Source organism: Rhea pennata, chromosome 16, assembly GCF_028389875.1.
Source record: "Rhea pennata isolate bPtePen1 chromosome 16, bPtePen1.pri, whole genome shotgun sequence".
Classification (NCBI taxonomy): domain Eukaryota; kingdom Metazoa; phylum Chordata; class Aves; order Rheiformes; family Rheidae; genus Rhea; species Rhea pennata.
Window position 1 is genome coordinate 15,306,248 of NC_084678.1, and position 287,127 is coordinate 15,593,374.

The 287,127-nt window shown below is 42.8% G+C and overlaps 8 protein-coding genes across 14 annotated transcripts; 5 read left to right on the forward strand and 3 right to left on the reverse strand.

Moving 5' to 3' along the window:
- Window positions 1-33,124: 33,124 nt before the first annotated feature.
- On the forward strand, window positions 33,125-38,375 carry MRGBP (MRG domain binding protein). Its single transcript, XM_062589235.1, has 5 exons — window positions 33,125-33,371; window positions 33,871-33,992; window positions 34,510-34,591; window positions 36,288-36,362; window positions 37,432-38,375. The coding sequence occupies exons 1-5, from the start codon at window positions 33,125-33,127 to the stop codon at window positions 37,620-37,622; spliced, it is 717 nt and encodes a 238-aa protein (XP_062445219.1). The 3' UTR covers window positions 37,623-38,375.
- A 1,964-nt stretch (window positions 38,376-40,339) lies between these two features.
- Window positions 40,340-52,390, forward strand: OGFR (opioid growth factor receptor). Its single transcript, XM_062589462.1, has 7 exons — window positions 40,340-40,576; window positions 45,921-45,983; window positions 46,274-46,358; window positions 46,696-46,774; window positions 47,251-47,317; window positions 47,581-47,729; window positions 48,859-52,390. Exons 1-7 carry the CDS (start codon window positions 40,385-40,387, stop codon window positions 50,240-50,242), a joined length of 2,019 nt encoding a protein of 672 aa, XP_062445446.1. The 5' UTR covers window positions 40,340-40,384; the 3' UTR covers window positions 50,243-52,390.
- A 2,372-nt stretch (window positions 52,391-54,762) lies between these two features.
- On the forward strand, window positions 54,763-98,933 carry COL9A3 (collagen type IX alpha 3 chain). The gene is made up of 32 exons (XM_062589350.1): window positions 54,763-55,147; window positions 56,447-56,515; window positions 61,120-61,155; window positions 61,804-61,875; window positions 63,418-63,471; window positions 69,211-69,246; window positions 70,469-70,492; window positions 71,028-71,081; window positions 71,790-71,843; window positions 72,784-72,825; window positions 74,228-74,284; window positions 76,009-76,062; window positions 76,565-76,618; window positions 77,108-77,161; window positions 77,966-78,019; window positions 79,238-79,291; window positions 80,205-80,258; window positions 80,563-80,616; window positions 81,366-81,419; window positions 82,214-82,258; window positions 83,280-83,333; window positions 83,754-83,807; window positions 86,774-86,827; window positions 87,585-87,656; window positions 91,255-91,290; window positions 92,710-92,754; window positions 93,299-93,331; window positions 93,694-93,840; window positions 94,480-94,534; window positions 95,429-95,611; window positions 95,741-95,818; window positions 97,907-98,933. The coding sequence occupies exons 1-32, from the start codon at window positions 55,082-55,084 to the stop codon at window positions 98,080-98,082; spliced, it is 2,028 nt and encodes a 675-aa protein (XP_062445334.1). The 5' UTR covers window positions 54,763-55,081; the 3' UTR covers window positions 98,083-98,933.
- Window positions 98,934-99,300: 367 nt separating this feature from the next.
- TCFL5 (transcription factor like 5) lies at window positions 99,301-104,985 on the reverse strand. Of its 2 annotated transcripts, none has more exons than XM_062589352.1 (6): window positions 104,188-104,985; window positions 103,295-103,481; window positions 102,015-102,177; window positions 101,131-101,368; window positions 100,558-100,699; window positions 99,301-100,110 (listed from the first exon to the last, which is right to left on the reverse strand). In XM_062589352.1, the coding sequence occupies exons 1-6, from the start codon at window positions 104,922-104,924 to the stop codon at window positions 99,991-99,993; spliced, it is 1,587 nt and encodes a 528-aa protein (XP_062445336.1). In that variant the 5' UTR covers window positions 104,925-104,985; the 3' UTR covers window positions 99,301-99,990. The 2 variants fall into 2 exon arrangements, with proteins under 2 accessions (XP_062445336.1, XP_062445335.1); XM_062589351.1 differs by having other exon boundaries at window positions 101,131-101,371.
- A 2,387-nt stretch (window positions 104,986-107,372) lies between these two features.
- DIDO1 (death inducer-obliterator 1) lies at window positions 107,373-165,572 on the reverse strand. Of its 3 annotated transcripts, none has more exons than XM_062589527.1 (17): window positions 165,374-165,572; window positions 150,718-150,910; window positions 148,232-148,342; window positions 146,920-147,832; window positions 146,293-146,611; window positions 143,026-143,238; window positions 142,096-142,321; window positions 126,525-126,987; window positions 125,097-125,256; window positions 124,314-124,430; window positions 123,979-124,086; window positions 123,219-123,354; window positions 122,559-123,090; window positions 121,484-121,637; window positions 120,346-120,435; window positions 119,477-119,672; window positions 107,373-112,496 (listed from the first exon to the last, which is right to left on the reverse strand). In XM_062589527.1, the coding sequence occupies exons 1-17, from the start codon at window positions 165,506-165,508 to the stop codon at window positions 109,096-109,098; spliced, it is 7,467 nt and encodes a 2,488-aa protein (XP_062445511.1). In that variant the 5' UTR covers window positions 165,509-165,572; the 3' UTR covers window positions 107,373-109,095. The 3 variants fall into 3 exon arrangements, with proteins under 3 accessions (XP_062445511.1, XP_062445512.1, XP_062445513.1); XM_062589529.1 differs by lacking the exon at window positions 107,373-112,496 and adding an exon at window positions 117,696-117,894; XM_062589528.1 differs by lacking the exon at window positions 165,374-165,572 and having other exon boundaries at window positions 150,600-150,804.
- Window positions 165,573-171,079: 5,507 nt separating this feature from the next.
- GID8 (GID complex subunit 8 homolog) lies at window positions 171,080-178,718 on the forward strand. 2 transcript variants are annotated; one of them, XM_062589450.1, is made up of 6 exons: window positions 171,080-171,206; window positions 172,383-172,512; window positions 173,714-173,910; window positions 174,407-174,604; window positions 174,924-175,100; window positions 178,266-178,718. In XM_062589450.1, exons 2-5 carry the CDS (start codon window positions 172,395-172,397, stop codon window positions 175,095-175,097), a joined length of 687 nt encoding a protein of 228 aa, XP_062445434.1. In that variant the 5' UTR covers window positions 171,080-171,206; window positions 172,383-172,394; the 3' UTR covers window positions 175,098-175,100; window positions 178,266-178,718. The 2 variants fall into 2 exon arrangements, with proteins under 2 accessions (XP_062445434.1, XP_062445433.1); XM_062589449.1 differs by lacking the exon at window positions 178,266-178,718 and having other exon boundaries at window positions 171,083-171,206; window positions 174,924-177,891.
- A 3,379-nt stretch (window positions 178,719-182,097) lies between these two features.
- On the forward strand, window positions 182,098-197,117 carry SLC17A9 (solute carrier family 17 member 9). Of its 3 annotated transcripts, none has more exons than XM_062589205.1 (13): window positions 182,098-182,210; window positions 185,862-186,059; window positions 187,484-187,623; window positions 188,216-188,315; window positions 189,098-189,228; window positions 190,037-190,133; window positions 190,325-190,421; window positions 191,670-191,757; window positions 191,883-191,917; window positions 192,483-192,598; window positions 193,120-193,175; window positions 193,543-193,572; window positions 193,680-195,560. In XM_062589205.1, the coding sequence occupies exons 1-13, from the start codon at window positions 182,098-182,100 to the stop codon at window positions 193,841-193,843; spliced, it is 1,365 nt and encodes a 454-aa protein (XP_062445189.1). In that variant the 3' UTR covers window positions 193,844-195,560. The 3 variants fall into 3 exon arrangements, 2 of the variants coding, with proteins under 2 accessions (XP_062445189.1, XP_062445188.1); XR_009960056.1 differs by lacking the exon at window positions 182,098-182,210 and adding an exon at window positions 197,088-197,117 and having other exon boundaries at window positions 185,817-186,059; window positions 193,680-194,667; XM_062589204.1 differs by lacking the exon at window positions 185,862-186,059.
- A 32,583-nt stretch (window positions 197,118-229,700) lies between these two features.
- Window positions 229,701-231,086, reverse strand: BHLHE23 (basic helix-loop-helix family member e23). Its single transcript, XM_062589190.1, has one exon. It carries the CDS (start codon window positions 231,058-231,060, stop codon window positions 230,377-230,379), a length of 684 nt encoding a protein of 227 aa, XP_062445174.1. The 5' UTR covers window positions 231,061-231,086; the 3' UTR covers window positions 229,701-230,376.
- Between the last annotated feature and the right edge of the window lie 56,041 nt (window positions 231,087-287,127).

Consider the following 287,127-nt stretch of genomic DNA (forward strand, 5'->3'; position numbering starts at 1 on the left):
AGAACACAGTGTTTTCTGGGAAAGGTTCAGACACTTTATTTCTCATATATCTTCCAGGCATCTTGTTGGAATGATGATACTTGGTTTTGCACTGGATCCCTCTCATGAGTCACTTGTAATTTAGCCATCACTGATTTAAAAAGAGATCAAGCAAAAATGGACATGGAGTTAAGGCCAAAGTACAAATGGTAATTTTCCATCAGAGGTTATAATCTGTAACATGGAAAACAGGACACAGCTGATCTTGAAGTGATCTCATTCTTAGAGAAATAGTAAAAAAATAACTTTAAAAACTATATCTTCTGCAGATATATTTTCAACTTGTATATATTCAGAAGACCCTGGAGGAACTGAGAAAGTAGAACAGGTTTTTAGGATACCACCTGACAAGTGAGTCTTGTGGTTAAGAGATTAGACCGCGAGTTAGAAAAAGATGCTTCGGTTCCTGGCTCTGCAAGAAATATTCCCTCTGACCTTTAACATCTCGTTTATTCTCCTGCTGCCTCCAATAAATGAATAAAATAAGAAAAATATTATTGTTATTGCCTGACCTCAAAAGGGTACTACAACGATAAATGCATTCGTGCCTCTAAGGCCCCGGAGTAATGCCATGACTACAGCCAGAGGAGAACCAAGGCAGATGCTTCGCGCTGTGGCCCGACACTCACCTACGGGGCACTGAGTCAATTTGTGCCCTGTAAATGGAAGTGACAGTTGCACGATAAACTGCAGGGCCAGGGGAGAAACGGATCTGTGATGTGCTTTTGACCCCTTCGCCTGCCCTCTGCCCACAAACACATTTATTCTGTCTGTCTCCATCTTTGCACAGTCCCAGCCTGTCAGCTTTCGAAAACTGAATCTCAGCTTTGATGAGGAATATTTAAGGAGCTGCTTTGTGATAGCTGAAAGATGTGGTCTAATTCAACACTGCTCGGATGTCAGTGTGCTGTGTTGGGAAGCATCTCCTGTCTGCTCTTTAAGTCTATCTAAATTATTAGTTCGCATCTAAAGAATATTCAGATGAAAACTCCACAGCCACCAACGACCAATTTCATTTCCCATGTAATGGAATAAGTTACCATACATTATCAATAAATAGAGGAGGAATGTAATACTTCTAGAGAGAAATGTTGTTCGAATGGAATTCAAGTGGACTCGGATGGAATAATAGAGCACAAAAAAATTACTGCACCTACCCCCATCACCAGCTATTTGCAGCAAGCAGAGCATGGGCTGTGTTACCCCAAGGCAGTGCTGTCAGGATCGATGACGTCTTTAATTAATCTAGCTGAGATAAAAACAAAGGAAATAAATCTCCGCATTCGGTGTTTTCTTTGCACTTTGTGCTTACCGCAGAAACGAGCTTTGGGGAAGAGAGCGCAGGGAGGCGTTTTGGTACCCAGACATCCATCCGCACTCCCCGCACTTTCCTTCCAACTCCCCCACAAGCCCCACCAGTGTCTAGTCAAAATTGTGGCTGTCAAACCCTTCTCATGAGAATGTTCTTTTGCACGATCTGGGTAACCAGTCTCTGCTTCAGTCTCTCTGAAGCAATCTAATGAAATCTGTTCATCTTCCAGTTCTTTGTCCTTGGCTTTTATTTTTAATCGTCTCCTTTGCTTTGCACATGGAAGGCAGGAAAAGTGAGGCTGCCAGAGGCCAAAATTTAATTTGGGTGGACTAAGCACCTAAACAGACCTGATAAGTCAGTGTATTGGCAACACTACCAACCCAGAGATGACGCTGCATGACCTTAGGTAGAGCAGACTGTCATTAAACATGATCTCAGAGCAACTAACTCTTTAGAAATTAGAAGTTTATCAGGCTTTATATTGACATTCCAGTCTCCAGCAGTTGACAGAACAAGCACAAATTCCTCTTCTGGCTGACTGGACAACCCTCTGTTCCTCTCATGTTGACAGATCTCAGCTGAAGCACATTTTCAGTTTTCTTGGCACATAAGTCAAGGATTTTTGCCATCTGAACTGTCTCAGTCCAAATTAATTCATTGCCACACACATGCATATATGCAGGCCCAGCTCAAGACACGGGGCGCATATTCCCTGTGCCAGGAAGCACAAGTTAGTTGATGGGTAAAAGAGGACATCTCAAAATCCAGGTGACCCTGTTATGGATCTGCAAGGTGAAAGCATGTTCCCAGCTCTGACTAGTTAGGGGCACTGAAAAGTGAAAGAATTTTATTCAATTTTGGTTTTGTATGTATGTATGCATTATATTTACACACAAACACACACTCACGCACACATGCAGGAGTTTGTGTATGTGTGTGTGCTTGTATATATCCATCAAAAAGCAAAGGAGAAAACAGTACTGCATTAAAGTGATTGTAAGAAAACACTGTGCAGTAGGCCTATCTGGAAAAAAGTCACTGTCGTAGAATACATCCACCCAAAGGATCCAGCCTCCTCAAAAGGCCCTTCACGCACAGCAAAATCATGACGTTTATGGGAAGTTCATGAGTTTAGGCTAGGACTTTTTCATCCTCTGTTTGGAGATGTTGGTGACTTCTGATGGTTTTCTGCATGACCATGAAAGCTGGACTCTGTCCCTGCACCGAAGCTTCACAAATGGTGCAATTGAGACCTTTCAGGTAGCTCAGATGGCTACAGGCAATGAACGGGTTAACAGGGGTACATGCAAATCAGATGGTCTAAAGGGTTTGAGGAGTTTCTCTGCTGGGAACACGAGCGTGTTTTGCCTGAAACAGTGCCACCCGCTTGTTACAAAGCAGTGTAGGAAACTATCCTGAAGGACCTCTTGTTACCACCACTTCACACCTGCTTGTCATGGTAAAGAGACATTGTAAGAAACGGAGCTCTGCCACACTCCTTGGCTTTCTGTGATTTCTCTGCAATATGCAGAAAGGTGGATCTCTCTGGAGACAGCATGTGCCGGAGAGGCAGAAGAGGGGTTTCTGATCAAGGGAACGGCCTGCTGCATTTCTAGTATGTTAGCTAGAAATTTATATATGTTTTTGATTAAAAAATTAATGTCAGAGAATATACTAGTCACACATCAACCACTTCTTGTCCTAATGGAAACAACCTTGAAAGGGTGTGAACATTGGCTAATCAAAAAAGTGAAAAGGGCAGCAACTCAGTTAGCTGCCCCATTAATTATCATAGTATTAATTTCTTAATTTCTTCACTTTTCTGAGGAAAGGCAGTGAAACACTAAGATGAAATCATCATGCATGATAAAGGCAATATGTATTTACTGAGGATCATTTTTTTAATTTGTGTGGAGCTGCTGCCTTCAAAAATTAGAGCCCTTATTTGAGCGTCACCTTCAGTAAAATCCACACAATACACAGAGGGGCACCCACCTTGCAGAACGTGCGTGTCCGACAGCCGCTTAAACTGGGTCCATTTGTGAACATCAGCCGGCAGAGACAGCAGCTTCCTCCGCGGGATTCCTGGCTGGTTGCTTGGCTGGGTCTCAGTAACATGTCATCCCTGTGAGATGAGGACAGTCTCATCCTGCCGTCACCATCTGTCTGAGCCTCCAAGACTCCGCTGTCCACTCTGCCACTCCTGACAGCACAGATTTGTGCAACTTGGTCGATTTGCATCTTCCCAGGCTTGTTTTTTTCTAACCTTTTTCTCCCCAAGGATCTGACCTCCAAGACAGCTTTTGTCACTGGGCAACATGCTCCTAGCATTACACTTGACTCTTCTTCTTGCCTTAGAGATTAACACTATGATCTTTGCTGCTTCATGCAAACCAGGCACCTTGGAGGCCAGCACTTCTGTGAGACAGGATCCGTGGGCAGTTTTGGATGCCAGCCAGGGAACAGCAGAAAACACGAGTGACCTATCTTCTCGCCCACAGGCCTGCTATGTATTTATCTAACTGAAAACTTTTGATATCAGCTTCTATTCATTTTCACTGTTTTACAGAATAGCTCAACTGAAAGGTCTTGCAACAACCCCCTAATTTTATGACCGTCACCTTGAAGCACTGGTGTGCTGCCTTGTGTTGCACAACAGGGAAGAGTGAACAATGTAGTTTAAGAACATCCATTATAATTGTGCATTAGTACTTCCAGCAGATGCTGAAGATTTTCTTCCTCTGCTTAAGAGCATTTTTACTCCCTTAAAAAATGTACAATAAGCTCTTAAATCAAACACACTTTTCCTCCTTTTTGTAACATACAGGCATTAAAATACAAGACAATCGTGGGCTACACTGCTCTCGTTTACCCCAGCACTAATGCAAACCCCACTAACTTCTGCAGAAGTAGTCCCAGCTCCTGCAGAGAGAGGACTTTGTGCCAAAGGGAATCTTTCTAGTGCACTGCAATGGCACACAGAGAAACCTGCCCCATGCTGTCCCTCCGAGCCTGGATCAGCATAGCTTTACCAGGCCAGAAGCTCAAGCCAAGCTAGTTTGTATCTGGTACTCCAAGATCCCTCTGTCTGGCACCAACTTGTTTCACAAAGAAACCTCCAAGCAGCAAAAAAAAGTGAAGTCTCTTTGCTATCACACCTGCTTTACATGCTGAAGGTCCTGGGTTCAACCCAGTTCAAGCACCAAGAAGTCTTTGGGAGGCTGGACTAGATGATCTCCAGAGGTCTCTTCCAACCTTACTGATTCTGTGATTCTGTGAATGTTTTTACAATTTATAAATTGTCAAAAGAAATTGCAGGCTAAAGGCAGGTGGCAGTTAAGAAGAGAGAGTAGTAACTATCTTCATTTTTTAAGCAGAGAACTGAGGAGAGGAACAGTCAGGGTCCACAACCCCATAGAGCAAATCTGTGGCAAGCTTCAGCACTAAGCTCAATGCCAGCCCGGTTCTTGAATCCTAGCCCACGGTTTTACCCAAAACCCATCATCTGAGCAGCGGTTGAGGGAGGGTAATTGAAAAATTATTGTTTTGTTGACTTCACCACTTTGAATCTCATTCTGTCACCTTTCCTTGTACAGGACAACACTTAACTCTACAAATCATCTCATCTAAACCCAGGGAACTCTGCGCAAAGAGCAAGTCGCTAATCAAGTTGAGAGCGAAGGCAGAGTCTGGCCTTTAGAAGGGGATGGGACAAGAAAGGGAAACCACAAGCTTTCCAGGGAGTTTAAAGTGTCTGTCAAACACACACCAAACCTCCAGTTAAGTGGGCTGTGGAAAGTTTAATCAGATGGCATTAGCCCAAACTGAATTCATTTGCTAATGTATAATGTTAATGAACCTCGGCTGCTCTTGCTGAAAATAGACTATGAATGTGCATTATTTTGAGTGAATGCATTAGCCGCCACTAGTTCCTTAATTAGTTTTTCAAAGACTATGTCTGAACGGAAAGGTTATGGAATAATAAGTGATAATGGACTCTTGTTTTATTTAGCACTCTTTCCTAACTTATGAGACATTAAAAAAATTGTAAAGATAAATAATTTCTTTTCATCAGAAGTAGCTATGTTGCGGGCAAAATGAGGTGTGTATGTTTTCCAAGTGATTTGAAACTCTCGGATCCTGACAAGTTTGGCTTTGATGGAACTCTAATTTCCAAGGACAATTTGTGTCCCAAAAAGGAGTCTATTTTTCATAAAGCTTTTGGAACCTGCCAGCCTCACTATAATCCACTTGACTGATGCCCCAGTTCCCTTTAAAGAGCAGTTCTGCATCTAAACTGCTTCAGATGCAAGGACAAAGGGAACAGTGAAATTCCAAGAACTGAAAGGCATCAAGGCACTGGCAAATGCATTTATATCCATGAAAAGAAATGGATCTGGAGCTCCCAGGCTGGCTTTCGTGGAGAAGGAGAGTTGATTGATGGATGTACGAAACAGGCCACGGTTTTAAACAAAGACAGTGTCAGAGTTCCTGCAGAAAATGGGGGCAGTTTTGGAAAGCAGTTGTTTTACCAGCAAAGAACTTTGTATTTTTTTTTACACCAGATTATGTAGCAGTGCTCTCAAAAGCACCACAAATTCCACCTGAAACAGCAAATTTAAACTCTAACCACAAAGCCATCTCCTGGCAAAGGGACAGACAGACATACCTCTTCTTTCCTGCTTCCTAACAGGGAACCCTGCTATATTCTTTTATCCACAAGGGACAGAGAGGAGAGGGAACGATCCCCCTCACCGTGATGTGGGCGAGGAGGGAGTTCCCTCCTCATCCTTCTCCCACCACTAGATTAAAGCCAGTATGTAGGTGGATACTCCCTCTCTCAGGGTTTTCCAGAGGTCAGGATACAATCGTCTCCGTTGGCTGTTCAGTGCTCTGATGGAAAAGTTTGTGTGACATTTTTTGAAAAGTAATTTTGAGCATTTTCTGAAAAAAAGAAACAATTCCTAGGCTGTGTCTCAGACTTAGGAAAAGCTTCATGGTACCTTAACAAATAATGCACACGTGATCATCACCTTCTGCTGACTCAGCTTATGGCTCAATGATAAATGACTTAATAAAATGGTAGTAGCCACTTCTTTCTGTATGCAGCTCCGTTCTGAATGAGATATCCTGGAAGACATCCACTTGGTAGAAATATGTGAAATCCAGGCTGGTTCCTTTGAAGTTATAGCTGCTCTTTTCACATCCATTTTCTTCACTCTCATATATAATTTCTTCTATCTTTCCTTGCTTTGCTACCACTGCCTTATTGTGAACTCTTGATGAAGAAAACTGTGCTTTAACTGAATGTATGCAGAAAATATAAATTTTATATGTTTATTCTACATAATTGTGTCTCACTAAGGCTCAATTTTGCTCATAAGGGTCCATGTGCACACAAAGGCTCTCTGTGCCTTAGCTATTTTCCTTTGCTTTATTGCTCAGAATAAAATGTAAACACGGCAGTCTCCGTGTTTCGTTGTAGCTCATTTCCATCCTTCAGATTTGCTGTGATCTACAGCAAAAGAAGAAAAAAAAAGAAATGAGACTAATCTGTCAGCCTTGTCACTGAAAAACTGGAAGATTTTAATGTACAGAGAATTTCCCATAATCAAACAGTGAGTTAAACCACAGTGTATTTAATTGTCGATAAACTTACCAGACATTGCAATACAGAGCAGTCAAAACCCCTTCAAGAATCGTGTTTGCTTGGAAAGCTGTTTTATTGCAACAGAAAATACTTGCCTCATTCAAACTTCACACCTTGGTTTATGAGAGTCTTTACTGTAGACAAAGATTACTATATTAACTGAAAAATTATTCACCAAATGCTGATGCCATGATGAAAATGAGCAGCATTTTCCTGAAAGTCTGGGATATAAACTAAACCCTGAGGGAGCCTGGTATCATGCTAGGCTGCTCTGAGGATCACGTGAGACTTATTCAGATGCTCTTTCATTTTAGCCAGAAATTCAGTTTTTCAGAACACTGGAGCCAAAGTCTGACAAAAACACTATTCAAACTGTTTTTTCTGCTCCTGTGAAGGATTCCATTCCAAAAACTGCATTTCCCACCCAAAAGAAAGCATTCCTGATCAGCCTCTGCTCATAACCACATGCCAGATGTGTGAAGAAGGCAGTGGTGCCGGTCTTTGGCCCTTGGCTGCTGCCGTTGCATGTGTCGGCCAGTTGCAGAGTGCCCTGAAATGCTCCGGCTGCTCCAGAGCTCAAAGACGGATCACGGCCATTTTGGGCTGCCAAAGAAGGTGAGTGAAACTACCAGACTTAAGCAAAAGAGCCCTGCCTTGGGTTTGCACTTTTGGTCTTACAGTTAGAAAACAAGCCCTTTTCAGGGCTGTGAGCAGCTGGCAGAAGGAACATTTATTACTTTAGCCAGAAAATCACAGGCCTTTCACCCCTAATTCAGGACTTTACTGGAAGGAGGCATAAGAAAGGCTGGAAATCAGAGATAAAACAAAAATCCCCTCTTAGATTCAAGTGATTCATGGCTAACATCTCATTAGGTTTCTCCTTCCTCCACCTGTCAAGTAAAATGCCAGCAGGGAGCATAAGACGGCAGACGGAAGCTTTCTCCCATAGAGTGTTAAAAACAGTGAAGCTCCCCAAAACATGTCATAGCCGCTTAGCAGGAGGGGACCTCATCTCCACCAAGCATGGCTGTTCATAGGGCTGATATCCCTCCTTAGTCTGAGAACTGAGTGCTGGAAGACACAGGTTTAATACCTGTCCATACCCAGGTACAGACCCCCCATACTGCACTTTTTTTTGTTTTCTTTTTCAACATGACAGGGAATTACTGGCAGGGGAACAGTGGAATTACCCAAACCCGCTTTGAGGGTGACCATGGTGGACTGTCCTCTGCCATCCCTGAGACATAGTTGGTTCTGGCTGCCTGCCCCAGAGGTACAACAAGATTCAGCACCTAAAAGTTGAAGCCAGACGCTCCAAGTAGAATAAATAAGAATGTCTTTCAAGTCTTGTTATTCCCAGATCAAGATGAGATGGTTCAATGTCCTTTCTAGCTTTAAGCTCAATGAGAACATATTACAGTATCACAACTACTAAAGTAGCCCTGGGTCAGAGCTTTTCATGTAGTACCATGGCAGAGCCCAAAGGAAGGGGGGAATTGGTCTTGACAGAGGAATTCAGTCTTCAAGGTCTTGTGTTATAGCTTCTGCCCAGAAAAGTTTCTGCTTTAAAATTTAACTATTATACCTTTCTGTTGTGCAACCCATAGAAGCGAAAAAACATACTGGAATTTTATTTAACAAACTTAAGTAGCAAGACTGTTTTTAGGGGCTGCATGTTCTCATTGGAGTAACACAATTTTAAGGGGGTTTTTTGTTTTCTCAGTGGAAGTGTTATAGCAATATCCATGTCCTCATGGCTTAGACACAATTTCCTAATGATAAACAACAGCTTCTCTGTGTAGTTTGGTCAATCTTCCACTAAACAGCACAAAACAAGTGAGACAACAACAGCGAAATAGTTAAACAATAATGCAGGACAGTATTTCTGAGTCCTCTATAATTTGTCCATGCACCTTCAAATCCCTCATATGAGAAGCCTGTTTTGAGGTGCATTTTTAAATGGGTCACTAAAGATCGGGAGGAAAATAAGCTTAAAATTTTGCTCTCAATAATATCCCCTGAAGTACTGTACCTTATGTTCCTTGAGTGCAATATATTGTAATGGCTCTGTAGAGACTTCATCATTACAATGTACTGCACATCAGGAAAAATGCAAATGTGGTAGGCACAACTCCCTATCTCAAACACCTACTGCGGCCGGCTCATCTCTGACGGATGGAAGGAGACAAGCCCCTCCGGAGGGTGAGTCAGAGGAGAAGTCTAACCTAACTTACCCAGATTGCCCTCTGGAAAAACCTCTCCCTTCTTCTCGACTGAGCTTACAGGAAGTTAAGACGAGTCTTCTAACTGAAGCAGTGTTTACAGATGCCTAAAGTGAACATATCCCAAAGCCTCTGTGGAAAAATCTAGTCATCCTGCCTATGTTGTGCTTAGGCTTCATCTACATAGTTCTTGATGTCCTTTAGCAGTCAGCGTATTTGGGACTGACACACAGCTGAAAAGATGTTATTTAGCCATTTGAGAGGCACCGCCTTATTAAATTATTAATGCATTGCTGTTTTCCTGCTATTATTGCTTCTAAGTTATTGTTTGAGGAAGTCAGGAAGTCAGCCTTAGGAAAAAAATTCAGAAACATCAGATGTTGATTCTTGGACTTGGTTATGTTTTCACATGTGCATTTAATTCTTTGAAAATATTATTCCACCCTTTATCATAAAGATAGCCAAATGGGATAACCAAGCCAGGTGTGGATCTGTGACTTATTGCAAAAGAAGGGCAAATTATAGTTGACTCAGAAAAGGCTGAGATATTTAATATACCTTCAACAAAAATAAACACATGAATAAGTGGAGACCAGGTATGTGATGAAATCAGTTTTAAAAAGGAGACAGCAGTGCAGGCCATATACATGTTAAAGGATATTTTAGGAAGATGAATGAATTCAGCTTGGCAGGGCCTGAACAAATCTACTTAGAGTGTTTAAGGAACTGGCTGGGTTTAAATGTCTGCTCATAATTTATCTTATATTTACCTATGATCTTTCCTGAGTATTCTCTATATAATAGAAGTAGAAGGAAAGTTACAAATATTGGAGTCATTATGTCCATTTACCCACTGCACTAGGTAAATACATTTTAAAAGAAGTTAGATTTGGGGTATTTTTATTCTGCTGGAGATTAGAGCTTCATTCTTTTTTGTCCAAAAGATCAGTACTGGGCTCTGTTTCAGCAAAATGAGAAGTCTTCTAAACTTGGGAGCAAATTCTGTGCTAAGTGAAAATTGCATACCCAAGATATGCATGAGGCTGAAAATCAGTGCAGATTTGTGTTCTGCCTCAAATCAGAGTGCAGTTAAACTTCTTATGCTGTGATCAAGTCCAGCCCCAGTTTAGGATTAAGGTTATGAAATGCTAAAATTATGTAATCAGAAATGACGGCACCAGATTATGTATCAAGCTGTTAGGGAAAGAGGGACATTCCAGCTAAATCAAATGTGCCTTTATTTTAAATATTCTCCAAGCAGAACCAAAAGATCTCTGGAAGGGAGAGGAGGGGAAAGCAACTACTAAAAATTGAAGCTTCCGATCAGAAAATAATGTGTCGAATCCAAGAGTAGAGCTGCAATCTGAGCTGTCAGATACACAGTGGAGCGATGTCTCAGAGTACAATGGAGTAACTCCTGGTTTAGCTAGTTAAAAGGTAATTTAGGTAAAACTGTACGACCTAACAATTTTCATACCCTAAATATCTTTAGGCATAATTAGAAAAAGATATGAGCCAGTAGGTATGATCTAAACACAGGTACCAGTTGAGCCCATTTGGAATAGGAAGAGGGCAGTGGGCAGTGTGTGTTGATCAGTTCTTTAACCTGTCCCTCACACTCGCCTTTTGCTCTGTGTTATGCATTGATCTCTGCAGTGTGCTGAAATTTGATACAGTTCATCCAGGATTTCCTTTCAAGTCTTGCCAGTTCTGGTACAGAGCTAAATCACAGGTTCTTGAGGCTGTCTTTATTATATTCCTGTTCTGGAGAGGAATCCTGGTTAGAAAGTACCATATCAGGACAGAAAAGGAAGCACTGAACTAAAGAGCATTGCCCCAGCCTCTGCAATTTGCTGTAGCTTTCCTTGTAACTGCACTGCATCATCTTATGAGAACTGCCTGCTCTGCCCCACAGTGTCTTGCCTTGACTGATAGCTTTTGCATTCTGCTCTTTTGGTCAAGAGATGCATGGACAAGTGTCCAGCACTAGCCAGAGCGATTAAAGGGGTTAATTCACATGATTTAATAGCTGTTCCCCTGGCTGACTCAGGAGTGGTGTGGAGAGGTTTGGAATACGGCTTTGTCTAACCATTTCAAGCCTGAAAGACACCTGTTCTAGGAGCAAGTTTGAAACTAAGGCCGTGGAGTATAGCTGCAGGGAGCTTCCTGGAGGAGCAAGGGGAAAAGGAAGGTTTCTACTGCTGTTAATCAGGCAGCGCAGTCACAGCCAGCAGGATGCAGAAGATGAAGATGTGCATTGTTCCCACATCCAGCAGGTAGCTGCTTCATAATTAAAGACTTTCTCAGCAAGAAATACTGCACTGTAAACTTTACCGCAGTCTATAAGGAAGCAGAAGGGCACCACATTGCCTTCCAAACTCGGTTGGGAAGACAGAAAAGTTATTAACCTGTGCCTGCCTCCCTCTTCCATCTAATTCCTCCAGAGTCTCTGCCCACTACCTGCCTGACCCTCCAGCAGCACTGGGGGGGAACTCACTGACAAGAGTCTGTAAAGTCACTTACAGGACAAGGCATGTGATAGCATTAGGGAAAAGGAAAACTGGATGCTCCCAGGATATTCATAAGCACATTGTCCCATACGCAAGGAAGCCTGGTAGCCTACAGGCCTGTTTCCTGGCTGGATTCTTTAAATATTTATTAAGGTATGCTCTTTTGTCTAGAGTTTTCCTTAAAGATTGCAATATTCATAATGAGTGTTTCTTGTGTGGCTTCTCTGGGGTATATTCACGGCTGTACTCATGCTGCAACCATTCCCTCGATAAGAACATTAATAAAGTCCATCTCCTTTACCAGGCCACCTTCTGCTGAGAGGTTTACCATGTAGGAATTTCTCTGGGAACTCTTTCTGTTTTATCAAGTGCAACCAAAACGTCTCTCTCTTACTCTTTGGGATTCATAGGGTTTCAAGTTTAGTGAGGCACCTTTGGCTTACTCTATAATACCTGGCTTTAGCAACCTTTTTTTATTTACAGCTATAGACTTGTAAGAGCTTGGAAACAAGATCTGCTTTTGTAAGACACATATACAAGTGCTAATGCAAAGAGATTCTCATTGCATTTTCTGGCTACAGTCATATGAAGAGGAAAAAAAAGATCTGGGCATTGAATGAAAATCCCTGTCTTTTCAGTCACTGAATAAGGAAAAAGATCATTTTGAATGTAATTGAGGTAGGGAGTAAAATTAATACTTACAACTCTTTATTTTTTGAGTTAATAAATACTTTCTTTGCTACTCATTCCTCTTTGAAAAATAAAATCAGTTAATGATTTTGGAAAGTTTTTCTTTTTCTGGTTGCTTGAGAACTGCCTGGTATTCCCCGAGGTTAAAAATAATCAGAATGGAGCATCTGCAAATAGGCTGAGGAAACTTTCCCCAGGACATCTCCCAACTTATCCTCCTTGGATTGCGATTCCAGCTTCCCAGCCTGTGTCTCTGCATTAACAAGATTTATGAGGCTTTTACTTGTCTTGAACAGGTGTGATGTTTTGATTATTCATCATGGCTTTTCACTAAGTAACATGAACTGCAGCAGTGGGTATCCTTGTGCAGTAAGAAACATACTTCCTAGCCCTTCATGGTGTTTATTCACCAGATAAACTCAACAAATTCCCACAAGGACCCCAGGATAGTCAACAGCAGCCTAGAGAAAGGGATACTGTAAAAAGAAATTTCTTATGTTGAAACCATGACTGCACTGCGTGGATAACATAAGAATTGTTTATTTGGCTGTCAGCAGCAATGAAGATTTCCTTTTCTGTTGGCCAATAGTGACAAGTGTTAGTACATCACTGTAGCATCTATGTATCTTTTTCAGATAAAAACTAGCAGAACTAGCAGGTAGGCAGAATAAATACTGAAGGTTCATCTAGAATGAAGTTTAAGATAAGTAAAGGGAAAGAAAATGGATAAACCATTCTAATGAGACTTCTACTCTTGTTTCCAAAGGAGATGCAATGACATGCATTGGGGGCATAACAATTCTGGGTTCAGACACCCACAAAATGAACTTGCTAACTACCTGTTCTCATGCTCAGTCTTCAGAAATTGTGAAATAATGAGTTAGCTTAGCCCCAGAAAAAGCAAGACAAATGCATTCAAATTTATCTAAAAACTACTACATAATGAGATCAGTATATCATTAATTCAGGAAAAAACTTTAAAAATGTTTTGATTTCAGTAGAGTTACTCCTGACATACACCGCAGAGAGCAGAGTGTGGTGTTAAAACTGCAGAAGGTATCTTTTTAAAGCTTCTGGAGGAATCCCTTGTGTTTTATAACATAGAACTACACCTTAAGTGAACTTCTGAAATCCCTGAGAGAACCAAAAGGCCTTATTCTCCTTTAATTTTTACCAGTAGAATTACTCCCAATTCATACTGATAAAAGAGATGAGAACAAATCATACCAGGTTGCGCACTGACACTAACCAAGACTCATTAAGTTAATTATAGCTTATTCGCAGGAGCCTGATCCAGTTCCACTTCCCTGCATCTACACCAGCGTAACTCAGCCGAGCTTGGCAGAGCTGCTTTTGTTTTATATCACCAGGGTCAACATCAAAATAAGTTCCCAGGAAAGTACAGCGTAACTGAAATGCAGCACAGGAGTAATCTTAATACTACCATTCTTCAGTTTGCTCCCCGTAGTTATGCAAGAATTGTAATGTACACAGGCAAACCACTCAGCAGGACTATATTTCCTCGGAAAATGTTTGTCTCGGGAAGCCAAATTACATTTCCTCATTCAACCCAGACTAGCTAAATTTCCATTTGCGAAATGAGTACTATTTTCTTCATGATTTTTTGCTTCTCAAAGATTTCTTATAGTATGCCAGATTTCCATCACAGGCACAAATTCCCAGCCAGAATTGTGCCTGTTTAGTTACCACAGCCTTGTGCATGCAGACCAGTCACTCATCTAACGGGGAAACAGTACACATAATATTAATCTCAAACACGCAAACCTGGCATGCAAATGTGAATGTTAGTTTGAAATTCAGACTCTGTCTGTACTGTTTTTTAGAGTAAAAAAACAAAAGTGACCTACTTTAACATACCAGCTCTTTGCTGATATAGACGGTTGTTGCAAGATTCCCTGTTTGCGCAAGGTTAGGATTTAGTCTCAGTTAAGCAGGTGTGAATAGGGATCTACTTTGCCGACTTCAGTAAATGTTGCACCGATCCCAGTAAGAACATCTGGACCATACCGACTTGCCCAATGTGTCACAGTGGATTTGTGAAAGAGATGAAAAGAAAATCCATGCATGAGTCCTGATGCACTCCCTGCTGTTCTCCTCCTTACACAACACTTTGTTACATAAAACTTATTCTGTAAAAAAAAAAAAAAAAAAAGGATGAGGGGAGGGATGGAAAAAATACCCATCTTTTTGGTTGTAAGCCAGTTTTCTGTATGAACATGGCAGCAGCATGTGAAGAGAAGCAAGATTTCCTTATAGCACCATGTGACAAGACTAATCAAAATAAACATTCAAAAAAAATAAAGAAATTAGGAATGAGGTAGCAGACTGGGGAGAGCAGATGGTTATTCAAGATAGCAAAATTCTGCATGCAAGCTGCAACTATAGCTCTTGTCAAAAAAAAACAGTTGTTAATGGCAAAAGAGAAGGCAGAAATGCCATTAGGGTATTTTGTGAAGTTAGTGAAAACAGAAAGATGAAAAAAATATGGGGGCAGAGAGTGTTTTCAGCTCTCCACAAAGCCTACCACAATTATCAATGGCACTGCTGCAGAAGTGGAGGAAACAAATGCAGTAGCTGGGAAGAACACCCTATTGATCTAAGTTCAGTGTAATGCAACATAAAAGATGCCTCACAAGCCCAGGGATCAGCTACTGAGCTAAAGGAGAAACTTTGTTTTCTCAGGAACAGAAACAAACAGAATCTGTAGTTTCCTGTAGTTTTGTAGACACACTGAGGAAGGAATCAGGAAACCAGGACAGCACTGGCACCCTACCAAAGATGTGGTTCAAAACTGGCCACTAGTGCTGTTCCAATGCCATGCATAATGCAATAAATAATAAATGCATAACTCAAGCTCAAGGTTAAGGGGTTTGCTAGGTGTTTTGCTAATCTTGCCTTATTTCAGGTCTGTCACCTTGAGAAAGGGTTGTTGCCGTGGGTCAGCCCTCACTCTCCATGAGGGATCTGATGTCCCAGAGCAGTGTGTGCAGGCTGTTTTATCCCATCACGAGGTCCCGGTGGGATGGGCCAGGGATCTGAACAGCCTCACAAGTCCTGCCCTCTCGTCCTGTGCAGCTCGGGTGCCACTCTGAGTGCTACTCTGCCATGGGGAAGGTGCCCTCAGGTTTGCAAGGGTGCATAGCAAGGTAGGGGGCAGCTCATGGCTAAGCGGCAAATCATATTAAATAACAACAACAAAAAATCCAACCCAGAAGAGACAGGTTGTTCCAGAGAGGCAGGAGCATGAGTCAGTTCCTGAACATGCTTTGCAGCCTCCAAAATGGTATCCAGTGCTTAGGTGGCTCAGTCTCCAATTAGGAGCAAAACACTGAATCAAAGAGGCTCCTGCTGCCTCAGAAAGGCCATCAGTCGTCTGAACATCCATTCTGCAGATGCAAATCCTTGAAGAATACCCTTGTAATATGCCTAGTTTTTTTGTTATCAAAAAAAAAAAAAAAAAAAAAGCAAGCTCCTCCTGACATGACTGTTGTGACAAATTGAACTGCATGAACAAAAACTTATGTCTATACGAGCTATCCACCTGACAGCTGTGTGGGAAGCTGGGAGGGAGCAGGATGGGAAGGAGGGCTTGAAGTGCCCGACAAAATCAGCCTCTTTTCTGGACTGCAGCTTGCAGGGGCTCACGGGGGAAGTGCTCTGGAATGGCAACATCCATCTGCAGGTCCCGAATGATGCCACTGGCGACATCCTGTCCACTCTTGGAGACCTGAGCTTTAAACGCTCTGCAACCAGCAGGAGCTCCAGGTCTGAATAACGAGGCAACAAAGAGTTTAGCAATGAGGTTGTCTCTGACCAGGCCCCAGTTTACCTCAGACGGGAGGACGAGGCACTTTGCTGGAAGGCCATATCCGGATTACCCGGCCCTCCCCAGTCCGTGCTCCCTGGTACGTAGCTAAGGCTTCCAAGCTGCTCTCTGAGTCTTCCCCAGGCACCTGTAGGTGAATGCGGCTGTCTTTCTAGGTACATATGAGCAACTCCGGGAAGCAGGACTGGCAGCTTGTGAGATCTAACTTGCATCCCCATTGCAAAATGAGCAACGATCAATCTGGAACAAAAAATAATAATCAGATCTAAACTGATACTTGTTCTGTGCAGATTAGCCACCGCATTCCACCACGCAGGCAGCACCAGGCATGCTGGCCAGTTTCAAGGGCAGTGTATCCACTAGTCTTATGGGGTTTTTTTGACAAATTCAAAATTAATTGTGTTGCAGGAATCTCAGCTAGAAACAGGGAAATGAAGCTTCCCAAACAAGTAGGATGCTGCCAACCAGCTTCTAAGCAGCATCTTGGACATCTCAGATTTAGTCAGGGGATGTAGTTCTCTCTGCAACTTCTCTCTGCCCTAGCATGTGCTATTTGCAATTTGCTCAGTGTTATCTCTGGTATCTGTGAATTAATTCCCAACTCTCCTGCAAGGAGTCGCAACAGGTTACTACTGTACTGCCACTTCATGCCCTGAGATCAACTATCCATGTGGGGTCAGCTAAGAAGTGATATCAACTCAGCTTTTCTACATGCACAGAAAATGTATATTTCTTCCTGAGCCTCTAACTCTAAACCTCTTTTTACTCTGAATCCCCCTCTAAGGCTGAATAATAAAAATAATAATCAAAAATTGCAGAGAAATTGCTTCCTTTCTATGGTTAGAAGTTTGAGAAGTGAGCTGTCAGCACATTGAAAAATGGAAACCAGCCAGCACTGCTCTGTACTATTAAGTGTTTTTAGCACACCAGACACTTTAGGATCTTGGCACAGCAATAAATATAAAGAAGCACCTTTTCTGTCTCTGGCAGAGGAGGGGAAAGCAGGGGGACATATTCTAAAGCCTCAAAAGCTGGAGACGATAGTGACGTAGAGGAAGCAGACGTACTTTTTTTTCCAAGGATGATGGGTTTCCATGGAGTTCATGTCACACATCATCTGCTGTTTTGCTGGCCATGTCTGGCCTGTCTGGATGCAGCAATCCCCTGCCAAATGTATGTACATTTTAAAGGTGTAAATACAGCAACACAGCCTGACTCTGCCTGACACCCTAGCACTGACTTTGTAAATGTACCTGGAAACTGTCAGGTTAGATCACCCCCAAGGATCATTTACTCCACTCTTTTTCTGACAGTGGCAGTGCCAGATACTTTGAAAGAAAGTGAAAAAAACCCTGAGTACTGCAAGCTGGGCAGTGTCACCCAGATCTGGGAAGGGGTTGCCTGCCTTATTGCCTGTGTGTTCCTATTCTTCCAGTTGTTTTTCTCTTTGCTTTGCTTTTTTCCCCCAGCCCTGTCTAATATAAATGTCTGTGTCATCCAGGTCTGTGAGATAGCTTTTCTACGAGTTATTCCTCTCCCTCAGCAAAAAGACAGGGTCCCTGCATTTCGCATTGAATCGCAGCTTCAGACCTGACACATCAGGCCTCTCCTCACTCCAGTATATCTCAGTTCTTGTCTCACTTCCCACTTAAAAACACTCCAGCAGCAGAAATACCCCAGCAACATCATCTGCAGAAAGGACAAAGGCTTAATACTGGCCTAGAAACACAGAAATTTTCATCTCTCTACCCTGACAAACTACTGCAGCTGGATAGCAAAAGAATTTAAAGCATTTTTTTCTAATTTTCTTCTTCACAAATGATTACCCTTGCAAAAATCAACTGCTCACAGAATTTAAGATCATGGTCTGCTCAGAGGTGTTTTCTGAGGAGAAAGAAAAGTTTTGCTGAGATTCTTGATTCCTCTGATTAGACTCTATACAAGATCTTCATTCTGCATTGTTATCTAGACAAATTATAACCCTAAATTTCCTTAAAAGTCCTGCATGTTTGCAATAGCTTTGTACATGCCTCTTTTCTAAACTCTGTGATCTCATATAATCATTTTATATGGCTACTCATCAGCATAGTGTCTCAGTACTTCCCATATAAAAGCTGGGAGTGAATGCATCCTTTCAGCAATTGCTTGTACTTCTTGTACATTGGGGTAAAGCCTTAGCTTTGACAGAGATTTAATTTTGGGGATATTATTTTGGATGTTACTATTTCTTTTTCATTTAATATTTCTTGATTACATTTATTTGAGCAGAAATGGTGTTTCCTAAAGCTGGCTGACCTTGCTGGGACGCAGGGCAGAATAAACCTCATAAAACTAATTGATAAAACAAGAGTATTTCTCAGTCCAGAGTACGAAGGTTATGATATCCAAGAGGAAGAGGGGACTGGTAGTCCAGAGCAGCATCCCAGAACCCCAGCTTGTAAGGAAAGCAAGCACCGTTAGAAGTACCCAGAACAAAGAGGAACTGGGAGAGCATTAGGAGAGCGGACACTGTTAAATACTCTCAGGAAGCCTTGCCTCTTGTGTGTGTCACAGGCAGATGTGGTGAGTCATCAGGCTGCTGCTGGGGAAGCACAGCTATAGATACATATGTATGTATCATAATACCCAATTTTCCAGTTCCTGCCAGAGCATTTGAGTGGTGCTTTTTAGCCTGTTTAATTCAGTTCTGCAAAAATACATCCTACCTCAGTGGTCTAATGAAACAAAAGATTATAGTTTTCTTCATTGGTGAAAGACTCAAAATTCAGCCTGAGAACTTCATTATAGAATCAACTTATCAGATTTCATTAGAGTGCTTCAGATTTAGAAGATGGACACCTGGTGAGCTGGAATATTAGATTTCCAAATCTTCTTGCACGTAGCAGCATTTTGAATAAGTTTCTTTGCAAATTAATTGGTAGTTTGATTAAATTCTTTTTTGTGTATTCTATATGATGATTCAAGCACTTGTGAATATGAAATTAAGCATAAGATCAGACACACTATAGAAGCAGAACAGAAACGGGGACTGGCAATGTTCATTTTGGATTTTTTCTCTTTTGAGATTAAAGCTCTTGCCAAGTTTTACTATCTAGAATTTACATATCAGCCTCTAATACCTTAATATATATTTGCTTTGCAAAACAGCCAGACTTGAAACTTAAATTAATAAGCACAGCCATAGAAGATATAACAGAGGTTACTGCCATGTCTGTAGGCTTTGGTTTTCTTTTGGATTTGAAAAATAGAAATTCTTTTCATCTGAGGTTTTCTATGTGCATGCCGCTGACTTGTCCCATGGCATGCCAGCCAGGAAACTTTATTTTAAAACTATCTGGCCTTGGGGAGAGGTGTGGGGAGTGGGGAGGTAGGTGCTGAAAATATCTTCCCCTCCTAGACATTATTCTTTCTTCTGCCTATGGAACCTGACAAAAGATGGGCCAGGTAACAAATTCCCGTGCCCACTGTCTAAATTAGTTTGGGTTCCTCCTGCTCAGTGCTGCATCTCTGACCCATCACTGAAAACATTAGGACCAGAATAAGCAGAATTTTCTAAAGGGAAATTCTGGAAGTTCTCAAGTCATTCATGAGGAGACCATGCCCCAAGGAGAGCTTTGGAAGGAGGAGTCCATCCTTTTTGCTCAGGAGAGAAGCTCTAAAGCTCAAATTCCCCCTTTCCTTTTGCTTTACCACTTAACAGGTCATTGTCTCTGTTATTTGTGGCATCTCTCTGGGTTAGCAGGAGTCATTCTGTGCCTGCTTACTGGAAGAAATGCAAGAATGTCTAATGCCATCTGGCTGGTAAATGAAAACATCTCATCTGCAAACACCTTCCTTGTAAAGAGCCTAATCAAGATTCCACAAATGTCTATGGAAAGTCTTCATTAATTTAACTAAGGCTTTGATCCCAAGCTTGGAGGTGGCTGCTGCTTCAGGAATTTGGCACGATATCCTGATGCCCATGAGAACTGTCTACATGTCACGAAGTATCACCAGCACTTCAGTATCACAAAACATTTATTTCTAATTCCTCAAGAGCCTGGGTGCCCCTAAACAGGCAAAAAATTGCCTTCCCCAAGCCTTCTGGATCAGCCCTGATGGCAGTGTAAATGGAGATAAAAATCAGCAATCTCAAGCTAGACAATAAAAACAAGTGATGTTAACTGCCCATTAAGCTTGATGAGTAGTACTTATTTTCCTGATTAAGTCAATAATAAACTAGATTTGTGCTTGATGACTTTTACAGGTTGCCTGCCAAAACCAGCCATTTTATATGAACTCAACAACTGCTGTTGCTATCAAAGCCCAGGTGCCAGACCTGAGAGAAGCTGCCTCCTTGTGTTTATCTCCAGTTGCTTGAACTGGAAATGTTTTTTCCTCTTCCCCTTCACACTGCCCACCAGGATCCCCCCACGCGCTGCAGATGTCACCGAGCTTTGATTCCATCCATACAGCCATGTTAAAGGAAACACGGAACTGCTGTGGCTGTGCCAGGGCTTTCAATTTGCCTAGTAAGTTGAATCTAGTGCAAAGTTGTTATCATTAAAGCCTGTTATTTTCACAACACATCTTCAGCGCACAGCACTTTGTCATTTCCCGCTGTTGTTATTTCAATACTATGTGTCTGTCTGATTTATATGAATGCTGGTCTGTAGTTTGTTATTCACAGGAACAGAGAATGCAAAATCAGTGTCTATCAGGGCTTTCCAATTGAAACAGAAACACCACGTTCTTTTAAGAGGCATGGAGGAAAGATAAGAATGAAAATGGAGTTGTAAGAATAACTGACTCCCACCCCTGCTTGGATACTTAATGTGCTGTTAAAGAAGGCTTTTTTCCCTTTTTTTCTGTTTGTTCATTTGTGCAAGATGAGATGTTCTTATCTGTGAAGCATCTGAAGCTCCTTTACTAGTCTATTGTTATGCATTTTTAATTATTACAATTTATTCTAAAATCTTGTAAGGAGTTTTTGTTTTCTACAAGTTGTTTGTGGGATAAACCAGAGAAGCTGCTTTAGGACAGGTTTTTTACCAGTAACTGTCCAGCAGGACCAGCAACGTAATCCCTTGTGATGGGATTATCTGTAAGGAATAGTAACACCCCAGAATCCAGGCCCTGCTCTTCCCAGCAGAGGTTGTCCTTCTTGTGGAAGGCCCAGACCATTCATTTGAGAAACCTTTGCAGCTCTCACTTAAGAAACCTTTGCAGCTCTCTCCTCAACCAGTTCAGTGAAGCTTTGGCACCCACTGTCGCTCACACTGTTTTGTTCAGCATGCAGAGAGGAGGGTGCAACAGTCCTCTCTGAAATCCCAAGACTCCTGGCTGTGGACAAGGTGTGAGGAGTCAGTCCAGAGGCAGGTGTCACTGAGAATGGGAAAGCCTGCTGCTACAAAAACAATTGTACCTCTATCAGCTGTTTCCAAATGACTGCTAATGCAACAAAGGGCACTAAAAATAAGTGTTTTGCATGCAAAACAGCAATCACAGGCAGTTCCACTTAAATGCTCTGAAACCAAATATTTTGCACTTACAATTACATCCCATACTGGCATTTCCTAAAGGATCTTACTGTGCTGCTGACACAGACTAGAAGTGAACTCGATAATCCCAGCAAAGCTTGATGTCCTAAGAGCTGCTGAAAAAATCATTTAGGCAGAATGGTGCCCTGAATAGTCGGCTCTGCTGCTGTAGAAACCAGGCAGTAATCCACTTCCAGTGTGATTTGGCTACTACTTTTCTTCTTGGTGTGCTCCTCCCTGTTAAGCTCAGAGAAACACAAGAGTATTCAGACAAATTCTGACAAACCAGTTCACAGGCTTACAATTAAGAATGTGTGGGATTAATTATATATGAGAAGTTATACATCATGAGTTGGAGGCCTGGGGTATTATTGTAAGAAGAAAATCACAGAAAATCAGATAAATTGAATTCATTAGAGTAGGAAAGAATAGCATGTAATCGTTATTTTTACTGCACTTCATCAATATCAGAAAGGTTGCCATTAGCACTTCTCTTGCAGCTTTTATTTCAAAATGTAACTCTGCACATATCATAGGGCTGTTGGACAAACTTACCTCTGCTGTCTTAAACTAACCCAGTACCATTAATACTACTATTTCTAAACATTAACAAAACTGCTTTTTGTCTGTCACAGAGGCTCTTTTGCTTTATGAGAAGTTTAAGGAAAATTTTTACAGAGAACAAAATCCTAGTTCACGGTAACTCTTGAAAGTAGGATTTTTTCCCCCCCTAGTTCTACAGATCAGGCATTTTTAACATGTCTTTTAATACCGAGGCCGTTTACCCCAAACACTTACAGCAGCATAGCTGTTATCTCCATGCCAGTCTGTCTTCCTAGTGATAAATTCAAACACGAGGACTAAACATCAGATCTTTCGTGACCTTAGAGAGGTTTGAGTCCAAACCCAAACTTCATGGCTGAAATCTATTCCAGTAAGAATATGATCCAGAATATAAATCTAGACTGTAATTGAATAAAGGAGGCATTTGAATTTGCATCCCAGATTGCCTTTTGTGCCTCAGTCTTGCCACTTAAAATCAGTGAACAATCCTATTCACTTAATATAAACTAGTCGGAGTGGATGAAGATTGAAGACAGGTAACAGAGTATACTAAAAAATATGGTCATGGTCCTCAAAGTGGGAGACTGGTAACCTGTGAGAAGACTAGAGAACAAAACCATTCATGCTGGAAAGCATTACTCCTCTGTTCTATCATGTACAAAGTTTAGAGGTATGTAGGTGTTAGCAGAGGTAGTTCTTCAGACATGAGAAAGGTGGTGCTGCAGAAGGAAAGAAATGAAACTCCGGAAGAGCTTTAAAATGCATTGGGTTTCAGGAGATAAGATACAGGCATTCAACTTCCACTGTCATCAGCAGGACTACATTTAACTGCTTGACAGTTCTTAAAAGGAAAATACTCTTGTTTATGTTTAAGCCTGTGTTTAATTATTTGCAATATTATACAGAATTTTGAAAGAAGGAAAAAAATGTCAGAGCATATAAAGAAGCAAAATAAGTAGTTTGCATTAACCTTTGGTTGTACCCGTTCTTGAAGAGGACTTGAATTTGTCAGCCCTGTAAACTCTGAAATCCACGTAATCACTAGGTCAAGCCACGAGGATTAAAAAGAGTTTTCATTCTGAGGCTGAATGCAAATGCCCCAAAACCTAATGAGGATTCTGAAGAACATTCAGGTTTCCAGGTGTTGACACCAGTAGAGCTTACAAAGCAGCAAAAAGACAGCTGCTTCCATCCAAACAACATCATTTTGAGATCTAATATTTGATCCCACTTATCTTAATTATAACCTTTCATTAACTGTCTAAAGAAAAAACCATTATAATATAATCTTTTGGCAGAAGACTCAATTTAACAGTAAACTGAAAAAAAAATCAAGACTCACAATGCAATAATAGTCATAATGAAAAGCTTTTTCCCTCAGCCGCTCTGTAATTATAAGAGGTCACAAAGTTATAAAATTATATTATCTTAAATAATGATCAGTGATCTTTTGCAATGTAAATAGCAATTGTTATTCTGTACTGAAAATTAAAATGAATAGCTAATTTAGCGCTTGGGTGACAGGAGAAGTTTCTTGTACTATGACATGTCATGGATATTAATATCTCTTCTTAACAGGTTTTTATTTTATTTTTTTCTGTCTTACCTTCTTAGATATTTGAGGAACACAGTCAAAAGATCTCTCAAGCCTGTCTTGTGGTCTAGGCAACTTAAATGTCTTGGACAGTCCTTGCCCTACTGTAAATCCACTGAAACTGCTGACAGAATACCAGCGTGGTCCTCAAGGAGCTTTTTGTCTCTCTCTCATATGTTTTGCAACCCTCTACCTAGAGCTGGATTTGGATATGAAACTGCCCAAAAAAACAAATAGCTTAGTATGAGGGTTTGAATTAGATCTGCTTGCAATTCATAAAAATAGGATAAACCAAGAAAGCGTTGTGTAAAACAAGTAATTACTTGGTATGACTTGTACTCTCATACAGATACCGCATCTCTTCCTGTTTGCACTAGTGTGCATCAGAAGTAATTCCAGTGACTGTATTTAGTATATTTAGTCCAATGTAATAAAACATGAGATCATCATCATGCTTAACTGTCATTTAAAGTGCCGTACATTCTTAACTAAAGAGTAAAGGGAGTAGCATATGCTATATACTCATTGCTCCAATAGATTTCTGTTTTTCATTTGCAGGAAAAAAAAATATTTATCAAAAACTTCCTATTAGGAAGCAAACGGCTCTTGAAAAGACCTGAAAAAAATAAAATCTAAAAGAAACTTCAGCTTTGCTGGAAACCTAATACTACAGCCAGGAGCTTAAATACCCATTATCAAAGTGAGTTTTACAAATTGGTCTGGAAGACAAGTACAAAGGCACCTAATCAGCAATTATATCTAATAAAACTAGTTAGAAAAGCTTTGAATGAGCCTATCATGATCATAGTGAGAGTAAACAGAAAGTGTTCTGAATTTGAACAAATCAGACAAAATCCCATCAGGTTGCAGAATATAAGGTAATATACAAAGTGAATGGAGGCAATATAGGAAAAAATAGAAGACAGAAGTGGATTATTTTTCTTAACAACTGAGCTAAGATGTCCCAAGAAGAGTAACACAAAAAAAGTCAAAGTGGTGAATGCAGCTTATTGTGTTCTTGAGTTCCTCTTCCACAACAGATTTCATATGTTGAGGAAAACTCATATATTGTCTATACAATTCCTGCCTATATTAAAGATAAAGCACTTTTCTGTATGTGGTTACATCAGCAGCAGCACACCTTTTATCTGATGCTATTTTGTAAGGATGGAAAGATCCCCCTTTTACCCCACCATTGATCAAGGAGAGCATTCAGATGGGACGAATTAGACTCCTTCCAAATGGAGAGAAATTAAATAAATGCAGTAGTAAGGATCTTAAAAACACTTTTTAAAATTGCCATACACAAATGGGGAAACACTGCCAGTTTTCTTGCAGTGTCCATGTATGAATGCCAGCACATATCATCACAGCTGGACCGTGCAGGAAATGAAGTGTTATGTTGTGCAGGACTACAGCTTCTGGAATAATAACATCAAAATCACTTCTGAGGATGAAAGTTATACAGCAGTAAAAAGATGACAGTCTTGTTAGTCCCAGGCTTATGTCCACATTCATGTTCTATCACTTTTTGTGATGAAAATCCTTTCCATCCTTTCATCAGTAAAGAGGGTTTTAAGAATATGTAGGAGTGAGAAATACCTGATTACTCTCTCTTAGACTGGAGGATGAGTCAGTAGCACTAGGGTGTGTAGATGGGATCCAAAGGCAGCCTAAGCATTCCATGCACTTGAGCATCAGCCTCCTGCGCTCATCCTCTTGTTCCAAAATATAAAGAAATATTTAGTGAGCTTTTAAAAGCATGGCCCCCCCACATTATAAAATCACTAAAGATATTTTTTGTATAAGTTCTCACATAGATATGTGATTAAATTATCTATTATGAAAGAAATTCGGGCCTGCCTACCATTTAGAAAATTGCTTACATCTGATACTTTACCTCTGATAGTGTGTCAAGGAGCACAAAGCCAGCATGAATGACTGAGGCAATTGAGAAATCCCACACAGGAGAAGAAGCTCTGCCTCCTTCCAAAAAGCATACAGTTGCAGCTTGCTGGTAAAAACTGTGAACTGTGCTAACCGGCTTTGTCACTAACATGATTATGCAAAGTATACTGTAGTGATAGTGTTGCCCTGCCATCACTTACAATGACATCTGCTGTCTTTCAATTTTATGTAATTTTCAATGAATTTTGGTCTGTCAGGTTGCCCTGCCATAGGATTCATGTGAAAATGAGATCCTTATTTGAAGCAAGTGACACAGTTGAAGGAACGGGAAGTGTTAAGGCTGCTATCCATTATGCAAAAGGGAGGAAGATTATTGCAGAAATGCAGAGAGATAAAATGGATTTAAACGTGCAAGTTTCAGTTACAGCCATTCCAGAAGAAAAAAAAAATGAGCCTATTCTAAACAAGATGTCTGTAAATCACAGCTGGCTTGGAACACCCTAACATATGTGTTCACATGGGAATTATAATATATATGTAAAATTGCTTACAGATGTGACCCAGCAAAAAATGTGCTCTGCTATAAATCCTGCTTAGAGTTTGGAGTTACACTCACTTCTACTAGTTTTAAATAGAAAGTTTGGGATAAAGGTTACTGAACAAAATAAATAACTGAGTCTGAGTAACTTTCAAGGTGGACAGTGATCTTAGCAAAGTGGTAGAGCACATTGAGCAAGCCAGCCTGTATCAACCCACTACAGACTCTCCCATCACCAACAGTAGAGCATAATGTAATACTTCTAATAGGAAACAGTGCAGAAGGTAGTAATTAAAATTGTGGAGTGCAGTAAAGAACTACTGAATCAGTGAGAAGGTTTACGTAATTAAATCTCTAATGAAGAAAATGCACATAATTTCACAAACTTCTTAAGCAATATCTTATCGGTGTCATTAACATTTACATCAACTTTAATGATCTTTGTACTGTTTAGAAAATCACTGAGTTATGGCATATAAGCAGTAATGCATTGCAATGAAGTTCTGCCTGCTGAATCAGAAAACAAAAAGTCACACCAAGTGTATCACTTCATAATAAGAGGTATTGCATGTGTTTCCTTGATAATGTTAACTGTATCTGTTGCTTTTTATAGTGGTACCAGCAAATTTTTTTTTAAATAAAGTATAGTCTTACTGTGAATGCAAAGGTATTAAAAGAAGGAACTTCCCCAAAGATCATGTGGGCTAATGTAAATTAGTGCACATTAGAAATTCTGAATTCTAATTGAGCAGAGACCACAAACAAATTGAGTTTGAATGCCAGCTCTACCTTCTTATGGATACTGAAAACATCCTAGAAGTGCTGTGAGCTAATCATCAGTCTCTGCTTAGAAAGGCGTTACAGAAGAAAGAAATTTATCAGTTAAAATGGCAAGCAAGATACTCTGGCTGCAGCATTATTACTGAGATAAATAGGCCGAAGTATTATAAGGGGCAGAAAGAGGGAAAAAACAGTGTTCTCTTAGTGAAGGCATTGTAGATGACACAAAGTCTTCCAGAGACTCCCTCTATAAACATTGCATGCTGGCAAAGGGGACTAGAGGTAGGATACATATATATCTGCATTATACTGTCCAGTAAAAATGTTAAGCACTGCTGTAACCAGCAGGAAAACCAAGGCAGGCTGCCTTAAATTCTCCCCTCATGGGTGGCTTGCATCTGCCTTCCAGCCTTAGGAGGTGCTGTGGCAGCACAGGCATATGTGCAGCCTGTGAAAGCTTACAATTTCCTTCATGAATGACAATGCTAGGCAAAAAAACTGCAGAACAAATTGGATGACAGACTATCTTTGCTATGAAAGATAGGATTTAAGAAAGCATTCCTCATATTTAAGTAATATATTTATATAGAGATGGCAGCCAAAACTATGTTGTCTGCAGCTTTAAAAAAATATATATATTTACTTGAGCTTTTTTCCTCCTGAGACGGACTAGGTCCGCAAGTGGTGAAAACTGGCATTTTACTGGCCATGAAGAGGAAACATTTCCATGCTCCAAATCTAATCAAAATGCTTTAGATTTCTGATATGACTTCACGCACTTATAATGCATATAGTATTAATTTTACTATTAGGTATCTGTATAAGGCTATAACTAGACAAATGGCTTGACCTAGAATGACAGTTATGCTACAAGTAAGTTTTGTGTCTTGTCTTTTAGAAGAAGACCAAAATACAAGTCCTTTAGTAAAAGGAATTTTTTGCATGCTAGAGATGGATGATTCAATTTACAGTAAGTGCTTTGGGAAGAAAATAACAACAGATTTGTCCCTGACAAGATACATTGCAAAAATTCTCTGAAAGAAAGTCTTGCCATGCAACAAGTAAGGCACAACTGGAAACAGTATTGTGGTATTTTGCTAACATCAGACAAGTTCAGATTTTCATTGACAACTTACTCATCTTAGTCCTGAATGGCACTGCCGACATATCTTCATTGCAAGCCGAATTTCAAACTAAGCTGTAGTTACCACAGCTTTCTGTACCCACAGCATTGCTGCGGCAGCAGTTTGTTCCTAATACACTATTGTTTGCCTACGCACTGGATCCGTCCTAGGAAGCAATCTTAAACATTACCAAGATGTTGTACCCTAACGGATGAAGCTGCAGGGTACTTGTGTGAATATTTCCAGGTATTCAAAGTAGAAATTCAGAATTAGACCCTAACATAATCTCCCAAATCATCAACTTGCATATTTTCCTCAAGATTTGAATGTGCCTTTGCAAAAATCTGCTACCACTCTTGGCCCCAGTGAAGAGCTGAGTATTAAGTTCTGTTTTTATTTAGGAAACAGAGTTGTCAGCTAGTCAAGTTTAGTGCTTTTCTGTCGTCCTTCTCAAGTCTCTTTATGTTTATGCAGTTTCATTTTTTATATTTAAGAGTAGTATTTTTGTTTTGAAAGCTAAATAAAAAATAATGTCTCAGAGAAAAAATGATCTAGAGAATCCTGATCACAACACTGAAATTGCCAAGAAAGGGAATTCCAGTAGATTTATGCTAACCAGCTGAGATAGCAAGGCTTTAACGTGATATGCAGTTTAGGTTAAATCAACAAAAATCATCTTGAATAAAGCATGCTATTAAGTCTTTTGGTTCTGATTTGGGATAGCCAGGCATTAATGAATTAATTCTTGTGTTCTCCTTAAACTGGTTCATCCTAAATTCATTGGTTCTTCTTTATGCTTCTTTGCAAGTCTGGGATATAAAACTGAAAAATCAGCAAGATGGCTTTTCCTTTCCCACTCCCAACTCTGCACTGGGATGATATTTTGAAAGCTTAACAGTAGCAGTAATGAACACCTCTGTGCGTGCTTAGAGATGATTATTTGCACTGTTTTCAATCAATTTTTCTAAGGCTTGCCATCTGATGCCCATCTTTTATCTAGCCTCTCTCTGCTGGGAGAATGAACACAACAGATCACAAGGGAGAAGTTCAGTTCAAGAACATATGTTTCAGCAAATAGAATGTATTCTCTATCTGACAGCTGCTTCGCTCTTCTTCACTTTTTTTTTTTTTTTTTTAATTTGAATTAAATGCCATATTTTTGCCCTTATTAGAAGTCATGGAGGCCTGGTCTGAAAGTGAACTCCCTGTTCTCTGTTCCTATTTGAAACAATGAAATACACCTGTGTGCTAAGAGCTTGGGTAACTGCAAAAAAGCTGGAGAAAACCTCCCAGCTGCCAGCTGGAAGAGGTAGTGCTGCTCTAAGGGGCAGGATGATAGGACACAGATCAGATCAAAAGTCCTCTTTTCAGGAGGAAATGAGAGAGAATCTAATTTTTTTTGAAATACTGAAATATGTCACGGCAGTGAGATAATTTCTCTTGCAGGAGTGTTTACTGAACTGAGAGTAATTTGGTGCATGATTGGGCCCAAAGTTCATGAAAAAGGTTCATGTACTTGTGCACGTAAATACTATGTATGGGTATAATACAGTAACTAATGACTTGGCCTGTCATTAAGAAAAAGCAGCTTTGGCTGGTGACGCACACCCAGCATTAGGTGGCAGTGACTTCTGAGTGCGTGCCTCAGCTCCAACACTGAGCCCTGTCCATGGTCTGGAGCAAACTGATAGTTCTGTTCTCAGCTTCTGTAAAACAAAGCCAGTAATGCTGTTCAGAGGTCTGTTGAGGTTTCATTCACCTATATCTGAAAAATTCTTTGAGATTCTCTATTGAAGATGTCCTAAAAATATAGCCAGGCTATGCTACATAGCAAAGGCTATGTAGATGGGTCTAATACAAAAGGATGTAGATGACCTCCTTTCTATAAATGCTCATGTGGCATACCAAAAAATATCCAGTGTGCAGAAAGATTTTTTTATTGCAAGGGTACTAACACATGGTGTTCTAAAATAATGACAGAAATAGTTGTAGCCATATTGCTTATCCCAGAAATCCAATGTTTCCAGAGAGAATGCCAAATGCTAGGCATATTTCTCAGCTGTTCTGACTGTGATGTCTTATGAAATATGAGACCATCTCTCCCGAGGGACATAATATGATCTAGCAAAGGACTGAGCACCCTTAGTTGCTACACTAGTCAGACAGATTTCTATCGCTGAAAACAGCCCAAGGTGTAGTAAAAAAAGGATAAGAACTAAACTGTACATATCCTACATTGTTGATATCTGCTTAAAACCAAAAGTAAAATTTAAGACTGGACAAGAGAAGGAGAGAAAAATTGTCAAAATCTGGAAAATCTGATCAATGAAGGAAAAGACTTTTTTCTGAAATTTAGAAAACAGAAAAATTTAACTCTGATTCTAATCCATGTCATGTCTGTACATGACATTATTATAATTTCTGTATGTTCTTTCTAGAGGCATTGAAAGAGAACATTTTGAAACAAGGAAATGTAATTATTTGCAATTGAAATAGAATAGCAATCAGTTTATGCATATACTCTTCCTGTTGAATTAACATTATTCTACTAAATTAAATTATTTTCACATGCTATTGTACTTTCAGAGGTAGCCATATGTTTTTCACATTTCGTTTCACATGCTACTTTTTTTAATCATCAGAATTTAATGACATAAAAATTGCTATCTGAGTTGACACAATTATTCCCTCTTGATAATAGTCTTTAAGTAGAAACATAATCTGACAGATGAGAGTGCTGAAACTCAGTGTTTCATACAGACTTAAAAAAATAAAAACTTTTCATGCAAAACTTTGAAGACTAGTCTATGGAGGAACAATTTGTCTGCTCTATAATTTATTTGCTTTTCTTCTTTCTTGTTCTTTTTTATGCCTAGAAACATTTGTATGAAAACAGGAATTTAGTTGTTCAGGAACTCATTTATTCCTGCTGTGCAGTCATCATAGGAAATCATAACCCTCTCTTTTAATAGCAAATTACTCTAGGTAGCAGCAAAGATCAAATAAACATTAGAAGATCTAAGAGCCATATTAGATTTAATACTAGATTAGATTTAGAGGGCTGGATTTAAATGGAAAAGTATGCAGAGTTGATTTCAAAATCAGCAAAGTTTTGTTGATACATATTTTTTGACTTAAAATGAGGAAAGTATTGTCAAGTCTGAGCTGTTTAACAGCAGGTTCATCACAGCCAGAACATAGATACAAAGATGACAGTAGACAGAAAAAGTATTTCTGGAGTTTCCTGCAGTCTTGACTGTGGAAAAGTCGTCCTTGCAAGATCTCTGTCATTCTGGATGGAGCTCTCACAGAAACAGTTATTCCTGGAAAATTTCAACAGCATGTAAAACAGACTGGGGTGAGAGATACCTTTCCATTTTGAGACATTAGCTGGAACCTGGATGGAAATATGAATTTGTGTTCAGGAATTCACATCCAAGACTCTTACCACCAAAACTGTCAAGACTTCAGACATGAAGTTTTGGGTTAAACCCAATTCACATACTCACTTAATGTTAGATTAATCTGTTTTAGATGTCAGCACTACTTCAGGTCTCAAAGAATGACATGAGTTAGTTAATTCTTTAGGTATCAAAGGTACTGAAAGTTTTCCATTTCAAAATTTCTTTTTCCTTTCTAACTTTTTATTATTAGGATAATTTGCATGAAAACGTCTTTTTGCTTGTGAGCTTCTGCCCCCACTGTTTTATTATTCACTTGGAATAGTCATTCTTTATATATGATGTCATTGTTACTTGCTATTGAAATTATTTTAATGTCACAAAAAGGATTAAGATTTCAAGTGAAGAGTGAGCAATAGGAAAACCTGATCACCTAAGCAACAGAAGTCCTGTTTCATGCCTGTATGTCTAATAATACCTAAGAAGGCGAAAAAAAAAAAAAAAGGAAAAGAAAAAAACACATCACAGAGGGAATGATGCATACCCTTTTTTCCTAAATGAAATGTTTTCTATGCCATAAAAGACTGGAAAAGCTGGTGGGTTCTGCATTTTTTTAACATTTAAGGCATAATAATTTGTTAAGCATCAATGACAGGTTCAAATAAAACGATCCTGTTCTGACAACGATTAGCAGTCTGGGGGCTTGGTGTACCATTCGGGATCTTTCCCTAGTGTAGCTCGTGTTTGGAAGATTCTTTTGGAAGATGTTGGGAACAGGGGTGGCCTCATGAGTGCTGGGTGGCCGAGGCTACAGCGACATGGGGTCCAGCCTCAGGTATGCCACGAGCTCTGTCTCTAATCTTCATTTATCTCAGGCCGCAACTCTTCAGGTCACTTAAAGCTGAGAAGTTCCTACTGCATCTCTAGCTCCTCCGCATTTTACTCCAGTGTCAATATTACTGCTTTAGGGTTCTGTCAAAATGAGGGAATGGGGCCAGAGGGGCCCTTTGGGGCGTCTGCGCTGCCCCAAGAAACCCCAAAGCTGTTTCCCGCTTGGTGAAAGACCTCTGGGAGGCACGAGGCGGCCTAACCCGTCCCTCACGAGGGAGCTAAGCGGGCTGCCCCTCGCGCTGTGAGCGCCCCGCAGCCCGCCCCGGAGGTAAACCCTGCTCGAAATCTGCCTAAAAACGGTATTCCCCCCCCCCTTCCCCAACTCGGCCCACCCCAAGGCCGCCTCATCCCGCGGCGCCGCGCTCCGAACAGCCGCCGCGCGCCAACCGCCTGCGGCGCCTCAGCGCGCCGCGCGCGCCAACCGCCCTCCGCGCGCCAGCAGGAGCCGCTGCGGCGGCGGCGCGGCGCGGTGGCGGCGCGGCGCGGCCGCCAGGGGGCGGCGCAGCGCGGCGCGGCGCAGCGCGGCGGCGCGGCCATGGGCGAGGCGGAGGGCGGCTCGGCGGGCGCCGTGGAGAAGGCGCCGCCGCTGCCGCCGGCGGCGGGGCCCGGGGCGGCGGCGGCGGTGGCAGCTGCAGCCGCCGCCGCTGCAGCCGTTGCGGCCGCCGCCGCGGCAGCCGCCGCCGCCCCGGAGCCCGGCGTGCCGGCGGAGGAGGCGGTGGTGGTGTGGAGCCCCGAAGTGGAGGTTTGCCTCTTCCACGCCATGCTGGGCCACAAGCCCGTAGGTGAGAGCAGGCCGCGGCCGAGCCGCGGGCTCGAGTAGCGGCGCTAGCCGGGGAGGAGAGCCAGGCGCCGGGCGGGCGAGGGGCCCGGCCGCGCTGCGGTGCTGCCCCTAGCGGCCCCGGGGCTTCCCCCGAGCGGGCGGCGGCGCTGCGGGCACGGAGGCGCCGGCCCCCCCGACCCCTCCCGGGTCAGAGCCAGCCCCCTTCGCTGCCCGGCCCCCTCGACTCCCCTCGCTTGCTGTCCCTTGCTCTCCTTCTGTCCTTTCTGCCGCAGCTCTGGCTGCGGCTCCCTGTGACAGCACCAAGCAGGGCACCTCCGGAACAGCACCCGCAAGGCAGGGTGAGGTATTGGCTGCCCCAGGCACGGCTGCCCGGGTTGTCGTACATCCCTTCCCCTGTGCTCTTTGATTCCCCCCTGTAACAGCAGATTCTGCTTTTCTTTTAGTTCTGTAGCACAAGCAAAACTGTCAGTAGTGTTGATTTCTCAGAGTTCTTCCCCTAGGTGTGAACCGCCACTTCCATATGATCTGTATCCGAGATAAATTCAGTCAGAATATCGGACGGCAGATTTCTTCCAAAGTGATCTGGGACCATCTGAGCACCATGTATGATATGCAAGCTCTTGTGAGTATAAAAGTGATGCAGGAGCACTCTTATTTCCTAAAGTTCAGGAGTTTTGGTAGGCCAAAATCATTCAGCCACTCGTGGTACTAAGAACTAGGTGTCATTTCAGTGAGTTGATGGGAGTTTCCATGTACATAACATTAGGTGGGAGGTGATGGGACCTGCAGTGATTTTCACCATGCTCAATTCTGACTTTTGTGTAATTTTTGGTTACCTAAACGCTGATCCTGCAAACATTTATATAGGTACTTAACTCGATGTGCCAAACAGGGAGGATATAGTGCGCATAAATAAGAATTTGCCAAGATCAGGTTCCAAGAGTACCTCATCGTCATTCCATATGTCTTTATGTTATTAACTGGTTTGATATACAGAGCCTCGGAATTCTCCAGTGTCTAAAGTGCTTTTTAAAGAACTATTTAGCTGTTAATTACATACGAAATAGAGGTTGGGGTTGCATATCTAAATTAAATGTTTTATCAAGATTACTCATAGAAATCTTCCTTTTCTTCCTAAGCATGAATCTGAGATTCTCCCATTCCCCAATATAGAGAAGAATTTTGCTCTTCCTGACGAAATGATTCAAGAAGTGAGAGAAGGTAAGATCTGATAGTAGTCTTTTATTCTTGATTGCTCTAGTCGCAGTTCAGAACAGGTAGCTTAACAGAGCTCCAAAAAAAAAAGAAAATAGTAACACGGCAATCCAAAGCCATTCTTGGCCATTCACTAATGGTGGTATGTTAGGGGCATCAAGAAAGAGAAGTATTAAATAGGTACAACTTTATCTTATGAATGTTTAGTCTGCTGACAGGGAAAGGATCACGCTGTGTGTGCTGTTCATATTGTCAGTATCAGCTGCTGTGATTGACGACTGTCAGAGATAGGCTAGTAGGCTACACAAGTCAGTGGTCTGATTCCATACAGTATTTTTCATTAAGTATACAGACTGTATGTTACTAGTGAACAAACAGGTTCTATTTATACCGTTTAGATGCAAAGTCTTGTTCTGGCTGTACATGAAGGATCCATGTATGTTACTGAATGAGAGGCAAAACGTGGTTGTAGTGCAAAATGATTAGTAGTTTATTGTGGGCTTTTTCACTTTGTTGAGACTACTCTAGTATTATCTGACCATAATTTTTACTGAAAGGGATGATCTGCACACTTTTATGTGGTTCACTTTATAAAATCTTTCAAGAGCAGGATGTATGGAGCTGATGAAAATAACGTTTCTGAATGTTATTTGTGTAGATTTCCTGTGTATAATTTGTATATAATAACATTTCTGTAACAAAATTTTCTGTACATGTAATGAAATAAGGCAATTAAATAGCAATTAAGCTAATGTTTGAAAGTATACTCCAGGAATATACTCTTAATGAATATCCACAGTTACAATAGCTAGAGAAACTTGCTTCTTGGCCATGGACTTTACCAAGTACTTCTTGTGCTAGAGTATTATTTTTTTTAACATGGTTTATATGTCTTTTCAAGAGCATTACTGCTTTTAATGTCTGAAGACAGATTTTTAATGTTTTTGTTCTGTAGTTGCAGAACATACAGATTGATTGAAAATAAAATCAGTATTAGATGTCTAGAGAAATTTGTAAAGATTCAGTGTGGTTTCATTGCACTGTAAAATCACTTCATGTTTTTATAGTCTTAGGATTCAGCTATCTGGCACTTCCAAAATACCTACTCAAGACAGACATATCTGTGTTGTCTAATCTGGTAGAACTCTGCAGCAGTCTGAGAGAAATCTTAGATAAGACCGTGCAAGTCAGATTTTCAAAGTTCAGCTGTATGTCTGTTGGTTTAGTACTTGTTATCCGAGATAGGAGCTAGGAAGTTCAAGCGTCTGCATCGTCAGTCAGGCAGTTCTGGGGATATATTAAAACACAGTCAAATGCTCTCAATCATTAGGTACAATAAACGTTACACTAATGGTTCAATACAAAATCATAATAAATCTAAGATACTGCAGTATGTTTTGCCTACTTAGCATTTCACTCTTGTTCCTATTAACAGTTTCATTGGATTTTTTTGCTGTGTGGTATCTGCCTTGGTATCTTATTCAGTCCACTTGCCCTGTGTAGTGCTCTGAGTATAGTTGGATTGTTCTCTACATTTTTTATCGCAGTACTGAGGAACATTCCTAAATTGAATGTTGAATATCACTCTGAATGTTTGTGAACATGGTGCACACATGTTGAGGTGACTAACCTAGCAAATAAATACATATATACATGGTTCTTAAAAAAACACCCAACAGCTGCTTAACAATTTTTTCTTTAGGAAAAGTAATGATTGAAGAAGAAGTGAAAGAGGAAATAAAAGAAGAGATGGAGACTCATGCAGGCCCGGAAGAAGGTAAATTTCTAACTCTACTATTTAAAGTAAGATAAACCAACTAATTCTGAGAGATGATGTTTAATTGTAAATCCTGTATTTACTGTACTTTGATGTGATTTTGTGCAGACTGAGCATATGTTTATTGCCAAAGACTAAAATAATTTTAAAATACAGTAAGCAGTTGCCAATATCTCATACTTCAAAAGATTTCTCCTTTGCTCTTAATTCATCTGTGCAAAGCTGTATAACTGTGGTTTTTTTTCCTATTTAAATATGTTGTTGGCAAATCCCCTAGAAGCCTTAAATAATCTAAAGATCTCTTTAAAAAACAAAACAAAAAATTAAGTCGAAGTTTAGTGAACCTAAACGATCTGGATCAGGATCTGCGTAATCACTAGAAAAATTGAGTACCTTCAAAGCAAAAAATGGTTGCAAGAATATATGCTTAAATGGGAAGGAGGGAGTGTCTTTTTTTTCTCGCTTGTTTTGTTTTCATTATCTTGCTTTTTTTAAAATATAAGGCTTATTTTTGTAACACTTTTCTGTAGAACAAAGTCAAATGTAAGCAGCAGAGATCCTGCTATTTACCTTAATGGATCAAGACAACTATTAGTTAGATAATTTTGTAATCCTTATATCACAGAATAAGTGGTGTTTAGTTTTAAGACTGAGCATAATAAATAATCTAAAAATATATTTTAAAAAGATATTATATCACATACTTTGGGTACCAGTTTTAAAGTCTATGAAGTGATCTTTGACTGTGAATTTCATAGATTGGCCTTATGTTCTGTAAATGTTCCTATTAAGTGCTCTGATTTTAAGTGTTGTTTAATTCTGCTTAATGAATTTTACTTTTAGCCTATCAAAATTCATGCTTGGCTTTAAAACAAACAATAAAAGCAAGGAATGCCCTTTTACAGGACATTTTTCCAAAGAAAATTAAAATAACACTTTTAAAGAGCTTAATAGTATGAGAATTGATCTGTTAGAAAAGTTTTAAATAATGTAAAGAAATATGATACGATTTCTTTTTTGCCTATGGATGTACATCTGATCTGAAATCACTACTCTGATCTTATTTCAGTTTTTGCACCTTCTGGAAATTTAGGAAAAACAAGCGAAAAGCCAAGTGGCAAAGAGAAAGAGAAGACTTCATCAGACTCTGGGTCCAAAGAAGGACCTGATAAGAGGAAGCGCAACAGAGTCACTGAAAAGGTCTTAAATGCAAACAGTAATCCTTCCAGTCCAAGTGCTGCAAAACGACGCAGAACATAAAGAAAGATGTGAAAGAGAGAAGTATTTAACGGTGCAACATGACGAGAGAACATTTTAAAACAAACAGCAGGAAAGACGTTACTTGGATTTTCTAGGAGAGGAAAAGGTGTCTGAGCCAGGTATTGAAGAATCTACACGTTGGCTTTATACACACAAGAGTTTGCCTGTCTTTCCCAATTTGTTTGTTAGTCAGCGCTGAGTAGCTGAATGATAGCTACCTTCTCAGGGCATTGAGGGAGGATGCTGGCAGCTTTAAAAGTTTACGCGTACTTGACAATTCAGTGGTTGCCTTTCAGACCACTAACACACTGTGTCAGCACAGCTCATGAAGTGAATACTCAATGAAACAAGGAGGTTCAATTCATGAAAAGCTTAAGTTATTTCTGTATATTTTGGATCTATTTCCTGCCATTGCTTTGTTGCTTTCTTTGAATATTACAGACCCTAATGTTGTTTGGCTGTTTTACTTATTGCAGACATAGTGTTTGTATCAAATGTCTGACTTTTGTTAGTTCAGTAAAACTAAAAATCTTTTAAATCCAGATAACTAATGAGTTGAAGTTTTCTTTCATGTTGTTTTTTTTGCTGGAGCAAAAAGGAAATCTCTATTACCTGGATCCTTAGCGGTGAGACTTTTTTTTTCCCCTTCATCTTTATAAATATGTATACTTTTAAGTGAAGTGAAAATGACAATGCCTTTAGCCAGAATAATTAATTAGTGTCCTAAATAAAATATCCAGTGGTGTCACGTGATATTGAAAGGGATCAGCTGAGTTGTACATAAACCTAGAGAGGCTGTTTCATTTTTGTACTATACTAGTGTATATAACAGAGGGTTTTGTACTTTGTTATTTAACTTTTTTTAAAGCAAATTTATTAGATATTAAGTATGGCAAAATTGCAAAATGTTGATCCTGTTCTACAACTTAAATATTCTGAAGTAGTTTTAGTAAAAAATTTACTGATGCATTGTAATGCTTATCTTCTATATGCTACAATATTAACATTTGGTAGATGTTACTATTTTTGAGTTGCCAAAAGGTGGTTTGTGCTTAACAAACACATGTTAAATGGTGAATGAAGCAGGCTGAAATGTTACTCAATTTGTTTCACCGTATTAACTACCATTTAATAAATAGAAAGTATTCTTAATCCAGCAGTATTGCCATCAAGGTTAGAAGCCAGAAACCTACTAGCTTTTGTTTTTACTTTAAGTACATAGCCAAATTCTTTTTTGTTTTATTCACGTTGCTTATTTTATACCAAGAATAAATCTGACACTCATTTTACTAAATGGTAGTTGTTTGATAATTAAATTTTGGCCTGTAGCTTATTTTTTAATGGTATTTAGGTATCTTGTGCCTTTAGTGAAACTGCTCAAAAGTGTGTATCGGCTCTGTAGGAGCCTAAATATTTTTACTGTTCTATTTTTTAATGACTGTATCTGGATCTTATGAATTAGTACCCTGTAATTTAAATAATATATCTGGTAAGAAATCCTGGTCCACTGAAGTCCATAGAGGGGTTGCTGTTTTCCAAAATACAGGATTTTCTCTGTTTTAATTAGCATAACACAATCGTGAAGTATTGAGTTCAGAGCATGACTTTTTTTAATCTTTTGACAGTTCATTTGTTTACCATCTCATTTGCACTGTTCAGGTCTAGAAAGTTAGAACACTGCTAGGATGTTACTGGATGGCTACTACAGCTGCTTCCATATGTGCTTTTAGAGTTCGATGCAAGCTCTCTGTATCCAAGGTCTGACATGAACAAATTCCAAACCAGAAGCCATAAAACCCCCTTAATTTATTGCTGTGCTTCAGCTGATAAGCTCAGCAAAAGGTCAGTGACATACTTAACAGCTGGAGAGCTCCACAGAGCTCCAGTTTTGCTACAGGTGACTCAAATTTTCCAGGTGGATAGAAATCGAACTATTTTATAACATTGTATAAAAAAGTTTCTGCTTTTAATTTTGAAGTTAAAAAAAAATCTGAAATAATACATGGGTCAGTATTACCAAGTTGCTTGAAGTTATCACGTACTTCACTTACAGATCTATTCCTGAAGTGAGTTCTGAAAGGTGAGTGGCACTCTAAACTTTAGCGGTTTCCTTAAGAATTAAAATACTCATTAATTTATAAGGATCTGTATAGGTCTTAACCACAAATTGCAGATTTTTTTAACTTTAAGGTCTCATGGCCTTGTAGGTAAATCCTTTTCATCTAAGGGATTCTACTCAAAATTATTTGCTATACCAATGCAGTATTTTTTTTTTTTTATTGCTTTGGTCAAAGTACAAGTATGTGATTACTGACATACGATGCAATTTCTCAACACTATCCCTGAAGCAGGAAGTCCACTTGGGATTTTTTTTACTCTGCTCAGCAAAAACAGATCATCAGCAGTTCACCGACTGTGGGGTTACATATTTGAAAAATGCAAATGCTGTACATGACCTGAGTGCTGCGGCTCTCTTTTCCCCGAGCCCTGCCTTCTTTGGGAGGTTGTTCTTCTCTTCGCTTTTTGCTCCAAGCAGTGGTATCCAGCCCCCCCCCCCCCCCTCGGTCGCGGGGGTCCCCGAGCAGCGGTGGTGCCGCCGGAGGGGGGAGGCTGTTCCGCGCAGCCGCCGCGCCGCCCCCTGCGCCAATGGGGAGCGGCGCCGGGCGGAGGGGGCGGAGCCTCGCGCGCCTCTCTGCCCCCCCCACGCAAGCTCCGCGCGCGCGGGGCTTTGTGTGGCGGCGGGTTCCGCGCGCGGCGCTGCCATGGCGGCGTGGCTCGGCCCCGCGGACGAGGCGCCGGACGAGGCGGCCCTCTGGCGCTACGACTCCACCTGGGAGGAGGACGACGACGAGGAGGAGGAGGAGGGCGGCGAGGCGGCGGCCCGGGCCGAGCCGGCGGACGCGGCGGCGGTGCCGAGCGGGTGGCGGAGCTGCCGGCAGGCCGGCGGCGCCCAGGTGGGTGCGGGCCGCGGGACGGGGGCCCCCTCGCAGCCCGCCCGCGGAGCGGCCGCTCCGGCCCGCGCGGTCGCTTCTCCGAGAGCCGCCTCAGCCCTCGGGGTTTCCTCAGAAAATACACGCGTATCTCTGCGAGTGGGGGGAAAAAAAAAAGTATTTTTCCAGGTCGGCTGCTCTGTATACTACCTGCATTTTCCGGCCCCTCCGTCAGTCCTCCCACTTCCCACGCAGGAACTGGAGCGGCTTGAAACGCCCGGAGGAGGTCGGGTTTTGCTGTTGTGGCTGCGATCGCCGGCGCGCGGTGTCGCGCTGGTCTTGCTGGAGGAGAGCTGCCGGCCTCGGAGAGGAGCGGCCCAAGGGCCGTTAGAGACGAGCTCGGCAGCAGAAGGCTGCTGAGCCAGAGGGGGTTCTGACTTTGCCATCCGCTTAGGTTTCACTGGGCAGTCACCTGCTCTGGCTCGGTATGTGTCCCACCATTCCCTGTAATCAGGTACTTTATCTCATAAATGCGAGTTCTGCCTTCTCTATAGCAGCCGCCAGTTTCCTGCATTTCCAATAAGATACTGTTTTGGACTTTATGAACCATTTATTGATATTCCTCTGCAGCTCCCTGTATTTATTTATTAATTCATTTTTACAGTATGTGCATCTGTATGTGCATACAAAAACCGTTGTATGGTTTGCTTCCATATGGTCTTTTGTGCTGTCATTTAAAAGGCACCACATAAATTTTGTTCATTTTCTAAAATGGACTGTTGCTTTCTATTTTTTCCAGACAAAATTTTTCCAGACAGATTTTTTTCCACTGGGCATGTTATAGAAGAACTCTGAAAGCAGGAAAGATCCATTAATGTTTCGAAAACATTTTATGTGCAGTTAGAATGAATGCGGTAATCCTGCAAAATGTGAACAGTTGTCTCTGATGCCTTAAAATAATATCAACTTAACTCCTCCCATTTTGGGGAAAAGGAAACTAATTTCTCATATGAGTTTCACTTCAAGTAACTTGTTCATGTTCTCAGAATATAAATAGGCAGATAAAGCTTTCTAATTAAGCTTTTAAACTCACTTGAAGGAGCTTAATACTAAACTTCAGAATATTTCATAAACAAAATCCCATTACAAAATGGGTTTTTTAAAAAGTTCCCATTTAATTTTTTTTTCTGTGCAATGTAGTATTCCAAGCATTTATGGCTTCCTATGAAAACACGTGTATTATATTTTGCTAACAAAAGCAAAGTTTAAATGCATCAGATAGACATGCCCTTAAATATTTCTGCACCTTCATGGAGTTTACTTCAGGCCTTAGTTGTGCATGTTGATCTATGAAAGGTCACCAATATTTTAGGTTGAATACCTGTAATACACTAAAGGACAGACAGGAGTTTACTCAAAATTTGTTTCCATTACTTGTTTGAAGGCACACTGTCAACTTTTTTTTTTTTTGTTCATTACTGGAATTTTGCTTTTGTTTCCAAGTTGTAAACTTTGGCAAATGCTTCTAGAACCTTCAGATTATTCTTTTCTCTCTCTCTCTTTTTTTCCCTTCCTCTTTTTTTTTTAAGTAGCTTCTGCTGAAACAGTGGTAAATTCAATAACTGTTTTTTCACTCCAGTGAATGGAGTTTTCAAACTTTGCGTTACAGTGGAGGATGTTGTCCCTGAGACGTGTGGCCCTGGAATATTGTTCTGCATCTTTAAAGAGCGACACTTCCTTCTGTGCTGAATGTGTAGTCATCTCTATCTGACGGTACCTGAAAAATCTTTGAGGGGGATAAGAATGAATAGGAAAAGAAACCTCAAATCTGGTCTGTTTATGCCTCTACAACTGGCCAACAGCTTACATTAGTGTCTGAGACTAGTTCGTACTTCTTTTTTTATTACACTAATTTCAATTCTTCTCCTTTCAGTCTAGATGGTATTCTTTATTCCAGAAGCTGTTAATGTTTTTAGGCAATACTCAGGTTAGAGGTTTTTTTATTATTATTTTCACTATGCACTTTCTAAAATTACCTACAGTTCTCCTTTTATGTTTGCATGTCATTTGTCTCTCTACAAATACTGTGTAGTTGCAGTCTGAGATTCTTGCAGGTGTGTCTTTTCATCGTTTTGTGCATTTCAGTGCCTTTAGCTTCCTCTGAGAAAGAGTATTGAAAAATCTTGGCGCTTATGCTCATTTTAAAAGGTTACGTTTTAGCCCACTGTGAAGCATGTGGTTCATATTCTGTTGCTCAGAGCCACAGGGCAACCAGTCCTGTTATCTTCTGCGTTCCCAGATTTCAGTTACTTAGCTGCTCTTCTAGGATGCTGTTTTCTTTCTCATTTCTGTGTCTTGTTGATAATCTGCACATCATTTCATTGCCTTTACTTGTAGCTGGCTTTCAGTTCTCAGCCAACCATAGTTCACATTATCCTTTCCTGGCTGTGTTCTCTGCTTTTCTCACACACTTCGCATAGCAATGCACATTGTAATTGATGTGTTGGAGAGAGAACCCATCTAATATTGCTTATCAGTGTTGTGAGAAATATGTAGGTCTAACTTATGCACGCAAATTTCATAATCTTCTGCTTCCGTTTGTCTTTCACATCTAGAAGGAAAGGGAAGGTTATGTTTTCTACGTGACTTGGGCAGAAGTTTAGACTCAGGAACATCACCTTAAATAGGGGACTGAGTTTGCTCTTTGCTGCTTCATCCTGTTCTCTCTAATGCTTTGCTCTGGAACTGCTCTATCCTGGATCCAGCTTCTTTCCAAACAAACTCTATTGCCCCTCCTCTGTGTTCTGGCGTTCCTTGCAGTCTTGCCCTGCATCTGTTGCTGAATCTACACCTGCTCTCCTGCAAACAGTCCTACTTCAAAACTGGGGCTGGCCTGCTGTTAGCCTATCCTGCCTAACTGTGTTAACTGGTGGTATTTTAGAGCCTTAAATATAAAGAACACCTGGAAATTGATTGATCTGTAACTAGTAGCAAAACTCTCATTAATTCCAGAGGTGTCAGAATATCATCCCTGAAGTTTGAAACTTTTATCATCAAAAGCATAGATGAATTTGCTAAATCTTGTTTCCTGCTTACATCTTGAACAAAGAATAATATTGACCTTTTCTGACTGAACATATTTCTCAGTCTGGTTTGCAGCCTATTATTTTTTCAAGTATTAAGTTGGTAGCAAAGTCTTTTTTTTATGTTTGTGTGAAATTTCTAATTTCTAGTTTTTATGTTTGTGTGAATTTCTGCATTGGCAGATTATGTGAATGGACATCAGTGCTTGGATTTGTAATCTTATCTGTATTGGGCCATATGATTGTGGAAAAGTTCTTTCACCCGTTTCAGTCTGTGCTGTCACATAAAATGGAAATGTGCTGAAATGTAGACAGGCATTATTTTAGATATTCACAAGTTATTAGATTAAATAGATACTGCTGGATTTTTTTTTAATTCCTATCACAGAAATAAGAGAAGGTCATAGTGTGTAAATGTATATTTTAAATATAATTTTTTAAAATTCCACCTTGATGACTTTCCTCTGTGGACAAAGCTTGGATCTCACAAATGTTCTACATGCTTCATAAATTGAAAGCACTAAAAGTCAGCATGGCTGATGAGTGTATGACTTTGTTACTAGGAGATGTTACAAAATCTAATCCTGCCCTAATAATTAATCAAACCAGTGAACTATTCACTAGAATGTAGTTTTGGTTTTTATTTTTCTCTGGGCCAAGTAGGTCAGAGGGTATCAAATTCAGTTCATAAATAACTCAGGAGAGCATTAGCTACTGCTTTCTCCTAGGTTTCCAAAAATGTTTATTTTGCAAGAGTCTGCCCATCTTATCCCTGTTCCACACTCTTGCTACCAGCTAGCACTGGAGACACTAACTCCAGTGTGCTTTACATTGGGCAGGTCCTTTTATTCATGAGCAGGCTTGTTCATTTTGTTGGTTCTGCCTTGGCATTCCAGAACACTTTTAAGGGTTTTCGTGGTTCGGGGCAAGAGGTTTCAGCAAATCGGAAAAATTAAGCCTGGCTCTCCTGCCTGTGAATTTTAACAAAGGTTTTCTTATCACTGAAGTAATCCACTTAAAAAACAAAACAAAACAAATGCGTATACGCACACACTCACGCTCACACACTCTCGCTCTTTCTCTCTTTCTCTCTTAATTTGGTTAAAATGCATCTTAAACGATGTCACACTCACAACTTGAGGAGGTAATAAAACTGTTCTTTGATTTTTGTCTAACTACTACATTTGTAAGCATGTTTTACACTTCCAGGGTCTCTTGGGTTTGCAGGTGCTTTATCCCTACTTCACTGATGTGAGATCTGGAACAAATCTAGCACAGCTGGGTAACAAGAAGAGCCTGACACCTAATTGTCAGGTGAACTTGGCACACCAGAATTTTTTTTACAATAATTTGAGTTTTGAATAAAATCATGTGAATTCTGCTGTAAATAGGTAAATCTGTCACTTGGCAACTAGTAGAAATCATGTGAATCACTGCTATGGGTATTCTTAGTTTGCACGTATCCTTGTTTTATTTGATAAGTTTCTTTGCCTTTCAGTTTTCTGTTGAATGCCTTTTCTTTGTAGGTGCAAAGATGATCGGATTTGTCACCATTGTCTCAGAGGGGTTTTCAGTTAGGCTTGAAGTAAAGTTTACTTGTTTGGAAAGATGAAGAGTAAACAAGATGATGATTTTTATTGAAGTACAATAAAACAAATATCTAATCTGAGCCTGCAGGTCTGTTGTTTTACATTGTCTAAACTGGCATGATGCAACAAGACTGCTCTGCAGCACAAAGCACAGATGAAGAAAATTTCACTTCAGTAATGTCAAGAAGGAATAAGAATCTTGATTTTAAGTGATCTTTCTATATCTTGAATTCCGCCATTTAAAGTATGAGCCCTATCCTAACTAGGGTACATGGTGACTGTTTTGAGAGAGGAGGGGCTTAGTTTCTTTTTAAAAACTTAGAGTTAACAATGAAAATCGCATTTTAAAATGGCTTTCCAGGTAGTTCTGACCATTTCCATTCTTACGGTTTGTAGGAAAACACCCATCTGCAATAGAAGATAAATATAAAACATGAAGACCCTGATTAATAAAATCAGAAAGTAAAAGAAATCTTTTGGTTAAAAGAAATAGTGTGAATTCCTTTCAGCCTGAAGTTACTGTCAAGAATGCAAGGAAACAACTGCAGTAGCAGACCAACTGCTCGTATGGGTGCTGGAAGTGCAAGGTGGATGGTACAGGAGAGTGATAGGCAGGAGAAAAATTTAGAGATGTAAAGTTCAGCCAGTGGCATTTTTGCAGAAGAGGTTTTAATTCTGGATTTGTCTTTTCTCTAGTTCTTAGGCAAGCGCAACTGGAATGCAGCAAGAGACTTGCAGAGATACAGACATTGTTACCCGGTATGCACGTGCTCTTGTGGCTCTTCCTTGTCAACTGCTAAGTTTAAGATGAGTCCTGGATTTGAGGACATGCTTTTGTCTTTATTTAGACAGGCTCAGAGCTTCTAATAGTTTAATTTGTGAGGGGGGAGGGATGATGTGCCTATGGGTGCATCAGAAATAAGCTGTTACCCAAAACATGTCTTGAGTATTCAGCTGATGCTGGAAACATGAGAGGATTCAAGAAGTGTTCAAGTGGATACTGCATTTTAAAAGATTGCTGCTTTTTGATTGCTTGTTCTTGTCTCCAGGATTTGATAGAACCAGAAAATGATGAGGAGGAAGAGATGTGGAACTTAAGTTTTTATAAAAATGAGATTTGTTTTTTGCCCCAGGGTGAGTACCTTGCTTGACTCCTCCTCAGTACAACTATTTGCATTGGTGGAGGAGTAGCTTTGATCCATGTGGGACAACTATAAAAAGCACAGAGGAGTTTCCATTTTAAAATGTAGACTTTGCCAGTTCCTCTTTGTTCCTGCCACATTTTCCTTCATTAGAAGTCTAAGCCCCCGCCCCCCAGCTGCTTAAAGTACCTGTCTAATTGGATAAACTAATACCTGCAAACTAACACTTGACTCTGAATAATGGGCCACCTTGGATAGCTGGCTAACTTTAAATTTACTTTTCATTTGTTGTCATTTCCTTCTGTCTCAGTCTTTCTCTTTCTTTCTAGGTTTGCATATTGACACTCTTCTGGAGTCTTGGTGGGACAACTATGAAGTTCTTGAAGAAAACCATTCTTACATACAATGGTAAACTCCTGCATAAATGCAGATGTGCATCTTAAAAGAATTGATTGTATCTGTATTCCTGAATTCAGCATCCCAAAAGGCCTAGAATCACTGCTCAGTCAAACTTGTGCCCACTTTATTTTGGAGAGTTACTCTTGTGGAAGCAATGAGCTGGATATCCCAAAAGCACAGGTTTCCAGTGCAGCTGTGGTGACACATCTCAGTTATGCCTGGTCTTTCAGGATACTGCAGAATAAAGTAGTATGGCAGTGAGAGAGATCCAAGTAAGCAAAGTCTGCTGATAGCATCTTTGTGTAGAATGATTTTTTTTTTTTTTATGAGAGGGGTATATTTGTCATATAGTAAACTATGGTGTGAGCCCTTCTAGGGATGCCTGTGATATTACAGTTACTGGAATCTTTGTTAATAGATTGAGCATAGACCTGGGTTGGATGTCATATTTGCTTCTTCTGGACAGAAAATTTCTTTTTCTTCAGGTTATTCCCTTTACGTGAACATGGGATGAACTGGCGTGCCAAGCCACTCACGTATCAAGAAATTGAGGTATTTATTTTTTTAAACCTGAAGGTCATTAAGATTTTTCCCTAGGTGACTTTACATTTCTTTCTCCAGTCCCTAGTGTGAACAGAGCTCACTCAAGTGCTTTTAATTGAAGCATTTAACTATCTTGAGTCTCTGCCAGTTGCTACAGCAGCAAATCATGTATTTACTGATATAATCAACCCTTGTTTATTATTCAAAGGCCACTTAAAAAAACTGATGCCGATAATTAGGTAGTTGCTACTTTTATCTCACTTGCCTTTTAGGCTTTTAAGAAGTCCAGTGAAGTTATGCAAAGGTTTGAACGTGCTTATCAACTCATGCTGAGATTTTATGGAATCACTCTGACTAACAAGAAAACTGGAGAACTTGAAAGGGCAGAGAATTGGACTGAACGATTTCAAAACCTGAATCGGTGAGTCTCTGTACTACTGATCATTTACTATGGCCAGACATATTTTGAAAAGGAAAAAAGCCATAGAAAGTTGAGAAAATCGTTAGCTCTTGAGGAATGGATGCTTTTGTTAATACAAAAGTCAGCTAGTTGAGGTATTCGTATCTTTACTCTGTCTCTGTAAATCCTGCAATCTTTGCTGCTTTATTACATGATGTGTGCAAAGTTTCCAGCTGAGCCTGATGTTCCTTTATATCCAGTGTGTCTATTAACTGCAGGCATTTTTCATCTTGGTCTTCTGAAGTATGCAGTGTAGACTGGGGGGCACAGATATTGGCTATTGCAGGAATTATCTGAAACCATATTTTAAGCTGTAATCCTAGAAGCCACTGAAGCAATTTTTACAGGTAGCCAAATTGCCTTTGTAGTATTCTTTTAAGCTGTAAATTAGGAGCATTTCTGTATGCTTCTCTGTTTGTTTATAAAGCTGCCTTAAGGCTGGTGAAATACTTTTGAATCCTTGGCTGAGAAGTGCTCTGTAATTCGATGGTGATGTAATATTATTGTAGGTCTTATTGTAGTGGTAGTAATGACCCTTAATATTCCATGCTTTTCCTAGTGATATTAAAAGGGTCTCTGAAAGGACTGCGTGTACCCACAGAAGAAAAATTAATTTGAGGACTGTCAAGTATAAAAACTCTGTGTCTAATTTAAGTCCCTAAGTCATGAAACTCTGGAAGCATCAGGGGAAGCATCCTTACATGCCTGTGTTTTTTATACTCTTCTACAGGCTTACCCTGCAGGCCACCATCAGAGACAGGATATTGGGCTGCGTGGACTTATGTGTCTGACCCAATATGGTGGCTCTTATCTTCTGATGGATGATGCAGAAAGCCAGAACCTTTCCAAGCAGTTGAGATGTTTAATGCAAGCAGTCCAAGAAGGGCTAGGAAGGTACTTCTGAAGGTAGACAGCTGCAGTAGGTGCTTTAAAAGTAAGCCAGCCTATACTCCCATCCCCATTGCCAAACATTCTTTAATAGATTATTATTAACAATACATAAAATACGTTGCAGGTACCCCTGAGGTTCATTGTGACTCCAAGCATATAAGATTTTTCCTTAACAACTTTGGTTATCTGTTTCTCTAAGGTTTAGCCACAACAATTTGCGGATTACTCGTATCCTGAAGTGCCTGGGGGAGATGGGATATGAACACTATCAAGTACACTTGGTGAAGTTTTTCCTAACAGAAACTCTTGTTAAGGAAACATTACCGAATGTCAAGAGAAGTGCCTTGGATTACTTTCTGTTCACTATCAGAAGCAAACAGAAGAGAAGAGAACTAGTTCACTATGCCTGGCAATACTTCAAGCCTCAAAGCAGCTTTGTATGGGCACCACAGGACAAACTGTTGAAGTATAGGCCCTGCTCAGCCAAGACACTGCAGTACGAAAAGGATGAAAGTAAGCAGGAACCTCCTCTTAAAAAAAGTGATGATTCTGTGGAAGAGAATCAGAAGGGTCAGTTGCTAGAGGAGGAGCATGAAGTTGGAGATAATGCAAACTTACAACCTGAAGAAGTGAATGAAGAAGACATAAGAGTGAAGTTAAGTGAACGTGTTTCAGAGGGAGGGGATGGTGAAGATGAGAAAGACCCTTTATCTGCCCAGCAGGAGGAGAAGGACTTGAACAGTGAGGCTGAAGAAGTGCAGAGTATGGCAGAGAATGATTCCACAAAGGAAAGCAAGAAGAGAAAACTGGATGCAAGTAGGGCAGAGACTGAACACAATGAGCCATTGAAAAGCCCAACTGATATTGAAAAAATTTCCCATAATCTAGGAGAATGTGCAATTGATGCAGAAATCCCCTCCTCTGTTCCAGTCTTGCAGACAGAAGAGAACCAAGAAACACTTAAAGAAGGCACCATAAGCACTGAGGATGTAGCAGCACTAGGGGCAGCTGATGCAGCTGTAAAACGGAGGAAGGTTGATAAAAGAACATCGAAAGGCAGAGCATGCACCTTGGCCATTAACTTGAACATGAGACCCCCTGCCTTCAGTGCCCAGTTAAATACACCTGTTGCAAGCACTGAGACTGAGGAGGGAAAAGTTAGTGAAAAAAAGACGGCTGTGGAAGAGACCAGTGAGAATGGTGGTGGTGATGCAGAAGGTGGGGTTGTGGACTCCACAGTTGACTGTAAGGTCCCTAAAACGGACTGGATTTCTCCAGTAAGCAATGACCTGGAGTCAGGTAGAGATCAAGTCGCAGCCGAGAGTGATGAGCATCCCTGCAATAGCATGCTTCTGGGATGCAGAAGTGAAGCAGACAGGGTAGAACAGCATGAAAAGGCAGAAGAAAATGGAAGTGAAAAAGTGGAAGCAAAAGCTACAGGCCAGAACCAAGATCAAGAGAGTCTTGAGCAAAGCATGGCATCCATTTGTCCTGAACAAGACGGTGCTGAGGTTGCAATACAAAAAGCCAATAGCTCTCAGCATGTTGCAGAACCTAATGAAGAGCAGGTAGCGACAGAGTGAGACAAGTGTGGCAACAGTACTGGAGCAAGCAAAGAAGAGATTGCTTTAACTGCTAGGAGCCAGCTTTGGTAATATGGATAGCAGAGGTACATGGAAAAAATAAATTTCCTTCGACTGATCCTGGTTAAACCCAATCTGACCTTCACCTTCCACCCTTTTTTCTTTATTAATCATTTGTAGTGACTTTCTTGAGAACCAGCCCTTGCTTACCCTAAAGAGGAAAACTAATCATCTTCATGGATGGGCTGTGTTCTGTTACTGTTTTTTATCCAATATTCAGGAGCAACAGGGATTTTTGCACTTTGCATTGTTTGTGGTATGTCCCTTTTTAAGGAGAAGAGGAGAATGAATCTATTTCCTTGTTTGAACTAGTCATGTACTAAATACAAGATTTTTAATGTGGGACAGACAATATGAGCTATTTTTTTTCTATTATTATATAACTTTTTGTGGTTACTTGGAAAGTCTGCACCTTCCCTACAGGCTTATTTACTCCTGGCAAAGGTGCTGTGTGTCTGCTTCTTAGGACAGAAATTGTAATTTTTGTGGCATTTGCCTGGAAGAAATGAGTACATGCATTTTGCATGCATGTAAGAGTGTAGTTGCCCCTTTCCTCCTGTAAGAAAACAGATTTGATCTTAGCCTGTCATAAATAGATGCCTTTAAACTATATGTGTTATGATCAATATTAACCTCTGTTTATAAATAATGTTCCCCATGATGCAAAGTGTTGAATAATTTGTTCCATTTGTCCCCAGCAGAAGTTGCCTGGTAGCACTTGTTAAGAGCTGCTGAAAGCGTGAGTTGTCTACCAGTTTCTAAAAGCTTTGTTTAAAGCTGTCTGGAGCTCTTCTTTCCCAGGATTTTTCATCGCTTCCAAGCCTTTGGTAGTCTTCCACACACATTTATGTCTGCTGCTGGTTCAAAGGCCTTTCTCAAGGCCTTCGCTGTTAATATCAGGTGGCTTTCGTTATCTTTTCTGCAGGCCCATTGAATGAAGTTGGATGAGTCACATTTAAACAACTTTCTAGTTATGGCAGATCTTTTACCATTAATGATCAGGATGTCAGACAGCAAGGGCATGTTCTACTACAGTGTGTCTGGAAATCACTGGGGCTTTGTTGTGGAGCTTTTAATTGAGACTATTTAATTGGAGGAGGTAGACTTGTCTGGTTAATTTATTTATGGTCCTAGAGAATTTAATCTGAAACCTTGATGGCTGTTTGCCTGCCTTAATGTTACTGACCTCCCCCATTAGCCATTCTGCCTGACTTATGCAGTATTCAGCCAAGTCTGAAGGAACATTAAACAATTTCGCACTTTTTTGCTCCTGGAGATTTACAACGAGGGATCTGTTTCATGAAGTAAAGGAAACCATTTCTAGTGGCCAGAAGGCCTGGACTTGATGTTTACTCAGATTGTGTGTTTTAGTCTTGGGGTTTTTAGGTGCTGTTCGCTTTATGTAGGAGAGGGTTGGTGGCTTGCCCTCTTGCTGGAGAGCTGATGCAGTAGCCCATGCAAAGTTAATGTTTCTCCTCTCTCTGCTACAGCTCTTGCGAAGCTTCATCTCTCAAGGAATTTGATCTGTGATTTGCCTTCCCAGTCTGTAGGCCCTGACTGAGCATGACACATTACATGTGTAGAGGAAAGAAGTCTTAACCTTTAAGGCAATCATTTAATATTCATAGTCACACGCACACTGGAAAAAGGCTTAAATATTTTTTAAAATCTTTTATGAAAAAGGATGTTAATAGTCACTAAGAATACAGTTAACTACAGATATTAATACTTGAACATGTTGTGTGGAAAATCTTTTATGAAAGATTCATAAGAAATTGTTAATGATGGTTTTTGTACAGATTTACAGGCTTTTTTATTTAATGAAATTTCCATTGTGAATATGTGCTCAATTAAGGCATATATTATAAATCTTGTATGATGATGTGCAGCTTGTTTGTTTCTTTTAATGAAATTTCAGTGAGAGCCTTAGTCTGGAGTGTGCAGGCTGTTCTCTGTCATGATCAGGCTGTAGAATTTCAGCTGTGGATGTTAGCAGTGAGTTCACAGGATGTGTTTTCTATCACTTGGAGCTGTATAACAGAGTCTGTTATGTTAATGTCACCTATTAAAGCATGATTTCAATGCGTACTATTTTCCACTTTTTTCATCTTTGAAGGCCAGACATGACCATGTATCCATCCCACCACTGTACCCTCTAGCCTTAAGCTTTTGCTTGGGCACCTCCAAAGAGCCAGTGCTTGGGGCCGTCCAGCATTCTGAAGTGTGGCTGATAAAGCAGAGGTCAGGTTGAGCTCACCTTGAGGTAAACCTACCTCCTGCTTGTACCATCTGGAGATAATGAACAAGCTCCCACCCCTGCTGTAGCACACAGCCAGTAAATATATGTGGGGATGATCCCTCCACTTTGTTTGATGATGTACCCTTAAACCTTTTAATACAACCCTGTCTTGGCTCCGTGCTGCTGCTCTCCTGTATGTTGTGGAAAACCGTGTGACATCTGGTCTGTAGAGCAAATGAGAACTTTCCTTTTGAGCCTAGCCAAACAGGACTTTTCAGGGCCAGCAGACAGGAGGGCTTCTCTGGCTGTTATGCTTATGGAGGAGGATTTAGCTACAGTGGACCTGTTCCTTCAGGAGACAAGCACAAGGACTGCCTTTGTGATTCTCATTTCTTTATGTCAGTGTCCCTTCAGCTGTGCTTTGTGTGCCTGGGAACCTGGAGGGAGAGGAGGACTGTCCATATACTCCTGCTTCTTTGGGGCAGTGGGGTGGCTTGGAGATGAGATATTTCCCTACAGCTTTTTCCTCTCTGGCTGAGTACAGGCTCAGCTCATAGCAGCCCTCCAAGCCCTGGTTTACTATGAGCAATGTGCAATGAATAAAGCTGTGGAGCACACACCTGTGTGTACTCATCACTTTGTCTGCTATGTCATTGCTTCAGTAAACTCTTCAAGCTGAAAATACCATCCCTCCCTCATATTGCTCAATAAATGCATATTGCTACTGTGTTGGCAGGCTGCAGTTCCTGGCTGGCTCCCCCAGTGAGTTGAAGCTTTGCAGATGTTAAAGCAGTTCATTGTGATTTTTGAGGTGGGAGAATAAGCACAGATGCCCTGTTCTGCTCCCATCATTAGTACCACCGCCTGCTGCTCCCAGTTGCAGTAACAGGGTTGTGCACTGTCTGCAAGGCACAGGAGTTCATCCTCAAGGACTGCTACAGCAGTACCATGGGAAACCAGAGCTGAGGAAGTTGGCTTGGCTTGGTTTTGGTTTGCTTTTTCTCTTGCCATCACTTGGTCTTGATGTTGAAGATGGAGGTACAAACTTGATGTGAAGCAATTCCTGAGACTTCACTGCGCTCCCCACCACTGTGGGGTCTGTGGTGTCTAATAAAGCATTCAATTTACTATGAAGCCATTTGAACACATGGACACACGCACTCTCATTCTGTCCTTGGCTGCCTCTTTCACAAAATCTTGCCGAAACTTTGCATCTTTGAGACCTCTATCCCTCTGTCAAACTTGGTGGAATATTGGCTGCTGGGGAACTGGACAGGCTGTGTTGTTTGGTCATGTAAATCTTGCTTAAGCATGCCAAGCTGAAACTTAGTATTTCACTTTGAAATCTTTGCTTTTCCATTTCTTCCCTTCTCTCTAACTGAATCCTTGGTCTGTGTGTTCTCCCACGTTTGCCAGTGAGTAAGCCAGTTGTCAAAGTGAGAGTCCCTCCTGTGTTGGAAATAACTTCCTGCTACTTGAGAGCTTTCATTTAAAAAAAAAAAAAAAAAAAAAAAGTATGTTTTTTTATCAAAATGAGCTGCGTTATCTCAGTTCTGATGAATCTTTCCACTCTGCCTCTCCACATCCAAGCCCTGCTTTCAATGAGATTATCTTTAATTAATTGATAAAGAGAAGCACAAAGCTATTTATAGATGATCCTTCATTAACGTATTGCTATTTGGCATCATCTCACTGAGAACTGTGTCCTCATGTTCTTTTCTTGCAAATATTTCAAATATAGATCTTCCTTAGTGTGTTAGCTTGAGTGTTTCTTCTGCTTCCTCATTCTTATATCTGTCTGTGCTTAACTTTTTCTCTAGTCAGGATTCATCGCTTTCTCAAGAAATCAGTCCTGATTGTGCAGTGAATATTCCTGAAAACAAATAGAAAAAACAGATATGTGAAAGCACATCCGGAAGTAATAAACCATCTCACAAAGCAAAACAGCAAGCATGTTTCTCCGTAGCGTATCTGGCATTCTTTACAAGTCTATTAATTTCTCTAGTGAAATCGGATCCTCTCGCGCCGAATAACTCCATTTCTGTTGCCTTTTATTTGTCCACCACCAAGGTGATGATGGGCTTCCAGAAATGGCCCAAGTGAGACCTAAGAAATATCTTTATCTCCACCTGAAGCAGCTCAATTTTGCTCCTGCAACATGTCTGACAGCCTCTGGTAGCTTAGTGAAGGCAAGTCCAGCCCTTCCTTAGGCTCTCTCCCTGTTTGCTCAAGGCTGGGGCTGCCCAGCGGTGCATGAATGAGAGCCTCTCTTCATGACTGCCTGCAGTTCTGCGGCAGGCCCCCTCCTTCTCCCACCTCCTTGCAAAACCTGCTCTCTCCTTCTCTTTGAGCTCGGCCCCTCTTGCCTGCCTGTGCTCCTGAGCTCTGCCCCTCCAGCTGGAGACTCAGGTTTATCTGGAGGCCAGGAGTCTCATTTGTAAGCTGAGATCCAGGAGGAGAAGGAGGGATCTGCTGGACCCTGGAGGAGCAAAAGGGTTCAGCTGCCTGGGAGAACTGAGGAGAGGCACAGCCTGGGCACCATGGCAGGATTCTCTGCTCTTGGGCTTTTCTTCCTTTGTCAGCTGTTAGCCACATCGTCTGCTCAGGTAAGGATTTTCATTTGTGTCTTACGCTCAAAAAACAGTTCTGTAAGAGGAAACTACATTGCAGTCTGTGTGTATTATGCCTACAGGATGCATATGGTAATAAGCAGGTTATTAAAGTCTGCATATTACTTGGGCTGTTACATACAGAGGAGTGTCTAGCAAACGGGTTTGTTTTGTACCTGCATAGGTAGGCTTTTAGCTCGTATCCTGCTGTGTAGAAAGAGCCACTTTAAAACTTTCTCTGAAAGTATTGCCTTCCTGTTCAGGTCTGCAGCTATGAGGGAAAAGCCTTGGGAAAGAGATATCTGTTGATGTAAGAGAAACAGTTTTCTTTCTCAATGAAGTAAAAAGTTGCTAATGAGAGTCAGATCTCCTATGATCGGGTTCTTCATGTGAATCAGATAATTTTTTTATTCCTTCCCTCAATCAGCCAATTTTTAAATTTTACACTAATAAAATAACATGTTTAATTTCTGATCATTTAAGACATGTGAAGCTATATTAAACTTCCCTGTATGGCATTAATATTTTTTGTAGGGAAGTAACTCCTGAGATTTTTCATTGTGTTAGTGAGGAATTTTTGCAGTCTGGCTTGGGAATTCAGAGCTGCCCTCATCTGCTGCAAGAGAGCTGCTTCCACAATGAAACCTTTGTTCATTGAAGCTACAGCAAGTTACTCTCTGGAGCCCTCTCCATAGAGAAGTCATTTATTGGACTTTTCTTTCCTTCCCCCCACCTCAGACTTCCTCCAAAATCCTAGATTTTCTTTTAGCATCCTGCTCAGAGAGAAGAGGCTTTCCCTTTCTCCTTTGCTGAGCTTTTCTTTACCTTATATCCTTCTATCTTCAGCTGTGTCAGTTTGGCTCTTCCATTGCCCCATCAGATAGGCAGGATGAATGCCATTTTTAATACTAAGAACTCTGCACCTATTTTCTCTGGGCTTTGCATCTCCTGCCCAAAATAAAGTGTGCCTGTAGGCGCTGAGAACCAAATCATATATAGCCAAATCCTAGCAACCAAGTCTGATTCCCAGCATAAGCCTTCTGTTTGATGACCTGGGAGCCCTGAGGTTATGCTCAGATTCAGAAGGGTTTTGCAAAGACCCTTGTTTGAGGCCTGAGCTCCTGTGAGTCTGTCCAGGATGGAGGGTGGCCCTGAGGGTTGGTGGTTTAGTGCAGACCTAGGCTTAGTGCTGCAGGACTCCATCAGTCATTGCTTTAGCCTATGTATTTCTTCTGATGCAAAAATAAACCCTTCTTTCTCTCTCTCTCTCTCTCTCTCTTTTCCTAATCCTTTCAGAGAATAGGACCACAAGGCCCTCCCGGACCCCGAGGACCGCCTGGACCATCTGGCAAGGACGGCATAGATGTGAGTGCCATACGGCAGAGGGCAGGCTCAGCTGAGGGAGGGCGAGGGGTGGAGCAGAGGCAGAGCAAACTCCCTCTGCCTTAGAAGAAGCCCTTCTTGTTCTGCAGACCTCCAGCCTTTGGGTCATCCTTCAGAGACGGATGGACCTGGAGAACCACCCACCTGCGGGAGCTAAGGGAAATGAAACCTTGTTCTGCAAGAGGTGCTGAGGAGCCTCAGTTTTTAGTGCTTTTCAAGATCATCCCTCTGTTTCAAGAAAGCATTCAGGACAAAGTTTATGTACAGAGATTTATGACTCTACCTGCAAAGTTGTATATTTTTCTTCTGCTATGTAGGGAGGAGGAGGAATGAAAATGGAGGATCAAGTCTATGGATACAATGTGGGCCAGCGTTACTGCATGTTCTGTAGTGCTGAGAGGTTTATTTGATGCTTTGGAGCATCCAGGTTTTTGGAGGCTCTGAGAAATTGAATTTAACATCCAGCCCTATATTATGCTTTTACTTACACTGGTTTTATTTTAGCAGCCTCAGTGTGGCTGTTCCTAATTTACATCAGTACAAGAGAGGTCAGACGGTCCATGTGTTTCTAGGCATGACAAGGTCTTTAGTGGCTGCAAGAGGCGAATGAAATATTTGGGCAACCTTTATTTCAGTGGGCAGAAGACTATGTCTAAGGCAGAAGATTATTTTCCACAAGACTTGGTGGAGGAGGCAAATTTGTTCTATTACTTTGAATTGATGTTTCTGTAGGAATAGAAAGTTTTCCTTCAGTGCATCTGTTGGATAAAGACTGTGTTGTGTTCTGTAGTCAGTAGCGGTTAAAAAGAGCATCAGTTGAGCTTCAGCAAGATGATATTGAACATGAAAGGCCAGCTTTTGATTTTGTTATTCAGTTTGAGTAGAGCTTGTCTATATAAGCTGCTTATAGATTTTTTATTTTAACACATCTAATGCAAGTTTTTTTGAATCAGGCCCTTAAACAGCCTTGAAAAGTTCTATTCATTCCATGCAGGCAATTTTCTTTTGTATGAGAAGGTAAAAAAGATGTGTTAGTTCCCTGGTAAATGGTGAACAAGGAGCTTTTGTGTCTACAGCAGTGAACTTTCATAGTGGCTCTGTAAGAAAGGCTGATCTAAAGAGAAAACCTCACTGATTTGCAGCTGTTCCTTCTAAAGTGTTCCTTAGACTAAAGCAGAGAGTTTACTACAAATCACACTCTAGTTTTGTAACACAAAAAGTTCAGAGCTGGTATCTTGGCAGTTTCTCTCTATTTTTCACAAAAGAAGGCCTAAGGAGGGCACACTGGAAGAGGCAAAAGATACTCTTTTCATGTTAGTCACAGTGAGTATGGGGAACTCACTGCAATGGGACATCTGTGTGGTCAGCAGACTTCAGGAAATGGTGGCTATTTTTGTGGATAGAAAGAAAAAGAAGGATTTGAGAGGGATAAAGCCCTTCAGACCTTACATTGTACAGCTGTCAGGGAATTGGAAAGGAACAAATTCATGCAATTATTTTTTCTTAATTCTTGCTTTCTACACAATATTTATACCTTCTTTATACCTGGAACTGCATCACTTATGTTTGCTCTTGGAAACAGGAACTCAGGCAGTGTTGGCCACATGAGCCTAGGCTGTTTTATCCATTGCTAAAAGATTCAGAATGTTCCCTGTGGGACAAGACCAAACAACAGCATCTAATTAATATGAAGAACTTGGTCCTAATTAATCAAACTGCTGAGTAAAGTATTTAAGGTGCTAAATCTTGCAGTCCTAGCTTGAGCTTGATGTGTTTACTAAACAGGAATAGTGTCTCATGTTGAACAGACTGAATCTATGTCTTTCTTATGGATCTAGATTGAGCCAGGTGTCCTTTTAGTGTGAGGTGGTCTCAGCTGTTCAGGGGCAGACTCTGAGACTGTTTCTGCTATTCAGTAGCATCTTTAGGCCTTTAAGGAACCGCACAGGAGAAGAGATCCAGAGCTGAGCTTTCTGTGGCTAGTGCTGAGCACATTCGTACAACCTTCTTGCTTAAGGGCTGCCATTTTTTTCTAGGAACACTCTCTGAAAAGTTCATGACACATGAAATCCGGCACTGCTTTGCATTTTCATGGCACTGAATGGGGAGGAACCTGTGGAGCCTGAGTGGTTGTTTCAATTTGACTGCTGCAATGAATGAATGAAAACATTATCTTACTCTTTAATAATGAGACTTTTTAAAGCATAATCAGAATTTTTCTGGACTATATATCTGCAAGTCTCCTGAGTCCTGAAAGCCACATATCTTCATAGATGGCTTTGGATAAATGCTGTGTAGGCAGAATCACTCAACAGTTTTTGGTTAAATGAGGGCTGCCAAGGTGTTCAACAGTCCCCTACTGTAGGCCTCGAATAGTGAGCAGTGCATAACACAACACATCAGGACATTTCTAAACAAACCTTGAATGAACCTCATAAGCACAATTTCTAGAAGCTGCTGCTTTGATTCGTGCCTTTTGGTGGGAACTGCAGCATTCAGTTCCTATGACATCTTTTATAATTACAGTTTTCAACATGCTTCACATCTCATGCTCGGTAACAAGCAAAGTATCTCCTTCCCAAGAACAGAAACAGCATGTTGTGATTGAAAGAATTAGTGACAAGTTCCTGTGAATTATTTCTGGAGATGTAATTCCCCAAATTGCTAATAAGTCATTGTCACTTCTCAAAAATCACACTTTTCCACTCCCCTGCCCCCTGTCTCCTGGTTTGACTTTAATGCAGACTTACTAAGAAAGAGTAAACTTCCTTCCCTCTCCTGTAACACTCCGGAGAGCACTTCCTTTTGCTGACAGCAGCTGCCTCTAATTCCCAGTGATCTGGCATTAGGGATATAAACACTGATTAGACTTTTGATTCAGCTGACTGAAATTCTAGTGCTCCTGCTGAGTTCCCCAGGGGTCCGTAACAGCAGGATTGAGGTTTGAGATGGTCTTGAACAGCTTTTGCTAATGGTGTGGCCTTGCTGTATGTATGTATTGCCATCACACAGGCCATAAAAAATGTAGGGGCTGGTAATGTAGAGTAATGAAGGGAGGGGGGTAAACCACCTATTTTACCTTTTCTAGCTGCTTTTCCAAACCATCCCTCCCAAATGAACTGCTCCTTTCATTTTCCTGCCAAGGGACCTTCCCCACCTATGATAATGATAACTATTTATGGAACATCTGTGGGCAAAGGACAGCAAAGGAATTGCTTCATCAAGCCAGCGCACAAAGATCCTTCTATTTAACGGCCCTGCAGTCTGTGACTTTGCTCAGTCCCAGTGCGGTGTGTAAATCCTTGCCTGTACAAATCAAAGCAACCAGTCTTGTGAGAGATTTGCCTACGGACTTCACAGTTGCCGACACAGTAAATATAGAAACATGCTATAAATTCCATCAGTTTGCTTCCTGCCTTATAACTGTGAATCGGCAGACCCACGGTGGGGATAGTGTTATAGAAATAACCTAAAAATATAGAATTAACTGAGCCTTGCTCAGTTAATAACTAGTCTGTTTCCATGCAGGTTTTCTTCTTCTAAGGTATCAGCATATCCTTTCCCCGCTGCTCACAGTACATGAGCCTCTCACAGTATTTAGTGCCCGTATCCTAAAGCCAGGAGGGAGGGCCCCGTCCAGAGAGCTGGGACACAGAGGAGCAAAGTGATTTGCCTTGGGATAAGATAGGGAACTGAGCCAAGGTCTTTGGCTTTGCAGCCAAGCTCCTTTCCTTTTTTCACACAGATGATTACCTCTTTCAGGGACTAACAATAAAACACAAATATCTTGTTGTCCAGGATTCACGTGAGCTCCTGAACAAGAGCTGCTGAGCTGGAAGGAGTGATTCAAAAACCTTTTGAATTTTGCTTCACCAGTATCTTTAATGCTGTTCTTACAAGTGGCTTTCCATTAGGATGGGGGAAAAAATGACCAGAGATTCTGTGGTGTAAAATGGTAGGTGGGCTTCAGAAGCCTTTATAAAATCCAGATTGTATGATCGGGTTAGGTAGAAATCAGTTGAGGAGGTTGTTCGTTTGCTTTTGTCTTCAAAGTTTAACCATATGAAGAAAGTCTCTGAACACAGTTTGTTCACTCTTCACTTGCTGATAGTCGCCAGCTCCTGGGAGTATCAGAAATTCATAATATGTCCTGGAGTGCTGGATCTTATCATTCCATCTCTTTCTTTCATCAGGAAGATGTGTGAAACCTGGAATAGTAAATCAGCTTGCTCTCTGTCCCACCTGCAGGCAAGCCAAACTGAAAATGAAATCTGAAATAATTCTGGATTAAATTGTGCATGTTGGGCATCATTCAGAATTGATTGATTCTCTCTGGGAGATGGGAAGTATGTGTGGGTTTCACTGAATCTGATATTGTAAATGTAGAAAAGGCTATCCAGGTTTTTCCTGCTTTAGGGTTAGCAGGATCCAGAGCACAGCAGCTTGATGAGGTGCTAAACGTGGCAAATCTGAGTGGGCTTAAAGGGAGACTTGAGCCCTGTCACCACTGGATGTGCAACTGTTGCAAAAGACAAGAGCAGGGAGAGGTTTGGCATTAACACTGATGTCTTTTCTCTTTCGTTTAGGGAGAGCCGGGCCCTCCTGGTTTGCCTGGTCCACCAGTAAGTATTTCTGATCAGTACCAACTTTTTGCTTTTGAGAAGGAAACGATATGCAAGTACTAAGGATTATACCAGGCTCACTCACCTCTTGATCTGCAGCAGGATTCCCACAAGCAGTCAGTGTACCCAGGTGAACTTGGTACTGACCCTGGGGACAAACACATCTTCCTGTTTCAATGCTAGAGGAAGCCATGTCTGAAATAAAGCTCACCCATCACCAGCGTAACAAAAACTGGCACCAATCCACTTTGGCATGGTTGGTTTTGGCATCAGACAGGGTATGCTTCAGCTGCCTGGTCTGCCAAAAGGTGCTGAAAATTGTCCCTGCTGGCATGGCTGTTTGCTTTGAACCACACTGTGATGTGTATACCCTTTTCCCTTTTTACCTCTGTGCTAGGAGCAGCTTATTGAGAACTGTATATTTAAGCAATTAATGGGGTTGCAGGGAACTGAGCCAGGGCACTGAAATGTGTTAGGTTTTGGATATGCACTAATGAAAATTTTCATCTCTCTGGAAGAATTGTTCTGTGTTGGATGCTTTAAGATTAACACATCAATAAATGAACTTCCGTTTTCTAGTCTGTTTCAACAGATGCCACATTTCTGTGGTTATAACATTAAAAATAATTTCCTGTTTATCTGGTTTAGGGGCCAAAAGGTGCACCAGGGAAGCCTGGAGCAGCTGGCGAAGCTGGATTACCTGGTCTTCCTGGAGTGGATGTGAGTATTTTGCCATCTTCTCTTAGACTTTAAATGTTTTACATAGGCACTGATGTTCTCCCAAAGCATCTCATCAACTTTCCTTGCATCTACTAGAAAAGCAAAGCGGGTGCTGGATCTACATATGTGTTGTGTGTTAGAGAAATTTTAAAAGATGAAAGTGCAGTTAGCACATTGGAAAGATCTCTGTTTTTTGCAGTGCCTATATTTATTCATTCTGAAATCAGAACCTTTGCATCACAGTTACAGGATTTGTTCCAGGTGATCAGTTTGGATCACATAATAAAGTATTCTGCATTTATGTAGCAACAGTGAGGAGAATGTACGTTAGCTATTGTCGTAGGATTAGTGGAAGAACATTGTATACTTACTATGCTAACTATGATGCAGAACTACCCCTTAAGCAACTTGTGCCTGATTAAGAAGCAAGGTTATGAAAAGTAGCTAAGTAAGCTGAAAGAATTTAGGTTTCCCTCAAGTTCTATTATAAATATATCCAGCCTGCTAATTTGGATTCAGGATAAATGTCTTAAATCATGGGTACAGACAGTATAGAGCAGCATCGTTCAGGGAACTGTAGTCCCTAGAACCAGACTGCTTAAGTCTTCCTCTCAAGTAACGTGTAGTTGACTGACATCCCTCTCCATGCCTCTGACCAGGTCTTCACATTATAGTGCTCTCTATGAGAACATGGAAGTGAGAACTGCCGGAAGTAAACTGTCTGCTGCTGTTGTCTTTGCTAAATGAAATTTGGAAGGTAGAAACTAGAATTAGTGAGCAAATTTTCCTGGTGTAGAAGGCTTTACAGGATCTGACTCCACAAGCCTATGTTCCCAAAGCAAAACTAACTCTCTAGAAGCTGGAATTTCATAAGTTTCAGAAACATGTAGCTACTTTTTTCCCCCGTAACATCTGTTAATAAGCTCCAAGTCATAGCTAAAGCAAGTGAACAGTTCTCAGATTCATAACTGGTAGGACTGCCCTCTTAGAGTAAAACTTTGCAGATCCTCAGAAGCACACTGGACAGTTCTGCAGGAATAGGAGCATCTGTTGGCATTTCTGGGGCAAAGCTTTTGGAGCGTCCTTCTGGCAATCCAGTCTCACATATTAGCTGAGGCTTGCAGATCACTGGTATGTTTTTTTTTTTTTTTTGCTGCAGATCTGAACAGATAACTGTGTACAGTCAGATTTTCACAGCTTGCCAACCTAATGCCATGGTAACTGAGTGTGTGTAAGTTCTTAGCGAGCACATTTTCTTTTAACAGCAGGCCAGGAGGAAGCATTCAGTCAGCTTCCACAGCTAAGCTGAGAGACAGCAACTCTAACTGCAATGACATGACTATATAGTTGTCCATCCACACCTAAAATGCATTGGGAACAGCAGACATTGAGTTGCTTCTTGTTCTTCCTATGTAACTGAACACAAAGAACATGGCTAGGCTCTCCTGAGAGCCGGCATTCTTGATAGAAAAAGTGACTGGGATTTCCTATAGCTCTTATTAATATTTATTTTGTATTCACACTTTCCTTTCATTTTCACAGGGTTTAACAGGAGCTGATGGCCCACCTGGCCCAACTGGGCCTCCAGGAGATCGTGTGAGTATTGCATTAGGCTCATTTAAATGAGCGTTGTCATCGATTGTAGTGACTTTTGGTTCTTTTGCAGATTGGTCATACAGGGGAGTTTGTTTATCTGTAAACCATTGCAGAATGTTAGGACCCTTGAAATGAAGCCCCAGATGGCTTTTATCTAAGCAGAGTGTGAGACTCATCTGTCTTGCAAGGTTTTGAATGGGTGTGGTTGGCCTCGGTAGTGAGAATCTCAGTGCAGAACAGCTCTTGTGATATTTTGAGTGTCTAAAAAGTTCCTTGAAGCACTCAAGGAAACAGCATGAAACACAGACTAATTAATAAGTTCATCAAAGTGAAGCTATTTCGACCTTTATTTGAAGTCTGAGTACACAGCCTTTATAATCACTGCTGCTATGTATTAACTATTTAAACTTTCACCTTCCATTAATTCTGGGGCTATCCATATGGTTGACATTATTAGTTGCTTCATTACTTTCCCACTCAGCATTGCAAAAAAATAAGAGGATTTTTTTGCTTCCTACGTACTGCAACTCTGCCAAGGGGGCACCACAGGGATAGAAAAGTGACTGCCTGAGATTTTACACATGCTCTTCAGATCCTCTATGATGGGACCAGGAAAGCAATTAAAACTCTGTTATGACATTAGGAACAAAATGTAAAAGAACCATTCAGCATACATTTTATCCAACTTGAATATGTCCTTGCTTCCCAGTGTGGTGAGGTAAGGGTTGCATCCAGAGCCTGTTCCATTTAATGAGTCACTGATCTCTTGAATTCAGGGGCTGCAGTAAATGGGTTGAACATAGATCACAGCATGGAGAGGTAAAAAGAGGTAGTGTTCGTACTGGACACTAACTTGTTCACTATTTCCTAATAATTTTTTTTTCACCCAAGCAGTTACCCAAATTTCAAGATTCTGACTTCTCTCCTTTAGCTGAAGAAATGAGTGATAGAGCCACTTGTCTTGATACAGTCCCCTTCCTTTCCAGTGTGCAAGGAACAGTTTCCTTGGTTGCTGGGAAAGTCAAAGAGCAGGACGCAAGTGTCTTAGTCACAGGTTCAGGCCTCCATCCACCAGCACTGTACTAAAAACTCTCTCCTTTGCTTTTCCTCAGGCCCATATTTCTCCACAAAGATCCATGAAATTTTGACCACTCTGACTGTCCAGCACCTTCTTGGAATTGTTCTCTCATTTTTAAAATACAGAAGTTTAGAAACACACAAAGAAGACTATAGGCAGTTTTGAGCTTCAAGCTTGTGCTTGGTGGTAATATTTGCCCACTTTAGCAAGTCCTAGTCTGCAGGGTAATCAAGTAGAATTACTGTAACTACATGCTCAGATTTGATGTGCTTTCCCATGTCCTACAACTCAATCTGTCAGCATGGGGCAAACTTTGGACCTGCTGTCATTTATGGGAGCTTTTCAAGGTCAGTGGTCCATCTTGAAAATTGTTTTAATTGGTCTAAAAAACCTGGGAAAAAAAGCTCCAATGCTCCAAAAGGACAGCATCATTATCCTGACTTTATTTCTTCTGTCCTGGTTTAAGAATGAATTTTAGTCTCACAGGATCATTGATATTAGCAGGCCTTTACTGACTGCTGTGGGATTGGTTCATGCTTAATACTACGATTTTTTCTGAATAAGCATCATCTTCTGAAGTGGACTGCCTAAGTGTGCATATGGCAGTGTGCTCATAGAAGACAGTCCATTTTTGCTAATATATTAATAATATTTCTTTTGCTCTGCATGTACCAACCCAGCAGACCAGCAGAGATTCGTGTCTAACCAGGGGCAGAGTACCATGAAGGTGGCATATAAAAACAGTTTGTATCATGAACACTCCTGTCACTCAGAGGACTCAGGTTTTCTCATGGTTCTGTTTTTAGACTGATCGGATTAGGTGTAGGTAGTCTTTCAATAAAAAATGGCTCATTTTTAGACAGGAGGAGCTGGATTCGTACCTCGCTGCTGGATATTGATGTCTTTCACTGAAAAGTTTCTTAAGACTATTTTGAAGTTCAATTCTTAACATTACTTATAATACTGAAAGCATCAGTAAATCAGCAGGTTTGTAAACAATTGATGAAGTGCTGGTGCTTTAAGAGTACATAATTCCTCATATTTATTTATGGATTCAGAATGTCGTGTTAGTCAAGTGTTTCTCATGCTCCAAAGCTGTATATTCAGAAATTATATTGCTTTAGAGTGAAAAATTACTTTGAGATTGTTTTCTAATCAAAAGAGAAAGAACATTGTCTGACTCACAACTCATTCTCCTGACAAGAGTAAGTTATTAAAACAGAGGTGTAAATTAGGGCCCCTCCTTTGAACTTAACAGAGTTGCCTCAGATTGCTCAGGGACTGAATGATCTTTTACAGTACCAGGGATGTTCACTACTATGTGATTCATCTTAGGCTCTCAAATATCAAAATGAATGAGTATGAAGTGCCAATGCTTGACACTTTGAGTCTGCCACAAACCTTCTGGCATCTGGGCCAGGTTGAAAGAGGCTTGCCGCTGGTTTCAGACGGGACAAGATTAGAGTGTAAGTCAGTAGCTGCCAGGAATTCAATGTTCTCTTTTTAAATGAAGTGATCCCAATTTATCCCATGGGCATCAGTGGTTGTAAGGACTTTGGGCTAAAGATAAAAGTGACCAAAAGAAAAGCAGAGTAACATGCAGCAAGAAAAGTGAATGAGCTGACATTTGCAACGGAGTTGATTTTTATTGGATTACAGTTCTTTCCTCATAAGGTGGTTCTTAATGAGGCACTTGGGTCCTTGGGATCTTTAAGTTTAACAAGGGAAAACATTTCTAATCTCGTTTGGTATGCAGAGCATTAGGAGAGGGCTGGAGCCATCCCTGGGATCACCAGCAAGCAGTCGTGGTCTGTGATACTTTCCAGGTCTGCCCATCTTGTTCTTTTGAGCCTAGGCGAGGACACAGTTTATTTTCACCTCAGGAAATCATTCCCCAGATGTCTTTTGTGCAGCATTTGGAGAACGTGTGGGAAACCAGTTTGGAGAATCTGGCTGGCCAGAGACTGTGGGAGCCTCATGCTGTATAGTCGCTCTTTCTCCTCCGTGTAGAGAGATGATGTTTTTTCTGGCCTGATTTTAACACAGTCTGTAAATAACAGTGTGGCTCCTGTGTTTGAGTCTGTCACCTTCTCACTAAGTTTGCCTTTATCTTAGAATAACGTCAGCTGAGAACAATACAAATGCAAGGTATTCAGCAGGGCCTTGAGCATCAGCATAGCTTGGAAAAATTCTCTGAGAGGGCCGTGTTAGTACTGTTGAGCAAACTCATGTCATTCGTCATTCACCCCAAATTAGACAGGCACTTCTTCACCTTCACTACTCCTTTTTTTGTGCTTTTTAAAATGAGTAACAAAATGATTCTGCTCTCATCAGCTGCCTGCCTTTGATGTTCCATTCCCCATCGCAGCTAAACCTGTTTCCTGAGTAGTCTCCAAGACATGAGGATGCCAGTTGGCGACACACAGGCAGCACCTCTGGGAAATACCTTAGCAGGTCCCTGTGCACAGTCCCACGGTGAGATGCCAGTCAATCAAAATGCTCCTACAGAAGGAAAATCTCTTCTCTCCACATGTAGCTTGTGGGCTGCTTTCTTCAGGCAACCTGCCACCTGGTATCCATAATGAGTGCTGCGGAAATGTTTCCGAGTTTTTATCCTCTAGTGGATCCACTTTTTAGAGGCTTTGTGTTATTTTTCCTTTGACAATTGTAATTGGTCTGCAATGGGTTGAATTGGGTCACACTGTCAGTTCCTATGCAGCTGTTCCTTCTGCTTCTGGAGCACTGGGCAATGGCAGACTATCTTACTGATGGTGCTAATTTTTCCACCTGGATATAGTAAGTTGTAAATAGTTCATTCCAGGGCCTTTGAGAGCTACCAGCTGCAGCTTAAGGTTGTGATGCAGTATTAGTTTGGGTCTTATCATTGTATTCTGGGTGCTCACGAGATGCCCAGAAGTTCAGCTTTTGCAAACTGAGTTCAGATTTTGAGCTCTAATTCAACCAAGATTTGCATACTTGTTTAGCATTAAGCACTAATGGGGGTTTTATGCCATTCAGGAACTCTCATAAAATTTGTTTCTTAGAAAACAATCTTGTATTTCAGTGAATTGTTTTTGCCAGGCCTGTTCACTACAAGATGTTTATATATATTTTTTAATCACTCTTTCCATCTTCATCATTCCTAATTTAGTTAAAGCTCCAGGTTTCTTTACATCACACAAACCTGACTTTTGTCATGGCATGTGATAGGGCTTTTTTTATAGATGATTCTTTGAGTGGGATCAGTTTAATATAGGAATTCTCCCAGCCTGACGCAGCTTTTTGAACCATTCTAAAGATGTTGCCACATTTCTCTCTCTAAGCAGCAGTCACAAAACAGCAACAAGATCAGAAGCAAGCGGCTTTTAGACCCTCATTCTGGTGTGCTGTCACGCAAGTGTTTTTTTTGGTTTGGGGTGGGGGGGATTGAGGAGGAGGGAATAACAAGCTTCTTAGTCACTGCAGTCCCAGGGAGCAGCATTAGAGTTGCTGATCATATCTACATTGAGATTTATCCTCTTGCTGACTAATGTTTTATTTATAGTGAATGCTGTATTGTACTTATACAAAACCTAAGCCTCTAATTATTGAAGTGAATGAGTCCAGGGATGATATTATTCATCAGCAACCACCCCAAGCCTGTATATAATATTCGATTAGGGAGGAAACATGCTTTTCTACAACAATTGTGTGCAGCAGTCCAAATCCTCTCTATGATTTTACCTGCCAAAACAGAACTGTCAAAAGCCAATTTTTCCATAACCTGTTGTCTTGCTTCATCAGTCTGTAGGCTCAGTGGCAATCAAACACATCATATAATGAAGACTTGTTTTATTTGTTCATTCTATACTTCCATTCACTTTCGGTTTCTGAATTACTGCCTATAATTAGTTTTACAGTCTACTGTCCAGAGTTGACATATTTGCAACATAATAAAGGGATTAAGAAGACTCACTTGTTGTATTATCTTTAGTTAAGCAGAAACTTAATAACTTCAAGAATTACTTCATTTTAGACTGAGACATAAGGTCACCAAATGGTAGTCAAGCTTAAGAGTAAAATGCAAATTGGAAAAAGGAGATTGGGGATTTGCCAAGGAAGCTAATGAAAAAGCAGAAGCTGCCAAATCAAGATGTCTTTGCTTGAAGGGAGAATGTATGAATTAATAAAATTCACTAGAACAAGTTCAAAGTTTTTAAATAGTTTCAGATAATTTAGTCGTCAGAACTACTTCATAAAATCATTTTGAATTTTCAAATCAAATGAATGAGATTGACTTTATGAACCTTTAGATATTCATGGAGATTAAGCTGAGGCCTTCTATGATTTATAGAAATGCCTAATCTTTTAGGAGCAGCTCATGGTCATCTCTCAGATGTACCTGGCAGATGGTTGTTTGGGACCAGTTCTGAACATTCCTCCTTTCTGTCTTAAAATATTCTTCAGCCAAATAACAAATCAGGAGTGTCAGAGTTGTCATCCATAAGTGTTTGTCTTTTTATCTGTAGAAGCTAAGCATCTGTAATCATGTGCTGTTCCCATAGGACACTGATGGACTTTTCTAGCAGAGCAAACATTGGCATCCTGCCATGTGGAATTTTTTTTTTTTTATCCGTAATTGTTGACCTGCTGATTTATGTTCTGCTGTTTGATTCCTGTAGGGTGCATTAGGACCTGCTGGACCACCTGGACCAGCTGTAAGTAACTCTTAGAGCTGCATATATAAAGGTGGTGCGTAATGTTGTGTGAAAACCATCACCGAGAGAAGATAAAAGCCTAGTATCCTAAATAAAGGGATCAAGCTCAAATGAATTAAAAATTTGATTGAGATTGTTAAATATGTATGTTTGACCTGTTTTGGTAACCCAGGGCCTGTTCTGAGACTGAAATGATAAAAAGCAATACAGTTTGGGAGAAAGACTGACATGTCAAATGCTCCCTCCGTTAGACAATGTCTTTCATATTGTCTTAAGAAAAAAAAATAGCCTCATTCATATATTGACTTATTCAGCTGCATAAAAATTTCTAGTCATTCTATGCTCATTTTGAAATCCATATAACTTTGTTAAACACCTCGTAATTTATTGGCAGCACATTTAATCTTAGTTATCTGGGTCACTGGGATGATAGAAGAATCATGCTAAGCTGATGATGATCAGAACTGATGTCCTTGTTAAAAAAAAAAAAAAAGACACCCCTCAAATCTTTTCTTTCAAATTAAATAATGAATATATATCCACATTCGCTACAAAGCCTAACAATTTCTAAACATAACTTCTCTGATAAATCTATTTTTGAATGTTGCATCTAAAAAAGATAGTATTGTAAGGCTAAGCAAACTATCAGCCTTTTACAACAATTATTAGTATCTCAGTTTCTTGATGAAGTGATCAAGCAAGCTGAGCCTAATTGTGGAGCTTACTGCACCAAGTGAAATACTTGAGTTCTTCTGGTGAGCTGGAGGACGAGCTGGAGACAGAGTGCAGAAGCAGTCACCACACTTTTTTCCTTGCCTGTTTAAATGTGCTCTCCGGGCACAGGAACCGAGCAGGAGAGAAAGACTAGCAGGTCTTCGCGGGTGTGGCACTGCAGCGAGTGTAGGTGTCTTTTGTTGGATGTTAGATAAACAAATTAGAATGTTGTCTTCAAAAATGTGTCCCATTGTCACATCGTATGTGGCTTTCTTTAGAGAAAAGATATCTCTTAGGTAACAGGGATATAAAGGGAATACAAGTTATAAGAGGCAACAAAAGTGTTCATTAAAATACTCCAGCTCTGCTTTGATTGCAAATTACAATAATTAGGGGCAGGGGAGTGCTAAGGAAATTTAAGGAAAAAAATTAGAGAGTCATTCTCTGAGGTGTTGCTCGTCTTCATATGTTCACTTTCTAAGTGATTTTCTCCTAATGTTGATTCCAGGGCAAAGGACTACCAGGACCTCCAGTAAGTAATGAGACTCTTTTTCAGAAAAGAAAAAAAGGTTTAAACTATCATATTAACTTTATTGGGTATTCTAAGTTTTTTGACTGAGTGTTACACATCCACCCCAAGCCTTAGATCCTTTCCGTATGCTGAGCAGAGGGATACGGCATTCTGCATGTGGGTAATATTGTGCTTTTTTGTTCACCCTGACCACAAAGCATTTCGCCACTGATGTAAATTCAAAGCACAACAGCCTTGCAGTTGCCAGAGGTGGCCATTTCCACAGCAGCTTTCATTCAGTGGGTCCAGGGCTATCTCAGAACTGCCCTGTGTCAGAGAAGAGAGAAGGTGTTAGTAACGTGTTATAACAACATCAGGAGCATGTTAGGGAGCCCAAGGGGATAGAACAAAAGAAAAGGGTGGGCATCAGTAAACTGATTGTTTGGGTGCAGGATTGGGCTCTTCTGCACTATTAAACAAAGCCAAACTGTTTGCCCCTGGACTGTGGGAGCTATGTGAGGTTGCCAAGGATGTAAAACTCTTCTCCCTTTGACAGGGGCCTCCAGGACCCAGTGGACTCCCAGGCGGAAATGGATTTCGGGGTCCTCCTGTGAGTTTCTTCTACCATTTGATCCCCACTTACTGAAAATGCTGCAGCCATGGAAAAATGAAGTTCATTTCTGGCCCTTTATTTTGTTTTGGAAGCATGATGAGCAAGATGCTGCAAGCTCTACAAAAGCCCATACTGTGCTATTTCTTATATCAGCTTGTGCAGGGTCACTCCAGTCCACCAATGCAACGTCAATGGTTTGCAACTGCTTGCAGCGGTATCTTCCTTTACCAGCTGTGAGCAATAACAAAAGAACAGCCAATGTCACAGTAATGGTGGTCAGTTGCCAGATGTCATGCACTTTCTTTACTGAGAAATTTATTCCACCTCTTTCAATATCTTTGATATGAAGCAAATGAGCAAAATGGGCCTGATTCTTCAATCTGACTGGACCCCTTTTGCAGAAGCAAACACTCATTTTCGGTGCCCACAGCTCCACTGGAAGTGCAGAGCACTGAAAGCAGGGAATGTAGGTGCAGAATATATTCTTATCCGCCTCCCTATACTTGCTTATACATCTGCTATTTTCTTTGCAGTCACATAATCCTTTGCCAAAGGAGAGGTGCAGTTTACCTCCTTGGTGATACCTTCTTGCCACTCATTCACAAATAGGCCATGGTATTTAGTAATAACCCTTTCTCTCCCTTCACATTTTCATTCAAGTGGTTCAGATGGGAAATTCTTACTTTTTTTTCTCTCTCTTTTTAGGGGCCTTTTGGTCTGCCAGGTTTCCCAGGGCCTCCTGGACCTCCCGGACCTCCCGTAAGTTGAGGCTTGCTAATAAATGTGAGAAAATTCCCCATGAGGAGTTCAGGATTTTTGCGTTACTGCCAGAACATGCATGTTTTATTTGCTGTTATTGCTGTGAGCACTCCCTTCCCGGGCTAAATTTCAGCAGGCCATAAACACTGTGCCCCAAGGAGAGCAGTGACTGTTCATGGGCTGCACTTCCATCTGCTGATTCTGTCGTTGCTATTTGTGCTATAAGGGGTCAAGGAATCTCACAACGTCCAGCCTTTATGGTGTAGGCAGATCGCAGGGTAGACTTTTTGTCCTTTCACATAAGAGCTGATTGGATCATTACAGGATTTATCTTTTTGTCATCATACACTCCTGAGAGAGGCCTCTTGTGAGAGTGGTTGAACCTAGCACCTGCAGCCAACTGTTCAGCTGCACTTGCAAAGCCCTGGGAGATGTGTTGGGCACCATGCATGACCCAGCCCCAATGTGGGGCAAGAGAGTCCTGCCACAAGGCAGCACAAGAGCAGGCCACTTAACCTTAGAGCAAGCAGGGCTTGATACTAGCAGGCCTCCTTTGGGTTTGCTGTATTTTTTTCTGGAGAGTAAAATAACTGAATTGGACTGTCTTTCACTAAGAACTTCCCCTGGGCCTGGAGGAGGACCAGACATGGTGGTGCTTCTCAACCACTGCCGTCATGTCCTAAGGCTCAAAGCTCTTTTCCTAGCTCAGCTGTGGGTCTCCGAAGGGATAGATACATGGCTGACATGTCTGTTTTGAGGACTGGTGCAGCTCATAATGTTTGTGACAGCTCTGGGTTCGGGAACTGCAATTTGCACTGTGTGACTAGGTATCCAGTGCGCGTTGATTCAGCTGTGTCTGTAAAGTGCATTTTCTAGACATCATGCTCCCTCTTGTTGTTTGTCTTAATGTATTTAAAAGCGCACGTTTTATGAACTGCAGGGTCTTCCAGGCATCCTTCCTGATGGTGGTGGGGATCTTCAGGTAGGTTTTTCTTTGTGATGAAAATATTTTGTGTTTCAATCTCTGATGTGATTTTTTTGTTGACATATTTGGGTGAATGTGAAATCATTTAACATGTACCAGACAGACCTGTAGACACAGGTCTAAATGCTGTATCATACAAGCCCCCTGCATTCATAACTGTTTACAAAACTGAGGTGTTTTTTCAGGGAGGTGGATATAGTAGGGCTGATCTTGTGCTTGATCTTGCTTTCCAGTTTGCTTTCCAAAATGCAGGTTTGCATACATTCTTCATTTGTCAGTTTAACAACAACAAGTTTAACGTTTGACAAATGACAGCAACTTTTCACACATCTGTTTCCAACCCTGCTTTGTAAAAGAAAAGGTCATACATGTTGCACTGTTTATTTCCATGGATGATCATACTGCATTCCTATGGGTATATGCTTTATTTAGACATTCTTCTATATGTGAAAGTTTTGATTCCTGTATTTCAAGGGAATAAATAGTGTGTTAAGCCAATGAATGATGGAAGTAATTTTTCTAGATTTCACAGCTGTTGTTGTGACAGCATCTTTGGTTTTCTAAATGGCATGCCCCAAAAAAGCTCAGAAACTATTTAGACTGCGTTGTTGGAAGTCATGTGGAACTTAATAGAAAATGATACTATTTTTGCAATTTTTATTTAAGTTATCCTGTGGAATATATTAGAAAATTGTATTCCTGCTAAAGAGGTATAGCCTGAGGTTTTATTCAAAGAAACAAACAAACAAAAGCTGCAGAAAAAAATCTCATTTATACAGTTTTTGGAGTACAGGCCCTAGAGCTCCCACGGATTTCCACTAGGGGCTCACCCAGCCCTAGACATCTGCAGATAACAGCTTATTAGTCTTCCGATTAATTTTTCACTAGGTCCCCTTCCCATAATCTCTAAAGCATATACTTTTTTTTTTTTTTTTTGATTCAGTGAGTTGCCTCATGGAAATCAATGGTGGTCCACATGAGCATAAAATTCAGTATGTTCCTAATGGTTTGCAAGACACAGATCCAGCTTCACTGGAAGACTGTGGTTCTCCAGCATTTGGGGCTGTGAACCACTGTCAGCTCTCAATTTCTTATAGTCCATCCTGAACCTTTCCAGCAAACTCTGGAGTGCAGTCGCTCTCAAAGTGAAGCAGGCCAATAGTAATCCATGATCTTGTGCGTAATCTGTGGCCTGTGGACCAGTTTGGGACACTCTGCCATAGCAAAATGCCAGAGGACGCTTCATTCTGTGAATGAGCATGCTATAGTGGATGTAGCGAAAAGCCCACTAATGTGTGTTTCCAAATATGGCCTCGTCCCCTCTCTCTAGTAATGAAAGTAGCTTCCCCAGATGCATGTGTGTGCTTGATAAACCAGAAAATGCTTCTGTTTCTTGCAGTGCCCAGCTTTGTGCCCACCAGGTCCTCCAGGTCCCCCAGGAATGCCAGGGTTCAAGGTAAGAAAAATGCCACCTGCAAATAAAAGGGATTGCCTCCTGAAACAAATGCTTCTATGAGCCCCAAGGCTGAAAGTATAGCTTAATCTTAAACTGTTTAACATGCAGTCCACTTCTCTTGTATGCACTACACCTATCTAAACCAGCCAAGCATTATCCTGAGTGTATGCTGTTGAGACAGAAACTCCCTAAAGCAGTGAAGTGTGAGATAAGAGTAGGATGAAGGGCCTGATCCTGCCCTCTTTGCAATAGCAGCTCTGCTGCTGAACTCAATTCTGTAAAGTCCTTAGGCCCAGCAAAGTTCATGTGAACGCTTCCTTCAACTGCAGCAAGAAGTTTTACATTCTTAAAAGTAAGTGTATGCATTTACAGGTTGCACAGGTTTGTGACTCTGACCCCTTGCAGATGGTAGCCTTTGTTAAATACAAGTTTTGACTACTGACTTTGACAACTACTATTCATTCTGAAAAGTGAAATTTAACCCCTTACATAGGGTGAGCATAAGGATTAAGCAGCAAACAAGCCTTGCAAGATGGCCTTGTTTTTTGGACTCAGCTGATAATCTAGAAAAAATGGACAGTAGCACTATAGGGCTGTCTCAAGAACATTGTGCTGCCTTTTCAGGGTTCAGAGTTGTAAAAAAAATCTCTTCAGTTCTTAAATTGTGCTCACAGAGCCTGTGAATATAGAGATACATATTTTACTGTAGCGAGGCATAACTCCAATTATAATTTCATTGTTGTTTTATTCCCTGTCTAGTGGCACACAGCTTTCTGTTTATGTTGTTTGATGCTCACACAGAAATTCTAGGTTGCAACCCTCAAGAAACCTCACTCAGCAGTTAAACCTCCTCTGCTCCGTCCCCACCGTGATTCACATGAGTTCTGTATAGTGGGTACACTCCAATAAGTAGCTGAAGTAACAGGAACTGTGATCTTCATAGCAGAAGTTGGCAGGAGGTGGAATATCTCCTGGGAAATGTTCTCAGTTTCTTATGAACTGGGCTTTTTGCAGATCTGTTTGGTCTCTGAGCTGAGTCAGAGATATCATTGGAAACACATAAATTTTAGGGCATGACTGTTCAACCTTCGTAGCCTATGAAATGGAAAGATCTGTGAACGTCTTCAATTAGGATGCAAGTGATATGTAAAACCACCTGCATGGTGAGGAATAACATCAGCCATGGCTGAAATTAGTCTGTGTCTCTCCCACAATAGCAGGAAGGGAGCCAAGACACAAACTGAATCTGAGTTTTATATAAAAGATTTCAGAGACATGGATTTCATTGCAAGGCTGATGATGCAGACATTAAAGATTACTTAAACAAAAGGAAAGTTAAAGATGCAGAATGTGGTTTTCAGAGTATCTCAGCCCCGATTTTAAAAGCCTTGGAACTGAGTCCTGATCACTGACCTGGTTTTGAGAATTGTATCCAGAGACCTGTAGCCTAGTCTCACTTCAAGTCACTCCTGAAAACTGAATCTGGTTATTTCTTGAAATCATATCAATTCTGACACAGTGATGCCCAGCACAACAGACAGGAATGGTTCACGGCTAGCTAGTCCCGAAACAGGTCTTTTCACATCTTTATAGCACAGGTATAGGTTATTTTCGCAATAAGTTCTTTATACATTACTTTGGCTTAGATCTTAAAATTACCTAACAAAAATTAAATTTTAGAATAAAAATACTGGAATGTGGTTCTTTTGGGCTCTTATTTCTAGGGGCACACCGGCCACAAAGGAGAACCTGGTGAAATAGGAAAAGAAGGAGAGAAGGTAAGCTTCATTTTAAGGAGGGTGGGAGAGGATTTTTCCTCTTGAAAAGCACCATAACAAAGTGTTTTTTCAAGAAGATGGGAAGAAGTGACACAGTTGACTGAATAACAAAGAGAAATTGAGGTTTTGATTGGGCTTGTCATATGACTGAAGTGTAATTGCTTCCATTGCTCTGTATGTATGTCTGTGTGTTAATACTTCAACAAGATTTATCTTCCCAATAATCTTAGTGTTGAAAATCAGCTTCATAAGTTAACTCCTATTGTTTCATATGCAGGGATGTCAGCTCAGGAAAAAGCCCTGCATTAATCACTCAGGTAAATTCCTGACTGATCAAGTATTCTTGCACGTAGAAGAAATTGTGCATAATGTAGAAGCAAATTCTAAAGCCTAAATCTGAGTGGGAGGGAGCTCAAGGAGACATAAGATGGGAAGGTACCTGGATTTGGATTGGCAGGCTCAAACTGTCTCTTTTCTGGTCTAATTCATTTTTCTCTCTCAGGGTAGTCCTGGCCCTCCAGGTCCTCCAGGCGTTCCTGGCAGTGTTGGCCTGCAGGTAACACCTGCTTTTCAGACCGATCCCTGTGACCTTTTCACTGTGAAATTGAATGGCAGTGTTAGTTATTTTGCATTGCTGAAACAGCTATTGCCTCTGCATGATAAGAGATATGAAAGTTAGTTGATGCTGGTGGGAAGAATCCTGCTTGCTTCACTGAGCTTTAAGTCAGGTCCTGGTATTGGCACGTCAGCTTGCATGAAATATCCAAGAAATAGCTGTTTTTTTGCTGGTGTTCTTTGTCTGAATTTAAAATTGAGCTCTGGACTGGCTTGAGAGCCTGGCGAGTGGCTGGAAGAGAGCAGGCACTCTGAACTCATGTCCTGTATGGTGGAATCCACACAGTGTCACTTGCTCAAAGATTGTCACCAACAGGCAAAAAGTCTTGTCTGTGCATCAGAAGCTATTTCTGTGTTGATAAGTTGCTATATCATTCTGTTTTATGTTTTAACAGTGGTTAGGTTTTAATTGATTTATTTTCTTAATTAGGGTCCAAGAGGACTAAGAGGACTGCCTGGTCCAATGGGTCCAGCCGGTGACAGAGTAAGAAAAACCTTCTGATTTTCTCACTGCACCACCAGTTTCCCCCCTTGCAAAGTCCAAATGGTCGGTGTACATTTGTCCTTGCTGAAGACCACTGGGGAGCACATAAAGATGCAAAGTGCAGGCCATTTCCTGCACATCCTCCAGACAGACCATCCATCCAAAGGCAGGAAGAGTCTCTATGTCTGAGGGATTCACAGGATCAAACCCAGTGTTACTTTGAGCATTCAGACAAGGACAAAGTGCTGCCTCAGCAGGACTGACCGTGCTACAGAATCCTGCAAAAAAATGAGAAGCATTTTGTGAATAGTTAAATCTCTACCCCTCTCTGCTTACAAGAGAAAGCCAAAGAACCACTGAACGGATGGAGATTTGCATGATATGGAAAGTCTCCAGGAACACCAGGGTTTCAGGTCTGATGCTGCGCCAAAGACTTCAGGAAGAACTGGATTAATTAACCTCTAGCTAATCATGATCTTGGTATTTTGCCAGGATCCCTTGACCACTGATCTAGAGACTGAATTGTTTGTGTTTGAGAAAGCCATGCCTTAATCTAGGAATGTGAATGTTTTCAAGATGTCAAGGCAATGAATGATATTGGTATATCATAGAGATAATGGTAGGGAGAGTCACAGTAGAAAAATAGCTCATTCAGAAAGGAACCTTTTGCAAGACTGTATTACAAACTAGCGAGAGGTATGGGGTGTCTTTCAAGGGTGCTGTGTTTTCTTAGACTACAATATGAGGTAGGGACTTTACCCTCTGCCAATGACAGCATTACAATTAACATATTTTTCTTTGCAGGGTGACATTGGTTTCAGAGGGCCACCTGGAATCCCAGGACCTCCAGGGAAAGTCGTATGTATCCATTTCTTGGTGGCCTTTTTGGCTTCATCTTCCACAATCGAAGTTTCAAGTCTACCTTTTCTGCACTAAGCTCTTTCCTGTCAGTTAACAGTGGGGATGTGTTGACCATCTCAATCAGATTATCTCCTTTGCCTTTTTCTCTCCAGTTAGAGCAGTATCATTTCACCTGACCCAGATTTCATGATGTCTTTCCTTCAGTGATGCCCCATGTGCATTCTGCCACATTTTACCACGTTTACCACATTTTACCACAAATTTACCACATTTCCAAAGCTCTCTGTTCTTGGCTGCTTTAGCAGCTGTGGGCAAATCCATGTAGACCTCTGTTTCTTTCCTGTGTTGTACCTGGGTAAAGCTCTTCTTGTGAAGAAGAGATCTAGGGAGGACTTAGTAAGTGTTGTCCTGAGGCTACTTCCTTTGGGCCTTGATCTATGGTTAGATCACAGCTCACAAGAGCTTTTGCTACAAGGCAAAAACAGTCAGTTGTGCATTAAAGATGCGATCCTTTTGCAAAGCTGTGAGGTGAAAAGAAGGGTAGGAGAACACAGAGCCTGCACACCTAACTGTGGACAGACCCCTTTACCCTCTTTAATGTGCCGAAATAAGAGACTAAAGCTGCTTCTGCAGAACTGTGGACTTCTTGATGGCATTTTCCACTGCTCCCTAGCTTGTCATCCAGCCTCTCCTTAGTGTGGTTAACGTAACATCAATTTTACAGCAGACACCTTCATTTATTTGTGACAGGCAACACATCACAATCTGTGATGATCCCAAGGCAGTACCACCCTCTGGGGATCCTTCCCTAGTCTTTACAATTACAGAAGAAATTAATCTGAACTAAAATTAAATGAAGTACTGTCCATCAACCATTAATTATGCCAAGAAGGACATAGGCAGTAAATATTAATTTTTTTTTCTTTGACCCTATTTCTATATTGGTTAAAGAAAGTGCTTCAGAAAATGGAGGGAAACATGGTCTCTGCCCTAAGGGACTGCTAGTGAAGTCCCTGCTGCGATTTGTCTGTGTACCAGGAGTTACAGAGTGTAACTAAGAAATTACAGCCGAGATCTGGGAGATGCGTATACTTGTGTCTGGCAGTGGTAATGCTAGCAAACAGCACAAAGAAGTCTTCATCATTCACACACTTGAAATATTAGTCTTTGTCACTGTGATGAAGATGCTTAATGGCTTTTCCCCTATTGTTACAGGGAGACCAAGGAAACAAAGGACCTCAAGGATTCAGAGGGCCCAAAGGCGATACTGTAAGTGCAGTAAAGCACTAGCCTGCTAAAGTATTGAACATGAGATTCAAAAGAGTCTATCTTACAGCTTTATTATGGCCCGTGCGCTTAATTTATTTTTTAATGCTTTACAGCATCCCTTCTTAAAGCAGAGTGGGATTTGAAAACTTCCTTGTTAATAGCTGAGAGGCAGGTACAGGAAGATTACACTGGCAGGGGATAGCTGGAAGTCTTTGCTGGAAGATAGTTCTTCTGTGTTTTACTGTCAGCATTCTGTGTGTGTTCAGTCATTTTATTTAATTCTGCCTATAAAAAAGGGCTAATTGTTCTTATATACATCTTCTAAAACGCTTTGGGAACTGTGGATGAAAAAAACTAATTAGTGGAAATATTATTTCTAGACATTTTACAATTTTAAAATTAATTATCTTCCTTCAAAAAAAATCAACAAACATACTTAACCAGTAGTTTTATGGGAAGCTATATTCCCCTTCATGGGAAATCTTATATTTCAAGACGTATTATTATTGAGCCAGAGGTTTTGATTTGTTGGGCGTACTGTGACTAATCTGCTGCATCTTTCTGCCTGAGGTTCAGGTCGAAGCAGAGCAGAGATTATCAAGAATACGCTTGCTTCTCTGTTGACCAGATATTTAATCTTAAATATTTCTTCTCGAACACAGCCCATGTAAAAGGCAACTAGCCTATGTATCTCTGTGCTTTGAAACAATAAGAGAATTTTCTCAGATGCAACAGCCAGCATTGCATAGGTTTACTGGTGTGCCCTGAAAGAACCACTGTCCCTATATAAACAAGTCAAGAGCCCACACAGACTGGATGAAATATCCCTACGAAGTTTAACTATTACGTTTGCTTAATGGAGTTTTTTAAGGACTATGTCCTGAATAACACAGGATTTGTTACTGATTTCTAGGGTAGACCTGGACCAAAAGGAAACCCGGGGGCTCGTGGACTCATAGGAGAACCTGTAAGTCAGTTAAGTAGGATGCAGATCTCTGTCTTGTTTGCAGATAACAAGACAAGACATGATAGGGGAGGTCTTGCATCTTACAAACTGTGTTATCAAACTTCTACTCTGCATGTCTATTTGTGCAGACTTCAGAGTGGGCCTGGTTAGACCAAACCCTAGTTGTCCTGCTGTTAATGACAAATCTCCCTTTCTTCCAGTTAGCCTAGAGCTGAGCCCATTGCCAAAAGATTCTTTGATGTGAATGTATTTTGCAAGCCACAATGTCTGTCATGACCTTAACCTGCCCTGTGCATGGTTGCAGGGCATACCTGGCAAGGATGGACGAGATGGAGCTCCTGGACTCGATGGTGAGAAGGTTTGTAAAGTCCTACTTACAAACTGTGCAGAAAAATTTCTGTTACTGTCCCGTGTGTGTTGTGAAGTTGTTAATGCTCATGAGGAAAGAGCATAGCTGGAGAGCTTTTGCTTCTAGAGAGAGTTTTTCAGGAGTGTAACAAGTGAAGAAGAGCAAAGTTGTTCCCATTAATTAATCCCAGGGATTTCTTCAGGGATCCCTGAAGAAAGAAGATGCACATATGGGCCATAAACATACAACCTAAACTCAACTAAGTCTCTCTACTTAGTTGTTCCTATTGGCTGACTCTAGGGCTTCAGAGATGCTTTTTCAAAGCTGTTGACAGAGGCATCTGTTTATTCTAATTGGCTGTAGACAAAGTGTTGTCAGGTGCTAGTTGCCTGATTCTTGAACGATGATCCCACAGGAACATGCTCTCTGTGTTGCCAAGGAAGGAAGGGTCTTGGATTATTAACACTGGGAGTTGTGAGAGGACTAGAGAAACACTTGCAAGCACTGAGCACCCAACTGCCTCTTGTTTCCAGTGGGTGCCCAGCTCCTGTAGGCACCTTTGCACCATTGTAAGCTCACCCCAAGCACTGCTCAGTGCAATGCCCATCTTGCACTCTGCAGGTACAGCAGGCTCTTGGATCTGCACGTGCTGGGGGTGGTGGGAGATTTAAAATGCCTGTTTGACAAAGATATAGGGGAGACATTCACAAACCATTTCCGAGTAACAGAGGTCTCTCCTAATCTCTCAATGTCAACAGGGCGATGCAGCTCGCATGGGTTCTCCTGGAGAGAAGGGGCCAAACGGACTTCCTGTGAGTATGGCGGCATGACCAATTGCCCTCGAGGCATTACAGCAGCTTAGCATTTCACAAGGATACGTTGTGGGAGGAGGAGGTTTGCTTTGTGCACTGCCTCACAAGGAGCCCCATTTAAGCCAAGACAAAATATACTTTTCCTGCAATACAGAGGGGGAGCAGTGCACAAGACAGAGTGGAACATATCTGGAGTGACAGCAGGTAGTAATATAGAGGTACCCTGGCCTTTGGCCAGTCTCACCCAGTTTAATATCTGTATTTGAAATAGACTTTCCTTACCAAGTCCCAATGATGTGCATCCCTTATGCAGGGAGCTAAGATTTGGGATACACTGACCAGGATCCAACAGTATTCTGAGCTGTGTCCTTGGCTTGCTTAGTGTTTACTGACAAAATATCTCTCCAGACTTCCAACTATTTAAATGGAGATAAAGTATTCCTTCCTTCCTGTTTTGCAGAGTATCTTGAACATTCTTGGAGGAAGGTTTCTGCAGAGCAAAATGCTGCTGTTGCTGTTTTATTTTATATATTTCTTTGCTCTAATTACCAAGCAGTAGGATATTCAGAGCTGCTAGGACAGTGAACAAGAGGGAAATTGAAGCCACCATTTTCATGGCAAAAACTGCAGAAATGTAAATACTCTATTACTTCAAGCAAATGTTGTTCCTTGTATGTCAAATCAGACCAGCATAGCAAATTTAATAACTTCACTTCTTCTGACACTGATTTGTTTTTTTTCTTTGTTTGTTTTGGTTTTGTTTTGTTTTTTGTTTTGTTTTTGTTTTTTTACAGGGATTGCCTGGAAGAGCAGGTATTAAAGGCTCAAAGGGTGAACCAGTAAGTGAATCTCTTTAATGATGACTTTTGATGGGGAAGCTATTAACTGTGTTGTGTCAAGGCTTTTTCGATTTGTGGGGATTCACGCCCCCAGAGGGATGACTTACCTCAAAGTGAAGGTGCCCATATTCCTGCCCAGACTGAATTCCCCTGGCAGCGATGAGTAGACGTTGGGTACAACAACAACTGACGAGGCCCTGCTCTTTTTAGGACAGGTGTTGCACCTATTTCAGTGAAGACATATTGGATACACAGGAAGGTCACCAGTAGTTTGGTAAATATCAGGAAGGGAAGTGTGCCCCTTTTTGTAAGGTCTTGAGAGCAAGATTAATCTTCTAATTAATCCATCTCTGCTTACAAGAGAAAGCCAAAGAACCACTGAATGGACAGAGATTTGGATGGACGGACGGACAGACACACACACACACACACACACACACACACACACACACACCAGGAAAAAAACCACAACAGAGCTCTAGATTGGCACATACATGTGAGATGAAAGAAAATCTCAGACAGACCAAAGCAGTGTATCACAAAGCAATTCTGGGAAGTGTTGTCTGTCTTTCCCTCCTATTCCTTTCTGTATTTCCCCCATCTGTACCTGCTTTATTATTCTTGCTAATCCTCATGCATATGAGATATCTGCAGGAAGACATTTCTCCTTGCACGACAGTGACATAAGGATGAATGAAGTGAGGTTTCCTGAGCATCGCTCCAACAGGTTTTCCATGTCTTGCTGGGCCACTTTAGCCTGAGATGGGATGTGGTGGCATCATCATGGGGCTGACAGCCCTCCTTAGTCACTGATCTTGGTGCAGGAGGTACAGCTCATCAGTTCTCTAAATGTCCATTGTATGGTGTTTTCCTGGTCTTAAAACTATAAAAGTTTATCACTTTTTATTTCCTTCCTTTCAAGTTTTAACTCCCTCTTTCAGTTCCCACTTTGTTGCTCTGGGTAGGACAAAAGTGACTCGGAAGATATGCCCCAAATGAGTGTTTGTTTTCTTCTCTGCAGGGCAGTTCTGGAGAGATGGGAGAGGCAGGTCCCTCCGGAGAGCCAGGCATCCCTGTACGTAACACTGTGACTTACATCTGTCATGAGCTCTGCTGAGTGTGTTTTAAACCAAAACATGAATCTGGAGCTTAGATGCTGCACAAATTCAGTAACAAGATCAGCGCTACGTCTCTCACACCTAGCTGCAGTGATGGGTGCTCTTAGGCATCCTGTGCTTATGGGGAAGCTGCTGAGTGAGCGTGGTGCAGTCCAGCTGGATGGACACTTCCAGGCACAGACATGCGTTCCCTGAGGTGGAGGTGCAAGCCCCCAAGGTGGGCTGCATGGCCTAGTGAATGCAGCATCACTAGGCCACACACTAGTTGGAAATTGAAATAACCTGGCTGCAAACAATGTGCACCGGCTCTGCAGTGGGTTGGAGAGGGTGAACTTGATGCTCCCAAATGGCATACCTGACTTTGGTGTTGTTGCTAGGGCGATGCCGGTATTCCTGGTGAGAGAGGCCTGCCGGGACCCAGAGGAGCAACTGTAAGTATAAAACTGCTTCTTAAAGTGCAAATCAAATGGATACCAAAATAGAGTTTGGTAGATGAGATTACTGCCTGGCTAAAATAAAAGGCTGTATTCTCTATGGGTGTTGTCTCTTGGGAGTCTCAGCAGATCCGTAAGTGGGTCAGATCCTGCTCTCGCTGATAGCTCTATGCAAATGCAAAGTGATTTCTCCCTTTTCATGTAGCAAAGAAAGCTGAAGTTGTCAAGAGGTTTATAGGGCTGCTACAGTCAGTACAGGAGAGCCTGGACACCCAGCAATTCTCTGATCAGATAATAAAGTTCAGCTTGTCCTGAATGTGAGTTAATGAAGTAATGCTTCTTTAAAACTATTCCAACATGCCTAGCCAGCAGCACATGAAACGTGAAATCCTTCCTGCTCCTGTATCACTTTCCTTGGAATGGTAGCAGTTTATTGCAGAACCTGAGACCATGTAAGCAACAAAACTGGACAGCCTGCATGTTGCCATATTGAATGACAGGAGCTTGAAATGTGTTAAAGAGTTTGTTGAATTATTGACAGCCCCTTGCCTTTCTTGCACCAAATTGCATGCTTTTCACAACTGCTTGGAAACACCTCAAAATTCACAACCATATGGAATGAGACCAAAACAATTTTCTGATGAGGAATCTGTTCGCACATCCCCTATCTCATCTGCCCCCCCCCCCCTTCCAACCCTGTTGTAGCATCATCCTGCCAGGAGCTTGCAAAGGAAGTGAATGTGGATGTGAATCACTAGGAAACACAACTCCTTGTACAGCCAGGACTGTTTTCATTTTTACACTATGAACTGGCTACTTTCTGAAACTTCAGGGTTAGAATCCATTGAGGAACTCAGTGGAGCATTTTATTCCTGCATTCATTCTGTTCCCTACATCATCTCATAGCCTAAGAAATACAGAGCTACAGGAACTGCAGTGCAAACCTTCTGAAAATAACTACATGGCTGCCTTTGTGTCCCTACTAAACAACATATGATAAAAAACATTTTTTATTATTGTTCACACTATTAAAAATGCTAGGATACCATTTATTTGCTCACTTCCCAATTATTGTTGCTGTTGTGGTTGACCTTCAAGATTTTTGTTGTGCTTTTTATTTATTTTTTTTTTTTTTAATATCTCATTTTGAAATCCAGAAGCCTACAGCAAGACTAACATGATTTCTGGTATGTGTCACTTGAAAGAAATTGAACAATATAACGATTTATCATTTGTGAGCAGCTGCTCTTTAAACATCGAAGGAAAGGGAAATCAGCCTTAGAAATAAACTAAATTAATAATGTTTGCTTTCCTGTCTCCAAATTTTTCATCAAAATTGGATGCCTCAGAAAAGATACTGTATTATTATAGCCAAAGAGCAAACATTGATTGATTTAACTGTATTGACACAGACTTCTGCAATGGAGACAATAGCAGTTGAACCAATGTTTATTTCTACTGATCTGCAGTGTTAGATTCCTAAGTGTTATATGAAATGTATTTAAGCCTGGGCTATTAAAATAGAGATGCAGGATTTGTCCAGTGTTAAGACTATTTGGCTTAAACTAATTTGACTTTCCTTATCGTACTAAATCAAGGGTTACTTTATGTTCACAGGCCATCAAGATCTACCAAATGCCAACATTTTTGAAAGCACTAGAATAGCAAAGTAATTTTGACACAATTTAATGTTACTTTCATAGAGTTCTGTCTTTATAACTCTCAATTTCCTTGTTGAATTAAAAGCTGAAAACAAAAGTGGAAAGAGTAACCACAAAAATATCTGAGTAGTTCTTTGAAAACAGTGGTAATGTATTTAAGCAAATAGGCTCCTATTTCTGGGCTTTCTGTACAAAGTTACAGCCACGCTGATCCTGTCAGCAAAGCAGGGATAAGGTGACTGATACAGATTGTAATTTTAGTCACATTGCACAAAAGGATTTCCTCTTTCTTTTGGTGATGGCCTGAAGAAATGAAATAAAGTAATGGATGTTTGGATATCAAGGTGAATTTGTAGGGCTAAGAATTAGGGGGAAATACATATAAAACCTTCAAATACTATTGTAAAAAGATCTAGAAGAGTTGTGCAGACAAAGCAAGTACAGATGCCTTTTTAACACTGGGTGCACCTGCCTTGCAGTCCCATAGATACTTGACTTTTTCAGTATATTGGATAGTCCATGCTGACTGAGGTGGCCAGTGTAAAGTTTATTAGAATCGCTCTACACTGCAGCTGGCGGAGATGACTGCAAAAGGAGATAAAGCTGAAGTCCCACTTTGTCACAGAAGTTTGTCTAAGGCACCTATTTCAAAAAGACACTTCAGAAAATTGGATTTAGATCCTTAAATTACTTGGATTTTTATTTTACCCATTATATTTTATTGTATATCTGATTTTCTCAGTAGAAAGCAATAGACTCCTAACAGTAATATTCATTTTCTCTGTAGAATGCTGGCTTTTAAAAGCACCTGCACTAAGAGAAAGCCTAAGAGGCTGTGTTTTTTGCTGTATTGCAGGTACAAAATATGTCCAAGCAAGTGGATGAAATTGCCATTTTTTATGTCTAAGTGCACAGAGCACATATTTTACAGCTGTTTCTTGCAGAACTGGACCAATTAAATGCTTAGTACTGAGATGGCAGATCCCCTTTAATGTATGTTTTCCGTGCAGTCTCATGGTTCCACTCTTTACTGTCACTGATCTTTTCTATTCATGAGTGTGATATGTCTAAGCATTAACAATATAGAAATAAGCATTTTTTGTTTACAGTAACTATTAATAAAGTTCAGCATACCCCAGACATCACTGTAATGGCTGTTCATCAGCATTGCCACTGGAAAAACTGTTCTTCACCACAAAACTGCATGTTTCCTCTGTGTTAGAACCGAGTCAATTTGATTACAGGTGTGACTTAGCTGGCCCTGAATTGTCTTCTTACAAATGTTTATCGTTCTCCTTTCAGGGCCCACTTGGTCTTCAAGGTCCAATGGGTGCCCCAGGTGTAAGAGGCTTCCAGGTCAGTATGCCGGTAACGAGAGTCATTTAATATGCGTCATGTTCTGGAAGGTCAGATAATGCATGATGGCAACAAATGATAGGAAGAAACGTCCTTCCATTTGTCAGAACCAAGTTAACACCTTTGTTAATGCAGTGCAGTAGAAAGAAAACAGGGCCAGATGAGCTGCCTGCTAGAGGAAATGGTATTTAGTGTTTGTTTACAAAAAAGAGGGTTGAGTTTGATCTGCATAAAAATATCTTACTTTCTTTTCCACATAGAAATCCCCAGCGTATCTGGTTGAAAAAAGTATATAGTGCTAGCTTCTGAGCATCACTGTATCTATCAGTCAGGAGTTACAGATGTGATTTTATTAGAGAAGGAGCTAGGCCAGCAGCAGGCTGGAGCACTTTGGCAGTATGGTTGACTGCAGTTGGGAAACATGGTGGAGCTGAAGTCAGAATAAACTATATCAACCAAAGCAGAATTTTGCTAGCAGAGACTGTGCCCTCTCTAAGAGTACTCTGCAAAGCCTTCTGGTGTTCAACCAGGCATTGGAGGCTTTGTGGAGCCTGAAGGCTGCTTGCCCAGAAGGTTCATCTGCAATAAGACAAAGTGTTTCCTTGTCCACAGTACAGGAGATGAAGTCAGAATAAGCAGGAAATTCCTGGGACCTGGAAGTAAGGAACAGTCAGCAAGCAGTTATGGGGATGTCATGGGTTTCTTGTCACTTTAAGCTGTAGCTCTTTATTTATTTATTTATTTATTTTCCTAACAGGGCCCCAAAGGTGCCAGTGGGGAACCTGGCCTTCCTGGTCCAACTGGAATTCGTGGAGAGTTTGGTGACAGGGTAAGGAAAGGAAGATAATCTAATTCCTGTTTTGGAGGCATGAAATATGACCTCCAAACATTATATGGCTGGTATCATCCTGGAGAACGCAAGTAGGCTTGGAGAACACCAGTAATTGGGCATCTCAATGCACCATTGTAGCAGCTGAGTGTCCAAGACAGACCTTACAGAAAAGTAATCTTGACCTTTCGGGCCTTCAGCATCCAGCCTACCTCCAAAGTTTATTTTTGGGTCCATGTCTGTCTTTGCTCACATCACTTAGATGTTCTTAAAAAAAAAAAAAAGAGAGAGAGAGAAACATGGGTCCTGCCTCTTTTATGGCTTGACTCATGTTCCTGTCCATGTTTCCATTTCAGTTCCTAGAACTCCCACTATTTTTAGACAGAATGGATTATTTTAGAGAGACTTCTGGGATGATATCCTAGCCAGAGTAGACAACTATTTGTTTCTTTCGTGTTCTGTATAATAATTTCTCATGTGCTTTCCATGAGCACAAGAGAGCTGATTCACCCATTGTTATTCAGAGCTTTGATTAGGGTTTCTGGACTTCTAAAAAAAACATATTTTACTCAGTGATTTCTTTCTGAACAGCAACACACCTGGCCCCCACACTTCAGGATAAATCCAGCTTTCTATTTAAATGAATTCAGTCTCATTCAGCCAGCAGGGCAAAGCCCACAGCGCTTGTTCGGGGTTTGCAGAACAGTGGCCGTGTGTTCGCCAGCTCCCTTGACTCCAGCTTTAAGGTGAAGTTTCTGTGTAAATAATCACTGCGGCACCTTGGGGTTTCACAATGGCCCTTCTGTGCTAGGCTCCAGGCAGGTTTCAAAAAACCTCTTAGCTGGAAGGACTGTGAGTCTGGAAGGGTAAAACAGGCGGGTTATTATGGAGCCGTGGGGTCCTGCTTGCATTCAGAGCACAGCTGTGGTGAAAAATGTGTGTTCAGAGGGGATGTGGCCCCAACACCGGCCAGCCTGTTACCCAGAGAGCTTCTCTGAGCAAAGGGAAGGAAAATCTGATGCTTAATGCAAAGGGACTCACAGTAAAAATATCTAGGTTTTATTTCTGGCTGTGAAGTTAAGTGAATTTGCTCTTAAATGTCATTGCTGTTTCTCAGCCCCCGGCTCGTTAACAGCTTTCTCCAGAAAAACGTGCTGTAGCGAGCTCACGTAGCCCTGGAGACTTTCTGCCTCCACGAATGCAACTGGCACTTAGCGTAACTTCGATATTGCCCGTTCCGTCACACTGGTCTGAGTGGCAGCCGCCTGCAGCCTTAGTCCCCTGCGCAGGCAGCTGGGGCGGCTGAGCAAAGAATCAGCCTTGCAATTTTCCACCCTTCCTATTTGGCACAAGATTTGACCTGGGGAGAAGCTAAAAGCTCAGAACACACCTCTATAGCTTAAGGAAATGACCTTTCTTGCTGGGGCAGATGACACCTGCTGTGGGCTGAGTGAAGAGCACAGCGATACCGAGCTGGGTTTGCATCGCTGACAGGCTAGCCTGGTCGCCCTGACTTAAATAAAGATGGGAACAGGATCGATACAACCCTCCGCCCAGCTGCCTCTAACCCTTCACACTCCACTGAAATCAATTGTGCCTGGGTTTTTTTCTTTGCAAAAAATGATTCCTACCAGCCTGAGTTAACAGGTACTGACATGTTTTTTCACAGCTTTCAGCCTGGCTGTATTCAGGAATATAAATCAGCATATCAATAAATTTATTGTTCTTGCATGAAGAATATAAGAGTTTAGTGCAGTGCACCATAAGATATGCAACAGCACTGAGACTATATAGAAACCATCTTCGCTATTGACGTGGGATATTGGGGAGAAGGTGGATTTGACAGTTGTTATCGATGGAGGTGGTAACTGGCAAACATTTTTTCTGAGCATTTTACTAAGAACAAATCCCTGGGAATTCTGAATGCTGCAATAGTCTAGGGTAATATCTCTCTCAGTGATTCTTCTCTACGCGCTGGCAAACACAGGATGCCCAGGGAAAAATGTTACTTGTGTTTGGCTGGAGAGTGGCAAAACCACGAGGACGGCCAGTGAATGTGGAACTGGTCGTTCTCAGGGCCATTAAATTCTTGTTGCTCTTTCCCACTGCGAGGAATTGCTACTGTGGAAAATTACAGAGTTTTGAATCAAAATATTTAGGGCTAAGTTTTTCTCTAAGAGAGCGTTCTGCATAAGGCACGATCTTTGGTGACTGAACTTTATTTTGTTGCCATAAACTGTTACGGAGCATTGGAACTTCATGAAGGTTGGAATATAAATTAGATTACAATAAAATGGTCAGAAAATAATATATTGTATTTGCCATTAGTACACATAAAATGGGAGATATAAATGGTCTGATCATTTTTGTATTTCTACCTCTCATTGTCTGTTTTGCAGAGAATTGTCTTTTTCTTCAACAGAAATCCTTCCCCCCCCCTTAAATTATTCAGTGCCTAATTGAAGCAGAGTGACATGCCCACATTGCATGAGTTTGTCCTCTGTTAATACTCTATTCTGCTGAGCCACCTCTAGATCTAGGTATTAAAAAATGGTCAGTTTGAAGATGTCAGAGCAATGAATGTGCCGTAGAAATCCTGTTTAAAGAGTAAAGTGGTTGAATTTGCCCTACAGATTCTGCTCTAGAGAAGAAAGTCTGGGGTTTCCAGAACTCCCTTCTGGCTCTGCTAAATGGACCCGGAGTTGCAGAACGGGGCTAGAAATGTTCCATTCCCTCTTTGCGAGTGCCAGGTAGACACACTTAGACTTGGAAGGATTTTTTCAAGCTGCCTAAAATTATTTCTAGGATGATGATTGCCTCTCCTTGACTCATCATCTAAATGTATTTTATTCCTATGGACATGTTCTTCTGTGGATCTCAAAGTCAGGAGTAGCTAACTCTAAGCACCAGGAAAACTGACAGTCTAAGGAGGCCTTGAAAAACCATCCTGACTTTTTTCCTTATGGTACAAAAACATTCTCAGCCATTTTATGCTGTGAGTAAATTCAGTCCACTTTTCCCATCATCCAATGTGAAAGGGAGAGATCCATTGCCCACTAATCTTATCCTGGAGCTTCTTCTGTAATTTATGGATTTCTAAAATTGCTGTTTCAGACTTGATATCCAGATGACAATAATAATGAAAAATAGATGGGCAGGAAGGAAAAGGGGTTCCTGCCTCTGGGATGTCTGGAGAAAGAAGACTTCCGTGAAACAGGTTTAAAAAGGGGGAGAAAAGAATAAGATTAAATGCACAGAAATCATTTTAGTTTTACTTAGGGGCTAGGACAGGAGACAGCCCGTTCATAGTCGGAAGTGCTGCTCCTGCAGCGACCCCGCACTGTAGCTGGCGTGGCATGGGGCCGGAGAAACTCTCCTGCACTGCACAAGCCAGCAACTGTAGAGTGTCACAGAACTAGCAAGAAGGCTTAAAATCTCTTCTTATTTCTAAGAAATGTGAATGAGACACTGTCCCTCCTCCTTGGTGATTAGGAGACTAATTCCCGTGCTCTGCCATTGGAGTGAATATCTGACCACACCAGGAATTCACAGGAATATAACAGTTTGAGCTCACTTGCCTTCTTTTGCTTATTCTCAGGGTCCTACCGGTGTTACTGGTCCCAAAGGTAACCAGGTAAGTGAAGCTGATCTTCCTTCTAAGATAATTTCATGTTCTAATCAACAGTTCAACTGTACTTCAGCTGCAGCCTGCTTTTCCTTTCCTTAAAATGAAAGTGGAGCAGATACCAACAAAACACTTTTTGTTCCAATTTTTTCTGTGTTGATGAGAGACATAAAAATGCTGTGATAAAAAAGCTAGACTTGTGCTGTTTATTTTGTAACCACGAGGCATGCAATACGTAAGCTCCTCAGCATTCGTTCCTCAAGTAAGTTTAGAAGTGCAGTGTTTCACTGGGGCTGTTCAGTGACTAATGCAGAGGATTTACCCTAGCCACGAAGCCTAACAGACTAATGGACTAATTTAATCTTTTAATTTTTGCTGCTTAACTTCCACATTTGGATTAATCTCAGAGATGAGTGTTTGAGCCAATTTGCATCAAATATATAACTTATGCTAATGAATGATTTTTCTGGAGAAAATGGAGTGCTTTTCCAACAAATATTGCTGGTTTTGTTTGCAGATTTCAGTTGCTGCGTGGTCTCTGTTTTGTTGCTAAGGGAAAGATAATCCAATCTCCATTTGTCTTGAAATAACTTCCTCTCTAGAGCATATGGTCACCATAACGATGTTCATTATCTGCTCTAATTGCTGTGTAATGTGCAAGCTCTGCTGCTTCAGCATAGGATCGAGGAAATGCTGCAGCGTGCAATGAATCATGTCACTCCCAGCGATGCTTGAATTGCATGCCTCTGTTGGCTTGAGGGAGAGTGATCCACAAATTGATGCTCCTTGTCGCAGCTAGTAAAATTCATGTCGCCAGATCTTTAGCCACCCTCGTGTTAGGGGCTGAGACTGAGCTGCTGCCAAGCCTCTCCCCAGACCAACTGCAGAGAGAGGATCCTCACCAGAAGGTGATGGATCACATCTGTTTAAGGGTGGGATGAAGTAGCTTTGGAGAGGACTCTTTCTGCTGAGGAGAAAGCTACACTGGACATTGAATATTCAGCTGCCGTTGCAAACTCACCTTTTCTGTGAGCTCCAGAGGTGGGGAACCTGAAATTCAGATTCTCTGGAAGAAACTTGTAAAAAGTCCCATTCCAGACACTTCATGTCAGAGACTCGGTAGGGCAGGTAAAATGCTGCCCCTGAGTGCTTGTTAAGGAGCCACCACCTGCCCATGGTGGTGTCTGTGGTGATTGCCTGGTCCTGTCTGTATGAATTCAGTTTTTCATCCTGCATCTAAGTTCTAGCCTGCTGCAAAGAGCACCTAGGCCTTGTGTGAGCTGCCTCCCACCCGGGTACCAGTGTTAGCTGGGAAGCAGCTACCGTGGAGATCGGCTTTGGGAAGAGAACTTCCTTTTGCAGGAAGCTAGGTGCGCCCGTCTCCCTTACAAGCTGAGGCTTCAATACATGCTGGTGTTTCACTTTCAGGGCATTGCTGGAGCAGATGGCCTCCCAGGTGACAAAGGAGAACTGGTAAGTGTCCTTAGATGGCCTAGAGAATCAAGAACTAATATGGCCAGGCCAAATTAACCATGCCAGAGCTCCAAGAGCCATCATTACACCGCTGGTTGTGAGAAGGAAGAGGCAGCCCAAGCCTTCCGTCCACCATGTGCACTGTGTCCATTAGCTCTCGTCTTTAGGAAGCCCTGCATAGCCAGCATGATCCTTACAGAGCTGTGGCATATCACCACTGAGCTGTCATTTTGCTCTGCAGAGCAGCAGGGAACACTGTTGTGGCCCTGGTGCAGGGTCTAGATCATCTCAAAATGTAGCCAGGTTGCCCTTGCTGGCATTCAGCGTTGGTTCGTAGCGCAAGCCTGTTACCCAAAGTGCTCTGGCCTGTTGTGCAGTCTCTAACATCCAGTTACTGTTCCTGGCACCTTGATTAGAAAAGCCCATTAGGTGCTATGTATGCATCTGCTCTGCTTCCCAAAGCAGGGGAAGCAGGAGATTTGATTCAGATTCAGACTTTTTCTAATGGCTCATTTTCTTCATATTTTCCTTTTATTTTCCATAGGGTCCCTTTGGTCCTCCTGGCCAAAAAGGAGAGGTATGTGTCAGACTCTGCAGACTTGTGCCCTGAAAGGTTTGGGAGTAAATATGCTTCCTGTATCTCTCACTGAGGTATCTCCATAATCTGCATTGTGGCATCATTTCCTAGAAGCATGTTTTCCTCGCAGCCATGCCATAAAATCTATGACAACGAGGATTCTTTATGGCATTTACATGGCTCAAACTGGTTTTGGTAACTGTGCTGCAGCACAGACATGGAGTCTAATTACCATGACCAGAAACACATGTGATCAGCCACATCAATTAGGGAAATAGGAAGAAAAGCTTAATTAATCCCCTTAAGAACATAATGGACAGTGTCCTCCTTTTTAATCTTTTCTTCCTTTTTCTTCATTACAGCCAGGAAAAAGAGGAGAGCTTGGTCCTAAAGGTGCCCAAGGACCTAATGGGACTGCTGGTGTACCGGGGATTCCTGGACATCCAGGGCCTATGGGCTTCCAGGGAGAGCAAGGCGTCCCCGGCATCACAGGAAAACCTGGCCCTCCTGTAAGTATTACCTGCTTTTGGGGCACAGTCAAGGAGTCACTGAAGTGAACAGATGGATTAAAAGCATAAAGTTTTGTCCTGTATTTTAGCAGACAAAAATAGGTAAATGCACACACAGGTAACAGTCCTTCAGCAGTGGAGTACCAGTGCAACAAGATTTATACAGTTTGCAAGTTTCAGAGTTAAGAGCAAATCCTCCGAATTCATACTTCGGAGAATTGATCTTCTCTCACAGTGATACACTAGTAGATTTTCTGCATTCATTAGAATGGGCTGTGTTAAGTCACTGTTTTCATTAGAAAAGTGAGTTAGAAGTTGGTCATTTAAAAATATAACTGTTCACTTCTGCAAATGGTAGGTATGTCTTTGTCTAGAGCTAATGTTTCATCATTCAGGAAAGGCCAAATAACCTTTAAAATTAGAAATTAAATATATGGCCTCAAAGTTAATCCCTGCTATTAAGATCATAACTTCTCATTGAAGCTATCATCATGTGAGGGGGAAACTCATCCTCATGAGGGACCCTATGCTTCTTATTACTGAGCTGCTGGAAATGAGTTTGGAGCCCTGACGTTTCAGTCAGGGATGATTATCAATGATGTGGATTTGTATAAGGCAGGATTATTTTGTTAATTGCAGGGCAAAGAAGCCAGTGAACAACACATAAGAGAACTCTGTGGGGAAATGATAAACGGTGAGTACTACTGGGAGAAAACAGACTTTAATTACCATATTTAGCTGAAGATATGGAGAGCCTGAATATAAGATGGCTCCTGAGATTTGTTATTTCTCTATTTTAATAGGGAAAAATAGGTTGACCTTTAACATAAGGCAGTTATTCAGGAAGTCACGTTGTCTGAGACATTCTTCATTTTTCTAAATTTATTATTTTAAAATCATTCATCATGGTAACATGCCAAACATACTGAAAGCAGCTTTGACACAACTCTCATACTGGCATGCTGGCAGGTGCTGGATTGTGGGAGCGTCTCCTCTAACCTTTGTCATTTTGAACTTCAGCTCCTATCTTGTCCCCTGTCCTCCCAGCTCTTTTCTCTCCTCTCTGCCACGCACCCCACCTCTCAAGGGACTCCAAGCTCCCAAGAAATGTTCTTATTTCTCTGGCGCTACTGTTGTGCGTTTAGAGGTTACATTCACCATTTGGGATGAAGTTAAACTCTGAAAGCTTGTTTCAGAAAACTCATTTCAATAATTTAAGTATTGTTCTCTACAATATTTAAAATCTTTTGAATTTGTTTAGGAAGTAGGAAATATCAGTGGCTTTAAAAGCCTACAGATCGCTGACCAGAATCTCCATCTGTGTCTAGAAATTATTAAAAAAGAATTAAAAAATCCGGATGAGCTGGCATGGCAGACTCTGTAATGTTCAGTTTCCTTCTGCTAGAAGCAGTGTGTAGGAGTGGCAGAGAGCAAGAATTCTGCCTAAGCAGGCAACTTGCCTTTATTGTCAGAAAGTCAGTTTTCAACTGCTCCGTCAATTAACCACACGTGGTAGCAAATGACAGACAGCCAAGCACAGGGTGAAAATGCTGGCTGTGCAGTTTCACATTTAATGTTTTTTTTTCAGATCAAATTGCACAGTTAGCTGCTAATCTGAGAAAGCCGTTGTCTCCCGGAATGACCGGTCGTCCTGGCCCAGCTGGTCCCCCAGGGCCTCCTGGAACAAGGGGAAGCGTTGGGCATCCTGGTGCTCGTGGTCCCCCTGGATACCGGGGGCCAACAGGAGAACTAGGCGATCCGGGTCCCAGAGGTGAGGCTAAACAAGTGTTTCCTGGCAGTGTCCTGAGCATTTTGAGTTTCTTTTGACCTTTTCCCTTCCTGTGCTCTGATTTGGCTGCAGTATGCAACTTCTTGTTGAAATTCTCTTTTTATATTAAAGGTGATACTGGTGAAAAGGGAGATAAAGGACCAGTTGGTCAAGGTATTGACGGGCCTGATGGAGATCAAGGACTTCAAGGTAAGGCTGTGCAATATTTAATAATCCATGACTAAATTAAAGGCTATAGAGGGGACAGCTCTGCATGTTGTTGGCAGTGTATTATCATTAATTTCTCCCTAGAAGAATTACACTAGGGTTCTTTTCCTCTGGGTAGCATATTCGAACACATGGGGAACAGCAGGTGCACAGAGCTTGAACAGCTGGAACTTCATTAGAACATCCCCTCTTCATACCTCTCCCATTCCATCCTAAGTGTTTTAGAGAAAAGGCTGCTGGGGACAGCAGAACTCTCTGTCTTGGTTCCTGCCAACTAATGGCTGTGAAAGATCAGGCACTCTTCTAGATCTGAAAGTCAGAACCCTTCTTAATTGCTCCCTTAATTGCTCGTTGTCAGATTCAGAAGGTTATTGTTTTCAGTAGTACTTTAGATACAGTAATTAGATAATAAACAAGTAGTACTCCAGTTCACTTAAAGGTGTGCAACACCTAGGTAACTCTGGCTCCAGACTAAGACAAAGGAAGGAATCATGCCTGTTGCTTCAGGTATTTCCTGCACGCGGTGTCCTGATGGACACTTGTCTTTTTGGTGCTAGCTACGACACAGACTACAAGCTATATAGTCCTTCAAGATTATTATTTCCAGATGAAACAAGACAGTTTCTGACAAACGAGATCTGGTCCCCAATTCTTCTGCAGACCTAACACAGCAACTTGTGTAACAATTTTGAGAGTACAGCAGTGTTATTGCTCTGCATCTGGCTACAATCTCAGTTCCTGAGGTCATTAATCCTTTATCAGAGGATTCAGAGGTTCATTTATGCAAATTAATGAATATCTATTAGAAATTCTGAAAGAATAGTCTTTATTTTGCTTACCCGTTAAAATAGTTTTCTAATTGTGATTACATCTGCACAAAGAGTATGTTACAGGCACCAAGAACAGGCGCTCCATCCATATAATTTCACAAAAACAGTATACTTATACCTAGTTGTCCCAGATTTCTCCATAAAATAAGTGCATTAATCCATAAACATGTTTTCTTTTCCAAAGCTTGTGAAAAGATGCTACTTTGCACATGTTAAGATATTGAAGGCATCTGTCCTACTCATGAAATATAAGGAGATCAACAGCAGCTGCAATTCTTCTCTTATGAATGAACAGGATTAGGCACTTATCATAATTAAGATCGGAATACAGGTTTATAGACTACCTGATACACTCGTCCTTCAGACGGACAGAATCTTACTTTACAGGATTTAAGGAAGTTTCAGTAGCTTGCATCAGACTTATTCTTGTTATAGATTTGAGAGTTTTGTGAATTATGTTTGGCATGTGAAGGAAAAAAATCAAAAATAAATAGCTTGGGTCAGTCAGTCCTAAGCAGAAATTATTTTTGCTAATAAACAAAATGTACATTTTAACATAAGTTTTTTGAAATTAAACACAGGTGTAAAGGAAGCTCCATATATGTACTATCAAGGGGATGGTCTGTATCATCATTCTCTTTGTTCTTCTACCCTTATTCAGAGTCTTAATGACTACTAGATTTTCAGAGGCAGAATGAATTGAGAGCTAAACCCTTCTGCCTCAGTTTTAGACCACTAAGGAGCAAGGTAGGGGCCAAGAAGGAGAGACAGATATGAGCACTCTTATAGGCACTCTAAGTAAGCTATAAGCTCACACATCTAATGCATCCCTTGAACCTGCTATTTACGGACCATGCAAAATAATTCTGGTTACAATTAACTGCTGTTACTCGTGGAGTGATACACTAACTGAGGGAGGACAAAGATGGAGAACCCCCTTCTAGAATGGTCAGCAGAGATCAGATATATACAGTGACAAATAAGCAATACCAAACACCTGCCTTCACCTATACTAAGGTAAGTCTAGTAAATCTGAAGATACTCTAATAAATCCAATGCACATACTCCAAATTTAGGCTAAATTTATTCAACTACTTGTACTAAATGGCAATAACAAGTCTGATGTATAGACAATCGAAGTATTTCAATAAATTAGAAAATAATAAATTTTTCTTTTTAAAATAGTAAAGGAAGGAACAAAGATAATATTTCATGAAATCTTTTTCCCCTTCTTGTTTAGGACCACCTGGTGTACCTGGAATAAGTAAAAATGGTCGGGATGGTGCTCAGGGTGAACCCGGTCTTCCAGGGGATCCTGGTACTCCTGGTACTATTGGCGCTCAGGGAACTCCAGGAATATGTGACACATCAGCTTGCATGGGAGCTGTTGGAGCATCAACTTTGAAAAAATCATAAAACAACATTACAAGAAGTGGAGAAGTGACTGAATATTTAAGCAAACAGCGCATTGTAAGAAAGAGAGAATCCTCCTAATGATAAATGGACAGATGTTCCTTCTCTTAAAATGAGTTAAGTGGAGACTGACATAGTAATTCAGTTCTATGGAAAAAAAAAAAAAGCATCAGACAAAAACTTTTAATAAAAGATGCTTTGTGAGCATTTTCTCCTCCCCATAATTATTTTCCAGAATCTTTACTGCTAAACAATCTCACCTTCCCTTTCTCCCTTTGCTGAAGAGACCAGCAAGAGGAAGCATTGTTCCTTTTTACCATCATCTCCCTAACTGTACTGAAGATCATGGCTAGTCTGTACAAGCGTTTGAGCCAACTGAATTCCTTGGTACTGTTCCCACTGACTTCAGTTACAGAGGTTCATGCACTGAAGTCCAAATTGTTAAGTTATTTAGGCTCCCAACTGTTATTTAATGGAAATTAGGCATTTAAGTATCCAGTATTTTTAAGACTATGGTCTAACTGAAGATCATAGCCCAGGTATATTTCCTGTCTACTCTCAGTCTTCTGATTCCACCTCAAATATCTGCAAGGACTAGTAAATAGTAAACCTCTTGCAATCAGATTCTGCAAAAGATGTAATGTACTTATTTTAAGTTGCAGGGGAGAATTTTTGCATATTTCCATATAATAATAAAGGAAATTAAGTAACAGCAGTCTCATGACCTCTAGTTAAACTATTTGCACAGTAATTGTGAATGGAACCCCAAAGAGAAGGGATGCTCTTTTAAAGACCAGCCAAAAAAAAACCTGTATGAACTGTTGTAAAAATAAAAGGAGATTTTTTTAACCTTTTCCTTGTGATGCTGAAAGTGTCATTATACATACCAATGCTTTGATGAACTCCAACTTCCTAAGCTGTTTTAACTAGGATTGTATGGAAATAAATTGCTGCAAAATTGTGAATATCCGTGATTTAAAACAGTATTTATTTTGGAGACATTTTTGTACTTCAAAACCCGTTAGCATCATCTATTAAAAAAAAGAATTAATAAAGCCACTCTCAGTTCACAAACTATTCTATTTCTGTCCTAAATGCTGAAGTTTATGAATAATGGAGCCATATTAATCTTTAAACATGAAAATAGTCTTTGCAGTTAAATAATCTACTGTTTACAATATGCCACTTTGGGACTAAAGTAACAATACAAGAACCTGCTGGACAGTTGTTTATTAAACATTAAAAATAGTACTGTACTTTAAAAACAATGCTAACAGCATTGTATTACTCATGGGGGGGAATGTGTTAAAATATGCATGGCAAATGTGAACTTCATAATATCAGTACAATTTAGAAACTATGCACTTATTCAATTAACTACTACAACTTTTAATGGGAAAAAAAAGGCATTATAATGGTACCTTTAGTTTCTTTTTATATTTGAAGAATGTATTTGCATCTGGTCATTAAAGGACCAGTTGATATTCTTCAACAATCCCTAACTGTACCACACCACTTTTTTTTTTTTTTTCTTTAAAAAAAAACACAATGCAGAACCATAAACAGAAGAAGAGTGAATGTTTGGTAACTAAAGGGGGAAAGTACTCAGTAGGTGTTGGGACATTGTCTTGCTGTCTCTAGTCACTGAGCCCCTTTATCAGAAAAATGATTAGTACTGTCAGTAGCTAATTTTCATTTCCATTTTGAATAAAGAATGTTTTCATTAATGGTCTATTTATGTATTCCTACACATTGCATTTTGCAAGACAGTCCTCGAGCCTATCATACTTATCACATGAAATGAAGCCCAGCACATAAACAAACACAGAAGAAAAAAAAAAAAAAAAAAAAAGAAAGCAGACTGGACCCTTGTTAGTTATCCATACTTCTCAAGCATTCAAGGCGGTCAGTTCAGACTACTTGATCTCCATAGCTATGCGTGTTTTCCTGCACTGGACATGCTACAAATGAGTCTGATCTTGCTATTTTTAGTCTCCTGCCTGTTTTACCACAGAACACAGTCTCAAATTCCTAAAAATCAAAATACAAAAATGATTATGTTTACTGTTTACTTTAAGATAGTGTTTTGCAAAACACAAATGAAAACATACACTGCACCTTTAACAGGAAGTGATGGGGCAATACAAACAAGTTTTCTGTACACACATCATCCACTCTGTTAAGATAATTAGCAGAGCCAGAATTGCTCTTGGGCTTCAACTACAGTTGTAGTAGCATGGGAGCTGTTTACAGGGCACGTAGTCCTTTACTGCTCTCACAGGCTTTGAGATTGTGAGGGTATGTAGGTGTGAATTTAAAAACAAATTTTTTTAAAGGAATGCTCAATGTTATATTCGTCTTTTATAAAGTAAAGAGCATCCAGCAAAAGCCTTGCACATGCTTTTAGTTATATTCTGATGGACTTACTTAAAATACTTCACATTTTTATCAAGAAAACAATGAAGTTAGATTTAAAACCTTTTTCAGAGTGTCTCCATGCCTTTCATGAATGTACTTCAGAAATGCAGTTGTCCATTGTAAAGTTGTTGCCTTATCAGTGTCAGCAGTACAGAACGGAACCAGAAGATTCAGTTCATCACAACAAATCCGGATTCTGCGCCTACAGAAAAATACAAAGGTTATCATTCAGATGGGAGAGAAGACGGGAAAAAAGAACAATTTTTTTTTTTAAAAAAAGACTACACAAATGTACTACCAGTCATGGCCTTTGGGGGGGGCTTTTCTTTATCTTTTATTAGCTACAAACTTCATGTTTGCATTTTAGCCATATTTATGTAATTTATCTTTACAGATTTGTAATATGTTCTGAATTATCTCCGCTTTTTCTCACAGAGTAAAAAATAACAAAAAAAGCCCTCCATCCCTTTTTCCCTTTCACAAACATCCAACACTTCATCTCGTGCACTGTTTATTTTTACAAGTAAAACAAAATATGTCAAATTTACCTTTTATTCTGAATGATGGCAGTATTACAGTGTTAGTATTTTAGGCTTCAAAAACTTTGTGCTGCAGCTCCACAAAGAAATTTACCTTCTGTCTCTCTCCATGCGGTTATGCCTTTCCCTTCGCTGAGAGATTCCTTCCTGTGTCCCACCTTGTACCTGTATACTTGAATTTGACTGGGCTGACTGCCAAGGACCCTGTGCAGATGCAGTACTTTGGCTATCACGCATATTCTGAATTTCACTAAGAGGTTTTCGATCTACATTTGTATCCAATGGGCTTATTCGGCTGCGACTTCTCTTAATTGCTTGCTTGCATAAGGCGTCTTCTTTGCAAAACAGAGGAAAAGAAGAACCTTATTTATAACACTTCTATTATTGTTGTAATTCTGATCAAATATTGATCACAAAATTTATTTTTTGTCATTTTAGTTATGCAGAATAATCTTTGAAACTTTATTTCCATCCTAGACTGACTCTTATAGGAATATATGTCCTCAGGAAGCCCTAACGCACTGCTTTCTGCTTGAAAATCTGCCTAGTTTCTGTTTTCTTGGAGAACTTACAGAGATAATGCCTGCCTTTATTAATATTTGAGGAACGCCTTTAAATGTTCTCAAGTTTGTTATCAGCTGGATCTGCTATACCAATTTTGGGGCCAAAAAGAGTAGACAGAATCCAGTTACTTAGACAAGGTCCAGATTTTCAAAGGTACTTTGCAGCCTCAGGTTTTCTCATTTCAAGCTCGCAGTGCTAAACAATGTTGACAGTATGACTAAAATTGCATGGTGAACATTTTTTTGAGGAGTCTAGTTCCATATTGCCTATAGCATATCTCAGACATGCTGACCACATCTCATACAAGTCAGTAAAATCGTATTTGTAGTATAAAACAAACAAATGCAGAAAAAAAATGCAGATTTGAAAATGAAGGGCAAAGAAAGCTAAGTGAAAAGAAGCTAAATGGCTTACCTCCAACTTTAATCCAAACTTGCTCAGGCAAACCTTTATTCCTAGCACCTACTGTCTGTTTCGTGGATTCAATTTCCTGATGGTAACAGAAAGAGAATGTTCTAGGTAACCCAAGGTCTTGATGTTTGGCAGCTTCCAAAATAGTGCATGATGTTCCAGAGGTCTGTGAAAAATAAAAAAAGAAAACAGAGGATTTTATATATATATATATATATATATATACACACACACACACATACAGGAGAGACTATTTTGATATCAGGGGAACTTCTTAAGTTTTAGGGGCATGATTCAATGTATTGTATCAGAACAAGTTCTAATTATTTCTGCATCATGATCATGGGATTTTAATAGACTGCTGCATTTTGTTGTTATACCTCTGGCACTTCCTGAGTGCCGTGCTATTATTCTTGTTGCACAGGTTACTGTGAGTGGGAGGAAAAAAAAAAACACTTTTTCATCAAAAATGAGTTGGAAAAAATAACTGGAAAATTGTTCTTGCTAAGCATTTCCTTCTTGTCTTGTGTAGACGAAGGTTATACACACAAAAACTCAAGCAAAAAGCTATCATCTTCCTAGTAAGACATCAAAAGGCCTATTGATCATGTTACCTGGATGCGTATTATTACAGATATCATACCTGCCACGCAATTGGTTAGAATAAGTACTTCTGATGATCTTAAAGATTAACATAACAATAAGCAAATTACATTGTAAATCATTTTATCATGCCTATTCAAACCAATCAAAAACCAAAAAGCATTCAAACATTTTGATACAAACTTCTAGAATTATATTACACCTAAAAGGTCTAAGCTAACGTTGTCAGCATTTGAAATTAGCAGTTGTTAACGGCACTGATACTTGGCACACGCAGAGCTAGAACACACCACTCTGGAGCAAGGTCATTAGATGCTTATTACTTTGAAATCCCTGAACCGCAGGAGGACCACCCCAGGCCCCTTGTGGGGAAGTGCCAGGCTGTCCCACGCACTGCAGAGCACTTGCCCATGGCAAGGTTCAGGGTGATGTGGATTTACGGTGAGCTAACAGGCTACAATATGGCATACTGCATATCCACCACATACATATAACAAAGGAAGCAATAATTCTTTAAGAGTACACAGGTCTAGACTGAGGCCTACGCGACACAAGGCACAGGGTAGCAACCTGCTGTCCCTGATGGATTTGTAGCTGGAATAATTAGTATCAGTCTCCTCGCCAATCTTCCGCCATTTACCCACTACAACAATATAACCAGGAGAGGAAATATTACCAACCTGCGTTTGTGAAGGATTAGCACTTCCAGTAGTAGAACAGGCATTCATAGTAAACAGTGGATATGTGAACTGTAAAGCAGTAGTTGCAGCTGCAGCCTTATTTTTCACCAATGCAGCACACTTATTCTGATGCTGGTGAAGAGGAACACCCATCAGTTCTGATGGCTGCCGGATCAATGTTACTAAACTTAAAAAAAAAAAAAAAAGAAAGAAAGAAAAAAAAAACACACACATGCAAGACTGACTACTCGAAAATGAGGAGGGTAGAAAAACTTATAGGTACACATACTTTTAGTAACTATCATCAAGAAACCACTTTCCTTTACTATAAATACAAATCATTACGATTAGCTAGCACCTACTTCAGTGACAAGAAAAAAAGATCAGCTGAGAAAGTATTCTGTGCAGTAACAGTTACACTTTGTACTTCAGTGAAATGTTTGTCCGCACACTAACACGGTTACAGGGCCAGATTCTAAAACATCATTTTTTTAAGAAGTCTTTTTGTAGCCAGGCCTCCAAATTACATCATTAATCAATTTCTTAGACTTTGTTATGATCTAAAATCTATCTTGCTTTTAGCAAGTAACACATTAAAACTAGGCAATGTTCTTCTCTCACCTTTATTTACATTGCACACCGTTATCAAAAATGAAGTTGTAAAGTAATTCATTTTGTATCTATTTTGTAACTATTTTTATTTATGCAATATACAGATGGGCCTACCTGAGGTCAACAGAGTTGTAGCCATCTTTTACCAGCAGTTTAAAAAGCCCAACTCGTCATTTTGTACATGAAAAACAGTACTGCTCATAGATTTAACCCAGCAAAAGTGTTGAGCTATATGAAAATAAATAGCTTAACAATATAAACTAAAATTAATTCCAACACACTTGTTCAGAGTTACTCCAGATTCTTGGGGTTCTTGACACCTGGGGTTTTCTGTCTGGATGCTGTTGAATCTGTCTTCCAATCGAACTCTGACGGCAGACTTCGATCTAGACTCTGGTGCCAATGCTGAATTGTCAACAAGTACGTTTTCTTTATTCGTCCCAACAACATTATCACTGTGTTTAACTCTTATTAAACTGTGTCCTGGGACTTCTACAGAGCTACTGTTAGGCGTTTTATCCGTTTGGTTCAAAGGGACATTGGACTCACTAAGTAACATCATTCTGAGCTCCTGAAAGTCAATATGGCCCACGCATGGGTTTGTACTTAGCAAACTGCTGTCAGAAGGTAATCCTGACTGACAGATCACTGGGTAAACTGACTGGTTCCCAGCGCTGTTTGGTGAATACGCATCTTGACTGGCGTTCAGCGAGGCCTGGTGCAGAGGGGGGTCTGCAGAATTACCAGCTGAGAAGAAAGCAGAATTGAGCCTAGCTTCCACTTCACCTTCACTAGCTTGTGCCTCCATATGGGAATACAGTATGTGCTGGAGCTGAGTGTACTCTATTTCCGTCATCTCCACCAGGCTGAGGTCTGTGGTGGTGAAGCTAAGGTTTTGCTCACCAAAGGAGACGTCACTTGAGCCTCCAGGTCCAACAGCAAGCGGAGCAGGATCGGGAGCGCTAGCTGTGCTTTGAGGGACGGAGGTCTGAGCTTCCTCCGGGGCGGATCCTGACATGACTAAAGCAAACCTAATCAGTTACCAACGTATCTTTCAACAGCAAAGCACAAAACCTGTAAAAATTATCCCTAACAGGCATTAAAAAAAAAAAAAAAAAAAAAAAAAAAAAAAAAAACGAAGGCACCAAATACTGATTCCGTAACTGCAACACCGCAAGGACGCCAGGCGAGGAGGGGGCTCCTCGCAGCGTGTCTCCCCCCTCCACAGAGGCGCGGGCGAAACCGGCCCCGCCAGCGCCGAGCCCGGATCACCGGCAGCGCCAGGCCTGCGGGCCGGGCCCAGGCTCCCTCGGCGCCTCCCGGGCCGGCGGCCGCTTCCCCCAGCCCGCCGCGGGGAAGGGGGGGGGGGGAGGCGGAGCGGGGCAGGCGGCTCCCTCCGCTCGCCACGCCGCCGGGCAGCGGCCAAACGCCGGCGGCTCCCCGCGGGCCGGGGCCTGGGGAGCGGCGCCCACGCGCGCGCCGCCGCCGCCGCCGCCCGCAACCGCCGCGAGGCCGCCGGGCGCAACCGCCGCCCGCTGCGCACACGTGATCGCCGCGCGCATGCGCCCGCGCCCGCGCCCGCGCCCGCGCCGCGCGCCCTGCGCCAACCGCCTCCCCTCAGCGCCGCCCTTCCCGCCCGCGTAAGGGGGGTGGGAAGGGGGGGGGGGAAAACGTGAAATTTTGAACTGAACACCTCCGCTTCGTTTCCGTCCTGCGGGATGCACTGGTCTCCCTGCCTTCCCCCCCCCGCCCCCAGCAAGAATTCTGCTCTGAGGCAGGAGACCTTTTCCAGTGTCCCGTACGCAGGTGCAGTGGGGTTGGCAGGAGAATCCATTGCCCTGGGTTTTCTGTAAGTTAATCATCCGACTTGGCAGTAAAGCACTTCAGTAGTTCACCAGCATGCGGAAAAAAAAAAAAAATCGTTTTCTTGGTCACAAACGTCCCTCGCAGACGGGATCCCTCCGGATCCGCACTGAGACGTTCTCCACGGGACAAGCATCCAACGCCCGCGAGCGGTTTGTGTGTACGTCGTCTCCATCATGTATCTGCTAGTGGTTGTGCTCTTCAGTACTACAAACAGATGCCTAGTATGGGAGCCAGATTGTGGCACAAAAATATTCCAGCTCTTAAAAGGAACCACCCAAAGATCAAAAAAAACAAACAAAAAAAAAAAAACAAAAACAAAAACAAAAACAAAACAAAACAACAACAACAAAAAACACCACCCTTTCCAAAATCTTTATTCCCTTCAGGAAGTCCCCAAATCAGCTCTGTTGACCTCATTGCTTTAATGAAGTGAGCAATCAATAAAGGTAAGATATGCTGGTACTCTCCGTGCTGAGCTGTGCCTATCAGATGAGGTATAGCCAACGTCTGAAAGCATCTACGACTTTTCTCGAGAAACAAAAGCAGAAATTTTAAAACCAGTTTCCTGCACATTGATGTACACTTTCACCCTCCTGTTACCGTTCAGCATGGTCTATGTGTAAATTTTGCATATTAAAGTCTCTTACAGATACACTATTCTTTGTATTGTTCTAGACCTTTCAGAGGTGTTTACATAAGAATTTAGCAAAATACACTTTGGAAAACTAATTCAGCTAGGTATACACAAAGGTGAAAAGGTTGTTTCATGCTAATCAAAAGTTTGAATAAAGCTATAGAATTATTTATTTTCCCTTTCTTGCAATGAATAATAATAAGAATTCAGTACCATTTTTAGTCTCTGTGAGTAAATTGTTATGCTTATTTCAGTCTAGATTCTGGTGTCCACTGCAGTGCAGAAAATAGAAACCTTACTGCAAAATCCAAGTCCAGCTCATAAATTACATAAAGCTGTGGTTAAGAAATACAGCAGCAGTATTTGTGTACACAGTATATCTGTCTGCAAGCAGTTGAATTTTCTGCTATTAGATCTCTGAGAAAATTTAACTGCTCCTAGATTTGTGAACAGATTCCCAAAACTGCTATGTGGTAATGGAATTTTCCTAAAAGATGCAAAAGAGAAATAGTTACACATCTACTCTCACAACAATGAAAAAAATCAAGCAATTTATAAGTGATGTGAATTTGCTCTTCCTAAACCTCAAAACCAACCCAAATGAATTAGTAAATTATGCTCTCCTTTATATCTTTTGGTGTTAAGTCTGCAAATGACAAACTTATTTATCTGAATATCACCTTTGGAATAAATTAGGCTGTGTTTTAGGACTGAGACAAAAATCACAAAGACACATTTTCATATGTTTTTCAAACACCTACAAGTAAAGAACAGTTGGTAGCAGTGTCCTCAAGATGTCATCTTTCCTTAAACAATTAGGAAACTAAATCTGTACCATCAGTTTCTTGTGGTAACTCCTCTCTGACTTGCTGAGAAGTAACAATAATATTTAGAAAATAATATACAGATACAAATTTAAGAAAAAGACAACAGTTCTCTGTAGATGTTTATTCTACTTACAGTAACAAAAACCTGTGAAGTCCCATATTTTAATGTACAGTGATATATTTTGCCATATAAAATACAATTTACAGAAATGTCTATCAAGTAAACCTAAACAAACACACTTGATTTTTGCATACTTTTATGTATGTCTTTAAATTAGAAACATCTCATTAAAAAAAATCTTACACCATAGTAGATGTTTGTATTTAATACCACCTCTCTGCATTTTAATGTTTTGTCTACAGGTTCAGAATACAGACCATCATTTCAACCAGCAGATCCTTGATGTGTAAGGACTTCAAAGACGCACCAATATAGACTGTAAAATTTGTAGTGACATACATGGCATAAATGCTACTTGTAATGTAGACTTCAAGATGTAAATGCTTATAGGAATCTAATTTTACATTTGCAGAACTATTTTATAAAAATAACAAAATATTTACTCAGCTGTTAATTTACATGGTCAGATAAATTAGCAGGGTTTTCTTTATTTAAGACTTTAGAATTACTTGCTTGAAGAATACATGAAAAGTAGCAGTGTACTGTATTTCACAGTGAAAACTTCCCCTTTTGAATCACATTTAGCATTACCACTCTTTCAAGCTTTATGCAGTTACATCTTTTTCAGTGGACAGTTTTATATACACCATCAGCGTAAGTAGGGTCTGACAAAAAAACAGTGACACTTTTTTCAGAAGAAAAATGCTTTTAGATTGGAAAATACAAGAAAATAGAGAAATTTCTTTAGTTTCTGGCAACATTCTACAAGAACAAAACAAAACAAAAATGATCCAACTATATCAGTATAACCAAAGTTAGAGATTTAATGGCCTATTTAACCATCTTATTTTTCTTTCCTTTGATACACTAATTCATTTACGGTCTAACTCTTTGCCAATAAATGTCTGATGTTTTTAAAAGTTGCTGGTTATAAAGGTGCTACTTTTATATGCACTTTAATTATAGTTTTGTAAAAATGCAACATTTAAAACTTCTCAGCCTCATGAAAAAAATAAGTAGGACTTGTTTCTTGGTTGTACAGTTAACAGATGGATTTCGAAACAAAAAATACCTGTATATAAAAAGGAAGATAGTGCACTTTAAGCTTATAACATTCCATTTTCAAATCCTCCATCAGTTACAAATAATTAATAACACTGTTCTTCTGCAGCCTTTTCCTAAATACACACGACCCATCCATTGTAAAATAAACAAGACAGCAATATTGGACTCGTTTTATAAAGTGTGTGCTGTAGGAACAACTTTGACACCAAAATATCACATAAACGAGATGTAAAGGTATGGCTCCTAAGGTCTTGATTAAATTCTCTTATAAAATTACAATTCAAGTTACTGGAAAACATAACTTTATAATCTTAAAAAGCAATATGCTCTTCTTAGACCTTTTCCATTTCTGTATTGTAAATGGAAATTTTAAGATAAAGATGCAAGTAGAAAAAACAAAATTTCAGAACAGGTAACGCTGTGAATTTTTTTTAAGAAAAACATTATGCACAAAATGCAGCAAGTGAAAGTCCAGTATGTTCTTGACTTTTATCTATTTGAACATTTTCATTCACAGTTGTTCAAAAACTGCTAATTTGTCAGTACATTTTGTAAGGCTAGTATTACAACAGCTTTTTTGTAAAGGCGAGACTATACAGTATATACAAAAGACCTTGAGTCAGTTCTTGTTATGTAATGTTGTAAATTATTTATGGATAATAACTTTGAGGTGTTTCTATGACTGATTAGTGGAAGATGAAGCTTCCGTTTCTGTTGGTTTTTGACCCTCCTTCTGTGTTTCTGGCTTCATCTCTTTACCAGTTTCCCTACTTTTACTCCTATCCTTGCGATCTTTACCTCTCTCTCTTTCACGGTCTCTATCTCTCTCCCGATCTCTTTCTTTTTCCCTGCTTCGATCCCGCTCCCTGTCTTTATCTCTGTCACGATCTCTGTCTCTGCTTCTTGATCTGTCTCTATCGCGTCTTCTGTAGGATTCTCTCTCTCTGGTTCTTGCTCTCTCTCGGTCCCTGTTTCTTTCCCATTCTTTAGCCCTCTCTGAATCTTTTTCCCTATCTTTGTTTTGGTTTCTGTCTCTGTTTTTATCCCATTCTTTGTCTCTATGTCTCTCCCAGTCCCTTTCCCTATCTCTATTCCAGTTTCTCCCACGGTCCCTTTCCCAAGGTCTGCCATGTTCTCGATCCCTTCGTCTTTCATCAAAGGATCTACCTTGTCGATTATCTGCTTGCTGAGGCTCTGACTGATCTAAAACCTTGTCTTTATTTCCTCCCTCATATCTTTCCCTCTGTCTCCCTTCAAATGCCTGACCTCTAAACTCGACATTTTTGCCTTCTCGGAAATCAGGTGCTGACCACTGTCCTTCTGACTCGGGTCCTTGTCCAGATATATTGGAAAGAGATGCAGATGGTCCAGCTTCTTCCCACATCTCTTTTCTGTGTGGTGGTGGATGACTTGGAAGGTCCAGGAGTGGTCTTGGGGTTGGCTTCATACCTTGTGATGACTGACCCTGGAAGTGAAATCTAGAGGGGGGAGGCTCGTTTTGTTCTGGAAACAGTGCAGGTGTGGCTCCTCTTGGTCCTCCAAACTGAAGCGGTGCTGGACCCCTCTGGTTAGCAAATCTGGGTGGTGGACTCCCTCTTCGTTCCTCAAATGGCTGTGGCAAAAGTCCCCTTGGGCCTGGTATATGATTTGTAGCTGGACCTCTTTGCCCTTCAAACTGATTTGGGTGAGGCCCTCTTGGTCCCCCAAAATGACTAGGGGGTGGGCCTCTTGGCCCTCCAAACTGAGGGCCTCCTCTCTGTCCTTTAAACTGAGCTGGTGGTGGTCGTCTTTGACCTCCAAAAGGAAAAGGTGAAGGTCCTCTATTTCCCATAAATTGAGAGGGCTCCGGTCCCTCAAACTGTCCTGGAGGCCTAATCATTTCGTTATATTGGGAATCCGGGAATTCCCTTTGCTCCATGTGAGGTTCCCTATGATCATCAAACTGAGATGGTGACATTCCTCTTGGAACGCCATGATAAGAAGGGGAGGGGCCCCTGTTCTCACCAAAAAGAGATGGTGGTCCATGCTGTGTAGAAAATAAGGAAGGAATGGGTCCCTTTTGACCTCCAAATCTGCCAGGTGGAGGTCCTCTTTGCCCATCATTATTTGGAGAACCATGCTCTTCTGAGAACTGTGGTGCTGGTCCTCTAAAATTAGGTCCATGAGGTCCAACAGGTGCATTGAGCATCAGTGGTGGTGGAGGCCCTCCTTTCTGCCCAGACAAAGAAAATGGAGGCCCAACTCGGTTTTCTTCAAAGTGCTGTGGGAGAGATCCTCTTTCTCCCTCACTTTGAACACCTGCAGATTCAGTTTGTTCTACAAATTGATGAGATTGAGGGTTTCTTTGTTCTTCATATTGCACTGATGAAAGACCCCTCTCTGGTTCAAAGTGACTGGTTGCCTTTTCCTGAGAAGTAAATACTGTATTTGAAAAAGAATCCCTTCCTATTATTTCCTTTGATTCATTTGACCATGGTACTTTATGCATATCTTGCAAAGACTGACTGTCATTTGATGTGGAGAAGTTAGGTTGAAAAGATGTACTTGGAGGTGTTGGAAGCAGTACTTTACGTAAAGGTTTGGATGTAGAAGGTTCTCCAGAAGCTGTTTGACTCACATTTTCCAAACTAACTTGGGCAGTGTTTTCAAATTTGCTGTTAGATGCCTCTTTCTGAGGCACTGTAGAAGCTTTTTCACTTGAAACCCAATTATCACCACTGTAACCTGACTGAGTAGTAGAAATTAAGGTTTTGTCTTCCTTACTAAGTGGAGTCTGCAAAGCATTTGGGAAACTTGCTGGAGGAATTTCTCTTGTGGATATCTCATTCGGTACCAACTGTGGCTTTATTCGAGAATCAATATTGTCATTAGTTTCTGTTGCCATTCTTCTAGCTTGCCGGGGATCCCTGTTTTGTCTTGGGTCACAGCCCTGGTTTAAAACTTGTGCTTGCTGACTTGAAGGTAAATCTACTTTTTGTGTAGTCTGCTGGTTCTGATGGAATAATTCAGTCTTTGTTAGGGAAGATTTGGGTGGAGGTGACATTAAAGCATCAGACACTGAAAAATGTGCCATTGAAACACCAACAGCCGCTCTTTGTTGTCTGAGGGCTTCTTCTTGTTCCTCTAGTTGTCTTTTCTGTTCTTCTATTTGTTTGTTTAATTCTTCCAACATTTTTTGCTGTTCTACCAAGGATGAGGTTGTGGACATATCAGCCACATATGAAGCAGATGTTTCTGAAGAATTGCTTTTAGTATCCGTGTACATTTTATTAGGTAAATCATCAACAGTAACTTTTGCTTCTTCCAAGATAGTTTCATCTTCTGGATCGTAGGCCTCATCTTCTAGTTCTGCTGTATTACATGGCTTTTCCACATCATATAGTTTCTGGCTTTCACTAGTCTGTGTTTCAAAAGCTTTCTCTGGATCATATTCTTCTTCAGGATCATATGGCCTGTCATCTTCCTCCTCTTCTATAGCTCTGTCTTTTGACATCTGTCCAAACTGTTGTACAATGGGATCTAACAGAGGAACAGCTGACATTCCTCCATCAACAGCAACTTGAGCTTCCTGATTTGAAGACTGGACAGTTTCAGAATCTTTAGCAACAGGCTCAAAAGATTTCTTTTTTCCAAAAAGTGTCTGTAGGATGTGTTCCAGAGGTGTGGCAGTTTTTGAGGATGAAGAATTTGTAGTGGTAACAGTTGCAGGAGCAGTAGTTGAAGCTGGTGGTATCCCAGTAGTTGTGGTTCCAGTTTTAATCGAGGAGAGTATTTTTAATACTGAAGGTGTAACTGCTGGGGTTTCTGGAATGGGAAGTGGAGGTGGAGGTGGAGGAGATCCAGGTGGTGTTGAACTTACAGTTGAATCTCCAGAATAGAGTGAGTATTTTGGAGTTTTCTTTTCTTGCAAAGAAGATAATGTCCCTTTAGAGAACAGCAATGTTTCAGTTTCCTCTTGTGTTTGAATTCTGCTTCGCTTTTCCTCTATCTTTTCTGTCTCCACGACAGCAGAAGGACGTTTCCCTTTTTGACAGATAACTAATCCAAGAATTAAATTTGGACGAGATGACTCAAGACCTGAAAGAGAATACAAAGACTGTATGTGTAAAAATATTTTTTATTTATGCTTTCAGCAGGAACTCCTTATTTTATACAACGGCAGCTACAAAAATCATAAAGATAACAATCTTTCTAAATAGCATTAGGTAACCTATTGGCAATTTCCATTAGTCCATATAGTCCATAAACATATGCATATATACTTAAAGAAATGTTTTAACTCTTAATCCTTGATATTTTTAATAAAATATTGCAATCATATGTACAATTATTAAATAGTGACTTTGCAAATATCTCTAATGTTCCAAATCAAAAAGATTTTATATTTTTTATATTATTACATCTTTTTCATTTCCCTCCCCTCAGGAAAATCATATCATAACTTTCAAATAGTCTGCAAATATGTGGTACACACAGAGATACTAAAAAGTGACAAAATCTGGGAAGGCATTTCTATAGGGCTAAATAAAAATTTAAGACCCCCCCCCCCAAAAAAAAAAAAAAAAAAGAAAAAGAAAAAAAAGAACACTAAAGAACACTTTGCTAAACTTTAGAATTATATTTCTATTATAATTTGTGCTGTAAGACTGTGTTGACATTTATACAGGTCTATACATACTTTGCCTGTCTCTAAATTAATCAAATAACAGTAAATGCTGTAAGGATAGTTTCAAACAAAATGTGTCTGGGAACAGTATTAAAACTTGTGTAATACACACTGATTTTTTTTCCCCAGCTAGACATTGTTTTTTAAAAAGTAAAAAGCAGGAAAACTAGTGACTCACCTAATATACCAAACAAGCAAATAAAAGCTTAAGGAGATGCAAGTTCAGTATATGGGGAAAGGGGATCTCAGTGTATTTGCTTTCTCTTCAAGAAAAGAGTTAGTTCACTATAGAACAAGTATACAGAGGGAAAGGTAACTTTGAACTCTGTTGTAGGATTCAGTCTTAAACATGAAGCTGTAAGACCTTTTTTATAAATAAGAAGCACTGTGAATAGAATCACTCCTTTGTTAAAAGTTTCAGACTCAAATCCTGGGAGAAGTATATCTAAAAAAAGATGGGAGATTTTCTGGTAAGAGAAAAAATAACCTTAAAAGGGCTGTAGGTATGTTTCATGGTATTATATTTCTTCCTTTTATGTGCACAATTCCCACTAGTAAGTGTAGAAGATAATCATGTCCAGAATAAAGGGCAGGGGAATAAATCCATTTACAAACAGTTGGTGGGAAATGTAGAATTTCTTTATAAAGAGAGGGGTTTTTAACTTCTGGATTTAGTAAGTTTTAACAGGTCCTCATTTAGGGGGACCTCATTATTTGCATCTAGCTAGGAAGCAGTAATATAGAAACATAAACAAGATGTAAAATAACATAAATATTCCCTGTATTTAAATGATTCTGAAATCTACACTGGCACTGTTTCTTCTATTCATAATCCTGAATTCATAAGTAAGAGTTTTACAAGTATATTATGCTTGTGTGTATCTTCATTATTAAACCAAACCATCTACTATTAAGGAAAAAAATTAAGATATCTAATTATTAGCATTTAAAAACTTCTTGACACCAGCAAAAAAGCCTTTAGGCTTTTTCTGGTACCCATAGTACCAGAAATATTCCACATTTACAGATAATATTACTTTGCTGATAACTTCAAGAAGTTGTAAGGGGATTCTTAAATTTGCCATCTAATGAGAAAAATGCCAGCTGTTTCCCTAATTTGATTTAATAAACTTCACCTCTTCTGATTTCTTTTGGTTACTAACTTTACACCGAGAAATCACTAGAAGAATTTAGCATATTTTTAAGTTAAATATAAAGCTTTCTCAGTGAGAGGATACTGTCATTCTTACAGCTTAGGCTAAGTTCAGTTATAACCTACAAGTGAATAAGATGAAAACTTGGCTCAGTTAACATCAAGGGAAAGCCCAAACAGAAGAACCAATTAAGGAGAGTTCATCTTTAATGACAGCCTGTAACTGTAGGAATTATTTACCATTTATTAAAACAACAATCCCAAACCACAGCTGCTTCATGTTTCTAGTATTTCCCTTCAGTACTTACTACATATTTCATTAAGCAGTAACTTTTGTTCACAGAATACCCAAAGCTATAAAATCATCAGTGCTTCCATTTTTTATGTTCAAATATTATCCCATATAAACCTTGTTTTCTAAACAGCAAATGACAGATAAGACAAAGATGGTATTTTCTCAAAGAAAATGAGTTAACTTGAAAGTCTTATGAGATCTCTTGGCAACTAAGGGAAAACAAACCCTCCTCTAAAATTCTGTGTACTTCTGATGGCAACTGGAAATAGTACAGTGAATCTGTTCTAAGCACTTAATGAATAGACCACCAAAATATTGGCAGTCACTTGAAATAGTCTTTTCAAAAGGCAAGACAAAATTATAATGGAAATTTTGAACCCAATCTAAAGTACTTGCTTTTGAGATTTCCTATTGGAAATGGTTCTCATTGTAAGTATAGGGAAAAACAAAATTAATGAAATTTAAGCGAGAGTTTTTGGAAGACAGTTATTTTGTAGAATGCATTCTAGTTCCAAAGTGGAATTCTAGAATTAGAATTATTTCATGGTTTCAGTGTTTTTAGTTATACCTAATTCTGTGGTTGGACATGCTGTTCTAAATAGTCCATCATAGCATAAATTTGCACCTATAGGAGTATGGATGCTGAGGTAGGATCAAAGCATATAGGACAAACTAAAGAATTATTTTCAGTGAATCTGAAATTATAGGGAAAGAATTGCATAAATTCTCCAAATATAAACTCATTTGCACCCACTACTTAAAGGCAATTCTGGCTGTTCTGCTAAGTATAATTTACTACCTCAAATGAAATGGTACTAACATATATCATTAATGCATACTTCAGAAGTAAAGTAAGTCAATTAGGAAAATAATTTATTTGCAAATCGAGTCTACTGAGACTGTGATAATTACATATGGCACACTGTGTGTGAATTTGTCAGTATGTGAATAATGAAGGCACATTTGGTCAGGGTTGACAAATGCAGAGTATGTCACAAATTTCTATTCATCCAAAACCTTCTGGTAGGCATTTGCCGTTCTGTCTTTAACATTTTGGTTATCTGCTTGTAAGCAGAGACAGTGACATGTAATTAATGTGACTAGTCACATGAATCTCAAATACTGAATAACTGAAATGAACAGTTTCCAAAAATCTATCAGACAGGATATCTAATGAACAGCAGTTACTGAAAAATTAGTTTTGAGTCCTTGTCAGAAACACAGACCAAGTGACTAATTAAAACAAGTAAAATTTTAAACACACTTCCAAGACAAGAAAATCCAGTAGTGAGTTAGTAACATTAATTATAATCTGTCTAGAATTTGGTCATCATGGAACAAACCCATTAAAATTGTAATTTTGATACTGTAACTTTATATAAATATTAGAATTTATACCTAACCTTGCTTCTGAGTTTACTTGCATGAATTTTCTTAAAAAAAAAAATCTCTTGAAGTTCATGATTGTCTACAATAGTTTTCATAACCTGTAGCCAAAGAGGTATCTCTACTAAATTCATACCCAATCTCTCAATCCAAAGTGATAAAACACTAAGTGCAGGGTCTGATAGCTTCTTTAGAACGAAAACATACAGCTAAACTAGCATTTCAAAGGTTAGCCCTATTCTATTTCAATATCCGTAAGTAGGTTAACTGCCTAACTTTACGTAGTCATATCGAAAGTGTTGGCCGAGTGTCCAACTACTTCTTGATGACTCGCTTTCACAAGGAACTGTTTTAAAAGTGCTGCAAGCTGTGTCAGTAGAGTTAATAGTCAGTGCTAAGTTATTTATAAAACAATTACCCTGTTGTATATTTGAAGGCCAGATAACGGTTTTATTGAGTTACATTCTATAAAACTAAAGCCATGAAAAAATGGATAAACTAAATACTAATATTTGCTAAACATTTTTCTTACCCCTAATTTTTTTTATTAAATCAGTTTAACTGTATTTGCACATGTAATACCCACATCTTCATTCCTTAGCATCAACAACTGGTAACAAATTCCCTATACTGTTAAAGATAGATGCCTAATTTCTGCACACTGATGGCACAACCTGGGGAATAAATCCAGCATACCTGATTATGGTATATATTTTTGAGCTTAGATCAAAACAAGCTATTCTTTAATCATTATCAAAACTGTTTAAATATTTGTTCCAATCAGAAACTGAAAACTATCATTCAAGTATCAGTCAAGTGAGTTTTAATCTAGGGATGTACATCATGTCCAGCACTGTAACACTGCTGTACATTAAGATACACTTGCTGAATGGAATTGTATGGCAGAGAAAAAACATGGTTCTTATGCCATATTCTACTATTGCTACTTTTCATAATACTGTCTGCTGAGATGAAGAAGCCTAATTCAATACAGAGTAGAGTTACACTTGTCTTGTTACAGCTGCAATTTTTAAGAGTATTCTAAATAGTATGAAGATTTCACACCTTCATACTTCAGGAAAACATACTGTTGTAAGCTACTAAAAGAGATATATCAATGCTTGTGGAATGTCTTTTGCTGATATATATAGTTCAATAAAACAGTCATGTATTTTTCCTTTTCCAGCTTTGCCACTAAATCCTTCAATAAATCACCCTTATTTGCATTCTTCCCATTAGTAATGAAGGCTGATTACACTATTTTCTACAAACTGCTTTAAGATGTTCAGATGAAAGTGCTAGATAACACATTACACGTACACACGAAATACTCGGACAAGTAAATTTACATACAGTAAGCTATTACAAAACACACCGCAGAAGCCTGCTGGTGTAGTAATTATAATAATCTCAGATGATTTAAGCGTAAATGTGGAATCTTTCCATTTCCTCTATTTTAGAAACATCAATGTGCAAGTGTTTTGTAGAGCTTCTAGGTACTGTAGCAGTTCAGAAGTCCTCAGTGTGTTCCAAATCCAGTCCATCAGAAAACAGGAGAAATTCATAAATCATATTTGCCTGATGGAACTGCTTGATAGAGCTGCAATACCTTCTAACTAGTGTTTAGGGAGTGACAGGGTTTGTTTGTTGTCCCCCCTCCCACCTCTGTCCCATTATATTTATCAAAATGCCTTTCACTACCTAGTATAATGCTTCTTGCTAAACTCTATTTGAAAGTACACAAATTTAAGGAGACAATGACCATTTTCTGTAAAATATTTTTTATTGATTATGTAAGAAAGAGCAGTAAATTCCAACAGAGAGCATTTAAAAGTATGGATTACATGTCTTTTATGCTGTGGTTTTAATGCATACACACACGGAAAAGCAGCTTACTTGACTTTTTCTTCGCCTTATACTGCCTTCTGGTTTTAAAATATGAACACCATTCAGCACAAGTACGAGGTAAATACTCCTACGAAAGTGTCCAAGTGTGAACCGATGATAGAAGTCTAAGTGGGTCTTCTACTACTCTTTTTATACATATGGCCTCTCTGCCTTTGGAACCTCATATCTATAGCAATCCTTTAACCCCTTTTGCCTACAGATGTGCATTTCAATTTGAAAAACTGACTCATAACATTTGCCTCCATGAATCCGTGTGCAAATGACACTTATATTTCTTCTGAGTAATTCCTTCCAGTCTTGAAAAAATTTTCCAAGTTAAACTCAGTATGACCAAGCTGATATTACAGATTTCTGTATTAATACTTTACGTAGAGTTTGTCCTTATTTGCCAATACGCTAATTTAAAATAAAAAGTTTCATTTAAATTGAAACTTATAGAAAAAGAAACATAGAAGAAAACTTACAATGCTAAACATAGTCGATGTTTTCAACAGGAATGCGAGCAGGCAAAGATTATGTAAATGCCTCCCTAAAGCATGTTATTTAACAACACAACAAAAGACTGCAGATGTTTACAGCTGATTCAATGGCCAATTCTATTATTGTGTGTCACTGTTCAGAAAGGAAGGTATTTCTTTGTTCTGTCTGAAAAAGCTAGTCCAGGAGTTAAGACACAGCTTACGTCCGCATGCCAAAAGCATTCTGTGCTTAGTTTTTTAATTTTTTTGGCTCTGAAAGGGAAATAAGTTTTCACTTACCTTTCAAGAATAGGTATTAAAGAGTATGAAGTGTTCAGATATAGCAGTTACAGAGCCCACGTGAGTATACTTAGAGCAATGATCCCACTTTTTTTAGCCATAGCCAAGAAGCAATGATCTAGACTACACATTATTCAAGGACAGATAAGAGTCATAGAATCATAGAATCAGAGTGTAGATTTTTCTCATATACTCGAGTGTCAGAGTGCAGAGCAAGCATTCTTCACAGTCTCATGCAGGATTGAAGGGCATTTTACTAATGGTATATAATTTGTCAATGTTATTGATTCTATGTTTTTTAAAGTCACATAGTCACATCCTCACTATGACAATGAAGTATTCCCTTCATTGTAACCTATAGTTCTTCATCTTCTCAATATTTTACTTTATACATAAACAAAAACAGATACTTATTTGGAAACTGCCACCTACTGACCTAATGGAATATGGATTTTATTTATTTATTTTAAACAAACCAATTTTCAGAAGTCAGTGATTTGGCTAGTTTGCTCCAGCAAAACATAACGTCATTTTAAACACCTTGTGCTCACATATTTGCACACATGGCATCATATCTGACATAATGATAATGTAGGGAAAGCAGTATAATTTTTACCTTTGTCTTCATAGATATCCACTCCTTTGCTGGCTAAAGAGCTTCTTGCTTGCTTTACACTACAGTGCATAGCTTGTAGGGTTTTGGACAATTTTATCTTGACGCAGAGTTAACTTTCTCAATTATTCCCTATTTACACAGTTTTAAAATGTTTTTCAGATAAAATCTTTTTTTTTTCAAAAATACTTCTATTAAACATTCAACAATAATTTCTCTCTGATTGATTGTCTTACGTGAGTTTACCTATCATTTAACCTCCCCTGTTTTGTGCTTACCTGGTCCCTCAAAAGGCAAGAGTTTGGAAGGAATTGGGTCCTTAGCACTCAGTGGGATCAGGTAGAGGTCCTTGACATGTCTGTTGTTATTAGCTACAACACCAAAACGACCACGACTGCTAAAATAGGAGTAGAGAGAGATGTAGGCAACTTCTTCTTCTTCTGTTGCAGGATGAAAACGAATCAAACATAATTCCTGGAATACAAAAACAAAGTGGAAAATTTCAACCTATAACATCTCATCAAATAAAATGCTAGCTGGCAAGTTCCGATTGAGGGGTGGGGGTAATCACTATAGATTGTACATTTACCACTCCAACTATGTTTTTAAAGCAATATTTTAGGTTTAAGAGAATATTGTTCAATCTGTAATTCTGCAACAGAATTAGGTTTATCAGTTTCAGAAATACACGTGTATCTTATATGAACTTATACATTCTGAGGCTCTGAATATTTGAATTAATATGAAAGAAATGGAAAAATCCTTAAGCTTCATTACTGTATCTGCACAGTGTGCTTCCTTTTTTCACTTTTAAACTGTTTGAAATAGTAAAATCTATTCACACTTAATGGTAATTTCCTATTTTTAAAACCCATGTTTAAATTTTCAGTTCTGAATAAATTATGTTTAATTATTAAAATTAAATAAATAAGACTAAGCCATTATATAAGAGATCAAGGTGATTAGCAGCTCAACAGACAAACATGTTTCTTCAATAAATCAAAAATTTTAAAGGAATACATGCTATCAGAGATTCTCTGGGTATCATCCCTGACGATATTTGCTGTGTATTCATTTTATTATAAAAAGTTGCCATTTTATATTGCTGTATTTTTCTGCTAGGTTTTGCAAAGGATTAAGTGAATACCTTAGAAAGCGAAGATTTGAGTTTGCCAACATAATCCCAGACTGTCTTCGGTGAGATCCTCCCACCAATATGAATTGTATCTGGTAAATCCTAAACGAGAAGTATTACATGGTAGTATGAGAAAAGCCAAAAGAGACTACTGTGTAAAAGCTGTGCAGATTGCCCCATCCCAGTAGCCTAGTGGAGAATGCAGCATTATGTTTTAGTAAGCTTTCACACATATTATTCTAATTCAGATAGTGCATTTCCAAATTTCAAGGTGACTAATTATGGCATGTTACTGGAAGGGTAATAGCACACATCAAACAGAGAAGGCAGTTCCAAACAAAGACAGCAACAAATACTTATGTACATTCATCAGATAAATACATTCCTTAGCATTGTTTGATGGGAAAGCCATTATTGGTAATACAGATTTTCTCCACATTTCCAGTTTATCAGAAAGTTATGCACCCATGACTACAAGCCACATGATTTCTACTTAGCTTCCTATCATCAGGATAGCAAAATCCGTTTTAGCAAAACCAAAAAGAACCACCCACTGTAGTATTTAAAGTCCTAAAACACCTTTGAAACTTCCTGACTTCACAGCCCCATAAAATGTACTTTTTAGGAGAAAAGAGAAATCAAATCTCTTATTTGTTTCAGTGCATGCTTTTATATTATCAGACTATTTGAATGTATTCCCCACAAAACAGTCAGCCAACTGTTTTCATTTTGTATTTAAATGGACAAAAATATTTGTTTTTAATAAATGACCTCACAGACTTTTATAACAGATCACATCACTGATCCATCCAGTGTGAGAGTTGACTGTTTTTAAATATTGTTTCTAAGATGTCTATTTTTAAATACTGGTTTTAAGACCTCTTTTCAAAGAATAAAGCTGAACTACAGCTATAGTTCCATGTTAGCTACTAACATATGTATAGGCATATTAAAATACACAACAATTCTTCACAAATTTGTGAGGAATTTTTAAAAGGCTATTTTTTAACTGCTTTTCTTATTACTAAAGGGATACCATTGAGCACTGTTAAAATTCCAATACAGCAATATATACAGTGACCACAATCTTTATAGCAACAGGAACTGCTGTATAGATTTATTCTAAACACATAAACATGTCACTTCTAACCTCACTAAGGTATTCAAAACACCCGGAGACAGGATATGCTTTAGTGACAAATTTGGCCACACTTTGCATGTTGATAAATCCTTTCCAAATGGTGTTGAGACGAGAGAGAAAGAGAGAAGTATCTCCATCTTGAGGTGAGCGTGACTCTGCAATACTGCAAAACAAATTCAAAATGAAAAGATTATAGAATATAGTCAGACTGCTCCCTTTTTTCTTCTTCTCTCCTTGTACTCATCCATTACTGTATTTTAAACAGGTAAATAAGAGATTTTTTTACTCAATGCCCTGTCAATGTTTTCCATTAACTGCATATTAGTGAAAAACGTAAGGAACAACTGAAAATTAAATTACAGGTTCAGAGAGGCAAAAATGATGCTAAGAGATTTTTTTTAAAAAAAAAGTAGGCTAGAGTATAACTATTGTGATCCTGACTCTACAATAAACTAATCTGAATTATACACTTTCCACTAAATCAATCAAAAACATACATCTGAAAAGATTCTCATGTTAAAGGATATGACATGAACAAAAATCTTTTAACTGCCATTTCATAAGCACGTATGCCACAATATTTATTCTTCCGATTGTACACACAGAGAGTATGTAAGAAATCCATTTCTTTTCAATCTGATCAATTGGTTAAATTTGATTTATATTCATAAAGCCAGATATAATAGCATTTTAATGCAGGATGAAAATCTGGAATACCTTTACACAATTGCTCACATACTCTCTATATATGAATATATAAAAAGAGTTTAAGGTCAAATACTTTTATGTTTATGTATATGCTAACACACATTGTAGAATCCTTGCTGTTAATATATTCTGATGGAAAATTTTAACAACTAGAGAAGGTAAACAAGAAGATAATAAATTAAAAATCTGAGTAAGGTTACCTGAACTATGAAGTTGATCATGACTTTTGTTTTTGAGATGGGTGGACAGACACACACTCACACACATGCACATCCCCACACATATGCACACGTGCATGCACACACACAGAGAACAACGCAAAGACTTTGAAGATAAGCACAATTGAGTAGTTTGGCTTACTATTAAATATACGCACTTGATATTGGGTGATTGAGGAACTGCTAAGTATCTTGGATCTGGTGAGGAGGTTGGTTTTGTTAATATTGATTTGGGGACAGTCATGACTGGTTTTGGCATTTCCTGTTTTGCTTCCCCTACAGAAACTTTGTCAGATGCAGGACGCAGTGCTGAAGTCGTAATACCAGAGGAGCCACTCATTGCTGTCCTAGGGTCTCTGCCAGAAACTGTTACAGTTGTGACAACGCCTCCAGCGCAAGTGGCAGGAAAAGCGGAGGCCTCTTCAGATAAAGAATCTGTATTGTTGTGGCCCTGTGTTGCAGGAACGTAAGTTTTTTCTAGGCTTGACGGGGAAATGGTTTCTGTTACAGATCCAACTTCAGGTTCCACTGTGTTTTCAGAGACTGCCTCTTTGGCTGGCTCTGCTGTTGCTGTAGAACTTTCATGCTTTGGCTGAACTTCTGGTTTTGATTTTGACTCCACCTTTTTAACAGGAGCCATTAGTTTTGCCTTCTTTGGTGGTGGTTCATCTTCAGATGCTGAAATCTGACCTATAAATTAATTTAAAATATTTTTGATTATTATTTGTTTTAGTGATTAAATAGTGATGAAAGAAACAGACAGTCAAGGCCCTTAACACAACAATTCTTTTACTTTGCACAGTCAGCACCATAGATACCTGTACAGATTTTGCAGTTCAGGTCAAAAAGATGGGCTCGATGTTGACTTGTTGTATCCTTCAACATACTGCTAAAAACATCTAGAGAAGGAGCATTGTTTAAATCCGGTGCAGTTCGGGCTGAGTCTTGCTGCTCCTGAAAGTGAGCACACACACAAAAACACATTCCAGTTGATCACTAATTTCAACCATAATAAAATACTTCAGAAACTGTTACTAACTTTCGTTCTTTAGAGTAAAATTCTTGCAAAACCACTTTCTCATTTGAGAAGCATTTTTAAAAAACAGTATGAAATTTTGAAACATTATTTCTCCTGTGTCATTGGTAAAAGCATGCACGTGATATAAAGTGTTTTATTAACATAATTAACATTTGACTTCCTTTCATTCTACTATGTTCTAAAGTAGATACTATTGTGTTAAATATTTGTCCAGCACACTGAACTGCAGTATTTTTGTTTCAGAGAAGGGGGGTGGGGAGCAAAAAGCTCAGCTAATAGTCAGAAATAACAAGTTTTCTCTGTAAATTGAGAACAAGGTCTGATAAATACATAGCATCTGTTTTTGTAGAAGTATATGTGGTATATGCCCATTATTTGTTTGTTGTGCTCCTTCAAACTAAAAGAAAAATGCTCATAGCATACCTTCTGTTACCCTACAGTTTGTTGAAACAATCTGCAATGCTGATAAAAACATGAGGTTCTTAGTTACCATTTCTCTCTCTTGAGGTCTTTATGCTCAAGCAATTCCTAATACTTACGTCAGAATCAGACACTGGTGGAGAATCTTCCATATTCACATCTGGCATATTTTCCTGTTTTACAACCGATTTCTTGATTTCTTGAGATTTATTTCTCGACTCCATCATCTGAGAGAAAGAAAATAAAAAAAAAATGGTAAAAAAAATTCCACATATTTACTCTATAGTATTACCATGCACTTTGTTATCCATTATCTTCATATCTGCTGGGGCTGGAGGAAGAGTCTGGTCACTGAAAATTATTAGCATTTGATTAGAAAGAAAATGGTGATAAGGATTATTAAACTCACCATTAATGCATATCTAAGAACATGCTAGAAAACTGTATTACTTACTGCTTTGGATGGCTTTTCTTTCCATACAGATAGTTCTTTAGACAGAAGTTCTTCTGGTTTCAATCTCACTAGCTTTGACAGTGAAATTTCCTGACGAAGAACACGATGAAAAAGTCCCTGAAAACACAGCAGAGTTTGTTGCTATGCTGAAGAGTACCTGCTTATATAACTAATAAGATTGCAAAACAGTCAAATCTCTTCCAATTTCTTAATTCGCTATCAAAAACACTAACTAATTATAAGCAAAGATGAAAAGGTGTAGCAACCAGAAAACAAAAATCAAATCTGTATCTATTACTATAAATAACTGCATAGGAATTCCAGAAACTGAACAGCCATTCCTGTTTCATATCTATTCTAGGAATTAAAGAAAGAACACAATTTCAAGTCTTCTCTAGTCATTTTTCATCTGCACTGCCTTCCTTCTTTTTCTTTTAAAGGATAAACATGATTATGTACATAGAGATAACATCCAGCACATGCTACAGAATGCCACAGGAGGAGAAGCAAGTAAAATCTTCATTTGTTTTAAAAATACCATTCTGCAAATAAATATTTCAGACAAAAAGTCCAAACTTAATAAACGATCCACCTAAAGTAGATCTTGAATTCTCACTAGATATTTTTTTTGCAAGATATTAATAGCTTTGGAATAATCTTTTATAGTAAAATTCCTAAATCTGTATTTTAGAAACTTTAAATGTTGAGGTTGGTTTGACAGACATCATTAAAAAACAGAAATATGTTTAAGCATATGTTTAGTTTTAAAAGGAAATTCCAAACCTGATTTTTTGGGTCCTTGAGATTGAACATGATGCTACGGTATTTACTCTTGTATCGGTTGTCCGTAACTTGAAACAAATTGAACATTTCCTTTTCAATATTGAGTGCTACTTTCCCTACTTCACTCTCTGTCATGACCAGATCATCACTGTCATTGACCCTGTTTAAAAACAAACAAAAACACCCCCATGTTATTATTTCACTAGGTAAAGCACTATCCCATAATTTCAACTATACAAATTGTAGATAAAACACCCATAAAACCAAATTAAATGGGGCTACTTATTTACATTCACTATGTGTTTAATCTTGGGACACTCAGAACTTTTTTTTTTTTTTTTTTTTTTTGAAAAAACTACACTGTCACTAGTTTCACCAGCACTATATAGTAAAGGTTTAAACAACGTATTTTTTTTCCTCTACTAACGTCATCTATTTATTTATTTATTAATAATAGTTAGCGAACCTTTGAAATCACATGACGTTTTACCTACACCAATGGCTAGATTGCAGCCTGAAGGCCAAGCTAAACATTTCAGAGCTGGTCCATAAAAATCACCAAGATGACAGTAGAGGCCAGACAAAAGGTACATCACTTTGCAGAGAAAGGAGCTAACTGAGGTGCCTCTTGAACTCAGTGAGGACCCACAGTCTCCTTTAAGAGACATCTCAAAGCTAAATTCTATCTTAGGACCTTAAGCTAGGAACTACAGCAACTTCTCTCTACTGTCCAGAGGTGGCCATGGAAAACAGCCTTTATGAACTGATGTCAGCCTTTACCACTACTCCTACTCATGGCACTGAAATTAGGAGCTTTTCTGTCATGAACTTCATAGGGTGCCTCAACAGTTAAGCTTCAATCCTAGATTCCCCACTGTGAATCGCGTTTCCAATTGAGAGAGAATACCAGAGTACACTGATCAACAGTAAGCCTTGAAGGCTGCCAATAGCTTTAACAGAATTGGAGGGCACTTTGTGTTTTGACTTTTAGCTGTACAGTTGTCCGCTGATGAGAATTCTTTTTCTATTTTATGAAGGCAGAGGTGGGGGAATCTGTACCTCAGTGAGCCTTTGACACTTCTACTGCGATACTCTACTATGTTCCCTGTAACATCTACACCTCCCAACACTGCCATCACTAGATTATAAATTTGGGAGTACCTATAATATATATGCTTCTATGCTGTGATTTAACTCTTCAAACTGTAACTGCCTTGATATGATCGGGACAGGGAGGTTTGTTTGTAAGTGACACATGGACAATTATTTTGCATCAGCATTTTTTTATGAACTTGAAATGCCAGATATTACATTCACAGCGTAAGTTCAACACCTCAGTATCCCTTGTCAAGAAATAGAACTGTTCAGTCTAAACATTTATTTCTAGTGGTAGCTTCCTGTATAAAAATAAGTGTTTTTAGTTCCCACCTCTTCCATAAAATTTCTTTGAGGGACCGTCGAATATTTTGTCGAATCTGAGAGTTAGGTTGTGACTGGCTAGGGCTAGCTGATGCTTTTACTTGACCACTTCCAGCTGCAGTAGAAGAAATGGAAGACAGTGAAGGCTTTCTGAGTCCTCCACCCAAGCTGGAAGATGTAGCTGGTTTTTTGGAAACTGATGAAGTATGAGAGAGAGATGAATGTTTTGAAGAAACACTGCCTGACGAAGGCCAAGCTTTCTTCGGAATTACGCCTTTGAAACTTCCAGCAGAAGGTTTAACTGGGTGCTTAGTTACTGGTGTGCTAGAAAAGGATGAGGACTTCTTTGGAGTAAGAGTTTTGGTGAGGGAAGATGTCTGTTTCTCCATTGTAGATGCTGAAGTTACAGCTTTCTTCGATCCCGGTGTAGGTTCTGCTGCTTTATCTTCATTCTTCTTCTCTTCCTTTTGAGCTGTTAAAATAAAGAAGAAAATACAGTACTAAAGGCTTAATGCTGATGTTTTAGTTATTTAACATCACTGTTATGAATGAATAATTATAATAGAGCAGTTGCCACTTACTTAAATAGTAAATGATATCCTGTTAATGATGGCTAGGTACCAATCTATAAAGAAAAGCTATGGAATAACATCTTCAGAGAATAGATATCAAGTAGAAATTTAAGCCATTTACTTTCACTAGCTTTTTAAGTAGCAATTTTAAAACTGGTTCACATAATTTTTCAGAAGAAATTCATATTTGATCCTTCAAAAAGTTACCGCTTCTCCAAAGCTAACTGAAAAGTTGAAAATAGCTTCACTTCAGCAATATAAGTTGAAAAAATTATTCAAAAGCTATGCAAGAAAACTGAAAAAGGCACCACCTTCAAAGATTCTTGAGTGAGGTTTCAGGACTTCAAAAACTTTTTTTTCTTTTAATAATGCAGCTCATCTTAAATTTAAAGAGAAAAAAATTCTCATAGCAACTTACAGAACCTGTTTATTACAACAGCTGAGGTGTCTTCGTTCAGACAATGAAGATCCGTGTATTTGAGCTAGAATTAGTATCTGACTCAGGCTCAGCATTAAAGTTTAAAGACATCCTTTTCCCTAGACTTTTTGTTTCAAAGAGCAAGCAAAAAGAACTAAGGTATGTAGCACAGAAGTTGCCTAAAAAACATTTAGCAAAGCCCTCAATCTAATTTTCAGAGCCAGCGATTACTAGCATGAATCACACTGATGATATTGCTATAAACCATTATTAGAACTTCATATTCAGTTCCTAGCTAAACTCTAGATTAATCATTATAATCATTGCTCAGACTGTGGCCACCTAATTCGCATTATTTTCAAACCACCCCATTCGCAAGATCCAAATTTGCCATTTAAATCAAACATTTTTTCTAACATTAATTGGATAACAGTTGCATGTAATATACAAAAAAAGTACAGAGAACGGGATGGAGTTCTACTTGCACAGGACTTTACTGATTTCTTTAAACTGCTTTTCATCTGTCCACCTTCTGGTGCTTATAGGAACAATTTAGTATAGCCAAGCAAAAAAAAAAAAAACCCTGAAACAAAACAAAAACAGAACAAAAAAACCCAACAGATCAATTCTACTTTGGCTTATCAGAAATATCACTTGCAAGATACTAAAACAAAGTCACAATGGGCTAACACTAACACAGATTTATCATTACAGTTTAAATAAGAAAGGATTGTGAGGGAGATTACTAGGAATCACTCCTGATATATAATTTTTTAAATCAGAAAAGCCAAATTTTAAGCTTCTATTTCTCTCAAATCTATAGAAAACTACTGGCCAGTTAACATGTGAATTTTCTACCTGATAACTTTTTCAAACAATGAAGATTTGCAAATGAAAGCATTAATCTAGATGTCCCAATAGCAAAATTCAATGTATTTCCTGGAAAGGAATTTAACTTTAGAAAAGTTACTGAATTCTCTCTCTTCAGCTTCCAGATCTGCTGCAATCATAGCACAAATTATTAGGAAGCATCTTAAGTGTCCAATCTTTTTATATCTTTTCTGAAATAGATTTACAGGGGAACCAGGTAGAAAGCACCCCTACTAAGCCTGAATCAAAAAACCTCAGAAATTTAGCCCAAGTATTCAATGGAAATGTGCACGCTTCTCAAAAGGGGAAGATTTAGAATGTTTAAGAGACATAATATGAATATTCCCTCATGGGCATACATTGCCAGGTTAAACCATCTTTCCCCTAGGTAAAGTTCCAGTGTATCTGGAATGCCTGCATATATGTTCAGAAGGAAGAATGCTTACATTAAAAGAAAAAAAAAAAAAAAAAAAGAAAGAAAGAAAGAAAGAAAGAAAAGAAACACACACCACACACACACCACAGCTCAGAGCTCCATTAAATTGATTAAACTGTGTCCTATTACTAGGATACAGAAACTGCTACTAAGATGAACTGAGGAGCAATGCTCTACCTGAACTTCTGTAGGGCTAAGTTTGAGGGTGTGTAGTGAACTTCTACTGGAACACAAAGAGAAGAACCCAGAAGAGTAACAAACACTATAAATTTATCCTGTTTTTTTGTCTAAAATTATATTCCAAGTGGACATTTTCCTGAATTTTTCTGAATGAGATTAAAGTGAAACAACTGATATAATACATTAAATAATTACAAAGAATTTCAAGATTTTGCCATGAAGTAGAATAAAATGATTTTTCTCACACTATTCCCACACTCCTCTCTAGATACAGCTCTTGGTTACTATCAGAGATTGAACACCGAGCTAGAGACATCTTCAGTGTAATGCATAGAGATTCCTCTCATTTCTTCCCCCTCCCCGAAGTCTACCACTAACACTGTATTATTTGTCAGGATGTTTTTTTCCAATAATGCAGAGATACTGTTTCTAAGAATAAAAATGCTGGGAAGAGAGACCAGGAACTATTTCTGTTGTTCTGACTTGGTCAAATTGGGCACCCTGAAACTTAACAGAGGCAAAAAGTCAAAGTACTTTGAGTTAATAGTTTTGAGTGGACAGAAAATTAAATATCCAAAACCTCCATTCTCTTTCGTGGTTTATTGGATAACAGATTTTTATCTTTTCAGTCAGGTAGGACAGAAGCACTTTTCTGTGACTCACTACAAAAGGGAAGGATGGCACATCTCTGGTTTCAAAATGCCAACAGTAAAATTGAGTCCTCAGTGCTAAAACATTTAGCTCTTTTGGTTTGCAGAAGTAGTATGAAATTCTAAAGTTAAATTTAATCCTCCATTCTGTATCTTTTTAGTGATTAGTTCAAAGTACTTCATCAGTAAAACTAAAAATAGGATAAATGTGGTATATATTAACAAGATAGTCATAACAAAAGCCTATGTTACAAGCAACAGTTAAATTATAGTAAGAATATGTTAAGAAAAAAATAAGGGGGAAAAAAGAGGTACAAACAGAAACACAGCTAGAGGTTCCTACTTCTGCCAAAGCAGAGCAGAATCAGTAACAGTCTAAGACAAAAGATGCAGAAGCATCCGTTATTCTACAAGTTGGCCTTATGACTACTTAGAAAGGCATGTAGTTCTACATTTCAGTAGTCAATAGAAAACATGAAAATATTTGATAAGCTTCATTAAAGTTTAACAATTCAGTAAACTACAGTAACATCCTATACCAGCTAAAATTGTCTATCTGGTAGTACTTGTTGATTACAGAACTTGGCATTTTTTTTCTGCAGTTCAGGCTTTGTATACTAATGACTAATTCAATCATACACAGGTTATTCAAGGTCTCAAAAAGAGTATGAACTATTTTCTCAAACTTACAGGGTATCACACTATGATATTTGGAGGACTGAGTCAAATGGTGTACATTATTTTGACAAAGCATCAAGGGCTTTGAAACCCTACGTGTGCACATAACCTTTTATATCAGCAGACAAACTCAATCTTAAAAGAAATTCATTATCTTAATTTGACAGTGGGCCTGCAAAACTTTTGCCCCACCACGTTTTTGTTTTTACTGACAGGGATTAGTCTTCTGCCAGATCATCCAGCTGAACCATCTCTCTCTGTTGTTGCATGGGTCTTAGGTGCAAAGCATGGGAAGCTAGGAGCACACAGCCAAACCTGGGGAAGGAGCAGGATTGCCTCTTCTGGTGGCAGCTTGCTATTTGATTGACCTGGCTACAATGTGAAACCACACCCCAAGTCTCACACCATCTTCTGACAAATAAAACTGTGGTAAGTGTGTGTACTTTTCTCAGGGAGCAAAATGCCAGCCGCACATGTGGAACTTAATTTCAGAATAGAGGTTACAGTTGGTCAGCAAACTGATGAGACATGTAACAGAACAGGTATTGTCTCAGAGTGGAAGTTTGAGGTCATTTTGCGCATGCTGTTCATGAACGACTGTAAGGGAAGACGCAGTCAATGCCTCCTACACATATTGGCCATTGTATTTTATACTGTGATGCTTCCAGCTCTTTCAGTGCTAGCTCCAGTGTACTGATGATAAAAACTCTCAAATACATTTTAAAATAAAAGCATAAAGACATCTCTAGAATGTTACATTTATCCAGCCTAAAAGAATAGGGATAGTTTCACCACAGAAGATAGATCAGTGCTAGGAGGAGGCACCTGGTGTTTCTATTCCAGCACTTCTGAACATGTAGATACACCTCCCCTCGCTTGATGTCAGGAACAGTAATAATGTGCGAAGAAATGCCACTTCCCCTACTTTGTCCTGGGCACAACTTATGAAGAGGACAGCAAAAGGATTCTTACTGACTGAAAAGAGGCACATGCTAAAGACTGAGAGGTACAGTTGGAGCTACTAAGTCAGCTCCTCTCCAGAGACCCACAGATGAATCCTTAGGCAGAAATAACCACCATCCTTGTGGAGCTTAAGAAATAGCATTACTATAATATGTCCACAACAAGCTTAAGTCTGATCTCTCCCACTAGACATCAGATGGCTACAGAACCCTTCCCCTAAGGAAATTCCAATTTAAAGCCAAGTCAAATATTACAGCACGAAGGAAAGAGTGAAATTCCGTAAGTGGAAGACAACCTAACTGCAACATTGTCTACTGTTACAGTGTCAGCTTTTTGGATGCGTGTTAGTAAAATAAACTTCACTTTCATGGGACTCAACATTAATGTTTCAGCATTGTAATATGGTTGTTGAGGCTTGAGGATCATTTTCACAGCATAGCACCATTCACTTTTGTGTGAAGGACTTGGAGGATGCATTCATATCAACAAGCCTCACCTATACTGAGAGGTGTTTTGCACCACCACCATGAAAATTATCAGAATGAAACTGTTCTTCCTAGGAACTCTCAAAAATATGTCTAGATAGCATGTAACTCTGTTCTGGTTCTTCCCTCATTCCCTCCCACATCGTCTCCCTTACTTTGGAATAGCAGCTTTAGAAAATTATTCTCCCCCCCTCCCCCCACCAAGCACCCCACAAAATAATCTCAATTTAAACTATTTCATTTGTGAGGGGTTATTTTGCTGGTGACATCACCTAGCTATTGCACTTCTTAAACACCTGAATAAAAAGTGTGCTATTCTTGTTGCTATGCTTGAAGTTTTCTGAATTATAGTCCTGTAAGCTCATTTTTTGCTCTAGTTAATGCTGAAAGTTTTAAGATGTGCTGTAGATAAGCTGTATGCAGTTATATGCAAAATCTGTTCTGCAATGATGAGTGTTGGGCACAATCTTTTTCAAAACATCTTTGCAATGAGAAATTAAATATTGCAACTAATAGTTCAGAACACTATTAAAGATTGTGAAAAATGTCTTGCAGTCATGCAAGTTGATTGTTATATACTACTAATTATGAGAAGTTTAACCAGAGAATTAAGAAACTTAGCATAAGGCTATTAATAGATCAGAACTATTGCCTCTGGTATCTAATACTCTCAAAGTTTCCCTGGGTCACTCTCCCCCTTGCTTGTCTACACTTTCTGTATTTTTTTTTTCATGCTAAAAGATCTCTTAAGGAAGTGTGCATGACGGGCAGGGGGGACAGGGAACAGGTTGATGGGTGCATCTTCAGCTTGCATAGCACTTTTGACAGTGTGCACATTTACATAACTGAGTGTGGTATTACTAATCTTAACAGTTCAGAAGCTCTAACCTTTCAGGTTAATGAACATTTACAAGACTGACACATGAAAACTGCTGAAGCATGTTGGTATTCTACAAATACTTTGATTCTCCTTTCTCCCTTGCCAAAATATTTCAAATGAACACATTGCATACACATTCTTGTGGCAGCAACAAAGTTGTAGTCAATTACTATTCAGTAATTTGAGCAGTAATTTTGGTAAAAATCTACAATATGAACAATAAAATCTAAGTGGAGTATAGCAACTAGTGATCTACCTTTTAAAGTGGATCACTTACTACACTTAAAAGGATTAGGTGCCCTTTTCAAAAAAGAAAGAAATCTATGGATTAGATTAGAGGGAGCAAATTCACTACACTAGCATAGTTCTGCTGCTTTTAAAAAGCAAAGATATGGATTAGAAGGTACCCCTATGCAAAGGCTAGAGCTGAGTAATGTGTATTTTGAAAAGAGCTAACCTCCAAGGAAAGCAAACAGCACTGGCCTTTAAGGTCACCTAAACCCTGTAAGGGTCTGATACGAATACAGGAGTATTCTGACAGGACTGACAGAACCAGTAATTATTTTGAAATCACAAAAAATAACCAGCACTTTGAGTGTCACTCAAGAACTGGCTAGCAGACTGTACTGTGGAGTTTCATGTGGTCCTGCTGCTCCATCTTGCTCAGAAGTAGGTAGCTGCACTGTCAGCTTCTCTGTGCAACTGCTTCAGCGTGCTGCAGCTGTCCAGCCTGAACGTTACAGAAGGTGAGGTCAGCCCATTCTGACATGTATCACATAGTAGAAAAGGACAACCTTTTTGCTTGGAGAAGAAGAAATATAGCAATATGTTTGCCAGTATTGAAAATTTAGGAACAGCAGTTCTCTTTGGAAGAACTGTTTAAACAAAGGATGGGCAGGATGCCTCAGCTAAACGTAAAACGTCAGGGTTTTGTAACAGCATCCCTTTGCCACTCAACCTCAGGCGGTCTCATATGGAGTTACATGACGCAGCTGTGGTATGACCACTTTCTGCATGACGACTAGCGAAAGGAATAATCAACAGCTGAACTAACTCTCCCACCCCAATGCAGAGGCTGTTACAGAACTCTCAGCCAAGAGTTTTTAGAAGTGAAACCTGACAATGCATCATCTGATTAAAAACTGAACAAAAACATGGGTGAGCTGGTGCTTTAGATGTCAGTTATAAAGCACTCCACAATGGGAAGTTACTTACCAGTTCAGAGAAGTTCCTCAAGAGTAGCCTTTGCATAGTCTCAGTGCTGGGATGCATGCCTGACATCTCAGAGCCTCACACTTGTCGAAGAGCCAAGCCTGTTAGGTGCCACTGAAGCACCCTCTTGTGGCACTGAGCATTCAGTGCCCAAGGCTGTGAAGGTGAGGTGCAGTTCGAAACCGCTTCAACTCCGTGGCCATTCAACTGTTGCTTTCCCGAAGCCTGTTTTTGCCAGTCTTTTTGTCATTTCTCACAAAGACAGTTTAGCATTAGTTCTAAATCATTCAAGAATGTTTAACTGTTTTTGGATAGATTTCAATGTTAGTTCTCACTACTAATTGTCTATGTAACAACTTGTAGATCTGGGTCAGTTTCCATTTTCGAGACCAAATAAAACTTTATTATTAAAAACTATTATTTAAGACGTGTGCCTCCTGCCCTATTGCTTCCCTTAAAAAGCCTCTATCAGTTCTAATCTACACCACAGTAAGCAACTCATAATTAAGCTGCATTGTGTGCGCTAAGTCTTTATATTCAGGCACACAGAGAAAGTAAATTTGGTTTTAAAGTTAATTAAGAAACCTCCAGACAACAGCCTTTCCTACAGTGGTAATTTGTTTGCATTCAAGTCAACACTGTAGCAATGCTCACGCAAATCTGTAGCACAAATAGGAAAAGCTTCTTCTGTTTTAAACTACACGACACTATAGTAATTTATCTTATCTACATTAGGTAACTACATCTTTGGCAGCTATTCCCCTCCTGAGTGAAACAGTGGCAGTGTCCACCATAATAAAACAGGCTCCTTATTTTTCAGAACCATTTCTGGATATCATCATTCCTTGCAGGGACTGGCCATCTTCAGGTTCCAAGTTCAGTACAGCTCGGACACAGTGAACCGTCAGCACCAAGATCAGCAGCAAAACTTGACTCCAAAGGACAAGAGTTCACCTCAAAAAACCCCTTTTATTTGGGGACTAGCAGAGAAAGACCTTTTTCACTGGCTATGCAGGCAAGTGAGCAATTTCAGAGAACTAAAGTAATATTAGTAAAAGAAAGCAAAACAGCAATAGAGGGTGGTGAGTCTTTTTTAATCAAACTTTCATCACTTTCAGTTTCAACGACAAGAGGTAAACCACCCTAAAAGCCATACTGCATTCAAAAATTGTACCAGATTTCTCCCCTCCCCATCCCTTCCCCTCTGAAGGGTTCCTCATACTGGAGCCAAATCCCCATCATGACAAGAGCGCTGGCTTTTTGTTGTCCAAGCACCACAGGGGTGGTAGGTGCTTGAAACACAATATATGAAATGTGCTAGGAGGAGGGACCAGCTTTCCTAACCCAAGACACATGGCAAGTATCTTCATGTGGCTGAGCCACAGGACACATGTAACATACCTGTAGAGCAGAGAAGGGGAGCTCCAGTAGTTCACAGGCAGATGATAATCGCTCCCCAAGGATCCCACTGCTCCTTTTAATAGGCTGGGTCCCAGGGGATGTTGGCTCCAGCAGCCACTATCGGTCTACCTTATTGCACAGCCAGGCTTCTGGTCACCCAGCATGGCCCCCTGCCACTCTCGTTCAGCACTGGAGCTGCACTAGCCAGCCACTCCTGTGCTATACTCTTTCCAAAGGCAGGTCTCCCATGTGAATTTTTCAGAAGCTCTGGCAGGGTCACCTTAGGTATTCTGACCATCATTTGGTCCCTCAGCAGCCTTTTTGAAAACTGTCCTTACGCAGAATTAAGTCTAGATCTAAATATATAGCAATAATGTGCCACAGAAAATTGCTAATGATATAAAATACATAGTTCCTTTTATTCCCCCAGGTACTAGTCAGCGCTTAGTATCTCTTAGTATAGGTCCACTTTGCAGACTACAGCATAAAGCAAAGATACCACAGCTTTCAAGGATCTGTTTCAGGTTTTAGTTACAGCAGTATGGAACTCAGCACAAGCTAGTTTATCCTGTGGGGGAGTACTCCAGCTAAAATAAAGGCATCTGGTTCAACTACAATCAATCTTTGCAGACAAGTATATTCAACAGTTAAGAAAAACTCTTCAGTTTAGGTTGAATACTTTTCTAACTGTTATGTTGAACCAATACCAGCGTGTCCATACACACTGCTCTCAATTTAAGAGTCACAATTTAAGATGGCAGTAATCTTGCCTGAAAGAAGCATTAACGAGGCACCAGGCTGTGTGCAGAAATGGCCTTAGTTTTTCTTTTCACAGTAGTATTTACAGCTTTAAACTTTCATTCTCTCATTCCTACTCTCATCTACATCCTGAGCCATAACTCTTTCGGTCTTTAGTACACCATATTTTTCTCATGTACTCTTTATAGTGGTGTACTGCCTGTTTTCCCTACCTTAGGGCTCTATTATTAAAAAAAAAAAAAAGAAAAAAATCACAAAAGAAAAACTACATAAATGATGCAGGCTATAGGCTATAATCCATTTTTGTAAACACATCACATTTTCTGATCACAGGCTCACGTGGTTAACTGTATTCCCTTGACAAAGCCTCCAAATTTTGTTATAGGTGTGTAGTAACAAAGCAGCCCAGGTGCCCTTTATACTGGAATCATGTAACTGTACAAGCAAGCACTATTCAGTCTGTGAATAGGTCTTGGATGTAGAGAAGTTGAGCTAGAGAAAAAAAAATGAAGAAAATGAAAGGGAGCATCAAAATTAAATTTATGGTCAGAGCTGGCATGCTCTAAATCTGGCCTCCTCGCTTCCCAGTAGGTGGCAGCATAAAGCTGCCTCCCCCTAACTCACTGCTGTGGACCGGGAGGAGAGGTGTGACAGATCTTCCATTTCATCAGCTCAAAGAAACCTTTCTGCTTCAAAGTCGCACTCATTAACAATTTCTGTGAATTATTATTACCAAATATAATATTATAATGAAAGGCTATAACTACCTTCGGATACAGCTATCTGCAGCTAAGTAAATAAAAGTGTATTGGTTTTGTATCACCAAAAACTGCTTTTTACTCATGAAGTTTTACTCCCAAAACAATAGTAAGATGCGTAAGATAAAAATTACACGCTAAATATAAAATCTCTTCACTATCTTGTGTATTTAAGATCTTGAAACTACTTTAATACCTTAGTTGAGTGAACAATCAGTTCCTATATTCAAGTCTAATATGAGACGTTAACTGAACGTCAATAAAAATTGAAAGAACTGATATGCCTACTCAATGCCCTTAAGGCTGGCTAGTTTAAAAATCAGGATACTGCAAACTTTTATCTTCTTCCCCTCTCTTGGGCTTACCTTCTATTCTAAAACTAGTGAATATTTGCTCCTGACTTCTACTTGGCAATTAAGAACTGCCAAAAGAGAGACAGGAAGAATAAATTGGGGGGGGGGGACACGACCCAAAAAACTCTCAAGTGTTCTTCTATCAATCAGAAAACTTGCACTGAAGTGCTTCAGACACATATATGCTGGTATTGCTGATAAACCTCTGTACCAGCAGGCAGTCCAACCGTTCCTTCACAGATGAAGAAAGGTTTCCTTTGACAGAGCAGTGATTTTTGAACTGCTAATGAAGCAATGTAATTGCCTTTCCTGTGAAATGGTGAGCTATCATGCTCACTCTACATGCAGGGTGGTATTTTGTTTTTCTTTTTTAAAGAAAATAATGCCGTATTTGTCTGATCTTTCTATTTTTTGTACTTACTAGCCATTGCTAACAAGAAACTTGCTGTTCGTTAGTGGCATTTTTGTTCAGTATCTGGTTGTATCAAATCTGCTCTGTGCTGTTTTCTGTTTCGTAAATTCACTCAATGCATTTTCGCCAGAGATTTTTTCTTCTACAGTGATGTGTAATTAGCTAATTAGCTGAAAAGAGACAGAAGTTCTCTAAATCCTTCAGAATACTTTTTTAATATTAAAGAGAAGGATTGAAATTTGAAGTGCTGTGTTCCTAATACACTTGAAATGTGAGGATCTCAAATCAAAAACAGAAAACTGACATCCCATCAGTTCATTATTAAATCTTTTAAAAAATATATCTCCCTCTCTAGCAATTATCTTTTAGAAACCTAGACAGGCACTAAGAGTAGCCTAGAACACTTGACAGAAGAACTTAAATATTCCATCTTTGCTTAAAAATAGAAGAGCGAGCAGTGCAGGCTTTTTGAAAGCGTGCGTGCGTGTGTGTGTGCGTGTGTGTGTAAGGAGAGGAACGGATCCAGACATCTTTCACATGTATTTCCTGTTTAAGGATCCTTCACGTGGCCAAAGGCTGACTGCAGTGTGTTTTCTTATGAATCCGTTCTGCCCAGTTTTTCATTACACTGCGGGGCATGTCACACTTAAAAATACATGCTTAATTTACAACTTGCTAATAACTTTTAGGATTTAACAGTGTCACTGGGTTTGCAGTTGCACCCTCCACTGCCAGAACTTCCCCCTTCCTTTTAAAGGGCAGCAGTGACAATACAGGCCTATATTGTTTCTTCATGGAAGTCTTATTTCTATTTTAATTCTTTAAAATGCAGCGAGTGATATTAGTTAGTATAAAATTAAAACTATAAAAGCTCTCGGTAGAGTCAAACAAGCAGCTGATGTAAACTGCTTTTGTGGTTCCTTATTTCTAATGTCAAAAATTTTGAAGGGTAGGATTTCAATATTTGGGGATAAATGTGTTTCTATTGCATTAATTATAAAGTTTGTCCTCAATTATAACTAAAAATAATGCTTTCTATTATTATAAGATGTATGTTAAACATTTCCATTTTGTATGAGTCTAACAAGTCATTTTGGGTGGTGTTTCCCCTCACATATCTAAGATACTTTTGGATAAATGGTTCAGTCTGTTTTTCTCTTGTGACTAATTTTATGTCTCCTTAAACATGACCTAAATAATTATGATTGGCTCACATGACAAATTCAAGACATGCATCACAACTTGAATCTTTGAACAATCACATTGTCTGTTCCTAAACCTCAACGATCCATATACTTGTATCAATTTGAAAGCTAGGGTAACTTTTGAAATTCAATACAGAAGTGAAGTATTGCAGACTAAATGAATACCAATTTTCTTAATGAAATTAAAGGCCACATTTTTGAAAGTGTGATGCATGCCTAATTTGCTCCTAATTAACTATTTCAAATACTGTCTACAATTTAAAAACTATTTGTGCTTAATATCTTGAACATACATTGATAAATGAGTTTGTCCACTCCTAGGAATTAAACTAATAAATAGGATCATTTTTACTGGGAACATCAAGGTGTTAGATGGTGTAAGCCAATAATCAGGCTTCAGGTTTTGGTGTACAAAACTTCTTCAAGTAGGGCCCTAAGTCACCACAACCCCCCGCCCCCCCAAAAAAAGTAGGAAGAAAAAAAAAAAAAAAGCACCAACTATTGTGATAACATGCAGAAAAAAAGTCATTGTTATATATAGTTGCATACTACTTGCCCAAAATCCCTTTGCTTTGCTTTTAATGAAAAATAGATGGAGGCGAAAGAAAATGGGGAGTGCCTTGGGTGAAGGATTGGTATGCAAATATACTACATGTCCCTATCACCCCATTTATTTTTAAGAGTGGGATTTTCTTCCTTCTACTTAACAGAACTACTACCATATGTAAGAACATCAAAATCTTGCATCTGGCAGCTAGGACAATAGTGCATAAATTAGATTTTATATATATAGAAATCAATCATATACTTCAGAAGAGTGTACGTGTGGGTGCACAAGCAAATAGTAAAAAGATCGCTGGTATGAGTATTAGAGAGAATAACTCTGCAAATCACAGTAAGTTTACTTAGTTCCTAAAGGGCCTCATGTTCGCTTAGTCACACAAACAAGGATTTGCAGAACATGGTGTTCGGCCGTGGAAAACGTAGGTGGTATTTAGAAAATATAGTGTATGGAACAATATCATGCTTAGCTCCCTCAAGGCAAACTTTAGCCCAAACACAGAACACCTAGAAATCTGAACTAGTCATCTTGAATGCCTCTTATAATCCGTGTTCAGAAACGGGCATTACTAAAGAACCAGTCACCTTGTTCTAAGATCAGTATCCAAAACAGATTACATTACAATTTTGCCTATTCAGGTGTTTCTTTCTCTCTGCAGACCAGCTCAGACTTAGAGTTCTAACTTTCAGATATCTGAAGTCAGAGGACTCTCACCAACTTCCGTAATGCCCTGCTTCTATATTTTGAATATATAAAAATTTTCTAAATAAAGTCTTGTAGAATACTCTAGAGAAGATGCAATAGCAGCTTCTGAGAAAGACATAGCTCAAACCTATCCAACAAAAATGCAGGACCGTCTTTTTCCACAAATAAACAAAAAATTTATCTTGTAATTTAATAATAGCAGAATCCCCACATATTAGTAGAACTTACCTTAGTAACAGCAACCTGAAGTTCTTCCTCTCATTTGATATGAGAATTCTTCATCACACAAACTAAGTTGTTTTGTATTCATTATTATAGCCTAGTATACACATAGACTTTTCACTGCTTTAACTAGTTCAATTAGAGGAATCTAATTTTCTACTGGAATTGATAAAATCTGTATAACCTCCAGTGATGTAACTTTTAAAAGTAATTTGATGTGCCTAAACAAAAATCATCCCCTAAACCTGTATTTCTGTCTCCTAGAAAAAAAAATAAACTGTATCAATGAGAAGATTAAATGATACAGTTATGCTGTAGATAGGCTTACAGAAGGCTGTATTGAGATAAGAAGTGTGATAAAAATCTGACAGGTCAAATAAGAGCATGTAATTCCGTTTAAGGCTTTTCTCTTAATTTTCAGTTATGTTTAAAATGCTAGGACTTCCGATAAAAAAGCTACACATTCTTTAAAAAAGCTTAAAATGTAGGTTTGTAAAAATAACTATTTTAAATGTTCACTAAAAATAAAGGGCACAGGTGCCAAATAATTAATACAAGAATAAACATACACGAAGGCTATAGATCTAAAAGTCTCAGTAGAATATACACACAATACTTAAATTTAAATGATAATTATTTCATGTGGGCAAATACAATTAGAATATGTTTAGTAAGGCTAACATGTACTACAATAAACTGAGCAATTTAGGGTAGCTTGTGCTCTCTCAATGTTTAAAAACGGAATTGTTTTAAAATTCTAATCCTAAATCTACATTGTTATAAATTTTGTACAAAAAAGTAACTGATACATAAATTTAAGTGTTCAGTAACTAGACTCATTTTTGAAAATAAAGTGTAAAACTGACTAAAGTGTGGTAAAGAAAGCTAGGAGAACTGAACTTCTGAATTCACAAGTGAGAAAATACTAGATACTAGGTCATGTGTATTGTACATGTGAAAGGAAAAATTTCATTTGAAGTTCCATCACTGCACTATAACTACTCAGCTGGCATCAATGAAAAAGTCATGAGCAGAAAGGCTTGTTCAGACTACAAAGCAGTATTTACTTACCTTTATACGAGTTACAGTGATGCTATTCAAAACCTGCAAAAATATGCAAGGCAATATCTCTGCCTAATATCCACTTAAGATGTGTCCTTCTTTGTGTGGATAATGTGTGAAGTATGAACATATATAAATAGAAAGGAAAAAAAGAGCACTCCCTCCCCCCAAAATTAAAAGTAAAGAATGGTCCTTAAATTATTTCATGTAAGGAAGAAAAGCAGCAGGAAGAAGAACTTGATATACTTGACAGTTAAAAGCTGTTTGCAGAAGTGTAAAGTATCGTTGGATACCACGTTGAAGATTTCATTCTCGGCACTAGCAATGAAAATGCAAGACCTGAGAGGCAGGTGCCAAATCTAAATTACAAAAAATACAATTCAGATTAGTACAATCAATTGCTGATACAAGGTGCACACCGGGCAGCCTTTTTGTTAAACTTAACACAAGTGTATTGATACTCACCTTTTCTATATCAGTAACACTTATTGCTTTTGTAGGAAAAAAAAATAAAACTTAATCAGGAAGTCTGCATCCAGGAATCAGCTGGGTGGATTGACAGGCTCTAATTAAATCATACAACTATCGTATGATACAAATAAAACTTCTAAGATTGTCTCCCATTTGTGTGTATCTGTATGTATGAATCTTTGAAGGTGGAGGTAAGAAGTTTGGTGCCATATTAAGGGGGAAAAAAACCAAAAAACCTAAACTCCCTAGTGTTGCAGAGCCAAGAATGGATGGTATTCAAAGAAAATGTAAATGATTATTCAGGAATATCCCTATGCGATACATACATTTGAACAACAGTGAAGATGAAATGGCAGCAGTCTTTTCAGGCTTTACTGCATTGTAATTATGATCGCTTGCCCAGGATGGTGTGCTGTTTTCTGATGCTGGCTCTTTAACGATAGCTTGAGTATTCGCCTCAGTCTTGGTAGTTGTCAAAACAGTCTTCTTCACGTTCCCCTCTTTTTTCTCAGGAAACGGTCTCTTCTGGACAGAGAGAGGCTTAGTACTTGCCTGTATAATTAAAAGAAGCTTAATAAATAATACTTATCATAAACATTGTATTTTGCAAACACAGTTTTACATATGTAAACAAATGTATTTTAATAGTAAGCTAATATAAACAGCCTTGAAATTACATAATTTCAAATTCAAGTCTTTAAAGCTAAGATAATACTTTGTAACTTCACAAGCAGAGCATGGTAAACAAATACTCTCAAGTGTATTTATAAAGTTTTTTTGATTGAAAAATTACTGACCATTTTACAGCCTGTTTCAAAAGGGAAAGCTAAAGAACAAAAGGATGTAGAAGGCTATTTTTATTTAATTGCAATCCTTTTGTTTCCCAAAACACACATACTATGCAGCAACATATTAATTCATAATAACTCCAAATTATGACCAAAAATAATTTCAAAAAAATTATGCTATCTAGAAAATCCTTTGAATAACTTATCTCTACTTAGGGGCAATTATAAGATTTTTTTTTTAAGTGACATGACACAAAAAGTAACATAAAAAGGAAAACATTTTATAGTCAGAAGAATTAAACACGATCTTACCATGAAGAAAGGCAAAAGAAAGAAAAAGAAATAACTCTTTGATATATAATTTTGCCATTTTATTTCCGTCTCAAAAATGAGGGCAGAGGAACAAGCCACTGTGCTTCAGGACAACTGTTTCTGTAAAACTGCTCAGAATTAAGAATATAAGCTTACCTGTGGTTGAGATTTTGGCACACCAGGTTTTTCATATTTTGGTTTGATCTTCTCTTTAAGTTTTGGTTTTGCATCTTTGCCTGCACTTAGAAATTTCATTGTGGCTGCAGCATGTTTAAGAATGCAGTCATTGCTGCAATACACAGAATCAGGCAGAGCCACATTAAAACAGCCAGGACCAATGCACTTTGACGCACCAGGAGCTTCAAATACCTAAAGATTGAAGTAGAGCAAGTTCAAATTCAGAAAGACAACAAAAAACCTGCATGTCTACAATACTAAAACTGTATGTATCATATGGGCAGACTACAGCTATGACTGTTAGTAACATGAGCAATTGCCATTTTTAAAAACAATTTTCAGTCTTGAGATACCAGAAGCAACTACTCATAACAACCGATATAAATTTAAGGATTTCACTCTTTCCACACAAAGACAAAAATGTTTTTAAAAATACTAATGTACTCTAAAATGGCTGGTCTGCTGGCAGTGAACTAAAGGAGGTTGGCTTCTTAAATTTTCAGATCCCATAAGCACACAGAAGCTTTCTTCTGGTCCTCTGCACCATGTGAGAGAGCTCCCTAACAATGCAGAACTGCTTTCTAAAGAAGAAATGTTCTAAAAAGCATTTTGCTCTTATATCACCACCAGCCATGTGTCCCCAGCCATGTGTGCATGCAGAAGGAAGCAGTCAGCTATTTGGGCATTCAGATAATCCCTGCTCTAGAGGTTTATCAGTTTTAGTTTTAGAAGTCTCCAACAAACATGAACACCATCATTCTCCTAGACAATTTTGCCACTGCTTAATACTTCTTACACACTCAGTAAGAAGTTCACATATGCGATCTATTATTTTCCTTCAATTCTTAATTTACATCAAAGTGTTTTATACTAAGCGCTTCTCCTTCAATGTTAAAATTCAAAATATAGCACATTCCTTGAAATAAAATATATTAGGTCAAAGTCCAGAAATATTAAAAGTTCTTTACACTTCAACACATCACGTATAGGTATTATGTCCTTAATCTCACTTGCTCCCTCTTTTAGATCATTCATAAAGGTGTTACACAACTGACCTAATTCCCTAAACCACACTTTCTTTAGGCAACTTTTCTCAAATCAATAAACCACAATTTGTGATTATCAAAGTAACAGCTTTTCAGTAATATTTCCATTTAAGAAGTTATTCATATAGCTTATTTTCTCAATCAAAAGTCAGTAATTCAGCATTAGGTGCTGTAATCTGATGAAACTGGTGTTTGGGATTTCCACATAAAGATTATGCTTTAGAATATTTTTCCATGATGTATACACTTTAACTGTGAAGTACAAGAAAAAAAAGTATCAATTATATTCCCTAGGAAATACATGATACCTCAGACAGCCGAGATGTCACTTCTAAGTAGGGGCAGTTACTCAAGATGATAACAAAACTTTCATGGTTGATGTCTGTAACTATACAATCCTAGCAGCTTTAACTATAGACCGAAACTGCTGCAGAAGATGCTGCATGGACAGCAAGAAGGAGTCTTTCTCAAAGTCAAGAAGGAGTCTTTCTCAAAGTGCTTTGAATACTAGTGTATGAGAACACACTGACAGAGGGAACTTAAGGGATAAACTGAGTAATGAAACTGTTCAGTCAGTGTAAGAGAGTTTTTTCAGCAAGTCAACATGCTAAACACCAATGATCTTTTGCTCAGAAGGAGCAATTATGCACAGATTAAGTGGTACTTGTTTATATAAACTATAAAGGGATCTTTTCTTATAAATATGAGGGACAGCATGGAATAAAACACACAGACTTGACTGTTCAGTTCTCCCAAAAAGTAGCGACATCTGTCAAACACAAGGAGGGTAGTTCTATTACTTTTCCAAATGCCATAAGAAATATCTAAAATGCAAGTAATTCTTGCATAAGAGGTGATCAGTTACTTGAGGATATTTCTGTTTTTCTTTTACTAAAGGAAAGATGCCTACCACACTCAAGTAACATGCCAACATGTTAACAAAGAAGACCTGGAGATATTCAGAAGTAGAACTTAATACCAACACTAAGTGAAATGCAGGCCCAACTCAACAGAACAAGTTGAGCCTTCAAATAAAAGTGTACACAGCAGAGATCTTTGAAATTAGGTTTGACTTTTTTTTTTGAGAAGTTTTTCCACACATTTATCTTACAATAGTAATTATTTATGTATTAAGCTCATTTAATGTTCTGATTTATATATTAAGCTCACTCACTTTGTTGATACAGATAGCCTAGTATTTAAGTAAACTAAAGTGTTATTTGATAAATACTTAGCAAAAAACGTATTACACCAACAGAAGAATTTCTCCAAGAAGTTTATGCTCGAACTTGTAAGACCGATCCTAGTGATGACTCCAAAGTTTAAAGTTTAGGTACTAATGAACAAATTCATACAGAAAAAATATGAACAGCTGTAGCATGCTGACAGTAAACATGCAAAACATGCTCTTCAAGGCATACTAAGACGACAAGGAGTATGTTCGAGTTACTAGTGTTACTACAGTAGCTTTAGCAGTACAAAGTCAGTCACTACAGTACCAAGTTTTTAAATTTGTGTACATTCAAATGAAGAAGCTTTTCTGCCCATATTTTGAACTGGGCATGAAACTTAATATTGCAGAATTTAAGTTTCTTTTACATTCCGTGCCAGAACTGGCAACAATATCCAGTAAGTATTTTTATGTTACTGTTTCAAAGGGCAGTTTAAAAAAAAAAACTCTAAGCATTAACAACTTGAAGGAACATCAGGACAAAAATCAGAACTTAAAAAGATTAGCAGGAAGGACAAGAGGTTGTAATAACAGCTGAAATTAATTCCAACATAGCCACTTGCCAATACTAAGTAAGAAGTTTCACTACCATTAAAAGTGTCAAAAAAAATTTTTTTAAAGTAAGAATATATCAGTCTAGAATTCTAAGTATTTTTATGAAAAGAACAGCTAATTACATGCTTTGTATTTTAAACTCCTATTTGGAAATCAAATAATGGAATATTTCCTTATAGTACATATTACTTGTAAATTCCTTATTTCAAAATAAAACTCAATTATAGCTAGTTCCTGTACTGATAAAACTGCAGATATACTTCTGCTAAATAACAGTATTTAGTGGACTGTTCAGCTTCCTTTTTAGTTTTAACAAACAAATCCAGAAGATCTACAAACATAAGCAACCAATTTTCTCAAATATATTTAGTGAAGTATAAAAAAAAATAGAAAACATTTAAAATAAATACTTACAGGTTGAAATATTTTGAGTTTTTTCTTCCCACTTGGATTTGCAGCTTTTTCAATCCTACCCTTGATTCCTTGGTCCTCAACAGACTTTTGTTCAACTGTTCCTATGCTTGTGAATTCTGTGCCATCCACATTTACTTGCCTCGCTTTAGCTTCCTGCTGGTCTGTTTCTGAAATAGTCTCATCCTGTCCCTGCAGAATGGTGCAGTTTGGACAAATATAGTCCTCACCATTCCTTTCCAAAAGCCGCCCTCGAGCCTCAGAAATACCCACACAGTCACCATGAAACCATTCCTCACATCTATCACAACAAATCATAAATCTGAAAAAAAAACAACAGCAAAACATTATGAAATGATACTCAACAGATACTTTAAGTAGCAGACCTTAAAGACCTTGTCAAGATATCAATATGCTTTTCTATCTCAGTGTTCAGTACTGTACTCATTAGTTTATCTCCCCCTTCTTCCTCTTTTAAACATTTGTTTTTTTAAAAAAAACCCAAATTTATATAAGCCCAACAGCTTATTTAGACATACTCAAAAGGTAAGCTTTAGCAGCTAGTTTGTTTTTCATCACAGAAGAATCCCAATTACTTGCATTGTGTTTTCAGTTGAAAGTTCTTCCTACCTGTTATTATGAGGCTGGCGACAAATACAATATAGTGTACTGGGGTCATAAATCTCAGACTCAGGCTTGCTTTTGGGGAATTCTTCAGTTTCTTCACTTGTGATCCCTTTTGCTCCAAGGGCAGGTTTTATCTCTTGAACCTGTAGATCTTCAGTGTGTTCCTCTGACACAACCACCTGACTTGCAACCTCAGTGCTGTCTGCAGTTTCAGGCTCTTCTTGCTTGAGAGGCAGTTCAGTCTTAACTTGTTTTTCAGCCTGGTTATCAACTGTTTCTGAATGATTTTGTTCTGTATTTTTCTTCCTCAGGCGGTTCTGTATTTCTTTTAATGTCAGTTGTGCAGGTTTTTGCTCAACCCGCTTCTTTCTTAGTCGATTCTGCAGTTCCTTCAGTGTTAACCCATCACTATCACTATCAGAAGAATCATCATCTTCCTCTTCCTCCTCCTCCTCTTCCTCCTCCTCCTCCTCCTCTTTTGCCCGTCTGTTTTTAGAGCCTTTCTGATCCTTACAACTCCTAGCACTACTCCTCCGAGTTCCAGGTTTTATATCTGGAGCACTCTCTACACTACCTTCTGAGGCAGTTTCAGCATCTGTAGCTGGACAGGAAGCTGGTTCACTTGAATCTTCCAGAGCAGTAGGAACATTCCTCCTTCCCCTACGTCTTACTGTTGTAAGAAATTCTTCCACTCTTTCAGTTCGCTTTGGTTGCCGTCCACTACGTCTGAGGTTTAAGCTTTGTTGCTGCTGTTGTGGCTGTTCACTAGAGTCCACATCAATATCTCCTGCACCTTCTCGCTTAGCAATTGTAGTCCTTCGAAAACCCCAGGTTTTCTTGAACTCCTTACTTGTAGGCTTGATAGCTTTTTGTTCCTCCTCATTACTCTGCTCGCCTTTCTCATCCAAAACTGATGCTAAAAACAAGGGAATACTTATTAAACCAGTACTAAGGGAAAAATATTTTTTTGATACAGTTATTATTTTCTTTGTAGTAATAGATAAATAACATAAACGGTGTCTATCCAGACAAGGATGCAGTACAGCAGTCAAAGTAACACACAGTTCTCCATCTTATTTTACAGCCCTGGTAACAGGTAAAATACTTTACTTTGAATATAGCAGAGATATTCAAATATGTAATAGAATGCTGTGCCAACATACCCCAGCTACTACAAACTCTTCCCCCCAAAATATATATATTTTATACATATATATATATATATATATGTGTGTGTGTGTATATATATATATATATATATATGTATGTATGTAAAAGCATAATTTATGCACAATTTAAAAGGAAGAAAACTTACCAGGGGAACTATTTTCCATGTTGTCAGTATTAGATTCAGATTCTAATGGCACAGGTTGTGAATTTACAACTTGTTCCATAATACGGACACCACTGTCCCCACTCTGAAACACTAAAGACAAATATAAGTTCAAAACTTGAGATTCAACAAGATCTGTAGTCCAAGTAATTATTAAATATTCTGTTATAATCTCATTTTATTTTAAGGTAAAGAATATGCAACATAGCTTGAATTTCAAGTCACTAATGGTCACTGAACACCAAAATAAATATCACTGAATTCCTTCAAAGACAGAGCACTATGTTGAAACGTATGGCTTTGGATACTATTCTGACATATTTTATTATATAGTACAGAAATTTCTAACGTTTTTCTTTAAGCAATACAAATAGAGGGGCCTATTTTGATAATCCCAAGTATTCAACACAATCAACTTTGTCAAATTTAGTGCACACACAGCATATGCACCTAAGCATACCCCTTGTACAGGTATTTTGTAACTTAAAAAAACAAAAACAGCCTTGTTAAAGCATTGAAAAAAAGACACAGTGAAAAAGTACGTTACTGCATCAGTTAACAGAAAATGTATGTATAAGTACACTACTTTGTTGGTGAGTACTCAAATTCACTGTTAAAAACCTTCTTCCATAATATGAATCTACTGACTGGAATGTGTCTGAGGAGAAACTTATACCATTTCTACTCCATAAGGGAGTACTCATGTGAAAAATCAGGGAAACTATGCCATGGAGAAAAGGAAAATCATCCAAACTGTGTAGACACATTTACTGCTTTAAAGGCAAGGATGGTCCCTGATATCACTTAACATTTTCTAGTAGAAAAGTCTGCTCATGATCTGCATCAGGATAAAATACTAAGTAGAAATAACAGCCAATTTTTAAAATTATAAAAAAATCCAAAGTTATTACTGTTTAAATTATATGAGGTAGAGTGGAGAAATAATGAGTTTTTTGATGCTAAACAAAATGTCAAAACCAGCAAAAAGTAGTTTCTCATCAAACAGCAGTACTGACTCACAAAGATTTCTTTACTACATTTAATTTTTGTCTATTAAATAATATAGCTATTTTTAAATTGTTTCAGAAACACTAGTGAATACTATTCAGGATAAGACAATATACCTTCCAGTCACAACTTCCCTAGTAAGTTTCACTGGATAGAAGAAATGATACAAAACTGAGCAAAACTTTTTCAAGTATGTCTCAGAGAAGGAAAAAGAAAAACCTGTGCTGAATGGAACAAGAAAGGGAAGAAGGCAAAAAAAAAAAAAAAAAAAAAAAAAGAGGAGGAGAAAAAGAAAAAAAAAAAGAAAAAAGCTACACTGACAACTGAGACTACTGTTTTCATGTCTTTCCCAGCATACAAGGAGACTTTTGTTTGAAAAGAGAGTAAGTAAATGACAGAAATAAATATAAAATCAAAGGCTAGACTTTAAGCAATTACAAAATAACCTATTTTGGGCAAGTACTAAAGTTAGCGTTGCATCATATGCAATATTTTAAAAGCAGCTGCACACAATGTAAATATTCTACTAAGAGAACATAGTAACTAAGTTTTGCAGTCATTACAATTAGAATGACACTGCTCACATACTGTAATATGCAGTAATAAATACACACCTGAATGAACTGGTAAACAGAAATAGTATTTTTAAAACACCACCATCACCTCACACCCCTCCAAACTCCCTCACCCCCTCCCCCAACATACATATAGAACCACTCCAGAAACAGGTTCTTGGCTAGTTTGCACAGTTAAGCTAAAAGGGAATGTTAACAGAATTCCTAACAGTAACTTTTGAAAGAATCAAAAAGATAAAAATTGTACATATTACAGCTATGAATTTTGAGAAGCATCCTTTAGAAAGCTTTTTCTTTTCAAGCTCCCTGTTTTTAAATCTTGCAGTGTATACTGGTTATGAAACGGCTCCTTATTTAAAATATTGTATCAGCTGTGTTACCTTTTTGCCACAGACACATTCCCTCTATAGGGCACACTGTTTCCTAACATTAGGATAAACAAAATGTTAAAACAGTTATCTAAGCCTTGGTACTATGCAAACAATTCAGATAGAGAACTTTGAAGTCTGTGCTATGTTTAAAAATATAGGACTTAAATCATTCTCCATGAGACAACTTACATAAGATTTGTAAGTACAAATACATGACATGTATTTGTAAAGATAACAGACCTCAGAACAACAACTGTTTAATCTGAATACTGCAGAAACATTTTTTTTTTTAAAAGCAACACTAAAAATATAATCATACCCCAAAAAAGGCTACAGGGGAAGCAGGAACAGAATAGGTCAAAACAACAACAACAAAAAAATCATATCTTTGTTTACCTTGGAAGATGAAGAAAGGCTAAAAGTTACAGCAGAGGTAATCCAAATTCTGAAATTTAAGTTCCAGATAAAATGTAAAGAAATAAGAAGAGTCTTCAATGTCCTCTATATGCTTTACCTGACACAGCATTAGAGGTTTCTCCTTGTAGAGCTGAATGAAAAGAAGAGCCAGAGGAGGGCAGCAAAGGATCAGAGTCATTCAGCATTATCCTTCCGGCACATGCTGAATTTTCTGATTCAGAAGTGCCAGACTGGTCCTGTTGACAACTCGGAGACTCCAATACCATCAATCCTCCTTTTTGTGCTGGCTCCTGAAGAAAAATAAACAAATAAATAAATACGCCGTCAATATACTTATAGGCTCAGCTACCACTATATACTTAAAATTGGACTTGTTTTGGCTCTATTACATTCTAAAGCAACCTGCACATTTGCCCGTTTGTCAGTTTTCTACTTTCAAAAAGAAACTGAAACAGAAATGAAAAAAGAGCACACTACCACTTATCAGCAGCTGAAGCTTTCAAATATACGACTGTACTCTCACAAATTTGTTTAGAACTCAGTGATTTTCAGAATAGTAACAAATTGTATTCAACAAATCTACTTCAATTACTGTATTTAAAAGCACTGTGAGACTGAAATTTGACACAAGTGTACACCGTACAATGAAAACACAGAATGCTTTTAAACCACATCAGAATACCCTGGTATGCCATAGGGAATATTTACCCGTTTGTACTAAATTTCACCACAGAAGATGTCTGCAGCTTTGATGATTTAAATCCAGGAGGCTACTCAATAATATTGTAAGGTAGAGCTTCAGAACTGAGAAATGTTCTTTATCACTCTTTCCTTCACTGAAATAGTTACAATCTAAAGAGTTTCAGAAGCTTTATTTCAAGGACACCATATGACATCAATAACCACACATTTTCCCAAGAATTAACCGTTCAAAAGTATTTCAGAATCAGGGAATTCATTTCAAGCCTTGGAAGAGCTGTTTGGTTCAACTCAAATGCAGAATGGCAAACAAACATGAGCATCAACTGCTTGCTTTTGAGCTCCCATGAGCTTTAAAATTCATGGGGAATGCCTGCATTCAGCCTAAAGTAGGCTACCAAACCAGAAGAACACTGAAAGAGTTCAGGAACAAAAGGAAGAGGAGCAGATGGGTGGGATAGGAAAAATTGCTTATGAACTGGTCTATGAAATAAATTAGTGAAGATAAAAGAGCAACACTGGATTAGCACTACCAGCCACAGACTCTTGTCAGGATTTTGCAATTAGGAATGTAGGGGAACTCCTATAGCGGATGTAGCAAATCATTAAATCATGAATAATCATTTCAAAGCAGTAAGAACAGATTCTGGTAACATTCCAGATGGGGAGATGGGCAAATTAAAGAAAAAATTATATAATATCACACAAACATGCCAATACATATTCCCAACTCTTTTTTCTCTTTTTGTAGGATATATCAAATTTTCAAATCTCCGAAGTCCCCAAATCTTACATTTTCGCTATTTATAACAGTTTTATGATTGAATGATGATCTCTAGGTGCTCTACAGTGTCATGTTACTGTCCCAAATACAGGGAGGCGAAGCGGGGAAATACCAACCCCTCCCCTAATTCGACTATTTTCAGTGGATCACTTTATTATTTCATGAATTAAAAAAAAATAAAAAAACAAGATCTGCATGACCATGGAAAAGCAGAATTAAGAAAAAATGAATGTACAGATCTACATTAACATTTTCAGCCTTCTATGTCTTCTCTGTAGAAGATCACACAGACTATGTGCATTTTTTCTCTCTGTCAACTATTTCCACTCCCAAAATAAATACAGGTGGGGAAGAGGAAGAATTACATATTAAAGAATAATCTGATTTAAAAAACCCTAGGCACTAGATCGCATGGTATTGAATACCTGCACTAATACGTATTTTGCTCCATTGTCTGAATCAGTGATTCTATCCAAGGAGTCACTCCTTGATGGCTGAGGACAGTCCGAGTTTAAAGTGCCTTCTTCCACGATGTTGCTCTGTAATAACCTTTCAATCTCCCTGTTCAGAATCTCCAATTGATCACACATCATGCAATTTTTAAATGATATGCCTAAAGGAAGAGGGAAAGTCAGCTAATCACTTCTTGGTCAACTCTAACATTGAATAATTTCTAATTTGAATAATTTATCCAGTAACATACTAAAGAAAGGACTGTCTTTGTATTGCAAAATTACGTATTTGTGTGCTTCAACTCAAGGCCATGTGCATAACATGCTCTTTTACATTTATGTTTGAGGTGTAGAGCTGATATCACTAAAACATTCCGAAAATGCAATCATCATCTTTTCTTCTTAGAAGACAGTCTGGTTATTTAAGCATAATACACTTTACCATCTACTACAGTCATACTCCATCCAGTGGCAAGACTGCATAATACATAGACAACAGCTTTAATTTAACATAAAACAACATTTTGGATGTAAATAATGATCAGAAACGACCAGAAATCTATGCAACTATTGTGCTTTTTTGTGTTACAGTCATTATCTCACTAATAACCTACAGGAGAAAAGCCTAACAGAACTGCAATTTTAAAAGAATTATAAATTTGATAGTTATATAAATTTAGCACACTTAAAATTCTAAAATTCCACCCCCCACACACACACATTTGCTAGAAAATGTTTGGATTGCTTTCAACTGTATTATTTACTTCCTTCATTTTCTCTCTCCTTATTTAGTCCATGCTACACTTATTTATATGAATCTGCTCTTGTGAAATTATATCGTAAAACACATTAACAAATGCCTAGAAGCTGAAAAACAAATTTTATCAAAATGTAAAAACACAAATTCCTAACTCACAATTACACTTTTAAACTTAACACACCTGCAGGCACTTTAAGAATAATTTCTACTATGGCCTGCAAAAATTTTCTACACCAAAAAGGAACTTTGAAAGTCTTAGTATCTCTCTCTCTTCCCAATTCAGTAGGATTTTCTTTTGTTCTGTTTGTTCTCTGGTTTAACTATTCAGTTATGATGGCGATACTAAGAGAAACATAGGTTTAAGCAGTAAAGTTCATCTTGTATTGAAGGAACTGAAGGTTCATGATCAACTTAAACTTTTCCCTCCTAATACAGTTCATTAATCATACTCCTGGAATTTGAAAGCTCTCTCTGAAAACTATGAAGTGTTGTACTTCCTCTAATAGAGAATTGGAAGAAATAGGAATGGTCTATTAGAAAGACTGTTAATTAACTTTGTTTAAAAAAAACCGAGGAAAATCTAAAAATGAAAGGGCAGAAGGGCAAAACAGCACTAATAAGCAGCAGTATGTGTATTTACTATTTGGAATGCCCTCTGGTTTTACTTAGGTTAATAATTTCCTTTGATAAGTGATCTCCACCATGAAAATGTGTAAGCTTTTAAGATCTATTATAAATTAAACAAAGTCGAAAACACAGACCAAGAATTTTGTAAAGGTAAAAATCTCTCTCCTCTTCACAGAAGAGTAAGTTTTGTCCACACAAACTCTAGGTTAATTGACTTAAATTGATACATAACGTACACAATAGGCCCTCATTAAACAAGGGATTCACAGTGCTTATGAAATCCAAACTTACGGATTATGAAGGAAATAAAAAAAGTAACACTGATATTACTTCAGCTGCTCCTGCTCCCTTACCCCTTGCTTTCAGTCTGTGCCACATACACCCACCTGCCAGCCTAGAATGCTCTCATGACTTCTTGTTAAGCAGATTCAGTTTATTAAGACAACAGAAAACTAATCTACAAACAGAGACCCAAAAGGATGAGATGAATATCAGAAGTCATGCAAAGGCATGGAAGAACAGGGGTGGAGAACAGAACCCCTTCAGGTAGCAACAACTTGCTGTACCAGCTCAGACTTCAACCATACCATCATCCATGCAGGAACAGCTAATCAGATCTCAGCCAGCAGTATTTCATTAACTTCCCCTCAGTTAAAACTCTACTCTTTCAAAATCAGATCAATGTTTGAAGCCTTGTACAAACGTGTGATCCACACAGATGACATTTGGCATTTCTGAAAACTAATACAACATCAATCCTTTTAAGTCATATCATATGGGTTTTGTTGTTCACCACACTGCAGCTGGATATTCCAAGAGGTGGTACTGCTGCAACGCAGCATTAAAAACATAATAGTGTGATTTTTCCAGTAAAATAGAACAGCCACCTATTTAAAGCAGAGCAGAAATATGATACAGAATATCTAGAAAAAGAATAGTCAGTTAAAACCTAAGTTTTTCTCCTTTGCTAATTTTGAGATCAAATGCTTCGTTTCCCCAAAACAAGTTATGTACTTGAATACAACTTGGACTCAAATTTCAGAAGCAATCAGACCAAAAATGTATCCTAGCATAGAAAAATAACATAAAACCATCAATAACAATGCATATAAAACCCTGACCATAAGCAAAGTTTTCAACTGAAGAGGAAAATATATTTAACTGAAAAAATGACATCATCACATTATAAAGATCGTGTGACACAAGCTTTTAATTTCACAATCAGGTCAAGCATTCTCAAGCAGTAAGAAACATGAAAACAGAGGACTGCCCACTCTGCAAGACTAGAGAAACTATCGCTAACATTCACCATCCCTGAAGATTCTGTAACTACTACAGAGGTGTATGTAATGTGTATGACATTCAGTCTACATGGCTTGAAAAAATTCCAGAGCAGTATCAGCAACCAATCTAACACGAGTCAGAAAAGATACTCCCAGATTTCTGAATCCTCTTTTTCACAAACGTGCAATATACATTAAAACCTCTATCCTCCAACATATCTTCAGTAATCAACAACGAACAAAATGGAGAGGGAAAGCCTGTAACCTAAATCTTCTTATCCGTAAACATATTATCACTTTCACATTGAAACTAAAACCTTACCAAATGCATACAGCTATTTTCTGCCTTCTTTGCTACCTCAATGGTTTGCAAATCTCAGGCAAAAAGTAAGGGAGAGAGACTATCATTTCCCAGTCCTATGTTATTGGCATAACTACAGAACTGGCAACTTGAAGATACCTGGATTTGCTGAATGGTACTTCATTAAGCCCTCTTAAAAATGCCTCAATATACTATCTGATGATGATAGAGCAAAGCTTTTGAAGAATGGCCAAGTTTCCACTTTTTAATATATCTATTTTTAGAAAAAGGCTGATTCAACATTTTACCAAGTTACTTATGCCTTCAAACCAGTAATACTACTTGTTTCGTTTTCTAATTTGCCATAAAAAAATAATAATGCACTCAGCTGAGCCACCAAATCCATAAAGACTTTGTCTTTTTACAACTTATAATTCTAAATGAATTATGATTTTCCTGTCCAAGTTAACTGAGAAGATTTCACTTTGTAAAAGAGTTTTGAAAGACAGCTTACTAACAAAAAAACTTCAACTAAACAGAAAAGGAAAAAAAATAATTTCTCCTTAGTCCAAATACTTTTATGTAAGTAAAACTGCATGATAAAATTCATGGTAAATTCTTGAGGTGCAGCTTATTAGATACGTTATTTATTCTTTTATATATGAAAGACTAGCGATAGTTATCTTCTAATTAACATTAATCTTTGTTAACAACATTTAGATGACATGAACATGCAACGCTGCATGTTATCACATGTTGTTAGATGACAGCATTTCAAAGCTCAGCAAACCTGCTGTACTCTCCACAAGTTCTTCTACCATATACTTACCAAATTATATAAGCAACTTTCATGAATGTTTTAGTCAAAATGACTAGTATCAGGCATCTATTAGTTCTCACATCTCCGTGCTTGCCCCAAGAACGCTATAAAGGATGTATTTGTTTTCAAAATCTCTCTTACATGTACTCAGGGCTGCAAATGCATCAAAGAAAGTAAGGTTCACCTCCTACTTAAGGCCTGTGATGGCCTTTAGTTTCTGCCAGAATTGATTCAGTCTGCCATGTTACCTAAGGAAGGGAGGGTTACATCTCCTGTAATAGAGAAAAAGGCTCCCCCTGCTCTCATTTTAAATAGTCTTCATGCTGAAGCTCCAGCTAATGTTTTATATACTTTAAGGACATTCAATGGTCAGGGCTCAAGAACAGGACAGAGATCCTGAAAAATCACAAGGATCAATAAGAAGTTCTGTGCATTCCCCCAAACTAGGGTTGGTGGGAAGATAGAAGAGTGTTTGCATCTGCAAAGAAAGCCAAAGAAAAATAAGACCCTTGCACCTTCTAGCTATGAGAAGCAGGTTATCATTCAGTGGTAAGTTTCAATTTCAGTGAGGTTATCTTAAATATTTAAGAAACTTCAGCATGTTACGAACATGACAGAAAGCATCCTTTCCAGAATGATGTAATGGTGATTCCAATCGCAACTGATGTTGCTTGCCCACTTTAATCGCTGTAGAAGAGGTACAGACCTTGGCCAATGCCTCCTTTAAGTGCTGAAAAATTCCTAGTAAGTGAATGTACTAATATCACGTAAGAATTTCTGATTGGCCAAGATTTCATTCATATAATGACAATATTTCTGATGCGAATAAAAGAAATGGAGTGGCATCAGTTAAGCTGTATCAACCAGTCGGAAGACTGATCCCATGAAAAATGGCTATATTCCCATTTGTCAAAGACAAGATCTAGAAAACTTGTACTGTTTCCACAAAGCAGTAGCAAAATTAATCCCTTGAATCCCCAAACACCACAAAAGCAGCTCAAAAGGAAGTCACTAGGGCAAAGCCTTCTTTGTACATAAACAAGCAATTTTATTTGGACCATGGGCAAAGACACAATCTATCGACCCCTAAAGAAGAGCAGTAAAAAGGTTTTGCACTAAGAATTATACAAGCACTGGAGAAAGACATGTACACACGGGACTGCAGTGCAATTCTCTCCATCTGCTCTTCCCAGAAAGATGCAAGAAGTAACAGAAAAAGTGGATAGCAAAACTTGACATTCTACTGCTCCTCTGAGGAGAGCCCACATTGTCCCAGCCTATCTTAAGGCTGGTACAGAGAGTCCCTGACATTTGTAGGTGTATATCAACATAAAGCACAGACTTGACAAGAATAACCACATCCATACTAAAAATGCTCTGCTGGTTTACTGCACTAGTTTTTCCCCCCATAAGTACAACTGGGATATAATTTTTATTTTCATTTAAAATGAATCCACCACCTACTGATTTAATTATCTTCTTTTTAGAAGGAAGCTACCTTTCAAAAAGTTGTGAAATGGAATAATGATGGCTGAAGAGCGAGAGAGGCAGCAAGTCATGAGGCTGAAGTCCAGGTTTGTGGAGACATAAGAAAACTGTACGATTCTAACACCACACTCACAAACACTAATTTAGTATCTCAGTACTTGACTATTGTAGACAGGCCACAGTTCAGGGTCAGAAGTCCAGACATTCCTGGTAATTACAAACATTTTGCATATTTCATGCTAGTTAAAAGTTTGAATTCAAAAAGTCATGTTAACAATATAACTTCCATAAAATTACAGCATTTCACTGCTTATAGTTAGACCTAGCATTAAAAAAGTCAAGAGGAATAATGCTACAAAAACTGTAACACTAGTACCTGTGCTTTGCTGCCTATAGTTGAACACACTAAATTAATTCCAAGATAGTAACAAAACTATCTCATACATCTGCAATAATAACAAGTTAAAAGTTGCAGTTAATTTCTTCCTATTCCAGAACCAATACATTATTTCCCAGTAAAAAATATATGTTTTGTAATCCACAAGAATAAATGTAGATTCAATAAAATGTAATTCAGTTATACAACCATGTTTCTCACAAATACCACAGCCTAATTTAAGAAATGCCTACTCTTAAGTACCGCATGAAGCAGTGATTTATCTAGGCATACATTAATAACTACTATATAACTATCATAGGCACAAAATACCACTCGCAGCTAGTTTTAAGATAGTACTAACACTGCAGTATTTCAGTCCCAAAGGTAGGGAACACAAAGTATTATTGATTTGTCAGGGATGACACCACTGACATCTACAATAAAGTCACATGTTACTCTTGCCCTCAGACCTGCTGTTTCTTCCCTCACCTCTAAACCCCCTTTCCAAACACAGGTGGCAGCATCTGTAAAGCCTTATCTTTCAGCAGGGAAGTGTTGGATGGCATACTATCCACTCTTCTAACAAAATAATGGAAGAGACCAGACTAGCATGAAAGATCAGGCTGTTCCAGGACAGAAATGGCTACACTGGAGTATAGGAGAGGATCTGTACCCTCAAGAGACAGCAGAAAGAAATGTGTCCTGATAATCAGGCCACTGCATTTTCTGCCATGAGGAAAGAGCTCCACAGTGAGAGACCTTAGACCATTAATGAGATCAAACCTACTAGAAAAAAGAAAGAAAGAAAAGAAACAAAAGGAGAAAAGGAATTAAGCCAAAAAGGAATTAAGCCAGAGGTTTCTTCGCTCTGGTTTAGACTCCCTTACCCAATCTCACTGACCTTTACCTCAAAAAAGCTTAAAAGTATTGTAAGACTCGGTGGCATATATATATATTTTTTAATACTGACATCATGAATGATTCAGTACCATCCATCACTACTACCTTTCTAATGTCAGACATCCCTGAAAACACAGAGATCATTTCAATGAAATTCTGCGGCTCACAAACTTTTTGAATTTTGAGTGCTACTTTTTCTGTTTGGTGTTGAAGAACTGTTTCAGAAGTCCAGTGTATGGTACAAAACACTTATTCTGAATTGATACAGGGGAATCTGTTAAGTGCACATTTATGACACTAAGTACAATACAGTGGCAGTGCTTATATCAACCACCTAAAAATGCAAACGTTAACTAGGCTTTTTGTAATTTCCCAAGATGCAGAAACAAAAGTCCTGTTTTCTTCCAGGTTTAGTCTTCAGTCACCCACTAATGTAACTCCCCTCTAATGCGTGTCTGGAACTAGCATATACACCATTATGTCTTCCATTATTTCTGTCAGGCTATTCACTTACCTTGCATCAGCCTCATAAGAAGGCCACTGCCACAGCCTCACATGATGGATTAACTGAGCACACAAGACAGCAATCCTGCACATTTGCATTTAGTCTGAAACCTCTTGGAAGTGTGGAATTTAATGTGTATGCACAGAATCATGTAACTATGCACACATCATGGACTCTAGTACACAGTTACAGTTAGACAGAAAAGACAATGAACGATCCCACAGCATGACACAACTAATTCAAGCAAAAAAACGCATAAGGCAGCTCCCTGGCTTATGCAACACAACATACAAACACTTTTAAGTTTATTTTGATGTCTTTCAAACTAGAAAATAATTTTCCCAAGTTAATTCTTTTTTTAAAAAAATCTCATTTCAGATTGTACCACACAAGATCAAAACCATCAGAAAAAATATCATATAAAAGGAAAGAAGGGATGGCCCACTCAGTTGGCAGAATGAAAATAGAACCAAGTATTATAAGTGTATTTTATTCTGGACAAGCAGCAAAAATATGCTTCTTTGAACCAAACTGAGGTTCCCACAGCTAAAATCAGCAAATAGCAGTTTCTCATAGAAATATTAAAGGCTCTAAATTTAGCAGAAAGAAAACCAAAAACCTGGCAAACATGAAAATATTATTAACAGTCAGAGTTATGGTCATGTCTACACTAGAGATTTTCATTGTCACAATTGCACAAATCGGAAATATGAAAGGGCACAATCCCTGATTAACACAGCAGTGCTGGCATAAGCTACTCACACAGATACGATTATACCAGAACTGTACTTTTACCTGTATGGTTCATTACATTTACAGGATAGGGCAGCAGGGTGCACAAGAGCCGTGCAGTGTTTTGTCATTGTAGCATATATGATAGGAAAGCTCTATTAACACACTAGCACAGGACCTCCCAAGTAGAGAAGCAGTTTGCAGCAGAAGGAAGTAAAAATCTGAAGTTTCACTCAAATTTCTTGAATGAACAAAGCTACATTAGCAAATACTTTTTTTAAAAAAAAATATTTGTGTATATGCAAAAGGTTTTGCTAGCCTAGCTGTATCTGTTAATAGCTGGGGAAAGAACCATACTAATAACTGTACTAACAAAACTTTTGTAAAGGCCAAACCTAAACAAAAGACACTTTCACACACTGTGCATTCTCCCAACTGTAGACCCTTTATCATGTTTGAAAAACAAAGTTCATATGCAGTTTAGTGTTTTCTGAATTAAAGGAAATATTTACTTATTTGTAGAGGAAAGAACACAGCATTAAATAGATTCCACCATTATTTTCTAGTCCAGAGCTTCACTGTTACTTACAAGACTAGGCAGAGAGACTGCCTTATCACCAGACTGACATCTGGCTTTTTCACTATTCCTAGAGTATTTTCTGAAGCCAATGACCACTTTTTTTTTCCTGAATAGTCTTCCCATATCTGCCTAACAATTAAAATTTACCCAAAGATATCAAAATGATGTTTTTTGTCAGTTTTATTTCTGCTGTTCAAGTCCAAACAGTACAAGCAAAGAAGAGGCAGCTAACAGATTTTGCTCATTAAGAAAAGCTCTGCAGCATCACAAGCAGTGTAGATAGCTCTGCTTTTTTTAATTTTCCTTTTCCCTTTTATATAATATAAAAGGGGAAAGAAAAAAAAAGAGGCCTTCTAAAGTCAAAAAATTAGATTCTGAAGAAATTAAACCCTCTCTGCACAGGAAACTTTCTAGAGGCCCCAGTACAAGCCAATTTTCCAAGCTGTGGTCTAAAGTTTAGACAACAGAAATACCAATTACAAACCTGTCATTGGATATTACCCAATATACAATAATCTTTACCATACTTTTGCCATTGCTTTCAACAAATACACATTAGAAAAAACACACTACTTATCAGTCTAACGTTCATTTATCTGCTACTGAACTTGACCTCTTCAGTAGCACTGAAAGCATTTTCAGTAACTGTACAGAAAATAGAGATTCAGAAAGGTGATTCACACAACCAGGCATTTTCCTACTGAAGTACCAAGGAAATTTGTTCTTTACCGTGACTGTTAGGAACCCTCAGCTGTTAAATGAGGCGGCAACTCTATATTAGGCTTAAGTCTAAGAGCTGAATATTGTAAAATCTCAAACATCCCATAGCTTGTTTATTTATTATACATACAAGATTACAATCCTAGAGCTGTAAAATTCCAACCTGAATAGTTACACTGCACCTAATTCTCCTTCAACTGCTGTCCAGAAACTAACAAAGTTATTCAGGCTTTTGTCAAGTTGACACTGTTGTAGTGCATGAAGCAATCATACATATTCTAAAATATTCTATTAAAAAATAAAACCCTTAGCTTTACATCGTACTTCAAAGATCTATATCCTCTGGTAAATCTGGTTATTGTGGTCATCACAACTATGTGTGCAGAAGTGGACTCAGAATAAGTACTTGATTTCAATTTCTGACCCTATCAGCACACCAGTTGAAGAAAACTTTTGTTTTCCATATACATTTTTTTTCCTCTCTTATTTTGTTTGGAAAGCTAAGACATGATATCTGAAACCAGTAATAAGTTTCGTTCTTATCCCATCAAGAAGGCTTCATAAAATCAAGAGAAATAAAAACAAATTTCTCCTTCAGAATTCAGTAGAAGGACATACAGTTATTACAAAATACTGATTTTGCTATTGCAAATGCAGGAAAAACAATTCTGTTCCCAATTTTGATAAGGGTTTATTGTGAGGGCATATATAATGCTCATTAAACATCCTTTGTCTTAGCTCCCCCACTGGAGAATTACTTAACTTCAAAAGCTACCAATGTTGTTGAGATTACCATCATTAGTATCTGTGAAGTATTCAGCTATTTTAAAAGCTGTTTTAGATAAAAATTTAATAACCATAAAAGCCTTAAAGTGCAACTGACAATGGACTGAAGATTCAACCAATGAAGACAGAGGCTGAACAGCACACCAAGAAGCTACCAACTCTTGCATAAAAAGTTAGATTAATTTTGCTTATGTTAAAATTCTCTCCTTAAACTTCTTGCTGCTGTCCAACTGGTTATAGCACTACAGGAGACACCAGGCAGAAGTAAATCAGAATGTGAAACTAGAGCAGACAGGCATTATCATTTTGGTCAACTAGAAACCATCTGCTCCTACAAGAGACTGACTACAGTCCCTTCTTCTTCCCTTTCATTTTCATCAGTTAAGTTTTACAAACTTTCAAGTCTGTAATCCCTGCCTTTCCTCTCTCCACCTAATACTTGTAGATAAAGTTTCAGACTGCACAAAATTAAAAGCCCGTAATTTTAAGTTACAACTATAAAGACAATTATCATTTTTAACTGAAAAATTGTATAATATACTTCTGGATAATCTTAAGAGTGAAGTAGTATTATGCACAACAAACAGTATCTACTGATGAGTCCACCAGAAAAAATGTATTCAATTTTATTTACTACTTTGGACTCATATAGTTCTATTAGCATTGTTTCCGGGAGTTCCAGTTTGTTTGGTTGTTTTTTTTTTTTAAAAAAAAAACATAAAAGACAACATCTCCTCTTAGTTATATCAAAAGCATCATTTGAAGCATTGTGTGCACTGTATGTATTCTATCTGATATCTGAATATTTTTAAATCTATAAATATTTTATGGTGTACATGAAATTGCACAAGATGATTATCTACACACCAACAGAAATTAACTAGAATCTCCCCTTTTTTGTTTAAAAAAGTGGGGTAGATCTCTAGGGGGAAAAAAAATTAAGCTCTAGTCTTCAAATCAACAATTATTCCATTTGCAAATCAGTGGAGTCATGCAGTCTCAAAGTAGAGACTGAAAGTGAAGACTAATATGATCCTTTATTCTTCTACCAAAATGCATTTTAGAAGCTGTGTGTGCAATATGTTTCTGGAACTGTCAAGGAAAAAAAAAAAAAAAAAAAAAAAAAAAAAAAAAAAAACATACCGCTTAACTCTGAAAAGCTATTTTCAGCACACTTCTATATTTATTCCTATAGAAAGCTCCAAATGTCAAAGAATGGTAATGAGCAGCTGGCATACACAGAAGTGGAGCATGACCCAAAATATCTATTACAATTAACATGGTATATGCTACACTTCTACATTAACTAAGCATTATCTGTTTTCACTGACCAGCAATTCAATTGTTCAAAAGAGCTAGTAAGTTTGTTTCTAAAAATATCAACATGAGAGGGTTAGAGTTAAACCAGTTCAAATTATCACTGATAAAAAAAACTGTATATAAAACAGAAAAACAAAGAGAGGCCAACAGTGAAAGAGTTCTCAAAAGGGGAAGCAATATATAGCTGAAGATCAGCTATCAAAGAATTTGCTTAAACAGAGCTCTTTTGAATACTTAATAAACATAGCTATTTCTGCAAAATATCTAAAAGAGATTAGCCAGCAAAAATACAAAACAGGAAAATTAGGAATCATGTATTTACATCCTTTTAAGTTATTTAAAAGGAGTAAGCAATTTTGCCTCCCTGAAGTTCCTGAAAAAAGGAAAACATGAAACATCCAAGAAAAACAGCATGTGGCACTGTTTTAGGCTACAGAACATAAAAAGACCATGAAAATGATAAATATATATTAACTTTGTAATACATTAAAATGATTTTATGGGTCTTTCCAAATTAAAAATGACAAACTGTATTATATTATAGGATTTTCTTCAACTGTCACTGAAATACAGCTATCATTTGAAGATATACATTGAAAACTACTTGAACTGTCGGAAAGAGAATTTGGTCAACATAAAAGAATAGCTTTTACAAGCAAGTAAGCAGCAAATAGGTTTATCATCATCTCCACGAGACAGCATTTAAGTACATTAACACAGGGCGGGGGGGGGGCAGAGAATAAAGTTATTGACTGGGAAAGTATTGAATATTTAAAGCCAGTGAACAAATAGCATTATCTGGAGTTTTGAGCCTTTGTCCTTTCCCTGTACAAGAAGATCACCAGAATAGGATGAAATTCACCTTTTCTTGAGTAACTCACCAATAGGGAGAACACTTCCTCAACCCAGAAAAGATACAAAGCAATTTCAGCTCAGGTAAGTTTTGGTCCCCCCCCCCCCGCTGAAGACCCCAGCCGCAGCAGGAGTTTCGGGCTGGGTTCCCGGTGTCCCTGCCGAAGAGAGCACCGCCCCAGCGCCCGGACCCCCGCCCCTCACGGCCCCGGCGGAGGAGCCCTCATCCAGCACTGGCACACGGCGGAGAAACTGAGCGAGAAAGACGGGGAAGTCGATCGTGACGTCACGGCGAAGTGTGTCGGCGTCAGCTTGGTTATGACGTCGATCACCTCAGCGCTTAACCGTCATCTCCTTTCCTCCAAGATGGAGGAACCCGCCTTCTAGCCCGCTCCGCCCGGGGAGGGCGTCCTCTCCGCTCCGGCCCAACCACGTTATGAGCTTACGGGGCGGCGGCTTTTAGCTTCCTTCGGGGCCCCCGCACTGAGTCGCCGACCTCCTCTGGAACTGGGCCAGGCCTCCGACGTGCCCGCGCCCCTGGAGCCGCACCGACGGTGCCCTGGAAACAGGCCGCGCCACCCCCGCGGCCCTCCGGCCGCCCCGACCCGCACCGCCCGCCCGCCCGCCTCCATTTTCTAGTCGAGCCCGAGGCGTCCAGGCCGGAGCAAGCGGCCGCCCCCTCTCCGCGACCCCTCCGCCGCAGCGGCGACCCCGCTCCCTTTCTCCTCCCGTCTCGGTGCTTCTCCAGTGGCCTCCCTCACTCACCGCGGGGAGGGGGGGAAGGGAAATCTCGCCGCCGCCGAGGGGTCTCAGCCGAGTCGAGCCGCCATTTCCTCCTCGCAGCCGCTCCAGAACCCTGGGCGGGGGTTGCTCCTCCCCCGCTACCATAGAGACCGACATGGCGGCCGGCCGCTGCCTAGAGCGCCCGCCGGCCGGCGCACGGCTCTCGCGCTTTGCGCACGGCTCCTCGGAGGACTCGGCGGGCCCGGACTCCGCCCCGTGGCCCAGCAGGGCGGGCGTGGCGCTGCCTTGGCGGGCAGCGCGGGGCGGCTGGAGGCGCTGCCCGTCTCCCTCCCTTCCCGGAGGTGCACGCCGGCCCCCGCCGACCCTATGGCGCAGGGAGCTTCCCTTGAGCTACAGGCAGCCGCCCCGCGCCGTCCTGGGTGGCTGAGGGGAAGCCGGGCCCCGCTACGGCTGGGCTCCGTGGTACCAACAGCACCTGCTGCGTTTCTCGTCGTTACCTCACGATCTTACCTCATGGAGACGGCACGCTTTTATTCACCACTCGGGGACTAGGCAAAACAGCCCTGCAGCTGTGCTAAATACCATTTTGCTCACAGTGACTTAATCTCACAGGGCAAACGCTGCTTTCTGACAGGATTATCATGGCCGAGGAGCTCCTGCACTGACCCAAGAGCGGTCTGCTGCCCGCAGCCCAACTGCTCACTCAGCCACACTCCCCAGCTGGGATGCTCTCATTCTGTTCCCAATTTATTATTTTTCCTAGTCCATCTGTTTTTGAAAAATCAAGCAGTAAATGTTGCAGTAATGATTTCCCCTGTGTCCTTACTGATTTCTGTGGGAGAAGTGTTCACTGGATTAGCTCATCCACCACGCAGAGGCTTCCCCATAAACTCCATCTCAGAGAGGTTCAGCTCTTCAGAAACTTTCCCATAGCCAAACCCTGCTATAAAAATGGGCGGCTACCTCCAGTTCTCACATTTTGTTCCTCCTGTCAGTGTTTTGTATTTGTTATGAGAAACACCTATAGCTCAAGATCACTGAGGGGGTTCCAAAAATTTCAGGATGACCTATGAAGCCATGCAAAAACTTGTGACATGAATATTTGTAGAGCCTTCTAGTCAGAGATGGAAGTATAACGTTCGGTTCTTTGACCCTGATCCTACACATTTTTCCTCATGGGCTGATCCAACTGAAATTAATTTATTCCAGATAGGTGCAGTGTTTAGTAGAGATGGTTTAAAGACTAAGAACATAAGAGAAAAAAGAGGTACTAAAAAAGTAATAATAATACTTAGTATTAATTCTATAGAATGATTCAATTAAGTTTTACAGAAATCTACACTCCAGAACACAATATATATAAGACTTCTGATGGTAAAGGTTCAGGATAATGTCAGAAAAGCTATTATTAGCCTTCTTTGTGGAACAGTACAGTCAGCCTTTCTCAACCTGTAAAACTATGCAGTTTTAATACTTACTTCACATTGGAATGCCAAGAAGTAAAAACATTGAGATCCCTGTGCAAAAGTACAAGATAGCATTATTAAGGGCAAGCAGTAGTTGTTTAATTGTTCTTTGACTACAGCACGACAATAAATGAAAGGCACAGGGAGGGGAAATATCTTATGCTTTGGTAGATCAAGCTTCACTGTGATGTATGCCCTAGGAAAAGCTAACGGCATGCTAACGCAGGGATTTCGCATCTAGGGAATGCACAAAACAAGAAATTGCGTGCCAGCAGAGTGAATAGGGGATGCCCGCAATTCTACTAATGAAGAAGGTATTCAATACCTCATGGTCATTTGGCAAGAGGTTTACACCTTAATGTAATACCGATTCAGTTTGCACAACCAGTGAATACTAGCCTACATCTTTGTGTTAAAGATTAACTTGTTTTCAATAATCCCAAGTCAGTGTGTCTACCTTCCCTTATTACTTATATCACCTTCAGTTAAGTAGTCTCTTAGTATCTCTGCCTCATGCCTTTCCCTGCCTCTCTCCTTTTCTATATTAGAGCCTTATTTCCCTTAATTTGAAAATTTACTCTTGGGTTACTGATCTGAATTTCCTTTTTGCTGGCAGTGTACAGAAGCCACCCGTTCCTTGGTGAGCTGTATCATGTGATTATTGATTGATTCAGTTTAGGCCCCCTTTTGTATAATGTGATGATAGTTTATAACTGCTTTGAACTCAAAACACTGCTGGGAAATCCTAGCAGAAAGATTAATGACTATCCATCAGCTTCTAAAACAGTCTAATAAGCATCTTACCTAGCTCTCCTTAAGTCCTGGAGAGGCTTAGGCTTCACGCATGCAAGGCCCTCAACACTACTCTCCTTAAAACTTTTCTCAATTGCTTTCAAAAATCTTTCCCACTATTAGGCAGCCAGTGCACTGAGACTTTGTTCTGCAGCTGATGCTTTTTTATTTTTTTAATTTGGGTAGCTGCAAAATGGCCTTACTTATGTTTGTAGTATATCACACAAGGGGACCGTGCTCTATAGGCACTACCATAAAACTCTGATTTGTAATACATTCTAAGACATTGTCTTTCTGTTGCAAAGAGAGGGTGTCCCCTGATCTGGGTTCAGATTACTAGAAAATACAAAGGGATGTCAGCTACACTCTTTCACTTACCTTTCTCTTCACCAAGGTTTTCAAATGTTTGGAGACGTAGAGCCCTGAAAGGTGATACTTTTAGTTCAGCTCCTTTTCTCAGTTCTTCTCACTGAACATTCTGGGAAGCCAATTTTAGCAGCCAGGTGAAAGCTAGAGACAGAACTAGCCCATGAAAAGAGTAGAGATGAAAGCAAATGAACAAGTTCTCTTCCCTCCTCTATCTGTCTTTTAAACAGATATTGATTGTTTTGAGTCAAAATAAATTAATTTTTGTCAGCTATGCTCAGGCTTTTACCTTTTCTGTGTATAAAGGCCTCTCCACCTCCACAGTCCAAAACACGAGTCAAAACCAGATGCTCCAAGGCTGCTGATTCATCTTTTTTTTGTAAGCAGTAGGCAAACACAGAAGTGCTTTATCCTCAGGATAATTATATTCATATAAGGAAAGCATTCCCCTTCCCTGTCAGGAGACAGAAGCTGGCAGGGATTTATTCCCCCCCATACACACACACACACACACACACTTCTAGGTAAGCTTTTTCCCTGAAAATGTAATCTTTCACAGGGATTTTAATAACTTCAGGGATTAGAGAATTTGATTTGAGGTTTATTGGACTCCACTCAGCTTTAAATACCAGCTACCAAAATACTTTTGAATAAAGCCAAGTTTATCAGAGCAGAATCCAAGTAAGAATTCTATAAATTGCACTGAATTACTTCAGCAGATATACAAGTTTCTTTTATTCTCAATTTTACAGTCTTCGCAAAGTCTAAGTTCTCATGTTATTACTACTCTTATTATGGTAAGATTATTGTAGGACAGTGGCATATCAAAGACACAGGCCAGTTTTGGAAGAGCAAAATACTTTTGCTTCTATGCGTTCTAATCCAAATTTCAAGCCACAGATGCATCCAAAAATTTTTACTGAGTAATAAAACAAAGTTTTGGTTCTAAGTTTGGGGAAAATCCTAACAGAAGTTAGGATTTACTACTAAGAACATGTGGAATGATGCAAAATGCATTTGCCCTGAAATACAATACATTTTGGTATTCTCAAATCCTTCAGTATTCCAGGCCACAAAGCACAGGGAACATGTGTCTCTCTAAACATATACATCACTAAAGACAACAAGCAAGTATTATATATGAGATGGCTAAATATTTACTCAGTAGGATACAAGTTAAAAGAAATGGAACACAGAAAGTGACTAAACAGACTTTTATCAGGAGAAAGTTAGTACAAAATATTTACCATTTATCACTCACAATACTGCTGAACCCCTCAAGCATGCAGAATTTTCATCGTTATCAAGCAGGCTAGTAAGGAAGATGGGTCTATATCAAGATAAAGTAATTACAGTTTTATGAATTATATATACACTTAGGATCTTACCACATTGGGTTAATGCTACCATCAAAAACCTGTTACTAGGAGCAATACTATTTAATATTATTTAACCACATGAAACAATTCTTGCATCAGAAAAGCACTTTGTTTTCAGCCTCAGTAAGAAAGCACTTCATTAGCAACTTTCAAAATGTTTTTCTTGCAAAGTGATTATAAAACTTCTTCCAAATGCAGCTCAGTCTCTTAAGAAGTGGGAAAAATAGTATTTTTCATGAGAAGCAAAACCACAAACCAGGATCTGGTTTTAGCCCCTTTCACCTTTTCTTCAGCCCAGAGAACATTACAAGGATAAGTAGAAACTTTTCTACTGCACTTGTTTGAACATCACAACCTGTAAGAAAAGGTTATCAGCAACGCACAATCACACATGCTGCTAAACAACAGGTCACAAATATTTGGTTTGCTTATTCAGTGTATTGTCCACTTACTAGAAAGCAATTACATCCAGCTCTGCTCTTTACCTGTAAACAGCAAATGTGGTATGAATTACACTCTGGTGTCTCCTCTCTGCTCGGGGTGTGGTTCCCTATGTAGCAAACTCAGGAAACCTTCCTAGAGAGGGGCATCAGCCTCCTCGCTCCCTCTTTATGGCAGGCTCCTGAGAGAAACCCCACCTTTCAGGGAGGAGCTGATAAAACCAGTCAGGGCATCAAAAAGAAATCAGAGACTTACAAGCCTACTGGTTCAGAAATACAAGTAAGAGAAAAGTTGTTTGCCCAAGAGTCAAATCCACTGAGAAGGGCTTTTTGATTAAAGCCTGAAGAAAACCTGCTACTTTGTTGTATGTTTAACAGCACCTGATGCCATGTATGACTAAATATTTTTTTTGTGCAAAATGCTGTATTGTTGATGAGCATAGAGGTTTGTTTGGAGAAGGAAGTTAAAATAATGTGCTACTGATTAGAGATTTTCAGTTTCAGTGGGGACACAATTTTAATGAAACTGAATTTTGCTTATGCCACGATTACAAGAAGAAAAAAAAAGTGGAAAAATAAGTGCCTCCTTATTCTCACTCTGTACAGTTGAAATTATATTTTCCAGAGGACTACCATTTCCACAGTTCCACACACAAAAACACATCCCTGAAGCCCTGCTTTCTCTGTAAATATACAAACTGAGGTGGGTTTTGTTCTTTTTTTTTCCTACATGGTGCTTTCATTTACAAACCCTGTTGGATTTAGCTGCACCGAATGGAGTTTATCACTTATTTTTGGCTGCCAGTGCCAATTTCGACAGCGACCATGAAGCGGAGCCCGCCAGCACACCAACATCAACGGGAACCGCTGGAATCCTACACGAGCGTACACAGTCATGACCTATAGGAGCCAAGGAGGAGACTCATTTCCCCTCGCGCGGCCCCGGAGGATCGGCAGCGCCGACTCTGCAGGCAGTAACTCGAGGCTGAACGCCGAGCCCGCGCCAACCACGGCCCCCAACCCGCGGGGAAGCTCCAGGCGGCCGCAGCCTCGCCCCAGCGCCTCAGGCGCAGCTCTGGGCCGCGCAGCCGCCGCCTGAGGACCTAGGCCGCCCCCACTCTATGGTCACCCTGGCCGGGCCTCCCTCAACTCTATGGTGCTGGCGAGACCCCTCTCGCAGCCCAACGCTTCGTCTCTATAGCACCGCCTCCCCGGTCAGCGCGAGCGTACGTACGGGGATAGGCGTACACTCTGTCGCAGGCCCCAACTCTGTGGTTGCGTTTTCTCGCCGCTCTCTGGGCGCTGATTGGCCAAGCGGGCAGTTCTCGCGAGACCCGCGAGCCAGCGGCCTGGCCGAGGCGGCGGAGCGGGCCCAGGTTCGTGCGTCGGAGGCGGCAGCACGGCGCGCTCGGTAAGATGGCGGCGTCCGCCCCCTCCCTGCCCTGGGTCACGGGGGCCTGGCGCGCCCTTCCCCTGGCGCGGCCGGTCGGGCCTCAGCCGGCCGCTGCGGGCGGGGGGAAGGCGCTGGGCCTGCGGCGAGCGCGGCCGGGCGCGCTGCGGGGGCCCTGGCCTTGGCGAGGGCTGGGTCGGGGGGCAGCGGCGCGGCGGGGCCGCAGCGCTGCGCGGCGGCGCCAGGTTGGGGCCCGGCGGGCGGAGGCCGGAGCTTGTCCCCGCCGCTGCCTGTCCCCCCCCGCCACCCGCCTGGGAGCGGCGTGAATGAGGGGCCGCGACCGGTCGGCCCTTCAGCCGGTGTCGGGCTGGTCGCGGCTCCCGCCGCCCAGCTGTCCCCAGGTCGGTCGTGGCTCCAGCCGGCAGCGGCTCCGGCCGGCAGCGTAGGGGGAGACAAACCCGTAGGAAACGGGCTGACGATGGGAGCGCGCGCGGGTTCGTCCGAGAGGGGTGGCAGTACCTGTTGCTGCTGTTGTTACCTTTCCCCCCACCTTTTGCTGCCCCCGTGAGATGTAGGCAGGTGCCCTGAAGTGATTAAATGCTAGCTTAAATTTGAGCAAAGTGCTCTGCTTCCAAATCTGAAAAAAAAAAAAAGGCAGTAGTGTTTTAGAAGCGTTGTCAAAAGTAGTTTTGCTGTCAACAGCCAAGCAAAGCTAGTGCAAGTCTTTCATTTGTGTATTGGATAACTTAATGCATATTGCTTTGTAGCTATGCAGTCAAAGGTCAAAACTTTAAAGTAGATGTTGTATACAAAAGCTTTGCTTCAGGGTTTTGTTAACAAATTTTCTGTGTTGCTGTCAAACTCTTTGATTTGTTTGCCTCACACTGTGCTGTATAACTCTTGTTTTATGGTTATTTGGATTGTGTTTAAGAGAAGTATGAAAAGATGATGTTTGAATTTGTGTTTTGATGATTGATGAAAGCATCTTTAGAGACTGTCCAAGTGTATGTGAAAGAGTGCAGGAACAAGGGAGATGAAAATATAAAATAATTATTTGGGATAAACAGGCACCTTTTGGATTGTTAGTTTAAAAGATTTCATAAAAAGATATAAAGGTGGTAGTTACACAGTGCTTATGCACGTTAAATTTCATTTTTCTGGAAATGTGTTAAATGAGATGCTTTTCTTTCCTTGTAGTAAGAGTCCAGGATGAGTTATGCAGAAAAACCTGATGAAATCACAAAAGATGAATGGATGGAAAAACTTAATAACTTGCACATTCAGAGAGCAGATATGAACCGCCTTATCATGAACTACCTTGTTACAGGTAATAACATGCAATAATGCTAGGAGACTCTTAAATGCATGTGATTTATTTTACCAAAGCAGACAGTTTTTGCTAGAATGTGGTACTAGATGGAATAAAAATAAGAGTGGTAAAGATTTCATAGTTGCTGGTGGCTTCTCTTAGCAACATACTTCAGCTCCTGTATTCTGTTAAATGGAAACAACTTAATTAACTTCAAGGGAGGATTTCATACAGCAGAAATGATACTTATTAATCCTAACTCTTCTGCTAAATGATGCAGGAAAGAGAGTATCTTTGAAATAGTGTTAACAAACATGACTTGCTTCCATATTTAGTCCTTCTTTGTGCCATTAAAACAGGATTCAAGATATATTACTGTTGTTAAATAGCACTCTCAAAGCTGAAAAGAACAATTGTCAGAAGCAAATTTTAACTGGCTAGAGAATTAAACTATGGAAGAGCACTATTGTTAAAATAGTCTGAGACCAAAAACATTTGCCTGTTTAGCATATAGCCTAACTTAATACTTAGAACAATCAAAAACACTCAGAAATATGCCCTAGCAATTATGATGCATACCTTTCCAGTAGGTTATACTGGGGCGGAGGCATTTGTAGTTGATCTACACCCCTGTTTACACTGCTGTGTAGCTGGAGCCTCTAGGGTGAAGGAAGAGCATCTCAGTGGGATAGTTAAATATCATAGATCATTTGTGTGTGTATGAAAGCAGGATTTAGGATTTAGAATAGCTCCTGTAACTTTTTTCCAAATAATATGGTGTTAATATGGGAAATAATCCATTTTATTTTTCTGTTTGTTCTCAATAAAACTGTTCAGTCTGTGTAAACAGAATTGAGAGGTAGGGTATAGGGAGAAGGCAAAATACCCAAATTTTGAAAATGATAACATTTTGGAATAACCATGCTGCTCATTTTAAGTGTAAAACAAGTCTTATATTTAAGAGATGTTGGCCTATAACTTGCGTGCTTCCATAGAGAATGAGGATAGTTGAATTTAGAATGAACTAAGCATTATTAGATGCCTATTAGAATTAATAGATACTCTTTTAAATAGATAAGAACTTTTCCAGAAGTTCAGAATTAATCGTTTCACCACAAAAAAACCACAAGTAATACACCAGTCTTTTCATTTAAGTTGTCTTTTTTTTTTTAAGGTGCTTCATAAAATAGATTTTACAGGTAAAATTTTTCTATTTCAGAGGGCTTTAAAGAGGCGGCAGAGAAATTTCGAATGGAGTCTGGCATTGAACCCAGTGTTGATCTGGAGACCCTGGATGAAAGAATAAAAATTCGAGAAATGATACTGAAAGGACAGATTCAAGAAGCCATTGCATTGATAAACAGCCTCCATCCAGAATTGTTAGATACAAACAGATATCTTTATTTTCATTTGCAGGTACGGACAAGTGGCAAATTTTATCTTTACTTTAAGGGTTGCTGAGAGACTGGAAAATGAACTAGGGTTGGTTTTAGGGTTTCTGACTGAATATGCCTGCAATTTCAAGTATTCTTGATATCATTTTGTAGCAAGGAGAAACTGTGGCATGCCATGCGGTAACTATCATATACAATTAGTAACATGAAAACGTCTAACAACAACAGTCCTCTCTGATTTAGCAACTTCCAAATTACTGTTATTTTAGATTGCCAGTAGTTCTGGTAGTAACACATCTTTCAAAACCTGTTCTTCAATAGTGTCAACCTTTTCAATAGATTTTGTAGACAAGTCTGCTGCTCTTTGTCTCATACACTTAGAAGAAGTGACCTCAAACTGTCAAATTATGGACTAGTGTTTGTCTCAAATTACATACTGATGACTGGCAGTTACAGTCTTGAAATACTGAAGATTGGCTTATTAGTTTAGCTAATATTGCTATATTTCTCATATGTAGCAGCAGCATTTGATTGAACTGATTCGGCAGCGTGAGACAGAAGCAGCTCTGGAATTTGCTCAGACCCAATTAGCAGAACAAGGAGAGGAGAGCAGAGAATGCCTGACAGAAATGGAGCGTACGCTGGCTTTGCTAGCCTTTGATAATCCTGAAGAATCGCCATTTGGAGACTTGCTTAACATGATGCAACGACAGAAGGTAGTACGTTCTCAAAAGAAATTTTTTGTCTTCTATTCATACGTGATGCCTAAATATTTTTAGGACTATTTAGAAACATGTATACAGTGGTATGCAAAAGAACAAATGTTTCTGAAGTGAAATTCAAAAAAAATGGTGCTACTGTAATCAACTGCTTGGCACTCTTCTGTGTTTTCTCCAGCTTCATAGTGTATGGAGCCTTTTCCTGACCATATTCTGAGGAATCAACAAACTCTGTGTGACATTATCAATGTTTGTGTGACATTACTGGTGTTAATCATAGGAAAACTACTACTAAACTCCAGTGTTTCTTTCCTAGGTGTGGAGTGAGGTTAACCAAGCTGTCCTAGACTATGAAAATCGTGAATCAACACCCAAGTTGGCAAAATTACTGAAGCTACTACTGTGGGCTCAGAATGAGCTGGATCAGAAGAAAGTGAAATATCCCAAAATGACAGACCTCAGCAAGGGGACAATTGAAGAACCCAAGTAAAATGTGTGCAGATGGACATCAAATAATCTTAGTACTGCACAGTATACATTTATATCAGTCTGTGACTGAAATATTTTTACTACAGTACAGCACTCAATTCAGATTTTTCAATGAACATCTAATTTGAAGGGAGAAAAGTCCCTTTTAAATGCTGCAAAAACTGCATTGAAAGGCGCTGTATCTCTTTGAAAGTCTGACTTAGGCTATGCACTATAATACATTTTTAAAAAACAATTAAACAGGAAAGGAAAAATAGCATTTTTAAAAATACAGAACTCAAGGTTTCTAATTGGCTACTGATGCCTAGTTTAGTGGCCAGTGAGTTAATATGGAGTTATATTGGCAACTACTCAGTTAAGTTTAACTGTCTCCTGTTTGAAATGTGTATATAGAACAGTGAATATTTTCTACCTTTAAGTTATAGCCAGATATACATTCCCCTTAAAAGTAACTGGTCAAGTTTTCATCTATAACTTTGCAGTATGGTCAACCTTTTGCCTTGGAAATAGTGTAAAAACTTGTAAATCATAATTTAAGGACTTTTTTTTTTTTCCTTATTTCTGACTTTTGGTGCTTTATATGGTGAGAGCTATGTTTGTAATGGATCAGTGACCCATCTTTTTCACAAGAAGTATTGCTGGAAATAAATTTTCTCTTAGTTTTCATGAATGACCAAAATGGCCCCCAGAGGCAGGTAAAGGTTTTTGGTAAAAGGGGCTTTCCCCCTACATGAAACTTGCAGCTGTAGTAACCTGCACGAATCACTGCAGTGTCTAAAGCTTTGAAGACCACTGGGTTTTTGTAAGCTGAAAAGATGTACTTGTGTTAGGAAGTGAAGTAGGGGGAAGCTGTGCTCGCTGAAGCCTCTGATCCATCATCTTGTGCAGGATCTGCCTTTATGCTTGCTGAATAAGAGTTGTAGTTTTAGGGCTACTTAGGGCTATTTTTATGCCTTGAGCTGAGCTGTTTTTAAAAACTGAAATTTCCATTTTCCCAATTCTTCCATACCTTTCTGAAGAGATGCAGTTCATCTTCACCATTACTTTGTTTACTGACTGTCCTCACTCCAATTAGGATTATAGTTTTCATGTTTTACATGTGAAGTCCAGACTTTCAAGTCAACAGTTGTAATCTTCTGGGTATGGGATGTTCTGGTTGACTTAATTTTGCAGCACTGTATACTGGTGTATCCAGTAGTAATAAGTACTAATCTTGCCAAATCAATTTCTAGATTTTTAAGCCCATATATTGAGTTACTACAGACTTGCTGAACAAAGAGCAGTCTGATGGATAAAATAGTTTAACATCACGATACACTGGCATTGTCATACCAGTCCCATACTGTACATAATCTAGTCTTGTATGGTAGGTATTACCATGTAGAATGAAATTTAGTTTTCACTTAATTTTACTGGAATACTTACGCATTAAACTGTATAAAGCTTTGCAGATACACCTGACTTACGGAAACTAACAAAACCTGTTACTGATTGCATTACTGTGAACACTGTTTACTTGTGTAGCTATTTTTTGTGGAGGAGGGAAACCATTGTTTGTTAAGCAGCTATTAGAGATGCAGAGCACCAAGGTTAAGCTAGATGATGGATATAACAAAATGATTTTTGATTTGTTCCCATTTATTACTGATGGGTTTTGTTCTACATTTGAGGCTTTTGTGGTAGGCAGGTCTTAAAGTTCATATATAACAAACAAGCTATCAGTTCCCCCCATCTACAGCAGTGGTCTGGCTTTACTTCATCCAGACTGGTTATTCTGACACCAAACTGTTAACTGCTTTTTTTCTTTCTTTCTTTTTCTTTTTTTTTTTTCCCTCCAGTCGGTTGCTGTCTAAGAACCATGTATAACTTTTAGTTTGTGATAAACTGTATGGTTAATGTAACTTTGTTTAATAACAAACTACAGAAACAAAACTGGAATAGCTCTAATTTCTTCATGTATAACGGATCAGCTTTTCCTCTGTTCTAACGTTTGTGTGCTAAACCTCATCTAAAGCTTCTCCTGGATGAAGTGGAAAGTGGTGCGTTTTTGTGGCATGACTAGCATTTTTCTCCATGAGAAATGCAGTATTACAGTCCTGGTTGAGAAGTTCACTGTACTTCTAGAATGCTACATTAATTTCGTATAGTATTTGGGCAAAGATTGTGCATAGATTACTTGAATTTTCACTAGCTTGTTTTTTCCATTTAAAAATAAACATGTTTTTTAAGGGGTTTAATATGAAATTAGTATAGAACTATTTCACTTTGTTTTTATGAACATGCCACATTGATAAGCAGCTTTAATCTGTAAAGTTTTTGGTAACTGCAAGAAAATATTTGAAAGCTATGCATTTTAGAGAAAGCATAAAGGTAGTCATAATGGTACTTCTAAGGATCTTTATATTAGTGTATATAAAATAGTTTGCATATACAAATATAATATATAATCTGTTTGAAATATTCTTGAATGGTAGGGGCTGTGAAACATATTATAATTTATGGAAATATTGTACACAGTAAACAGACCTCTGTCAGTACACGAATGAACTTTTGTCATATGCATGAGAAATGTCTTACTTGGTGACTACTAATGAATGGGATTTTGCTGACCCGTTTTTGTTAGATAACCACTTTAACAAATATTATTAAATGCCACTTTGATCAGTTTGCTTTAGTGTAAAAATACATATTTTGTTCCAATTAATCTAAAACAATATGAAAATTTTTATATGAAGATTTGTTTCAAACTCAGTGGTGGCAAACAAATCTGGTATAATTAAATACACTACACTCATTCTTCCCCCAACCTTTCCTTTGTTGAAAACAAACAAGGTTTTTATCATTAATGTTATGAACATGAAGAAGTTGGCTTGTAAAATATCCTGTCTAACATGCCTCTGCAAAAAGACTTTATATCAAGTGTGTTTTGATTAGGCTATAAATTTTAGTCCTTTTCCAAAACTTATCACCTATCTAATAACACTCCTGACTCTGTCTCCTGACTGTTGACTGTTTGGTTTTTTGAGTGTCAAATCTAAGCTGAACTATGGTTGCTTCTGTTGTACGATGGAGTCACTTATGAAGCATAGGGAATAATGGGTGTCCATGAAGATGAGGTACTGGCAGTACTTTCTGAGAAATACTGATTAAACTGTTTAATTTTGTATAGCTGGAAAACCAGAGGTTGCTGCACGGAAATAACAGCAGAATTTTTAAGTAAAGCATTTCCTCTCAAGACTTTTGAAGAGGCAAACAGATACAGCTTGAAACCAGGTGAAGTAACTCTCTCTCTTTTAAGATGATTTTATTCAAACACTTTCAGCTCCTTCCAATCCACATTAACAGGAAAATTGAAATGGATGTGGAGAGCACTCATGTAGCATTAAAAATGCGTGAAGTTACCTGGAAAGAATTCTGTCTCCTTTCTACTCCTTGTAGGGGAAGCCATTACATTTTTCTATGATGGTTTTATTGCTTTTAATTTGTAAGATTTATGCTTTGTATGCTTGAATATAAGCTTAAAAGCATTACTTTAAAAAATCCTTGACTAGTAGATGACTGTTGCTCAACTTACTTCACAGCACTTTCTGTCCAAGTTCCTTATGAAGCTTATTAAATTGAATTGGAGCTTGATCCCTCTGTGTCTTATCTTCATGGGTAACTGGGCCTTCTACTGTCAACAGTAGCTGAAAGCATCCTTCAGATCCTTATCTCAAAAAATATAAAAGGATGCAGAATTTGCCCTAACTCTACCCTTAGACTATGCGAGTTGATGTGGGTTCAAAGCTGTGGTGTGGAATTCTATTTCATCTAGAAGCAATGTGACTGTTTAGTATATGTTCTTGCCACAATGTCCTTAATGAAAAGGAGCTAGCAGGGTCTATAGTTACATGATCAATGCTGTCACCAGCGCTGCTTGACAGCTCGTTGCTTTTACGTGCTCAGCTACACAGATAAAAAGCAAAGCTTATGAACAGGACCCTCGCAATGATTTGTAATTTTTGGTGGGTACATGGTGGTAGGACCTGTTTCTCTTCCTTTCCTCTGCCTTCAGGCTTTCATATGATGAAGTCAAGGATAAGGTTAGCTATACTACTGGTGACCTGCATGCTGATGTCTTTGGGCACTTCAGAACCAGAAAGCCCTTTGCTTTCCCTGTTGTGCTCCTTGTCTTAAACTGAGAATACAAGCGTATGCTGCTACCCTATACCTATCTCCTGGAGGAATTCCTACATAGGAGTCACTGTTCATTTAAAAGCAATCTGCATTTCGTAAACTTCTCTGTTGATTTGCTGCCTTTTTTTTTTTTTAACATATTGCTGTCTGCAGCAAGTTTACATTGTTTGAGACTAGAAGCTGCATGTGTTTTCTTTGAAGTGTGGGGAAGTTGTACAGTGAGAGCCTCTTGCTATCTAGGAGCCATTTAAACACAACTGTACTGTCCCTTTAGAAGACAACAGTTGTCATCTTGGAGTGTGAGAGACTATTTCTTCCTCCACATCCCTTGAAAACACAGTATTTGTTCTCGATCAGTGCTTAACAAAATAGACAAATAATATAACCATTCTGATACTGTGGATAAATTTTAGTGATCCATAAATATTAACCCAATAAATAATCTGTTTGGTTTAATCTTTTGGCAGATTAAACTGAACACATGAAAAACTAGAGCAGATTGTTTTCTCACATAAGATTATTTTCTTAAGTTAGCGTCTGTCTTTTGAATTGATTCCATTTGCCATTTAATCAGCTCAATAAGAGATTTTCTTTCAGAAAATTATGCAGCAGTGAAAGGAACAATTTGTGGTTTTAGACTTATTTATGTGCATGTGGTAGATGCTACGAGCTGGCTGTTAACTTTACAGTCGCAACTTACTTTACACATTTTTTAACCACAGCTATTTTTGGAAGTGAAACTTGCTTCTTACGTGAGAAGCAAATTAGTCAAAGCAGCTCTTCAGTGAAGAGACAATGTTGAGTAGCATAAGGAGGGGAATTGGAGGAGTACAACAAATACAAAAAACTTGTGTGCTATACTAAATCATACTTGTATGATTTGATTTGGAAATTGAGCAAGCTGATAGCCCATGGGCCAGTATCAATGCTTACATCCCCTAGTAGTGGGGCTGTACCATACGCATATGTGAACTAACATGCCTATGAGCTAATCTGTTTTCCCTCTGGTTACTGTATCATGCCCAAGATCTCAGCTCTTGAGTTCTGTTTTGAGCTTATTACATGCTTTAACTTGTGCAGTTACATCAGCATTCATCTCCTCTCCTGCCTAGAATTAACTAATTCCAAGTATATATACTGTTTAAAAAGATAAGCATGTATACACCCCTAACTCTCCTAATCCCTCATCACAGATTGAACAATGGTTTTGATTTTGGCTGCAGTTCTCCAGGACTTGGCTCCCTCTTCTGGAAATGAGCACAGCAGCAGAGAGAATAAAAACACCCTTCGCCTAGTTCCTTGTCCAGGTAACCGAAGGGAAGCCTACAACTTGATGATGACTGAACCCCATAGTTATGACACGTGGTCTTCTCAGTTCCCTCTTGTACCTAAGCCTATTGGTATTTGCTTCCTCTATCAGTAGGAGGACTGTGCAACCAGACCAGAGGCCTTTTGAGGCAGATCTATTTCCTCCAAGGCAAAGAACAGAACAGAAATGACTTTGCTTTTGTCATCAGCTTTTTGTCTCCTTGTTTTAGAGTCGTCTCTAGGGCGTATGAAGAACCTTTTACTATTTCCTGGTCTAAGGTTCAGTTCAATAATGGTTTTACCCCTTCTGATTTAAGTTGCTAGCTGCTCTTCAGGGACTTGTAAAGTATTCCTGTTAGGAGAAGGATGGGTGAATTAGCTAAACATTAGTCTGCTACAGGCGTAATTTTAATGAGCATTTACAGGCTGCTGGTTCTCCTGGAGTAGCAGATGGGAGCTGCCTGCCTTGCACCTGTGCTCCGCACGTTTTGGTGCGGCCCCGGAGCTTTGCTCGCTTTCCCGAGGGCCGTGTATGACCTTGGTGGGCTCTGCTGGAGCTCCTGCTCCATCCTCTGCCGAGGGGCAGTTTTGCAGTGCCTGCATCCAAGCTGCCACCAGCCACGCCGCCGCCTGAGCAGTGTCCTAGCAAAGCTCCTCCTCCTGCTCATTCATATTCCCGAACTGAGTCACAAATCTCCTTGTTTTGGACTGAGATAACCATTATTTTAATTGCTTCTATTAGAGTGATTGTCTCTCCCACATACTTTAAAGGAAGGCAACAGCCCTACCCAAGGGAGTTAAATCAGCCTGTAACAACACTTACTCCCATTTAATTTTTCCTTAAACTCTTCACTTTGTAACATCGTATTTGTTTCTAATCCTTGAAAAGAGGAGGCAGCCAAAGCGGCAAGGCTGGCAGGAGCAGGAGGCTGCCCTGCAGCGGCACCGCGCTGCTCGGGTGGAGGCCGGACAGGGCAGAGAGGTGAGGGGAGACCCCCCCCCCTTTCCTTTCTTTTCCCTTATTTTTTAAATTTGCTCAATTTTGCCCACGACGTGGGTGTAATTATTTACCGGGGGGAGAAGAGGGGAAAGTTTGTGGGCGCGAGATGGGGGGGAAAAACGAGGCGTGAATTGCGCCCTGCCCCGCGCCCGCTCGCGGTTCCGCGGGTTCGAGTCCCCCCACCCCCGGCCGGCCCTGCCCCGCGCCGGCTCGCGGTGCCGCAGGTTCGAGTCCCCCCACCCCCGGCCGGCCCTGCCCCGCGCCGGCTCGCGCTGCCGCGGGTTCGAGTCCCCCCACCCCCGGTCGGCCCTGCCCCGCGCCGGCTCGCGCTGCCGCGGGTTCGAGTCCCCCCACCCCCGGCCGGCCCTGCCCGCTCCGCAGCCCGGCGGCGGCGGCGGGACTTCCCGGAACGGCGCGGCGGGAGGCGCTGACACGTGGCCGCGGCGGGGGGAGGGAACCGGAGCCCGGGCCGGGGCCGGGGCGATGTGAGCCGGCGGGGCCGGAGGGCGCTGCGCGCATGGCCGCGGGCTGCGGCAGGAGCGTGCCCCCGCGCAGCGCCGAGCACGGCCCGCGGGCCGCGCAGCCCCACGGCAGGAGGAGGGATGGCGGCGCCGAGCCGTACTGGTCCAGGTAAGGCTGCGCCCCCGCTGGCTGCCCCCCAGCTCCCCTCCCGGCCCCGTGTTGCAGCAAGGTTTGTGCTGGAAGTTGTGATGGGTTAAGATGAAGCCTGAGCAGCAGCTGCACCGGCGCTCGACGGCGCTCGGGGTCTCCAGGCTGAGGAGTTCTGAGACTCAAAAGCACCTCTTGAGCGCAGGCTGATGGCTTTCAGCAGTGGGGTTATAACCTTCAAAATCGACCTTTGGCACTGGTGTTGCTTAAAACTGTAAGATCCCCCCCCCCCCCCCAAGAAATTGAAAAAAAATTCCTCTCTCTGCCTTCTCTTTTCTAATTTATCCCTAAGCGTTAGTAAAACCGTATGTTGGGGGGGGGGGGGGGAGAATTCCCCTCTGGATTTTCATGCAACAAAGTTTCCGTTTAGATTTTGTTTCCTGTGAAAAACATTAACACGTTTTGCCAGAACAAAAACATCGAGTTTTCCAAACTTCTTCTAAAAACGCGAACCGTCGATAGCCGCTTTCTGAACCGGACGGGGCCGCTGGTGAAATGCCTGTCGGGGCAGACGTATTTTGAAGCAATTCTGACCACCTTAACCAGCGACTGCGGGCAACTTCAAGAATCTGGCTCACGGGGAGGAGCAGGAGGACAACCCGAACCGCAATCAGCTCGTTATCTCTACTGCCGCACGCGCGCCCGGCTGCCGCCGCATCCGCTGCTGCGAGGAGGGGGAAACCCTTTTCTCGGCAGGTTTATTTTGCCACCTTTGCTCCTGCTGCTTCTCCTCTTGTTCACCCTTTCTCCAGCCGGCTTTTCCTTCCTTTCCCGCCGCTCTTCCTCTGTGGTTTATCCTGCCTCACCCAAACTTTCCTGCAGGTTTCCAGTGGCTCCGATGTCGCCCGGCTGCTCTCGCTCTTCCAAGAGCAGCACTTTGGGTTTGGAAAAAGCCCTCGCGTTTATATCTAACCCGTCTGGCTGTTTGGATAGCGCCTTTATCCCGGTGAGTTTAACATGCCAACCAAGGCCCTGTAGGCCGTGGATACGTGTTCGCATCTCCGGCGGAAAAACGGATGCGCCGAGAAGAAAAATCACATGCGACCTTCGGCAAGAGAAGTCCTTGGTGCTCTGCAGACCACGGTTTGGACGGTGCTTCCAGAAGAGATGTGACACGGAGAACCCCCTGCGTCCGGGGGGCGGCGGCGGAGTCCCAAAGCCCCGAGATGGGGGGTTCCCAGGGCCTTTTCCCGCGCCGGGCGGCACAGCCCGGCCCGGCGGTCCCCACTGCCTGGCTGAGCTCCTCGCCCACAGCGGAGGTCACGGCATTTCCCGCGCGCGGAGCCCTGATCTTCGGTCAACACAGCGCGTGCCCTTTAGTTACAATTTTTTTTAATTTTATTTTTTTATTGCACTAGTTTCTCATCCTAGTTTTAACCAGTGCTGGGAGCTTTTTGCATGGAAAGCACCAGCAAGAAAGTGGTTTTGTTTATGGCTGTTCTGGGCCTCTCCTTATGTCATGGCATGAAGCACGCGTGCTTTTTGTTAGCAGCTTTTCCCCCACTTTCTCTATCCGGGTTGAGCCGTCATCTCCAGCTCACGTGAGCTGCGGAGATCTGATTGCACCTCTGCTTCTGCCGCGAGCAAGAGCTGCAGAGAGGCAGGGAGCTGAGCGCAGCGCCCGCTGAACACCGTGTTGTTGCCCTCCACTGCTCTGCCGAAGGAGTTTGTGCCCCGGGGGAGCCGCGGGAAGCCGGCAGCCGTCCCCATAAAAAGCCCCGTGTCCTCTGCCATGCGCCGCTGCCTGGGGCAGAGGGGAAAAAAGCTCCTCTTGGCCCCAAAGCTGCTTTTGACAGCAATGAATTGCAAGCTTTAACTGGTGGGCAGCACAGCAGAATCAACCTGAGCAGGAGGGGGAAAAAAAATCTCGCTTTTCACAAACGTGGTAGGTGAAGAAAAACAAAACGAGGGAAGCAAGGGGGCTGTTGCGCCAGGTGGAAAAAATAACTACCCGGGCATCGCCGCCTGGCGCGCGCCTCGGCTGGCGTGCAGCGGGCCGGCGGAGAGCCGGGCTGCGGCTCCCGCTCCTTCCTGCCCCTTCCGCCGCGGGGAACGAGCGGCGGCGCCAGAGACGGCTGCTGGCCGGGGCCGGCCATTCCCGGCCGCGCTGCCTTGCGCCGCGCTGTTGCACCCCAGAAACCCCTTTTAGCCGCTACTGCGCGATTTGTCCTTATTCTTTCATTCTTGAAGCATTTTTTTTTAATTTTGCCCCTTTGCATTGGCATCTTCTATAATTTTTGCTTTTGCTGTTTTGCGCTGAGCAGGGCGTTGACTCTTCAGCAGCCTCTGTGCTAGCTGTAATTAGGAAAAAAAACACATTTGCGGAGCTCCTTCCTCTGCTGCAAAACCCAACCTTGTCCCGGCCCAGCAGTAACCCTGTCCCCGCTTCCCTGTGGGTGCGGGTGGCCGGTGACCGCTCGTGACGCTCGGATGATTGCAGGCAAAGCAGGACCCGCCGCCGGTTTGGCACCAAACTGATGTGTTATTGCTGCCAACCTTCCTATCGGCGCGAGAGCACCCGTCTCGCCGCCGGGGTTATTGCATCCGTTTGCACGTGCCCGCAGTGAAGAAGGCTCCAGCCTTCAAAGCCCCGGCTGAGGAGCTTCCCGATGCTGCTGCCAGCCGTCGGCGCTGAGCTCCTTATTGGCCTCGTCAGGAAGTAGCAATAAATTAATTAGCAGCAGGCAGAGCTGCCCGGCGTGTTCGTGTCGCGTTGTTCCTCCGTCCCCCTCCACGACGGCCCATTCGACACATTCAGAAATGGCCTTGTGCAGGGCCGGATTAACCTACATTTATCCTAATTCCAGTACAGAGCAATCAGTGCTTGTTTCAATGTGTTAAAAAAGAAAAAAAAAACAAAAACAAAAAAAAACCCAAAGTGACCTGGGTTGTTTGCCAGGCGAAGGCAGGTAGGTTTAGCAGTGTGGAGAGCGCGGAGGTTATGCCCTGGTACAGCAAATGCTGCCAACATCTCCGGAGCAGAGCGAGCCTGTCTGCAGGGCTTTGTGCTCTGGCTGTAACTATAACCAAAGAAAACATAAAGAAATACAAAGCAATATAAATAGAGGGTGCTGTCATGAAGCCTTTAACTCCGTAGCCCACAGGCAACGTGGGACTGAGCCCGAGGTTGGCGGGCTGCAGGAGGACGAAGGCGTTTGCCTGCGTGGGGGCTGCAGGTTTGCAGAGAAACGAGGGTCCCTGCGCCAGGAGCAGGGGCAAATCGCCTTTCTCCCCTTAGATGCAGTGCGGGGGACCGTTCTCAATATATAAATACTAAACTTAGTATTCAAATGCCAAAACTAGACCCAATTTTATTAGCATGTTAATATTATCTTAAATTTATCAGGTCAGGCTGGTTTGTGTCGTTTCTCTCTCCGGGCTATTTGGCCACCTTGTCTTGCTGAAGCCTTGCTCTTTCTCGAAGGGTAACAAGCCGTCTCCCTTGGGAAAAACGAATAGGAAGGGCGAGGAACAAACCTTACAGCAAAAGAAAAGAAAGAAAAAAGAGCCGGAGGGACGGGCTTTCCGCCTCGCTCCGCCGTGCAGCCCGCGGACGGCGGCGCGGGGGGCTCCCGGGCTCACCGCGCCGTCTGCCCCTCTCGCCCTCGGCAGGCCGGAGACCCGCGCGTGGACGGCGATGCTGCTGCTGGGGACCTGCCTGCTGTACTGCGCCCGCGTGGCCGTGCCCGTCTGCGCCGTCGCCCTGAGCAGCCGCTTCGCCTGGGACAAGAAGCAATCTGGCGTAGTGCTGAGCAGCTTCTTCTGGGGTTACTGCCTGACGCAGGTGATCGGAGGACACATCGGTGACCGGTACTGGAAATTATTTTTATGCTTTCCTCTGCTTGGGCTTTTTCTCTGTAATGCTTTCTGCGGCTGTGGCCGCGCGGTTCAGGTCTTGGCAGCGGTGAAGGGTATCTGCGGGGAGCAGCTCCGCGGGGCTCTCCAGATCGCACTGAATGTGCTCCAGCTCTTTCCGTCGGGGCCTCCGGCTCCGACTCACATGTAGTTTTGACTATCCGACTAAATTCCTGGGTCTGAAAATTGATGTTATGTTTACAGCTAGGTATGCACTGAAGGGCTTTGCAGAGGCAAAATCTCCAGGAAATGTAGTGTCTAGGTGATAATCGCTGCTTTAACAGTTCCTGCCTGGGTACCATAGTGGTTGTATTAATGGGCACTTAGACCAGGTGAAAAAAAACTACACTGGAAACAGTGGAAAGCACTTTCAGAGTAGTGTAATGTTTCTAATGGAGGTAGTTTTTAGTACTCGTTCACTTATTGCAATAAAGAAAAGAAAGCCCACATCCTAAAATATTAAGCTGACTGAAAAAAAAAATACGGCAGGTGTAAAGCAGACCTAATTTTAGAAAAGTGATAAATGGTGATGCTCTTGCATACTTCTCAGCCGCTGCTCGCAGGGAGCGTTACTTGTCCATTAACAAGCAGTTAAATACCTGTGGTGTCGCACAGATGCTTGGCAGGGTTTATAGCCGAGATCGCTAACCAGAGGAAGAAGGTATTTCCATTCTGCAAGGCACTCAGCTTTTCTCGGTTTGAGCTGCACGGTCTGCTGCCTTCGTTCGTGGCTCAGCACCTGCGGGTGTTGCACCCGGTGTTCTGGTGCAGCCTTTGCACCGGCAGGCCCCCGTCACCGCTCCCAGTTGTGCCTGGGAAGAGCACGTGCCTCCGTTTGATGGGAGCGACTGAAAAACCAGCTGGCTTTAAGGAAGGATCTCAGTAATCATCTGCTTGAGTTGCTCTCCCCAGCCAGCCTGTCCTTAGTGAGGAGCTCCTTCCTAGAAACCCTTCTGTGAGAAGCACGTACCTGGAAGGAACGCGTTATCCGTGCAGTGCGTTCCGCTGTTTCTTTATGCTCCTGAATAGTTTGCAAACAAATGCTTTCCCCCCAAAAAAGAAAAAAAAGTTAGCAGGCAAGCATGGCTGATGCAGAAGAGCAAAGGGAAGAGAAAAAAACATCATTATTCAAGACAAAGGGAACAGCGGCAGCAGCGTTGAATTCCCCTGCGTCAGAGACTTTCAGCCTTGCTGGAAAACTGTCTCGCGGCCCCTTCCTGAGCCTCGTCCCCAAAGGGCTACAGAGGAGAGGAACAGCTTGCGCTGAAAAATCACCCTTAAAAACTGGCTAAGCTGGGATGAACGCTCTTGGTTCCTGTCTGGGGGACTTTGCCCTTTTGACTTTTGCTCGTTTTTGACACGCATTTTCTGTCTTGCAGAATAGGGGGTGAAAAAGTCCTCCTCCTCTCGGCGTCGGCCTGGGGCTTCCTCACGCTCATCACGCCGCTGCTCGCCCACGCCAGCTCGGCCCCCCTGGGCTTCATGACCTCCTCCAGGTTCCTCATGGGGCTGCTGCAAGGTGAGGCGAGACCGTCCCCGGTGCGGGTGTTTCTCTGCCCAGGGGCTTCCTCACAGGGCAGCTCGTGGGCGGTGAACTCGGATGCGAGTTTGGTTTGCGATGCTCTAACTGTCCTCCTGTGTGTTCGGGCAGTCACCTGGCTCAAAACTGCCTCCACATCTGGCACTTCTGCAGGGGAAAAAAGCACCATTTCTAGGGGAAGTCACTAATAAGTCGTTCCCATGTAGAAATCTGCAAGATGTGGGCTGCTGCAGTAAGAAGCTGCAGCTGCTTGCTTTGGAAATCAAAAAGATTCCTGCTTGATTTTCCATTTTTTACAACTCCTTCAAAGCACCTGCAAAGCAAGTGCATTAGCCGTGACAAATTTACTGTAGTAGCAGTGATGCTAGAAACAGAGGGTTGGGGAGAAGGTGCAAATAAACCTTGCATGGCCTCGGATTCATCCATTTCATTTTATATCCCTGCTTTGTGTTCACCGAAGGTCTCGTTGCCTTGCCTTGGTGCTTAGCTCCCGCGGGATCTTTTACGTTTGCTTTGCTTTGCTCGCGAGCGGGCGCCAGCCGACTGACCCGTCTTGCTTGCATTGCTCCAGGGGTGTATTTCCCTGCCCTGGCCAGCCTCCTTTCCCAGAAGGTGCGGGAGAGCGAGCGCGCCTTCACGTACAGCACGGTGGGCACCGGCTCGCAGTTCGGGTAAGTTCTGAAGAGCCTAAGGACGTCATACGTGATGAAATGCCGTTAAATAGTTGGAGGCAAAATGTTGAGCCCAAAGTGCGTGTGGATTCCCGGGCCCTTGGGGTTGTTGCTGTTGAGCACGCTCATGCCCACGTTGCTGAAGTTTGTGTTCTCTGAAATGTACCGTTTGCTCTTGACCTGTGTCAAGGATTTTTGCTTTTGAGACAGACTTTGAAGAGGATTTGCAACATTTAATTTCTAAGGGAAACAGCCTGATGCAGCAGGAAGAACAGGGATCAGCCGGGGACTAGTCACCCGTCCTCTCTGATAAACGGGGATAATATAACTTTCCCATCTCTTTTAATTTCCGTGAGAATTTCCCTTCTAAGTGGAAGGGTTGTTAAAAAGTCCAATAGAAATATTCCTGCATTTAACCACTTGGAATTCCGGTGCCCTCGTGCCCTTTGCAGATGCAGCTGCTCCCTGAGATACTTCCCACGCGTCAGGTGCCCCGCACTCTTTCCCCACCGAGCGCGCTTCGGCTCGGGGCTCTGCGCTTTCCTCTCCCCGAGACGCACGTCGGTGGGAAACGCAGGGCTCCGTCCGCAGCCGGAGACCTCAGCGGGGAGATGCTGAGGACCCGGCCGGAGGTGCTGAGCCGGGAAGTCGGGCTGGTTTTGGGGGGCTGCAGCGGTGCAATGGGCAGGCTGAGGGCTTTCGCAGCTGCGGTTAGTGACCCCAAGAAGCTCCTGCTGCTGACTCACGCAGTCCTCAAAATTGCTCTGTGGTTTCCCTTCCAGCACGCTTGTGATCGGTGGGGCAGGATCTCTCCTCCTGGACTGGTACGGCTGGGAAAGCGTTTTCTACTTCTCTGGCTTGCTCACTTTGCTCTGGGTTTACTGCACGTGCAAGTACCTCCTGAACGAGAAAGGTAATTTCACCCCCGTGCATCCCTCCGGCTGCTGCTCGCTGCCAGCGCCCTTGGGAACGAGTCGGCTGTTTTCTGCAAGCCCCCGAGTTCCCAAGGTGATGCCTGGTGTCACACAACGAATTTTACTCGGGTATCTTTGTATAACATACAGTGTGTCTGACTCGAGGTGCTAAACCCAGAAACAAGCTTTTGAAGTGGGAAATCAGCAATGTAAAAGGTCAAAGTCCCACGCTGGATTATATTGCTGTTGAGAGTCTGATCTAACTCCTCAGCCCTCTTAAGCACCAGTGGAAATACCAAGCAGAGCATGATCTTCAAAGTGGATTAAGCTAAAGTAGAACAAGATACTTATTCCAAAGTAAGAGCATCCACACATAGAGCTTTTTAAAACCGGTTAATCTGGAATATCTGCTCCAAATAACTGTCAGGGAATAATTCCACATATGGGCAAACGCTGGCTACAGCGTTATCTGAGTGTGGTGTGTAGGAGCCCGGCTCATAAGGAGCCCGATGTGTGCCTGGTGCTGTACAAAATTCACACCTGGTCCCTGCCCGAGGATATTTCTGTCTAGTCATACCAAGAGATGTAATGAATAGGTGAAGGTGGCTGGATGGGGGAGAGTGTGGACACAGTGAAAGGGTCTTGCTCAATGTAGTAAGGCGTTCACGTAAGCGTCCGGGGTAGGTATTGCAAAGAAAAAGGGTTAGAAGTAGATTAAAGCCATTTGTGCCGAAGCCTCGCAGCTCTTTCCAGTTGCACGGGGCAGTGCTGATCATCGCTTGCCCTTGTGTATCTCCTTCCCCGCAGAACTCGTCGTCCCCTTGGGCTGTTTAACGAGAGGCCTCCCCGTGTCCAAGCAGAGCAAGGTTCCCTGGAGGCAGCTGTTTCGAAAGGCGCCGATCTGGTAGGCGGATGCTGCGGCGGCGAGCGCGGGGCAGCCAGCGGCGTTTCCGCCTGGGAAAGCCAGTGGGGCGGGTGGGAAGGCCGCGGGGAAGCTAGAGCACCTGGTTTTTTTGTTGTTGTTGTTTTGTTTTTTTTCCCCCAGCGGGACCTGTCGCTGTTACTGATCGTTTCCTCCCCGCTGTGTGTTTTCAGGGCCGTCATCATAGCTCAGCTTTCTACGGCCAGCACGTTTTTCACTCTCCTCTCCTGGCTGCCAACTTTCTTCAAGGAAACTTTTCCCGAGTCGAAGGTAAGCCGGCTTTCTGGCCGGCAGCGGAAAGCGAGCGCGGGGACCTGGCGGACCGGCGTCCGCCCCGTCTGCAGAAACCCTCCGAGCGCCTTCGCGTGCCCGGAGCCGGGGAGGAGCGGGCACGGGGGCTTCCCTGGGACTTGGGATGTCCGGATCTGGCCCCCGCAGCGGCGTCCTGCACGGCTTGCACTGGCGCGCGGCCAACGCGCCTGCTTAACGCTCGCCCGGACAGGTAGAGCAGGATTTGGGCATCCTCCGTTGCTTCTTTTTTTCCCCAGCCCTCCCGTGGGCACCCTCCCAGCACGGAGGACAGAGTCGTGTTTGGTTTTTAGGCTGCTCTTTGCCGAGGGAAGGACGGTTTTCAAATCGTGTGGAGCTCATCATGTTGTGCCATTGCAAATGACCCCTGACTTGTTCATTCCTGTGCTTACATGTTTTTTTACTGTACTGATATTGTAGAGCTCAGGGCAGCCTGAAAAAATTATAATTATCATTAATAACATGTACTTCAAAAAACACTGCAGAGGCTTCCCTCTCCTCGGCACAGATGATGTTCCCATTTTTCAGAAACCTAGTTAATACTCACCTAGTACTTCGGTGTCTCCTCGTTCTCGGACAGTGGCACGATCTTTTCTACAAAGCTCTGTCAGGTTTTTAAATAACTTCCAGAGCTGCTTCCAAATGCCTTTTAATATTACATTTGTAAGGCGCTTTATGGCATACTTGATATTTATATTAGAATCATGTATTAAACCAGCAAACATATTGTTGTTACAAGATCTGTGCACCTCCGGTAATACGCCTGTGTGGCAGTAATTTACCATCTGTTCGGCATTGTATCGTGGCGCTCTTATGTAACGTTCCTGCATCAGATAATCGCTTCCTAGATTTTAACAAAACGCGGCTTGCTCGCGACAGCAATCACTCGCGTGGTAAAGCCGTGTCACCCGCTGGCCGCCCTCCCTTTCTGCAGGGGAGCCGCCGTGTCTTTGCGGTGCTCAGTCCCGCTGCGCCTCTCCGCCCTGGAGCTGGCGTCGCCAAGACCGCGTTGAACGTAGCAGAGCTGCTAAGGGCTGCAGCCCCGCCGGGGGCCGTGGAGCGCCGCGGGGTGCAGCTGCGAGCGAGCTGTGGGAGGTGGTTTAGGATCCCGCGAGGAGTCCTCCTCTCTCCCTTTTTTTATTTCTCACGTTTACAGAGAGCAAACTCAGCTCTGATAGCATGCCTCTCTGCATGTTTGCTCTCTTTTAGGGTTGGGTCTTCAATGTAGTCCCGTGGCTGGTTGCAATTCCAACGAGTTTATTCAGTGGATTTCTGTCTGATCATTTAATCAACCAGGGTAAGAGCTCTTTTGGCTTTTCCTCATTTTTTGTCCTAAATTGCATTTACCCAACGCTCTCCTGGCTGGAGAACAAGGTTAACTGTTGAACTGTCCTTGACTGCAACGCTTCCTTTCTCTTCCAGGATATAAAACCATCACCATTCGTAAGTTCATGCAGGTAAGAGAAATAAAGCCACGCGAATGCAACTCGAGCTGCCTGATGGCCTCGAGGTGCGTGGCAGTCTGCTGGGGAAATGCAGGCTGGGTCTCCTACAGAGTCAGGCTGCTGGTTAGAGACAGAAAGAAAATAGGTTTTAGAGCTTTTCTAATAGATTAGTGATCAAAGTGTGTGGGAAATGAAATCCACTTTGTGCACAGAGATTTGTGAGTGCTCGGAAGAGGTTTTCTTCAACAAAGACCAGTCATGCACTGTCATGCCAAGTGACTTGTTAGATATTGCAGGAAACAGCAACAGAAAGATGAGCAGGAAGAGAAATGCCAGGGGAAAGTGCAGTGTATCCTCTACAACCTGCGGTAGTGCCTCCGCTTCCCAGTGTAGCATCCAGCTGGACTGGCCTTTGGCACCCAAAAAGGCAATACAAAAGGGGAGAAAAAAGGGCCTGAGGAGCACCTGGTGCATGATACGTTCTTTGTGTTTGAAAGGGAACAGTTTGTTTCCAGAAGGAGCTGCTTTCTTCGTTACAGCAAAGCTGCTGTGACATTTAAATTTCTCATTCTTCCAGGTCATCGGCTCAGGTGTATCGAGCATTTTTGCTTTGTGCCTGGGTCAGACATCCAGTTTTTGCAAAGCTATCGTGTTTGCCTCAGCCTCTGTTGGACTTCAGACCTTTAACCACAGGTAATGAGAGCGATAAGGACACTAGCTGTGGCACTTAGCTCCCACCCGGCTCATCATGTTGGGGTCCCAGAGTAGGCTCCCTCCGTCATTGTGTCCGGGCAGAAACTGGCACTGGTCTGAGCCTCGTATATTGGTCCCTGCAAGGCTGGTGGAGTTTAGTGACCACCGGGCTGGAGATGGTCCAGCAAGACCTGTGGACCTTGTCTACCTTGGGGAAGGACTAGACACACTGAGGAGGGCCCATTTGACCGAGCAGGTAGTAGCACATGAAGCATAAGGTGAATTGTGTTTTGATCCTTCCCAAGTACTTTAAATGAGCTGCTTTGAACTGAATCCTTTTCCTTCTGTTGCTCTCCCATGTCGCTTCACTGTCAGCCACTTTCCTTCTTCTCTTCTCTTTACAAGCTATTGGATGTCTGGGATCTTCTGCTGTTGTGTAACAAACTGAACTGTGTGTAAACAATGAAAAAGACAATCACGTTCCATTAAAACAGCCTTTTTTCCTCTCTCTTTCTCAATAGTGGTATTTCAGTAAATGTACAAGATTTGGCCCCCTCATGTGCTGGCTTGCTGTTTGGTAAGGATCCCTCAAGACCTGTCCTGGAAGAACCTGTGTGTAGGGGAGGGGATGCTGCTGGCTGCACTGAAGCTTTAGCAGGAGCAGCACCATGCACTCGCTGGTCTGCGTTTGCAGCCTCAGCTTCCTTCCCTGCATACACCTGCCACTGCTGGGAGCGAGGAATGGCGTGAACACGCCTTTTCATTAGTGAAATGAGTGCATGCACAGAGGGGTGGGAAGAGGATAAGCATTTCGGCCTGGCGGCTGTTCCTGCTGTCAGCAAGGTGTTTTGCTAGGAACGTAGGTTGGCGTCGGGTGGGAATCCACGTCCTTGGGTTCCTGTGAGCCAAAGCAATAGGGCAATTTCCCTTTCTTTTCTTTCCAGGCATTGGAAATACCGGTGGAGCCCTGCTCGGTAAGGAACTTCCTGCAGCTCATCCTCTCCTGGGGAGCCCCCTCGCAGCTGGCGGGCAGGATCTGGCCCCAGCCCTTGCATCTCTGTCTCTTCTCTCCTGTGCACAGGTGTCATTTGCGTGTACTCGGCCGGCTATCTGATCGAAACTACTGGCTCTTGGATTTCCGTTTTCAACCTGGTGGCTGCTGTTAACAGCATCGGCCTCTGTGCGTTCCTGATCTTCGGTGAGGCCCAGAGGGTGGACACGGACTCTGCATACATAGACCTGTAGAGATGAGCTCAGCAAGCCGTCGGAGGATAGCAGAGTGTCGTGCCGATGGGTCATTGTCGCACAAGTGCCAAAGAACATATTTTCTTTTTGCAGAAGTTTAACGGGGGGAAGAAAAAGACCCTATATTTAATGGGTCTAAATGAAACCCACAGGAGAAAAGAAATCTAGCTTTCACTTTTTGCTCAGGGGATGGCTGATGGCCTAGAGAGCCAACCAGCTCGACATAGCCGGTGAGAATTTGGCCCATGTGGCTGGTTTGCCCCAGTCCATTTCTAGTGGGCAAATATCCACATGGCCAAAATAGCTTATTCTGCTCAATGCTGAGTGGTGCTGCAATCTGCACCCTTGCCGAGGACCACCGACTGCTCCTTGAGGGAGAGCTGCTTTTCCTGCCAGGAGCTGGTTCCTCTGTGCTCTGCTGTCCTGTGAGCACACAGAGGATTGCCAGCTCTTGTGCTGCCAGTCAACACATTTCGTCCGGACTCAATGCAAGGAATAATCCAAAAGAGTGTACCCCTGCCCTAAACGGTCCCTCGTGTGCCTTCCCTTTGCAGTATGTTTGACAGGTACAATCCAGGTGTAGAAGAGGATGGGTTGTGTGATGAATTCAAGGCTTCCCTTCAGGGGAAGCGAGGATTTCTGGTTGGATGTCTACTGCAGACCCTGGATGTGAGGTTGCGTCTATATTGCCTTCACCATGCTTGAGCCGAGACTAGAGTTTGCAGGCTGAACTGTTGGATCCAGTTGAGTCCATCCTTGCTCACGGGTTGAACCCGAGGGCTCCTTCCTCTTTGCTACCGGCTGCAGAGCAGACCCAATCTAAGGTAGGCAACCTCAAACCTGAGAGCAGAGGACCACGCAGGGGCTGGACTCGCTCACCCAATGGTTAAGTTTGCCATTATATATACCTGGCAGTGTAGACATAGCCAAGGAATCCGCCGGGAGTTGTTTTGCCATATGCTGTGAATATATATGAAGAACAGGTCATGCTCTGTACTTTGGATCTCTAATCCCCAGTGCTTTCTACTTTATTGTGTCCTCCCTGTGCCTTCAACAGGGCACAGGAGATGTTCCAAAGAGCCTGCAACAGGCACTTTTTCTTCCTGTAAAGGTAATTTCTGCCTTGTGGATCTGTAGTACCAGATGTGGATCTGTGCTGTTCCCCGTATCAGAGGGAAATATTTGGCTGTATATGCCTCTGAGCCTGAATGTCTTTAAGTTATTTATAAATATTTTAAAATTTAAAGTACCAAATTCTATAGTCTATTTTATGTACTTGAGGCCTGATTCTGCATGCTTAGTTTGTGTGGGACTCCCAGTGAAACCCACAGCATTTCTGGGAGGGAAGGTTTTGCCAGCCTGCACTTTTTGGTTCTGTGGGCTCTATCTTAGATGTGACATTTCATATTAAAGAAATTCACTACTTTTCCTCCCCGCCTGCCCTTGCTTGCAGCTGGAAAGACCCTCTTTGGTTCTGTAGTGCTTACCTCAATGCTTCTGCTGGGGCTGGGGCCAGCTTCCCCAAGGCCCCCTGCTCTGGTTTTGGGGTGCAGACGTGTCTGCAGGTCTGTTACGAGTGCAGCCGATGGAAATCGGGGCTGAGCGTTGCAGCTCCGGTGCAGAGGAGAGGCACAGCCGGCACCGCGGCTCACCGCTGTGCTCGCCCTGCAGGGAGGCTGCAGACCCACGCTCGTTGTCCACACCAAAACCCTTTCCTCTGCCCCATTTGTTTTGTCTTTTTTTTTTTTTTTTTTTTTTTTTTTTTTTTTTGCCAAATTTCTTTTTGGAGGATATCTTGCAGGTGTTAAGCTTCTAAATACAGAGATTTATAATGAAAATGCAGATTTTTAATTGCAGGGACACTAATGGGTGCCGCTTAACTAAGTTGAGCTGCTTGCAGGAGGTATTAGGAGATAAAGATGCCGCTGCCCGATGCCTTCGCCGGAGAACGTAGCATCTGTGTGGCCTGATCTGGGGCCAGGGAGATGGGAAGGAACGTTTTCTCCCTCTTTGCTTTTTGCCCCCTGTGGGCTGGTTGCTCCTGTAGGTGCAGCCCCGTGTCTGGGGTGCCGCACAGCGCAGAGCCAGGGCAGCGAACGCTGCTGGGAAACGTCAGGGTAAAATGGGTAAGGTGAGAGGGAGGGAGGACATAGCAAATGCAGCCCCGGCTCTGGAGGCATCTCTTTGCCAGCCTCGTCCAGTCCGTGCAGATTTCTTGCACATCTCCCTTGGCCGTTGAGCGTTCCAGCTCCGGCAGAGCGAGGATTGCCCAACTGAGAAGGGAGGAAATTCTGGTTCTCTGTTAATTCCTGGTTGCACCATCTGTTGCAAAAGAGTTGAATTCGTCAGTTCAGATCGCCCTCGTTGAAGTGAGGCGGGTGGGCGAACCCTGGGCTCTGCGAGCCGCTGGGCAGCTGGGAGTCGCACGGGGACTCTCTGTCTCCGTAAACTTGCTATGAAGTTAAATATTTGAAGGACATTTGAGGCTCCGGTTTTGTTGTGTTCACCCGCTGTCAGCAAACTATTGCAGCCGTTTTGCTCACCTGCACTTGTGTTAGTCTGAACAGCGTTGCCAAAGCTTGCGGACCGACAGGTTTTGTTACAGAAGGACCTGCAAAAATAAAGGACGATAATCGCTGGGGCAGCATCTGATTTTCATTTGAGTGCGAATTCACGTGCTGGGCAAGGGCCAGCCAGAGGTGAGCCCCGCTCATTGCCGTGAGCAGCTCGGCAGGGCTGCCGAGGGCCGGGGCGGCAGCGCGCGGGGAGCAGCACGAAATGCGACAGCCGGGCGCAGCTCTTCGCACTTTTCTTTCTCATTTGTAGAAATTGCAGCGGGAACGCTCTGCCCGAGCAGGAGAACCAGTCTGGTCTGGTGTGCCTCCACAGACAGGTCCCCTGCCACTGGCAGAGCCTTAAAAAAAATACATAGCAATAAGAGATACTGCCAGCTTTTGGGCTGATAGGTGCATGTAGATGCCAACAGAGGGAGCTGCGAGATCTGCGATGTGCAGCCAGGCTGGGTGCAGCAGGGCTGGGTGCCCCGGCCCGCGGATGGGTGTCCCTTGGGCAAGGGCACAACCACTGGGAGGAAGGAGGAGGGAAAAAAAAAAGAAAGAAGCTTAGGAATACATTTAAAGGGGAGAAATAGCTGTTAAAAGAATTTTAAAACCTCATCCGCATGGTCAAACAATTAACAGAAAATCTTTCCAACTTCTTCATGGTATCCCACAACTGCGCAAAGCCCTGGAGAAAGGGATGATCCCTGCCAGGGTCCTAAAACCGCCCAAGTCTCGGGGCACCAGGGCTGTGGGATCACGGCCCTGCTGTGCAGTCTGCCTCAAGGAAGATGAGGACGGCGTTTAAGCACTGATTAGTTACAGGTATGTTGTACTGTTGCTGTGGGTTGGAGATGATGGGTCGATTTATATTTAAATTGTTTAGGGCATGTTCAATAGCTGGCATAGGCTCTGCAGCATCGAGAAGATACGGGTTTATTGCAGCTTGCATAACACAAAATCAATAAACACATTCAAGCAGATGGAAAGCAAAACATGGGGAAAATAGCGCTGTTTTTTGGAGGAGAAAAGAAATAGCAAAGAGCGCTTTTGGCTGATACTTCCCCATTGAAAGCAGAAGCAGATGCTCTCGCAGCAGAGGGACCTGATGTAGCATCCACCTGCCGGCTCCCAGGGGCCGGGACGTGCCCCAGAGACGGCATCATCTGCAAAGGGCACCTCGCGCCCAGCACTGTAACAGGCAAAATATCACCCTTTATTGCAGCCCTGACCTACTGCATGGCACGTAATGAGGAATTTTCCATTTCAAACTTTAATGCAATAATTAAGACGTCCATTAAGGTCTTTACAGTTTGACTGCTTTGTAATTAAAACTGGGGAGGGTGGAAGGCATCAAGCTCCCGGCAGCGGTTTTAAATGCTGGCCCCTTTTCCCATCTCTGTTCCCTTTCTTTTTCAAAATCGTTTTCCTGTTCTTACTTTAACTGTTTATCCTCAGGGCAGGTGGCTTTGTCGAGGCAACAGTGCAGGAAAATTTCAACGCGGAAAACAACCTTAATTCGAATGAGCATGACTGCTCCTAAAAGAGACTCTCTTCCCCCTCTGCCAAAACACCTCTGCAGCAATCGCACACCAACGCGGCGTGAGCGTCAGCGGTGACCGGGGGGGCTGCCGGCAGCTGGCATCGATACTCGTCTAAAATTTTGTTCCTAGGTCGGCAGATTTTTGTAAAGGATCCAGAAAAACTAATGATTCGATAGCAGAAATAGTTGCCAGAAATGCTTCTGCTGATTCCTTGCATCCTTCCCCAGATCGCTTGCCCCTTGTCCGTACAACTAGCAATTCACTGGGAACTCACTCGGGTTCTTCCAAACACGACACTTGGTGCAATCTCCTGGCACTTTGGCATTAATTATTCTCTAATAAATTGTTTTTAATTTCAGTTCCAAAGGAAAAAAAAAATCTGCTTCCACTGGAGACAAGGGAAAGGTACACGTGTAGCAATTATCGGTAGGATTTTACACAAAGAATTAGAAACGTAGCAGAGCATGTCCTGCATTCTCATTAAAGGCAAACAGTCAGCGGTTGGCAGGGGATTTTCCTGTGCAACCACTTAGGCTCATTGCAGCTGTTAAAGTCCTTTCATGTTTTCACCCCCCCCCCCCAAGACTCCTAAAAAAAACCCCACGCTAATTTACAGTCTCTCCCGTGTACACGTGCAAGTTAGGAGCGAGGCGCGGGCGCGCGGAGCCGCGCGGCCCTCCGCGGAGACGTTGGGCCTCGCGGCGGGAGCGGACGGGCGCACGCGGCTCGGTGGGGATCGCTGGCGGTTCGAGGTGGGCTTGCAGTCGCTTTGCAGCGTGCTCTTTGTAATAGTTCATCATAAATAGTGTCATAATAACTGTGAGATCGGCATTGACCAGTTGGGTAACCGCCTCTCCGGTTTCTAGAAATAGCAGGAAAAGAACCCCCCAAACAGCTTGTATCATAAGCAAGAATATAATCAGACAGGAAAGTGAGGGGCTTCGGAGGTCTTTTATAATCTTATTTCATTCCGGTTTATTTTGTTTCATCTCGCCTGGGACGCTGTTGCCCTTTCGAAAGGGCTGCAGTTCCCACCACACCAGCAAGACCAGCAGGAGCTCAGAGTATAAATCCTCAGTCCCTGCCATCGCGCTTTGCAGGCACGGGGAAGCGGGACGCGCGCGGCGGCAGCCGGGGTGGCCCGGGGAGCGTCTGCACGCTCGCGGCTGGACTCCCAGGAGGAAAGGCAATGCCGGGGCGAAACAGGCTCTTCTGCGCCCAGCTCCAGCCGCTCCCGGACAAAAGGCTTCGGATCCGGCGACCGTAACGCTGCAGCGTTTTGGAAGGGATGTCTGCTCAGTGGTGGTTTTGTGCCCGGAGGCAGCTGGGAGTAGAGAATTCAAATTTATTTCATTGCTTAGTTAAGTGATGCATTTGTGAGGATTAAAACTATGGGGAGATTTTGATTCACCTGCAAATCAAAATGTTTCCTCGACTCATGTCTCTCTCTGAGCTAAATGAAAAACCTTTAGCCTTAATGTCTCCAAGTTCTGGGCACAGCTCTTTGAGACGTACCACGTAGCGGGGGACCTCTCGCAGCGCCTCCGATCACTTCAGTATTTTCAGAAGTGCTCTCGGTGAATCTCCTTTGATCTGAGTTAGGAGAAAACTACCAAAACCTGGAAACGCTGAACCTCTCTGCAGAGCCTCGACAAACTCTTGTTGGGAAGTTTTCAAATTCCTTCGTAATAGCCTGGGTTTGGAAAACGCGAACTGCTTTCAGGAGCTAAAAGATAAACACGCCTGGAACCGGTTACATTTTAAAGGGTTTAAGATGGATACCGTGGCTGAAAGAGCATCATTACGATGCATTAGCCGCAGATTTAAAGGAGATGGACAAAGCCGTTCAGGATGCAAACGGAACCAGAAGCGCGGCTGTTGCAAGCCGGCCGTGCTGATACCCGTGCCACGATACGCCGCCTCGTGCAGGCGGTCGGAGACCCCGGCCGCGGTGGCTTGCGGTTGCGAGCCCGGTGGCGCCCGGCATGCGCGGCAGCGCGCTTCGCTGGCTGGAAATTTTCCCTTATAAAGTGCAGTTCGGGGTATTACTCCGTGTTTTTTCTCTTCGGGGCCCGGTGGCTGGCAGCTCAGTAGAGCATCTGCTTACGGGTGTACCCGGGGCCGCTGGAAACCCGGGGGGGTTTCTTGCTGAGACAGAGGTGTAGAATTTCCTTAACCAGAAAGCTAAGGAAATCTGGTACAAAGGGGGCGTAGCAATGACGCTTGTATTTGAGGAAGCACCAGAACTGCTCTTTTGGATGAAACTTTGCTCTTTTTAAATGGAACTTTTCTCTCGGGGGCTTGGATTTTTCTGGGACTTGGATTTTAGCACCTGCTATTTTATGACAGGTTTAGTGCAGAGCCAGAAGCTCTAACACGAGTAAGAAAGGGCATATTGTGGCCTTGCTCAGGGTGCCAGTGTTTATAGGCAGGATCTTCACCATCGGGCTGGTAAGAGCCTGTCATCCTTCTCAGCCAGCTTAAGACCCCAGTTTCTCTCTCTCTTTTTTTTTTCTTCAATACAGTGTCAGTTTTTGTTCTCTTTTGGTGGTTTCTATCAAACCTTCCCTCCTCCAACTTGGAGATTTCTGGATTAAAGAATAAAGCACAGAACTGATTTCCTGGACGTGCATTAGGGAGGATTATTCCAGGAGATTCCCCTGCATTTGGTGGATTATTATTTCCAGGGAAGGGCATCTCAGCCCTCAGCTGAGACTTCCCTCAAAATATCCCGAACCGGCCGGCGCTTTTGCAGCAGCCGTAGGAGCGAGAGCCGAGCGGCCGAAGGTCCCCGCGCCGGCGTGCCTGCTCCCGCGTCTCTGCAGCGCAGGCGTTTCCCACGTAAACGTCGTCGGGAGCATAGCCGGCTGCGGTTCGGTAACGGCGGCAAGCGAAAAGGGGGAGAAAGGAATAGAAAAACCAGGTTTTCCTGAGGAGAGAAGGGAGCGCTCGGAAGCACTCTCCGTCCACGCCTGGGAACTCGCTGCTAGGCGCCGGCCTCTTGGGCTGCGTGCGCTCTTGTCGTGGTGCCCGTTTTGCAAACGCTGCCTCTGCAAGGCGAAACAGATGCTCGAGAGCAAGCTGGCGGACAGCCTTTGCTTTTACACCGCCCTCCGAGCTCAGGAGGGCACCGGGCTGGACGTGCTGCTCGCCCCCGCCGCGCCGCGCGGCGCCCGCGCCTCGGAGGTAGAAACCGGAGGCGCGGGGCGAAACGTCTCGTTGCGGCGCCTCTCGCTTTCCCCGTCCCCCGGCGTCAGCGGGGCGGCGGGGGGACAACACGCACAAAAAGATCGTTTTCTTCCCCCCTTTTTACTTCTTGCTGGTTATTTTTGACAAGCTGGAAGAGAACGGCGCGGTGGTGGGGGGAGAGGGAAAAGCTGGCGCATTTTGATATACACTTTCGACAGAGATTTTACTTTATTATGTTTAATTGAAAAGTGTTAAAGTCATCCGACATGAATATTCAGCTGATGGCTTCTGGTGCCGTTCCAGGAGTTACGATCGCCTGTGATTCCAGCCCGGCTTCTCGGCACGGAGCCCTGTCAGAGCGAGAGTGACAGCGGGGAAGCTATTAATTGAAATAGCTTCATTAATTAGTAATTAACAGCAGGGTAATGACTATGTCACACATCGTATTTCAATGAATGCCCTTCATGTGTTATGGGGCCTTTAATTAAAGAATATGCATTTTAATTAAAGGCAAGTTTGGCCCCTTTGGCCTCCGGAACACAAAAGACGTCTCCGACTTGGAGGACGCGGCGGAGGAAAGGTTGGCTGGGGGGGAGGACGCCGGGCGCGGGCAGGTGCCACGTCCAGCCGCGGCCCGCGGAGAACTTCCAGCCCGAGGGCCGCGGGAAGGCCAAGGGGCCGCTCCGGCGCACGGGGCAACCGGGAGGCTGCCGAAGCGGAGAGTTAAACTTTGCAAGAGCAGCCGGGGCAGGGAACCGGGTGATTTACTCCGAGCATGGTGACTGCTGTTAATACCGTTAAATAGTTTAAACGGACGAGCGGTATTTTATGCTGTAGTTCTCTGGCGTTTTTACTGGCGTCACGCTGGGTTTGTCCTTGTGTCCTGGATCAGCAACGGCCCGTTCCCCGGGGCCAAAACCAGGGGTGACTTTGGGGTGAGGGGTTGTTGTAAAGATCATCTTTATTTCTGTTTCCCAAAGTAAAAACTCAGGGGTAAAATTCCCGGTGGGGTGTGAAGGTAAATTGTGCGTGCATCGATGGTTTATTTATTTTGCAATGGCAGGTATTTGGGGCGACTGTGGGAAGACAGGACGTGGTCCTGTTCACCACGAAGGCCCGCGCGTGCACGTTTTGCTGGTACATCTGCTCGGACGCTAAGAGCGTGTTTGAAGTACGTTTTCACCTTCGGACCCATCACTCGTCCGAGCACCCTTGGGTTCAAGTTCACAACCCGGGCTAAAGTTGTGACCAAGCCGGAGGGCAGAGTGTCACCGCCATATCGCGTCAAAAAAAAGCCTTTGGCTTCACCACGGTTGCTTGTAGGTGATTGCTCAAATGCTGGTGGCGCGCTCGGCCGTGGCTAAAGCACGGAGATCAGGTTCACCTCTGCACAAGGCTGCTTGGGAAGGCACAGATGAATTTTCCAAAGGAAAACGGCTCTGCAGGTCAGCAAGTTTGGGTGGAATAGAAAACAGCACAGGATGTTACGACTTTTGTAAAAACAAGACTCAAAACCTCTCGTTTTCCAGATTTTTAATGCAAAGATCCATCTTGTTGGGGGGGACACACATAAAAGAATCTTCATTTTCTTCAGCAATTCTGAAAAAGTAAAACCTCATTTAGGGTCTTGATAGGGCCTCGATGGACTAAGACTGAGTATGGGTAAAGCTGGGATACCTCGGCCTTGTTCCCGTGTACAGAGCTATCCTATTTACAGGTTTAAGTGAGACCCCAACCTCCCGGCGCTGCAGACGGCAACCCGTGTAAATGCCCGACCTTGCTCTGCTTCCTCCCTGTCGCACGACTCCACGACAGTCACCAACTCGTCTCTTTTTTCCCCCCCTTTTTTTTTATATGCCTTGTTTGTTGTGTACCAGAATTCAGCTCATCATTTTCAAATCAAACGTCTTATCCCTTTCTGCTTCCAGAAATTAAAACGTGGCAAGGTCTTTTTTTTTTTTTTTGAACTGCGAGATTAAAAGTTGTTTGAAGAATAATGTTTTCCTAAGTTTTAGCTGACATTCAATTTTAATGACTTTCTAAACAAAGTAACTATTAACTGTGCATCGTTTTATAGTTTCCTGATGTCTGACAGGTGTTTTTGCCCATGTGGGAAACAGATGCTAATAACATTTTCCCTAATAGCTCATAAATAATAAGCATTTAGCATTTTCCTTTGTATACTGCTCTGTCAATAGCCAATTTACTTTTCAGAAGCCACAACGTTTTCCTGTCAATCAGTTTTAGCCTCGGGCACTTTTTGGTGATTAGAAACCCCTTGGAGAGCGAGAACTCCAAATTAGTTTTAAATAAAAAATAAGAATATTCATGCTGTTGAACATCTAAAGGTAAAAAAAAAAATGATCTGGGTACATAAATATCACTGGTGGGGTATTAATACTTCATAGAAATAGAGTGACCAACTACTCTCTGGAGGAACGTAGCAAAGACGGTCCGTGACACAAAGGAAGTAATGTATGCAGGAGAAAAATAACTTTTTGTTTGAAAACAGGAAGTAATTTGGGGGGGTTGCTGAAAAGCTTTGACCGTAGCAGAGCTCCTCCACCTTCTCCTTCGGAAAGCGAGCAGCAAGAGCAGCGCGGTGCTTGGCGCTTGCCACGGCGCCTCGTTCCTTCGGCAGGCTCGGCAGCCACTCCTGACGTTTTTCCCACTTCCAGAAGAGAAACGGGGGGGTGGGGGGAAATCAGGAGTTTTCCTCTCCGGGCGAAGAGCAGCTGCAGGGCTGGGAGGTGGACACCGAGCCAAGGGGGGGGCTCGGAGGAGGCGCCGTCCCCGCGTGGCCCCGCGCGGACGTCTCGGCCTTCGCTAGGGTCCCGCCGGGCGCGAGACGAGGGGCCCCCGGCGCCTCCTCGGGAGGGCTCGGGCGTCGCTGTGACAGCGATGCACCGCCCGGGTGAAAACAGTTCGATGAATTCCGTTTAAACGGCATTTTTCCCCCCGTGAACGCAGAGAACGGCGCTGTGGAAGGGAGAAGAACCTCGTGCTGCGGCGTCCAGACCCGCTCCTGACGGTGCTGGGGGCGGATCTCCCCGCAGGATCCCATCAGGATTTGGGGAGGTTTGGGGGCCTCCAGTCGGGATACCACCACGAGCGGGGAGCGGCTCTGACGTTGTTTGGCCTTTTCTGTGGAACTGAGCTCAAATGCATCGATTTCGCTGTTGTTCATCGGCCTTATGTCACCGCGTTGCATTTTAATATTCATCCTTTCTGCCAGACAGATTTTCTCATAGCAAGTAATTCGTTTTGCAGGAGAAGTGGGACGATGCAGCTTTCCCAGGCGGTACAAAAGGCATTTTTATTTTTTCTAGGGAGAGCGGCCTCACCTATCCTAACATACTGACCTAAAACTTCGCGGCATGCTGACATACCTGCATCCGCACTGGGTGCCATTAAACCCCAAGGGGCTTTAGTTAACCAAACGTAAACATGAATAATGCAGCGATATAAAAAGCAGGTATCACATCTATACAAGAGAAAGGGTCAGAAAGTGAGTTGGTTCTTCTGGTTGGTCCTTCTCTTTGGATGAAGGAAAAGGAAACTTTTGCCCTCAAATGCAATCCCTACCAGCAAACCCGACAACGGCGACGTGCCCTGCGATCCCTCCTCCCTTCCCTCCTGCGCTCGTTCGGCACCGGCAGCAGCGACTCGGCTGCTCCCTGCGACATGACAGCAATTAAGGGGTAAACGGCACTGCTAAGGGACTATCCTCCAACTTAGCATTAGCACTGAGTGGAGGAAGCTTCGGTTTCTCCAGGCGATTCAGGCTGGTCGCAGATGCAGAAGGCAAACGTGCTTCGTGTTTCGGTTCACACGTGGCCGTTTCCTAATAACGGGGGTGTTAATTGAAAACAGAACGGCAGCGACAGCTGAGAAACAATTACCCGACGCTCCTGCTTTTCCGAAACATACCGTGGACTATCCGTATTATGTGGATTATCCAACATCATATGGAATATCCATAAATAGTAGGCTGGAAATTACTCTTACATATGAGACTTTAAAGCCGAAAGCTGGTTTTCTGGGAGCAAAAGGGCTTCCGGCACCGCGCTAGGTGCTACTCCGAGATGCTCTCGCCATGCTGCCGCATGGGAATTTCCCCTGCTCTGTGGCTCTGCGTTAAAGACAAGAGGTTTGAAGGAAACCTGAGACGGTCGCAACCCTTTTCTGTTTGCTACTTTTGACTCCTTTGCCTCGTGGGAGCCTTCTCCCAGCAGAGCCTCTGCCAGTCCCAAGCCCCTCTGCCGCGGGTGGGACCTCCCCGGACAACCTCGGCAGCCCGGGAGCGACGGCGACGCTCCTAAAACACGCGTGCGTCCTTACGAAACGTTGTCCTGCACGTCAAAGTGACAGGGAGGAATCGGAATAATCCCAGCGAGCCATTTCAGCGTATTTAACCCCTTGCATCAGCCAGGAATAGCGCCTGGTTTGGGTTACCAGGAAATGGAAAACCGTCCCGAACAGCTACCTTGCTACTTTTTCCTCTCCAAGCGGTTGGGTTGAAACATATGCCGTCAGACTTGATGTCCCCAGTTAAAACCCCTGTCACATCACTAAATATTTTAGCAAATAAAAAAATTTTTAAATGCGCGGCCAGATGTCCACATTGACATAGTGCTTAAGGCGTTTGACTGATAAAAAGCCAGGGCCCTTGGTAAATGGGGATTTAAAAACATGTCCTGAGGCAAGTGTGTGATATTAAAAACATCCTGGGCTCTTTTGTATGGAGATTTGCATACGTTGAGGTTTTAAAGAGAGTGTCCATCTGTCACTGAGCATTCTCCCAATACAACAAAGCGTTGATAAATATTTTGAACCACAGTCACTTTTCAGCGGGCACCAGCAAGGAAGCAGACTGGTTTCAGCTGGGATAGCCATCGCTTTGTGCAATGAAAGGAGCTGCGGTTTCGCTTGCAAGCGGTGTTTAATATTTATGAGGATGACAGCCCTGTACAATTACAGAACTACAACTTGGCCCTCCAGTGACTCCATAAAAAGTATCAGCCAGCCAGAGCGAAAAACTAAAGCTTTTGTTCCGGAAAGTCTGGTTGTTGGATTTAGCGACGTACATCGCTCACTTGCTCGCGACGGTGGCACATGATTGCCACGTACGTGGCAACGGGCCTGCTCCAGCATCTGCTGAAGCATTGGAGAGACTCCTGCCAACTTTAATGAGCCCTGGACCAGCCTGGATGTGTTTAAAGTACCACAAAAATGGATGAAATTCATCATTCGTAACGTGCATGTTGGAAAGAGAGGGTCAAAAATTCAACCGGCTGCAGCCCCGTTGCGCCGGGGTCGTTGGCCCTGTGGGTCTGAGATGACATCCTGTTGACATCCTGCCTTAAGGCTTGGCGTGCGATGCGCGAGGACACACGGAGGCTGCGGGGAAGGGGATTGGGGCATTCTCGCTGCAGTGCAAGGCGCAGCGGTGTGCGAGGCATTTTACAGAAGGAAAAAGCAGGCAAGGAGGCATGGCTCTGCGCCTTGGAGACCTTACAGTCGTGTCTGGGACTGGACAGAGTGAACGAACAGTGACTAACGAGCAAACGAGGTTTCCCATCAAAATATTAAAAAAAATTGTAAAAATTCTGTCATTTTAGGGAAAGATCAAACTTTGATTTATATTGAAACTCTCCAAATTCAACATTTTAATTTCAGTTTTGCTTTTAGGGGCTGATGTTTTTCAAGGGGGTGAGACATTCCTCTTATTTTCCAACTATCTAGAGGATCTGAAGTATCTAATTGAGACAAGACAAAGTTACGGCACAAAATACGCTTGCAGCAACTATTTTAGCTAATTAGACAATTACAGTTTAAGCACGTTTAAGCATCTGAACAGATTGATGATCTCAGTAGATTTCCAGTCTGTCCTCCTCATAGTCTGTCCTGCCTTTAATCTGAATCCAGTTCTGAACTCTTTCTGCCCGACCACTAACCCTTTTAAAAAGCTATCCGTAAAATAGGTGGTTGTTTATCACAGGTTTCTCTTACAAAACTGGTTCAACTGGTGCAGTGAATATTAGGGGGTTTATGGTGTGAGATGTCAGCTGGCAGATGGGGATCTTCCTAGGTGCATCGTGCTGGTCCTGCACACCAGAGGAGCAGGTGACCCGCTATCTGTCTTGACTGAAGAAGATGAATCTCTTCTTTACGAGCACCTGTTTGGGGCATTTCTCCAAGTAAGTCTCACGTTCTGATACTGTGTCGTAGTTGAGCTGTTAAGTATCTGAGGAGAGCAGAGTTTTGAGACAGCAAGGCAGCAATCAGAAAGCATCTCTGTTTCATTTGTGAAGCACACATTCACTGGAAAGGCATTGATTTCTGTTCTCTAGCAGCCAAGGCATGCTCAGTGAAGGCAGAACCGCTTTATTTGCAAGCACATGCTACTAAAAGAAACTCTGACTTCACTGTCTGCGCATCCACAGGCAGCATGTATCCGTAGCAGAGCCTCCGTCCAAGCAAGGCCGCTTGACGCGAGCTGGGACGAATCCTGGGTGTCCGGACGGCCGCACGGATCGGTCCGGCGGCCGTGGTGCTAAACGTGTGATTGCTTGGGAGAGCCGGACGATGTGCCAGAAAAAAACGTATTGACCGTACTTTCCAGGCGTTTCAGGGGATGAAGCGGATAGGGATGTTCAGAAAAGGTGCTAGTCCTAAGGCCAGACTTTGGAGCAAGCTAATGCTTACCTGCTTCGTCTCTGCTTGCAGCCTAAACTACTACTACTTTGCTGGAAACCGGGAGGACAGGACGATGCTGGGAGAGGAGCTGAGTTTAGAACTTGCCGGTGCCTCCTCGAGGCAGCCGCCCGCTCGCGTGGGAGCGCGCACGAAGGGCTCGGACGAGCCGCAAGAGCCCGGCAGGCCGCCCTGGCCAAATGGCTACGCCCTGGAAACTACGCGCCAAATCCTTGTCTTTTTATATAGGCAGTTAAAGGCAATTCGATTACTGGTGGGAGCTGGGCAAGCCACGACTAGGGGGAACGGCAAAATATTGCTATGTGCTTTCAACAAGCGAAGCTGAATTACTCCCTGCTCTTTTTCCCACAATGATTTGAGCTGTGGGAAGAGGCACTAGACCTGGAAGGAAGGGGGGGGAAAGAAACCCCCCCAAAACTCCCCAAAATCCATATCCCATCTCCTCGAAGCTTGCTGACAGCCAGCTCCCTAATTTGTGTAAACCGGTCATGGTGGCTGAATTAAAACCTACAATTAGCAATCCGGGAGGGCACGGCTGTAATTCAGACAGATGTGCCACTTAAAAATATTTACATAAAGCTCGCGGGATAACCGGCACTCCCGCAGGGAGCCGGAGCAAGCCGCGCTGGGACTGCAACCTTCCGTCTGCGAGCGCCCGCAGCCACCCCAGCAGCCCTCGGGGTTCAAAGCACCCGGAATTAGAGATGCTAATGAAGTAGGGTGAGGTTTTCTGGCCTTTTTCTGCAGGTCTGCTCCGAGTCCGGGTCTCCGGCGTCACGCCGGCAGCTCGGCGAGCGGCAGCCGCCCCGCGCAGCATCGCCTCTGCATCGCGCCCGGGCTCGCCGTCGCCTCCGCGTTCACGGCATCGCCTGCACGGGCCAGTTTCATCCAGAGTTAGCACCGTGGTGCAAAATACCGGACCAGAATTTAGAGGTAAATCCGCGCTTTGGAAAAACTGGGATTATTCCCCCCCCCCCCAAAAAAAAAAAAGCTTTGCTCTGGCCACGAGTGCAGCTTCCGTCTTTATTTTAACAAGTTTGTGCTGGAAACGTGCTTGTGTTGAAGCAGCTTCGAGAAAAAGTTTTGGTCTGCACAGATCTGTCGCTCTAATGTTGCAAAATTCAGAGCGGTTTGTAGGCCGGGACGCGCCGGCATCGTGCCTCGCTGCACGCCTGCTGACCGCTGCCTCCGGCACCCTCGCTTGTTCGTCTCCCAGGTCAAACGCAAGGGGTTTGCAGCTGTATAAACCATCTCTGGAAAGCTGCACTTTCGAAGTTTCAAGAAACTCTAATTTAGAGGCTTTATCTCCAGTTTTGGAGACACAGGAGGGTTCCTCCAGGGATGCCTGGGCTGGCATCTCTGGCTTTCTCCAGGGGGTTTAGGAGCCCTGAATAAACCTGAGTGTCAGAAAACTAGGAAAAACTTTTGAAACGGTGGGTTATTGGATGGAGCCAGTTCCCACAGGTGGTGAAGACAGTCATGCTGCTTTAAATCCACAGAAAGCGCAGTGACCAAACCTGGCTGCGACATAGAACCAGCAGAAACTGCTCACAGATGTCAGGGTCGGCAGTTAAACCTTTTTTCCTCCCTCAGCACCATCCATTCTGAAATGAAGAACAAACGTGAATTTCTTTCAGGTGTAATGGGAACACCCAGAATAAGCGTGGCAACAGAGGACAGAGAGTGAAATATCAGATTCATTGGTTTATTGGCAAAAACATGGGAAAAAGAAAAAGTTTTTTCCACGTTTCGGTTCCACCATATCAACGATTTGCTCAAAAACTTTCCCAATTTGAATACACTTCCACTTTTAAATGAAAATGCCTCCATGCAGTCTCGATCCGTCTGCTGGTCTCGGCACGTGGATTAATCCAGCCGTGGGTCTGCTTTGCCTCAGCACAGTGGAGTGGAAAAAAACCCCCACTGCAGACGAATTTTATTATTGCAGCTTTTATACGGGGCATGAAAGCACGCGAGTTTAACACAAAGTCATTACTGCAGTTAAAACCATTAAGTTAATTAATATGGACATTTACGGCTACCGATAAAAGATAATATCAGGGGATTTATAGAAACAATATATCCGTATATTCTCCCCCCTGAAGTCTCCGGGAAGAGGGGACTTGCGGCGGGACGTTTCCAAGGGCGTCATTAAGACAACCCCGGCCCCGACAGCGGCAGCGCTCGGAAAACGACCCCTAAACTTTTATAATTAGAAGGAATTTGGAGGAGCTGCAAGTCCCTCGGCCCCGGCGGTGCTTGAGGGCGGCTCGTGTAAGCCGTGGGGAGCCCTACGCGGCTCCAGGCGCCCGATGCGGTGCATACAGCGGGGGGGAAAGTGCTCTCCCGGTCCTCGTAGCTGGAAAACCTCAGGTTGTCCCTGCCCGCTCCTGGGCGTTCACTCGCGCCGATGCCGGATAGCAGTTGGGAGAGGCGGTAATTTAATAAAGCTTTGCAAAAGCGGGCGACTGCAGCCTGTGATAGAGGGGCCGTATCCATCACGGTAATGACAGACATTAGCAGGATGCCAAGCGTTTGGGGCTCAGCAGATCTGTCACCGGTTTGCAGGCGGCGGTTGCAAGCGCAGGTCTGGCCGTGGCCGCTCTCATTTAGTGCTGTCGGCAAAGCTGTCACTGCAGGAGGAGATTTATTGGGCTGATACGCGTGATTTATGTCAGACGGTCAGCTTCGCAGACGCGTGTGCAACAGTCGTAGTTAACAAGCAATTAAAATCTTTGGGCTTTTGTGCTGGAAGCTAGAGCAGAGCTTCCTGGAGCCGCCGCTTAACGTTACCCCCTCTTAAAAAATCCTCGTTTCGGGGAACGAGGGGAATTTCAGGCACTGCCCTCCAAACGCAGACGGTCTCTCGCCCTGTTTAAAACGGGGCAAACGTGCTCTCGGGTGTTTTTTCCTGACACGTGTTGGGGAGAGCAGCTACCAGGGAACTGCTCCGGATTTCCTCCACGGTTACGCGGCGAAGGAAGCAAGGAGCTGCCGGCCGCGGCCCCAGCCAGCGCCGCGCAGCCGTCCGCGCCGCGCTCGCCCGCTCCAGCCTCCCCACGGCCGGCTCTCGCGGGAAGCAAACTCTTTTCGAGCCCGCCGTACTTCGGAGATAATTGGCCTCATTGCACATACACAGCGGCTCCTCCGTGAATGATGTCGGCTTAATTGCTAATGACGGGGCCGGGGGGGGTGAGGTTGTCCTTCTGCTCCCGCTGCGGGCGACGCAGCCACGCACCTTCGCGGGCGCTTCCACCTGCGGAGTGCTGCAGCCGCTTTTCCTTTCTGCAGCGTTTGCGGATTGCATTTCAGAGAGCGGATTATTTTTTCCCCTGTTGCAAAATGGGTGTGGGCGCCCGGAGAGAGCCGGAGTTTTCCGAGTGTAGATGATGCACTAATACGCTGCAGTGCATTACTACACATTTCCATACTAATACCTAAACGCATTCAAATCGCTCTGTTTCCCTTGTTTTGCACACAGGTTTCAGCTCGTACCAGAAAAGATATATTGGGGTTTCTGCACTTTTCGGCCTGTGAGGGAGGGAGGTAGCATACATGTATTTCTACTCTTTCTAAATGTGCAATGCTTTCCTCTTCTTTTTGGGGGGGGAAGAGGCTGCTCCCCGCTTTGGGCTCCCCGCTCTCCACCCCGGTGCCTCCCCAGGCCGGAGCCAGCGCTGTCGAAGTCGGTGGGAATATTCGGCCGAGCAATGCGATAGTCCCCCCGACTGCGGCTGAGCCAGACCGTTCCCCGTGGAAACCAGCTGTGCTGACGTAGGAAAACCGGGCGCTTTTCGCCGGCGTGCCCACCGCAGCCAGCACTGCAGCCGACACCGCGTGCCCTGGCAGAGGACACGCGTGTTTGAGCAACGAACCCCCCCCCCGGGCACTGAACAAACCCACTGGAAAAACTGCTGCTGGGTAGAGGTGATCCGAGCTGACATTGAGAATTGTTTGATTTACAGTAACAGAGAGATAATATTTTGCTAAGCCTCCCTGTAATACAATGTGTGTCATTTTAAATTTCCCATTACACTGAGCAATCTAATAAATAAATGCCTGGGCTACAATAAACATGAATCACTCAGTGTGGAAAAGCTCTCAGCAGTCCTGTAGCAAATATCTTCTTCCTAACGTCCCTTGGAAGTCGTCGATTAATTTGACTTTGAGTTTGCCGGTGTGGGAGGGCGGCCGCAGGCGGGCAGGTGCCTGCAAGACGCTGGGTCCAACTCTGCAGAGATTTCGTGACAAATCAGATTTCCAAGTTAGGTACGTGCCGCTTTGGTAAGGGTATGGCTCAGGCCTGGCGATCAGCAAGTACGCGGTCGAATAGAATCGGCTGCCAGGGTTTTTCTCCCTCTCTTTCTTTTCTCTTTTCTCCTCTCCTCTCCTCCTTTTCTTTTCTTTTCTTTTCTTTTCTTTTCTTTTCTTTTCTTTTCTTTTCTTTTCTTTTCTTTTCCTTTCCTTTCCTTTCCTTTCCTTTCCTTTCCTTTCCTTTCCTTTCCTTTCCTTTCCTTTCCTTTCCTTTCCTTTCCTTTCCTTTCCTTTCCTTTCCTTTCCTTTCCTTTTTCTTCTCTTCTCTTCTCTTCTCTTTCCCTTTCCCTTTCCCTTTCCCTTTCCCTTTCCCTTTCCCTTTCCCTTTCCCTTTCCCTGTTCCCTTGCTGGAGAACAAAAGCGGCTGTCCTACGCGGTGCAGCACGGAAAGCCACCTTGCGAGAACGAGAGAGCAGCTCAGGCGATTCGTCCCCGAATTTCTGCAGTTAGCCTTTCCCTGGCTTACGTGCACGTGGAGGTATTTTAACTCTCTTCTGCCCTCCTGCCAATATTTGTTAGAATTTGCCATCAAATTTAATATAAGTAATGTTAGGAGAAACAGGTCAGGGTTTCAGATTAACACCAATAACCATAATGAGAACAGATGCTTATATCCATCTGGAATGTAGATTTAATATGTTAAATTCATAGCTCAGCCCATGAAATGCAATCATCAGATGTTTACTGGTCCCAATTTAATGAGCGATTTTGGATTAAACAGGGGCCAAACAACAGGCCACCGATCTATATTAAATCTCTGCAAAATGAAAATTGCAAAGATTTACTTAGGGTCATTACACAAGAAAATTTAATCACAACCTCATCCATAATGTCACATCGTCATCAGACTGATAATTGAAATGCCATGTGAAGGATTATGAATAACCCTCTGTTTATGAAGATAGCTTTCTGATTATCTCCGTGTCCTGTGACTAACATAAAATATGATTTGTATTAATGTACGTGGTCCTTGCCTAAACGAAACCCTGCTGGGGATTTGTGGGAAAACTCTGATTTTTTAACTTCCACTGCTCCTGGCAGGAGGATGTTGTTAAGTAGCGTTTTTGCTGCCGTTTTCCAGCAGCGTGGCGAGGTGAAACCTCGAGTGCGTGCCGGCACCGGGCTTCGTGTCCCAGCGGGGAGACGTTGCCAGCAGCGTCCCCGCAGCCGGGTGGGTGCTACGGCGTATTCGGCATGTGGCTTTGGTAAGCAAACATTGATTTGTCCAGAATCAATATTAATTTTTCAAACTGTATGTTCTCTGGGGCAAGAAATGTATCATTGAGTGTTTACTAAACAGTTTGTTTGGTATGTTAGTAAGAGCACGCTCTTGATTTTGGTATGTTGCAAAATATTAAACTCAGAGATAACTTATAATTACATCATATCTATATTATACTGGATTATACAACACAGCACTAAGGACAGAGCCTAAAAATGGCCAAATTTCTGACAGCATTTGGTTGCACAAGTCCAACGTTGCACAAAGTCGTCTCCACTGCAGCCCTGAAGCCGAACGCTCAGTTTTAAGGGTCAAGAAACGGCACAAGGTAGCAGGAGGCTCCTGGGGCGAACACGTGCTGTCGACGTGTACGTGTTGCTCCCGCCCTTGGCTTCCAGATTTACACCGGCTTCGTACTTAAATTGCTGCTCGGGTGACCCCGCTGGTGGTACCTGCTCCGCCACCGAGTGCGAGACCAGGTCTCGTGTCCAATTCTGAGCACCGTGCCTGCGGTAGGGAGCTCTCGGTAAGCTGCAGAGGTTGGGATCGACCCTCACGGCGTGGACAGCACCACGTGGGCAGCTTCACAGCAAGGCGCTGCACCAGCTGTAGCAGCGTCCATGCCTGCGTTGGCAGAGCTGAAGTTTCCAGCGGATCTCGAGCAGGAGACGGGAGGAAGGAGCAGGTTTTGCAGGCGGCAGCTACCCCTGGGCACCCAACAGGCTGAACACAGCCCAGAGGGCTCCGCCGTTCACCCGTGCCAACGGCCCTGCATTCCCAGGGAAAAGAAGCTCTGTGTTTAAAGCATGGATCTGATGTGCATAAGTACAACATATAACTGGAGGAAGCAGCGGAGCAGCCTGATGCACCCACAGGAGTGCATCCGGGTGGCTTCTCTTCTGTTTCATACACCAGTTTGACCTAGGTCAGAAGATACCAGGCAGCGTGATAAAAGTGCAGATGAGATGGACGTTGCAAGTCGTAACTAAGAGCTTTTCAGAAGATGCACGCTGACCTCGAGCCCTGAGAGCACGGCCAGGGTGCCAGATCGAGGAGTCCGGACGAGGTGCTAACGTTGCCCTGAAAATTGGCTCAAGAGCGAGCGAGCACAGATGGCGACTTTTCCGTCTGGCTAGCCTGGATCAGTGAGCGGACCCCGGCTTTCATTATTTACACAAGGAGCACAGATAAAGCTATTAAAAGCAAGACATCGGCAGGGAATGAGGAGCCATACGCTGCACATAATTTACATCGGAGCATGCACCAGAACTAACACGCAACCAATGCAATTAAGTGCAGATAAATAGGTAAGGAATAGTGTAATAAATGAATGAGTAGAAAGGCACATCTCTCTGTGGACCAAGGGAAGAGAGGCTGGTAGATTAGAAAAATTCCTTGTGATATATCTGGTTATCTGACCATCGGAAAACCGAGGACCAAATCCTACTGTTGTTTCTGCAAGTCTTTGGACTTCAAGGAGAAAAATTTACAGCATTAGCAGTGGTGAAATCTCACCCAGGATGCCAAATGACCAGCTAGATCACAGGAGATGATCTGCACAAAATGGCTAATAACGAGGTGGACTTCTTTCATTAGTTAGACCTATATTATAACACCCCAAGACTTGACTGCACAGTGATTTCCACCTGCAGGTGTTGGCCACCCACATTGATAGGGGACCCCATTGTCAATGCCACCGCCTTGGCCACCTCGCTTCAACAGAGGGTGGCCCTGAGCTCTTGCTATGACTCAAGGGGTCTTGGAAATCACCAAGCACTGTGGAAACAATGCATCATGAGGATTATCCCAGCCCTTAGAAAAGAAACATTTTCTTCTAAAGCCGCAAATAAATCCCTTATTGGCCAACAGCATTTTTATGGGAATTAGTAGGAAGGAATGAACTGGGTGATATCGTCAACACGTAGAGTTGGTGTTTTTCATGCTGCCCAAAATACTGAAAGATGAGCGATTCGGAAAGCAGGGAAGCGATGTGGAGGCAACACAACCCGGACTCAGTCATCAATCGTCGAGGAGCCATTCAGCCCTTGCTGCCCTCCGCAGAAAGCGCCTTTCCATCAGAGACCACTGGTAGACAGTGGCACACCAAAATGCCTCCTCCCAGCTGTTCTTGGTGTTGCTGCGGAGCAAGGTCCTGCTTTTCCACGATGATGGTGGCGTGCACCCAACATGTGCAGGCTCTGCTCGCTGTCTCCACGTAGGGAGAGGGCAGGAAGCAGCTAACGGCACCTGCAAATGGACAGTTATGGGCTTTTTCTCAGGAGCTTTGTGTTTACCACGCTTATCCAGGGTCGCATTTCCCTGGCACCTTCTCTTGCATAAACACATCCTACTACTGCTGGGCAGCAGTCGGCTTTGCTGACAGCTGTCCCTGTGCGATATTTAAACTCCTAGGCTCTAATCCTGCAATTACCCATTAGGGAGTCATTACACACATATCGACACAGCAGACCTGCGTGTAGATTGATTGCTTTCATTAGTCCCTTCCTTTTTCCTATAAACTCCAGATATCTTAACTGCATTTCTCTAAACAGAAGGTGCTGGGGTGCATTCAGATTTTCGGTGACGAGAGGATGGGGTCTGCGATGGTCCATTGAACGGTCGGGCTGAGTGTTGCACGCCTTATGACTGAGGGTAAATTAATACTGAGTCATTATTAGCAGTTGCTGGCATGTGGGAAAAGTGCAAAGGTATTAAGAGAGGGCCACGCCATGCACGGGCTAGCAGGGACGCACAGGTTTGGGAAACAGGGAATGTAAACTCAAATTGAGCTGCAGGGACCAAGCTCTCCGGGGTGCAGCAGGGCTGATCCCGGCTGCCGTAAGGAGGCTTGAGGGAACCCCGTTCTGTAAAAGTGCTCGTCTGAAGGCGACAGCAGCCACGAAATGGGGGTGCTAAAGAGAGCCGACACCTTGGAAAAACTCCAGCTGTCGCCTCCAGTCCGTGCCGCTCCTCCTTCCCCTGCCCGGTCCTCTGCTCTTGGCTAGAATCTCTAATGAGTAAGAGTGAAAATATTTTTTTTCTCCTTTTGCTTTCAGCCTCAAAGGTTGGTATTTCTTTCTTTCTTTCTTTCTTTTTTCTTCTCCTTTAAACCTTTTCTTCTCTCAAAGATGAGGCAATTGAAAGTAAGGAAAAGTCAGTGTTTTGCTGCTTGACATGTTTTTCTCTAGAAAGCCTGAAAGATTCCTTCTGAATGCTTTTACGTATCCTCCAGGTAAACACTCTCCTGCCCTGTATTCAATACTTTTTTTTTTCTCTCAACCTCAGTTTAAAAGATCAGATTTGAAGCCTTTTTCCTTGCTCCAAAGAGCTTTATGTTGCAGATCAAAGGACCACAAACTGCAGTCTTTAAGGTCACACTTGGACCACATCATCCGTTCTGAGACAGATTATCTTTGCTGTACTTTTTGGTTAAAAGTTTGGTGAGGTGATAGATAGTGGTCTGCAAACAACCGCAAACCGTAACAGTGGTCCCTGGTCCAAACATTAATTGAACGTAGCAGATTTTTTCCCTTAACTGTTTCGTAGTGTGATTCTCTCATAGCTTAACCTCAGCCAGGGCAAAGACGAGGGTCTCTGTTTGCACACACTGTCCTCAAAGGGCCGAAGGATGCTGCGGAAGGAGAGGTGGGCAGTGCAGGACGCAGTTACGCCACCTCAGCTCTCTCGGCTGAGTAAGGTGGTCTTCCTTGCCCATGTGTAAACCTCTTGTGATTCCCTCAAACTGCTAAAAGTGATCCCCATCTGCTTAGAGACAAGGTATTTAGGATCCCTTGGGACACTTAATTTTGCCTCAGTAAGCCCAGCCATGTAAAGTCAATGTGTGTGTACAAGATCAAGGGCTTCAACGCACCGTCGCTGCCCCTCTGCGGACAAAGTGACGGCATTACGTAACTGGGTCTCCATCAACAGCTAGACTGAGCCACTGATGGGTCCATCAGCACAGCTCACGATGCTGTTCTGTGCTGAAAAATGGAAGCCTTTCAAATTGATTCTTCTCTTGTCTCAGGGGTGTTGTGGAGAGTTACCCAAAAGTGAAGAATGTCACTTACTAAAGTCTTGAGTTGTCCAAATTAAGTGGTGGATAATTTAATGTAAATAATCTACCCAATTTTATTTGAAATAGTCCACTATCACACAGAAATCTCATAAAGAAAACAAACCAATGACAAAATTTTGTAGATCTGGTCCCTTGACCCTGTTTTTCCCCAATAATAGTTATTTTGAAAATGTACTCTGCTTGCTTACATGAACAACACACACAGAGAAGAGTTGAAAGTGGCACATTATCTTTCCAATGACATATTTAGCCAGTTATTCAGGCTATAATGAAGCTATGTAATGAAGTCAATGTCCTTGAAAGTTCTTCATCAATTTTTTTCTCATCTGTCAGCATATCCACTTGCCGACACAATATTAATTAAACACAACATTTCCTGGAGTGTTGAAGTGAACTCCCATCACTGATAATGAACAGGTTTAGGAGAGTCACATCCCAACAAAATTACTTTTTAAACCAGCCTTATTAAGCAGAAAATTAGACCTAAATCACCCTACAACATCCTCATTAAAAGCCACTGATCCTTGGCTGCTTCTATGTTCTAACATCTTTAATTAGCAAACTGCTAGTCTATCTGCCATGATAAATGCTATTAATCTTACCTTTCATTTGCTTTCTCTTAACCTATCATTTGCCCACTTCAGGGAGATACACGCTTCCACCAGAATTCATTTTATTGCATCTAATGTCCTTGTAAGGATGAAAAATGCAGTAGTCATAGGTTAAACACGACTCTCTCCACCTTCACTCCATCACTGAATTTCAGGATCTATAATCTCTGGGATGGCAGAATTGTGGTTTGGGGGACACTAAGGTTGTTTTCCCATAGATATCTACAGAATACTGTTGTCAAACTTTGAAAAGAAAAACACAGGGCCACGGTGGATCAGTTCCCAGAGAGTGCCCTCTCTGCTGCCCCGCTTAAAACTGGGCAGAGATATGGATCCAATTAAAAAATCCTCTGGGTGTCTGTGAAGATGCCCACCCAGGGAAACCAAATGCTTTAAAACTGATGTTTAAAAACATCATTGCACTTTAGAACTGTAGCAACTAGAGCCGTAACCTATAAGTTGCCTTTACAAAGTGTGACAGCTTCCCAGCTTCCCGCGTATTTGTTCACACACGCTCCAGAATATATCAGGACAAATAACATACTGCATTCGGCCACTTTCACATTACATTAGTCAGATGTACACCTAGAATGCAGGGCCACACTATGCATTTCAGAAATGCATTATTAATTACCGTGTTCTCTGGGACAAAATGCCATTTTATATGCGCAGTTATTTTTTTCCAGTTTATAACTGTGAAAATCAGGACTTTTCACTGTATTATTATTTCACTGTATTAGTGCTGGATGATTTTTACAGTGTGCATCAGCTTCATATTGCAATAAATATCATTATATTCAGCTCACTCTAGGGCAACAGAGAAGAAAATATTTGACCTTAGCTAATCAAATATTTTGTGTGATAAATTCAGTTCATATTTTTCAGCAGTTCTTTTCAACAAACCTCCCGAAGAGCGTTCTGATGTGGACTTGTATGTACTGACTGTGGAAACCGTCTGTTGCAGCCTTTAAGAGCTTAACTCTAAGGCTTGTCAGCACAATTTACTTCATTTACTCCTCTTTATGGAATTCTCTCTCTTTTTTTTTTTTATTCCATATTATTTAGTGACCACACTTGCTTCCCACACATATAAACACTTCCCCTTGGCAGCTCTAACGAAAGCTGCTTTTAATTTCCCATTGCCTTGGGTTATTCTTACTGCTGATGGGTTGCTTCTTATTGGGCACCAGGTTATTGTACATGCCAAGAAACTGCAACCTTTTAAATTCTCGTGCTAAGGCCTAATTCTAGCACTCAGCTGTAAGGCAGGGGCTTCTCCCCCTGCATTTAGGTGTCTGGAAACGAGGCATCTATTCCAAGCTACCTGCGTGGCATCCACAGGCAATGTCAAGAGATAAGCGTCCCCAGAAGACAACTTGTCCACTGATTCGATGGTGACATGAATTACCCGAGGGAAACAGTTTATTATCCCTCAGCATGGAGACAGCCTAAGCTTAATTAGTGGTCTAACTTTTAGATGATGAGTGAGGTAGAACAATCTGCCTTTCAGTGATTTTTTTTTTCTGGCCTGGAGTGGGTGAGGCACGATTTGTATGCAAGAATCCTATTTGTGAAGCTGTGCTTTCCTAATGAAATCTTTCCCCCTCCCCCAATAGGTTTCTATTATCTTTCATCAGAAATATTTTTTTTCCTCATGCGCACAAAGACACGTGACGCTCACTTACCTGCAACAAATGCAAAACCAGAAAAACTACTCCTTAAATTAATTAAGAGAGGAAAAATGAAGAGGCAGAGAATGAGAAAGAAAGAACCGTAATTTCCTCTTTTAAACACCTGAATGAAGGAAGATTTTCTGTTTACGACCGCTATGATCTAGACAGACACTAGAAATCCAGAACACTGAATTGTGATAAACAAGTTTATATGAACAGTAAGTCTCAAATAATTCATATCTTGATCTCAAAATTAATGACCACACTACATTTTTCTATTTGGGTTAAAAACCTGTCATCCTGTGCCTCCAAATGCAGGGTAAGCCAAGCTTGAATTCTAACAGCTTGTCCAAACTCAACTCTGAACTTGGGGTAAAATCAGGTCTGGATGGAAATCAAGACTAAAATAAACCTTAGGTTGAAATCAAATAGACCATTTCAGGGCAGCAACTGGAATAATGTGGAGACCGAATCATAGGAAATGGACTGAAACTCATTAGAGAATCATCAGGAGATTTTTTTTTTTTTTTAATGTAAAAACCCCCAGACTTTTCCAATCAGACTGGACTGGTTACAAAGCATCCTTGCCCAAGAGGGTACCACGCACATCGCTGCCAGGCTGAGCCGCTCGCTGCTGGCCAAGCCTCAGCCAAGCCCCGACCCCCAGCCCCTCCGAGGGGCTTCAAAGGTTTGAGGTTATATTCTGAGTGCCTAAGTAGAGCAAATGAGCATTACTGTTCCTGCCGGACCTGATGGGAATTACACCCCTGCGGAGCGGACACGCCGCGGTCAGCAAACGGGCGAAGGAACACAGAGGCGCAGCCGGTAGATCTGCCTTTTCCTCTTTGCTAAAGACAACACCTCCCGTGCCCCCTCCAGCCACTTGGCTTGTTTCCTTTGGGCTAGAGCGCTTCTCACGTCATTTCCTTGCAGAGCCTTTAATACCATGGAGTAGGGATAAATAGGTATTTTATTTCAGGCAGGTAAAAACAACCATTCAACGTGTTTCAGCCAGTCCAGACGTACCCGTGCTACCGGCAACGCAGGGTGTTACGCAGGAAACCTTGGGCAGGGCCAAGCGCAGGAATGACGTGCTGGAGGTCGACTGCCCGACCAACGCTGCTCCCAGAAAGGGGATTTTACGGGGCTGACACTTGTCTCCCTGGAAAAGGAGAAGGGTCCCCGAGACCGACAGAGTGATACCGGTGCAGAGCTGGTGCAAGACAGAGATTATCTCCATGGAATGAAAACCAAAGGCTGGGTGTCAAACTGAGGGGAAACGCAGGTATATGAATAAAACCATCACGGGACGAGAGCGAGCCAAAAGGGGCAGGTTCAAAACCAAAGGCTAGGCTAACGTAGGGATGTGATGTGACTATATAAATAAAAAGATGCCTGCTAGAAGCACCTGTTTTCCTTGTAAAAAGAAAAACAAAGGGTGGTTAAGGCAGTAACACCACCTCCTCCTCCCAGCGTGTATCAGTCGTACGTATTTCCCGGGGTTATCAGCTTTGTGCAGGACTCTTGCCGAGGCAGAAGCCTGCGGGTTGAACAGTGCCAGAGACGCAGAGAAAAAAGCAAAGCACAGCCCTGGGATGACACTTACTGCTGCAGATCGGCGTTTTCATAGACAGGGCCAGACTCTTGGTTGGAGTCTTTGCCATCTCCCCTGTTGCAGAGCTAGAAGCAAAGCGCATTTAGACAGAAGCTCAGAAAAAAAAAAAAAACAGAAAGCTGTGTTCTGCAGAGAGGGCAAGTTTCCACAGCAAAGCATTTCATAAACCCTGGCCCAGATTCTCCCCCATGGCTCAACTGTGCTCAGCGCAAGACGAAGGCTGGAGAACAAAGGTGGCTTCAAGCCACCTTTATGCTTCTCCACTCTGGAACCAGCCAGGGACCAGCTGGTCCCTGGGGTAGGTTCAAGCTGCCTCAAGCTAGTGCAGCAGCATGAGATTGCTAGGAAATAGCCAAGATGCAGCTACACCTCTTTTTGCACTGGCTGCCGCTGTCCCAGAGGGAAGCAGGAGGTGATGTGGGTGACACCACCACCGCAGCGGGGGCTTCATCCTCCCAGGGACTCCGGGTGTGCACAGAGAGAGCAAATGTCAGCACGGATGTTGCTGAGGAGGCAGCGTAACGTGCTGCTCATCTAGGAAAGCAGCAAGCTGAGACTATCTGAGTTCAAATAGAGTGAGCCACTCACTTGAGTCAGTGTGTGTCCACAGGCAGATGCCTTGATCTTTTCTATGCCTCAGGGCAAGGCAACGGGAGAAGGAGGTAAAAGGCAGTAAGATTTCGCTAAAAATCAAATGCTGCTTCCAAATTTGGTTTAACTGTAAAAAACAAAAAGAAGTAAATATTTACAGATGTGCACGTAAGCACGCAACACTGAGCACAGTTGAACATTAATTTTTTTACCTATTTTTATAGAAGAGATTACGTTTGCAGACTGAACCAGAATCCCATTGAGGGTAAAAGCATTTACAGAGCAGATTACTTGCAAGACCAAGAACTTACACAAGCAGCCTGGTCGTAACAAGTGCGCACAAAAACTCAAGAAGGAAAGGGAAACCTCTGGTCTGACAAGGGATCTTGGTTTTGCTCTTAATGAAATAAAAAGCGAGGACTCCAAACACCTGCAAAGGAGAGGGGTATTTCAGAAAAGGTGCTCTTTGCTATACTTCTCACCCTCCAAAAAGGGGTATTTGCGAACTGCTGCAATAAAGTTTAGTGCTTTTCTCTGCAGGTACCTGAAAGAGGAGTCAGGTGATAGGGGAATAAGCTTGCCTGTGTTGTGCAGCCTCCCAGTACAAAGATTATTTTATCCAGTGCCACATCCAATTGCAAAAGGGAATGTTAGGAGTAATAGAGCTCCTGTAACTAAAGTGTTTTCTGTCCTCAAATCTTTCAGGAAACTGATTGAGGCAAGAGAGGAAAAAAGCCAAGGGGAGAAAGCTTGTTGTAAGTAAAATTGTATTTTCTTGGACACTGGAAAGGATGTAAAACTAACCCGGGGCCTCCAAGTCAGCAGCCATTTTAACATTTTGCAAGAGATTTTCATCTTTTTCCCCTACAGCCTCAGTTCGACTGTGAACACTGAGCACACCCACTATGGCTGTCAGTTGTGTAGTTTGCTTTACACTGAAGCTGCCAGGAGATAAGAAATACTTAAGGTAGTATAATTCTCAAATTGGTGGCATAAGGATTTCTTCATGACATCTCAGTAAATAGTGCAATGCATGACATTTACTTCAGGTATCAAGCGAATCAACAAAAATAAGACCAATACATTTGTAATCTATTAAAAGGAAAGATGCACTGGTTCTGCATCGTTCTTACTACCAGTGACCACTAGCCAGTGACAGAACAGGAAGCTAACAACCTGTCCTGTGCCATCCCAAGACACTGATTTTTTAAGAGTCAGATAAAAGGATTAAAAATATTTTTGATGAATTTGTCACGTTGAGCAGGTCAGAGTAATTTTTCCAGAGTCCAAGGGCTTGTATGCAACAGCATTTTCTGTGCTGTGGTCGAACGATACAAAGTTTCAAGACAATATAATAAAAATATTCCAGTAACACTACCAATGATCAATGAAAAAAACCACATTGGAAAAATAAATGTATTCATTCACGTGTGCAGACATGCATGGGTGTGATACATGTGAAGACATTACAAATGCACTACATTAGCATCACACACGTAGATGTGCATTTTCTGCAGATAAACACACCCACATACAGCCAGCTTTATCTGTGTAACCTAAAGTGGGGTCCTTTTCTTTTTTCCCACCAATAATCAATTCACTGCCGTTTGCTTGAAGGCAAAAAGGCAAATACAAGCACAATAGTTTTCCCTACTGGTATCAGAGAAGAAGAGAGAATACTGCCACAGTATACGGAAAAGTTCAGCACTAGTAACTGCACAGGAACACCATTACTGTGATTACTGCTTGTGCAAAGATATGCCTGCCTCAGTGTCATCTCCGATACTACATCAAGCAAAGGCTGGTGGGGGCCTAGTACCGCTGTCGCCCAATTGAATGTGACCTTTTTTGGGTGACCGCGTTGCGGTTCTGGCGGGGGTTTTCCTCCTCCTATGAGAAAGCATGAATAAATAAGAAGCGCAGATCCTAGGATGCAAAGTGAGGTATTAATAACGGCAGAAATTAAATAAAAAGCTTCCTCCCCCTCCTTTTTTTTTTTAAAGGTCAGCATTACAACTTTTCTGGCATTTGCAGAAGAAAATGGAAGGGGCTAAATATCTTTGGATGTGGTGAGTTTTAAGCCACGTAATGATGGCGATAAAAATCTATAATGTCAGTTGCCTTGTGGCAATCAACAAACATTTCGCATTATGCTTGCATCTTAAGGTTTGCGGCCAAAAAACAGATTTGCCTCTGTCTCATTAAAATAACGAATGCAGTCCGAATGGATCTGCAATGATTCACTGTACGTCACACTAAATCACAACGCTTTTTGGAGCCAACTGACTATGGCCTCATTACTTTAGACAAAAGTGGGCTTGGAGGAAAAAACTAGGGTGATGTTTTTTTGCTCAGCCATATTTTTCCCTTTGATGTACTTAAGGCAAAAGAGCAGATAGTTTTTTTCCCATTGGTAGCTGTGGAAGGCTGAGTTACACGCACAGTGCAATTCCATATTACTATACATAAACACACACTATGTTACTACTAGTGCAGGGAAATAGACATTAAGCAAATATAAATGTCATTGATGAAGCAAATTTTAATGATGATCAATCACTGATGAAATTAGAGACTTAAAAATGGAAAGAAGCTGTTAAATAACAGAATAATACATATTTAACTTTTCCGTTTAGGCAAAGAAACTATGAAAACTAGCATGTTTTCATTTCCTGTTGTATAAGATCGTAGATGTTTGTGGTTTGCCTTCTGCTAGTCTTTGTTGTGCAAGTTTCACTACATTAAATATAACATAAAAAAATACTACAAATCCATTGTCTTAAACAGCTTGGTGAAATACTGCTAGAAATTGTTGTATTCTAATGCTAACACTTAGGATTAGTCTACTTAGCTTTTAGGAAATTTCAAGAATTATGCTTGAAACTTCATCAATTGGGGACTAAACTAACTCAAATTTTACTGTTCTTAATTTTTATTATGAATATTTTAAAAATTTGATTGCTTTAAAACTGTTTGTATTTATAAATACAAATAAGAAATTGAGGTAGCAGGTAAAAATGAACATTCGTGTGAATTTTGACGATGAAAACATTTTGTCAAGGTCATGGTGAAAATCACACTTTGCAACATCTGTAAAGGAATGGCAGAGATCTCAAATACACTCTTTGATAAACATCTTCATTTTCTTTTATAAACATATGCTTATCATAAAGAAAAAATGTTTGGTACTAAGCTATTTAAAAAATGTATGCAAACATATCACTAATCTGATGGCAAAATATTTTGTTATATACCCATTAGGTCTTTTTTATTTCAAATAGAACTGAATGAGAATTCATGGAATGACTGATTTAAATGTTACAAATCCCTGAATTTTTCATCTCCCTTTGAATGGAATGCCAAAGGAGATTAAAGACTAAAGATGTATCACAAACAAATTTACATTATTAAAATTACTATAATCAGATTTTTTTCTAGCATTAATCAGGATTAGTGAAAACAAAAAAACTTTTCTAGTTTGCAGTACTAATCAAAATTCTATCAAATGATGGATAACAGAATAAAAGTAGTTTTAAAAATTAGAAATACTGGTTGGCATATTATAATATTCTTTAAAAATATTTTCATCCACTTGGGATCAGAACAGCTCTTGCAATGTTTTATATGCTAAGTCACATTGGCAAGCAATACCACATAAAAATCAGGCTGATACATTTCAGTAATACTGTAAAGTCCTCTTGTACGTGGAAGCATGTCAAAGAAACACAGCATTTTGATTACACACATATCATCCACAGCTGTGTCTGGTTTGCTAAGATGAAGCAAACACCTTGCTTTCGATGCATTAGCACTACACTTCAAGAGACTTAGTATATGGAAAGATGCAAACACCTCCCAAGCTTCAAGCCATTTAACTTGCCCCCTAAGTATTCCAAACCAGAAACAGTGTGTTTTGCTGTGGTTGGTGCTAGCGCTTCGCAAACCAGCCTTATAGAAGCAGAAGTGTAACACTGAATGCTTGATTTTGTCTGTCTAAATTATACGCTAAATTAATCTGAGTTGCAGAAAATTAGACTAGAAACTTACTGTCTAGAACACGGGATGTGGGAGTCGGTCTGCCAGTACACGCGCTATTACTCTTATACTACTGAACTGGCAATAGACGGGTTTGCGCTGAAGAAATGTGTAGGCTTTTAAGTGAGGTTTTCATCCATCAGTGCCTCATTACAGTCAAGCTACAAGTCTAACACAGCAAAGGGATAAAACTTGCATAGATTTTTCTGGCCCTCTGCAGTCTTTTAGAAGGCAACATTATGCTGGTTTCAGAAGCCACTGCTGTGCTCTGGAGCATCAGCCCCATCTTGCTTTCACCAGAAATGCTGTCAATAGCAGCAGGATTGGTCCCTGCGTTCATCTCAACCTTCAGCTTCTATACACACCTTTCTGTGATCTGTCTTCAAATAAAAGAACAATCCTGAAAATGATCTGAGAACAGCGACCAAATGCTTTGTAAAGTGTAAGAAAGCTCAGCAAGGCAGCAGTACTCAGATATTCTGACTTTCCTATAAAGACTTAAAGGACACAAGAGAGAACATGATTTTTCTGACTTCTTTCTATGAACAGCAAGTGATTTAGTAACTCTTTGCTGACACCCAAAGCAGATAGCTGCCTTTCAGGCCCTCTCTCTCCAAACTTGTTGCTTCCCTGTATTTGGTTAAACAAGATTTTACCTTGCAAGCTGCTCAAGACTGCTAATGTCAAATCTTGATCAATGCAATGCAAACAGAAAGCAGTTTCCAACTCCCTATTAATAAGATGAGATTGATTAGTAAATGTTAGTTTTGGTTAGTGACTAGAATTACCTATTTTACAGAAGCAGACAGCTCAGTAGCATTTCCTCTTTTCATCTCTTCTTAATGACATCTCATACAGATTATTCTTTAAAGAAACACTAAATGAGGTTAAAAAACAATATATTATCTTTAATTACAAGTTGGCATTTGATGCATTTTCTATGAAGTATGAACATATCAAGATATCCAATATAACAAGTGGGTTAGATAGAATACATGATCTGTATTTCAGTTCCATCTGAGCATACACCATAAATCCTTCCTTAGAGAGAAAAAGCAGCGTATCTTACAAGAATATTTTAGCAGAATAAAAGATCTTCAGCATATTGAAGTCTACCCTTTATATTCTCTGAAACAGCAACCAAAATCAGACAATTAAATCCCAACATGGAATACAAAATCAAAACTTTTTCATAGGCCAGAAAAAGGGAAAACCAAATGATTATAGGATCTCATCTCCAAGATAACCATGCACGTTTGCAAGGTTAACGCTGACCGTTCACACATGCAAAAACGCAGTAGTCAGATGCTGGTTACCCCCTCCCCATCACTCCCACAAAACCTTCTTTCCTGCAGTTTTAGGCATTCACTTGGCAGCGTTTTTAGCAGCAGCACAACACAAAGTGTAAATCATACTGAAATAAATGCCTTCCTGTCAACAAGAAATGAGAACAGCTCAGTATGGGTTTCAGCTCTGTATAAAAAGATAAACAGCTAAAATGCCGCAAGTCTATGGTGGCTAGAACCAACTCACAGAACTGAACTTTCAGATTAACTAAGAAGTTAGACGACTTTATTTAAAATTATTTTGGTGTCTGCTGCAGGAAGAGTTATTACTAGAATTTTTTAAAAACATTTGTATTAACAGAGCTGTACTTCTTCAAAGTACATTTAAACAATGTTTTATAAGTTACTCTAGTATCGCTTAAGTTCTACATTTTCCCCTTTAAATATCTAGACTTGTAACAGCACTTAGTCAAGCTTGCTACTTTTTCTACCTAATTTTCTTTACTACAGATTTTATCTTCTGTGTTTGAAATTCAGTGCTTTACCCTTACGAGTACAACATCACTTGATTCTAAGTGGGTTCCAGAAAGAGCCTCTTGAGTATTTCAAGAGCTCTCAGAAGGTAGATTTTTTAGTATCCAGACAGATATGGTAATACGAGCAAGCTTTTTTCCCATGGAAATTGTAAAAAAAGACTTAATCACTGTAATCATTGTTCCAAAATGTAACTTGTTTCTAAGACTACGAATATTTTTCCAGGCTCCGAAATTACAGGTGAGATACTTTTTTTGTCACAATTATTTGAAAAAGAAGCAATTATAGAAGCTGTTGCTGTTAGTACAAGTGTTTGACAAAATCAGATCCATACTTAATATTAAATGTAATTTATTTTCTAGTTATTTGACATCTCAGTGAAAGCTGAAGTTAAACTGTTCTCAATTTAAATATCCCCAACTGCTCAATTTCCAGTAATTTTAAACAAAATTAAAAGTTTATCTTAAAATCGTGATTCCATGCTAAACCGACCCTGTTTTTAAAATAGTTTTAGGCAGTAACTCAGTCTGCAGAATTTTAAGGGACCTTTACTGATTTGCAGTTTCCAGTCATTTTTGCTTTAGTAGTGGATTTGATTGGTTTTAACTCCAACAGATGCCTTGTAAGAATATTTTCAAGGCTTTTTTTTTTTTTTTTTTTTAATGGAAAGAGGTATAACAGATAAACTGTTCTGTAAGGAAAAGACAAAATGAAGATATAAAAATGGAAATGAGCAGGAACCAGTTTTAAGCATATGTCTTTATGAGTGAGGCTTAATCACACACTTCATTTTCCAAACACAAAAAGTCTCTTGGAAATGTATTAATTAAAATTAAGTGCCATAGACAAGCAGCTTTAGAAGGACAGCAGTCCTTTTCAAATTAGCATAACACTAGCGACAGCCATGGAAATTGGTTTAATAACCTTAAATAGTTACACCCCAACCCTAACACAAATGGCCGTGGACAGCTCCAGCCCCTGGGGCTGCGGCTGTACCAGTTTACGAGGTTGTTCTGACATTGGGTGGGTACTCCAAGCCGAACACAAATCACTGAACGCACCTCAATTATGATTATATAATGATTAGTGAAGCATACAAGGCACCAAAGCATTAAATGTAATAAAACAGAAACCCCAAGCAAACCAACACAACAACAAAAACTTAGCCAGCACGGGACTCACTTGGTAACTTGTGGCAATGCAGTCAGTACTCAGCAAGACATTATTAGTAATGATATTTAAGTGGCCCAAACCCCATACATCTCCAGCGTCAAGTTGTAGATACAAAACAAGCAAAATGGAAAAACAGTCTTTAAGCAATTTCCTTCCCTGCCATGTTTTAAACAGGTGTCCTTGGAGCTCAGCTAAATGTATAATAAATAACCCCTTTCAGACACAACTTCAGCTCAGAGGGCAAAGCCTTCTCCAGCAAGTGTCCAAATACGCAAGGTCAGTCTCTACCTACATAACTGTAAATGCTGGGCTTAAGCAACATTTTCTGCGCGCTCAAGATCCCTAAGACAAACTGGAGAAAAAGCAAAATCCTGCTGATAAGGAGTTACATGCCCAGAGGCTTTTCAAGCTTTTTTGTTTATCTAACTTTACCACACCGATGCTCTGCAAAGAACTGCTTTGCTGTCTTCTCTTTTTAACCTTTCAGCAGAGTTTTGCTTAGACTGCCAACCAGATTAGAGACATGTAGGACAGAAAGAGCAGGTATTCATGTCTTTTATTTGTTATAAATACATATAAATACGTTAAGTGACCTTTTGTTTTGTTTATCATGGCAAGATGACTTCGGAGAAATCATCTGAAAATTCAACCAAGCTGAGGAACAGGCAAAAAAAAAAAAAAAGCAGGCAGTAGAACACAATCAAAAATTCGTCTCAGTTCATGAACAGGTTCTTACTCGTTCTTTCTTTTAAAGCAAAGTAAATGCATCTTACTGTGAAGCCCCTGCAGTTTTATCGGTACACTATGCCCCCTGCCCACCAACTGACATTTTCATTTGCGATTTGCAGGTATAGTCAAATCTCAGCTGGGTGTATAGGAACCCCCCTGCTTTGGATGCAGTTTTGCAATGTTGCATATCTTTTTTTTTTTTTGAGGAAAGTAAAAAGAAAAAAAGAACGAACACCACACTGCTTTTTGCCTAGGTCTCTCATTCTAAAGAAAACTCAAGAGTTTTTTTTTCCAGGTCCTCCTCTCTACAGTTTTGTTTAAAAGCTGCTTGAGAACTCTGCAGGCGACAGCAAGCAACAAGACGTTACGCTCACAGTCCATTAACAGGCTGGGAAGGAAATAACTACAGAAAGTTGCATGGAGGGGCTGGGGGAAGATGTTAAACTAAGTGGATTTAAAAGTGAGTGTGTCTGAGTCCAAATAAACTGTCAAGTATTTCCAAAGGGGGGGGGGAATGAGAAGTTACTTAAGACAAACCAAAAGAAAACCCAGACTTAACTGATGGCAGGAAGCCAGGGCTGATGGCAGTGGGAAGAAAAGCGCGCAGCAAACAAGCAAAGGAACAGCAAATAAAGAGAAGCCGCCGAAGGGGAAGCGGCCGGCATCAGGGCTTGTCGCCGCAGTGTTTGCAGAGCGCCGAGGCGGCTCCCGTGAAGGCAGTGCATTTCTCGGGGCAGCCGGGCGCGGCGGCGCCGCCGCCGAACGGGTACACGGCCGACTGCGCGAAGGGGTTGAGGGTGGCGGGCAGCGGGGCGCTCAGCGCCTGCCCCTGGTTCAGGTAGGCCACGAGGCGCCGCATCTCCTCCAGGGCCTGCGCCTGCATGAGGATGTAGTTCTTGGCCAAGAGCAGCGTGGCGATTTTGGAGAGTTTCCGCACCGAGGGGCTGTGCGCGTAGGGGATGACGGAGCGCAGCCCGTCCAGGGCGTCGTTGAGGTCGTGCATCCGCCGCCGCTCCCGCGCGTTGATGCTGAGGCGCAGCGAGCGCTGCTCCTTGGGCTTCTTGCCCAGCGCTCCCCCCTTCAGCTTGCCCTCCCGCTCCAAGGCCGCGCCGCCCTTCACCGCCGCCTCGAAGCCGTCCTCCTCGTCGCCGCTCTGCTCGCCGCTGCTCTCCGCCGACTTGCCCAGCGCCCCGGCGTGGAAGTCCGCCCCGCCGCCGCCGCCCCCCGCGTAGGCCCCCCGCGGGCCCTCGCCGCCGCCGCGTACCGCGCCGTAGGCGAAAGCCGACGGGCCGTAGCCCGGGGCCAGCGCCAGGTACGCCTCGCTGCCCAGCGACTTCAGCTCGGCCATGGCCGCGGTGGGGCCGGCGGGGAAGGGGACGAGGGAAGGGGGGGGGGGTCGGGGGATGCCGAGGAGGAGGAGGAGGCGGCCGCGCGGCGCCGCGCTGCGCCCGGGCTGGGGGCGGGCTGTGAGGGCGCCGCGGCCCCGCCGCCCCTTATATCGCGGAGAGAGGCCCGCTGGGATTCCCCCGCCGCCCAATCAGAGGGGCCGCGCCGAGGAGCGGCTCCGCGCCGCGGCGCCCCGGTGACGGGGGCGCCCCAACGGCCGCCTAACGGCCGCCTAACGGCCCCCCCAACGGCCGCCTAACGGCCGCCCCCAACGGCCGCCTAACGGCCGCCTAACGGCCCCCCCAACGGCCGCCTAACGGCCGCCCCCAACGGCCACCCCAACGGCCGCCTAACGGCCGCCTAACGGCCCCCCCAACGGCCGCCTAACGGCCGCCCCCAACGGCCGCCTAACGGCCCCCCCAACGGCCGCCTAACGGCCCCCCCAACGGCCGCCTAACGGCCGCCCCCAACGGCCACCCCCAACGGCCGCCTAACGGCCACCTAACGGCCACCCCAACGGCCGCCTAACGGCCGCCCCCAACGGCCACCCCCAACGGCCGCCCGCGCGGGCCGGCGCTGCCCTGTCCTTCCCGCCGCCACCCCGAGATTGCCCGCAGCCCCTTCCCGTGGTGCCCGGCCTCCTCCTGCCCGCCGCTGCGCTTCGTGGAGGCGCCGTGCGCCCTCGCCGGGGCTCTGCCCGCGGGGAAGCGCGGCGACGCCGAACTAAAAAAAAAAAAGTTTTCTGCGTGGTGGTGTGCGCCGCGCCGGCCTGGTTCCCGCCTCGAATATCACGGGATGGAAAGCCTGGAGGAGCAGCCGCGGCCTCGCCTCTCCTGCTCCCCCGCGGGCAGCGCTCCCTCCTGTCGCGCTGGAGCGCGGGGGTGCCTGGAGCGTCTCCCTGCGGGAACGATTCCCGCAGGGGCTGCGGGCACCGCCGGCCTCGCCATAGCGTGCGGCACTCTCAGCCCTGCTTGCTGGTCCCCGTGGGCGGTGGGCACTGGGGAAGGGGGAGTTATCCCAGAGGCGGTGCAGTGTGCTCGCTGGGCAGGGAACCGAGTACAGCCGTCCGTATAGAATAATCAGAGATTATTCTATGAAGAGATTGCAGCAGGCTCCACACTCGAGCAGTGCATGTGTGACTATTTCCATGAAAGCGTCTCTGGGGACAAAAGGAGACCCTGTCTTAGGAATCTCAGAGAAAAAAGTTGTGGAAAGGGAGCAGGAGTGGAAATGAGTTATGCACTCTTAGGATTTACATTTGCAGGCTGGGACAGACCGCAGAGTAGAAACTCGCCACAACCAAGATCAGCTCATGCAGCACAGCACATAAGCAAGAATATTACCTCTGCCTCATTGAAGTTGCGACTGGAAGCTAGAAGGCAAGAGAAAGCAGCATGACTTTCTAGTTTAGTATCTGGCTTCCAGTGTCAAAGCTCTTTGGAAATATAAGAGCAGATTCAGCTCTTAGTAGGTGACTTTAACTAGGCTAAAAGTATCCTCTTTTAAAATTAACAGGAAAAGGATATTGTTGAGCCCAGCCTGTGTTAGACCCAAAGCAAATTAAGCATTAATTGGGGATGAAAATACATTATGGAGAGCTTTTCAGTCTTACTCTCAGAGAAGACCAGAGAAGCAAATGCCCTGACTTAGGACTAGCAACCACTAACTCATATGTGTTGCAATGGTTGTTGCAACACTTTGCAATGTGTTGCAAAGTCGAGCAAGGTCTCGACAGCTGTGGGTATGCTTGCTGATCAAGTCATTCTGATTTAGGTAAGGATGACAGAGGAGGCACCTGTTGAGTAGAGAGATTTCTAAGGCAAAGGCTCCGTCAATTTCTGTTTTATTCAAAGACTCACTTTTCTCCTTCATTCCACGTACTGGAAAAAAGAAATTTGATCCTTGATGACTGCATCCAGTTCTGAAGGGACTCTGTCTTTCTCAGTTGTGGGTACCAGTAAATGAATGCTAAGCTCAGAAAGGAGACAAATCTCCTTTCCTTAACCTTTTTGATACTGGGGGGGGGCCTGCAGCATATGAGAAATCATTACTGTGAGGGAATCCTTGCCAAGACCTGGAGAGTGTCTGATCCACAGAGAAATCTCATGGAGAATCCAAAGCAGTGACTGGCAATCGTGAAAGCTGCATAGAGAAGAGTAAGCAAAGTCATTTGTCCTGCAATCTGCTTTGACGTGCTAGAGAGGGCCTAATCTTTACATAATGATAGAGGGTCCGAGTCTCAGCTTTTGTTTTAGGCATCTGAGAACACTCTGTGGTACTGAGTTTCAGTATAAACATGATACAAGAGCATGCTAGGCTTCATCCAGACATGGTATGTGCCCTCAAGCTTCAGACTAGAAAGGATGGGACACATTGTGGTGAGGTACAGATGGGAGCAGGTGGATATTGCCTAAGGGCGCACACAGTCAGTTGATGCAGATGCACCTGGTAGGCTGTTTGCTGTAGTAAACAATAACTTGGGTGTTAAGGTGACACAAGGCTTTTTCCAGAAGGTGGTTGTTTTTTACCAGGCCTTCTACAAAGAGTAGTTAGCTTGTCCTTTTCCTGTCACCTCCCTTTATGCTGTGTGCTAACGTGAAATGACGAGCTTGTCTCCCTTCCTCCTCCACATCAGGACCACGAGTGCTGAGATCTGCGGTGACACGTGCACACTCACCCAGAGTAACGGAGCTCCTGCCTCTGCAGAGTGAGGTTCTTCCTGTAAGTTTAAAGGGTTGCATTCCTACATTTCAGGTTAGTGGAGCACATAAAACTAGTTGCTGTGCAGGCTGGGCCGTGAGTGTGTACACAAGGTTTGACCATTGTACTTTTCACTGATCTCTTATCTCACCTCCCACATCTAAATCTGTTGCAATATTTTCATGTCTCTCTTTCACTGGCCTTATCTGGCTTATCAGAACATGAAGACTGATTACTGTTTTAAGTCACTTGATTGTTTTATGAGAATTGGACCACTTAGACTACTGATTGGGCAGATCACTGTATATGTTCATAGTTGCTTTCAAATACAGGTGACCAGAGCGAGACTCCTGCTTCCTTCTGGAAGCAATCCCATATTGGAAGCGATAACAGACAAATAGAGGGGTGTACTAGAAAATGATCACCAACCTAAATCTTTCTTATGAAAAACAATGAGGAGGGATTGTTAAAAGCAGGATTGTCTCCTGCTAGAAATTATTTACCTTTTTTGTAATGTGTTCAGATCCTGCAATAAGAAGGACTAGCAGTATTATAACATTTTAGAAATTCTGGTTGTACAGACTCATTGCAAGTAGTGCTAGATTCTTAAGCATGCCCTGTATCTAATAAGGCTAATCCCAAGAGAAGCAGTAGGCTGAAAATTGTAAGTAAACACTTTTCAGACAGGCTGTCTAGCACTTTGATAAATAGGCAAGTTCTTCAAGGGTTACTTCAACACTGAAGAGCAGCTTGGGAGGTGTATCAACTGCAAGTGGATGGAACAGAAGGATTTGTTGCTTTATATGTAATCTCAAAATCCACAGTTAAGAGAAATCTTTTGGAGCCTGTATGAATCTGAAATCACATCTGGTTTAATGTGCTGCAAAAAAATGCATGTATGAGGATCCATTTTGGAGCTCTACCTCAAATTTCAGCTGCAAATGTGAATATTTGAAAGTATTTGACCTGGTTTCTCTCTGAATACTGATGTAGCTGCAATCTGAGAAACAGGAATGTATTATGATTTGGCTTTTGACATGTTGGACTAGAACAATAACTAAAAAGGAAAACTAGAAAAAGAGCAGAAGGGAGTGACTAATGGAAGGAGGTTGCAGGAAATAAAATATCTTCCAAGTGTTTTGGGAAAAATGGACATATGCAATAGGAAGTAAGTTCATCAGGTACAATCATGTGTTTGTCGGTTTTAAAGTGGGGTTTTTCTTCTATTGTTTTGCATCTTTAGATCTTGGTATGAATATTTAATAGTTCCTCAAGGCAAGACTCATTCCTCTATTAAGACTGAAAGAGTCGCAACCATTTTATAAACAGTAAGTAGTGCCGATAGTTTGATTGTTGCATTCCCCATGTCTACTTCCATAAATTAAATGGGTTTCTGTTACCTCGACACGGCAAGACTGCCTACAGATAGAAACTACCTGTGAACAAGGACCAAACCACAAGCAGCATGGAGTGCCAAAGCTGCGCTGACCCTCACTTGCTGCTTGGGCTATTTCAGGACTACAGCTCCCATGCTCTACAGCTCTCATGCCTTGCTTATAGCATGCATTTTGAGATGAAATGGCCATGAACAGAAACCAGGAAATGTTAGTCATAGCCAGAAATTTGGTACATGAGTTGGGAAAAGGACAGGCATAGTTTTGATCAGGTGTCAACTGAGATTCGAAATTAAATTCCCACAGTGAAGGGGTATTACAGATGTGGAAAAGGTACAAAACTAATTTGGAAGTGACTAATACCAATTGTAGCCTTTCATTTTTGTAGGTAGATACTTCAGAGATTTCAATGTAATCTGAAGATCAAGGCCAAAGGAGACTGTACAGCAAAATACGTCCATGAGCACACAAAACCTTATAAAGATTTGGGCAGATTAAAATTCAAAACAAAATGAAGCAAAGCCTTTTATATTAGTGGGGACTGCTTTGGTCCCTCAGGGACCAAATTTAGGGGCTGTAGCACTACAGCCCCTACTACTTTCTTACTACAGGAGCTTAAATACAGTTTATTTCACTTTTGGTATGAAAAGCGGGAAAAAAGGATCAAAATAATGTATTTTTTTTCCAATTCCAATTTTCTTTTTAAAGACACACACCTAAGTCAACCAATGTATCTTATGATGCCACTGCCTGCAGTCTGAATTTTCTAGAGGACTGGAATGAGATAAGACTAGGCTATGGATCCCAAACCTTTACTCGAGGGCATATATTGCCTATCACACGGTAGATAACGGGACCTCAGTTTTTAGCGTGGACCTATTATCTGAATGATTAAGAGAGTTAGTTGCAAAGATTGTCACATTCTTTTGAAAAGTGTCTTGCTGGACATTACATCGGGGACATTTTTGTCCCCTAGGAATATCTGAGTTCCCGTACTGTCAGAGGTCAGTTCGCAGGTGGATATTTGCCAGGGAGGCAGGTAGCTATGGGGCTGGGCAGTGCTGGGCTGCCAGCACAGAGCTCCTCGCCTCTGTGGAAGTCCCATGCTGACACCTAGCGATCACCTTCTTCAGAGCCTAGAAATCAACTGGGCACCCGCCTCCTCTCCCCACAAGATCGAGACAGAGGTAATGCGAAGTGGTAAATGTTCAGAGAGGACCTGAAAGGGTAATGGGCACAGTAGGATCCATGAGTTTTTATGGGTCTTGGGTTGTAATCCAGCATTGTTTGTTTTGGACACCTGCCCTGTTAAAATATCCCTGTTCCTGGTGGCAGCTGTCACTGCAGCAAGCCTGAAAATCTTTAGATTTTTTCCTTTTATTTGGACAAATAGATGGAAAGTGGAAAGTGAAGTGGCATTCAAGCAGCAAGGCATACGAGTGAATCGTTTCTTGTGGAATCCAAGTGGTGCTAGGCCAAGAGGAGTAACTAGGCAGCAAGTTCAGCTGGAACTACTTGAAATAGTGGATGCCTTTTCCCTCAGGTGTATTACTAGAGAATCAGCAAGAACAAACAGATAGAAAAAGCATAAGTAAAGGCAATGCTGTACTGGTTATATTTGGAAATGGTGGGTAGGTGGAGGATGGAAACACAAGGTAGGGAAAAGCAGGTAGCGCTCAGTCAGCTGAGCAGCTGGCTGGTGGCTGTTCATATATAGGTCTGGACTAGCTATAAGTTACAACTGTCTCCTGCAAGCATCACAGAAATGTAATGAAAACTGGAGCTCACTCAGGTACCAGCGAGGAATTCAGTCCTGATTGCAAAATCTGCCTGAGAAGTTAAGGGATACAAAAGGGGTCTGTGTTTGTGATCTTCTGCCTTGCAGTGGCTATACTAGTTACATACTCACAATCATATGAAAGGCACTGTAAGGTTCCTTTATTGGCTGATCTTGCAAAGCCTACCACAATTCCTAGAGTTTGTAAGAGCATCTCAAAAAGTCTCAGTAGAGTAAAATGATCGATACTATGTAGCTCATTAGGCACAAATGATGACTGTAGGTAAGGCCTCTGTAAGAAGTTGTCCCTTCAAGGACTGGCGGGGAACGTTCTAAAGGGGACCTTCCAACAGAAAAGGAGCAGAGATACATACAACTTTGAAAGTTAATTTGAGGCAGTTTCTTCAAAGTAAGAGTTTATTTCAGAAATACAGGCCTCTCAGGCTTTGCTCTGCGTATGTCTGCGTATGTCAGATATTCATACTTTCTCCTCTTCACTAGGTGGCAGCAAGAAGATGTCTATAAGAATCTGGAGGATTTTTTTTTTTTTTTTTTTTTTTACAATAAGCAGAGAGTTTACAGCTGGTTTTCTGTCTGAATGGGTTTCCCTTGAGCAATCCCCATACACACACAATCCTCAACAAAAACAAAACAACTCACAGCAAGTCTGTTGAGAGCACTGGCACAGGTGCCTGAAACATCTCTCTTCCAGATAGGAGACTCTGCTGAGCTACAGGATTTGCTGCATGTTTCAGCACAGAAGGTGAGATTATTTGGTCTGTAGTTCCCTCTACTGGCAAATTCTCTGCTTGCATCAGCCAAGCTCAGAAGCGACCTGGTAACTCAGGCGGAACTCCAGCTGCCTGGAGCTGCCATGTTGCAAAGGGGTACAGGTAGAGCTGAGGAGGGTTAGCACAGCAGACAGCCTTGGGAGGAGGGACAGGACCACATGGTGGTCATGAAGTAGCCTTGTACATGCTGTGCTGCCTGGCGCAGTAGCCCTTGCCTCTTGAGAAGGCAAAATGGAATCATCTTCCCTTTCCCAGGGCATCTAAACCCAGCTTGAGTTTGCAACTAGGATACCAGATTGACAGACCACATCCAGTTCTTACTTACCCCCAAGTACCATTCTCCTTCTGTTCTTTTGTCTCAGCACTCGGCCTAGATTTTTTATGCCAGCCAGAAACACGCAGAAAACCCTTGGCTTCGACTACATCCTCTACACATTTGCTGAAGAGCCCTCGTTATTGCCTCTGCTAAGGTAAGGGAAATCCGTCGAGCCCTGCGGAGAGAGGAGAGAGCATACGTTTTCAGGGAGAGTGTAAATACTCTTCTGCTGAGCTATATCCTAGAACACAGAACCACTACTAAAGAAAGAGAGAGTGAAGAGGACTCCAGCTGTCCCTGCAGGGCCCAAGCAAAAGTATTGCTTTGCTGAAATCAAAGCAAAAATGCTAAACACAGCCCCTTTCTAAGCTACAAGTAAGGCTCAAAACCTGCCTTCTTCCCTTCTTCACAACACTAGCTGCCTCAGAGCAACTCTTACAATGTGACTCTGCCTCCTGGCATCCACTCCACAGCTGGGCCAGCAGTTGGGAACTCTTTCTTTACCAGAGCAAAGGAAGTAGCCCTTCTGGGGCCCTGTCTTTGCACAGCAGGCTGCGTATCACCACCAAGCTGATGCTTAGTTTGCCAAGAACAAAGTATTGACAGATGCAATAGCAGGCAGAAGACTAGGATGAGTGTCAGCTCACTTAGAGCTGAATGACTGTGGTTATGGCATGACTAGTAGGATACGCAATGTGAATAGCGGTGCATTGTCAGGTTGGTGCAGCCTGGGAGTCATGGGTCTTCGTTCTGTGCTTAAGGGTGATACCAAGGGCCTGTTGCCATATCCTCTATTCTCAGTGGCTTTAAGGGAGATGCATGGGACTCTGCTACCAAACACTAAGACATTGGCTTCTGCTACCAAACACTAAGACATTGGCTTCTCTTACCAAGTTTGCCCATACACCTGTTCCCTCTCTGCAGAACTAAGGCGCGTGCATTAGGAAAGGTCATACCTGAGATGTTTGGATGTGCGTGATGGCCTTTAAGAAAAACTGAGGTGGAGAAATGTGCCAGTCTGAGGCAGAGCTTTTCTTCTAGGGCATTCTGAGTGCATCCAGGACACATTACTGTTCGCAATGCTGAGTATGGAATTGGGGCCAGACTTTTCTTTCATAGTGTTTTTGAAGTAGGGCTTTGAGTTCAGAATAAGGTCTGGACTTCTCTCTCAAAGACAAATGCTATGTTCCTTTTCTTGCCTTTCACTTGTCTAGGTGCTTTCAATCCCATCCTGCAACCTGAATATCCCAACCTAACAAGTGTGGGAAAAATTGCCTGTTCTAATAAGACAAGGGAGCAGTCAAAAATGGATTAAGTAGGGATTGAATGTGTCTTGTGAGAGCCTGGCTATTGATTTCTAACCCTCCCATTCTGACGTTATTGAAGAAATGATTTTCTTCTGCACTGTGCAGAGATTAAATATTAATAAATAGAAAATTAAAAAAAGGAGGGGGGAGGGAAGAAAGACCAGATCACAGGGCATCCCACTGCACAATTAAAAAGCAAATGAAGGATTTCTAGAATGAAAAACTGTTTCCTCAAGTTTTCTTGAGCCCAGAGTAGAAACATAAGGGCTTTTGGTGAGATCATTTGTAATATTTCTATTTAGTGTTTTATAGCAGGGTTCTGTGAGTTTGCACCACATCCCATTCAGTATAAGCACAGAACATAAAAAGATTGTGATTTACTTGGATTCCGTTTACGAGTGACCCATTTACTCACTGATGATGAAGTAAGGGGGAAGATGCAGGTCTCCTCTGGCTTCACTTAAGCTGCATCCTGCAGTCAAACTCAGTTCCATTAGGTGTCTATTTATTATTTAACATTAGGAGATGGAGAGACAAGGCTGACCAAGATGATTTTTATGTCCTAGATGTTTCACTTCTCACAAACATTGCACAAGCTACTACTTCCCATGAACTTTCTGTGGTTCCCAAATAAAACCCACGTCCTTGGTCTGTGAAGCAGCAGAGGAACTGAGAAGCAATCTTTGCATGCAGACAGGGACTCCAACTGTTCACAAACCTTCCAAGAAAATCTGCTCCCCACCTGGAGTTCGCCTGTGAGAACTCTGTTCCTCGTTCTACCCTATCTCTCCCCTCACTTTAGAGGAGCTGGGCATTAACAGGGTGAAGAAAAGGCGTGATGCAAGTCTCCCATCTAATTCTTGAAAGATGAGTATTCTCTTTGCAGCACAATACACATGGAAAACGCAAATGAAGATTTGGAGATATTTAATGTGTTTTAGGAAGTGGTTACTGTGACAAGGGGGCTTGCTAGGGTCTTATCCAGAGCTTGAAGTATGTGTGTGTCTGCTACTCATTATGCATGTTCTCTCCCAGCAAGTAATTTTTTTGTTCATGTTGATGCAAATTCAGAGCAAAGTTAGTGACTGGAAACAACAGAGGAAGGAAAAGGGACTTACTCTAGGGTTTCGTGAGTGTAACCGCAGGCAGGATTTGGCCCACTGCATTTCTGTACTACTCATCTGCAGCAGTCAGCAGTGTTGCTGGCTGGTTCCCATTCTAATCTGATCGCTTTCAAGGTGCATGATCATGATACATGATCAATGCAGTACATCCCAAAGAGGCTCTCTGTGACAGGCTTGTAGCAGGACATGCCTTCTCTTCCTACCTCTGTTCATTTTTTTTTAATGATCTCCCTTAAATTGATTGGCCTTGACTGATTGTGACAATGCCAATGTCAGTTCTTTGTGGCCCTAATACTCAGCCTTTTGAAGTCAATGCATTGACTTTGGTTCGTGTCCTCATGTTACCTCATTATGGTCCTGTGGCCTGTTCTTTGTTCCTCAGCAAAGCAACGTCAGGCAAGACTTTCAAGACAAATGAGCAAGCCTATGGGAGAAGAAACCTACAGTTGCATAGTCCTTACTTGGATGGCAGAAGTGCTGACCATTTTCAGCTGATAGAGGAAAGGGAAAAGAGTTGTTTCTCTGAATTTAGGAAAAGATGGTAGATAAAGTATGTGAAACACATGGACTAACGGTAGCTTGATCCTGTGCTTCAGATACTGGCATAGGGCTGAGCAGATGGGGCTCCAGTCTTTATTCTTTTACAGATTCTCTGTGTGCCTGAGGTGACCCAGATGCTTGAAATCAGTGGGAGTCAGGAAACAAGACTTGTGAGATGCAGACTTTTAAAATGCTAAAGCTTCTGTGGCTTAACAAATGACAGCCCATCAGCAGAGCAGGAGTGTCTAATAGTGTATATCCTTAGTCTACTCTGAAAATAAAACACCGTAACTTGGAGAGTAGTCCGAGAACGCTTCTATGGACAGTTATCAGCAATCAGCTGATGGGTGGTAACTCCATAAGCCAGGGTAAATCAAGTGCTTTCTGTTGTATCTCCTACCCTCAGCTACTTTCCATGCTTCAGTAACTCATCTTCAAAATAGCAATGCTTGCATTCCTGGGGCCTGAGAGGATCATACACAAATGATTGTAAAGCACTCCGATACAGTGGCTAGTCCTAGATTCCCATACATATTCTCCAGTGTGGCCTGGTAAGACGCTACAGTAGTAAAAAAAAGTAAGTGCTCTTCCTGGATGTATTAAAAGTGTGTGTGTGCAGATTATGCACCACATCACACCTAGGTCTAGAAGCAACATATGGCATTATTTGGCAGACACTAGGCAATATTTAGTGATGATGCTGGCTATATATAATAGAATTATGGAGGGTTTGAGAAAGCAGCACCTCCTCCCATCTGCCCCCTTAAGGGAAGCAAATGCTTTGCTATAACACTGTTCCCTGAGAGCTAGAACTTTAGCAAATAAGGGACTTTATTAAGTTGTTAATAAGATTTCATTTTCTCACTAATGCTATGGTGCTACATTATTAATTTAAAACTGTATTTAGCCTGACATGCTAAAGTGCTAGGCCTCATTATTAATGCATAAACCCATGCCTCTGTTGTTTAATTAAACACCATGATTATGAAGTTCTGATGTGGTTTAATGATAGCAGGCTGGAGTGGTAGTACATTCCTGTGCTCAGATCTCCCCTACTCCCCCCTTCCTGCTACTTTCTCCTTTCATTTCCCTTTAAAAGCACAAATGCAGTTGTTTTACTGAATAAACACCACATGACAAATGATGCTGATCTTTCCAAGGTGACATAGAATAACATTTTTATTTTCCTAGGCTTGGATTCTTACTGACCATAGAGTTCCATCCTCTATTTTTTTTAATAGCTGTAAAGATAACTGTTTCTATTCCCCAAAAGACCATGTAATCATGGCTCCCAATAAAATCAACAGGAGTTTGTGACTGATTTCAAGGGGGCAGAATTTCAGTCAAAGGCGAGAAGGACCTAGAGAAGAAGCCTAGACCCTTGTTGTACATGTCCATTTAAACATGGTCATGTCTAAATAGTAGTTGTCTTAGAGATGGAGCTTGGTCAAGGGGAAGATGATGAGTCAGTAATAAAGCACCTAAATTTTTTTCGGGGTAAGACAAAAGCTACCTACTGGGTGGTACAGATCTATTTGGGCTTTCCAGGCAGAGCTGTGGGCTGAACAGAGTTTCTGTATTGTCACTATGTTGTACTCTATCACATAAGAATTACATGGATCTAGACCAGGATAATAAACTCTGTCTCAGTTTCCCCACTAACATCCTTTGAATTGGGCTCAAGTGTTTTGGAGTCATTCATGATCATTTTGTGCAGCCCACTCTATTCTCCTTGGAATCTCTACAAAACCATGACTTTCTGGCTATTTCTAAAAGACTTTCTGTTACAAATTCTTTCCTTTCTCTTCTCAGAATATGACTTCACCATCTTATTCCTCCCTGTTCCTGGTAGTGGTTTATTCTGAACAGCAGCTCACCCAGCCTGATTTGCAGAACGTCTTAGTTTATTGACTAGGAGTAAAATTAAACATATTCTTACGTGCTTTCCTGCTTAATAAGGGATTTAAGCAGATCAGCCCTCTGTGCCTTTGTTTTTCTCCATGCTCCTTGCCTGCCTTGTCTGTTCAAATAGGAAGTCCTTGGCTTTGGAGCCTGTCACCTCCCAAACTTCAAGGTCCCCTTTCTCTTTTTGAAGTCAAAAGCGGGTTGTGCTGTGGGCTTTGTTGCAACCATAATTTCACCCCAAGTGTTTTTAAGCCAAGGCGAACACTGGTCTGGCTAGAGGGGCAGGAGGGAAAATAAGTTCCATGGCTACACCGAAGGTGTAGGAGCAGTCATCCTTCTGGCCATTTCGAGTGAGATGGGCAAAGTCCCTGTGTACTGCCACTGAGGTAAATTCAAGACTGACAACTAGTGTTTTGCTCAACAGAGCCCAGACTATGTTCCTAAATAGGCATTTGTTTCAAACACATCCTTGGTTCTTTTCCTTGTACCTCTCTAAGAAAAAAAAGTTTTTTTCCAATCAATCTTTGTTCCCATTCTTACACTGAAAGTGAGTGTACAGCTCCATTCTCTACATGTACAGATACAACAGAAATATTACCAGGCTTAATTTTCTTTAGTAGATTATTTTTTTAAATGTGTGCAGCAAAGTAACCTTCCTCTAACAGAGAGATGACCTTTTTGTGTTTATATGGTGCTTGTTGCTAGGATTTAGATCTTTGCTGAAAGCTGTTATTTCTCTTAAGTACGGGAGAAAGTGCATTTTCACCTCCATTTGGGTAAACTGTCATTTTCTGCTGTTCGCTGCTTTTCTCACCATGGAATAATAATTTGAGGTTCAGTGGGTTTTTTGAGAGAAATGCATTCCAGGAGTGTTGTGGGGCCTAGGAAGTCCTGTACATTTGCTACTAGAGAAGAAAAGGAAGAGGAGGGAGAAGGTTTCTGAAATATTTAAGGTTTCTGAGTGCTGCAGTTGCTCAGCTTCTGTCATCAAATCATATTCAGTTTAGGAGGGTCATGCAGGTATTTTATAATCGTACACAAAAAGCAGCCGGTGGGTAGCTGAGAAGCTATACATGTATGCATAATATATATATTTTTTGGTGGTAGCACTAGCATCTGTAGGAAGCCACTTTAAGTAGATTTAAGAGGATTCTGTCCAACCGTGATATTGATGAATAACAGAAATAATCTAATATTACTCTTTGTATACCTGTGTTAGCAGTGTTATTACAAGTCGTACTATTAATACATGATGCGGTAGGAACTAAGGCACTCAGATGCAGTAACAGAGTGAAAGGGAGACTTAGGAACATGTATGCAGATCACTTTATGATACATAGAAATGAGCATCTTACTCTTTCTTGAATGTTTTCTTGGATTATTAATTTCTGTAGGTCGTGAGACACTAGAAGAAACTGGAAGAACAACTTCACTACTGTAGGAACTCTTTTGTCTGCAAATGAACATGGGCAAATCCTCCAGTTCCTTTGGTACTTGAAAATGTTTTTTTTCCCCTCACTTTACTTTGTGGCTGATTTCGTTTGAAAGTCATTTACTAATGTGGTTTGGAAGTCATTTGAAATTCTAAAGTCTTAGTAAATTAGTCAGTTGGTAAGCGATTTAAGTAATCTAAGTAATTTAGTCCTAGTCATTCATATTTAAGGAGGGAGGTGCACAGATGACAGTTCAAAATTTTATCTTGTTTTGATTAGACAAGAAATTGGCCTTGGCAAATGGAACCATCCAAGTCAACATGTGGATTTGGAGAATTTCCTAGCAAAGTTCACTTGCTAAAATAGTAGAAAAAGAAATAGAGAAAAGGAATGAACAAAATACAAATCCACTAAGCATTAATCCATGCAAATCCATTTAAACATTTGAAGAAACATCCCAGGACATTTTTCTAAGTATTCATCTGGAAGTAGTGCTGACAAAAGCAAATGCATCTTCTTATGCATTTGCACAAAACTGCTCACATTACCTGGACTTACTGAATCAGATTTGCCGTCATAGCATGCTTTTAGAATAATATTCTCATTCCCATGAAGATGGTGAGAAAAAGTCCTTTTGACCTCAATAAGACCCATCCTGTCTTTCTCCTGCTCACATCAGTTCTATTAGTAAGAGTCCAATATGAAAGTGAGGCAAGAGGTATTTTGTTACAGTAACAATGATTAGATTACCTGTATCATTTGAACTGGTTGCATTTTTCTGACACTTTTCTGTTATCAAGCACAGTGTGTTGAAATTGGAACAGCCTGTGGAAACAGTCAAAAGTTCAATGAAAAAAAGTAGAAATTAATTGTTTCCTTTAAACAGTGTTTAAACACTTCATCCTGGTGCCGCTAAATTGTTTAAATTTACTTACAAAAATACTGTCTTTTGACTTTCTTGTTTCAGTGTTTATATGATATAGTGAAACATTACTGCTTGCATTCTATTTTATCTAATAGAACACATAATCTGGTGCTTCATCTATAATAGCAATACCAGTTATAATAAACACAGACATTCTATTTTGCTATTACTAAGTAAAATGAAATGACATTTTCAAAGTGAAGCATTCATAGTTCCCTGTACTTAAAAAACTCCAAATCCTGTTATATGGAAAATCTATTAATTTGGGGTTTTTGTTTCTTTTCAGAATGGAAACAGATGCCTCAGATGTTGGATTTCCCATGGCATGGAACTTCTCCTTCCTAACCAGCACTAAGTCTTACCTCCAAAATTGCAGAGGATAACTACAGTTCATTGCATCATGAGAAGAAGACATTCCAGTTTCCACTTCAGTGAGTAACCACCATGAGTTTCATTGTACCAGCAAACCATGGCTTTGCCAGATGCCAAGGTCTGTGGCATCGTTCATATTTTTATTCCTGTGTGGCTGAACATTTACCCTTCCTCTCATTGAGCTTGGCTCCCTGAGCTTTTCAGAATTTGTTCAGACATGAATTCTACTCCTTCTTCAGTCTCACTGTTCTCTTCTCCTTCAGGGATCTGGTTCTGCCATTCTGTGCCACACACCATCTTTTCTCCATTTCCCATTTCTCCTTGCTTAGCCCTGACCTCCAATTTGTTCCTTGCAAAAATCTCAGCATGACTACTACAAGATCATTTCTCTGTAGATGACCTAAAGTCTGGAACAGCTTCCCTATATTCCTTCACTACACTAACCCATTGCCTTCAAATCTGAGCTGAAAACATACCTTTTCCTATGCAGTTATTTCTTTCTGGTAGTGCAGCTGCTTAGCTCTGTCAAATGCAGATATGTTCATACAGATACATAAGCAGGATTATAGAAAATAAAACCTTGTGGCTGGAGTCTGCGTCTACGAGGAATTCTTTTTTTTTCTTTAAATATTCTATAATTTAAACATTGAAGTAGAAGAAAAGGAGACCATGTTAGTGGATGTGATATGTAAGTTGTTCTTCCAGTATAGAGGAAAAGCAACAGAGTATAGGAACCCTGCTTACTGGCGAAGATACCCAAAGACTTCAAGTATGCACAGCTACAGTTGTCCCCAAACAAAAAGATGCAAGGTGAAAATGTTCCTTGAGCATATTTACACTTTCCTGGGTCAAAATTACTATTCAAACACTTCCATAAGTTGGATATGTTGTTTGCCAATCTCATAGTATTTTAGGAAATGAAGAGTGGTGCATCAAGCATTATCAGTCTTGTAAAATAATTGAATTGAATGTATTGCTGGGGAATGGCGCAAAATTACATTGCTCAGTGCTGAGTGTGTTGGATACTGTGATTTCCAAAAGGTCAATCAGGCCAGCCAGTTAACAGGAACAGTCCCTCTTTACATCCTCTCTCTCTGTCTCACACATACTTAGAAGAGATAGTGCAATCGACAGTTTCATTGCAACTGAAACAACTAAAATTAATCAAGTCCAAATCCCTCCTGTCCAAGAGACCGTGAATTCAGCTGGATCAGAAGCCCTTGGTTAAGCAGCCCCTGAAAGTCTATCAGAAGTTTATTAATATGGTAATTTATCTGGGTAAGCACATAAAGATGCTAATTGAAATGTTTTTTATGCATTATTTTTTAAAGGCAGAAAGGTTGGGGATTTTCTAGGAAGGAAAGTGGAATTGTTTCTTATGTTTCATCATGTCATAATGTTCTAATTTCATCATTTGACTGTGCTTCATTTTAATTTTTTTATTTTAAGTGCGAAGAACAAAGAACTTGATACTCCAAAGATTTGGGGCTCGTGCTATGTCTGGTTCTGGTCTTGATGCATGAAGATAGATTGAATTAATCAAACTTCTTCACACTGCTATTTAATCGGGTTTACAATTAGCTGAGGGCTGCAGGTCTCTCGGGCCTATCAGCTTTGCAAGCAGAAGCTGTAATACAGCAGCTCTGCAGCCGCACACTGGGAGTGCCTTACAGACCAGATTGTCATAATGTGGCATGAAATTAAAGCGTGATGTTACTTGACAACAGAATTTCAGTTTCTCCCTCCCCTTCTTTTTTCTCTTTAACAAAGTCCCTACCTAGAGATAGGCCTCCCTGTTGAGTTTCACCCACCTGCTCTGAGCTACACAGCTGCCTTCAAAAGAGTTTCTGATACTATTAAACCAATCTGTGTTCCATTACAGTCATTCTGATATTCTTTCCTGTCTGCTTTCAGTAGCAGATTATTTTGCTGTGAGGAGCTAATAAGCATACAGCTCTTAACTTGTTTCAATTCTTACTCAAATGCATTGATTTCTTCTCTCCCTCTCCTCTCAGAACACGGAGGATTTTTGCTGGCGTCTGTTCTCCCCAGTCCTGCATGCACAGTTACGCCAGTCCTCCTCAACTGCTCTGCTGCCATTTAGAGTGGTAAAATCAACTTGCATTCAGATAAACAAACATCTAGGAGTGAATAATCTGAGTAGATTTTTCCTTGCATTAGCCCTCATCTTTTGAGAAGCAGCCGGAGTACACAATTAGGAAATGGGGTTCAATTTCACCTCCCACCAACAAGTCAAGATCTTATGAACATAACAGCGACACAGATTAATTATCTGGGCATTGATAAATGGATTTGTGCTATTCTAGAAACCCTGTCGTGGGAAGAGTTGAAAGGAAAAACATAGTGATCCCAGAAGGGCTGGGAAGAAAGAGGTGAGGATCAAGTCAAGTTGATAATGGGGAATGTTATTCCCTCCTTGAACTGACCTGGAATCTGATCCAATTCAACATATACCTTAGAATCAATGGGCAGATGATGAAGAGTTCCCTGCAGTTGTAAAGGAAGAAGTTGAGCATATTTTCCTGATGGTGTGATCAGCTGTGGAATAAGCTCTCAAGCTACAACATTTGAAACCATTAAGAGTTACACTGGGCAAAGAAAACATAGGTTGAGAAGCCTGGAAAAGAGGTGTGCATGAGAATCCATCTCTGGTTCTGCTGAAGGCAATGAGTGAGGCTCCTGTAGAAACTGGTGAGGCTCTTGATGGAATAGGTTGGTGTGTGTGGGTCACAGTCGCTGATTTCTCATGACTTCACTAGATCTGGGAAGTGATCATTTCCACTTGCAATTTGGACCTTCAGGTTTGTAGTGACAGGTTCTGCGTATTAGGTCTGTATTTTTTTTCCACCTCTGAATTATGAAAGGTGCTCAAATTCCATTTCTTTTCATTCAGTGTTAAAAATACTGATACTGATATTAAAAAACAAACAATGTCCACAGAGCAGCACCCATAAATGGACTGCAGTGTTTAGTTTCATGTAAAACAGAATTATGTCTCCTGCATTAATTTTAACTGTATCTGTTGTCTGAAATGGCACAAAGCTACAATTCTGAGAGTTATTTAGACGTACTTAATCAGAGTAGCTTCCGTTTAGTTATGGCAACAAAATTAACTTTGTTTGTAATAGAAAACAAATTCTGTAAACTGCTGTCCCCCATTGCTCTCCATTCTTTTTCCTTCCTGCATGGCGCTGAGCATCTCCCAAGGATTAAGCGATGATTCAGAAAATTGATTCTGCTCCCATTGAAGGTGATTACTTCCCACCTGCTGAAATCCACAAAAGCACAATCAGATACAAGTCCAAGGTAGTTTTAAGCATTTGCATCTTATACAGGTTGGCCTGCAAACACCTGTAGTTTGCTTGGCTGATAGCAACCATTTGTGGACTTAGGGGATAAGGAAAAAAATCAGTGAATTTTAAAAAGCAAAATAAACATTTTTCTTACTGAGAGAAATCAAGCTTAATGAAATGAGATAAAATCATTTCCTCAATTTGCCTGGACATTTTAAATTGAAAGCAGAGTGTAACCTCTGCTTGCAAATTACTGTAAACATTTCAATCACTCTTTAATTCATGGTAAAAGACAGGGAAGGCTGGAGTATGGAATATTAATCAATGATCATTACTGGGAAGTCAGACTCTTTTTTTTTTTCCCTCCCCTGTTTTTACTGGGCTAGAGTCTCTGGGATTTTGCAGAAAAAATGTTTTTACATGTATATATATATACATGTATATATGTTTTTACATGTATATATATATGTATATATGTGTGTATATATCTATATGAATATGTATATATGGATATGTGTATATATATGAATATTTATGAAGAGTTTGCTAGTGACAGACCAGGCTGGCCCTGTAGGCCCAAAAGAATTAATGTAAATTCCAGTCAACCATGAAAACCCTGAATTGAACTGTATTTCAGTGTAGTGGATAAAGCACATCAAAGAGCAGAATTTCTATAAGATAATTACACACAATGCAACTCTAATCACAGAAAGACTGTGGATATTGCTGATAAAGCATAATAAATCTTTTATGACTATGTCTTGTTCTGCTGAATCAGCTTTCTGTTTCTGTTGCACTGAACTCCAGCTTCTTGCTTTTACTTATATATTTACAATTTTTAAAATGCATCAACTAATGATTTACTGTTGCTTCTATGAAAGGTTTGGTTTATTTAGTTTTTTACCTTGTTGAACTGCAGTTAGATGAACAACAGCAAAAAATTCATCTCTCTTGCCTGGCAGATCTGCAAAAATAAATAATCTATAAGTTGAGAACCTGCCTTTCTGTTGTATTTTAAGAAATTGGAATAATTTCAGTTTTGACAGTTCCAAGTTTTCAAAATTCAGGCTGCCTCCCTCGTACTTTCTAGCATCTTGAATTCCTCTCACAGAGTCACAGAGTGGCTGAGACTGGAAGGCATTTCTGGAGGTTGTCTAGTTCAACACCCCTACTCGGAACAAGGTCACTTAGAGAAACTTGTCCAGGGCTGTGTCCCATTGGGTTTTGAATATCTCCAAGGATGGAGACTCCATAGCCTCTCTGGGCAACTATTCTAGTGCTTGACCACTCTCACAGTAAGAAGGGTTTTCTTCCGTTTAAATGGATTTTTTTGTGCTTCAATTTGTGCCCATTGCCTCTTGTCCTGTCACTGGATGCCCCTGGATCCATCTTCTTTACTGCTTTCCATCAGGTATTTATACCCACTGCTAGGATGTCCCTGAGCCTTCTCTTCTCAAAATGAACAGTCTCAAGAATGATGGAAGTGGGAATAGTATATGTGAGTTTGCATGTAGTTGCTTTTCAAGTCTTAAGAATTTAGACTATTTTCCAGGTCATATGCTCAAGCTAATAGGGAGTTCTGATTTTAAGTGTAACTGTCAATTCTTGTGTAATTGCATGTCTCCAGCTGCTGAGACTTTCAGGAAAATAGCATTGTGATAGAAATAGGAATGTTTGCAATGTTGTGTCAAACTGAGCAGAATTCAAAAAAAAAAAAAAAAAAAAAAAGGAAAAGAAAAAAGGTAGCTCGTCCCATGAGTCAAGGAATGGTTATTTTTAAAAGGGCACCAGAACCACAAGGAGTGAGAGAGATGCTTTCTTAGAAAGTGATAGCTGGCTCTTAGCTCCCCACTGATGATGTCCTCTTACATGCTGTAAACCTGGCAAGTGAGCAACTGCTAGCACAGTACAGGGCCCTAAGCGGGAGTAATCTCTGCCTGGATAAGGTCTGATGCAGATAACGCCCCATTCCTGTAGCACTGGGGGAACTAGAAACCCAGACTCTGGTCACCATCTGTTTCTCAACTGTTCTTGGAGACCGCTTGTGTCTCTTATGAGTCTCACTTGTATATCTAAACATCATCCGAGCACCAGCAGGTCATTTATGGAAAGTGTTTTTGCTGTTCCTTAAAGAAGAAGCCAAACTTTGTCTTTTTTATGTGAGTTTTGCCCTTCATTTGTCTTTCTGGCATATGGGCAGCAGAAGGTCTCTGCTTCTAACAGAGTGAAAGAACTTTACATATGGCTTAATTACAGTAAACTATGAACAAAGGGATGAGTTTGTAGGGGGGGACAGCTGAATCCCACTCATGGATTCAGTGGACGTCTGCTCAGGATTTCAGTGCTCTGTCACATTTCACAGCAACACTTTGCTCCACCCTGGAGAGCGACTGTTTCAAGAAAAGTCCATCCCTTAGTGTCTCAATGCACTTAGTGTCTCAGTGCACCTTTCTCAGATTGACAGCCTAGGAAATGCCTGGCTTCTTGGTCTGTTGTCTGAACTTAGCATCTCCTGTGCTAAGTTCAGAGCTTACAGGCTGATGTCCTCTCTGACTGTTGGCTTTGTTAAGTCTCCTGCAAGTTTGAACATTAACTGATCTATCCTCTGGCAGGTAGCTAGATCTTCTCTTCCACATCTGTTATGCTCTCCTGATCCCACTGACAGGTGCATGTTACTCGAAATACACTTACAGCTTTCCATAGCCCTTGTGAGCACACCATAACTTCAGAGCCTTATTTGTATTATTAGCATCACCCTAGTTGTTACTCAGTGGGAAGTACTTGTGTGTGCAGTTCCCCAAACAAACATGAAAGACCATGTCAGGACAGTGGAGAGTTGCAGAGGATGTTCTTTGGCATGATTTACATCGTGTCTTTGAAAGTGTGTCCCTCCTGTGACAGTCTGAAGTGAATAAACAAAGTTCCTGGGGAAATGGTATGCCATGTTCAAACATTTTGTTGAACTTTAATGTTCTGTAAGTTGCAAGGAGAGGACTACAAAAGCCTTGGAAGAGCAAAGGAAGAAAGTTAGCTAAAGGCAAGGTGATATTTCCTCATTAAAATCTATTTGTGCAAAGTTAAGACATCAAAGAAATTTCATTTGTTCCAAGAGGGTATGAAAGCCTATGTTATTAATGATCAGAAGGGATTTGGGAGTCTTGTTTGCCAAGGAGGAGGGAGTAGTGAAAGAAAGTGAAAGAAGAAAGAAAGAAAAGAAAAAAATATATATTGTATTTGAGCATTTAATGTTAGCTAGGAAGATTAGTGCATGCAACTGCCTTAAAAAAACCAATAACTTTTGTTTCCCAGTTTGGATCATAGAAATGATTTTTAAGGAAAAAAAAAATCTTCAAAATTCAACTGGAGATTTTGCATGCAGTTCTTCAAGCAGTACTGCTGCCTCCACAGAAACCTGCAGACCAGTTCCAGTGGCAGCCTGCTGTCACTTGCCAATTTTTATAAAAAGTGAATGAGATTGCTGAAGACCAGATTATTGATTCTTAGATTATTGAGACTTATGCTTGTGTGGATAGTGTGTGCCCAGAATCATGATATCATGGGCAAGGTTAGTACACAGTATTTACACTTACCATATTTTCACCGCTCAAAACTGCCAGAGCAGCTGCCTCAGTGGGGCTTCCTTTGCACTGTGCACAAGAGAGTATTGCACTGCTCTCCTGGGTCTGACAGCTTTGGGAGTAGGACTACTTGAATTTGGCACTTTTGATTCTAGAACTAAACTAATGTGGTGATTTCTGTGGCTTTTGTGCTATTAAACCCTCCTGGACCCTGTTAATACTGGAAAGGGCTGGGGAGAACCTACAGCCAACTTAGAGCCTAGAGTACTCTAACACCAGAGTCTCCCTTCCTCCCTAACCTGGGATTACAAATGCTGTACCATTTTTTGTTCCTCCTGAGCCTCAGAAAAGACACCCTATTTTTCTCTGATATCCCGTCTGCCTACCTACTTCAGGTAGGCATCAGCTGCTGTCTCCGAACTTGGCAAGGAGATATCTTTCACAGGTAAGCCTTTTGCTATAGGTTAAGGTGGTCATCCATGGGTCCTGAGATATCTTCAGGAGTCACAAACAAAGGTCCAGTTGCAGCATTTGAGTGAATATAGTTTGTTTGCTACATGGCACAATGCAGCTTTCTTTCTCCATTTCCTTGTCTTTGATGGTAAAATAGGATGCAGGTTACAGTTCCCTTTTAGAGGTACTATTTTGTAACAGCTTCTAATTTTGCATCTTGCATTTTTTTTAATTTGGAAAAGACAATTGATGCCACTGACTGTTAAGACCAAGAGTAAATTATTAAATCTTACTTTAGATTAATATTCAGTTGTATCCTTGATGATGACAGTATCAGGCACATTTACAGTCTAGGAACCAAATACTCCCTAGATGCAAACATTTTTGTGGTCGTTGAGGATTTGGCCTTTCCAGTGCATGGGTGTTGACAGAAATAGTATCTGTATCTATGTGAGAAGATCCCTGAGCAAAGTGAGAAGGAACACTGTGCGGTCAGAATGCCACTAACTGCTAGTAAGCAGGGCAGGGCCTCCAATTCTGTACCTCACAGTGTATTAACCGTCTGCAACAGCAGGATAAACTATTAAAAACACTTGTTTGAAATACCAATAAAACTGACTCCAGGAAAAGTAGTTTTGGCCAATGCTGTTGAAAAAAGGCCCAGTGAGTCAGACTGCAAAATCTTGCAGCAATCCTAGGCACCATGTGCCAGTTATACAAATTTATGTGTGTCTTTCCAAGCACCATGCGCCTGGATGGGATCTGTGGTGGGACCTGACTGGGGAGCTTAGCCTGTGCTCTGGAGAGGGCATCCAGGCTTTGGTGGGGAGGCACTGACAGAAAATGGAATTGCAATAGCTCACACAAAACCGGAGTTTGGGAAGCTGAGTTTATGGCTCTCTGGGGCCCTGTCAGAGCCAAGATTGCTCCTTGAGTAGTAACTGCTGAAAATGTACGTAGCACTTGCTGCTTGGAGGTTTTTCCTTTTCCTTTTCCTTTTCTTTCTTTCTTTTTTTTTTTTTTTTTTTTTTTTTTTTCTGAGAAATCAGCAGAAATCTCCCATCTTTGCCTAGGCCAGCCTGTCCATCTGTTTTTGATGGCTTCTTTTATCACTAATGGCCACGTGAGGGATGAGCACATTAAAAGGTACGGCTCTCTTTTTGTGCTGATAGTGGCCGAGGCCCTCCCCCAGTTTTGCATTAGTGCAGAGTGGCGATGTGGCCATGGGCTGATTGCATTTGCTAATGTTAATCATCAAGGGCCAGGCGAGGTGAATAAGTGAACTATATTTTATTCAATTTGACAGAAGGAGGAGTCGAATGGAAATGATTCCTATCTCTGATTGTGGCCGACCTAAATTAATGCTATCTCTGGTGCTGAAAGGCTCTGGAGAGCAGATGCTCTCCTTTGTGGGAGTATGACTGTAGCAAACCACACATCAGCCTGTGTGTTAACTTTGGGACAAAACTGATCTGTGTCCCCAGTTGCATGGACTGGGCAGCCTGAAAGATGAAGATGTAGGTAACTAAGTCTTGTTTTGCCTACTTGAAACAAAGACAGACCACTAAAGCTGAATTTCAGGTGCCACAGAAGTGAATGGCAGGTCCTTTACTGTGCCATTTACAGAGAAAAGATGAGAAGAAACAAATTCTTTAGCAACTGTCCAGAAAAACAATTATTAATTACTGAACATCAGTACTGGTTACTATCCTGCTAGCGGTAACCTCTGAAACCATTGCTCCATCTGCCTTGTTTTCCTTGGGGGATGCTGCTGGGGATCTGCACTCCGGGACCAGGTAAACAAGGTTGCTGTCTGGGCTGTTGTCTAGGCACAGGCAAATAGCCTCCAAAACTTCTCAATACGAGTATCACTGAAACCTTTCCCTTGCAAGGGGTAGCTGTCACTGCTGGTGAGATGGGGATTACCAGAGCTTGGCCCGGACCTTGTCTCCAATCTCCCTCCTGGGGAGCAGTGCCGTGGGCTCACCGGCGATGGGAGCCAAGGCTTGCCCGAGGTCTGTACAAAGAAGGGCCAAGGCCTGGCAATACCCAGACACCAGAAAACCCCTGTTGCCTTGCATCATGCCTCTGCTTATTGGAGAGGAAAAAGAAAGACAGAAGGGCCAACGCCTGGCAATACCCAGACACCAGAAAACCCCTGTTGCCTTGCATCATGCCTCTGCTTATTGGAGAGGAAAAAGAAAGACTGTGCTCATGAGGAGGTGAAAACAAGATAGAGGACGCTTAAAGAAATCTACCCGGAGAATGGAAGAGAGATGGAGAGCGAACGAGGAAGCAAATGTGATAATTGGCAGAGCGTGGTAAGCAGAGCCACCCACGCAGCTAACGGCGGGATGTTGGGAGCTAAGGCAAGAGGCACTGCAAGCACATTTCCATTTCTTTATTCTCTGTATCATGCTCTTCTTCTCATTTCAAGGTCTGATCAAGTCTGACTATCTTCACCCCTTTTTACTGTGAAGATTCCTATTAATGTTGACAGTTTAGGTGGCTGGGGGATGTGGTATTAGTACTGACAAATGCTGGTAATTTGCAAGCAATGTTTTCCCTCTAGCACCAGTGGGAAATCACCTAACCTTTGCCAATAATTCTCAAAATAACTCACAAAGCCTCATCTTCTATCATTACAAGGAGCAGCGTTTCTGAAAATTACCAGCCTCTTCTTGAATCCATCCATGCTAGACTGTACAGAGGAGGTGATATTAATCAGTGTGAGGCCCAATGTAGTAGTAAGGATTCTTTTATAAGATCTTTTTACCATATGCTCTCTGATATTAAGATTAGTTGATTATGCTTTCACATGTCTCTTTTTTTTCCAACCTGCCACACCACTTGGCTCTAACTATTTTTTTGTCTGTTCTTATTGTATTCATTTTTAACCCTAATTCGCTTACCTTGTCTATGGAGAGCACCTGTGTATGTTTATGCTTTAAAACAACACTGATTAATCAGTTGCTAGTGGACTGATACAGATATGATTGGCCTGGGTCTGAGGGCTGCAGTGGGAACAGCAAGCTGGGAATCTCTCCTGCCATCCATACACTGAAGCAAAAGAATGAAGTTTTCAGAAGAGTGGAGTTTACAGCAGCTTTCTTGGAGAACACATCAAGCTACTGGCCAGTAAAGTCTTTGGTAAATCTTACCTTATTTGTTCACTGTGAATACACAAAGAAAAAGAAACAACAGTGAGAGAAAATATCCTGGAACCTGCACTGAGTTGAGGAACCTCCAGAGTTCAGATATAGCCTGATCTCTCTCTTCCTTTTATTTTGCAGAAGCGGTAGCCAAACAACGCTTATAGTTCCTATAAAGAGAAATTTAAAGAGAAATTAAAATGTAATGAGGATGGGAGGCAGGGGCCGACTAGCATGGACCATCTGAGCTGTTGCAATTCTAGAATTCATCAGTGCCGCTGAAAGCAGGGAGCGGCTGTTGTCTTATTGATGCAGGGGGAGAGGGAGGTTATTGCATTATTGACATACAGGAGGTGGAGAAAGATTACCATGTTAGCAGCGGTACAAGAAGCGAGATTATCCAAATGCCATAAGCCATTGTTACAGCAATGACATTTTTCCACGCCTCCCCCCCTCCGTTTCTTATCCTGTCCTTTCCACCTTCTGCCTGCACAATATTAAAGGTCAGTAATATCCAGACAGATGGTTGGGAGGGTTTATGGTGAGGGGCTGCTTTCTTTGGTCATTTTTCTGAAATGGTGATTGTGCTCAGGAAAAAAAAAAGCATTATTTTTTTTTTTTTTGACTGGGATTAACTCATCTGAATGCTGTAGAAGGCAACAGAGAATTTGGGTTAGAGGATTGTCCCTTTCACTGACATCTGCACTACTCTGTGTGACAGCTCTGAGGAGCACAGCTGCATCTTAGGCACTGGAATAACCAGGATATAAATGCCACTGGATTTTGTCTTTATTTAATAAATAACTTTACTAAATATTTTTTGGATGTGAAAGATATGCAGTAAAATTTCTGACAAGGGTCTCTGTCTAGTGTTGATCCTCAAAGGACCCTAGTTCCTCCATGAGAGAGCGCTTATCTCTCAGGTTCACTTTTTTTGCTTTCAGATGACTCCTCTCTCCTCCCTTGCTCATATTTTAGTCCCTTGATTTACTTAGGTCTTCATTTGGGACTGCTTGTTTGTGTTAGAGCAGGCTCCCTAATACTAAACCATAACTGAATAAAACCATTGCCCACTGTAAAGTAAACTATCCCCCTTAGAAAGTGCATCAAGCTGAGTTCATGGACTAGGTCTGCAGTTCAAGGAAGTTAATGTCAAGACTGCTCATGGATGGCTGTGAGTTTCAGAGCTGGCTCAAAGTGATCAGCTCATATCCTCTTGGATTTAATTGGGTTACAGGGGTGACTTCTGATCCCTGGTCCCCAGGGAAAGAGCCACAAAGATTGCCGCATCTGTAGCAATCTCATCAGTCCATGGTCTCAGTCAGAGAGAGAAGAATGGCTGCTTAATCAGATGCACAATCTGAAAATGTCACATTATTATTTATGAAGTGTTTAATAATCACACCACAATCATTAGATGCAGTGAGGTGGAAAACGAAAATGTATTTTATCAAATGGTATATTTGAATTCTGTTATTTTGGGAGAAAATGAATTAAACGATTTCTTTTAATTTGAAGAATACAGTTTGTGTCAGTCTTGCCGCAAGGCCTCATTTCTGCTTGGATTAGGAGTAACATGCAACAAGGACAGTCTCAATTTTTGCAGCTAGGCTCGTGCAGCCATCCCCTTCTGCTGCCCACATGCATCTCTCCTTTGTTGTAGTGAAACCCCACAAAGCTGGTTCATCTCTGAGCCCCACAGCCTAGGCGTTGGGTTACCTCTGAGAGGCAGCACTCTGAGAAGCCCCAGCCTGGCTGTCTGATTGCTAGCTATAAGCTGAAAGCTGTAGTATTATGGCATTTTCAGCTGGGATAGAAAAACAACTGCCACAGAAAACAGTTACTCAGCTGTCCCGCGGGTGGCTGTGGAGAAGACTGCGTTTGCACAGGCTTGGCTCCAGGAGCTGGGCTGGTGCAGAGAGCATTTCTGCTGCCTGCACGTACTTACGTGGTGCTCGAGAATGTGACTTGTCTCGTGAGAAAGGCAAACAGGCAACTGTGCTTCCTGAGGGAGAAAAAGAAATGTATAGTCTTTCTTTTCAGCCAGAAATTCATCCAAAAACATGAATTAGTATAATTTGTTGTTATTATACACCTGTGTCCATATTTGCCTGTGTATTTTAACTAGTATCTTTTTCATCTTGCTTTCTTCCCTTTTGTGCCCAAGGCAGCAATTTTTAGATAAGTGTAAAAATGTACCCTTTTCCTCTCTCTCACTGTTTTGCATCCTTTCTTTGCAGACTGGCGTTTTTGTTCATTTCTTTATGTCGTGCTTCTTTTTCATATTTTAAAATCACAGCTATTATTTGGGGTCAGGTCCTCCGAGGAGCAGAGCTGCTCGGCGGCCTGTCGCGGGGGCCGGCAGCGCAGAGCACGGGCTGCCCGTCGCTGCGGCGGGGCTGCGCGCCCGTACCGCCCGCTGTCCTGCACAGCCGGCGGGCGCAGCGGGACCCGGCCTGAAGCACTGCTCGGGAATCCCCGGTGCTCCTGTTCATACCTGCACCTCCCTCCAAAGGACGCGTAGGCGATGGCACGGACGGGCGGACAACACAGGCCCGTGTGGACACGTATTTCGTATAGCTTCCCGTGTGTCTTCTCTGCCGATTAATGCAGTGCAATCAACAGTTTAATGTGTTACTACTAAATACGTTAATTATATTATTCCTTTCTGACATTGCAATCACTAGATTTTTATGCTTTGATGCTGAATCTAAGTAAAACTTTAAATTAGAGTAATTAAATAATTAGCTGTAATATGTGACAAGCCAACAAAACGATTGCTGTGTTTTATTATTTTGCCATGGCATGGTTGCTCCTGTTTGTGCACAGGCAGCCAGTCCTTGCAAGGGATCATACAATCAGCAATAGCATTTTATGCCAGAACCAGCAATCTCATTCAGAGCCGGTTTTTACCAGGGAAAGTCATTTGTATTGTCCTGAGCTCCAATAGCAGCTCCCCGTGTTTTTGTGACTTCTGTTTCTTTGTCTTTATTATATACTTCAGCACTCCGTCTTCCTTAAGAATTATTTCTACTCTTTTCCGAAGCCCTACTGTCCCTAATGGCTTTTCCCTCCCCGTTTAACCTTACACTTCAGTGCACTTATTTAGGCTTTTATCTTTGGTTCAGGGCTCTGGCTGTTTTCTGCATGCCTTTTTTTGTTAATTTATATATATTAGCTGCCTAACACGTCCCTGTGACAACTGGAAAAAAGAAATACCCCGTTTTCTGCCTGAGGAGCTCCTGCTGGGAAAAATAGGTTGGGTGAGGTTTCAAAATGTAGCACTGGCAACCTGAAATGTATTAAACTGGACAGCCCTGCAAGAGAAATAGATCTGTCAGTGCCGTGCCGTGGAATGCTTAGAAATCAAATATCAAGTCCGATGAGCCGGCAGGATTGCCATCCCCGGCCGGGGCTCTTCCGTCGCGCACCCTCCGCTCGTGCGCCCGGGCAGGGCGCGGGGTGCTCGGCAGGTTGCTGACTGCAGCAACCACTGCCCTCTCGATTTTATAACTCTTTCGGAAAGCCTGGAGATTTTTAGGTTGACGTATGAACGAGGTCCTGTTATTGAGGATGTCAATTTTTAATGGCCCTTTTGTGTTTCATTTTTGTAAACCCCAGCTGTTTTCTTGGGGGCTAGTGCCAAGAGGAACTGCTGCTGTTGTACATTATTCAGGACGCCGGTGGGTGGGTGGGAGAGGCGATCCCACCCCCCGGCCCTCTGCAGGGCTTTGGCGCTGCAAACCACTGCCCGAGGCAATCCTAGAGTGTCCTTGTAAACCACCTCCGTCCCATGGCAATTGGGCAACGGCTCTGGAACGGTGTCCAAAAGCGCTTCGTCGTGTGCAGTGCCAGCAACGCGCCGGCTCCCATCGCCCTGGCTCCAGTGCACAGCAGCTACCGGAGCTGCTCGCCCATGGGCACAAGCGCGTGGGGCGGCCGTGGTGGCAAGGCTGCAGGGCTGCTCGTGCCCCACCTCCAACGGTGGCCAAGTGCATGTGTGGGCGAAGAGCCCAAGAGCAAGGCGAGCGTGCAGTGCTGCTCCGTCAGGATAATCCCCCGTAGTGCCCAGCCCGGGGCTTCCCAAGCTCGAGCTAGTGTGGGCAGATACGGGCAGAGATGCTTATTCTGGGCACAGCACCTCTTGACGCCTTGGTGACCAGCTAGGGAGAAGACAAGGTTAGGTGGACCATAGCGGTGACCCAGGAGGGCTTTGCTTCTGTCCTTAGTTTCTTTAGGGGATCCAGCCCAAGCTTGCCGCAGGGCTGCGGTGCCCCCGCTTAGCCCGGCAGCGCGCAGTGACGTGGCCATGGGCTGGCGGACACGAGGCTTCGTGCGCCCCTCGGCATGTAGGTGCTGGTGTCCCACCTCGGTTAAAAGCCACTGCCCTGGCCTGTGTGGAGGAAGAGGCACGAGCCCGGGGACCCCGCGCCCAAGGGACGGGTTCGTCCCTCTTGCACGCGTTCGCCTGTTTTCCGCAGCTCTTCCAAACGCCGAGAGCAGCAGAGAGGCGTTTTACAGACCCACAAAGTGTGAGGAGAAGTGACAGGAATTTCCTATAAATACGACTCTAATCACACAAACGTGTAAACCCCTCCGGAGCGATCCAGGTGACTTCCACACTCTCCGATAGTTTTTCATTGGTGGTGACTTTTTTCTTTTTTTTTTTCCCTGCCAGTTTTTACATCTCTGTAAGTTCTGGCCTGCGCCGTACCTTTTCGTGGCGGAAACACAACATGCACCGAAATTAAACCCTTCCCAGCGAGGCAGCGCTTCAGAGCCCTGAATTAGCTGGCAATTCCCCGCTCGGCCTCATGGCCAGCAACGTAAACCAACGCTGTCTCTTCTGAAACCCGGGGAAAACAAGCGAAAGAGCCGGGCTAACTTCTGCTGCCCGGTGGCACCCTCTACTGCAGCGGGCTTAGTTTGACTTGGAGAGATGTTTTCTAAAAAGAAGCCTCCATTCGGTGGGTACAAATCGGAGAGCGGCACCCATACCACTGATAAACCCGCAAAGTCGTCTGCTGTCACGATCTTTTCTAGCGGTGTTAACACGATGTGCGTTGCTCTTGGTACCTTTTCAGCGTTTTGCATCATGCATACGTATCCGGCATCACCGGGGCTGAGATGCTGCTTGATGGTAATCGTAGCTTCCCGTGGGAAAATCCGTTCTCACACTTGTTTAAATTCTCATTTTAATCGGAAAAATGAGAGGTATGGAGTAGCCCTGAAAAATAAGAAAGGTATTTAGCAAAAAGGGAAGACAAGAGAGTGATTGCTGAGCGTGCAACTTTATATTTTCCAAAAGAAGCACTTTTTCAAAATGTTAAAAACTCAAATATACACACACAAACCTGGGTTTTTAGCAAAATTAATTGAAACACAAAGTAACACCCTAAGAATAATTAAGCTACTTTGCTACTGACTCCTTAGGTGTTTGATAGGCTTGGTTCGTGCACAGCAGAAGTTGGCTATTTTTGCAGGGGGAGGTCTGTAAAGTAACTTACCGCAGGTGCAAGTTTGATGAGATCTAACAGAAATAGGTGCCTTTTGGGGCATTTTACATTAGCTCTACCTTTCAGCCTGTCATAGAGCAACCTGCCTGCAAACCAGTGGGATCTATTGTCCATCACCTCCAATGATATTTATATGGATAATTTAATTTAACACCAGCAGGAGGCTTCCAAATAACTCTCCCCAGCACAGAAAGGAAAATAACCTCTAGCGCATAGTCACACAGAATTCCTGAGCTGCGAGGCTGACCGGATTTGGGAGGGGATGTGCACCTCTTTGGAGGAGACGTGAAGGCGGAGATGCCCCTACCACCTTTCTGCTCGGGGACTTCTTAGTTCCCTTTCCCCAGAGCGTCCGGAGCCCGCGGGCGCCTCCGCGCTGCCGCCGGCCTCGCCGGGGCTTCGCTCGCCTCCGGCCCCAGCTCTGCCCGCCAGCGTTAGCCCTTGCCCTGCGCCTCCCTGCCGCTCCCGAGCCCCGGCGGCACTCTCGCCCCTCGCTCGGCATAGCGACTGCTGAAGAAACTTGCTCAGCTTTTTCGGGAGTTGTTTTTGTAATTATTGCACTCGATTAGTCATTTCCCCCGCCCCTGCATTTTATTTATAATTCTTCTCCCCCCCCCCGCCATGAGTCACGCAGAGGTTGTAGCCAAAAGCTTCCGCGATGACAGGTGATTCACAGATACGAACCCTGCTCCTGGTTTATCCTCCCAAGAACTCTGGGGACGAGAATGCAAAGTAATTTTTGGACTAATGCAAGTGCTCATGCTGGGGCTGTATAGCGATAAATCACCTGGCCTCTCCCTCCGCCTTCCCTCGGGCGGCCCTGGCACCCGCGCGCTAGCTAGTGCAGGCGGAGCAGGCAACACGAGGCGCAGCGGAGGGTTTCGGAGAGCCAAAGGCTGCTTGGGGCCATTTCATGGGGTGGAATGGAGGCACTTTGGGAAAATCTGGGCATTGCAATTTCATGAAATGCATGAAGAGCCGGCCGTAAAGGCAGACACGCGTCTCTCCTTTGAAAGGAGACTCCTGGGAGAAGATGCTTGATTTCCTTGAAGCTCTTCTCTGCCTGCTTACGTTCTCGAGCTGTTACAGAAAAATGGGAGCATTTGGGCCCTATCAGTGTAATAGCCAAAAATAACCTCACAATTTGCTTATTTTCACACCATCCATTTAATATACCCGGTTGGTCTCCAACAGATGGGACAGGGGTACGTAGGGAAGCAAGCAGCTGGCCCAAGATCATGCGGGGAGCCCATGGCAGAGTAAGGACCAGACCGGTGCCACCGGTTTCGGGTTTTGCAGGGCCCCGCTGCTGCAGGGGGGGATTGCACATATGCTGGGGGACTACGGAGCATGGCCCCATCGAGGTCTTCTTCTTTATTAATACGCAATTCCCTCCGACGCAGCGGGCGCCCCGGCAGAGCAGCTCTTCCAGGCTTCACGTGCCAATAACTTCCGTTGCAACTCCTCCGAGGCGCCGCCACGGCCCGGCCTCCTCCAGCACTGTTGTGCTGATAATCTGGGGATTAAGGGACTTTAATAAAAAGCTCCAACATGACAGGTCATAGCTGCTCGGGAAGAAAAGTAAAATAAAATAAATCTGCTACTCCCGAATGGCTTAATCCTGCGTGAGCCGGGCATCCTCCCTGTGCCACCGTGCTGGCACCGTGCGCCAGCGCTCGCCGTCCCCTGGGCCAGGGCCTGGCTCCGTTGCAAGTTTGCTCCTCGCAGAGCTTTGCAGCGCTGCTGCGGTGCTGAGCACCTGCCCTGCACCGCTTCCGGGGCGGCCGCCCAGACCCCCCACCGAGACACCCCCCCTCCCCGCTCACATTAATTACATCTGGATTTCCTTAGGAAAATACCAAGCCGCGGCGACTCACGGCTGGCACTTGGCGCTAAACAAATCGTTAATATTTTAAGTGTCTTTCATGAGCCGGAGTCTAATTAATTAAAGGTTTATGAAAAACAATTAGGTTTTGATGGGGGATCACCTTCTCCCGCGTCCCGCGTCTGCACAGGAAAAAGCGAGGGGTTACCGAGGCTCAGGCTGAAATTCAAAACTGCGGTGAGTAAGAGAATACCCAAATCCCACATGGATTGGGGAAATTAGGACATTTGGTGCCAGATTGTCTGACTAATTAGATTTCTATCAACTCCTGAGGGACTGGCTGATGCAGCATTTTAATTTAAAGCAGCAGCAGCAGCTTTTTTCCTTCTTCTCGTGTCCGTTATCAAATTGCCCGTGCTTGTTTCACCGTGTAGCCGGTCTCCTCTTTAACGTCGCCTCTTTGCACAGGCCAAACCTCCCCGTTCGGGATTTGGCAGCGTGGGTCCGGGTCAGATTTGCCGCTGGTTTTTTTGTTCTTTTGGAGAGCAGAACAAGGCTCCGTGCCGGGGATTTTTCCCATAACCCGCAGGCAGGGCGTTCCTCGATGGATGCCTGAGATGTGTTTGCACGAGAAAAAGCAGAAGCGGCCCAGAGCTGCCCAGCGCGCTGGCTGCTCTTTAAAATCGGGAGCATCTTGCGCAGGAGAGCAGCCCCGGCAAACCCGCCCTCGGCAGGCTGCTCCCCGAACCCCGCTAGCTAAATAGCCCGCTGGGCGCGAGAAACGCGGCTTGGCGTTGCCGGTGAAATGCCGGCAGCTTCTCGGAGTTGCTTCATTTCCGTCCTGAATCTCCTGAAATTAAGAGCGATGCTTAAACGGCTGCTCCCTGCGGGGAGAAGGCAATGGCATCTCTTTCAATTATAGTTTCATTTAAAATATACCGGAGCAACTGTTCTGCAGCCAAACGCAGGCTGGAGAATAGACCAGCTCGGTGGAAAAACTGGTGCAGGTGCCACTCTGCGGTCTCTGTCCCTGCAGTGTACTGAGAGTTCAGGCACCTAATTTACAGCAGGCTTCTAGCTTTTGAGCACCTGAAGGTACAGGGGCTGAATTTGGGCTTAACGTACGTGGAGCCACAAGCAAATTAGTTCAGAACTGCAGAACCCGCGGATTCCTGCTTAGCAGGCACCAAAATTTAGTGTTAATTGCCCTCAAATTAGTTAGCATTATTGAAATAGAGTAAGTGGAGTTTTTTAAAGCCTTTTCTTACTTGACACTATGCAATTGCAAATATACTCATGCCCTATGTAATGAAAAATTATTATGCTATTATTGCTATTTTATATGATGGATATATAATTAACAGGGGGTCTATAAAATCATTTCTTCTCCCATTTGACACTAGTTCTTCCATATTATTTTATCCAAAAAAAAAAAAAAAAAGGATAATGGAATTATATCTGAAACTGAAAACTATTATTCCTCTTGATAACCAAACGAAAGCAAAGTCAACCATTTCAGTGAATATTAAACACAAAAAGTGCATTTCAGATGTATTATGAGTCTGCTGCTAAGTTTTTAACTCATTGCTTTGTGAAGAGAAGTTTAGCAGCGGAGGGAGCTAAAGTGAAATGATAGCCACTAAAGACTTTGAATTTCGCAGCGTTCACTGATCGAAAGCAGGCCTGCAACATTACTGAAACGGTTTCACTTAACCTCATTTTCCTGTTATTATTTTGTTATGCTTTCTGGGGAAGGTTATATAGCACTTATTTACTCCTGTCAGTGATCCCTAGATGCTAAAAATGATTTAACCTCATTATATTTCAGCCAGATATATCATGCAGAAAGCAACAGGAGTCTTGCCAGGACAAGGGACACTATTTTGGCCTGAAATTTCAATTTACAGTATATGTGTTGAAGGGGGCAAAAGGCCAGCTCTTGCCTTGGTTTTTACTGTAAAAGCATTAAGAGCCTGAGTGATGGACGAGAGGCCGCTAAGCTGGGCAATCATAAATGCAGAAGGAAAAGGGCATTTGCAGCCTGCAAGTGCCCAGAGCTGCTGCCGGGTTCGGAAGGTGCTGTGGGCATCACAGTGGGAGCAAATGAGCCTTTGCTCTTCCAGAGGGTCCTAAGAGGGCTATCGGGTATCTTCAGGAAAAACAAACAACCCTAAATTCTTTCAACCACATTTGTGGGCCTATAAAGTGCTCCTACAATTTTGTATTCCTGCCTCTTGACCCTAGAAACACTGGGAGATGATAGAAGAATACAGAATGCTTATCACAAAATGCACTTACAGGTAGCTGCCTCTGGATAGAGATGGGTTTTTTCTTTTGCTCCCCTCTTGTTTTTCCCTTTCCACCCAACAGAGAAATATTACCCCAAAAATATTTGGATTAAGCAGAAACTAGTTTTCTTTCTTCTTTTTCTTTACAGTGCAGGAGAAACAAAGACTGGAACAAACCCTCATTTTGCACTGACCATACTGTTTTATTCCACTTTCGTTTGTTTTAAAGCCTACTTTCTTTTCCAGTGAAATGCAGGCAGGTCCAGGGAATGATTCCTCTCATCGAAAGGTCAGTGTCTGAAATGTGAAGAGGGGATATGCAGTTTGTCTTCACAGATCATGGAAGATTCCTAAATTGTCACCTAGTTGACATGTCCACTTTTTCAATGGTTGAAGATATGGGAGAGGAAACCCACCACTGGCGGCCTGCAATTAGAAAAGAAAAATGGTTGGGTTTGAAAATTATCAAAATGAGATAATTTTGACTTTCCCTAAAAATAATTTCTGCTTGGAACTACGCATTATATCTATTGTATTATAAATTGGCTCCACCAGAAATAGAGCAGCTTTGTAAATAAATTAATTATCCAAAAATGCTTTTATTATTATTTGGGTTTTAACTCCAAGCCATTTCAGGTGCATATGCTAAAAATATTATCCTGAGTGACCACAATAACTCTGATTCATATAATTCAGTGGATAACAGTACTATGACCAAGCTGAGGATTTATTCCAAATATAGTATAATAGGCCTGGCCGGAATTTCTGAACAAAAAGTCCAAATGTCTTGTTTTAGCTATTTCTAGAACAAACCAGTTTTGGTTCTAATTAAAATATTTCTGGGATTCACCCTGATTTTGAGCCGGATGAGCAAGCTGTGGCAGGCACAGGGGACCGGGACACGGGTCCTGCCTGCAGCAGGGCTGAGCAAGTAGCTAGAGAAACTCTGAAAAAGTCACAGGCCACCACGGCACTTTCTATGACATATATACGAACATACATGGATATAGCTGAGCTGCTTGGCTGCTTTTCCAGAGGGGTACGTCCTTGTCCCGCCAGCACCGCTGGACTTCTCTGCCCCATACCAACCCACACCGCTCGGATTTTTGCAGCCCGCACGGTGCTGAGCGGTTGCTGAAAGCAGTGAGATGAGGCTGTGCTTTGGACGAGCATTTTGTTTAAAGGCCTAAAGGAATTTAAATGGCCTTTACCCACCTGAAATGAAAGGTGGCAGCTACGTCCGCATCTTGGCTATTTCTTTACTTGTGATCTCAGCCTACAGAGAGAACAAATACAATTTATTTTAATGCAGGAACCTAAATCACTTGAAAGCCTGTGAACCCATCGCCCAGGCCTGATTTGCTGGAGTTTTTTTTTTTTAATGACTTGCTCTATAGTAAAAGAACAGATTGCACCAACGGGACATTTTCAAAAGCAAGAAAGTTAAGACAAAACTGCAAGGAAGAAGTGCAAGGTCAGACATTTGCACTTTGGTCACCAGAGAAAACCCAGCTCCTGGTGCCGTGGCCGACAAACTTCCTCCGCCCCCGGCCCCTCGGACCGGCCACCTCCAGTCAACCCGGCTCACTTGCCTGCAAAGTGAAGGGAAATCTATTTTGTTTGTAATAAAGCTGATTATCATAGATAAATGTATCTAATTAGTCTCATTTGCTGACACACAAGCCTTTAATTGCAAGTTGAATAATTAGACATATCTGCATATGCAAATGAAAAGGGTTATACTATGTCACTCTTAACGTGATTTCTCTGGAGACAAATAGCTCTCTATATTTCAGGAGAGAATATGATATATTAATTTATGTAGACAAATAACTTTATTTAGTGTGAGTCGCTCTCATGTTTGTTTATACAAAGCAGTAAGTGAAGAAATAGAAGGGATTTTATGCAGAAGGAAACAGCTGGAAGATACTAATTTACGAGGGGGAAATCCTTGCAAGCTGCGCAGCCGGGGAGCGGGCTGCAGGCCCCGCGGCGAGCCGCGTGCCGTGGCGGGAGCCGCGTGAGGCACCCGCTCCGCGGCACGGACCGGCCCGCGGCCCCGCGCCGCCTCACCGCCGCGCCTGCATCCCTGTGCCCCCGCACCCTCATATCCCCGCATCCATGTCCCCGCATCTCCGCATCCCTATGTCCCTGCAGCGTGTCCCCGCAGCCGTGTCCCTATGTCTCTGCATCCCCACATCCCCGAGTCCCTACATCCCCGCGTCTCTGCAGCCCCACGTCCCCCATCCCTAGAGCTCTGCATCCCTGTATCCGTGCGTCCCTGCACCCTCATTGCGTCCCTCCATCCCTTTGCCCCACATCCCCGTGTCCCCACATCCCTGCATCCCCACATCCCCGCGTCCACATATTCTGGCATCCCCGTGTCCCCACGTCCCCGTGTCCCCACATCCCCATGTCCCTGTGTCCCCGTGTCCCCACATCCCTGCATCCCCACATCCCCGCGTCCACATATTCTGGCATCCCCGTGTCCCCACGTCCCTGTGTCCCCACATCCCCATGTCCCTGTGTCCCCGTGTCCCCACATCCCTGCATCCCCACATCCCCGCATCCCCATATTCTGGCATCCCCGTGTCCCCACGTCCCTTTGTCCCCACATCCCTGCATCTCCATATTCTGGCATCCCCGTGTCCCCACGTCCCTGTGTCCCCACATCCCCGCGTCCCCACATCCCCGCGTCCCTGCGTCTCCATATTCTGGCACCCCCGTGTCCCCACGTCCCCGCGTCCCCACATCCCCGCGTCCCCACATCCCCACGTCCCCGCGTCCCAGCCCTTCCCGGCAGGGGCCGCGACATGGCGTTGCAGCCGCCCGGCCTGCAGCCGCCCCGTGCTGCTGCCGCTCGCCCGCCGCCTCCCGCGGCCGGTGCTCGGCGCGACTCCCCCCACCCCCAGCCCAGCGCGCAGGTCTCGCTGCCGCTGCCCTGCCCCGCTCTGAAGGCAACGCCCGACTCGGGAAGGAAAATCTGCTCCAAACGCCCCGTTTTCGGTGCACAGCAAGGACACAGCGACAGCCCCCCCCCCCGCGCCCCGCGCCCCGCGTGGCCCCGCGCGGCCGCCGTCCCCCGCCGCCGCCTCGTGCCGTTGCCGCGGCAACCGGGGCCGCGTGCGGAGCGCGGCGCCCCGCGGGCGGCTGCAGCGCGCGGCGCGGCCGGCAGGGGGCAGCGCCGGCCCGGGCTGCCCGGGCGCCGCGGGCGGGGGCGGGCGGGGGGCAGGGAGGGGGCATCTGGGTGCAGGCAGGGTGCAGGCAGGATGCAGGGAGGGGCAGGGAGGGTGCATCTGGGTGCAGGCAGGGTGCAGGCACGGTGCATCTGGGTGCAGGCAGGATGCGGGCAGGATGCGGGCAGGGTGCAGGCAGGGTGCATCTGGGTGCAGGCAGGATGCAGGGAGGGGCAGGGAGGGTGCATCTGGGTGCAGGCAGGGTGCAGGCAGGGGCAGGCAGGGTGCATCTGGGTGCAGGCAGGATGCAGGCAGGATGCAGGGAGGGGCAGGGAGGGTGCATCTGGGTGCAGGCAGGGTGCAGGCACGGTGCATCTGGGTGCAGGCAGGATGCGGGCAGGATGCGGGCAGGGTGCAGGCAGGGTGCATCTGGGTGCAGGCAGGATGCAGGGAGGGGCAGGGAGGGTGCATCTGGGTGCAGGCAGGGTGCAGGCAGGGGCAGGCAGGGTGCATCTGGGTGCAGGCAGGATGCAGGCAGGATGCAGGGAGGGGCAGGGAGGGTACACCTGGGTGCAGGCAGGATGCGGGCAGGGTGCAGGCACGGTGCATCTGGGTGCAGGCAGGGTGCAGGCAGGATGCAGGCAGGGGCAGGCAGGGTGCATCTGGGTGCAGGCAGGATGCAGACAGGGTGCATCTGAGTGCAGGCCGGGTTCATCTAGGTGCGAGCTGCGTTTAGGCTGCATGCAGGCAAGACCGCTCTGAGTGCAGGCAGGGAACAAACAGTGCAAGCTGGGTGCAGGCAGGATGCATCCGGGTTCAGGTTTGGTGCAGGCGGAGTGTGGCAGGCTTGATGCAGCAGGGTACGGGCAGGATGCATGTGGATGCAGGCTGTGTTCCAACTGCATGCAAGCAAGATCGGTCCGCGTGTGGGCTGGATGCAGGCAGGGGTGAGTCTGGGAGCAGGCAGGGTGCAGGCCGGATGCATCTGGGTCCAGGCAGAGCGCAGGCTTGGTGCAGTCCGGATGCATCTAGGTGCAGACAGGGTGCAGGCACGATGCAGGCAGGGTGCATCTAGGTGCAAGCTGGGTGCAGGAAAGGCGCAGGCAGGGTGGAGACAGCCCACCTAAGAGCGCTGCGGGCTGCACGGCCAGGCCCCGATGGCAGTGCCCGAACTCCGTGTGAGCCCCTGGCCGCGCTGGGGCTGGCGCTGCGGGGGTTAACCAGCCATGAGGGTGGCGTCTGCCGGAGCTCCATTCCGGAGCTCCATTCCGGAAAATAAAACGCAATGCAGCTTGGATGCAAGCGGGGGCTGAGCAGGACAGGATGAACGGCGTCTCCGGAGGGAAACCAGCCCCAGGCGGGAGCGGTCATGCCAAATCCCAGCCGGTTCAGCTCCAGAACCGCTCCGGGACTGAATCCCGTGCTCCCAGCGCCCGCTGGGGAGCGATGGCTCCGGTGAAGCAGCAAGGCCCCTCTCGTGCACCGCGGAGCCAGCCCTGCCGGAGGCGGAAAACGCGACTCCGTCCTTCGTGGCTTCCCTGCGTGTCACCTGCGCCCCTCCAGCACGGGTGACAGCCCAGGGCTCTTGTGCAAAAAAAAAAAAAAAGAAAAGAAAAAGGTTGGGGGAGGCTCATTTACATCAAAATTGCATCAATTTGCTTTAAAGATCAGGTCAAGACGCGGCTTTCTCCCGCTGTATTATTGTTACTAGCATTAAAAATTTCTGGCATGGTAGTGCCGCGGCCGAGCGGCGCTGGCCCGGCGCTGCGGCGTTGCTCCGTCCCGCGGCGCGGGCGCTTCGAGCAGCCTTGGCTCTCCGCGGCTCACAGCACGCCCCATACGCTATTTATCTCGTCAGCACTCTCTCCCTCTGCCCTCGGCTCCCGTTTTGTTCTCATTAATAGCGATTATGAAAAATGGGGCTAAATGCTTACTTTCATGTGATTTATCCAAATGTTGAACTGCGTAATTGGAGAAGCGAAGACATTATCCCTTCAGATTCTGTCAAGACTCAATTTCTGCATTTGATTTAATTTTTAAACTCATGACCCGTAACAGTACATATATTTATTGCCTTTATGGTGCTTGGCCGAACAATATATCCATCAGTCAGGAAGGGGAAGCTGCATATTATTCATAAGAATTTAAATAGTTGGTGTTTTTCAAGAACACTTGTCCTTAGCACACAGTTATTAACATAAGGCCCCTAGACACAGCAAAATCGAAAGTCAGCTGGAAGGAATGCCCTTATAATGAAGATATTTAATAACTGGCATCAGCTCCGACTGGAGTTTCGCCGAGAGCGGCGATGCACGAGCAAACCCAGCCGCGGTCCCGCGCCCGCTTCGGGAGGAGCAGCGGCGTCCTCGCCTCCGTGCCTGTCGCTAAACTTCAGCTTTTAAGAATCCCAGATTTTACGTGTGACCTCCCGCAGCCGGTCGTAAATTCGCCCCGGATTTCTTACCGCTGAGGCGGTGCTGATGCACTCGCAAAAAAAAAAAGAGGTTTAAGCAGCGAGGCGGGAAGGGGCTCGCTGCGGGCTGGGGCTGCTCGGGACGCTGGTCCCCGAGCCCCTGGCTCGCAAAACCAACGTACTATATATTGATTTTTCCCGCAATTATGCAGCCTTGTGTTCCTTTGCATTGGCGCTCTGCTGTGCCGCCCTAACGTATATTAAACCTCCTTTCGCCGGTGGCGGCTCTTTAGAAAAATGCTTCTGATTTCCCCCCAGAGCGAGAGGTCAGGAGGCCACAACTTAGGAGTTTGAACCCGTGGCCAGACCGAATTTATGGATCGTTTCTGGTTTCTCGTGTTTAACTGTTTCGGGGGGAGAGCTTCGCCCGGCAGAGCGAGCCCAGCCGCTCGGAAGGGCGGATCGCGGCGGCCGGAGATCAGGCTTCGCGGACGAGACGCCTATGGAGTTCGGTAAAGCCGAGTGCGATGTTATATTTAATTCAGATCTGCTTGTCTATAAATTATGTATAGTCCTTCAGAAAAATGTTTGTATTCCCTAATACAGATTTAGATTATCTCAGTAACGCAAGGGAAATCAGGTTAAGAGAAAGAGTCAGGTCTCACGTATCAGAAATTAGCTTTCATTCGCTACCTACAGAATACATTTCACTCTCAAATTTGGTTTATCAGACTAATATTGACAAAATATGAATTTGCTCATCTCTCGTTCTGACAACTTTAGCAATATTTGCTGTGGACAAGCGGTTAAGGTTTTGCATTGCAAAATGCAAACGTTCAGAAAAATCCCCTTGCTCTCCAGCAAATTGCAGCTCGCTGCGATCAGCAAAGCGATTTCGCATTTGTGTTTAACCACAGACGGACGCCTGAGCAGCCCCTGCAGCTGGCTCTGATTGGAAACTGGTCCGGGCGCTCCGGAAAGGGCTGCTCGCCCCTTTCGGCCCACTTCGGATCAGCCCCGGAGCAGCTGCTCCTGCAGAGGCGGCTGCGGGGCGGCGAGGGCCAGCGGCCACGGACCGCGCCGGGGCAGTGGCCAGGGCGCGCTGCACGTTGCACGCTGCACGTTGCATGCTGGATGCTGCACGTTGCATGCTGGATGCTGCACGTTGCACGCTGCACGTTGCACGCTGGATGCTGCACGTTGCACGCTGCATGCATCTGCTCGCTTTGGACTTAGCTGCCTGGGCAGCTCCTGGGAGTGATGCCCTTGTGCTTTCCCTCGCCAAACCCATCTGCTAGAGCGGAGCCTGGAATCGCCTGGGCCTCTAGAGGCAGCAAGGAGAAAAAGGCAAAGTGAAATCCTTCCCTGGGAAGAAGTGGTGTGGGAGGGGAGAGTTTAACCCGTCCGAAGCCAGGAAGATGGTTTTTGCAGCCCAGACGCGGCTCAGCCACAGATGGGCTGGCCCCGGCCTCCAGGGCGCCGCTGGCCGTGCTCGGTGCCCCGAGGTTTTCCAGGCAACTGGCAGGCACATTGCAAATACCGTGGAGCAAGTAAACGGCAGCGCCGAAAGCTGCCTGCGGAGCCTGGCCGTGAAGCGATGCCGGGCGCTGCCGCCCGCAGCACGGCTGTGCCGGCGCTGATCTTCCCTGTGTGACCCTCAGTTGTGCAGGCGCGCGCAGCGTCTCCGGAAAGCCCGCGAGAAAAGCGCCACGGGAAGGCGACCCGAGGGCCACGAGCCGAGCAGCCTGCCCTCCCCGAGGCTGCAGGAGCAGCTGCACACGTGCAGCGAGTACGTGGGTGCTCGGGGGGCTCGCAGCAGGCTCTGCCCCCCCCTCCCCCTAAGCACTGCAGCACGAGCTGGAGACGAACCTGCAGCCCTTAATTCTGGATTTATGGCTGCTAGCGATCCTGAGCTAACCCTTTGCCATCACCGCGTCTGAATGCAACTTCGGGGATTAATAAACGGGAAAAGTCGGGACCTGAACTGTCACGAATATAGTCGATGTGCCCGGCCCTAAAACCAGCGGCCGTAAACCACGCGGGAATCGGCGGCTCCGCGGGGCGGGCGCGCGGGGAGGGAACGCGCGGCCAACCTCCCCGCGCGGCTGCTGCCGCAGCTCCCCCTCCTCGTCCGGGTGTGCGGCCGAGCCAAGTCCTTTTTTTAGCTCTACCCTTTCGAAAACTGCTGGTTACAGATAAATTAAAATGCCAGAACTGAAATTGCCCGCGTTAGCCCCTAAGGGAGCCTGCGCTGTCATCTTTCATTAGATGCTGCGAGACCAAAAGCCCAAGGCAAAGCGAAAGCTGGTTCCTAAGAAAGGACTGGGAGCCAGGAGCCGCATCGCTGCGCTATAATCTTGCGTCTCTGTCCTTTTAAGTTTAAGCTGAGCAATGCTTTCTTGGACATGTCTGTTTTCATACTGCAAATTTCAGTCTTAAAATCAACAGCAAATAAGAGCAGAGTATTCCACAGAGTCCCTAAATTGTCAGGACAAGCCAGTGCATTTTCTTCGAGCAATCTGATGGTTTTGTCTGGTGTCAGCCCCTACATCCTCCAGGACGGATGATACGTTTGGACGGTTTAATAAAGAGCTGTTTAGAAATGTGTCTATTATTTTTATCGAGCTATTTTTTTTTTGAGAGAGAGTTAAATAATCTTGCAGCAACGAATGCGGGATTTTCCCAATAGTTCTTTGATCACTCCGAAAGAGTGCCTGTCGCTTTGCGGGTTTTGCGTAGCACCGCTCAGAGATGAAATGGTTTTGCCAAAAAAAAAAAAATCTAAAATTATGCCTGCTCAAGGAGCTTAATAAACCATAAAGGCCAGTAGCTTTGCAGTGTCCCTTCGCTTTGGGTTGGAATTAGAGATGTGCTTTGACTTAGAAAAATGGGGCTGCTCCTCGGCGTGGTCCTGGGGCGCTCGGCGCCCTCGGCTCGGGCGTCACCAGCCTTCTCGCGGGAGCAAACCAAGCCAAGTCCATTTCCCTACGGACAACGTGGACCTCGCCGTTCTGCCCAGGGGCCAAGCCTTCCTCGCCTCCCCCCGGAGCAGCGTTGGTGAGGAAGAGGAGGGCAAGGGCCGGGCTCTGCTTGCGGAGCAGTCGGCTCGGTTAACAGCAGATGCCTCAGCGGAGCGACCAGCCCTTGGACATCATCAACTCCTTCGTCACCTGAGCTTCCTCGGACCCTGCAAACGCTGCTGACGAAGCCAGGCCAGACAGCCAGGATAGGACCACTGGCTTTTTAAGTCTTTGCACAGCTGGCCAGCATGAAGGTCAACAGTGGGTGGCTGAATTCAGCACTTTCTAAAGACACGCCAAACTGTTGGGAGACTAGAGAAGCCAGTGCGGTTGCTGTTGCTCATCTGTCACTCTAGGCAGTGAAATAATTTACTCCATTTCCACCCACTTTATTTTGTTTGTATTGAGTTATGAAGAGGAAAGGAGCAGTCTGAGCGATCCTCCTGCTTTCTCGGAGTCAGCAAGGTTTTAGCCTCTTACACCTTCAGTCTCCTAATCTTAGGGGCGTTTTCTAGCCGCTCCTGAATTAACTTTTGTTCTGTGTACACAACACAAAGCAAACAACCTCACAGCCGAGTCCGGCGCGCTCTTCTCCCCGCGGCAGGCAGGACCGCTCCAGCGCGCGGCACCGCTGTTGGCTGAGTGTATGAACCCATAGCACAAAGTAAAGAAGCCTGCGAAACACGTCGCGCCCAGAGTTCCTGGGCCAGGCCACGGGGAACTGGTTTCCATCGCACTGCAGCTCCGGAGGCGGCGATGGTAACGGGCTTCGCTTAGCGGGAGTGAACCCCGAGGGCATCTCCACGCAGCGCGCGGGGCTGCGGCCGCCCCGCCGCGTCCGAAGGGCTCCGCCGTTCGCTGGCTTTCGTTCTGGGGGATTGCGGCTGCGCTGGAGCATTTCCCTGGAACGTATCGTGGTTACGAGAGGCCTTCGCAAGAGAAACCTCTCCCGCGGGACAACAGCAGCTCGGCACTTGGGCTACAGACTTTCGTGCAGCGCGCCCCGAGCACGCGCACCGAGCGTGCAAGGGGAGAGGCGCCTCCGCGAGCCTCACCGACCGGCACGGCCGCTGCTCCGCCTTTCCGAATTTACCTCCTGCTTCTTCCTCGCCCTTGTAACGCGGCCCTCCGACCCCACCGGCACGCGGGTCCGAAAATCACGGAGCCCCCGGGCGCTCCCAAAGGGGCCCGCGAAGAGCCGCCAGCGCGGCGCGGAGAGCCGAACGTCTCCGCCAGGCTCAGCGCCCGCCCCTGCCCCTGTCCAGGGATTAATTAATTAATTAGCTGGTGCAAGCCAGGGCGGCTCCGCGCAGAGCGTCCCGTCCCGTCCCATCCCGTCCGCTCTCAGGGAGCCGCTTCGGCCGCAGAGCCGGCCCGAGACGAGCAGCACCGCGGAGCTTCCCTGCTTCCCAAAGAGGATAATCACGCTCCCATTAGACGGGTATCATGCCGTTTAATTAGTAAATGATTAATCTGTTAATGATTTCCCTGGCACGAGAAGCACTACTGCACAGCTTCTTTTCACGACCGTGTAAATCGGAAGCATAAGGGAGGTGCAGCTGCACCTTTGCCGGGCCCTGCTGCGTTCCTCCCCCCTTCTCGGCTGCTCTGCCCCAGTCTACTCACTCGCTGGAGGAAGCGGCCGAGGTGCAGCTCTGCAAGCACCCAAGCACTGATGAACACAAGGTTTCTGCGATGCCAGGTCACATCTCTGAAGCTAGAAGCAAGGAATCGAGCATCAGCTCCCCTGGGCCCCCCCGTTGCACCTTACTCGCACGGCCACCTGCAGAAGCTGCGGTTGCACTGCAAACTCTCACATAAGATGTGTCATTCTGCTGTGCAAACACTCACATATCCCAAATTCTGTTTTAGTCACAGTTTCAGCAAATAAGATTATCACTGAAGAGAGAAAGAACCAGAAATGAATTGCAGCCTTGCTTAAAAAAAGAAGAGACCCATTTAAGCCAATTTCTCCAATCAAGAAGAAAGACTGTTTGAAAAACAGACAAAAACAAGCCTAGTTTCTTCACAAAATAGAAAATCTGAATGTCATCAGAGTGACTTTTTCCATAAAGAGGGGTCGAGCAGGATCATTTGCTAAGGCAGGGGCCACTTGCACGGCGGTGCAGCTGGAGAGCTGCTCCGCACCAGCGGTCCGCACCTCTGCGGCACGCTCCGGCTCTCCCGCTGTTCGGCGGGCTGGCTTCCCACCTCCTTCTGCATCCCAAGGGGCCGGTTTGCCACAGAGACAGATGAAAAGCTCTGGAAAGGTTTCCCCTTTCCTGACCCTACTCTAAAGCTTCCCTGACCGAGGTGAATCTGTCCCCAGGCTCTGGAGCATCCCAGGCGTCCAGCAGCTCTGCGGCAGCAGCGTTACCGCTCACGCCGGTCCTCTGCTGTGGGTCCTGACACTTGAACTCTTCTGAGCAGATCACTTGCCTTCCCTTACCGCCATCCTTTCCTTCATTGCAGTGGTTTTTCTTAACCTAGCCTTCTGGCAGGCCTTTTCCCCAGCTCCAAGGAGCCCCCACAGCAGCCCTGCTCTGCAAAGCCACCCTGGCCGATGCTGCCCCTTTTGTAGCAGATCTGGCTTTCCACCCGCAGCCACACGATCCTCCTCCCACGCGCTCGTTTAGGGCTCCTGGCCTTAAAGGGCTCCAGTTTTGGAGCAGGGCTCTGGGCTTAAAAGGGGGGTAATATACCCAAGGGTAGGTAACTCCAAAGAAATCAGCGTTGTGTTGTGCACAAGAAAAACATCTGCTGCAAGCATGAGCAGACCTGGACCCCTTGGATCTCAAGGGGCTTTATATTCCATAGGAAAGCTTAACACACACGTCCACAGAGCACTGCCTGTTGGATACAAACTCATCTATTCGGCTCCTTGCAAATGGGTGAGATTGGCCTGAAAATAACGAGGTTTGAAAAGAGAATAAAAAACATTTTGGGTAACTTTCATGTGCTCCTTGGCTTTGGAGTGGTTTGCAGCCTGGCTCTGGGGACCACTTCAATCCCATTTTCAAGTTCTTCTCTGTACCCTGGAGGGCCAGACATTTACTCTAAGAAATCGAATCACATCTGAGATTGCCAGAAACCCCCGCAAAATACTGATGGCTTTCAAACTAAAAAAACAAAAAAACCCCCTTCACTCCAAATGGAAGCCCAGTCCAGCCTCGCAATAAAAATCGCAAGCTGCCAGCGCAGCCCTCCTGGTGAGGCATCCTTGCTGATTAGCGGCGCTGCCTCATTAGCATGCAAGCTGTAATCTCATTTGCTCCAGCATTGCTTTGATGTTAATTCCAGCGTTTTGGTGCAGTGTGGTACTGCACTTGGTGCGTTTCCAGGCTTGCACCCCCCCCCCATCTGCAGCCTGCTCCTTTCCTGCCCCCCGAGCGCGGGGGCGGCCGCCTCGCCCCCGGCACGTGCCGCTCCGCTCGCCCCGCCGCGCCGCGGACCTCCTGCTCCCCGCGCGGCCGTTCCAGCAGTCCCTCCATGCTTTTTTTTATGCTTTTTTTTTTTTTTTTTTTTCCCCAAACTATGTGCAGCTCCTTCCCCAGCCCGGTGACTCCTCGGTATGCAGGACGCTCACCAGGACTGTCTAGTTTGGGGCCGTGGGAGTGAAATCCCGGTGTGCCGCGCGCGCGGATGCAGCACGCGGGCGCCACGCTGAAATGCCGCTGCAGCGCGGGCGTCGCGCGGTGCCAAAGCAAGAGCTGCTTGCAGCAGCAGCCTGCACGCACAGCCCCTGCGGTCAGGGCAGAGGGGGGGCTCGGGGTGCAGCTCCCCGCACCCAGCTGCTGCACCGGGGGCAGCTCCTCCCGCGGCCTGGGCGCCGGCGGGGCCGTCGTAGCCCCTCGCTCTTCCCGCACCAGCCTCCGATGCTGCGCGGCGGCAACGCCGCGGCCGTCCACCCGGGGCTGCCGGCCCGGCGGCGGCTCCCGGGAGGGCTGGACCCGGCGGAGCCGCGCTCCGCAGCCCGTGCGCCGTCCTCGGCAGCGCCTCGACCCGCCGCCGCCGCGGGCATCCTGACGGGAACACCGAGACCCCCCTTCGGGCGGCCCCAGGCTCGAGCACAGCGACCTGCACAGGAAACCGGGTGCTGCAGAAGACCAAGAAAATTCCACTTATTCTAAAGAGAAAATAAACGAAACGGGGCTTCCCATGACGTAGCAGGGTGCCGTGGGTCTGGCCACGGCCAGGTCCCGGCGTCTGGCCACGCGCCCCCATCCCCGAGCTTCGCGGCGCCCTTCGGCGGGCAGCGCCGACGTCCGCGGCGATTCGGGCACCGCGAGCGGGGCTCGAACCGCTCGGGCAGCCCCTCCTCGCCCCGCGGCGCCCGCTGCGAAGGCCGGCAGCGCCGGGAGGCCGCCGGTTTAATTCAGCCGGTTCCGCGCGGGCGCTCGCGAGGGGCGCGGGGCTGCCCGCGCGCCGAGCCGCGCCGGCGCTCCCCTGCCGCTGCCGGCCGGCTTCTGCTCTCTGTTTGTACAATAACCTATTGAACTTTTCCCGACTGTAATTCAATACAGAATAGATCCTTGCAGGAGGCTTTTTTGGCAGGGAGCACCGAAGGCCTTGAATCAATTTTGCTTTTCCAGCGTGGTTGTTTAATGTATTGATACCGGCTGGAAAAAAAAAAAATAAAAAGGAATCAATGTTACTTTTATTTGTCCTGAGCTGAAACCTTTTGGGGCTGTTCTTTGTGACACTGATACCATGCAGCGTGTGGCTTTTGTCCCACCTTGGTGAGGAAAAGCAAAGACTGCTAATGTGAAACAAGCCGCTATTTTTTTTTTTTTTTTTGTCAGCAATGCTTCCCGTTTTTGCAAAGGTTTCAGCGCTTTTATAGGAAAAGTCCCGCAGTCGTGCAATGCAGATGGCTTAGCTGGTCGTTGCAACGACGCCGAGAAAATCCCCCCGGCGCGCGCGTGACCGCCTCGGCGCAGCCGCGATGCCGCGCGGGGCCGAGCAGCCGCGCCGGTGGGAAGCGTCTCCCGGCCGGAGCGAGAAGCGTTTCTCCGCCCCGGCTCCGATCCGCTCGCGGGTCCGGCCTGTACGGTGTATCTGCGTCCCCGCGCAAACCTCGCAGGGGGCCTGCGAGCACGCACACCCGCGCACGGCGCACGCGCTCGCTCTGCCCCAGGTGGAGAGGCGAATCATACTGCAGCAATTAATCACAGCAAGGAGGACGGCTGCTCTGAGCGCGGTTTCGCTTGCCGGCGGCCTGTCCCGAAGGTCCGGTCCTCGGTGCACAGGGCAGCTCGCGGGGGCCCGAGGCAGCTCTCCGCGCTGCCCCTGCCCCGGCGCAGAGGGGCTGACGCCAGCGCCACGCGCATTCACATGTGTTTGCACATGATTGCACGTTTGCACGCGTTCGCACGCGATTGCACATGTTTGCACATGTTTGCACGTGCAGCCCGGCACGGACGCGGCTCCCCGCCTCATTAGGAGTCCGGACCGCCGGTGCTCGGGTGTTACTGTAGCGAGTCCTGCCAAAGGGAACTCCGTGACAAAGTCGAGTTATAATTTCTTATAATTAGCTGCCGCAGTGTAAATCTCCCCTTCTTTTAGAGCAATTTCTGGAAGACAAAGAAAAATCCACCTGACAAGGTGCTTGCAAACTGCACCGCGTGCCCGCGGTCGGGGAAGGGGAGGAAAAGCCCCGGATCGCGAAGCTTGGCTGCACGGCGCGGGGCCCGGCGGCAGAGGCGGCGGCGCGGAGCACGTCCCCCGCCAGCACCCCGCGCGCACGCCTGACCCTCCGCTCCCCCCCCCGCCCCTTTACCCCCCACCCCTGCTTATAAATCAGAGCAGAATTAATTCAGGCGCCGCATTTTATTTGATAAACGTCAAAATATGTAAATACCGGGCTCTCTTCCTCCAGTCGCTAAAACAAATGGAAAACACATTTATTAGCATAGAGATGAGTTTAATCAAATCAGCGGCGAGTACAAATTAGCCACAGGAAACGTAATGAGCTGGGAATTAATTAGCAGCATAATGGTAATAACTTTGCCTGCTGATTACCTTGCGGCCACGGCTCTCCCCCAGGGCTTCGCGCGGGCTCTCCAACAGCTGATCTTTCCCGCTGCAGGAGCCCCCGGACCGGAACCGCGCGGCCGCGGCTCCCGCGCAACAGACTGCGGCGGGGAGGCAGCGAGGGAGGGAGGAGGAGGGAGGAAAAGCCGCGGGAGGCGCGCAGCTCGGGGCTCGCGGGCGGGACGTCCCGCCGGCGGGTCCCCTTGGCGGCCGGGCCCTGGCTGCGGTGGCCGATTATCGTCTCGGTGCCGTTCCCGCAGCGATGCCGGCCTCGGCCGCTCTGAAAATAAATATACGGGCCGGTGCGGGTAGGGGCTGAGGTTGCTCTGAGAAGGGCAGGAGCCGGGTGACCCTCGGGACTCAGCTGGCTGCTCTGAGGAGCTGATGTTGCACGAGAAAGGGACGATCGGTGCTCCAGGGGCTTCACAAAGTGCTGGGCTTGTAAATTAACTGTTTGACACCAGCAGTGATGGAGAGCGGGGAGGGGGGCAGGGGCTGGGTGGAGGAAAGGGGCAGTTTCTCTTCTTGATTTATTTGTATTCCTTCTGCAACGCTTCTCCTCCTAACACCTGAGCAGTCCAAAATAGCTCGCACCGAGTCTCCCAGCGCAGGAGCTAAAAGCACTTCATAAGCCTTAATGAATCAAGCTGTGCAACAACCCTGGGAGGAATTATTATTCCCAGCGGAGCAGGCAGGTTAAGGGAAAAACGCTCGCTTTTGGGGGCCTGCATTTAGAGGCTTCAGTCCATCTTTGCACACCTTCGCACACAGCAGCTCGATTTTCAAGCAACTGAGTAGAAACCCGAGCAGTTAAAAAACCAAACTTAAGTTAAAAAATAAATTAGGGCACGCACAGAGGTGCTTTGACAGGGATTTGCGGGGGAATTAACTTGGAGCATCTAAGTTTGAAAATGTAGTTCAAAGTGATTTCTCCAAATCTCAGGGATGCTGAAATGAGAGCGCTCTGCTGCCAGGTCCCCGGGACCTGCAGACCCTTCTTTCCCCTCTGCTTTGGATATTTGGCTCCAGCCTGTTTAAATGCTCCATGAAATGCAGAAGTCTCATTGGAAAGAGGACAGTAAGGTGAAGGCCCAAGGCTGACACGGACACGGTGATTTTATTTTTTTCCTGGGGAGTCAGTTTGGACTTTTGCCTCCCCCAGTCACCCGGGCTGTCAGGGGGACCTCACAAATCCGGCCGGCGAATCCAAGATGTGATGCTAACCGTATCGCTCCTATACCAGTTTATCGGGCCATCTAGGTTTGGGCAGACATTTGATTTGAGCTGTCAAGAGCTGGCGGGCTGAAACGGATGCAAACAAGGAAGAAGTCAGCACTTTAAAAAATCTCTCGGTTTCGGATGGGAAGGGGCAGATGGTCTTTCATTTACTGGAGACAAAAGAAAGACAGAAGGATTTTCACAATTTACAGAGCATGGCTGCACTAATGGGAAGGTGTCTGCGCTTTTGGGTTTAACTCCAGGAGGGTTCAGAGAAACACGGGGTTGTCTCTCGCTCTCAGCACTGCGATGAACTTGCACCAAAATAAAGGCTCCATCCTTTCCTCGCACATATGGAAACTTCACATTCAGATCTGGTCTTTGAAGCTGAGACTCTGTTCTTCTGCTTAGAGATCTTAGTGAAACCCATGCCTCACTTTCAGATGTTAAAATAAGCAATGTGTAAATTCCTGTTTAGGCACCCAAGATTTCAAAAGCACTGGGTACTGCCATCAGCTTGCTTTTCCAGGCATTTCTGGGGTATTCACCACTGCCTTTAATTCAAGAAGTGTTGGGTCAACGATTCTGCCAACATTTTCCTACCCAATTTGAACAAACCTGCCAGCGTCAGCAGCACTGACGGCAGTGCGGTGCCTCGGCAGGTGGGTTGGTGGAAGCATTTGACATCTTGACAGTTGTCCCTGAAAATTTTAGCAAGTCTCTCCAAAACCTGGAGAGAAAATGAACCCAGCTGCACTCCAGACCAGACCTGTTCTGATAGAGGGACTGAAATGCCTGTTTAAAAGTACCGGAACATCACATTAAGCAGCAACCTCCTCCCCATGGGAGGTTTCAATGAGTTTTATGGGAGCGTTCGCTATTGCTGGAGAGGCAGAGGACGAACTGCTAAGACAGGAACTATTCAGACCCTAGCTGCAGAGAGAGGTGGGAAGGGGATGTTTGCATGTGGTTTTCAGCTTTTTTTGCCAGAATGGTCACCTTGGGTGTCACTGGCCTCTTAGAGGACAGTGCTGGCCGCCCTGTGGACCCACACCGGTCTGGTGGTGGCTTGGCTGGGGTCAAGCCCTCCCGCTGCTTATCCAGTTTCTACCTCTAATGTTGAAGGGTATCCAAAACTGACCTGCACTACGGACTGCACAGCAGCCACCTATCTACTATCAATGGCCATCACCGGGATGCTCCTCTAGGAACATATCACCCTGCAAAGTCCGGCCAACGAGGGCCTGACCGCTGATGAGAGTTGCCTTGCTCTAGTTAAAGATCGCTCCTTTGAATCGCTGCGATTTTGCTTGTGCAAGTCAATATACGGGATTTAACCATGGCTTGTAGTTAAAGAATCATGGGTTTTATTATCATGGATAAATAACATCTCACCTAGAGGGAAAAGGGAGAACACAAGGTCACCCAGCACGCCAGCGGCGGAGCCTGGATAGGAAGTCTCCTCAGTTCCCATCGCCTGTGCCAGCCTCCCCGCCAGCCTGTGCTTTGTTCTCAAGGCAAAGGACTTTTATCCTTCAAAGTGCCACTTCCCTTTGCTGTGTGCAGATAAATACGTACCCTTGCTCTGAGATACATGCTACCAATTGATTTTTGATCCATGAAAACCTGAACCAACACGGCTCGTAAAACAATCAACAGCGATCCTCAAATACGAAATGTTTTTGAGCAGGGCCCTACATCATACCGAGGTTTGCTTTCTGCTTCAGAGCCAGACAGCCAAATTCGGGTCTCGTTTATTAATGGAAGTGCGGAAGGGAAGTCAGGGAGAGCAGAATGTGACCCAGTATATTCAAGGCTACCTCGTCCCACAGTAGCCTTTAGGAAATCTACCACTTCGAGCATAAACACAAGACAATTTTGTTTTCATGCCATTTTCTTGCCAATGCTTTTTCTTAAAAATCTGTACGGCTGTCATATAAAATATGCCTTGGTTTGTTCTAATTTAGATTACACATATTTGTCCTCATTGAATGATTGATTAAGTGCTCTGATCTTGACTGCTATGTTAGCAGCAGGGTATCTGTGCAAGAAGATTGGAAATCTCATTGGATAAAGTGTGGAGATGAAATCCTAGCTGTTACAGATCTGGTTTTCTTTTTCACAGCCAAGGCAAATACTGTCTCCTCTGCGATAACAAACATGCTTTCTAATGTATTCCAGGACAGCGCTGATCTTGACTTTGTTTCCTCATGGAGGGGCTTTAAGTTGTCATAATACCACGGCACCAAACTCTTAGTGTCAAGGATATCACTGCAAGGAGGGTATATCAGAGTCCACCGGATCACTTCTGATTTACACTGATGTAACTGAAAACAAAATGTGTCTCGCTGACATCTGCGGAGTTATGCTGATAAAACCAGCATATAAGCAAAACCAGGGAAAAAGATATCTCTGTGCAGCTCAGCTCCTTCAAAGCATCAGGCATGGCTTAGGAGGGCTGACCGACGTGGAAGGGCTCCTTCAGGGCCAGCTACCCCGACAATTCCCTTAGACATCGCTGGACCCGAGCAGCGTGCAAATACCTTGTTACCTCCAGGAACTGGGAGAGCTTTTCTTGCTTGTTTATATAACCTCATAGAAGATGTTAAAAAATAAGTCAGCCTGCTTTTTGTCATCGTTTCATTCATATTTGTGATCTAGAAATGACATAGATAAAGGTATTTGGAACATTAAATTAAAAAGAGTATGTTCTGGTTTTCTTTAATATGACCTAATTTCTGAAGTTGGTCTATTAACAGAGTTGTCTTTAGAATACTGCATTGCTAAGAAAGAGCAGTAACAAGCCAGACCATTTTCTAAAAAAATGCTAGAAGCTTGGGTTCTTTTTTTTTTTTCATTTTCTCTTTCTGAAGCTTTTCTCTGACCTTCTTGGAAGTGTAAAGAAAGCTTTCAAGACCATCAGAATAAATGGGTTGCTCACTGTGATGTTTGCAGCCTCGGAAAAAAGAAAAGAGGGATGAAATAGAAGAAAAGCCCTGTACCCACCAGCTTCCGAACGGGAACAGATGAGGTGTGAGCTCAAGAGAAAATACGCCCAAATTTTAGCATGATGCCATCACAGCAGCAACTGCAGAAGCAGAGACTTTGCAACAGAGCCCGCAAAGCTAAGCAAAACCGCAGTGATTCCTGGGGTATAGTGGGATGCAACACCGTATTTCTTTTCACGGCGTTCAGTACTTTGGAAAGGAAAGAGTAAGGGCAGATTGTCAAAATATCACAACAAGGAAATTTAAATTGAGAAAAAAAAAAAAAAAGTTCGGCCCCTGCTTAGATTTACAGGACGAGGGCTTCCTGCGTGCCATGGTTATAACGTGCGGCGATTTGTGCAGGCATGCCTGCGCCCACAGACCGAAGGCAGCGTCTCAGGCGCCTTCTGACGAGACCTGCCCGTCGGGGCCACCCGCCCGCGAGCTGCTGCCCGAGGAGAACCGGGGCCCGCGGCCGCGCCGCGGGGGGAAGTGCTAAGCTGTCTTAACGACGCCGTGTTATTATCAGGCTCTAACGCTGCCTGGAACGGATGTCACCACTGTGTACGTTGCTGCAGATCAGTTGGTAATTACACTTGGATTCAGAGTAATTACCTTGAGACTTGCGCTCGGGTTTCGGTGATGGAAATAACCATGCACTCGCGCAGCCCCACACGTAGGGCTCGTGATGTAACTTAATAGCCAGCTCCTAACACGAGTGCAGAGAGGCATTTGTCTCGTATTTATGCCATTTTAAAATAAACATGGGCATTTTTTTCATCTGAAAGAAGCAGAGTCTGCCCGCCTACCTCCCCCCCACTCAAGCGCCTTCCCCTTTACTTTGCAAAACGAAATACGCCGGAGCAAAATAAATATTTATAAGCTTCTCCTGGTGTGTGATTGTTTCGACAAAATGGCTTGAGCCGGCCTTGCTTGCGCTTTGCTCTGTTCCCTATTTAAATTTCAGAGAGGGGGAAACCAGCGCTGTGACCGCTGCAGGGGGATGAGGCATCTGGCTGGATTCGGGGCTCCCTCTCGGCCGGGAGGCGAGGGATGCGCAGGCTCGCGACCACGCGTCCTTGGAGTTTTCCCAGGTCACGTCTGCCAGTGCACTTCCTCCTCTAGCGCCGACCGTTGAACACCTGGACAGCTGCAGCAGCGCATTAAGCACGGCTTCCGATGCCGCACTCGCAGGCGAGGCGGGCTGGCGCCCAGAGCTCCGGAGCTGGCTTTCCCCGCGGTAGCAGAGCACGCTGCTTTTCTCTTCGTATGGTGTCTCCATGTACAAGAATTTACTTCTTGTTGTGTATCTCTGAGTAAGTCGGTGCTTTTGCAAACAGTCTTCCTCCTTCAGGGTGAGTGGCTTATTTTGGTTAGGAAAAGAAAGAGCCTCCTGTGCTCTCTCTTTCTTTTGGCAATGTCTGGATAATCATTGCTCATAATAATGCCATCCCAGATGTTGAAACATCTCCTGTATTAATTTTACCCAGAAGATAATTTCCCTTAGAAATCATGTGCAAATCCCCTGTTCTAATTTAAGAATTAATTCAGTGCACTAAATCTTAGCACTTCAACCTAGAAATATTTGTCAGTGTCTGTTAACCCTTTACAACAACAACAGAAACCCCAAATGGGAGATTTACAGATTTACCTAAGCCTGTCTTTCATACCAGCTCTGTTTGAGTCTAATTTACAATATTTGGAAATGAAGGTCCCCTTTGACACCTGGAGCCTACTTGCTTGAATCATTTCCTTCTCTTTAATTAATCACAAATATAAATTGATTACTTCTTACAAAATCTCTATGGAAATACAGAGGACTGATGCCCCAGTGGTGTACAAATGCTCCCAGGGACCAGAGACCCATGGTCCAGTGTTGCCTGGGGTAGTTGCGCCATCCTCTATCAAGGCTTTGCCAGATGCCACGAATGAAAATACGATCTAACATTTTACCAAGCAAGATTTGAAGAAGTAAGGGGAGCTGAATGCCTTGTCTGAACCTGTATAAGAAATCTGTGACAGTCAGGAACATAGTCCACTTCTTTTGTGTCCTAGGCACATGTCAGCAGCCTCTGACCATGCTTCTCTGCCTACAAATCCATCTACTACAAGTGTCACGTGCATTTGATGGGGCTTCTTCATTTGGTTTATATGGGAACTACATCAAAATCCAGACTCGGCACCCTCCTGCCCTTGCAAGTCGTGACATTCGCAGTGTACCCTGCCTTTATACCAAACACTTTGCCCATGAGGGAGAATATTCAGGAAAATAAAGAGGCCATTGCTACTCCAAATTTCATCCCCTCTATGTAAGATCAGAGTGAAATCCAGCACACCTTTGGAGAAGCGGCATCATTCAAAAGACAGGAATGCCCCTGTTTGTACGAAGGCACCTTTGCTTTGCCTTTCTTGTGTTATTTCTAGTGGTATTTGGATCACAAAAGAATTTCAGATATCAGTACATTTAAGTAT

Bases quoted from the DNA above. Each gene is read 5' to 3' on its own strand.
- MRGBP (XM_062589235.1), top strand. From the start codon at position 33,125: ATGGGCGAGGCGGAGGGCGGCTCGGCGGGCGCCGTGGAGAAGGCGCCG. The intron at 33,372-33,870 runs GTGAGAGCAGGC...TTCTTCCCCTAG, and splicing joins GCTGGGCCACAAGCCCGTAG to GTGTGAACCGCCACTTCCAT. The intron at 33,993-34,509 runs GTGAGTATAAAA...TTTCTTCCTAAG, and splicing joins TGTATGATATGCAAGCTCTT to CATGAATCTGAGATTCTCCC.
- OGFR (XM_062589462.1), top strand. From the start codon at position 40,385: ATGGCGGCGTGGCTCGGCCCCGCGGACGAGGCGCCGGACGAGGCGGCC. The intron at 45,984-46,273 runs GTATGCACGTGC...TCTTGTCTCCAG, and splicing joins GATACAGACATTGTTACCCG to GATTTGATAGAACCAGAAAA. The intron at 46,775-47,250 runs GTAAACTCCTGC...CTTTTTCTTCAG, and splicing joins AACCATTCTTACATACAATG to GTTATTCCCTTTACGTGAAC.
- COL9A3 (XM_062589350.1), top strand. From the start codon at position 55,082: ATGGCAGGATTCTCTGCTCTTGGGCTTTTCTTCCTTTGTCAGCTGTTA. The intron at 56,516-61,119 runs GTGAGTGCCATA...TCTTTCGTTTAG, and splicing joins CTGGCAAGGACGGCATAGAT to GGAGAGCCGGGCCCTCCTGG. The intron at 95,612-95,740 runs GTGAGGCTAAAC...TTTATATTAAAG, and splicing joins AGGCGATCCGGGTCCCAGAG to GTGATACTGGTGAAAAGGGA.
- TCFL5 (XM_062589351.1), bottom strand. From the start codon at position 104,924: ATGTCAGGATCCGCCCCGGAGGAAGCTCAGACCTCCGTCCCTCAAAGC. The intron at 102,178-103,294 runs GTTGGTAATATT...TATTTTTCACAG, and splicing joins CTAATCCTTCACAAACGCAG to ACCTCTGGAACATCATGCAC. The intron at 101,372-102,014 runs GTAAGCCATTTA...TGTTTTGCAAAG, and splicing joins AGTTTGGATTAAAGTTGGAG to AAGACGCCTTATGCAAGCAA.
- DIDO1 (XM_062589527.1), bottom strand. From the start codon at position 165,508: ATGTCGGTCTCTATGGTAGCGGGGGAGGAGCAACCCCCGCCCAGGGTT. The intron at 150,911-165,373 runs GTGAGTGAGGGA...ATTTTTCTTCAG, and splicing joins CCCTTCCCCCCCTCCCCGCG to GAGCCAGCACAAAAAGGAGG. The intron at 124,087-124,313 runs GTAAGTAATACA...TCTTTCTCTCAG, and splicing joins AAGAAAAGCCATCCAAAGCA to ATGATGGAGTCGAGAAATAA.
- GID8 (XM_062589450.1), top strand. From the start codon at position 172,395: ATGAGTTATGCAGAAAAACCTGATGAAATCACAAAAGATGAATGGATG. The intron at 173,911-174,406 runs GTACGGACAAGT...TCTCATATGTAG, and splicing joins ATCTTTATTTTCATTTGCAG to CAGCAGCATTTGATTGAACT. The intron at 174,605-174,923 runs GTAGTACGTTCT...TTTCTTTCCTAG, and splicing joins ACATGATGCAACGACAGAAG to GTGTGGAGTGAGGTTAACCA.
- SLC17A9 (XM_062589205.1), top strand. From the start codon at position 182,098: ATGGCCGCGGGCTGCGGCAGGAGCGTGCCCCCGCGCAGCGCCGAGCAC. The intron at 190,422-191,669 runs GTAAGCCGGCTT...GCTCTCTTTTAG, and splicing joins AAACTTTTCCCGAGTCGAAG to GGTTGGGTCTTCAATGTAGT. The intron at 191,918-192,482 runs GTAAGAGAAATA...TCATTCTTCCAG, and splicing joins CCATTCGTAAGTTCATGCAG to GTCATCGGCTCAGGTGTATC.
- BHLHE23 (XM_062589190.1), bottom strand. From the start codon at position 231,060: ATGGCCGAGCTGAAGTCGCTGGGCAGCGAGGCGTACCTGGCGCTGGCC.